This window comes from Caretta caretta, chromosome 7 (assembly GCF_965140235.1).
Source record: "Caretta caretta isolate rCarCar2 chromosome 7, rCarCar1.hap1, whole genome shotgun sequence".
In the NCBI taxonomy this organism is placed as follows: Eukaryota; Metazoa; Chordata; order Testudines; family Cheloniidae; genus Caretta; species Caretta caretta.
In genome coordinates, this window is record NC_134212.1 from 6,160,366 (window position 1) to 6,448,723 (window position 288,358).

Genomic DNA, 288,358 nt, shown 5'->3' on the forward strand with positions numbered 1-288,358 from the left:
TGCATTGGGTGGAGGGGGGAAGGTGGGGCCCAGGCAGAGCCTTCCCTCCCCCTGCACTGCTGTGAGCCCCCCACAACACTCACACATACCCACACAATCTGGAGGCAGTAGGACCCAGGAGGTGCTTTCCCTCTGCTCCCTCTGGCCTTGGGATAAAATTGCAAAGAGGCCAGCTAGATTCTTCAGGGCAGAGACAGTGTGTTACTGGGTCTGCACAGGGCCTAGGACAATGGGACCCCACTCTTGGTTGTCCCTTAGACACTACTATAATAAACATAAATAATAATATTAATAAGCTTAATCGGTTTGGCTCCTTAAGTCTTGCCCTATAGCATAGATCTATGCTCAACCCCAACCTCAAATCACTCTTGCAACTCTTTGACCTCTCTCCAATTGTCCAAAGTGTGCACGCCACACCTGACCACAGGATTCCAAGCAGTGATTTCCCTGATCTATAGAATATACTCCTCTCATTTAAAAGCAGGAGAAAAAAAGCATTCCTGCAGGATGTGAACAGATGCAAAGTAGCTCTTTTACACAAGAGATCAATGAAATCCTGGCATGGATGAAACATTTAGGTCGAACACACGAGCATGGAAGTCATGCAGGAGACATCCTGCTTGTCGACAAATCTTTAGCTGTGCTCCAATTCTGTGATAGCAGATCACAGATGATTTTGGGCGGTGTAAGATCTGGGGGTGAAATCCTGGCCCCACTGAAGTCAATGGCAAAACTCCAATTGACTTCAGCTGGGACGGTACTTCCTCTCGGTGTCTCCATGGCCCCACTGAAGTAAATGGCAATGGCTCCTCCCTCCTCTGTGAAGGCAGCTTGCAGCCAGCCTTTTGTGGCAGGGCTTTTCCTTTTCTTTGCAGAGTCTATTTACCCTTTCTTCCCCTTGCTGAGGAAGGGGGCAGGGTACTTCCACCCCATCAAAGGCAGTTCTGTGATTAATTATTATTCGTAGTATTTGCATTATCATAGCATCCTGGAGCACCAGCCATGAACCAAGGCCCCATGGTGCCAGATGCTGTGCAAACATATAACCAAAAGACAGTGCCTGTCTCACAGACCTTACAGTCTAAATAAGCTTTGTCTCACTCTTATCCCCTGCCACCACATGCCAACCAGCTCCCAACCCAAACTGCTCTCAAGATGACTCTGCAAGAGATGGGACAGTCCAGAAGCAAGAGCTCGATCCTGCAAGGTGCTGAACACCGCAGCCCCCCATCCAGCCAACCACTGAAGCACGCTGGCTTTCCAGTTCTGAAACCAATATGCCAAATTCAGCCCTCAGGCCTACTGTGCTGTCTTAATGGGTTTACTTACTGGTGGCTACTGATAACAAAACTCAGCTCACAAGCCCATCACTTTGGAGAACTTATGGAAAAAATAAGTGATGCAGTGAAAAGCATGAGGGGCAATACGCATGGCACTGAACTGTCTGGGTGATTTTAACACTTCCAATCCCTTGTCATGGACTGCACCAGAAGCATTTGAACAAATAGGTGGACCCAGAAATGTATTTCACTCTTGTTCACCAGAGTATTTGATAGAGAGAGGTTTTCTGTTGGAATTGTCTTGGGTTATGTGCATTTTTTTTTTTTTACTTTCATAACTGACGCAGCAAGCCCACAGGTGCCAGGGCTATGAACTGCCAAGCCTAGAGGTGCCGGGGCTCAGCCCTGGCACAAATTAAGCACAGTGTGCACTGAATGGTACGTTACTATCTGCTGTAGATGGTTGCAGCTACGACTACATCAACACGATGAGTTAGGGGCTCGGGCCCCTGCTTGCGTGTACATATGCTACCTTGCAAGTATAACTAGCAGCATAGCTGTGGTAGAACAGCTAGCATACTCCTGCGGAATTCTGCACGAAAACATTAAAAATTCTGCACCAAAAATTAAAAATTCTACACGCAATATTTTAAAATTCTGCAAAATTCTGCAAAATTTTATTTGTCCAAATAACGTAATATAATCACTCTGGTTTCAATTATTTAGGTAATTTATTTAAACTACAATACAATGGATGGAGAATGGCAGTGGGGAGCATTGGGGGAAATCCACAAACCCCCTTGCCTAATAGTAATGGAGCTAGGTTTGACCCTTTATTTCTAGTTATTAGTCAACAAATATATGCAGCCATATGCTTAGTGTTACATCATAGGTAACTGAAGAGCAAGTGAGGGCTGGGGACTCAAACTCACAATTTGTATTGGCTACTGACCATCTCCAAAAAGGTCAATAGCAAACAGTTCATGTAGCACATTTTGATAGGAAATTTTCTCAGTCCAAATATTTAGACCAGTTCTAATCATGAAAGCACCATAAGCATTTATAAGGCCACACTGCCCTTTACACCGCTCTGGCAATGCGAAGGAGCCTTAAAACTTTTGCACCTGTTTTATACTCCTGTGGGAAATCACAAAGACAATGGGAACAATTCACTAAGCAGGCAGGCTGCTTCATTCTGCTCTGCCTGAGGGGAGAGAGCCTACCCCATGCCTATCTCCTCAGAAACACCCTGAAGCCCTGCCCCTCCATGCTGAGCTTGCTGCAATAGCTTGCATGATTGCCCAGCTCACCACCTCCTGGTGGTGATTTAAGTCTCTACCAGCTGCTCCGGGCACCCGAGCCAACCTGCCTGTGCTGCCAGGGAGAGGCGCATGACCGCTCTTGCAGCTTCCCTTTACTTTCCCATCAGAAGCATTTTTCTGCAGGGAAGCAAAGAAATCTGCGGGAGACATGAATTCTGCGCATGGGCAGTGGCGCAGAATTCCCCCAGGAGCACACTACTAGTGGCAGCTGAGGCATGGCTTAGCTGTGCCAAGTGCATACCCACCAGTTTCAGCAAGCTGGGGAATCTGTTAGTGCTTGTCTACATAGAGCATTAGTCCCACCAGAAGGGTGTAAATTTTAGTCTGCACTAACAGGCTGCACACTGGCCTGCGTGGACCCTGCTGGCGTGTATTCAGAGTTTCCTACTGCATGTTAACATAGTCCCGTTTCAAACAGTTCTACGTTAATGCACACTAGGGAATTTTTCGCACATGCCAGCAGGGCCCACATGGGCCAGTTAGTATGTGACATACTTGTGCAGACTAAAACATACACCCCTCTGGTGCAGACTAACACATAATATAGACTAACCCTAAGATACAGTATTCTCGGTGGAATGTATCATTGTTTGGTAACGCTCCTGTAGGATGTTTTTTTGAAATCTCCCTGCCTTGAACCCAATTTTATCTTGTGTTCAGACTTCCTTACATATTTAATATTCATCTAGCTTTTCATAGTTCTATATAAAGTACATATATATCACCCACTATCTGACCCTTATTAGATTGATCCTCACAACACCCCTGTGAGGCAGGGCCGTACTATTATCCCCATTCTACAGAGAGACGATCTGAGGCACAGAAAAGCTAAGTGACTGACCCAAGGTCACACAGGGAGTTTGTGGCAGAGCAGAAACTTGAACCCAGTTCTCTCAAATCCCAGTGTAGTGTCCTAACCCCGGGACCATCCCTCCTTCCAAAAGACATCCGTTTTTGATTAACTCTTTAAATTAGCGTGGGCCTCATTGGAGCTACTACTCTATTTCCACCAGCTGAGGATGTGGCCCATAATATTTCACCTTATTCCTACCTTCCGAAACTTTTGATAATGTGCGTACTACGTCTCCGATGGTTCCTTCATTCCTTTGCACTGAAGAACTCCAGCAATCAAAAGGTTGGGAAAAGAGATGTTAGTGTAACATTCACTTTGATCAGCAACGAATTATTCCCTTGTGTACAAAGTATTTGATCTCTACAATAGCGCACATGTAGTGAGCCGCGATAATGGCAAAAAGAGACCACAAATGCACATGCTACAGATCTTTTCATTTCCTTTTGGCGGTAAGAAAAGAAAAAAATAACCTTGTACAGGAAAGTGCTTGGAAAAAAACAATTTTTAGAAAAATAATGGCATTGGTACAGCAAAAAATAGAATTATATTTACGTCACAAGAACGAATATCTCAGTGGTCCCCACCTTTTCTTCTAACTTATTTAAATCTATCAGTGATTCTAAAGATAAGCAACTATAAATAATTCCCTTACACTTTATTTCATAATTTTAGCTTTCTCTTGCCTCTGTTGCCGGCGGTTATTAAACTACAGGGTAGAAAGGAATGCATACAGGTCTAAATATTATTTCTTTTTTATAAATACTCGTTCACTTCATTCCAGAAAATAAAATCAGCCTACACTATCCAAGCATTAATTGAGCACCATTGGTTTTTCTCCAAAAGTTAGTGCAATTTTCCCTTTTTCCCTACAGGACAGAAGTATTAATGACGAGTAGTAATCACAAAATCATGATTTCATAGCTACTCTCTCACCCCTCGCCCTGGTTTTGTTTTTTTTAATAAAACATACTTTGAAATGGTATTTTTGGCATTTTCTCAAAAAATATTGCGGGTGTCATTTCATTACCATGACTCACCAACATACAACCCAGGTTGCTGATAAACGATTCATCTGCCTGCCGTAGGACCATATCCTACAACTTGGTGAAATATAAAATGCAAAATGGATATGGGATAATATATCTTCTTTTTGGATCCAAACATTAAATGCATGAATTCTTAGGCAACATTTGACAAAGTAGGCAAAGGCCAGAGTTTCCGAGTGGTGGAAATTAGCATAACCTTGTTGATTTTAATAGCGCGATGTCAATTTATACCCACTGGGGATCTGGCTAGCAATTTTCATTCTAAAATAGACCAAGTTTAGATGGCAGAATAAAGATGCTGATGATAGCCTAGCAAAAGCATGGATTATAAATCAGTGGACATGATCATGAACAGATTAGACAATCCCAGCCAGGGATAGTCTAGATAACAATTAGTCCCACCTTAGTGCAGGGGAGTGGACTAGATGACCTATCGAGGTCCCTTCCAGCCCTACGTTTCTATGATTGTAGTTTATCGATACTATAGGTTTCAACAAACTGATTACATTTGCTCTACTTAGTGATGGCTGAAGTATAATGCAGGTTAACAGGAGCTCAAAAAGTTCTGAGGTTGGGTTTGGTAAGTGTGTGCACCCGAAAGTAAAGGTATTTATCCAATTTTTTGGATAAACTCTTTGGTTTCCCACATTGGTGAAAGTCCCATGATGTTCCCTCCCATACTGTTCCTGAGAGTTCCTGGCTTCTGATCACACCAAAAATATAGTGAGAATGGGCAGTATGTTCCCATGTGTAGTAAAACTGTAGGGAAAGAATTAAAGGGCAGAGTCATCTTCTACAAAAATAGTCTCGCCAAGTCACCACCACAGATGTACTGCAGAGTTCTGAGTAGATGGTCTATATGTAATAGGCAGCAAGGCTGGTGACATACAGACAAAGACCCTTCTGCAGTCCTCACTCAGCCAAACTTTGACTCCAGTGGGAGCTATTCTTGAACAAGGACTACAGAATCAGTTGTGCATGGATGGAAGAAACCCAAAGATTACAGATGCTTTGCTGGGGAAGAGCAAAGCAATGCACTAATACACATTAACCAGCATGTGTAAGAGGGGCTGGGTGTTTGCATGTACAACGTGAACTGATTGAAACACCTTGTAAGTCTGAGATGAAGCTTACTCATCCCCTCTTGTTTGCAGATGGCACTGTATGTATAGAAATCCACTGAAGCATTCCAGATGTCTGCTGATATTGAGTTAGGATAGCCCAGAACAGTAACTTATGCATTGTCAGGTAAGTTAGGATGTTTTTCCAGGGTGTCCTGGCTGTTCCATGACCCCTCCCACATTTCCGCAGACCCCACTCCCAAGAGCATAATACGAAGTAGGCGGGTTTGGCTTCTTACAATTTTGAGGCAGATTTTGCTATACTTTTCAGCATACACACCATGGGAACATATGGCCCAATCATACTGTCTTGGACAAATCCAGCACCCCATTTCCAGATGGAAGTCCCACAGCGGATGCAATTAGACTATATTAATTTTAAAAATGTAACCAAGGTTTTGCGAGCCTTAAAAATGGGTTTCGAGTTTTGGACCCATTAGCAGGGTGAGATCCTAAGGTTTGGGTTAGACCTTAGTTTACCTTAATTGGCTCAAAGAAAAGGAGTACTTGTGGCACCTTAGAGACTAACCAATTTATTTGAGCATGAGCTTTCGTGAGCCACAGGCTCATCCATCCATTTCCCCCCTTTCTCTATGGTGGTACTGTAGCTAACTGTCTAAAGCCACAGAGAATTAATAAATACATCGTGATAGCACCAAACCAGCGACTGATTGCACTGGCCACAGAGGTCATATGAAATTAAAAATATACCTAAAAGATAATGACTGATAATACAGCAAACGCTGTATTCATTTTTCATTTGTTCCCTTAATGCTGTCTGCCTAATAAGTAAAAAAAAAAAACAAGCCCCAAACCCCCAACCTGCTCTATTTTCCTTATAAAAAGATTGTATTGAAATGCCAAAAATATCCCTATGCAAATTGTGTAGCACCTTGAAAGGCCAAAGCAGCCTGCAACAAGACGAAAAATTACTGATTGAAAGTAAACAACTGAGTACAGTGACAATGAAGTATCACTTTTGTCATAATGCTACATATAATGTAGAGTACGTAAAATGCAGTGGTTTGACTGCAAGGTTTAACACAAAAAACAGCAAAAGCAGCCTTAATATAAACATTTTACGTACAAAAATATTAAATCAAAATAAATAATTCCAGCCATAAATATTATACTTTACATCATTAAGAATATACAATATATATATATACAGACACACACACACACACACACACACACACACAAGTACAAAAGTAGAAGGCAGAGGTATTGCAACACTATCCTTCATCCATCTCATCTCCCTGCTTTCAGAAAACCTGAAATATACAAACAAGTTACATGGTTTAGTAAGATGGTTATCTTCGCTTTTGAAACATTGACTTCTTATATCAGAAAAGGACTTGGAGCCAGAACAGCTTGCGGAAGCCAACTCGAAAATCAAATATCCATGTGAAAGTGTTATATCTGCTATTGTTACAGGTAGCACCTAAGGTTGCAAGAGTTGAAAAGAGCAGAGAAAACCTGTTTCTCCACCTCTTTCAGTTTGCATATGACAGTTCTGTGTGTACTGTCAGTCTCACTGTTTCCCTGAGCTTGACCCTGCTCCCATTCAAGAAAATCGACAAATTCCCATGGAGTTTAATGGTGCAGAATCAAGCGGTTTATGCTGTGATCCACTCAGCCCGGGATGGGGGAAGCCATCAAGGAACCACAACCCTAAGTGTAACTGGATCCTTGATTCTAAGGTGTAGCTGCTCAGCCTGAGGGCCTGGTGTAAGTTAGACGAGGGGCTCTAATTGACCCCTGCTGGCTATGGTCAAAGGGGCTGTACTCCAGCTGAGAATGGAGGGAGCACAACTCTTTGTATTTCTGAGTAAAATCAACCTATCTCCAGTGTGGGGTCTTTTGGACAACATCTTAAAAACAGAGGCCCAGCCTACATGGAAATGGGGGACTAAATTTTCAGTGGGCAATTTGAACACTGAAGACTGGACACATGTGATTTACCACTGCACTTACCATGACTGCATGTGTAATTGCTGCACATGCAAATCAATATTTAGATGTCTAAATCCCCATTCTGCACATGTAATTTCAGTAAATGTGCGTACAATCATGGAAAATGCAGGCATACATGTAGGTTCACAAATGAACATGCCTTTTTGCATGTGGACCTTCTCTGAAAATTTGGTCCATATGATCTCTGGTATTTTCTTCAAGTAGAGTGGTTTGTCCTGGTGTCTAGGACATAAAGCAATTCCCTGCCTAATGTTGTATGTGCCAGCTGGCAGTGCTCTCCATCCCAATGGTGGCTGGGTATCTGTGAAGCTGTATGAATTTATATGGTTGTTTGATAATCTCTTTGGAATTAAAGGCATTATATACAAGTCAAATTTTAATACCAGTGGAGTTTAAATACTGGATAACATTTTCAAAAGCACTTAAGTGACTTAGAAGCCCAAATCCCAAATCCCATTTTCAAAAGAGACTTAGGCACTCAGGGTAACATTTTAAAAAATACCTAAGTCCCAAGCAGACAGAATTCTAGGTGCCTAAATCTGGTTTGACAATAGGACTCAGGAGTGTTTTTCTTGAGCAATACATTCCTGGAACGATTTCCCTTAGCACCAAAAACAAGGGGAACCTACCGTTGCTATAACACTTGAACCTCGAGGCCTGTTCCAGATGATGGAGTGCACTTTCCACAGTAACCACCACATTTCCCTATTACTTTGGTACCATCCTGTGGGAAAAATCAGAAATGATGTCTCAAACCATGTCACACCAGAGAAAATCAAATGCCGCCATTTCCAGATACCCGAGTCTGTGGGTGTTTTAATAATAAAACTGAAAATGTTTATTGGAATGGAAAAAATTCCTCCCCAAAATCTATAACGATGTATAAATTAACAGCTATTTTTTCCTTTGATGCAAATGTAATTACATTTATGGCTAATAGGTCAGATGCTGGCCCATTTGAATGCAGAGAAAGTAGAGTATTTGTGAACTGCCAAAAGAAATGACACTCAAGGAAGAGGCCATTTGCTGGGAAGTCCTTAGGCCTGAGCTTTCTCCAGCTTGCCCCCACAGAGAGAACCTTCTCATGAGTAAATTACTCGTCTCCTCCCCTTGGACAGGATCACAGATTAGACAGGAGAAACAAGACAGCTGGAAAGAAACTGCACCTCAAACGTTACCGAGCATGTGAAAGGCAAGGAAAAATGTTTGCCAACACTACATCCAAGTGTTTATTTGCGGGGGAAAAGCCTGGTGTGGCTCAGCAGCCCCAGATGTGACAAAAAGTGATGCTGTGGGAATGTGGAGATCACTAGATCTGGCTGCTATTCTCCCAGATTTGTACATCGTTCTCCAGCCTTTCTAAGCTGTAGACCGGGGCAGTCAACTATCCCTTGTCAAGGTCCAGATTTCTTGGTCAAGGTCCAGACTCCAGAGGAAAATAAGAAAAAACCAAATAACCCCACCAATAACCACCCACCACCTCAAGTAAATAAAAAAAGATTTCTGGATCTGTTCACAAGTGTCTGGCAGTCCAGATTTGACCTGCAGTCCACATATTGACTACCCCTGCTGTAGACCACTGATAGATGATGGAAGACAGATAAGAATGAGAAGACCTTAGGCCTGAGTCTGATCTTGGTTAAACCAGTGTAACCCCATCAGATTCAATGGATTGACACCACAGTAACTGAGATTTGAATCTGGTGCTCTCCTCCGCCTATTGTCTACAGAGCATCCTTCCCCCTCCCCCCCCTTGGTTATTTCCAGAGACAGATACTCTTCAGAGGGGAATTAAGCCATAAATGACCTGAAAATTGGACTTAAGTGCAGTGCAAACCTGCACAGAGCACTTATTTGTAAACTGCAGTGTATGAACTCTCTCCAGCACTTGGTGCTACTGATCTGTGATTGTAGCAGACTGCTCTCATCTCTGATTGGTATTTCTTCTCTCCTTCAGTTTGCTCTGGCACTTACACCCCAAGAAGTATGCCAGGCAGGTTGCCAAAAGGGTAATCAAACTAAGCCATGTGCCTCAGGGTCTGTTTTAATTCTGCCAACTATAATTGCCTCATTTGCCTCTCCCAGCACCTAACTCGACTGCTGGAGGTTTGCTGCTGAAGCTTCTCCTTCCTGAAGGGGAGCTGAATAGATCTGTCCTGGCCACGACTCGGGCCCAGGGCTTTGCGTCCTGAGCTCACTGGCAGCTAAAGTGGAGCAGAAGCAGCTGTTCCTCTCCAGTATTAGGTACCAGTGATGTCATCAGCTGTCGCAAGGGAAACAGAGAACCCTGAAACTGACAAACACCAATCTAAGGCTGGATTCTGCTGGGTCCTGACATGGGTGCAGAGTGGGGCGCAGCACAAGGAGCTTCCCCCAGCACTGAGCTGCCCCCCAAAGGACCAGACAGAATTGCTAACCTTGCAAGGAAAGAGAGGAGAGAGGCAAAGGGATGCAGGAGAAGAGGACAGGGCCATGGCTGGACTCCCCTGCACTAAGGTGGGAGCAGAGATTGCTTTGTTCCTATTACTCTAGGGGCGCTCAGTGCCCTCAGAGGAGCCAGAAGGGGCAGAGAAGAGTGAAAGCTACACCTGTTTCCCCACCACACTCCATGCACTGGTCAGCAGAGAGGGACTGGTGCACAGGAAGGGCGGGCATTGTAATGGCTGCAAGTGCCCCTTGTGCTGGGGGAGTTCAGGGAGGTATTCTGCCGCCTGGTACTAGCCCTGGGGCAGTACAGGGCCTCACCACCCGTACGGATGGGCTCTGACCCTAGTCCATAATCAGGCACAAAACCGACTGCCGGATCCAAACCCTCTCCCCCCTCCCACCAAAATATAATCTTTAGCAAAGTGAGATAAAAAGGTTGAGAACGAAACACGTCATTGTTATGAGAGTCCAGATTGACTAAAACCAGAAGAAAGCACCAGCTCAGACACCAGTGGCATTATCCTTATCGAAGAGCATCTGAGTTTGAACAGCACCTCACACAATAGGGTCCTGGGCCATAAGCATGGCTTCTAGGCACTGTCACAATACAAATAATAAATGATGTTATGCTGGATGGTGGGAATGGCTGCCATCAGGCAGGGCTTTAATCATTAGACCTGGTTAAATGGCAACGGGAAGAAGCAATTAATCTCCTTTTATATAGTGATAGCGAAAACAGTAGAAGCCACTGCCCAAGGCATTGGGGTGCACGACAAGCCTGAGCAAGAACTAACTGAGGGAAATAAGAAGGGTTTCTTTGGGACTGATTGCAAGCACAGGGCCAAGGGCTTGTTTGACATGCCACGTGTGTGCATGTGAAGCGAACAGACTGTGAGAGCAGCATTGGTGAGCATGACCCTGAGAAAGAGAGCAGAGAGAGAGTTCCTTGGGACACATGACTGCCTGGAGAGGCAGGCTTGGAAGCAAGGTAACCGCCTGCTGTTGTTTGTTCTTACTGTGTTCAGGGAAACAGGAGGTTGTGCACATTCTTTGTAAATAAATAGGATTGCAGCAAAGAATATATCTGACTTGTACCTTCCATCTCTCCTAATGAAGCAATCCTGCAAAACCTGGATAACTGGCTAGCCGCTTGGGCCACGGAGCAACAGTACTAATAATAACCAAGCCATAGAGCAGGAAAGTAATGCACGGTATATATGTGAAATGCTTATGGTGACATGGGGTTGTAGATGGGAGTTCTCTGAGGCACTGATGTCTGGATAATACCAGACTCTGGAAATAATGAACAAAATCGCTTCCAAAAGTTAGCACTGATTCTCAGAGTTCAAAGCATGATCAATATCTGGAGGGGGGAAGGTGTGAGAGGCGAATATCCACAGGGATGAGGGACAGTCTTGCATTGGAATGCTGCTGTCCCCTCACCTCCCATTGACCACATGCTGCAAGCAAGTCAGATGTCCAGTTCCCCTCGAAACCCGCTGAGGCTCCTCTGAAAACCTTAGCCATGACCTCTAAGAGGACGCAGCCTGAAGACATTACACCCCAAGAATGACTCTCTTGCTTGGTTCTTCTCTTCCTCTCCGCTAGCTTCAGTCTTTATCTTTTCTCACTTTTCCCCCCCTCTCTCTTCTCACCTCATACCTTGACACCCTCTTCTCCCACTGTCTGCCACCCCTTCTGCCTTTCTCCTCTTTCCCTCTCTAAGTAACACCAGCACCACACTTCAGGGCAACTGCACCTGTATTTCCACCTCTGTGGTCCCTCAGGGGCACCTACTTCAGGCTCCAGGCTCTTTGGCCATCACCTCTCTTGGGTGGAGACCCCTGCCTCTCCCCCTCCTGACCGGGGTTTTTCCAGACAGCACAGTTCCCTGCACACACACATGCTAATAAGCTGACCAGAGATTACTCTCCAACTCTAACAAGGGCTCTGATCGGAGTTAGTCCCTCAAACCTCCCCAATGGGTTGTTTTTGTGGTTACAAGTTCATAACAGCCTCAGCTCAGAACAAGACACCGACAGCACAGAGCAGCCTGTTTCTTTTTTCAGCTTCGGCCTTTGATCCCCAACCTTCGGAAACAGGTAATGAGCAGACAACAATCCCTTCCTCCCGGCCTGGCTTCAAAAGGTTGCGTTTTGGCGAACCAGCAGATGGCATCTGTATTCATCTCCTCCCAGAGAGTTCCCAGGAATTCCACATCCTGCATATTGTCCCAAAAGATCATTCTTGTCTGCTGCATTGTTCAATATAGCCCCTTGATCACCCCAGCCCACAATAATGCAGAACCTATGGACTCCAAACATACGTAAACTTAATTCAGTAAGGTTTTCCAAGCATATTGCAGGAAATTGCCATGTCTGTCACAACCAGCATCTAATACTTACCAGGGATAAGCCAGCATCTAACCCGAATATCTACCCACACAGATGGACAAACACTGACTAAGTGAGTCTTTAAGATTAACTGCTCTAGCAGCCAAAAGAGTTAAGCTGCTTGGGGGCAGGGACTGTCTTCTTCATTATATTTGTGTACAGTGCCTAGTGAAATGTGATCCTGATTCCAGGCTGGAGCCTCTAAAAACTACTGCAAGCAAATAATAATGGCCACACCCCCATTATTGGTTTTACTGATTGCTCTTGGTCATGAAATTAGACATTATAGATAGAAAAGGCCGATGAGGTCAAATTTTGCAGCCCTGACTCAGGCAAAGCTCCCAGCAAGAACTTTTCCTGAGGCAGGGTCACAGAATGTGGTCCATCCTGCTAACGAAAGATGCGTCTGCACCACGGTGTTCAGTGATTTTAGCTTCACGGTTAAACAGACCCATTAATTAATTGCAATAATTCAAATCAAGTTAAGTTTACTACACCTGTCCTACTCCAACACACACACACACACACAAAGTTATGGGCTATGCTTCACATATCTAATGCCTACATTAGATTTCATTACGATATGCTGTTAGAAGAATGATTCTATGCAAGATAATGCGGCACACAGAAATTAGGTACCTCCCATTAGCAGGTATAACCAGATTCAGAATTAATACGCTTATTCTCTTACTGGGGATTTTTGAATTTCCGACACCGCGTAATTCCCTTGCGAGATCCATTTTGCTGTTTCTGTTAGCGAAAGGCCTGTTCCGTAAAGATCAATGCTAAAGCGACCCTAAAAACACAAAAACACATCGATTACCACAAAGACATACCTTCTGAAATGGCTCAATCAAAAAACGCTCGGAGAGGGATGCACAAGGAACCTGAGACCCCACATAACCCTTGAGCCATATTTAAATTATGTTATTCTTCATTGTTGCAAGCACGCTTCTGTAACAACATGCCACGGTGTCATTTTTCTAACAAGATCTCGCCGGCAATGTTTTCAATTTTTCCAAGCCCTGAGAGTGATTAGCACATATTGTACAAATCACAGCATGACTCAGATTAAGGATTTCTTTTCATTTGGAGCTTCAAAGGAGAGGGCTGCTTTCCCACCACTGGCCAGCTGAGGGCATTCTTGGCCTTCCCATTGCAAGCTGCTTCATCACCTCCTGGAACATGGAAGAGAACTGCATCCAACTCAGCCTCGCTTCAGAGCTTTTTTTTCTCCCTTCTCACCCGCAGAGGGCATCCATGACCTTATTTTGTCCTATCTTCTCCCCCACCCCAACTTAAATCAAAATCAAAACTCTGTTTTGTTTGGTTTTTAGGTATGTCCTTAACTTAACTCCCCTTCTATTTCCAGAAGCAAAAAATGCTCAAAAAATGAAGGGGTAAGTCTACACTTGATGCCTATGCATAACTCCCATTAGCAAACACCCACTTGACTTTGCGCTTTGAAATACCCCTTTCCACCTAACACAAAGTCCGTGAATCTGCTGGCTGTTATCTCAGCCTGACCTGGAGTCCAAGATGGCTGCTCTGCTAGGAAAAGGCAGATCGCGGCTAGCTGTGCTCCATGTACTCGCTACCTCGGGAATGTGAATTTCCCGAGGTAGCGAGTACATTAAATGCCAAATATCTACTTAGGTGGAGAGAAATCAACATTCATGAACGTTCCTGAAGTAACAAGTCAATCCCTGAGACATGGTGCTGTACAGAAAGACATCAGCTTGGAAGGCAAGGAAATGGAGAGACCTCTCTTCCTCCATCAGCTTCCTGGACTCCTTATTCACTAAACCTCGCTCCCAGACCCTCCCACTATGACGAAGGTGGAGAAACAAGTTCTTACTCTCAGAACCGATCACTCGTTATTCTTATTCCAGAATTCAACAGTGTTATACGCTGGTTGTGCTGGAAGCTGATGACACCTAGAAGGCTAAATGAGGCACCTGTAACATAATGTAAACAGGCCTTCTCCTGACACATTGTATTTCAGTATAGTGTACAGCACTGTATAAGTCAGGGTGAAGCTACTACATGCTAGCAGGAGTGGCAGAAGGTCCCTAAAAGTGGGGGAGGGGCTACCAGCGCCCGAACGGAGGCTCTGCCCTCGCACCGCCTCTGCCCTCCAGAGGCCCCATCCCCACCCCGACCCTTCCACCACCCCTTCCCCCTAAGATCCCGCCCCCCACTCGCTCCTCTCCACCCTCCCCTTCCCGTCGATAGGTAAAAAGTGGGAGGGCCGTGACCCCCTGGCCTCCCATTCCAGCACCCCCTGCACGCCAGAGCATTTCCAAATGTGCATATTGGTCACAACCAAACCTCTCCAGCTCAAAGGAGGCCTGTCCTTCCCTCTCTTTCCTCTGCAGGCTGCAAAAACATCTCCACACTTGGCCCCTTTGCCCTCCTCTCCCTCTGCTGTGTGTGCCCCAACACCAGTGCACTGCTCCCCTGCTGCAGAGTCCAGGAGATCACACAGACATCAGTAGACTGATTGATTCTGCCTTCAGCGCCACCATCTTCCTTGCCAAACTGCTCTGCTGCTCACTGGCTGCACCTGTGCCCACACCCCCAGCTGACCCCTTTCTGCTTCTGACTCTCAACTTCCTCTTGCTTGCATTTTCTGTGGGAACATGTGTGTTATCTGAGGAGGATTCTCTCCACTGCCTTTCACTTGCCTCAATCTTTCTTTTCACACACCTTTCCCAGCACGGTCTCCTTCAACCTGATCTCCAACTTGCGGTGTCTCTCTTGCTCCTCTCTCCTAAATGCCCCATTCCCTTCCAACTCTCAACCTTCTTCTTCCATCCGCTCTCCGCCCTCTTTAACCACTCTCCCCTTAGCCTTCAGATACGCTACATTCCCTCCGGCCTCCGAAAACCTTCCTGCAAGCCTCATGACAAGCCCATCTCCATCCTCCATTTTGCCTCTTGGCTTCTCAAGTGCATGATCCCTATTCCTGTTCACTTGACTTCCTTCTCCTTGATCGCCTACTGTTTGGCTCTGTCCCCTTTCCAGCCACACCCCCTCTTTGGTTGCATTCTTCTTGGCCTGGCTGGTAAAGTTGTCCCCTCTCTCTACGCCTTAGCACCCTGTGACCGTACTATCTTGATCTCCATCCTTGTTCTCCACCCGCTCCTTTAGTGCATCTTTCTCACTAGTGCAGAAGTCCCTTGAGGTTCCCTGCTTGACTCTCCCCTTTTTTCTTTGTACAGTCAGCCTGTGTGCCCTCAGCCACTCGAACAGCGTGAAGCATCACTGTTATGCTGATGATTCACAGATCTGCTGCTCAATCCCAGACCCACCCCTGCAATTCCGCTACATCACACACCTCTGACTGTCTCATACAGTGGTTTTCAACCCTGGGGTCCACAGACTATGTCTAAGGGGTCTGCAAAAGGTTGTTGTTAGCAGAGAATGGAGGTTTTCAACCTGTGGTCTGCGCACCCCTGGGGGTCCGGAGACTATGGCTAAAATTTCCAAAGGGGTCCGCACCTCCATCCAAAATGTGTTAGGGGTCCGCAAATGAAAAAGGTTGACAACCACTGATCTAATAGCTCAACCTAGCAGAAGAATGGTTCAGAGCTTAAGGTGCTAGCCAGGGATTAGGGAGATCCAGGTTCAATTCCCTTGTTCGCCACAGACTTCCTGGGCAAGTCACTTAGTCTCTTTGTGCCCCATCTGAAAAGTGGGGTAATAGTACTGCCCTATCTCCCAGGGTGCTGTGAGGATAAATGCATTAAAGAAAGCAAGATGCATAGATACTACTGTCAGGGGCCAGGTAAGTATCCCAGATTGATAGATCCCACCAGTGCAAACTGAATCAGGCAAAACCTCCCCAATCATTTTTTTTTTTTTTTACTCTCGTTTCCCCTTTATTGTCAATTCTGCCTCCCCATGTTGGATCAGGCCTAGCTTTATGGAATGTCTCTTTTTGAACCCCGCTGGTTGTCTCCCAATAAACCCAATGGCTGTTTGCAGAACAGAAAGTACACTTTGTACAGACAAAAGAAAGTTTCAGACTGCTGAGATGAGAATGTGACAGTTGTTGGAGCTGGGCTGATGTGATCAAGAGTAATTAATATAAAGTCTGAACATAATAAATGGAGCCAGTCCCTAAGAAATATTATTGTCAAATACCTGTGGGCATTTGGCCGCACTGTAGCAGTCCCCCGCAGTGGCATAAGGAACAGGTCGACCATCATGTGTCCGTGCAAACTGTAAATCAGTTGCTGAGAAAATTATTTGGTGAGCAGCACAGAGAGGGCAGATGGGGAGAGAGAGAAATTTGAACACGTTATTTGCTAACCAGGACATCTGGGCAATTTGCTTTTATACATTTTTCTAGGGAGTTCAGCAAGATCTTGTCTCTTGGCTTTGCAGCAGTAAAACCCCAGTTCAGTAGGCTGCTTAAGAACACGTGTAACATTCCGCACACGAGTAACGCACTGACCCAAATGGGGGTCCTCACATATTGAAAGTTGCGCATGTCTTCAAATACCTTGATGAATTTGATTGTGTAGAAAAAAACAACTAACACGGACATAATGGTTTTGGTTATATTCTCACAGCAGAAAATTTCCCAGTAATCTGAACCCACCAGTAACACAAAACATATGAACATCCAAAGTGTATATTTTCCCTTAAACAAAACAAGGCAGTGGAACAGAACAAAACTGTTGTTTCAAAGTTAGAAGGGCTTCGTGAAAAATTCCAGCTGATTGTTTTAAAATAACGTATGACAAATCAGACTGGGATTTTCAGAGGCGTCTATGGAGATTAAATGGCCATTTCCTTTTGTATTTCGATGGGACTGGGGTGTCTCATCCCCTTAGGCTCCTTTGAAAATCGGAACCTCCTAGATTCTATAGCTCACATGGTGGGGATATTGCCAGGGTGCCTAGCAATTTGCAAAGGAAGTGATAGCAATCATGTGAGATTGGTTTATCCGGCCGTTTTAAAAATCTGCAATCTTTGCCCCCTCAATGCCAGTACTAATACTATGGTGTATTTTTAAAATATTTACTGAAAAGTGATACCCAGCCAAATTCTACCCTTAGACGTAGGTGTGTGGCGCTCCTCTTGGAGTCAATCTCAGTGGGCCACCAGACATGCACCCCCAGCGTCCATGGGCATGGCAGACATAGGATTTGTATGTCTCATCCTCCTCCCACCGAAGCCAGTAGCACAGCTCCCATCGCCTTCAACAGGAGTAAGACTGGTTCCCTAGGGCTGGCTCATTGCCTACTGAAGTCAAGAGAAATCCTCCTATTGACTTCAATGGCCATTGGATCAGGCCCTTAAAGAGTGCAGAGTTCAGTTCTAGTTGCACCACTGGGAGTTATATACCGGGGTGCTCCACGCAGGGATGAGCATCTCTGAATCCCTGGGGCCCTATCCTGCAATTGCAGCTAATGACATGTGTGAGTGAGAGAGGGACGCAGGGCCAGGTTCTCCAGGGTTATATTTGCAATTCGATTCCAATTTAATATAAAAATATCAACAAACCAACGCATAAACCAGGCTGAGTTCACAGCATGGTAACAGATAATTCAAAGGAATGAGAAAACAGTCATTATTCTGTATTTTTTCCTGTCTTAAGGTGATATAGTTTAATCATTCCTAGTGCACCTAAACTGCTTTTCAGGGGAAAGATCTGATGAGCTCTACATTTGAATGATTTGGGGTGATCAGGTATAAAATGAAAGAAGGTCTTTCACAAGACAGCCCAAGAACATGGCACACTGAATTCCCTCTCTTTGTCTGTCCTTACAGCTCCATTTGGTTAAGAGAGACCCTTTTTTTTACTCACTTATTATCTGCATTGTGTTCAGGTCCAGCCTGACTTTGCTGAAGGCAGAAAACCCAGCTGCTGTGTAATCTTTCCTACACTGGCAGTCTTCTCGTCTGCTCCCGTTATACGGACATTCGGTCGGGTTATGTAATCTAAATCAAAAGAAAACCCTTTCTACTCATGACAGGAAAATATTGCCATGGAAAACAAAGCGGCATGAAGCTCAGAACCAAGAGATTGCTTACCTGTAGCCGTACACTTCAGAGAAATTCTCCGCATACCCACTGACAAGAGTCACATACTCCTCTGGGCTGCCAGTCTGCATCCCAGCACAATATATCTGAGAGTGAAAGAGATCATAATTTTGTCAGACACTGACTGTAAAAAGCATGGTGGGAAACGCAATGGTGGAAGATAATCTTGCAGCTTCAAGAAATGCAGAATAGATTGCAGAAACACACCTTTAATATCCTTCCTTTCACTTTCAGGTAATATTCACCATCTTCAATGACACCTTTGAGTCTTTTAACATCTTGGCAGCTGCTTGGTAATTCACCTGAAATGACACTGAAATAGTTGTAGTCAAGTTGTCATTGTACATCACCATTCCTTCTGGGAGCGCTTAGGCCCTGAGCCTGTGAAGCATCTAAACATATGCTTAACTTTTAGCATGGGAGTGGTTCCAGTGAAATCACACACATGTTCAGCACTTTTCTGAATCAAGGGCCTGATGCGGGAAGTGCTGAGGACTGCGGCCCTCACGGAAGTCAATGGGAGCTGCAGGCGCTCGGTGCCTCTCTGGCTCCACCGTAAGTGCAAAGCACCAATCTGTAGACTTACAATCATAGATGTTGTGACATGTCCTCCTCTCTTCGGGTTTTAAATCAGCATGGCACAAAGCACTCGCCTGGTCATCATTGGTCAAGCATTGCACTGACCGGTGCATCACTCCAATGCCACAGGTCGCCGAGCACTATAAAATAAAGCACGGTAAGTATTGTGCCATGACTGGAGCTTATGGTGCTAGGCCAGTAAAACACAGACGGCTGGTCAAGATCAGATTGCCAAGGCCCCAAACCAGCACAGCATGCGAGCACACATTGAACTTTAGACACACAAGGAGTCCCACAGTTTTCAGTAGGACTACTCACCAGCCTTCAAGTGCTTTGCTGGATTGGGGCAGAAATGGTTCAAGTGAACCATATGCTCAAGCAAAGAGTCCAGTGGCTGCTTGTTCCACTTGCCCAATCCAGTGGATTGACATTGTTTCACACCAGCAGGGATGCGCGACAGAGAAACATTCATTAAGGAGTCAGAATCCAAGCAAGTCTTTGCTTACGAATGTGAAGCTCAGCTCCGGGTCACAGAAAGGCCCCTTTGAACAAACATGGGTTCATTTATGATTTCATATCCAAACCGTGCAAGAGAGCAGGTGAAATGGTGGCTATACCTGGGCTCTCTTTGAAACCCAAACTCAAAAGGAATTTTAGGGGTAAGGACTGAAACCAAAGGAAGTGTTTACACCCGATCCTGCAAACGGAAACCATTCCATTTTGCGCAGCTCTAGGCCTGAATTTTCAAAAGCTAAGAGTGATTCTGGATGCTCTCCATGTTTGGGTGCCCAACCGGAGACACCTTAAAAGGACCAGCGCTCCCATTAAGTTCTAAAAATCAGGCCTATTTATGGTGTCTCAGGATGGGCAGCCAGAATCACTAGTTCCTGTTGAAAATTTATTCCCAACTAGTGCACAGTAAGATGGCGAAGACATTCTTCACATGTTAAAGACAATCATAAATTATCCATTTATGCCTGTCCCTGGGTCACAGTGATCACTCTGCATCAGTCCCTGAACCATAACATTTCTATGGGAGCAGAACAGGGCCCAGGATTTGAACAAAGCTGAGAATTATTTCCACACTAAATTATTTTGAAAATCAAAGGCTGGCAAAGCCAGGATGGTTTACAATGTCTGGTAAGGACAACAGGGCAAACCAACAGCCAAATTTTTACTTTCTGAAGTGTGTGCAACTCCCAAAAGAAGTGCTATTAAGTCAGACAAATTTCACACTGTTTTGCTTGACTCAATCCTCATAACCTCATAAAGATTTGATACATATCCTTAAATGCCCGAGATGTGTTAATGAATCAAAGCCACTGGGGAAACAGCGTTTCAAAGAATAGCAAAAGTCTTCAAAAAAGTGAATTGTCATCTTTTAACTAAAATCTGAGCTGGTGGTTTAGGATCCAGAATAGGTTTGGCACTATAATAATGTTACACTGAAAGGCTAGTTTCTTTTCACTCCTCTGTCACAGCACTTGAAGTAAGGGGGGAAAGGAAAGTGTAATTCTTTACGTGTTGATGCTCAAAATTTGGCCAAATTTTGGCATATCAATTATTCACATAATAAGCCTTGAACATCCACGTGAGTGAATTTCATTCCAAAACACAGGGCCAACCATCGCTTTTGCTAGATCCCAGGCAAAAGATCAGTTCCTCTTTTTTGGCCACCTGTGCAAAGGCTGCTGGGATGTACAAGCTACCTGGGAAGGCATGAGTAAGACAAGCCGAGCACGGAGGGGAGCTGGGAGGAAGAGATCTGTGTCATGCAGTCTTGCTAAGACAAAAGGGGAGAGTGGAAAGGAAGGGACATAGGGATCAGAGAAGCAACGACGGTTCTGTGACTGGAGTTATCAGTCACCTGGCTTCAGCAGCAGTGCTGTGATCATTGAAGCTGTCAGCTGTTTGACTGCTGGGTGTGGGACCCTTGGGAACAATCTCAAAGGCTAAGGCTACCATTGCCTGAATGTGTGTTACCCAATGCATCAATTTTGGGCCAATGGTTTGACCCACCAGCTCAACTTCAACCTTTCTCGCCCCTTGGTAATACTGCCTCTCTCCAGGCACCACAACTCAACATTAAACTTACACTTCCCCAGTTGCCAACTCGCCATGTTGCCAAAACTGGACATTCCCCGAGGTAGCATGTGCGGACATTTGGTGGCTGGGTGCCAGGACAGTTGTCTATATTCTGGTAACCGTACTCGTAATGGTCCTTCTCGGTGTAAATTTCACTGCACGAGACCAACCTTTGCTTATAGCCCTTGCCGCAGGTCACAGAGCACTGGGGAAAATGAAGGAGTTTGGTTAACATTGCGCATGGGCGCTCGCAGTGTCTCTTTGACAAACAGGGAAAAAGAAAGGCTAGCTTGTATTCTTACACCAGTTATGGAGGAGGGATTCTATATGCTTGTGCTCAGAATGATCAATAAATGACCGGTTCGCTTTAAAGTACAGTACTTAAGTGGCTGCTGATTATTGTAGTGGCCATTCGCAACCTACAAAACCAAGTGCTAAAATTAGACGTGGGTCACACTCTGCCCCCCCCCCCGCCCCTTACTCCCCCTGAATGGTAGCTCAGTTCACAAGTAGTCTCATTGGGACAGATCCTCAGCTGCTATCAATCTGCAGGCACGAGTCCACTGATGTTGGTGGGACTCCTTGTGCGATGCGGTATTTCTCTTCACGAGTAAGGGCAGCAGCATGTGGTCCTCTGCGATCAGTAAAACACTGCTGTGAATCTGTGTTCTTCTACAGGATTTTCAGAAAAGGCTGGGGAGGGGGGGGAAGGTAAACGCGTGCCCTGCACCACTGGAACGAAGATATGCTAGGAGGCTACAGGAGGAGGGACGATGTTTTGTCTGCAGTTAAAAAAAATAAGTAGCTTCCCCTTTATAGCCTATGAATTTAACAGCACCTGGGGTGAACACATTGTTGATCTGAGAGAGAGCATAGGCCTCGATTCTGCAAACTTGCACACACGCAACTTTATGCATGTGAGTAGCCCCACAGTAATGGCTAAATGTAAGCATGTGCATAAGTGTTTGCAGGATTGGACCCACAGTAGGTTACTGAAGCAGATATTTTGGTAGATTCTCTCATATTTGAAGGAACATTTTTCCAGAAAAACCATATGATGCCTGAGGAATGCTGGGTCATAGGCTGGTCCTTCCAAAAATCTCTCTCTCTCTCTGTATTTCTCTCCCCTGTATTTTCTTGGGCTCCTCCCCACCCCACCTTTTAGTCTCTCTTTCTTTCTTTGCCTCTCTCTCTCATCTATGCTCTGTCAGCAGCAGCCTTGTCAGGTTCGTCTGTTGCTCTTCAAGTGGAAAGTACTCCTTCACTTGACGCAGAAAGAAACAATCTGCGATTAGTCCGTTTCCTTCTGCGGTGAGCTCTGGCTCCAAAGGGAAGTAGACAATTTTCCTTGGCATGTAGCCTCCTGCACGTTTTAGGTGGCAAATCCTGCTTGCTTTCCTCACATGAGTAGCCCTTTGAGTGCCAGTGAGACTGCTGGGGTCAGGAAAGTGAGCAGGATTGGGCCCTCAAATGCTACGATATGCAAGATTAAGAGAAGGATCTAGTAATTAAGATGATCTTCAAAGGCCAGATTCTAGGCTGATGAAATCAGTGTAGCTCCACTGAATTCAATGGAGTTATAGAGATTCCCACCAGCTAAGGATCCATTTCTAGTGGAATTGTGCAAACAGGAGGCCGTGGTTGGACTGCGTTCACTTATGTTATATGTACTAAGGGAATAAAAACATATTTAATATACACTTTACGGTAAGTGGAATCCACGTGGGAATAAAAACGCTTCAAGTTATCAACCAGGACTGTACTGGAGACTGATCTTTACTTTTTAATATCCTCTCTTTTGTTCCTCTCTCCCACAGAGAAACTACATAGAAACAAATAAACTAATAATTAAAGTATCCAGCACCATGCTGCAGGCACTAATTACTGCTCCAGCACATCAACCCGTTTCTTTTCTTGTGGGGAGGGGGCAAGGGGATGGTGCTCCTGTGTGGAAAGACTTGAGCTTTTTGGTCACATCCTCAGCTTAGTGCAAATCAGCATCGCTCCAGCCAAGTCAAAGGAACTCCATTGATTTGCTCCCGCTGAGGGTTTGGCTCTTGTTGTTCAGAGGGTACATTCAGACCCTGATCAGACTAACGATGTTGAGGCTCACAGCCCAATCAGCAGAACGACAGTCGCCGCGGAGCGCTGCGGTAGAGTCCCTGCGGTGCTCACCTCGGACCATTCCCCCGTAATCCAGATGTACTCGCAAGGCGGTAAACTGCAGCTCTCCCTATCAGGGGGGCGCTTGCTGACATCACAATTCACGCTGTCCTCCTCCTGGTTATTCTGATTCACGCACACAACTTTCCGGTACCGGGACCCTTCCCCACACGTTTTCATGCACTGCCGATAAATGAGAGAGGTCAGCACAGGTGTCCCAGAACTTCATTTTAATTCACATAGTGATGCAAAAACATTTCCCCAGTACAAATGATAAACTAATGGTACTTACGAATGCTGTTGCTTTCTATTATTAGTTACTTGTATTAGAGGTAGGGACTAGCAGCCACAGCTGAGGTCAAGGCCCCACTGTGCTAGGCACTGCCCAAAGTCATAAAGAGAAAGAGCCCATGTCTTGACAAGCAAACAGCTACATAGTTGGGTTGCCAATTTTGGTTGGACATATTCCTGGAGATTTCACCACATGACATCTTTTTAATTAAATATTCATCTTTAATTCCTAGAGACTCCAGGCCAATCCTGGAGGGTTGGCAATCCTACTACATAGGCAAGACAAAGGGTAGAAGGGGAAACAGAGGCACAAAGAGGTTGAATGACTTTCAAAAGGTCACACAGCTAGTCAGTGAAAGAGCGGGGTATATAATATAGGTTTTTGGATTCCCAGACCAGTGCCCTACCCACTCACTGGACCCTACCTGCCTTTATTGTCTTTCTAACTGCCTATTTTATAACAAATAAATGTAAAATATGTTTTTGCTTCCTTATTGGCCATCCTTATTTTGAGACTAGGAATTGTTCAGGGGCTGCTCGCAGCAAGAGTTGGCAAGAGTCAATAGGGCGGCACTGATTAGTTTTTAAATGCTGGTGGATCCAATTTGTCCTGGGCTACCGTGCGCAACCCCGAAGAAAGAATTAACTCCAGTGTGGGTTTATGTATTTAGATTTAGCCAACAATATACTGAGGCAGGTAAGGTAAGGTAAGAGGAGGCAGACAGAATGTGCACGGAAAAATTAGGGGGAAGATGAACCTGGGACTCTTGCTGATGGATTGGCTGGAGAATGCACATTTGAGGAGAGTTAGACATGTGACAAGAATGGGAGAAGAATGACCGGCAAAGGAAAGGGACTGCAATGGAAGATAGAGGATACAATGGAAAGACTCTGCCAAGAGAAGACGGAAGAGAAAAGGACTTGAACTCCAGGGCCTATAACCATAGGGATAGATTGACTTCTATATTTGGGGAGACAATTCTAGCCAGGCCAACGGGGCAGTGTGTGGGGGGACAAATTCTGCGCCTTCCTGAGACTTGCAGTTTGGGGGAGCAATGCTCCCCCATGGCCCTCCCCAAACTATGTGTATGCCTGTAACCTGTGCCATGAACCAGAAGGAGTGGCAAAGAATCCTGGGCACCTCCGACACCATGTAAACGGGAAAAGACGTTGAGAACTGAAGTGAAGTGGGATTTATGTATTTAGATTTATTAAAAGCATCTATCACCAATATTAAAAAATAAAAAATAATTTCTCCCCTACACAAAAGACAGGAGCCCAGAGAAGGACTCTGGAAGAAAGGTTCCCCAATGATCGCTCATTTCAAACAATAAGCTAGTTACGTACGGTACACATCTGGCACCCTTTGCAACAATATTTCAGCGCTTCACAATCTTGAATATATTTATCCTCCCCACATCCTTCTGAGACAGGGCAGTGCTACCACCCCCATTTTACAGAAGGGGAACTGAGGCACAGATAGACTATGCAACTTGCTCAAAGTCTGTGGCAAAGCAAGGACTTGACCCCAGGTTCCCACTAGACAAGAGCCCTAACCTCTGGACCAGCCTTCCTCTTCTACCCTACAACCAGCCAACTCAACCCTTCCTGCAAGGCCCAAGATGTCCCTTGCAACACACCCCAAAGCTGAACAGACTTGGGCTTTGTTGGGCAAAAAGTAGGGGGAAGTGAGACATTCAGAGGGAAGGGAGCCTGTCAGTAGGCCCCTTTCTTTTAAACCTGAGGTCTGTCAGCTGAAGCAGCTCTCTCTCCCACAGCCTGGGCCCTAACCACAGAGAGTTTCATGGGTCAAAACCAACATTTTAGACTCCACTTAGAATCTGACTGGAAGCCGGTGCAGACCTTGGAGCATCAGCACAGAGTGTTCACTGTCTGCATCCGATGAAGTGAGCTGTAGCTCACGAAAGCTTATGCTCAAATAAATTGGTTAGTCTCTAAGGTGCCACAAGTCCTCCTTTTCTTTTCACTGTCTGATGGAGCAAGTAGTCTTCTGCGCTAATTTAGGTTTCCAAAAGACATGGAGGGGTTGCCCGCCTGGGGAGTGCACAGCAGCCATCTCGCCTCGAGGGGACACAGGTCTGGATCACTGTAGCAAGGCCCGCATTTCAAAGGGAAGGTCGCCCCTGATTTCCCAAGCACTGGTGAAGAAAAAGCAGCCCTACTGAGACTGCTTGGATTGTGGGAGGGTGACAGAGAGCAGAACGGGAGCTCTTCATCAGCCAAAACACGTTAGGCAAACAGGTCCTATGTACATGCTTTACCCACCTTTGGCTAGACTCTGAAAATACCTTGACCAACGGATGGAGAGGTTCACCACTGCTCCTGAAAAGGCCTTTCCAGACATGTTAAGGCCCAATCATTCAGCCCTCTCTGTGGCACTACTCCCGTGAGTAAGGACTGGAAGATCAAGCACCTAACTCAGCTTAAAGGTTAAAGTAAGGGGAAAGCACAGCTCCCCGGCCCATGCTGAAAGCAGGAGAGCTCCCCTGCTCAACTTGACTTGAGTAAAGCAGGCTCCCCTCTCTCCTTGACTGCTGCCTTGAGAGGTCCCCCTACTGCTTCAGTCTGGTTTAACCACCGTTGCTACAATGCACATTACTAAGAGCAGGATACTTCAGCCAAGCCCAACAAATGCTTTTTAAACCTTCTGCAGCCACAGGAGGCAAACGGGACTTGTCTCCTTGTCCTCTATTAGTGGAGAAACACTGCGCTAACAAGGCCGTGCTAAACTAGGGCATGGCTCCTTCCTGCACTCACACAAATAGGTTCTCTTCTCAAAGCGCATTCTACGAAAGCACGGAAGGGTCAGAGTCATCGACAACAGAAAAGTCAAAATAAAAAATTACCAGGCGCTGCAAAGCTTTCAGCTACCTGGAGTCATTACCAGACCATTTCTTGAAAATTATCATTGGATATAATGTGCAGGAATTGTCTTCCTCGAAGCAAAGGACATAATATCCAATCAGACTGCCCGCATGCGCGCACACACAAATCTACATGTGAAGTTACCTCGGGTTTCATCAGTTAGCTTCATCATTTGTACATCATTTTCAAGTTCTCTGAACCAGTCACGGCTTTCCTAAGACGAGTGAGATCTACCGAGTACACCTAGGGTAGTGGTTCTCAAACTAGGGCCGCTGCTTGGTCAAGGAAAGGCCCTGGCAGGCCGGGCCGGTTTGTTTACCTGCCGCATCCGCAGGTTCGGCCGATCGCGGCTCCCACTGGCCGCGGTTCGCCACTCCAGGCCAATGGGGGCTGCGGGAAGTGGCGCGGGCCGGGGGATATGCTGGCCGCCCTTCCCGCAGCCCCCATTGGCCTGGAGCCGCGAACCGCGGCCAGTGGGAGCCACGATCGGCCGAACCTGCGGATGCGGCAGGTAAACAAACCAGCCCAGCCTGCCAGGGGCTTTCCCTGCACAAGTGGCAACCCTAGTTTGAGAACCACTGCCCTAGGTGAAAGGCAGTACTACTAGAGCCTTGTGTTTTTAATTAGCTGTCAGAACCCAGACTGCAAATGAATTCTTGAGAAGGCTGAAATAAAAAGTCAACAAGTAGAAGTGCTGTGGTTTGGAGCAGCATAGCCCTTTGGGTGCAGAGGGCTTGCAGGAAATGCAAGTTAAGGCTCAACATCAATAGTTAGTAAATAGCAATCATGCAAACCAGCAAACACCCCCGCTCAGCAGCATTTATTTTGGAGGAGTAATTTAGCAGCTCTTAGGCAAGAGTCAATATTAAAAACTCTGCAGCCTGGCAAAAAGACCCCACTGGCTACATGTGCTTTTTCAACCTTATTTACTCTCTTTAGGTCCCAAGAGTGGAAATTTCCCCTAGGTCTGAACTGAAATGTAGCACTCCTAAGGGGGACAGAATAATTTGCTTGACTGTGATTTCCCAGGAGAGCGAACCAGATGTGCTAAATATTTGCCCTTCTCAGGTATCGCCTCATGGTATAAGTAGAGTACTCCTTTAAATTACATTTAAAAGTGGGTTACGGGATTCTCTAAGCACAGTCAACAGAAAGCATTAATTGTCACCTTTCCAATGCAGCATATACCTTAACCGAAGTGCTCCATTCTAATTAGGGAGTTTCTGCAGAAATCTGGATGCCACGGGAGAAGGAATAAGTTCTACGATTTTTAAACTAGACTGATGCCAGCTCCAGTTAATGAAGAGAAACTTCATATAAGCCAAGCAATAATTCCACAAGCAACAGGTGGTGGAAGCTCCCTTGATAGGCTGAAACATATACTAGAAAAAATTCAGACCGTCACGTTGTCCAAGAGGCAGAAGAATCCTCGAACACGACTTCCAGTTTGCCCTTAGATGCAATGGTGAAAAGACAAAGTGACGGACAGATACAGTGACAGTATATTGCCATAGTGTGTTATTAATTTTTAACTAGGGAGGAAAGAGGGTCTTGCAGTTAAGATACATGGACTGAGATCCAGTAAATGAGATTCCAGTTCCTGGCTCTGCCACAGATTCCATGAGTGACCCTGGGCAAATCACTTCATCTCTTGGTGCCTCAGTTGCTCATCTGTAAAATGAGGAACCTTGCCATGTACCCTAAAGGGCAAAAGACCTGGGCAAAGAGGAAGGGGAAGCAAGTCTAAGGCATCTCTCGCCTTTCTTCTGTCTTGTCTATTTAGGCTCTGATTTAGCAAGATACTTAAGCAGGTGCTTAACTTTAAGCTCATGAATAGAGCTAGCCAAAAATTTTAACTTTTTCCACCTCTCCTCCCCCCAAAAAATGCAGCTTTAGGTCAACTGAAGCATTTTGTGAATTCAAGTCAAGCAAGCAAACAAAACAAAAAAGTAAAAAACAAAATCAGAATATTTTGTATTGACATTTTTCGATGGGCATTCTGCCTAAGTCAGGACTGAAAGATTTCCCCTGAAGTAACAAATGCCAGAAATACACAATTTTGTATTTTTTTTTTGTAACTTCCATTCTTTTGCAGCATTCTCGCATAAGGGCAGAGCACCCCTCCCCCACAGAGTAGAAACTCGGTGCTGGCCATGCATGTGCCTAGGAGCCCTGTGGCCCGCCCGGGTGATTTAACAGGGCCTGAGGCTCCCGGCCACCGCTACTGCAGCAGCAGCCCCCCAGGCCCCTTTAAATCGTCCGGGCCCCTGGGCAATTTTCCCCTTTGCCCCCCCACATCGGCAGGCCTGTCTCCCCTACATCAGAGGCCACCAACACCATAGAGCACCTGCCCACTCAACCCAGCAACCTCAGCATCCTCAGTGCTGCAAGAAGCTAGAAGAGTTAATTAATGACTATAACAAGAGATGGTTTCCAGGATGTTCCCTATGGCTTTTCATTGGCAAGACTAGAGTGGTGTTTTTAAAAAAAGGAAGACTAAACAATGCTTGACAAACCCCCTTTAAAAAATGAAATCAAAAAGTGAACGGTGCTGTAACGTTATTTTAGGTCATGCCATAAGTGTTAATTTGGGTTCACTGCATTCCTTGTTCACAGCATATTAAAGCAATCTGTGCCACAACCCTATGAATAACGTGCCTGCTGTATTTATAGCTGGCAAGGAGGTGATTTCACTTTAACCATACATCTGACAAAATGAAAACTACTTCAAGAGAAGCAGTGACAAATTCAAAATGGGCAACATCCGCAGTGGGTTTCAATTAGTGATTCTTCTTGGGCAAGGAGGGTTTTCTCTCCCCCCCTCTATCCCTAAAGCTTCCTTGGAATCCAATGTGTCACATGCTTGAGATCTCCAGAGTGCACACAGTCCGGTGGGGAGCCCTTTAAGAAACCAGTGTGAACATCCGCCTCCCACAAAAGTGGTGGGAAGAGGAGCGGGTCATTCTCTCCAGCTGCAAAAATGAGAGAGAGGACGCCAGGTTGGAGAAGTTCCTTTAAGGGCTAATTATGTTGTTTGGTAAGTACTAAAACGGCATGCTGGTCGGTGAACTACTTTGCTTCCTGCTTGCATATTCATTAGCTGAATGGGTTTAATGTCCTCTGTAGAAGAAAATGTGTTGTTTGGGACAGCAGCTTAGCCTTTTGCAAATTTCTTTCATGCTAACGCACTTCTGTCTGAGGCAAACAGCTCATAGTCTATTCTGTTCTGCCTCTGTTCCTTACCTCCTCAGCCTTGTAACCGCAGGGCCAGATCTTCAGCAGCTGTAAATTGGTGTAGCTCCGTTCAAGTCAATGGACTTATGTCACTTTACACCAGCTACAGATCTGATCCCCAACGTTTCTAGTAGTCTTGGAATCGTTCCTCAGCTGCCCCCACATATGACTAGAACATTATTACAGCTTTCAAACATTAAGATTATGGCACAGCTAATGGAACAAAGTTGGTTAAATTTGTCTGTAACATAGTCCATAAGGCCGAGTACCACAGGGCTGTGAGGTATATACAATAATCCGTTACACTCTTGGCTGCAATGAATGAGTGTACTGTACTGTACTGAATCAAGGATGAGTTAGTAGAGAAGGAACAAATAAAAGGGCAGAATGGAGCTGCTGCTTTAACCTTGAATCTTCTTGCTGCAGGTGAAACATTCCACAGCCTTTGCAGGACTGAAATGCTTTTTGTTTCGTCTGTGAATTTCTTTTTTCTTATTTCTTGTATATAACCACAGCACAATAATAAAGAAAATGGGAGTTTTTGAGCACACCAATATACTGAGCAGATGAATATAGTAAACGGGCAGCGCTAGATTGTCCTTTGCATTCTGAATAGAAGGGACCAGTTTCTCATTTAAATTGAGGACCCCCTCTGGCAGCGTAAACAGGCCTTAAAGAATTTATTCCTGCTTTAAGACCCTTTTGCATTGCAAAAGCACTGTAAAGGGGCCTTAGTGTGAATTAAAACCAGGCCCTAGATCACTTAATGATTATTCTGCTCTCCTTATGGGATGGAATCCACACCATTGCAGCCTTCATTACGAACCACAATGTACATAGACTCTGATCCTGCACCATTAAAGTCATTGGGAGCTTTGCCATTGATTTCAATAGGTCCTTAATGCGCCCCAAACCCTCACGGATATCAATAAGTGTTATGTGCCTGCAGCAGGAGGCAGAGCAAAAGGCACATTAAGCAGGTTGCCATTTGGACTGAAGAGGAGATTCATGAAAGGTCTGTTACACATGAGGATGCAAAGCAATTCTCCTCACAAAAGCAGCAGAATAAAACCCTGAACTTGAACCTCTCTATGCTCAGAAATTTCTGTCAGCTGTTGCTTACTGTGAAATATCCAGCTCAAGGGTTCTCAATGAGTAGGGGATGGCATTTAAAAAAAACCCATAATTAAACATTGACAAATTTTAAAGTTGTTTCCATTGTGCAGTGTTTGAAACAGCCCTGCAATTTTCATTTTGCTAGAAATCACCAAAAATGTCTCCAATAAATGAAACATTTCAAACAAGTCAGCAGGTTGTCAGATTTTTTTTCAAAAATACGATTTTTTGGACAATACAGCTGAAAAATTTCAAACAGTCCTACGCTCACCCTTTTTCATCTCCTGGCCTATTGTGTAGTACAGGGATTCTTTTGGGAGCCAGGCCTCTCCCCTCCCATTCACCATTATACCACTTTGGGGTAACTACAGCAGAAAAGTAATGTTAGCAAGTTATGTGTTTTAACTGTGTTAGAATGTAACGTAGCAGCTGGAAATAAGGGGGAAGGGCTAGTACCATGTGACCAGTCAATTGCCAATTGATTATGCCTTGAGACATAGGCCATTTTAGAACAAAATTGGCTCTGTGTTCTCATGTCTAGCGTAACTTTTGTGAACTGGGGTTTATAGACAACCATATTTATCTTCAGAAAATAATCTGGCATCATATTAAGCTTCCTACATTAATTGTCTTTGTGTCCTTCATTTTGGTTCATTAGAAGTCTAAATTCTGAATGCGGATGGCCTAAGAGGCATAAAAATCCTGCATTTAGATAATCAAATGGGCAACCTGAATATCCAAATGCAGGATTTAGACAGCTGAAAAGTGGAGCGTACATCTACTTGGAGGCTTTGGTAGACAGTAAGAATCCATAGCTTCCCTGCTGGCCTTGAACAGGCTTCTGGCTTCATCCTCGTTTGCCCTTGCTATATTCACGGGGTCCAGCAGGTATGTCATAATCTCTGTGATAACTATCATCATCCCACTTAGACAGTTTAGTAGGTTTACCGCAAGTAACGCTGAAATTCTAACGATGCCTGATACCGTGTGTAACACCAACAAACCCTGGTCATCGGCGAGCCGGATAGAACCTGGGACCTCTGGAGCTTAGTGCATGAGCCTCTACTGCATGAGTTAAAAGCCATAAGCCTCTTAGCTAAGGCAGTAGAGCAGACTCATTAATCTCTCTCTAAGTGGTCTCGGTGGCACTCTATGGGACACAACACCACACCCAGGAGGGTATGGGTTACACACGCACCGGTCACAGTAAGTGCAAGAACACAGTGCAAGAGATCTGAGTGCAGCTTGAACCTAGGTGTGTTTCAAAGATGCTGGACTGGTGGAATAAGGAGGAGAAATCTCATGTTGGATGGGGAGAGTTATCACGTTGGGGGGGTGGGGTGGAGGGAGTTTGGACAAGTATCCCAAAGGAACATAGATGATGATGTAGTGTGGGAGGTTACTTTTTAAATGCACAGCTTCCACAGCTTCCTACAGCTCTGCAAATAGCGAAATTTAGCTCAATCAAACGTACTTACCAAGTTACTACTCCTGCATGTGTACGGATGGCAGACTCGCGCCCAAAGGCAGCTAGTAATAAATGGGAAAAGTGGGGCGGAATCGGGTGCTGCATCAGCAAAATGTGAAAAATACTGGCTTCATGCAGGTCCTACCAAAACATTCTGCAGCATGCACATATAAACCTGTACTATGCATCTTCCTATGCTCCACTGCTTTCTTTGGCACTTTCTAAAAAACTGGCCCAGTCTGCATACATCACTATGTAATTTATGCCAGACTTTCTTTTCTTTTCTTTTTTTGGCAATCTAAAGTTTTAAATTTAAATGCATGCACATACATACAGACGCAAACACACAAATACACCCTCCGTCTGTCTCAAGGCAAGCTCCAACCCTGTTTAGTGTAAACCCTGGCCATCTGACAACAATCTTTTGAACAAGCCAGCCATCTCCTAAGTCTCTCTGTAGTTCACACTTCACAGAACGAGTAATGTGATCCTGGTAAACGTCAGGAAGAAGGTCTTACTTTGGTATGCTTTGAATACCACTGAAGCTGCCTGCTACGGGCCCTTTCTACTTACAGTTTGCCATTCCTCCATTTCCCAGCTATAACTGGGACATTCAGCAATGTGGCATTCCTGTTCAGAGACTGGTCTTGTGAATTGGTAACAGTCCGTCTCCCTGGCTGGTTTCTGAGTGCCCAGGTGGCAATATACATTTCTCTGCTGAACTCCTCGTCCACAGGACACAGAGCACTAAAGAGGGACAAAAAAGAAGTAAGTTGCAGCTTTCCTTATTTTCCTTGTGAAACTCTTTGTTGCTGTAGTGAACCTCTCTGATTTCAGATGAGGAAGGGAGCTCTGCTTTGAGTTCTGCAAACACATTTAACACTCGTCTGAGTGAGCAAGCCATAGCACCTAGACATTTAAAACTCTGATTCTTTTTGATGCAGAAAATTCTTCTCCATGTAAGAAAACATTTTGCAGAGAATCTGAACACATAGGGTGAAGTCCTGGCTCCAGTGAAGTCAATGGGAGTTTTGCCATTAACCTCAGCGGAGTCTGGTTTTCACCTATAAGATTTATACTGCAAAAATCTCTCAGGATAGCAGCATTGTTAAAAAAAAATCACAAGATGCTAGAGTCAGCAGGAATTGTATGTTACTCCTTGCACACTCAGTTCAATAGTTTAAATAAATAAATCACGCTTTCCAGAAACATCGTTCAGGAGACTGATCAGCCTGTAATGTAAAGGAAGCACGAATTATATAGCATAAGAACTGAAGGAATGAAGATTTGTAGGTACTCGACTTCTGGAATTGCTTTTAATTTACATATTCACCATAGCAAATGACTACATACCGCATATCCCCACAAACAGAACTATTTTTGTAAATTAGTTTCTTTACTTTCACACGTTAGCTTCATTATGGCATGAGCACGTTTTTATCCACTTCTAGTCATATACTATAAGCCTGATTTTAATAATGAGCAAAATACATTGTTTCCAATTTTTGAATATTGATGTCTACAGCTCACTGTTTTCAATAGCTTAATTTTTTTCCCATACAAAAATACTTTCTGCTAACATCCCACAATATATGATGATGAACTGATACTTAACTTCACTGCTGTATGGATTCTTTATTGTTAGGTCCTAATATATAGTTAGTAAATGTGGGACAAGATTAGTAAAGATTAGACAGAAGTGTGTATAAGAGAAATGGTTGAAATGTAGATATTATGATTAATGTTTTGTTGAATTAAAAATTAGTAGAAAAGACCTAATTAATATATGAGCTACTGAGAAAACAAGTTTATAATACCACGAAAGTAAGCCTTATTATGTAATGGAATTAAACAATTTATAATGTGCAAGGAATCCTCTTCCAAAATTTTAAAAAGTATTCTTCTGTAATGCAGCATTTCCTTTAGTATCTGAACACATCATAAAGCAAACGAGACCAAATTCCCCCCCCCCCGCCCCGACTGTGAACATTCTCCTGGTTATAAATATTTATGAAAGGCTGGTTTGTGTAACTTGGAAAAGTAGCACAATGCAGTTAGATTCCTATGATTGGTGATGCAAATACATCCCATATGCTGTAGTGGTTCTATTGTGATTAATAACACGGTTTATCTTAAACATTCCACAAGAGAGAGTGAGCTGAATAGTGGAAACACAGTCGGAGAAACACATCCACCCGGATGCTTAGTACATTTTTAAATAACTTTTGCCCAAGTTTATCACCTACAAAACACACATTTGCAAGAATGTTGTGATATTGACAGAAGGGGTTAAAGTTGCAGCTCTGTCCTAGAAGGGGCTAATCATGCATTTGATACTGAATTGAACAGGAAACTGTTATACAACATAGTGAGCTAAAAAGGACAGTGATGTCTTATTTTAGTAATGGAATTTATTGTATGTAAAGCTGTAATAACTGTATTCCAGTTTACTGTATGTAAACCTATAACACTCCCAAGGACCAGACAGGGGCTTTTAAGCCGTGGACACCAGACCCCAGGAAAAGATTTTGGCTAATTTAGGGGCTCACCTGGAATGAAATCCTGGCTCAATTGAAGTCAAGAGGAAAAACTCCTGCTTAATTCAGTGGAGCCAGGATCTCACCCCATTTGTGAGCTTAAGTCAGGAAAAATCGTTTGGCGAGGAATTTTTTCATCAACTTGAAGGGGGGCAGGATTTCGCTCCTGAGATCCCTGCTGTACTGTACATGTTTATCCAGAACACAGCCAAAAAACACGAGGCTCCAAAACTACCACTTTGGCTTAATTGATAACAGAGGAGTAACTACTGCTGCTGTTAGAACATGAATATTGGATGGACACAATTTTTCTTACAAATCAGAGCGGTGTCATCTATGAGGTTCTGAAAACAAGGAAGTTGCCAGTTTATGGCCAAGAATTCTTTCAAAAGCGTTACCACACCTAGCATCCGGATCCAAAGGTGATTGAAGTCAATAGGAGTCATTCCACTGATTTCAGTCTGCTTTGGATCAAGCCCCTAATCAGTATGCAGCCTTCTCACTCTCTGTTTATAACGTTTACATATTTGTGAGAGTACAGGTAGGATTTTACAGCTGGATTCCTAATAATAGAATTAGACACTATTATAAATGCCCATTTAGACAGAGACTGCCCTACAGTATATTTTTAACAGTGATCACTGTTTTACTTTATCAAACCAATTGACTCACCTCTGTTGATCTGAGAAGAGCAACTCTGATTTACACCTCCTGGATATCTGGCCCTAAAAGCATAATGAACCTGATACTACAGTCCTCCCCCTGTTCATGTAAGGATCAGGGCGGACTGTTACTATACTCATATATTTATCATCTATGTGGGACAGAACAAACCTGCCACTTTTTTCACCATAGTCACGATGTAGTTTAGCACAAATTCTCCACGGTCTACAGAGAAACACAACAGTAAAAATGGAACATATTAACTCATGTTACAAGTTTATCTCCGAGAAAAATATAGGGCCAGGTTTCAACCTGAAATCTACCTAAATAGACAGACAATTTTCAGACTACAGAATAAGTATTGTTATTTTTACTGCTTAAAAGATAATGGTGCTGATTTACACTTAGGAGACATAAGCCATAGACATATCTGGCATAAGCTGTCATAGAATCATAGAATATCAGGGCTGGAAGGGACCTCAGGAGGTCATCTAGTCCAACCCCCTGCTCAAAGCAGGACCAATCCCCAATTTTTGGCCCAGATCCCTAAATGGCCCCCTCAAGGATTGAACTCACAACCCTGGGTTTAGCAGGCGAATGCTCAAACCACTGAGCTATCACTCCCCCACGTCTCGCGGCATTTTCTCAGTTAAAAACACAAGTCCATTCATTACTTGAAGAGACAAACTTTTTCATATGAATGCATAAATTAAAAAATGTTTTGCTCTAGGAAGGAGGATTTATAATTATCTAGAAAAGAATTGCCCAGAAATTACATACAAGCCAGTCCAGATAATAGAAAACATACAGGACTGGAGTACTCTCTTGCACTTTGTGCTGGCTAGTATTCATTATTAATCATTCATGTACTGTTCCTAAAAGGAAAAGGAAACAGCCACGGGCACACACAACACAAACACAACACAACACACTGTGGGCGTGTGGTGGCAAAGAAAATGTATGTGTATTTTAAAACTCTGTCTTACATCTCACACAGTCTATTGCTGGTTTACCCGCTACGGAAAGAGACAATTTCATGGTAATGTAGCACCGTTCTTATTTTTACAGTTGTTAAGATCTACGAAACAACTCAATGCTTCTTTGGTGGTATCCAAACTGTTCATAGCTAAGATTTTCAAACAGCACATAGCCCATTTCACCCATGGTGTGGAAGGATCGCACCAGCTCTCTCCTCTCACTTTAACATGGAGTGGGAATGGTGCCCAGGCCTTGAACTGGCCTGCTACTAAATGTCACTCTCCTTGAAAAAGGCGTATATAGCTGGCTGTAGTTTTGCCCGTATTTGTATTAATTGAGGACCTTATCCTGCAGTTCTAAGTGAGGCCAAACTCCCCCTGGTTGTCCAACCCAGTGAAGCCAGTGAGCCATCTGCATATGCACTCCAGATACTTTCCTGCCACCGTCCCTGGGGCTGTATCCTGTATCTCTAAGGTCCTGCTCCAAAACCCATTGAAATCAACAACTGAACTGACCTCAGTAGGCACTGGATCCAGAGTGTGATTGTTAATTTCTTCTGTTTTAGAATCCAGACACATTAGAATAGTGTTAAGTGTTACAGAGCGCACAGCTTTACTTTTTGCTATCTAGTTCAGAAATCAATTTCCTAACTCATTCTAACCATTCTAGTGACATCTTGGAGCCCAAATAGAGAGCTGATGTTTCAAAAACTCTGGCCCCGGGCTTCAGTTGGTGTAAATCATTACAGCTGCACAGGCGTCAATGAAGCTACACTGATTTACACCAGTGTGGGATCTGGCCAAGCTGACTTCAGTTGACCAGTTATGCTTTTATTTGTTATTTAGCAGGCTTCAGGATTTATCATACAGAGAAAGCATTTTAATCGCTGTTGTTCAGCAGTTTATAAACAAATCACGTGTATACTTCCAAAAGTATTTGGCATAAAAGGTACTTCTAGAAGTGTGGCATGCATGCCACTATGGCATGACATTATTCAAGACTTCTACCTGTTCCAGTTTTATTACATCAAATGTAGACAAACTCCTCCAATTTACTACTTGATGACTGGCTCTGTGTTACACACAGAATATAAGGAAACAGTATCATAACGTTGTTATTTTTAAATGATCTATTTTGCTGTTATATGATGCATTTTCATCTTTGCTTTCCTAGCTAATTTTTAGGGCCAGATCCTCAGCTGGTCACGCTGGCAATGCTCTCTAGTATATAAAGAATACAAATATTCTTTAATTGCCTCGTCATAACAGATTACTTTAGGCCATAAATCACCTCATAGTCTCATTAAGCTGAGCTTCTTTCTCAAATTGTATGAAACTGAATCCTATCATGCAGTAGAATGTTTTGAATTTTAAAACATTTATCTTTATCAATTAAAATTAGCATGTTTTTAAGCAGTCAACCGACCATTGTGTTGGTATGTTGACTTTTATTAGCTGCAAAAATTGCTTTCAGGAGCAGTCACTTTAAATAAAGTGCAGATCTGATATGATGAGACATTTTAATGGTCATGTGAGTCTTTATTCTTGTAGGTTCTTGGACAAAATTAAGGCCACAGTACCGCAAACAATAAGGCACTGTGCTTAACTTTAAATCTGGGAGGAGACCCATTGAGTTCAATAGGGCTGCTCAGATGCTTAACATTAACTACTTGTGTATTTTTTTTGGAGGATCAGGGCCTAAACAACTAAACGTGTATGATGAATATATGATTACCCTATTCTTCAAGAAAGAAATACAAATATTGTACAGCACATATTCTATTTATTCTAAGAGGAGAATAAAAAATCCAAGTCTGAAAATAATGATGGATTTAATGCTTTTTAAATTTAATATTTGACATTTGATGAACACATCTGTACATGCATCTGTATAGACAAATGTTAATATTAGTACATACATTTTTATGTTTTATCTTTTAGGAAAGGATGCATATAGCAAGAATCTTAGGGTTTCATATAGAAAGCAAAGAAAGATTGTGAATGTCCAAGTTAAAAATGTCCCAAGTTAAAAATTCATTTACTTATGGATCTTCAATAATTTGACTGATTAGCACATCATTCAGGTCCATGTGAAATGGAGATTCAGAGGTAAATATAAATCTGATGAAATAGGTTAAAGGTGCAATTTGGTGTGATAGAAAATATTAAATTTTAGTTTCAAAAACCAAACTCCACTCTCAGTGTTAGAGAGAAAAGGATGAGAAAAGCAAACTGATATTTTTCATGCCTGAAATATTTCTCAAGAGTTTAATATGGGGAAAGCAATGTAAATAAAGAACCAAAATGTCTGAAAGTTATGCTCTCAGCAAACAGCATCCTTGAAAAATCCAGACTTTCCTACTTTCCTCCAGCCTATGCACGAAGCACCTGATTTTGTAATGACACAGAGGTAGACTGCTGTTGTTCCCGTGTAATGCATTTGGAAAAACACAAAACTGAGTGAAAAGTACGTTTTAAAATTAATAGCTCCTATATATTTTCTCAACTTGAATAGGAAAATGATTAACAAAAAATCATTTAAATTTCATACGCCTCCAAATTAATCACAATTGCACTCAGGATCCAAAGTATTGCAATAATAAAGAAGAAGGAGGAGAAGAGAGTCTGGTTACTCATACACAGCAATGCCTTTTCTAGCAGCAGTTGAAGAAATTTACAACTGGTGCTTCTTTGTTAGCAGTTGACCACCCCCTTTTGTATCTAAAACAGTGCTAGGACTTCAGCTGATGTCGATAGTGCAGCTCCAGAGGCTTATCTGGAGCAATGCCGAGCTACCCGAGCTGAGCACGTCACCCAGAACATTTATACTTTTATTGCAAAAGGATTGAAATGACGCTTGCAAACAATGCAACAGATAAGGACTACCTAATGGTGCAAGAGGTAAAATGTTGCAGCTCACCTGTCCCCAGTCTCCTGTTTTCCACTTCGGACATCTGCCCCCTCTGCACTTCCTTTGCACGTTCGGTTTAGCAAGGTGCTTGCAATAATCATTCTCTAAGCGGTTTCCTTCCTTTGACAGGCAGTACACATTTCGGTGTTTATGTCCCCGTCCACAAGAAGCAGAACACTGGAAATGGAAAGCAAGGAGACAGTTTTAATGCAGTTAGGGCTACATTATTACATACATCCAATAACTAAATAGGGTATTTATTCTCAATGTAACAGGCCAAAAATTATGCCCTCCGTCTCATGATGGTAGCCATTAATAATGAGGGGTCGTAACAGAGGACAGAATTTAGCCCATGAGAAATGTCCTCATTTGTATCATGTATTGCATCTTATTCTTGCTTGTAAAAGCCTTTCTAAGCAGAAAATACCAACAACAACTTAAAGGAATGGGATAGAAAGTGGCATTCAGCAGGCTAGATTCTTGGCTGATATAAGTCAGCATGACTCCAGTGACTTCAAAGGACCAAAGTCAATTTTCAGCAGCCGAGAATCTGGCCTTTAGAGTGGTACATTCTACCACTAAAAAAATTAAAGGGACAGAGTCCCTTTTGGGTAGCCATTGACTCATGTGCCAAGCGAGAGTAAAAGGCGGAGAAATCAGAAGAGCAACATATTACGCCCACTTTGCACACATTAAAACGACTCCACAAGGAGCGAGGCAGTGGAGAAACAAATCCATAACCTTCTGAATGCCACGTTTCTAAAGCTATGTTTGTTTTAATGTTGTACTAAACAGTGTAGACGGATTTTTTTTTATTAAATAAATACTGAAATCAGGACAAGCTCCCACTTCAGATGTATACAGTTTGAAACTGACTCAGAAGAAGCCGAGAAGACAGAACATAAAGAATCAAAGCAAAAAGCAAATCAGCAGGTAGGTGAGCTGTACGCTTTGTAGTGAAGCAACTAATTTCAACCTCTCTCTGCAGGTTCATTGAACTTTTTCAGATGTGACCACTTCTGGCATGCCAACCCTAGCAACTTCGCTTTGATTTCAGATTAGTCTCCTCCAAAAGATTTAGGACTCAAAAGAGGTCTGGAATCACGACAAAAATTTAATATGACAGTTTCTTGTAGAACAAACCTCCTACTCAGCATGATGCACTGAGAGATTCAATTTCAATTTCTTCATTACACGTTAGGCAAGTCATTGCATGTTATATCACAAACATACGGATTTAGTCCTTCAATACAAACATAGAGTTTCTGCAATCTCTCAGTATAACCGTTCTCCTGTTTTCGTTTTAGAACGGAATGAATGCAGGAAGATGGAGATAAATAATGTCAAATAGACCTTAGGATTCTTCCTTCCTTTTGATGACTCTTATCAGTGCTTTTACTAAGAAATAAACCAAGCCAAAAGTTTCCCCTCACCCGCAGTTGGTAAATAAAAACACAAGGATTGTACATGTAGGAGCTTGGAGGTTACATTAGGTCTAGAAATTGGCCAGAGCCAACCCCATCTATTATTATTTTAATTACAGCAGTAGGGCTCAATTGTGTAGGACACTGTGCTGACTTGCCATCAGAGAGAGTTCCTGCTCTGAAAGGCTTACAAACTAAATACACCAGACAAAAGTGGGGAGCAGGGGAGACAGCACATAAGCAAAAAGTAAAAACCAAGACAAGGAGATATTTTAGGTCCCGAATCAGGAAAGCCCTTAAGCACACGTTTAAGTGCTGCCCTGGATAGGGATTGTTCCCTGAAGCAGAGCCTAAATGACTTGCCAAAAGACACACAGGAGCTAGGAACTGGCCATATTGGGTCAGTCCAATGGTCTGTCTAGCCCAATGTCCTGTCTCCTGACAGTGGCCAATGCCAGATGCTTCAGAAGGAATGAACAGAACAGAGCAATTACCAAGTGATCCATCTCCCATCATCCACTCCCAGCTTCAGGCAGTTAGAGGCTTAGGGACACCCAGAGCGTGGGGTTGCATTCCTGATCAACTTGGCTAATAGCCATCAATGGACCTAACCTACATGAACTTATCTAATTCTTAACCAGTAGATCATGCAGATGCAGAGTATGGGGAAGTCCAGATCCAAACCACGTGCCTGGCCCCAGTCACTGTAACGTGTTATGTCAAAACCCTGAAGCTAAACACCCTGGTTTTGAAGGAGTTGAGATCCGTATTTGAACTCTGTGTCTCAGGCGCAGCCCATTACTTTGTAAATTATTTGTTAGGATGGCCAGCTGGCTGTTCACTTCTTAATTCCTTATGTCTGATCTATAGTTCCTTTCATCTCAAAGGATCCCAAACTGCTGTGCAATCCACGGAGCGGATTTTTGAAATACTCACACACATTGTGTAGTAGTTACCGATGCTCATCTCATTGACTTCAGCTGAGTGTTACTCAACACACGAAAAATTGCAGAAACTGGTACTCCCCTTGAAATCAAATGGACAGTGCACAGCAGATTTGAAATGGGGGAATGGAAAATTTGGCCAAAGTTATTAGCTTTAATCCTTACTCATAGAAAAGGAGCCATGGGATATTTATTGTTAACACAGAGCAGATGTCCAGCACCTTGGTATTTAGCATCTCCCCTAGAAGACACCCTCCCACCACCTCTATATCAAAAATGGCATGGTGAACAACCTCCCTTGGAAAGCTAAATAACGAAGTAACCCAAATAACTGGGAACTGAACCTACGAGGTCAGGTATTCAAATGTTCATGTATTTGAGCAATCGGAGTGGGAGGAAGCCCTTGTGTGTGACTGGGAAAGGGGGAGCCAAGCACCATGTCTACTGTAAAGTTATACAGTCTACTATGGACCCCCAAAGAGCAGAGAAGATGAACCAGCATAGGATGTAGTGGTGCCTACACAGTGACCATAGTTAGGCTACCTCATTCCACCCCTAGCACCTCAGCCATGCTTTGCTACAGCGGAGGGATCTGAGTAGGCTGAACTTTCCTGTGGATGAGTCAATCCACTGTGCCACCCAGGAGAAAACCACATGTATTTTCAGTTAGGGGAGGGCCCTTAAATTTTCTTAAGAGTTTTGTGGAAGTGTACTGTGGTTTCCAGGTGGCCAAAAAATAGCTCAGCCTCACATTTAAAAAACGGAGAGAAAACACAGCTCCTTCCTCCAACACAGGGATGGCTTAAAATTATGGAAATTCACAATTTTGACAAAATTTCAGACGTCAGCAGAAAAAAAAAAAAATAAGGTCAGAATTTTTTCCAAAATTTTGTCTTGCTTTTTTGCCAGAGCTGGTTAAAAAAATCCCATGGTGTTTTTCATTGGAAACTCAGTGGTTTTTGTGAAAAATGTTCAAACAGCTTAACTCCAAAGCAAATGTAATTAAAAAATAAATCGTGTCCGGGCAGCAAAGATTAAGAACAGTCTCAAATATTGTTACAACCAAATACCGTCTAACATTTTCATTTGGTTACCGTCTTTGGACTAAATCCTGCCATTGATTGTTTAATACAAATTTCCACTATCTTCATTACACATTCTGCATCTGGAATGGTGGCAGACATGGCTCTTAAACATAACAGTGAAAAATCAAATAAATCCCTAGACTTGATTAGTACTTTTCCCCAGTCAACAGAGAGATGTACATCTTTAATCTATATATTTTCCTCCCATTTATTACATAGAGACACTAATAACAATGCTCATGCATAGCACCTTTCTAGGGAGCTGAAAGTATTTGACAAATATTCTGTCTTACAAGAACTGTGGTACTGCTAGGAACGGTGCCAGTGGTAAGTATTTTTATCCTCATTTTACAGATTGAGGTACAGAGAGATTCAGGGTCCAATCCTGTGAGATGCTGAGTGCTCTCATAGTAGGTCAACACCTTACAGGATGAAATCCCACGTCAGTTGGGGTCACATATGCAATTCATTCACAGTACCAGGAAGAATATCCAGAAAATGTGACTCTGAGACCTATGCTGTACATGGGGAAAGAGTTAGAATCATAGGACTGGAAGGGACCTCGGAAGGTCATCTAGTCCAGTCCCCTGAACTCATGGCAGGACTAAGTATTATCTAGACCACTCCTGATCGGTGTTTGTCTATCCTGCTCTTAAAAATTCCCAATGATGGAGCGTCTACAACCTCCCTGGGCAATTTATTCCAGTGCTTCACCACCCTGACAGTTAGGAAGTTTTTCTTAATGTCCAACCTAAACCTCCTTTGCTGCAATTTCTCTGTCTGTAGCACAATAGTTCAGTCTCCTGTGGGCTGTAATACTTTGGTCTCATTTTGGTTATTGGGTTTAGTGCGTGGGTGGCTTGTGATATACGTGATATGATCTGATGGCCCCTTCTGGCCTTAAACTTGATGTCGCTAGGCGAGTTTCACACACATTTACATGCACATAGTTGCATTCTGACCTTAAAGTCTATGAGTCTATGTACATTTAACTAATTTTGCTAATGCTTGAATATAGTTGCGATATTCTCAAGATGATGTTGTCTGGTACCCAACATTCTTCTGTTCTCCCTTTCAAGAACATAAGACAGCGGTGCATAAACATTTTTCTGTCTCAGCCGTATTTGCTTTCATTGTAAACTCTTTTACTCTTAAAGGAATGATAGTAGGATGAACAATCAAACGCAACTAAGACTCTGAGGACTGAAAATCCCTTTGCCAAGAGCACACATTGTGATGTTTTAAAAATTCTTTTCAGGTATTTCCAGTGTTATTGGGGGGCATTATTTTTAAGCATACGTGACGCAGAAAAAAAAGGCTTAAGGATGTGCTTCACTTCTACTGTATGTGATTTATGGAAGTGTGGTGCACCCTGACTCATCTTTTCTTTCTAACACTGGAAGAACTTTGCACGTCATTAACAGAATTTAGAATTCTTTTATAGCTGGAAACACCACGGTCTGCTTACAATTTATGTCAGTAACAGCTCCATGGTGAGGTAAGCTTTGACCTTGCCTTCTTTAAAGCCTGTGAAGTGTACAGATGAAAACACTTCCTCTTTTCTTGGTTTTGTTTGTAGAAAGTACTTCAAAGTAATGGGGAAAGGGAGGAATTGAGACTTTCTTTTTTATAGGATAACAGCCTAATCCAAAGCTCATTTAAGTCAATAAAGAGATTGCTACTAACCAAAATTGCCTTTGGATCTGGCCCTAAATCTGTAGCAGAGGTATTGGTCTTTTGCTAATTGGGTTTCTGGACTTAGGGGTTGTACTCTCAGACATGCTCAGTTAGTCTAACTCTGTTCCCACTGAAGTGCTTTTGAAAATTCTACCCTAACACCTTACAAACCAGGCAGAATGCCTGGCATAACAAAGGAAACAACAACAAAATTCAACAGGGATCTTGCAGTCTAGACACATGCAAAACTTCCATTAGCTATGGCTGGGATTAAGAGAGTAGAAAGACTCTAGGAAGTTGATACCATGGGGTTTTTCCATGCACTTTGGAGCTCACATTAGATGGAGAATTCCCGTTTGTCTGAGAGAAAGAATAGCCCAGAAAGTCAATCTGAGCTACTGCAATTAGTCTGCATAGGCAACTGCCACTGATATTAGACAAAAAGAAAAGGAGTACTTGTGGCACCTTAGAGACTAACCAATTTATTTGAGCATGAGCTTTCGTGAGCCACAGCTCACTTCATCAGATGAAGTGAGCTGTGGCTCACGAAAGCTCATGCTCAAATAAATTGGTTAGTCTCTAAGGTGCCACAAGTACTCCTTTTCTTTTTGCGAATACAGACTAACACGGCTGTTCCTCTGAAACCTGATATTAGACACTGACTGAGGACTGCAGAAGGCCCTACAAGCCAAACTGGGCTCTAGGTTGCACCAGCATAAAATGGAGTCACTCCCTTGAAGTAGTGGGCACTCAGCACCTGACGAGGTTGGGCCCTTTGGTAGCTATATGAAAGTTTTAGACATATATGGACAGAGAACTTAGAAGTTCAAGTGAAATTTTTCTTGGGTCTTTTAGAACTGCCCCAAACCTTTACTCCCTACCACCCTCCAAAGCCCCATGCGGCAAAGATCCTCCGTCTTGCACCTACATGCTCTAGCCTGAGCTAGAGAGGTGCTTCAGAATAGCAACAAAGTCCCAATCCGCTCCCAACAGGCTTAATGCACTGCCAGCTAGGGAATGTAACTTGGATCTTATCAGCACAAACTGATGAAAGTGTGGTGTTATCTGGCAAAGCATGCCGTAGGCTGATTTCTAGTCAATTTCATTTTTGTTAGCTGTCAGTTTCAGCCTTCTGCTTCTCATACTTAAGCAGGTTGCTGCAATGCTGCGGTTGAGAAAATAAATGTAGAAAACTGTTATTACTTTAAAAATAAACTGTGTCCACTACACTAAGGGTATAGTGAAACACTTCTATTGTTTATTATTATCATTATTCTTTAACATGTGCACAGCATTATAATCACGCCTTCTGCTTTACACAGAGAATAAACAATCTTTTCCCAGAAAAACTTAGAATCAATGTCCTGGTTGCATAGTTTTAATTTACTTATATTTTTTGTGTGATTAATTAGAGGAAGGCACCTAGAGTCTTGGAAAGGTGTCTATTTAAAAATAACAAACCTAAAATGTACTACTTAAATTAAATAAATATCCTTATTAGTTGTTCCCGCCAAGGTCAGTGAAGCTGCAACTCCGAATGTGAAGCAAAACATTTCCTGAGATGCAATGTTCTGTTCCATTGTCCAGGTGCTGGCATTTTCATTTTCACAGAAATTTGCTTTCTATTTCAGACTTCAAGAATTATGAAGATTATTTTATTGTTACCAAGTATGTGTGAATTGCATCAGCTTATTCCTCACTGCATTTCCTATGTATAAAATTTGGAAGATAAGATGCCACCTTCTTCATTAAGGCTCTTACAAAATGGAAAGTCTGCAATAGATTCCAAGATTTCTGACTGGCTTAGTGCCTGAAAAGAATGGAATATATACCCACAAAGACCACTTAGGTTATAAAAGATTTACACAAATTATGATCAGTTAGGACCAACATCTGCAACTGGATACATGTGGATGATACCAGCACAAGAACTGACCCTTATAATGTGTGTACTTTACGCTATCTGTATTTTGAAAATGGACAACTGGCTGTAACTACAGGGCAGAACTGCTAACTCCCACCAAGAATATGGTTAATTCTTCAGAGTAACAAAATTGTATAGAGTGCTGTCAAGGCCATTTTTACAGATACTGTGCAGCAGCCTTACAATTTGGGAAGTATTAAATGCAAGCTGCAACAAAAAGGCTTCCTAAAGATAATTATAATCAGTTACTTGAAGAAGGGAGGGAAAAATCACGCTAAACACATTTTTATCAGATTTTGCAATGGGCAACTTTTCAAAGGCAATTAAAACCCATTCCTGAAGGTTTACATTTCCACACTTTTAGGATCATACTAAAAGTAAACACTCATTCGTCCTATCCGAAAAGCTTAGCTGAAACAAATGATAGATGAAACAAAAAAGGAAAATTAAGGAGGTTAACGTTTTCCCTTCATACAACTTAGTCTCATTTTACATTAGACACTAAGCTATTGAAATTCAGTGGGTCTCCTTAAATGCAGCTGTAACCAGATCATGGCAATCAAGTAGCTACTGCACTTCACTTCTGCATTGGTGCACGCAGACAGATCCACTCACAGGTACTGTGGGTGCTCTGCAAATGTGGCCCTGTGAAGCACACCGCACCATTCCCATTTTCAGCATGGTACGGGAAGATATGTTAAGACTTATGCATATACATCAGCAAGATTAGCATGGATAAATTCTGGCCAGCTGGCTGTTTATTGGGCTACATGGATTTTAAAAAACATATTGAAGTCTTTACATGGCTTTCAGCAACACGGAAACATCCTCCAAAAGCGGCGGCTGGACAAGGACTTGCTCATTTCATAGGCCCTGATTCAGCAAGACATGTAAGCGCCTGCCTAACTTTAAATACATGAGTATTCCCATTGACATCAGTGGGTCTAGTCCCCTGCTTAATTAGGGCCCTCGTTTTCATACAGAACGACTTCGCCACATTTGTGGAACTCATGGTGCAATGCTACTCGTGCATCTCTACTGGTGGTGTCCATCTCTGGGAACAGGCCAAAAGCCATGTCAGCTATTTACAAGTAAAATGGGGAGAATGATCTTTATACTGAAGAGACAGAGCTACTGAAGCAGGGCAAACAAAAATCACTCCATGGCACCAGAGTCCACCAAATCCCCCCCCAGCTAGGGTGACCAGATGTCCCGATTTTATACGGACAGTCCCGATTTTGGGGGCTTTTTCTTATATAGGCACCTATTACCCCCCACCCTGTCCTGATTTTTTACACTTGCTGTCTGGTCACCCTACTCCCAGCGATATGCACGGTAATACTTTCCTTTCCACAGACACTGTAAGAGAAAGGAGGGAAGTGAAAAGTAAATGGACACTGGGATTTTTTTTTGAATTGGATAAAATTAATATATTTGTGAAAGAAAATGCACATGCCTGCTACAGAAGAACAAATTTTTTAAAACTAATAGTTTGTAGACATGTGCTAGAGAACACTTTGGACCAAATTCTACCTCCACTGAAGTCACTGGGTTTCCTTGTTGGTGAACCGGGCAGAACTTACCTTTGTTTCCATAAGGAAAGTTATCGTCATGGACACAATAGTGTTGTATCATGTTTGGGTTTTCGGCCACATGAAAGGTGGTTTTACAATGGACTATTTGGCTTCTTTGGACTTCTGCCATCCAATCTATGGGTCAGAAGTATGATCAGTAGAGCAGGTTAACATTTTCTGGCATTTGAATTTTTGAATCAGTTTTTAATTTCAATGACAAAACCATGGCCAAAAAATGGATGGAATTTTCACAATTTCCCCTCCTCCTCCATAGGTGCTGGAATGATGAGTGTTGCGGGTGTTCCCGTACCTGCTGGCTTGAAGTGGTTTCCATTATATACAAGGGTTATAGTTTGGTTCAGTGGCTCTCAGCACCCCCACTTCAAAAATTGTTCTCCTCCTCCTCAAATTTTTTGACAAAACCCTAGTGATAATTCCTCCTGAAAAAAAAATTCATGGACTTCAAATGGAGCAGTGGGTTCTCAGAATTGCTGAAAATCAGGGCCTTTGCACACATCTACGCCGCAGCGGGACACATCTCCAGTTGCGGTATCTGGCTATTTCCAGCGTGGGTAGACGTACGCATGCTAGCTCTGCTCGAGGAAGTCTTAAGTGAATACTATGTAATTTGCACAACAGGGGTGGATGTGTATGTAGCCCATTTCACTGGCCCTCCAGGGTATGTCTACACTGCACACTAAGCCCGGGCTCTGACTCAGGTTTGAGCCCAAGCTCCCCTTCTGTCCATACACAAATCAATCTGCCTTGGGTCAAACACTCAGGGGACTTGGTCAGAGCCAGCCAAGCCCTGCCACTTTGCAGTGTGGACACAGCTCAAACCGCAGATGCGAGTGAGAAGGTCTGTGTATGGACATGTTGGCATAGCTCTGACACTAGATCCAGTAGCCATAAACCCAGGTTTATAATGCACTGTGGATGCTCAAGTGCAGGGCTGGAAACATTGAGTCCACGAGCCCAGATCCCATAGACTTGGGCTCACACTATGGGGTTAAAAATAGCAGGGTAGATGTTCCAGCTCAGGCTGGAGCCTGCATTCTGAAACCCAGCCAAGGGCATTGATCCGTGGTCTGAGACTCGCGGATGTGGAGTTTTTATTTTGCAGTGTAGACGGACCCTTAGTGCCCAGTGTAGTCCTACCCGGAGAGATGGCCCTTGGTCAAGCAACTCTTTGGCAGGAAGGTTGCGCTAACTCTTCAAAGACCTGAGCCAAAGCCCACTGAGTTCAGTGGAAAGATTCCCAGTGACTCCTTCACACTTTGGATCAGGCCCCAGTTGTACGCATCTGTGGGCAACACGGGGCTCTGAGTAACACCACAAGACAGGAAAAAGTCACGTACCCATCTTTCTCCCTGCAGCATCCAGGTCGTGTTTGTAACGGCCCATATTTCCTTCCATGGTTGTCCTGGCCTCTCTGTTCTGCACCGTCATTATATTCTGTGTAGTGATCTGCCAGCTCCTGAAGACCACACTGCTACATATGTATCACTACATGCAGAATTTTCCCATGTGACCCATGGTCCAAGCTACTTAATTTCAAAAAATAATACCTCGTAAGGACCTTGGGTCGCACTGATGCAGGCAGCATTACCAGAACCATTTCCCCAGTGCATTTGCTACTGATGTATTTTCCACCAACACGAGGCATGCATGTTTTCCTTCCTTCTTCATCCTCCAGGACAAAGTGACATCTAGGTTACATGAGCAAGTTGGTGTATGAAAGTGTAAAGGAGTCTGTGTGTCCAGGGAAGCGTGATTGACATGCTAAGGAACTAAGATGTGATCAATTAAAGCAGAGGGTGGCCTAATTTAACTGACATCACGCTTTTATAATGATTAAGTACTTGTATAATGGTAGTGCCTAAAAGGTCCCAACTAAGAATATGGTTTTGTTATGATACGTGCCATACAAGCACATAGTAAGAAACAGCCCCGTCTGGAAGAACTGACAATCTAAATAGGCAAGACAGACAAAATGACTTGCTATAGGGATTTGGTAGCAGGGCTCCCTTAAAACAGAAAATATCTTGTTATGATTCTGCATTCAAATACATCATCCATCATGTACCGTCCAAAGGCTAAAGTGTGGAGCTTAGTATCAAGGAAACCATGCATGCAGCACACCCACCTGCCTTACCGATGAGATAGTACAAAAAATAAAAAACATGAATAGAGTTCCTTAAGTGTCTTTGCAACTAGGTTTACAACACTATGTCCTTAACAACCGAACAGTCACGATGTGTGTTATATTTACGGTAAAGGCCTGCATGCTCAGAGTCCATGATAATCGCATATTCTTCTTTCTAAAGAACAAATCTATTACTATTTCTAATACTTCAGCAATGAGGAAACAACTACTATTGTAGCCTAGGATATTTACGTATAAATTTGCAACGTGGGAAAAAAATATGTGCAGGCTTCAAATCATAGCCCGGGGATCCAGCTAGCATTCTTCATCTCATCCATGCACATTCCATTGCCGTGTTACTGCCCTTCACTGTTTCCTGCCATCGGGCACACATCGGACACACACTGTACGGGAATTCAGTGCTTTGGGAGACAAATGTAACCTTGCAGATAAATGGCAACCATTACTGGTTTGTTTCCTCCCGCCGGGTGGAATTAGGATTAGCTCTTTATGATGTCAGTATTTTATTTACCTACAGGTGAGCCCACCAGTACAACAAATATGCTGAAGTGAGTATCTCGCCCTCTGAAATCACTTAATGAACCATCAGCATTTGTCAACACAACTGCTAAATATCCTTTTGATCAAGTTCATGCCAATGTGCTGCAGAGACCAGCAAACGTCCAGCTCATGGGAAGAGGGGATATTAAAGAAGAGTTAGTAAGTGAACTAGTGATAAAATGAGTAATTTTATCCATATTCAAATAATGGTATGCAATTAACTTCTTCAACAGTCTAAGTACTTTCAACTGCTCATATTCTCCATTCCAGATAAAATCAAACAAACACTGTATCATCATTTTGGGATGAAAAACAATGGTCATTTATTATGCATTAAACCAGTTTGTGTCTAAGAGTTAGCTTTATTGGAACCACTTTAACTTTCAGTTCCAGACGTTTTTTCCTTCTGGGAATTTTCCAAGTTTATTTGTTTAAATCTAGAAAATATACAGTGGAAAAGAACATGAAAATAGTGCCTCCAAAAACACATATGTCCACAAAACTTCACAAATTGAAAGGTAAACTAATCCCTATAACAGAGCATCAAGGTAATCCTGGTCCAGCTACCACTTCCTACTTTTGGATTTTTCATTGCAAAATTCAACCCTTAGTCAGGTCAGCAATTAAGCATGTGCCTGACTTCTAATGAAGTCAATGGGCCCTTAAGCACATGCGTAAAGTTAAGCACGTGCATTAACTGTTTTCCTAAACTGGGGGCCTGAACTGTACATGTCTGTGAGATGCTAAACAATATAATAACTAATGCTTAGTTTGTATAGGGCCATATTGTGACTGCAACCCCCTCTGGAATTAGTTGTTCCTGACATATTACTCTAAGCCTCTAAGGGAATCACGTTTGGACTATAGCAGCAATGGCCACAGAGACTCAGGACTCCATTTCCGAGACTACCTAGAGTACAGGCTGGTGACAAAACAAGCTTGAAGCCACTACCAGAATCAACATTAGCCAGAGCTCAGATACAAAGTGTTGGGTTGTTGTTGGAGTGAAGCAGAGACAGAACAAGTATCACAGCCTGGGAGGTCCCCAGGAAACTTCTCGTTCCTACCCAGAGGGAAATGTTGAACTCTGGTGGTGGTTACTGGGTCACCGATAGGTGACAGCCCAGAAGAGACCAGCAACCCAGGAGGATGAGGAGCAATTCCAGATTAGGCTACCAAGAGCCAGCTTCATTTTCCCTGGGACTCCAGACTAGGGAGCCTCAGGACAATCCTACCCTTTTAGGGGCGAAGGTCTTATAAGAAATCCCATGTCTGTTTATTTTGCATATGAGTTTTAAGCTGGCCAACAATTATAGTGCTGCATCGCTCAGTAAAGAACTGATTCTCCACTCACATGCTGCCCAGGCAGGTGCTAGGAGGGATTGGGCGCATAGGAAGTGCTGGCAGGTGGAGGGTTTCAGATATTGTTGCTATTTTATTATTCTAATTACTCCTATTCTTTCCTTACCCCTTATCTTCTGTGCCCTGGGCCTCATAAAGTCCCCTTATTGTTGTGTTGTTTTATCCCTACATGCCTAGTATAGTACATGGTGTTAAATGTTTTCCCAAGGGACAGCACCTGCTGTGTCCCTGGCACAGAGAAGAGTCACCTTGGGTGGAGGCACCAGGCACCAAAATAAAGACCGCATGCCCCTAAGGGAAGAAGGGAGAAGCTGCCCTAAGCAACAGGGAGAAGGCTTGAGCCCCACCCCAGGGCTGCGGTTACATGACTTTATTCCGCGTGGCAAGCACCTGCCTGGCCCCAGGAGCAGCTCAGGGATGGACTTGTGACTTAGAGTCACATTTCCCACCTAGCTTCCCCCCTTGCTCCAAGAAGCCAAGACAGTACTTTGCTGCTGGTGGGGGACTGTAACAAATTACTTCCCCCGCTGTGCTGGTGCAACTGTGCAGACTGTCCGAGCCTCACACTTTGGCAGGAGTATGAGAGGCGCTGCTCCCTCTGTGCCTCTCCCCAGCTGCTTTAACACGGGGCACAGGGACTCTGTAGCCTGCTGAACATGCTTTCTCCCTCTCTTCCAGGCGGAGAGCGGCGATGTGTGGGATATGAAGGGATGCTTTCCCCTGTGCGGCACTGCGGAGCAAATCACAAACTTGCCCATAGGCCATAAAGAACTATCTCCAGATTACAGCAAGTGACCATTTCAGAGCCTCAGTCTCCACGCCAGAACCAGTGGCTTTTGCTCAAGCTCTCTCAGCGGCAACACACCTTTTATCATAATCATCATGACTATTATACCCAGCACCGCAGCGTGTAAGTGACCAGACTTGACGGGGTGTTGCGCTCATGGCATTACGGTGCCTCATCCCCGTTGGGGAGGGCTAAGCACCCGCAGCTCTGGAGGCACAAAGCACCCTGTCTATGGAGAAGAATAAGGGGAATTGTTTTTCTTAAATGCCTGCATTAAAATAAAGCCATCTCTTCCCCCAATCCCTACAGACATCAAACCATCCAGCTGTGCCAAGCCAGTACAACACCTTTTTTTATTTTAAGTTGTCGTGTTTAATTGAGGCTACTTAAAGATCTTCTAGTCTGCAGTGCGGTCAACTGACATTCAGGGACCGCGCTACACAAAGAAGCAAAAATAGGCATAACAATCTGAAAGCAACTGTGCTCTCTCATGGTCTTTAAGGGAGCAGCAACAAAAAGGAGGTGAATGGGCCTAACGCATTCTGAACGAGATGGTTCCTCTGGGCAAGGACTGTCCCTTCATACAGGCCTGATTCAAAGGCTGCTGTTATCCGTGGAAAGGCTTCCACTGACTTCAGTGAAATTTGGATCAGACCTTAGATGTGTGTACAGCACCTAGCACAAGTAGGCCCAAACCCAGGTTGGAGCCTTTGGGCCCTATCACAGTACAAATAACATAACATAAGAACGGCCATACTGGGTCAGACCAAAGGTCTATCTAGCCCAGTGTCCTGTCTTCCAACAACAGTCAACGCCAGGGGCCTCAGAGGGAATGAACAGAACAGGTCATTGTCACGTGATCCATCCCCTGTCGCTCATTCCCAGCTTCTGGCAAACAAAGGCTAGGGACACCATCCCTGCCCATCCTAGCTAATAGCCATTGACATATAGGCAGAGGTGAAAGTAAGCCGGTAGGCCCCGGTACGGCGTACTGGCCAGAGCCGGTGCGCCGTACCGGGGTGGATTGGCTTCCCCAGACGCAATTTAAAGGGCCTGCGACTCCCAGAAGTGGCTGGAGCCCCGGCCCTTTAAATTGCTGCCAGAGCCCTGGGGTAGCAGTGGTGGGGCTGGGGCGGCGATTTAAAGGGCCCTGGGTGGTAGCGGCACCAAGCCCTGGGCCCGTTAAATCATCCCTGGAGCCCCGCCTCTGCTTCCCCAGGGCTCCGGCAGGCTCCGGGGACGATTTAAAGAGCCCGGGGTGGTAGTGGCGGCCGGAGCCCTGTGGCCGGAGCCCTGGGGAAGTGGCGGCAGGGCTCCGGGGATGATTTAAAGGGCCCAGGGCTCCATCCGCCGCTACCGCCCAGGGCCCTTTAAACTGCTGCCAAAGCCCCCGGCTGCCGCTGTTAACCCAGGGAGGGGAAAGGAGGCACTTGCCGGTACAGGGTAGGCCGGGGCTGGCTCTGACCTCCCCCAGCCTTGCCCCTTCCGCCCGAGGCCCTGCCCCTTCTGGGGGCCAGAGCCAGCCCCAGCCCAGCCCCGTACCGGTAAGTCTCTAGACTTATGTTCACCCCTGCATATAGGACTATTCCTTAAGCAGCACCAAGCTGACCACATCTGGAGGAAACCCCTGTATGTTCTGTCTATTTAAGTTGCTCCAATTTGATCTTGAAATGAAATGCTAGAGAAACCCGAGAGTACTCTGAGGTGGTCTTACTGGAATATGAAAACATTTAATATTTTTGTGATCAGACAACTTTCTCTGGGACACACTCTTGTAGGACACAAAACAACCTACCTAATCCCTACCATAAATCTCACTGAATCCATAAACGACCCTAACCTGTAGCTGCAAAATGCTTGGGTTTCTATGCTTTTTGTAAAGGTTGGATTTGTGCTTCTTGATCTTCCAGTCATCATACATATAGAGCAATGTGCTGACAGATGCGGGGGCTGACCTAGATGGTGAATCATGGCAGAAGACACTAGGTAAGGAAGCAGAAGACACAAGTCAGCTCCAAAAAATGGAAACTTGTAGGGGAGGATGATATTAAGTATGAGGTTAGAAGATAGCAAGGAATCTTCTGTTGAGATTTGTTCAGGAGGAAACAACAGAAAAGACAACAGTCGAAGAAGATTGGGAGTGGCTGTGTCCAGGCACAATGGAAGCCCAGAAAAAATATTTGATAGGGAACAGAAATGTTACACAGGGTTGGTCTACACTACACAGTTAGGTTGAGATAAGGCAACCTAATTATGTCAGCGTACACACTACAGCCTCGTCCTGCCAATGTAACCGCCCTACTACACCGTCATAACAACTCCACTTCCAGGAGTGGCGTAGGGCTTATGTGGGTGTAGTTAGGGCCAGCAATGTCTGTGTAGACACTGTGTTACTTGCATCAACTGTTGGCTGGCTTGTCAATTTCATGGTCCCTTGCTGGAGCCATGACATTGATAAAAAAGCCAAACAGTTAGAGCCTGGCTGCCCCCGTCTCCCCACTCCCAGCCAGGCTGCTGCCCGGAGACTCCCCACTCAAGGAGCTAAGGAGCTCAGGCGGCTGTCCCCCGCCTCCCAGCTGGGAACAGGGAACTGAGAGCCGGCGGCAGGGCGGGGAAGGAGGGAAAGCTGGGATCCTGGAAGGGAGCTGTGCAGAGGGTTCTCAGCACCCCCCGGCCCCCCACTGCCGCTCTTCAGGTGGTGGAAGCGCTACTGGTGAGGATGCACACCACCAACAGGAGGAGGGTAGTGTGGACATCAGCCACTGTAGTACCAGAGATCAGCTTATGGTGTAGCGTAGACATGCCCATAAGCCCAGATTTTTGAAAGTATTTAGGTGTTGCTGCACTCAGCATTGCAGTACCTAAGTCTCATTTTCAAAATTAGGGCATCTATTTGGCTGCCCAAAGACATCTCACCACCTATCATCAGTTGAAATCAATGAGTTTTAGGTGCCTAGAGGCTTTTTGGAAAATCCCACGAGGCGCCTAAACACTTTTTAGAATCTGGCCCTAAATCCCTTTTGAACATTTCCGTTAGCTAAAGTCTTGTGATAATAATGATTGATAAACAAGGAGGCCTGCTTGCCAAAATCACACAGTAGATCATGTTGAAAATGATAACACGGTTCTAGAGTTCTCTCAAATACAGTTCATGAGTCAAATTCAACACTGACTTATAGTCACGGAGCTGCCTGGCAGAGGGATGTCGCAACTGAAACCAAGGGGATGGCATTGGGTAAAATAACTGCTTCATTTGACCCTTTGTGTTTTCTAATCAGAAGAGAAGGGAGCAGGTTGTGAAGCCTGTGATAAGTAATTTCTTCATTATACAGATATCATATCAATGTACAGCTGTGCTATCTATTAGGGTACACTGTAATGCAATCATTTATTTTCTTGAGAAAACATATACCCTGATTATTTACCCTCTAATCACTGTATGCCAGTAGTTGGAAGTGCTCAGTTTTAACAGGATTGTTTGCAGTGTTGTTGTAGACCCCTTATTTCGCAAACCAAAGTCTAGATTATTGGAAGGCTTTTGATAAACTGTACACAGCCTTTCAGATGTTGTTCTGCAAATGCAGTTATAGGACTCAAGGCCCAGACTGATCTGCCCATGTGGATCCAATGGCAGAATGAGGGCCACTGTCTCTCCTGCAAGTATTTGACATAACCCCCATTAAAATCACTGAGTACAATACTCATGCAGTGAGGGTATAAGAGACCCACCTCAATAACTACAGAGATATTACTAGTAGGTACCCTATGATTTGCTTACTCTTTCAAAGAACTGGCTTTCACAACTCTAGTGCCCAATTTGCCAAGACCTCTGTGTAAGAAACTCGCATCAGCTTCAGTGGGGATTCTATACTCAGGAGGATGAAATTCTGATCCCATTAAAGTCAAAGGAGAAACTCCCATGGACTTCAATTGGATCAGGATTTCACCCAGACAGCTTTTGGATAAATGGATTCAAGGTTCTGAGTGTACTGATTCTTGGCAACCTAGTTTTTAAAAGTGTGCGAATGTTCCCTTTCACCATTTGCATGTACATAAAAAGTTGTTCTTTGTCACCCAACTTAATTATGCACGTGAATTTTACGAAAGTATTAGTTCTCTCCAGTAACAGTCTTTATATGTAAGTGTCCTAAAAGCAGGTCTATCAGATGGATTATGATTCCCCCAGGGCTTGAACACTAAATGTTCTTGAATAAATAAGGAGTTTGAAAGGTACCACATGGTTCTGTGATTCTTTTCTTCCCCGGGAATGTCCATCACAAAGGTAATGCTGGGTGCATTTACACCAGCCATGTCATATGATAATGGTATGATTTCACACACAGCTTTACAAAAAAATAAAAAAATCTCTGGGCTAAACCCTGAAATGTTTAGGTGAGATAAACCTCCCCCACTTTGATTTCATAAAAGGTCACTACAGAATTTGCCTGAGTAAGGGCTGCAGGACTAACTATTAATAAAATGAGCAGTCTAAGTTCTGATGTTTTATATAATACATTTCAGTCAATCATGCAAGAACACTACCCAGTTAAATACTTGCATGAAAGGACTCATCTGTACTTCACAGTCACAGTGAGAGGTTTTAGAGCACTAGCATTATTTCAAAAGTAACTAAATGTATCTCTTTCTAAATATAGCTTATATTACTTAGTATGGACGACTAATTTCCTTGGAGTAGCACTAAATAAATAATAATGATTTTTAAATAACCGTTGACGGAAGATAATCTTACATTGCCAATTCAGAAAGGCTTGCCATCTTATAGCATTAAGTGTATTGTTGCAGTTTAGCATACGACTCAAGAAATCATTATACAAATTCATTTCTGATTACTTTCTACTTGTCTTTAATTTTCACTGTTTGATGTTAACATTAAACATTGTAAATGTATGCAATATTTATATAAAATTAAATAACAATACTGGAAAAATAAATACACTTTATTACATAAATACATAAATCCATACTGCTGAAAAGTTTCAGCTAATACTATACTCTTGTTTCAAAAGTGACCAAAAATATGGTAGTGACACTCCACCTGAACAGATGAAGTCTGAACGGCTACAGAATGACGTCTGCAATCAATGTCAGAACTAGAAGCAAGTGAGGTGATACAATAAAAGAAAGTTGGACTCTCCCCTACGACCTACTGTAGTAGCCCATGGTAATATGAAAACGAGGGATACGTAGAAATTTATTATATTTTTCAGGAGAGACAAAACTTTGGTTCCTTGTTGAGCCCACAGGTCCTCAAATACAGCTCTAGAGTCACTTACGGCAGAGCTCGGGCAAACAACAGATAAGATACTTCACATGAAAAAGCAAGACCCTATACGGCAATAATAGTGGCTCAGCTCTGAAAATCTTTCTCCAGCGGGAACGTTGCAAGAGAAGGGACAGTAGGAGCGGGTGACGCTGCTACTGAATACTTTGGTCGCAAGATTCTCCACTGACGAGTTAGAGCAAACTTTAATTAACACAAGACTAAGAACACAGTTTAGGACTGCATGCACCCCAGTGCTGCAAGACTGATTCTGCACATCTGACCCAGCTCATCGACACCTGGCATCAATGGGAGGTTTGGCTGGGGAAGGAATGCAGGATGGAGCCCTGTCTATCAAACACTGGGGGGGCAGATTCAGCTGTGGTGGAAGCGGGCACAATCCCACTGAAATCGATAGTTATGACAGAGCTGTGTACAGCCCTATGATCTGTTCCAGAAAAGACATGGTGATAATGCCAAATGCTGGAGGACACCAAAACCCAACAGAAGAGGCTAGCCATCTTGCTTGGGTCTTGCAAACATTCAAGCACATGAAACAGAAGTTAGCAGCAATTTTCAGGACGCAGTTGTGGGAGAAAACAACCGCCTCGGGGAGCCTCAGCTCGTTCAGTCAGCACCAACTATCCGTATAAAAGTGATACATTAGCACCTCAAATTAATCACTGTCCCTTGTAATGATGAAGCACCGTATAAATACTAGTCAGCAATGTTATGGCTATCACATAATTCACTGAGGTATGAAAAAAACAGAAATGTTACCAAAAGCATCCACAGAAACTACAATGATATTAAACTCCAGCAATGTGATGTTAAAACCATAGTGTTTAAGGAAGTCAATATATTACAAAAAGGCCTCATTTTTTATAAAGTGCTTTCAAGTCAAATCACCTTTAAAAAACCTTCAGCTATGTTTAACAAAATATACAATACATTTTGACACGTGTTTGCGTGTCATTTTAAAATGGTCACATCAACGGTTTTCATTTTATCTAGCCAGTGTCCCAAGTCCCACACTCACTTTGGTGTAAGAGCACCTGTTAGCAACCAGCCAGGAGCACTAGAATTCCACCTGTCCTCAGGTGGAGAGGGCCTTTTATACAGGAAGTCAGTATTATTCTGTGGAGTTCACCTTGCAGAGCAGACAGATCCCAGGCTGGGCAGGGTAGAGTTTTAAACTACAGGACACTATATAATGGTCCAGATCATCCCCTGCATTAGAGCCACTTTGCGCAGCTGGAGCCGTGGATGGAACACCGCAGTGCAGGAGAATCATCCCAGTGGCACAGAGCCAGCATAACCAACTCCCATTCCACTCCCCTCCCAGAGGTTGGAGAGGAAAGGTGACCTAAAGAAAGGGGGCTTCCCTACTTCCTGTTGATCCCCGGCTGCCATAATAGTCCCACATGGGCAGCTAGTGTAATTTAGAGCAGTGGCTGGGGATCGGACCAAGGATCAGAGAAATATGCAAGGGTAGCTTAAAACCACTTTAAGCCTGGCCCCTCATCAGTTGCACTATATGATCCACAGCTGAGAATAAAGGACATTATATATATAAACATACATGTATATATATAGAAATACATATACATGTATATATGCATTATAGTAAAGTAGGAACGTGCCTGTGTTTTCTGTATGGGTGTTACTAATACATACACACTTATAAACACATATACTTGTGAATGAGGGCAACTTAGCACCAAAATCCTCCCATAACGATAATTTTTTTTGCAGAGAAAATGCAACATGGGCAATAATAAGTGCACAATAAAATATTAAATATAATCAAAACTTTCATTTAAATTTAAATATACTGCTTAAAATGCCAGGTTTTAATTTGCATGCAAAGAACTCAGTCATAACCAAGACTCGTAATGCATGGTGCTTGCAATGTAATAAAATGTACAAAGTTGGTTATCTAGCAGAAAGTGCCTTTTAAATTAAAGGAGTTTACTTCGCTAATGTAAGCCCTTCCTGAATGCGTCACTCTGAGTCTACTGTAAATAATCTTCTTTAAGTGCAGTTTTATGACACAAAATATTAACACCTGGGCTTTAAGCGTATTAGATTTGTTGTTATGGAACATCTATAAAAAGAGTCACAGAGATAAATATGTGATGGTCATACCAAGCTCCAAGGACCAGAATTCCAGGCAGCATCTCTAGGACAGTCCTGCATATTGCACCGCTCACGGTCTGGTGGTTTGTCGAGAATTTCACAGCTCAGATCTGGAAACCTTTCACCATTAGGGCGCTGACACACCACAAGCCTTGTTCTTGTTCCCGCACCACATGCCTTTGTGCACTAGAGAAAGGAAATCAACAGAGCAGTTATAATATTAGTAATTTACATATTGAGCATTGTCTGCCCCAACCTCCATTGAAATCAACGAGAGTCTTTCCACTGACTTCAGGGTGGGGCGAGACAGGCCCCAGAAGAGGGTGTTGGTATTTTTTTAAATTTCAGAAGGGACCAGAGGTTTTGGGGGCCGCTATTTTTGGGTACTCAAAATAAGACACATTAAATGAGACCAACTTTTAGAAAGCGCTAAACATCAGCCAAGTGCTTTTGAAGATGTCTGAAGCTGGACACTAAACTCACTACAGCAGATTGACATAATTCAGATGAATAGCTTTTCTCTCAAAAAATGGCCCTTTTAAATAGAGTTTTCAAAATCTGTCATTGTCCGGAAATGTTTCTGCGATGTGCTTAATTGAAAACATTACCAGATTCTTTACAGAACTGTTTCAGTTCCCAAGAACTCGCTTTTCAGTAAACGAAACATTTTGCTAACCATTGGCAGTATTTTTTATTTCCAATTTTCAACTCCCCGCCCCGCCCCCCAACTGAAAACCTTGGCGTATGTCTTTTTAGAGACAGGAAAAGTTTAACTTGGTTCTCACCTCTCCCCAGCTGCCATAAGCCCACTGCGGACAAGGGCCAGATTCACACGATCTCTGCTCAACAGGTTTTGCTTTCTCATCACAGTTACTCGCAGTGTATCCGTTTTCATCCTGGCACACCACAACCCGCCGCTGGAATCCCCCAGCACACGTACTAGAGCACTGCAAAACACAATCACCCACGATGCCATCAAGTCCAGTTTGTGCTTAGCTTTCACTGGCTCTCCCGAAAGGACCATCAGAACACTCAGCTATGGGAGTGAGCTCGCGCAACAGGAAGCAAAACCCCCACCTCTCGCCAAAGGAGCTAGAGTTAATAGACAAATGTCAGGTCTATGGCATTAGCCTAACTAACATCCTTTTACCTTTGCAGCATAGGCGCCGACTCCGTGGGTGCTCCAGGGCTGCAGCCCCGCCGATCAGCTACTCCCCCTCCCTCCCAGCGCCTCCCGCCCGCCACGAATCAATTGTTCAGTGGCGTGCAGGAGGCACTGGGGGGGGGGAGAGAAGGGGTAGAGCGAGGGCAGGCACACTCGGGGGCGGGCGGGAAGAGGTGGGGCAGGACCTTGGGGGACGGCTTGGAGCGGGGGCAGGGCCTGGGGTAGAGCAGGGGTCGAGCACCCCCCGTGAAATGAGGAAGCTGGCACCTAAGCTTTGCAGTCTACGTGAATCAAGCAGAAAAGCCTGTTTTTACAAACATTAAATCCCCCGTGACGCTTTAGGCCCCAGCTCAGCAAAGGAATTCTGCATGGGCATAACTTTAAGCGCCTGAGCAATTCCAGTGACTTCACTCAGATATTTAAAATTCCTCCCATCACCTTGCTAAAGTGGGACCTTAGCAATGCACTGTTTCAACTCTGAGTTCACAAGTTTTTTTAGAAAAAAATAAGAAAGTCTCAATTGTGGTTGGTCGCTAGCCCTGAGCAAGAAGCAGAGCTGAGCTGCCCCAGGAGAAGACCAGGAACCATACGATGACTCAAAGGCACCATCTGGTCTCTAGTAAGTCCTTTGTCTCAAGGGAAGTAATGCTGCCAGCCCTATGCCCGGCACAGATTACTTATTCTGCCATGCCTTCTGGTGCTTTGGAGGAGCAGAGCTAATACACGGGCAGAGGAATACACAGAGGCTTGAGTCATATGGGTAGTGAGTGCAGGGGAGTAAAGTGGTACCTTGTTGCACATCTGTGCAGGGGGAAAAGGAACACAAGGGTCATAGTTTGACCTGAAGTGAATAAATTGACACTTACAGCACCCCATGGGCCAATTCTCCATTGGTTGTCTCCTGGTATGTGCGCGGGGCCAGTATTCTGGTTTGGGTTTCCCCCTGGGTGGGATTTCGGCTGATGCTCCGGGTATGGGAAAGGGTGGATTGGCCTGCCGTAGTCATGGATGTTCTGACAGGAAGACACAGAGCAATCCTGGTCCGTTGCCGGGAGATCATCTGGATCGCATTCACTTCTATCGACCACCTGATCGCTGTAATTCAAGCAGACCACCTGCCGTGTTGCCTTACCTTGGCCGCACGTCACTGAACACTGCATTGACAAGTGGAAAAGAAGACACTTTCATTTCCAGCCTGGAGAGATGTTTTTTAAAATGAAACCACTTGCTAATAAAAAGAAGTTGAAACATCTCAACTTCCTTGCCTTTTACCTCAGAAGAGCACTGGATGACAGAGTACATTGGAAATATATGACATAAATTGCAGGAACAGGCCATATAGATTATACTGTGGTAAGAACTGGATTTGCTTACAGAACTCCACTCCAGGGCTTTCCATTGTCCACATGGCATTACGGAGCACACTTCTGTCGCTGAAGGCTTAGGGAGATGAAAACAGGCAGCTTCATCAGCCACTGATCCCTGATCATCACGACAGCTGACATATCTCATCCTGGTACCTTTCCCACATGTCATCGAGCACTAGGAAAGATCAACAAGTAGTTTAGTGAGAAGTCATCTCCTGTCGTTCAAAGGCACAGATTTTGGGATAAAAATCAAATAATATAATAATAATCGATAACAAAAAACGTGTCATCTTATAAAATGTAGCCAGTGACCACACACTTACGGGTGTCCAAGATCCAAATCTCCATTGTGTCCTGTGAACACTGGGCATAGATCTTTTCGTTTCTGGAGCAGCTGGACGGAGAGGACATGCTGCTATTTCACAGTCCTACCAAACAAACGTATGAGAGAAAATGAAAAATATGCTCCAGGTAAGTAATCTCCACAATGTGGTTAAGAAAGAAGGAAAAATATACTTTGCCCTACAATCCGCTATTTACAGACTCTTCACTTTAATAGAGGCAGGTTCTGCTCTCAGGTCCTCATGACAGATCTGCAAAATTTGAAATCAATACATTGTGGGGGGCGGGGAAAAGAGGGGAACTGACAGCAGAATTGCACTTAGCTTTTGATTTGCCAGTATCCTCACAATCATATGTCATCTGCATTTATGATGATGAACTTCCAAAGAAAGGAGTTTGGGGGACAAGAGTAGAGATTGTCACCAAGAGGGCAATAGGCATTCCAGCCCCTAACAATTTTCAATGGCAGTTGGGCTCCTAACACCCTTAAGCACTACTGAAAAATACCAGCCAAACTAAGTTTTTAAATCACAGGAAAAAAACTGGACCTGGAGCAAATGTATTTAACATAAGTCACGCTGGTTTTGGAAAGAATGAGACGAAAATTTAACTTTCCTCAAGTACGTTCCAAATAGGGAACTGTCTGGTCAATGTCTTATGCCTCTTTCAATGAGGCTTTCACAAAGCAGTGTGGCCAAGAAGACAGAGCACTGAACTGGTACTCAGGAGTCCTGGGTTCAATCCCTGCATCTCCCACTGGCCTGCTGGGTGACCTTGGGCAAGTCACTTCACCTCCCTATGCCTCAGTTTCCCCAACTGTGATCTAGAAATCTATTCACTGATCAATGACTGAAAACTCAACCCCCTTCTACTGGTGAATGAAATGCTGAAATCTCTGCCAAACGTACCTTGACTGAAACAGAGTCTCCCGAGTGTATTAAATGTAATAAATAATCCAAAATAATTGGAACAGAACAAGGAGATGGAATGTGACTGTACATATTTCCCATGATGAAAAATGCTTCTGTTTTGCAAATTACATAATTTTAGCACATACTTTCCGCCTCTGAATTAAGATACTGTATTCTGTACCTCTGCAGAACTTTCCCTATCTAATTGCATCCAGATACCATCCACACTGTGATACACAGAGAAGCTGAATTTGGATGTAGGACTAGACTGTTATTCTATCCTTCTCAACCGGAAGCATGATAAACTGATGAGTGGACAGTATCAGGAGTTCTGAGAGCCAGAACTGATGAGGTCAGGCAGGGGCCATCAGTATAATCTGAGCTGCTTCTTGTCTTACCTTCCTTAACGTCTTTGGAATTAATGGAAAAGGAAGGAAAGCCTACACCTAAAACTACAAATTGTAGATGTTTCTTCTGTGCAGGATTTATCTACACATGGAAGTAAGCTTCCTATAAGGTCAGGGTCATGAACCAATGCATAGGATATAAAGTGGGAATAACTGAAGCAAGAGTTACCATACCAAATTTGGTGCATCTAATGTATTTGTAATAATTTCCGAGATCCAGGATCAGATGACAACCTCTTTTCTTTTTTGGTATGAGGAAATAAGGGGGATATAAGCCCTTTCCCACAAATTTTTGAGGTACCCATTCCGTCGCTCCGAGATTGATTACGTCATCTCCCTCTTGATGCATAGTGCTCTCATGAAACTAGTTACTAAAAAGGAACTATAAGGATGGGAGGCACAGATGGAAACTGAATGGTGTAACCATCCTCAAGACATGAAGAATCCACTGTAATCCAACCCTCCTGGGACAAAAAAGACAGATGGGAACGAAGCGAGGGAGGAAAAGGTATAGATCCTTGTAGATTAGTCCAAGATCATTGACTGTGGCATCAAATCTGATGCTTTTGCATCTTTCCTGATTGTGATGTTAGCAAAGAGGATGATGGACCAGCTCTCTTCTTTTGATATCTCAATCTCATCTAGGATTGGTGAGACGATCTCTGTTGATAAAAGTTTCAGAAAGGTGTAGTGTTCCAATATCTCGAGGAAGAAGGGTGAAGACAAAATTGCTTCCTTCTAAATACTAATGTGTATAAACTCAGTGATCTTATAGTGGATCTTGAGCCTTTCAATGAGTGAAGACACTCATCCATTATAGTACTAAAAAACTGTCCATTGAATGGCAAATCTTCAATGGTTGCCTGTACTTCCTTAGGCAAGCCTGATGCAGACAACTGTGATACACACTTCATAGCCATTGAACGGACACCAGTATCAGCAGCGTCCAATGCAACCTGCAGTGCGGTTTTCGCAACTGAGTGACCTTCTTTACAGATCGATCTGAATTCATTTGTAATTTCTACAGGTATCTTGTTCTTAAAATCAGACCGAATATCCCATTGAAGAGTATCTTATTTAGACAGCATGGCCTGATTATTAGCTATCCTAACTTGTAAACAGCGAGGAATCATTTTTCCATCCAAAGAGGTCTAGTCTCCTTGATTCTCTTTCTTTGGGTGTTGACTTTCCTATTTGTTTTGATTTTGCATTTTCAGCAGTGACAAGTGAAGATAGAGTCGGAGGAGTATAAAGATACTCTAAACCCTTGGACAGTACTGGATATCTATGATCAGCACACTGTGAAGTAGTGGCAACTGAGACAGGAGTAACCCAGAGATCCTTTGCCAGATCTAAAATTCCTTCATTTATAGGTAGCGTGACTCTACTCTGTGATGCTGTTCGTAAAGCATGGGCAGATTATTTATGTATACAGTAACTGGAGTTCTTCAAGATGTGTGTGCATCTGCATGCTCTTGATTGGAGAGGGTTTTTGTCAGCAATGCCCTGTGCATCCTTATGGTCTGGTAGGAGGTTATGCAGGGAGGAGAAGACCCTCCACTGCTCCGTTTTCTATTCATGGAGCCCAGATGCAAGGACAGCAGAGCAGAAGAGAAGGAGGGTGGGGAGTGGAGCACAGGGACAAAACATCTCAAAAAAACCCTCCTGTTCCTTACAGATAAGTAACTGCTCCTTCTTCGTCGAATTATTGTGCCTAGGGCGACACGTAGCCTGCCCACACTCACCAGCCACCGCAGCTGGGGACTGGGGACAGGGCACTGCTGGCCAAGAGCCAGCACGCAGTGGGGGGCTGTGCTGACGGCAATGCAAAATTGCCTCATCATCAGCCTTGAACACCCATCCCTATTGTTGGCCACTGGACCCCACCCTCAGCCCGCACTCACCACTGGTGGGCGGCTGGCGAGAAAGGATCCGGCCAGCAGCAGGACCTGCCAGTACGGATGTGCGGGAGACAGAAAATATGGGACAATTTGCCCGTTTTCAAGAAAAAGCCAGGATAGCTGCAGGAGGGCTTAAAAACGGGACGTCTGGTCACCCTAGGCATGCTCCATGGTATAGAACTGACAATAGGAAGCCCACTATGGCTTCGACATCAAAAACAGAGCACGTGACAACTACAACAAGGCTGTACAGATCCATTTCACGGCATACGTACACGTTAAATCCTCACCAGATCTGGCAAAAATGCACACTGGAGCACCCTGCCGGCTGCCAGGTTTGCTAACAGAGAGGCCATGGTCTACAAGCTCTGCTGCTCTTGTCTGAGATCTGCCAAAAACACTCAAGTTGGCCACCGAAGGTCCATCTCCACTGCAATTAAAACCCCGGGACTAGTCCATGCCAGCTGACTCAGGCTCACAGGGCTGTTGAACTGTGGTGTAGACATTCGGGCTCAAGCTGGAGCCTGGGCTCTAGGACCCTGCGAGACAGAAGGGTCCCCAAACGTCTACACCTCAATTAAAGAGCCCCACAGCCCGAGCCCTGTGAGCCATGTCAGCTGGCACAGGCCAGCCGCAGGTGTCTAATTGCAGAGTAGACCTTATGCCCTCAGCTGGTATAAATTAGCATGGTTCCACTGAAAGTCAGTAAAGCTATATTGATTTGCACCAGCTGAGGACCTGGCCCAGAGATCTTCAAAAGAGCAGATCTTGGTATTGATTTACTAAGCCAGGAACAATTAAGAGAGAGGAAAGGCATGCTTATTTTATCACTCCCGCAAGAGGCAATGCCTGGATGGGAACAAGAGATGAAAAGAAGTGTAACATTTACCTGTGTGTCCGTCGGTCGAGTAGCAGCGTTACACTCATTGTCATCCACTACTGATACATAGGCACCGACAACACATTTCACTGCTCTCATTTGGTAGCCCTGCCCACATGTCACTGTGCACTGGGAGGGGGGAAAAAACAAGACAGACGTGCACGTGACTGAATAAAGATTTGACCTGGAAAGTATTAAGCAGGGGTAGTGTATTTGAAGCGCATCATTTCTTTCATAACATCCACCAAAAGTAAAAAAGCCATTTTCTTCTACTTCGGTCATATCAGCTTAAAAGGAGGTCAAACTTAATTCACTGCTTCTGTCGGAATCCTGCATGCTTCATTTATCATCTTCAAATATGGATGTATGAGTGTTTAAATGATTTCCCATTCTGTGGGATATGAATTTAGTGTAATCCCTGTCACATTGCTTTGCATGCAGGCTGTGCAAGCTTCCAGTAACATACCATGATCATGAATGAAAGGCATTGTGCCAATCAGTAATTTGTGTGGTCCAGCTAATTATTATTATTTTTTAATAACTAAATCATAAAAGTTACAGCTGTGGTGGAAATCAAGAAGGCAGAATCCTCTGGAAGAAATTAGCACAGATTGCTTATTTTCCCTTTGTGAAAATTAATATGAAACAGACAACAAAAATGAAGGCAAGATTTTGAAAAAGGGCTGCGGAAAGTCAATGGGTGCTGCACTTAGGAAAATCAGGCCACTTATTATTAAAAGGAGGTAATATTGCCTAGTGGATAAAGCACTGGCCTGGGAATCTGGGCACCAGTTCCAGCTTAGCTGTTGGATGACCTTGGGCAAGTCACATCACCCCTCTGTGCCTCGGTTTCTCCATCTGTAAAATGAGGGTAATGATACTAATCTCCTTTGTGAAGTGCTTTGAGATGCCAAGCACTGCATCAGAGTGGGTATTGCTATTATTTAGGTGCCTAAATATGGACTTCGTAGTCTAAGCTTGGAAACCCATTTTTGAAAATCTTTGCCAATCTGTTATAAACACAAATGAAATTTAGCATGGTCCTGCTACTGCTGCCAGCTTTACAACAACAGACCATTTATACCAGGAGCAGAAGGAAACAGAGTCTCTTACATTACCTGTCCCCAGGGTCCTACTTGCCACGCTGCACATTCCTGCTGCTGACAGGTCTGCACAGAATCGGGCTTACTCTCCGGATCACAAAACCTGTCATTTAATCGATCTTCTCCAAACTGGCACCAAGTCTGGCGATGTTTGTGCCCTTTCCCACAGGTTACCAAGCACTGCAAGGAGCAAATCACAGACTCGAGGTCAGATCCTTCGCTGGTGTCAATGGAACTATGGTGATGGACACCAGTTGAGAATCTGCCCGTGATATTAAAATCAGACCAGAAACCGCCACCAAACAATTGTTTGCTTAGAGGTTTGTCTTTAACTAAGAGGAGTTGGTTCATGGCACCGACTGGAGCTTAGAGACACCTATGGGGGTCAAAACAAACATACAGTGAGGGTTGAAAATAACATCAAGTCAAAGAACATGGAGAAAAATCAGGATTATTATTAATCACCCTTTTTGGGAAAATCAACGTAATGTACAGTGCAACTCATACAGGATTCACTGGGCTGGATTCTGGTGTAAACCTGGTGTAACTCCACTAACTTCCATGGGACTAGCTCAGCTTTACGGTGGTGTAACTTTCCCTGCGTATTGCTAACATCCTTGTTATTCGTGATGTTGGCTCCCTAGAACTTCTGAAGAAGTGCCAGAAATCAAAGGAGCAAATTATGGATGCTGTAGCATGAGGGCCAAAATGGGAGGTGTGCCGGGGAGAAAGGGTGCAGAAGCCCTTGCCTCCAAACCAATCCAGTGCAGAAGGCAGCCATGATTTGTTTCCAGGGACCGAGGAGCCTGGAAGGCCACACCCAAGCACTAGGTGACAGGACTGCTGGCAACATCTCTGCAAAGATGTAGCAAAGTGCTCCTCTTTCCATGTTCCCGCCAGCCCAAGCTTTCCAAAGGCATCACAACTCCAGAGGCTGACGCTCTCTCTTCCCGTTACATGGCTCATGTTCTTAGGAGCCAGAGCTGGACCAGAGTCCACTCACTGAGGGAGTTTTCCTCCATCATCTCACTTCTTTGACTCTGGAAAGAACACGACCCCTGGAGAAGTGAGCCTTGTTTCGACGAGCTGCTGAGGTTTCCGCTTGTGGAGCTAGGGGGCAGGAATTTCCTTCTCCATGAGCCCCCTGTCAAAGGCTACAGAGCACCCCTGGAGTTGAAGTAATGCCTCATTTCCCTATCGAAGGCACATGCTTTCCAGAGAAAAAAACGGTCAGTGGATCTGGAGGCTTAGGACCAAGGACGCTGCTTCCCCACTCCTCCCTCTATCCTGACTCCCAACTTTTCTTGTGTGCGGGGGTGAAGAGAGCCCCTACAGAGCAGAATGCTGCTACGCCCATGGGGCATAGGCCTCTGTGTGAAATCTTTCACTCCTTTCTCACAGCAGAACCCCAGGGGCTCCAATGTGCCCCCTCTAAGGGAAAGAATCTGGTCTTTCGTAGCCATTCATTAGTCATCGGTACAGACAGTCGCATCAACGCAGGCTGACTACTAAGTGCAGTGTTGCTGTAGCCGGGTCAGTCCTAGGATATGACACACAAGGTGGGTGAGGTCATATCTTTCATTGGCCCAACACCTGTGGGTGAAAGAGACCAGCTTTTTGGATTTAAAACAGTGGACACTTACTTCTGACCAATCGCCTGTTCTCCACTGTGGACACAAGAAGTCACTACAGCGCTGTACAACGAGCTTCTCCTGCCGACTGCATTTACTGTCGTCCAGAACATCATTGAGGGTGTTAACGCAGATGGCTCGTCGTCTCCTTGTGCCACCACCGCAACTTTTAGAGCACTGAAAGAGAAACTCAGTAAACACACCTGGGAATTGTACTCGGGGCCAGGCCAATAGTCTACCTAATCCTGTAACCTGGACGAGAGATGCAAGAAACCCCATAAAGAACAACTGTACAAAAGCGCCCCCATGGGGTAAATTTCTTCCTAATCCCAGGCAGCTGATGGCTGGTTTTGACCAGAAGTACAAAGGTTTGTATCCCTTATATATATATATATATATATTAAATCTTACCAAGCACAATAATATCTTGTGGCAATGAGTTCCACAGGTTTCATCATGGGTTGTGCCAAAAAAAGAATTCCGTTATTAGTTTTAAATTTGTGGCCTTTCGATTTCATTCAACTGGTGTTTCTTTATACTTGTATTATGAGAAACGGTAAATAGCAGTGGCCTGATTTAACTTCTTAATACCAATCATTGTTTTACATCCTCTACCATTTATACCAAGGTGCCATTACACCACTCAGGCACTTTACGTGGCCTCAAGATGTGTCAATGCCAAAACGGTGTAAAGGGGCCTCAGTGTAAATGAAAATGAGGCTGCATAGTATTTTAAAAAGTAAAGCTATTTATATTGCAGTCATGAAACAAAACCCTGTCTTTAGTTCAGTCTGCATACTCAGGCCACACACAAACTCTTACTGATGATGGTGCTAGCAGTTGTGCGTGCAGAGAATGGTCAAGATCGGCCTTACGGACATCGGAGGAATGCAGAAAGCAATGGCGGATGGGTTACTGGGCAGCTTTGGACCCAGAGAACATGCTGAAAACCGTTCCCCAGTTCCACGTGCTATGCATAGCTACCAGTTTCACAGACGAGCGCCTCCTGATGACGGATCCACGCAGGACTGACCGCTGGCAGAGTCCATCCCATGCACTATTCCAGCAGGCGGCTTCAAAGCAACAGCAGCGCACAGTTGAATGGCTCCGCCGCAAAAGCAGGACACTTCCCAAATCAACTTTTATTACTAGGTTAGGCTGACCAAGTGCCTGCCCCCCCTTGACTGAGAGCTGCCAAGAATACACAGGCTGTAGATTTTCACCTGAAATAAGGCAAGTGTCACCACCCAGGTGACATACTTACATCAGACCAGGCTGAATACCGCCATCCTCCTACGTTACAGTCTCCAAAGCATTTTTCCCTAGTATTTGGCTTGGTTTGGCCACTGCAGAATCGATCGTCGACTTTCTCCGTCTTCCCTTCCGACCTACTGTACTTTGTGCAGTAGACCTCTAGTGTTCGGTATCCCAGCCCACACTGCGCATTGCACTCGCTCTTTCTAGCAATATGCCACCTGGGCACACACAAAAAAAAGCCCCCCAAAAACCACCATCAGTAACTCTGCCAGTATTACACTATCTAAAGCAGAAAGTCTGGAAGAGCACGGGAACGCACGTGGTTTTGAGAGGAAAAGCGGAAGCAGAAAGGGTTACTGCTTTTTAGTATCCTACGTGTATAATGCAGTTAGTATCATGTTACATAAATAAGGAATATACATACTTTAACTATGCAGATTCGTAACTCATTACAACACCACCCAAAGCTTTGCATCTTCAAAGTGCTGTCTAAAACATTAGCTAATTACTCCTTGCATCACTCTTGGGATGTACATATGCAGTATTGGCCCCTTTTTATGGATGGGGAAACCAAGGCAATGAGTTTAAGTGACCTACCCAAGGTCACGGAGAGTCAGTGGCAGAGCAAGCATTAGAATTCAGGGGTTCCTGGCTTCTAGGCCTGTGTTCAGACCCCTAGACTATGCCTCACCCTCAGAAAACCAAAAGCTTTAAAAAAAACTTGGCATCAAATGTATTAAATTGTATGGGCATGAAGCATACGTCAAATGTAATTCCATGAAGCAGAATGCTTTAGCAAAACTTTCAGTCCTCTGAAGTGGAACTGAGTGATTTGTGCACCGGTACAAGATAGATGATACAAAGAAAGAGTTCTATCAGGGATTAAAAAGCACTTGCTCTCAGTGGGTGGGACTCTGGTCCTGGCGTTTGCCGGGGGGCTTCTATTGCCCGCAGGCAGCGATGCAAAAACGAAGGCCATTCAACTGAGAACCTCAGGGATTTCGTCCACCTTTCAGTTCTTGAACACACTTTCCTATCTACAGCCACCTCCTCGTGCTTTAGTCACCTTTCCTACCCTGAAGCTAGGAGATTAGACATCCTCCTTTAAGACTGAAATGGCAAGAAGGCAAGCATGCAATGTGTGTGGCATTCTCTCCAGAATAGTCCAGAATCACTTCCATGCAGTCCCCAAGCTGGAGAGATGTGGCTGCTGCCGACCCTGGACTTTTCCCATGTGGTTGCATTAAATTTAGGTCCATATACATGGTGCAGTTTTCATCAGGCACCAGAGGCCTGATTTTCACAGTTCCCATGGACTTTAGCTGGAGCTGTGGGTGCTCAGTGGTCCAGATGTGCTTTCCAATGTTTCCATACCCGCCTCATAGAATAGATCTGTGCAGGTGACGGGCGAATTTAATTCACACTATTGGGATTCCTCTCTCCAGAATCTGGGACTAACATATTTTCCAATATTAGGACTTGATATAAATCTTAAATTATATCACAGGGTGCTGGACAGGTGGCAGAAAAAGCACGGTCATGTCGACAGGCCACTGGACTGGGAAATTGGAGCCCTGCGTTCTATTCTTGGATCTGCCACTGATCTGCTAGGTGACCCTGGGGAAACCCTTCACCTTTGTTTCCCAGCCTTCATGTTGCCTTTGTATTTATCTTGCAAACTCTTTGGGGGCAAGGTTAGTCTCTTAATGTGCCATTATACAGATCCTAGCACAATGGACCCCAGCCCAATAATAATTAACTGCATGTTTAGTCCTAAAGGCTTACTATCATACTTGGTCACGAGCAGTTGTGTTTATTCTCCCATCAATGGACTGAGGATACATGCAAGTAATTGCCATTAATGCGATCTACACAGGCATATTGCCCATGCGTCAGAGAGGCACCAGGCCCCAAGGCATGGAACATTTTTCATAGCTGTTGGGTAGAACCCTGCCTTTGCAGAGATACACCTGCATATCTGGGAGCAGAAGTTGGCCTTTCATACTCTTTTGAGGGTGTTCTCCATGTTCCTCTTAAACACCCCCAATCCATACTCCCATCCTCTACACATACACACACTCTTCTCGGTTTTATCCAAGTCCCCACCCTAAAGATCCTCCAATGCAGACACCATTTTTCCAGGCGAGGACTGCTAGACTGGTCTGCCTGTATCACTGCCTCTTCACCGGTTGTCCCCATCCCTGGAGGAAGTGCTTGTGGTTACTTCATTACAATTGCACACTGGCAGGATGACACTGACACTGTGAATGGGGCTTGATTACATGAGGTCCTGAGAGCTCACTTGGAACTTGAGGGCACTCAGCACCTCGCCCAAGCACCTTGCAGAATGAGGTCCCTAATTAGGGAACTAACTAATGTCCACTGAAGTTAATGGAATGAGACCCATTGACTTCAACAGGCATCGGATCAGAGCCCAGATTAGAGACTCTTGTATAGAAAATGCAGAGCTCCTCAACTTGGCCACAAGGCCAAACTCCAGGAGAGTAGCTAGGAAAATAAAATAAAGATCTGGAACCAGTAGCTCCTGATTTACAGGTCAGTCTCAGATCTGTTATTGAGTTCCTAACTTTTACAGTTCCCGCCTCTGGAGCTTCCAAGCTGCACAATGGCACCTGAGTAGCCTTTCAGCTGTTACAGTGACCATCTGAGAGGACCATCACATTCTTAGATGGAATCTAGATAAAAACTAACCTGGCTCAGCAGCAGCCACTTAACCCCCCCTCGGCCCACACTTTAGTTCAAAAGTTCACAATTTAGTGGTAGAACCTCCATCCATAGAGGTTTTTAAGGCCCGGCTTGACAAAGCCCTGGCTGGGATGATTTAGTTGGGGTTGGCCCTGCTTTGAGCAGGGGGTTGGACTAGATGACCTCCTGAGGTCCCTTCCAACCCTGATATTCTATAATTCTGTGAAAAGTTAAACAGGTCTAGAAATAATTGTTCTTTTAAAAACAGTCTTCCCCACCAAAATCTTTCGCCATACTGTAATCGTCACAGGCCGCTGTTTGGCTAAGGCCCTCATCCAGCAAAACACTTCAGCACATGCTAAGGTACAGCTCACGAGTACTCCCGCTGACTCCAGTAGGATGACTCACATGCTTAAAGTTAAGCACTTGCTTAAGTTGCTTTGCTGGATTTGGGCCTACTTTTGTTTGTTTTTTAAAGTTTGCAGACGGCTTCTCCTGGACAGACAAGACCGCCATGCAGTTCCCAGCCTTGTCGATCACGTCAGGATAGGAATCACAGGCATTTGTTTCATGTTTCTACATTTCGCAGCATCAAATAAAGGATGTGTCCCTTACAGTTAGTGCTGCTTTCACCATAGAAAGGCAAGCTGAAGTGAAGAGAGCAAAACGTGTCCCTGCTACAAGGAAGACTGTGGGCACCATTAACTCTTGGCTGACAGTGGCAGAATTCTACTCTGCAGAAGTCTACGAAAGCAATGTTATTGTCTGCTTCAGCTAGTGTAGGTCACTGAGAAATAAGGAACCACAAAAGGCAGTGAAAGGAAAGAAGACTAGGCAATAAATATATGATGTAATGTATATACATGACTGAGTAGAGTGCACCTTAATTCACATTCTGTGCTACAAGGCTCAGTTACTGGATCAGGTTGGGGAATTCGATCACATCTTTGATCTGACACCATGAGTTGATCAGATTCTCTGGCACAAATGGGTTTCCTTTTTCGTTCCCCTAAATAGGAAAAAATAAATTTTTAAACACATACAGGAAAGTGATCCAATCTATTCTCTCTCTTTCTGTTTTCAAAATAGCTTCTTAAAAAAATTCAAATTGTGCTCTGCAAATCTATTTGATCTAGGGAATCTAGTACAGAGGTGAAATCTGCATCATGAACTCAAAAAAGGATCCACCTTATTTAGATGGACGTTAGTACTACTGGTGAATGAGAGAGAGGTAGTGTATCACAACATAAGAACGGCCATACTGGGTCAGACCAAATGTCCATCTAGCCCAGTATCCTGTCTTCTGACAGTGGCCAATGCCAGATGCCCCAGAGGGAATGAACAGAACAGGTAATCATCAAGTGATCCATTCCCTGTCACCCACCTTGAGGTATATAGAGGTACAGAGACAGATGCTCCTGAATGCTAACCCCAGCTCTGACATTGACTCCCGTTGCAGCTCTGGGAACGAGAAGGAAATGCTCTGTGCCTCAGTTTCCCCATTGCAACACTTCCCTACCTCATAAGGTTGTTGCGAGGCTCAGTGAGTGACTGTTTGTGAAGCACTTTGAAGACGAGAAGCACCAGAAAAGTGCTAAACATTATCAGCTGGCATAAGGCAGCATAGATCATTCCACTACTACAGTTCACGGAAATGATCAAACTCATATGAGATAATAAGTTCAGAGAAAGCAAGTGTAAATGCATTTGTTACCACCACCAAAATCCCGAAAATGCTGTGACTGATTTAAAATATTCCAAAGCACATACCTTGGCAAAGTTTACTGCAGGCTTGCCACGGGCCATAGATGTTCCAGTAATACTGCTGAGGTTTGTCTTCAATGGGGATATTGAATGTATATCGAACATCAGGGTTATATAAATTACCCACTGATAGAATCTGGGGAAAACAAAGACACATACGGATAAACTAAGAACAGTCAATATTTGCGCTATTTTCACTCAAATAAAACCCAGCGGAGGTGCGTTTGCGTGAAGAAAGTACACTTTACCTGAACAACGATTTCTTGCTCAATGCGCTCCGTAGAATTAATCCTTTCAATTGTATTGTCTGAGCCACTGTATTCGATCACAGCATTCCCAACTTTGATTTCCCTTTTAAACATGCTGACGACAAAGTCCCCATTTAAGATGAAGACTCCATGGCTGTTTGATAATGCTGCGCAAAAGAGGTAAAAACAAACCAACCCCACACTCACATAAGTAACTCATGCACTTTATTTGAGGTCCCATATATACACATTTTAACACTATGGGGCCAGACCCTTCGCTGGTGTAAACTGGTGTAGAAGCATTGGCTTCAGTGATTTCACTCCCTGATTTCCAGAGGTTGAGAAGCTTGCCCATACAGTTTTGGAAATGCCATGCTTGATGTCAGTGGAAGCAGAGGGAGACTCCACATATGACGGGATCAGGCCCCGAGGCTGGAGACATTGCCCCACTGTGGAGCCCAGCAGCCAGGTAGCAGGGTCAGGCAAGTCGAGGCAGTGATACAATTTTGTAACTTTGAGCCTTTTTTTGGGTTAAAAATCTTTATTTTGAACCCTGAAAAATAAGTAGTTTTTGGAGGTGGGAAGTTGCTGTAGTTTCCAAAGGAGGGGATGGAGAGCAATCAGCAGGACAGGTCTTTTATGGTCCCAGGCTGGGACTGACAAAAGGAGCCTCCCTCTGTGAGAAGAGCCCTCGGTTGTCCTAACTTACGGAGGGGCTGGGGGAACAGCTACTGCTTCCTGACAGCCTCCTGCATTGAGAGGATCTCAGGCTCGGGAACACTCTATCCCACGATGGTGTCTCTGATTTTAAATCAAGATTGGATGTATGATTAGATGTTGATAGATATTTGGCAGCACATGTGTGTGTTCCCTCTGCGCGCCGCAGCTCCAACCCTGCACAGACAGCTGGCACAGCAGACCTCGAGCAAACCACCCAATGACCACAAGATCCGTTAAGAGATGAAGGCAAGCTGCTTTGATCTGTTTCCTATCACTTAAAATCTATCTTTTGTAGTTAATACATTGTTTCTCTTTGTCTAAACCAGTGTGCCTTTGAGTGAAGTGTCTGGGGAAAAAGCCCTGCTCTGCGAGCAAAGGCTGTTGCATATCTTTACCACATCGAGGGTAAGGCAAACGTTATTAATGAGCTTACATTGTACAGATCCCTGTGCAGTGCAAGACGGTCTAATTTTGGGTTTATACTCCAGTGAGGGGGGTGCGAACCTGGGAAGCTGGGAAATTGTCCGTCTGTCTGAGTGGGTTAGTGCAGCACTGACATAGCTCAGTTTGGGTGTGGGGTGCCACCTGCTGTCCTGTTGGGCGATAACAGGGCCTGGTGAGGCTGCCTGTGTCTCCCCAGCAAAGCAGTGTGAGAAAAGGGCCAGATAATCTGGGCGGGTAGAGGGGTGAGGCGGTCCTCCTGAGGGTGACAACCTGTCTGCACCCCTGCGGGTGACAACCCATCACAGATGCTTTTCTGAAACGTCTGCGCTAGCAATTATTTGGGGGCAGTTCTCTGGCCTGTGTTACACAGGAGGTCAGACTCAATCACAATGGTCCCTGCTGGACTTGGAACCTATGAATTATTTAAAGGTGATCTTGTAGATCGGGGTGGGTAAACTTTTTGGTCCGAGGGCCACATCTGGGTATGGAAATTGTATGGCGGGCCATGAATGCTCATAAAATTGGGTGTTGAGGTGTGGGAGGGGGTGAGAGCTCTGGGGTGGGGCCAGAAATGAGGAGTTCAGGTTGTGGGAGGGGGTTCTGGACTAGGACAGGGGATTGGGGCGCGGGGTGTGTGTGAGGGCTCCAGCTGGGGGTGCAGGCTCTGGGGTGGGGCTGGGGATGAGGGGTTGCGGGTGCAGGGGGGGTGTTCTGGGCTGGGACCAAGGGGCTCAGGGAGCAGGAGGGGGAATCAGTGCTAGGGCAGGGGGTCGGTGCATGGGAGGGGGTCAGGGGTGGAGGCTCTGGTGAGTGCTTACCTTAAGCAGCTCCTGGAAGCAGTGGCATGTCCCCCCTCTGGTTCCTACGCGGAGGTGTAGCCAGGTGGTTCCACACGCTGCCCCGTCTGCAGGTGCCACCCCTGCAGCTCCCATTGGCCGCGGTTCCTGGCCAATGGGAGCTGCGGGGGCGGTGCTTGGGACAGGAGCAGCGCACAGAGTCCCCTGGCTGCCCCTACGCATAGGACTCGGACGGGGGTATGGAGCTGCTTCCGGGAGCCGCACAGAGCCATGGCATGCGTGGAGTGGGGCAAGCCCCTGACCCCACTCCCCAGCGGGAGCTTGAAGGCTGGATTAAAAGGTCTGAAGGGCCGGATGTGGCCCCCGTATGCTTTTCCTAGGCATACGGAACTGCTGGTAACTTTCCCCACCACAGGGAAAGACTCCGCCGGGGGGAGGCAGCGGGGAAAGGCTCCGGCAGCTCCCCGTGGTGGGGGATAGGCTCCAGCAGTGGGGAACAGCTCTGGCAATGGGAAGCCGCAGCGAGCGACCCGAGCCTTATCCCTATGGCCTCCCCCATGCCAGAGCCCTTCGCTGTCACGGGTCGCTCCACACCACAGGGAGGAGGCTTTTCCCTGTGCCTCGTAGCTACACGGACCCGACAGGCCACTGCCAGTGGCGTGCAGCGTAGACAAACCCTTCAGGGAAGGTGGAATTTCCAGCTCGAGTGGACAAACCCATCCTCGCTCCGAGCAAGAGGCGTGAGCAACGAGAGGGGCTAGCCATGCTGAGTGCAGTCCCATCAGAGGCCCTAGGTACGTACGCAGGGCAAGCAGCCCTTCCTGCTGCCATGGCGAGACTGTGAGGGTCAGAACGCGAGCGCAGGCAGAGCTAGCATGGGGATGCCTGGCTGCGCTGGAAGTCACATCTACCAGCTGCAGCGTCGGCAGATCCTAAGCTGGCCCCAGGTCTTATTAGAAGAAAGGCCGACTGCTGGGGGTTGCTCCTCAATACAGGGCACAGGAGGGGTGGCAAAGATGTGCCAGCGTGGTCTTTAAATAGAACATGTAAACTGCCCCCCAAATATTGCAACACCAGAATTACACAGATAAAGATGGGCTGGGCAAGGCTGTTCGCTGGAAAGGTTGTCAGGCTGTAGACCCTTTTCATCCTGCATTCAGGGGCATAGGGTTAGGGTACATGCCATCAAACTGAGCTGCCTGGATTTCACCTTCCAATGGAGTTCAGCCAGCATCATCCTTTTTTGTTTTATTCCAGATCTTGAGGTATGCAAAAGCACTGACGGCTTAAAACCTAACTGCTTTCTAAAAGGAACAGTTTCCTGCAAACAGCAGTCTGTTGAACAACTTCACACTAATGCGATTATGTAGCTAATTTCCTAAGTTAGTTTCCCCACCATTTCACCCATCACAGCTACATTACTACAAAGGCTCTCTACTGTAAAACCTAAAGCTACCATCAAAACGTGGAAGGTGTGGTTGAAACATAACTAGGAGAGAGAATAAAGCAAAAGATTGCTCAGCAGCTAACACGTTCATGGCCAAAGGAAAACCTCAAACTGCAGGATTCAGCCCCAACCAAATTCTTCATACTGTGACTTAATACTATTAACCAGCACTAAAACACATTAAAGGAATCCATTCCATTTATTGCACCTTCCTACAACAATAGGGGAGACCGTTTAGACATCCCAGACTTGATGACATCAAATTCCTCCTAGATTGTTATGTAACTACTACAAGGTTCACAATATCCAGGGCCTAAGATTTCACACTCAGTGAACTGTGAAATGAATGTACACATGCACACTTTTGACTTGCTTTTATTCAGGCCTAATAGGAAGAGATGCTTTCCCAGCAATATTCAGTTAAAGAAATCACAACTGGCCTAGACCCTATACTCTATGCTGTAACATTAAAGAAGATTTGACTTCATGCTTTTCAAGAAGATTAAAGCTCTCCAGAAAGAACTGAGAGGTTATTCTGGGCGCAGGGGCCTGGCCGGGGTAGACTGTTCTAAATACACAGCAGGGAACTATATACATGGAAGATTATTTTTCTAGGAAAGAGAAGAGTAGGGAGGAATCTCTCCCTCTGGAGAAAGACAGAAAGTGTTTGGAAAGTTTTACGGTTCTCTTGGTAACAAAGCTTGCATATTAATCCAGTTTTGCTTAATTAGACACTTATAAACATGCATTAATAATGGACAAGCCACCCCATTCTTCCCTTGAGCATCTGTGTTAGGATAAGGGACAATCTCTCCCATAGTAAATCGAGGCCTAAGTAGTGATACTACGAAAAAATCCATGGGTGAAATGAACTCCTATACACAAGGCCCGTCCATCATTTATGTCCTACTTTGAGGGCTTAAGTGGAACATAAACGCTGCACGGGTTACATGCCAGCCCTCTGCACAGGGATGAATTTCACCCCAAGTGAAGACAACATTTAAAATAACCCTAATCATTAAAGCCAATACACACACACTCATTCAGTTATTTTTAAAAATCTATAAAAATAAAAAACAACCTAACAGCAAAACCAGCCTGTTTTGACAAGCTGATTATTCCACCTTTGGAAAACAAGATGACACCTATTCTCCAAACAGAGACCTAGATAAATGCGAACGAACCACAATGCTGCTGACCAACCCAAACAAAGGATGTGTGCAAAGGAAGAGAAACAGAGTCACAGTATGAGCACTTTGCAAATCAGGGGCAAAACTTCCTGGACTTCAATGTGGCCAGGATTTCACCCCTCTCAGGATGAAATTCACGGCTGTGCAAAGGGCCAGCATGAACCTTACTTGGGGGGGAGACAGCAGGACCGAAGTGGAAGACAAGCCTTACTGGGCATCTGTCTTGGTATCAAATTTACCCATAGGTGAATTTCCGTAGCGCTGGATTCTGCCATCCTTGCCATCCTCACTCAAGCCGTACTATTTCAGGAGCAAGTTACTGCTCAGCGTGAACTAGGGGGTCAGAATCTTGCTGTCGTGTGTGTGCAATAGCTAAAGGTTGAGTTACCATTATGACATATCGGTTTAAATAAAACCGAGATGCTTGGGACCTGATTCTCGTTTACACTGCTCTGGCAGGGGTAAAGGGGAAGTTGTGTAAATGAGGATCAGGCCTGTTATCTTACAGTGGAATAATATATATTTTGGTTACATTACCTAAAAATATGTATAGAATTCCCATTAAAATGTCTTGTCTTGTAAACGTCTGTCTTTATACTCCAGCAAACGTAGCTTATGAAGGGATCTGCGTACTGGCTCTGGGACTTGGGAAATCAGAGCTCATTTCCAAGCGGGGTCACAGACTTCCTGAGTGACCCTGGGCGAATTACTTAATCTCCCTTACTTCCTACCTGTGGAATGGGAATACTACTACTTCCAGATCCCAGAGGGGCATTGTAAGGATGAAGCAATTAAAATGTGTTAGCCTTTCATGTACGACAGCAACAAGGACCTTATAAGTAGCCAGACACACCTAGACAGATGAAGCAAAATTAAGGCTAGTCTGTTTGGCAGATATACTGTACATATTTTTGAAATCTAACTATTCCTTAGCTGAGAAAGGGCGGTATAAATAGCGCGTCTCTCTGCATTAAACTTACCAAGGTAGTTATCATCTTCTGGCTTCCCTGAGTAACTGTGCTGCCGCACATCGATATTTGTAGCACCAGCAGGTATGTGCACCACGGTGTTATAGCCTAGAAGATGGAGCAAAAGGTCAAGACTATTCCTCAGCCATCCCATTTACTGGTTTTTTTATGGGAGGAGGGAAAAATCTTCAAAAATGTTAAACGATCAGGCATTACACAAACCAAACGTTTCATTTGAGGGTAGCATACATAGTTACAGAACAGAATATACCACAGCTAGAGGGATTCTGCAGTTTACATGAGTGTTTTTCTCGACTGTATGTGGTTAATGCTTTCATAAGCTTGCATTTTTCTCTGTAAAGTTTTTTGGTGACGGAGTCTTACCATAATGCACTGTATTAAATGTGCCCGCGACTGTTTTGCATGAAGAATTATCACCGCCACAAATGCCACATTTGTCTCTTCTTGCCTTGGAATTTAGCACATGATCACAGCCAGCTTGCTTTAAGAGAAAAAGTTAAAAACTAGACTGAACAAATATTAAATAGGACAGAACTTACAAATCTCCTAATTAAATGATATTACAAAGACCACCGCCAAACTAATTTTTTTTCCCCTTTTCCACATGCTTAGTTAATTTGCATTGTAACTATCTTACACTGAAGCTGTTTCTAAGCAGAGGGTCTCCAAAAAGCAAGGACTCGTTATAATCAAATGTGGAATTTGCACACTGTAACATTACGACAATTTGGGATCTCTTTCCATAACAGACAGTTTATTGTATCCTACTTCATTACAATTAACAGTGGGTTCCCGTGCATGCTAGTGCCCCTCACTCCCAAACAAGGCTTAACATCAAGGGATTGTGTACTTGTGCCTGGGATTGTACCGCTGGGAGAAGAAGAAAAAGACAGCAATGTTATCCAGTTTAGAGATTGCCGTGTGTACAAGGGAACCTCAGTTTGGGAAGTCACTCTGGAATAGGCTGTTCTCAGATAGAGGAGAATAGCATTAAAATAATTGCGAAGGGGGAATAAATTCCGGCAGGGTCAGACTTTCAAAAGAGCACAGGGCTAGATTTTTCATGGGCTCCCCGCCCGAAATTGGGCTCAGATTTCAAGAGTGCTCAGCACCCAGAAACCGCAACACTTCCGGACAGATTTTCAAAAAGCGCAGTGCTGAGCTGTTTTGAAAAACTGGTCACTTCTTAAGGTGCCAAAATAGTTGCTGAGGTCTCTGGAAAATCCAGGCCCAGGTGTGCGCACTAAGCTCTCTGAAAATTCCAGTCACAGGGCACATGACCATGACAGCAGGACTTCTTTGATTTGCCTCAGGAAGAATCCACACTAGCACCAGTGAAGCCCAGAATGTGGAAGTGGGATCGAGAACGGATCTTTTCAATAGAAACAAGAAAACAACCTAGTTAAACAGCAGAAGGAAATATTTACCCGACAAAGTCCTTGCACACAGATGTCATTTGTGTCTGGGCCACAAGGGGTGCCATCAACAACTCGGTCCCTGAGCTGATAGTAGGCTGTGTTTCCTGCTACCCTACAGAACAACTTGCACCGATCTTTCATCAAAACTGGAAAAGCAAAAGGTAACGTTATTTTAATTCTATTCCCTTATGCAGCCATTTCAAGGAGGCTGACATTAATTTCCTGACATACTCACTTCCACTGTATTTAGGAACCCAACGCACATTAGGAGGTAGACCGTTAATGTTAAAATGCTTCCCATCAAAGTCAGCGCACTGCTCATCTCGGAAGTCTTTCTTTAGTTTAGAGCATGGTTCAGTGTTGCAGGATTTAAACTTCATTCGACGACCCACGCAATATTTCCCACCATTCTTGGGCCTGGAAAAAAAAATCACTTTAGTTCTAAGATACAATGATCAACCACAAGCCTAAGATGCAGTGTATCAACAGATTTCAGAGGAACAGCCGTGTTAGTCTGTATTCGCAAAAAGAAAAGGAGTACTTGTGGCACCTTAGAGACTAACCAATTTATTTGAGCATGAGCTTTCGTGAGCCACAGCTCACTTCATCAGATGTGATGAAGTGAGCTGTGGCTCACGAAAGCTCATGCTCAAATAAATTGGTTAGTCTCTAAGGTGCCACAAGTACTCTTGTATCAACAGAGCCTCTTTTTGAGTTCTCTCTCTCTCTCCCCCTAATATATTAAGTTTTGGTACTTTTCATCCTTTGAGCCTCTCAACCTCTCTCTCCCATCTCATGAAAGACGCTCTTCCAAATGAGACTGGGGGCTATGAAACCCATCAAGCTCATTCCTGCAGCAGCCAGGAAAGTGGTTAGAATGCTACCCATTTTCCTTTCCCAGGGACTGTGTATGCTGCCTCAATTGCACATGAGCATGTATGTTACTCTTCCTGGGTTTGAGCCCCAGGCCGGGTACCAGGTTCAGTGTTCTTATTACGATGTGGAGAGCCTGTATTTAACAGTTACATTATTCTTTTATTCAGAGATTCCATAACACAGCAACCAGAGCCTGCAGCCACCCACAAGCCTTCCCCAGCCTTCCAAAAGGAAAGATGACTTTGGTCTCTGCTGCCACCCTCCACCTCATTACACAACGACGGCTGCTCTGCACACACGGGGTAAAGGAAGAAGCTTAAACTCCTTTGGATCGCTCCCATGCTTGCTCATGATGGGCCTGATTCAAAGCCAACTGATGCAAACAGGAGTTTCTCCACTGACTTTAATGAGCCTTGGATCAAGTGCTATGCTACCAGCGACCGGTCCCACAATCACATTCCTCTAACTAGTTCAAGACATTTATTATTTACAACACTTCTTTTCTGTCACTGGTGATGTAGAGCCTATATTTTGTTCATGCATTTCTTTAAGAAAGATCTCAAAGTGACAGCTAACTACTGCAAGCAGTAAGTGGAAGGGGTTAAGAAATAAGAACAAAGACAAAGGAAAATAAAGATGGGGCCGGGGGGAGAAGGAGTGAGGTAGAGTGAGCTGCACCCTACAGCTCATCACAAAGCCCTGATAATTTGCCACTGCTCAACCGACTAGTGGGATACCTGAAAGGCAGATAGATCCAGATCCACAATAGGACACAGCTCAAAGTGGGCTGGAATGCAGGCCTGAATATGGAGCTGCAAAGGGGAAACCTCAAACAAGTTCGGAACTACTTTGGACTGAAAATCCAGTGAAACGATGCTCTCTTGTGAGATTTCCATTCACCTACTTCCGGTTACAAATGAAAGCTGGGAATTGCAGAGGTGCAAAAAAAAATAAAAAAATCAATAGGCAAGGGAGTCAGGGCGGGATGCTTAACAATCCTCAGTGATCCAAAAAAACAACTAAGCAAAGTCCAGGGTCAGTTTGTTTCTGTACAGCAGTTGGGACGGCGCTTGGCAGAAGACTGCATGGATGGCAGCTCAGGGGGTCAGGAGAGATTGTACTTGGGCAGCTAGCCTGAGCCACCACGCATGCAGTCACGGCCATACTGCTATTTTTATCATGCTACTGCAAGCAGACTAGCTAATGAATCCAGTTTTTGTATATCTTTAAGGGAATTGCCTCATTGGCATGGCAGACTCCACCCTCTTCTGAGGAACACAGATTATGATGGAGAGAGTGGGCAGAGAGAAAGATTCCCCAGAGGAATAAATTCCCCCTCTGCTGTAGTAATTTTAAATTTTATGTTGTGAGAATCTACAAATAAAGATGGGACGATCCCTAGAAAGATGTACCCGGACCTCATCACCGTAAGAGCTTTATGACCATTGATGGTCTAGAGCACCTTGCTGTGACAATTATTGTTTATTGTTTGTATTACTGTAGAGCCTAGGAGCCCTTGTTGATTCTGATAGCGAGGAACTAAAACACCACCATCACCATTTTCCTTGCACAGCCAAGTAACAGCTTCTTCACATGGGTGAAAGTCTAGGCTCCTCTTGTCAATTTCAATTGCAGAAAGTGAAATTGACAAGAGCCTTCCAGGTGGGCAGCTGTCATTTTGACTTTCCTGATGGGGAAACTGAAATTTTCCCCACAGAAAGGGCACTTACCAACAGGAAATCATTCCGGCAAACCGCTTTTGACCAGCTCTACTCACAACCTGCCACCCCAAAACCACCTGTCTCTTCTACATGAGCCAAAGGAGACCTGCCAGTAGCTGTCAGCAGTAATGAGAGAATGAGCGATCCCACTGTGACATTAGAGGTACTGATCAGAAAGCATTTTCAGGACAGGAACTCATTTTCGGACCTAGGAAGTACCTTTTGTGATGAAAAGTATGGTGCTTATTGTCAGCTCAAAGGATAATTGTTCCAGAAACTCTGGTAAAATTCCATCTGGCCACTTTTGAGGATTGAGCATGGGAAAGGATGCAGCATGCCTTCCAGACCATGACATCGTCCAGTTTAAAAAAAAAATTGTTACAACTGTCACCCTTCATCATCGGCAGGAGACCGGCTGGTCAGGACAGAGCATGTTTTTAGCACTCCCTCCCCGAAGGGAAAAAGGGTCAGTGGCACAACTGTACAGCGCCCTCTGGAAGCTGGCCCCCAGAGCAATCATCCTGCTTGTCCACTCCTAGAACTGGCCCTGATCACCTGCTTGTTAAATTTTCAAGCAACCATCTTCATGTTTTCTTTTATGCTGCCCCCTCACATCTCTATAGATATCTGCAGTGTTCTTCCTCAAATCCCGCTTAAAACTCTTTTGCTGTGATGCCTACAGAAAACTTGACAATGGATAGGACATAAGAACAGCCATACTGGGTCAGACCAAAGGTCCAGCTAGCCCAGTATCCTGTCTGCTGACAGTGGCCAATGCCAGGTGCCCCAGAGGGAATGAACAGAACAGGTAATCATCCAGTGATCCATCCCCTGTCGCCCATTCCCAGCTTCCAGCAATCAGAGGCTAGGGACACCGTCCCTGCCCATCCTGGTAATAGCCAGTAGACCTATCCTCCAGGAACTTATCTAGTTCTTTTTTGAACCCTGTTATAGTCTTGGCCTTCACAACATCCTCTGGCAAAGAGTTCCACAGGTTGACTGTGCATTGTGTGAAGAAATAATTCTTTTTGTTTGTTTTAAACCTGTTGCTGATTAATTTCATTTGGCGATCTCTAGTTCTTGTGTTATGAGGAGTAAATAACACTTCCTTATTTACTTTCTCCGCACCAGTGATTTTACAGATCTCCATCATAACCCTCCCCGACAGTCATCTCTTTTCCAAGCTGAAAAGTCCCTTAATTAATCTCTCTTCACACAGAAGCTGTTCCATACTCCTGATAATTTTTCTTGCCCTTTTCTGTGCCTTTTCCAACTCCAGTATATCTTTTTTGAGATGGGGCGACCAAATCTGCACACAGTATTCAAGATGTGGGCATACCAGGGGCTTATATAAAGGCAATATGATATTTTCTGACTTATTATCTATCCTGTTCCTAATGAGAACCAACATTCTGTTGGCTTTTTTGACTGCTGCTGCACATTGAGTGGATGTTTTCAGAGAACTATCCACAATGACTCCAAGATCTCTTTATTGAGTGGTAACAGCTAATATAGACCCCATCATTTTATATGTATAGTTGGGATTGTTTTCCAACATGCATTACTTTGCATTTGCAAACACGGAATTTCATCTGCCATTTTGTTGCCCAGTCACCCAGTTTTGAGAGATCCTTTTGTAGCTCTTTGCAGTCTGCTTTGAGTAGTCTTGAGTAGTTTTGTATCATCTGCAAATTTTGCCACCTCACTGTTTACCCCTTTTTCCAGATCACTTATGAATATGTTGAACGACATTGGTCCCAATACAGATCCCTGGGGGACACCACTATTTACCTCTCTCCATTCTGTAAACTGCTCATTTATTCCTATCTTTTGTTTCCTATCTTTTAACCAGTTACCAATCCAGTTTTAACCAATTACAATCTTTTAACCAGAACAATGCTGACCGGTATTTCGTGTCATCTCCTTGTGCTCCCAGTCTGTCCACTCTACCCACTTGTTGTCACTTATCTTACATTTAAAATTGTCAGCTCTTTGGAGTAGGGACCATCTTGCTCTGTGTTTGCACAGTGCCTAGCACAACGGGGTCCTGTTAGATGAGTGGGACTCCTAGGCACCAGGATGATACAAATAAACAACAACAAAATAACATGACCTTGGAAAGAGCCCATTGGCAGACTAAGCTTCTGTGGGGCCCTGGGCCAGAGCAAGTGGGGGCCCCTCCACACGCCTTCCATCTGCAGTCCCCGCTCTGCCTCCTCCCGCACTCCTACCGGGGAGCAAGGTTGGAGCGCGGGGACTTCCCTCACTCCCTGGCAGGAGCGCCGGGTGGGTGGAGCTGGACCACGGGAGGAGTGCCACGGGCGAAGCAGGTCAGCCGTGGGGGTGCCCAGTTTTTGGGGCCCTGAGGCACGGGCCCCGTTGGCCCAGTGTCTAATCCACCAGCAGTTTGTTCTAGCCACCATCTACAACCAATTTAAAATTAAAGCTCCAAAAGGTGAAACATTAGATTTAAGAGCAGAACTGCTAGATCATACATTCAAAAGGTGGGTTTATTTGTTTGATAACACAATCAAATGTAACTGCAGCTCTCCTTTATTTTGTGGTGTTACAGAAGCAAAGATATGACACTTTAAATTAAATCTGGGAGGAGCCAATTTAGGTGACTCCTGAAAAAATAGTATCCATAAGTCAAAAGTTGTACAGAACAGTACATGCGCACACAGGGGCCGAGTTAACTTTCCTCATAACTTTTGGGCATGGAAAATATCAATCACGAGTCTCCATTAACCCAACTCTTTGCATTTAATACACTCTTTTTAGACCAGCCCATAAGAGGGCAAGAACATTCCAAATAGATAAATAGTGGATGGGGCTGAAATGTTCTGTCCTGTAGAAGGCAGTGTTACACAATCTCAGGGGGAGATCCGTAAAAATATAAATGGGAGATTGACTGTGGGCTGGAGTTTGGTGCCTAACTTCTATTTCTACCTCAAAAAAACCTCCCCCTAAAATGACAGTAGCATCTGCTTCCCATTCAGTATGCCTCTGAACAAAACAAATTGCAAGGGAAACTTTCCAAATTCAAATACATTCTGAGATTTCCCTAATGAGCCATAATACAAGAAAGTGAAACAAAAATAAATTGTGCAAATGTCAGACGATCTTCAATGACTAGCATGACAACATGCAGCCTACCACCAAAAATACATCTTTCCACATTTATAGCAATAATATTTAGCTCATATATAATGTTTTCCTTCTGTAGATCTCAAAATACTTCATCGGCGGAGGCAGCCCCAGTAATATCTATTATACAGATAGGGAAACTGAGGCACGTAAAGGCAAATGCACTCTCTTAACAGGACACTGGCAAAGCAGAAATGGAAACCAGGTGGCCTGCCTCCAAATCCTGTGCTTCCCAGTCAACACTGCCTCGCTAATACAGATTACTCACTTGCACGCTCCCTTTTAAGATGAGTCAATACCAGAGCATTATTATTATTTATTTGTATTACTGGAGTGCCTAGGAGCCCGAGGCATGGATCAGGACTCTACTGTCCTTGGTGCTGTACACACACAAAAGAACAAAGACGGTGCCCACCCCAATTTAAGGATTAGAGGAGAGACAACACACACATGGCTACAGACAGGCTGACAGGGAAATATAAGGCAACAATGAGACAACATTGATCAGCAGGACAAGCAGTGGTCGCAGCACTCCAGCAGCCTGATGATTCCAGGAGAAAAATAGGAGCTCTGCAGATTGGGCTCACCCACTGACTCACTCTCCAGTGAAAAGACTCACACGCATCAGATAAGCCATTCCCTACCCTGGGTCACTGGAGAAGAGATTATGGTCGTTCTACCCAGCTCTACCTACCATTGTTAACACACGTATGGCGTATTTGTAGATAGATCGGGCAGGCAGACATTTCATCTCAGCCAACGACCACAAAAGAAATACAATGCATCGGTAGCTAAAAAGACACCACTTTGCCTGTCAGTGATTGCCTCTCCTCAATGAAATGAAGGTGTCTGTACTGTAGATTGCTTAATTCTTCTCTAGACAGAGAAAACGAGATTCTGGCTTTCAGCACAGTTCTCTGCAAAGGGTGACACATAAGCTCTACTCACACCAAGAGCAGTCTTATGACTCTGTGGCCTTGGCTACTTGGCCATTTATTTAAACCAGTGAAAAACGCAGTGCGGACGCTCTTAGTTCAGGTTAAAGTCGGCTTATTTTGGTTTGGCTTAACCCTGTTCCTAATCACCTGAAGCTCAATCAACAGTACTTCACTTTGCATCAATGTGATATAGTGTTCACCCAGCCTTTTGCACTGGGATAAGTAAATCAATTTAAAATCAACCCTTTAGCTAAAGCAGTACACATAGACAAGCCTGTAAACACATTTCTGCGGAAGTATCCTCTCTGCCCTGTTTCCAAGGAGTTGTCATCTACTGCTGGCTACGAGCACCAGTGACATTTTCTCACTTCCCACTCCCACGCTGGCTCAGATAATTGGCCAGAGAGTGGTGGGCAGAACCTAGCCCTCAATGCAGGCAGTGAGACAGGGCCATATTGATCCTCTTACAGCATAATTTTTTGGAAAGAGAAATAGGGAGTACTCAGAACTGGGACAGATCCTCTACGTATGCATCCAATGAAGTGAGCTGTAGCTCACGAAAGCTTATGCTCAAATAAATTGATTAGTCTCTAAGGTGCCACAAGTCCTCCTTTTCTTTTTGCAGATACAGACGAACACGGCTGGTACTCTGAAACTTGTACTTATGTAATTGACATCAATGGAGTTACCACAATTTAGACTCATATAGAATTGGACACATTGATTTTAAACCAGGAAATAAAAGCAGAGCTCTAGTTCTTGTAAACAAGTACCCGCCATGCACAAGAGGCATTTGGGCATCTGAGTAATCCAACATGCTACAGCAAACTCCAACACAAACCCAGGCAACATGACTTGACACCACTGAATGTCATCTGGGAACATGAATTTGAACTAGAACAGGTCAACATTTTCTGAATTACAAATTTTTGATGTCATTTATAGTCAAAATTATTATTTTAATTTAAAAAAACTGTCAGGAATCTCCGCTTGGACAGTCCTGGTTTTACAAGCATACCAAATATAAACTTTTTTGTGCTGATCCCAGCAGCATATCAAATTTGCTTCCAACCTTCAAATCAGTAACACTTGAGGTTGCAGGAGAACATAGATCAGAATAATAGTTTAATTATTAGGGCGGAGAGTTTTCATTCTTAGGTGAACATTACAGATCTTCTGAAACCAAAAATAACCCAGGTTAGGGTTCTTATGACACAAGAATTAGTTTCAGTTTGAAACTATTTTCCATTTACATTGCAAAGGCAGTACTACAATTTCATGATGGCCTTAAATTATGCAAACCCTCTGCCCGTGTATGTTTTAAAGAGAGAAATACATTGCAGCTATGACTCTTTAAAGCATAATGCTCCCATTATAAACAGATATCATGAACAGAAGATGTGTTTTTTCATATTAAGGTAGTAAACAAGAATATGCAGGATTCTTGTCATATGTAATACTAACCACTTCAACACTCCCCCCCCCCATACAATTAGACCTTTAAGCAATTACATTTTTTAGACATGATATTTGAGATTAGAGATAATATACTGCATACAAGAACCTACCATAAAGCAAAGAATGCTAAAACTTGCCATGATCTGTCAGCTTCGTAACTTTGCTATTAAATTTCCCTTCTGCTAGTATTGGAGGCTTAAACACGCTTACATTGATTTTTTTTTCAAACTAGCCCCAAACCACTCTGATAATTTTTGAGACACACTTGAAAAACTTTAACAGAGCCTGGTAAAACTGAGATGGCTGACCCTGACCAGGAAATCAGTTTCATATAAAATATTTTCAGACATGGATTTTCACCAATAACATGTGACATTTTTAATGCCATGAAGAAATACTGGCGCATTAGCCATTCTCAACCAGCACGGTGGAATATTTTTTTATGGACAGCCATCAACAAGTGGCAGATGATGGAAAATGAAGTAATTCATGCATACAAACCTGCTCATTCTATGCATAACCCTACCATTTCTGAAGCATCTGTACTAGCAGGTAACGTCTGTTGTGGACTGTTTCTCCAGTCTAGCAATATTCCCTTCCCAACTCTGCTCCACACACCCACCCACACCCAGCTAAATCCCTGCTAGAGATTCAAAGATCCTTCCATTTCAGTACGTGGCCTAACAAATCACACTAGGAGACAGACCTGGGTTCTCCTCTGTGCTCCCACACTGACTTGTTTTGACTATATAATACACCCTATGTAAATGCTAAGCTTTATTATTTTTCACACTTACCTCTCAAGGCATCAGCGTGATTACGTTCTGCTTCAGGAGAGCTGGACACAACCCAACTGTCCCGAGTTATTATACGAAGTGCACTTATGCATGTGCAACACCTTTGTGGGCACAAGTGACATAATTTACATGTGCAACACTTGACGGGGCATACACAAAAGGGGTTCTGAGCGTGCAAATTCTATGAGATGCATCAAAGGTCATTGCATTTGCAAACAGGCACAGAAACAGAGGTAATATACAGAAACACCCACAATGTTTTCCACTAACGGGACCGATCTTTTTAGCGTTGCATGTTTCGAGCTAAAATGTTGCCAGCATGCCATCTTCCTGACCAAATATTTCACTATAGGGCTAGACTTCCATTTTACATGCATCAAAACCTGACCCACGAGGGCCGGGTCTTCCCAATGGGTATGAACCCGGTCTCCACCTGCATGCAGTTCAATGCACAAAACTCTGTGCACCCAATCACTTGTGCAGGCAAATGATGGGCTTTGTGCGGGTGTGTGGAGTGGAGCTTTTGTACTCAAGTGAGACTACACAGAAATTTGGAAAGAGATGGCATGCACGCCAACAGAGGCCACCTTTTGAAAACCCGATCTGACCACCCCTTTCCCAAAAAAAGACTGAACACATTTCAACGGGGAAAGCTCAGAAGCGTTTTAATCTGTAGCTCTATTACGAGCTAACCGTATTGCCAGCAGCTCAGCAGTTAAGCGGCTCGGCACATTTATTTGGAGATATGCTTACATGTCAAACTCAGCCAGCTTTCAACACACGTAGCTACTCCTGTGACATACCAGAAATGCAGATCTGGCTAAAACCACAGACAGGGATGATGCTGAGATCCAAACAGCCTTTCCTGCAAATGGGGCCCCCTGTGCTGATGTCCTAAGAGCTATGCTTCCTTCTGCTGTTACTGCAACTGTGCCTTTCTTTGACACACTGTGCCATCAATACAGATACCGTCTGTGATATGCTGCAGCAGTTGGCTTTAGCGTTACCATCCAGCCTGGATTGCCCAGGTGAAGGGGCTGGTCTGGACAGCTAATACATTCCTCTGAGTGCATGTCAAAACACAGTCTGCTTGCCTGTCGTAGGCTTACAGCTTCCTACTGTTCTACAAAGTGCTCAACCATGTAGGTGTCAGAACATATTATAGACAGAGGCAGGAGCAGGACTCCAACTAAGAGTTACTGGGCTTTTTCCATTTTAAATGCTGGATTTGAGAGGCTCTTCACACAGTCAGTATAACAGACCATTTCATTGGCATTCAAGGCGCCAACCTGCATGCTCATATAAAAAAAAATCTGTTTACAAATGTGAAGTCTTTTTTTAATATACAAGGGCAAATAAAAAGTCATTTGGATCTGACTTCAGAAACTTGGGTTGTTTGTTATTGTTTTTATAGGGTGTCAGAACACAGTCAAAACATTTAGGAATAAAACTGCTTTTCAGCTAGACTAGTGCCAGTCGATATTTTAGAAAAGAACATTTTGAAAAGGGGGGAAGAATGTGAGTTTTAAAATGAGGGTGAGAGACTATGCAGAGGTTTTCTTTCTTTCTTTCTTTCTTTCTTTCTTTCTTTCTTTCTTTCTAACCTTATTCACTTGTCTCACTCACTTGCACATCACAAAAATCTCATGAGGAGAATGTAGGTCCTTGCAGCCCACATCCATCATGATATCAAATTTAAATGGCAAAACAAAGTCACCGTAAAACCTCCGTGGGCCAGCCCAAGACAAAAAAAAAAAAAAACCTCTGTGGAGACTTCATGGTGGGTTCAAGGGGAGGACAATGGGAGTTACAATGCTCTCGAAAGAAATCCAGGAAAATAAGCACAACTGACTGCACTATGGGTGGTGTTTTAAAAAGTGCATTAGATTGTTAAGCACCCAGCTCCCACTGGTTTTCAATGGGCGCTGTCGCCTAATTCAGTGGTTCTCAAAGCCAGTCCACCGCTTGTTTAGGGAAAGCCCCTGGCACGCCGGATGGGTTTGTTTACCTGCCGTGTTCAGAGGTTCAGCCGATCGCGGCTCCCACTGACCACAGTTCGCCACTCCAGACCAATGGGGGCTGCAGGAAGGGCAGCCAGCATGTCCCTTGGCCTGCGCCACTTCCCACAGCCCCCATTGGCCTGGAGCGCCGAACCGCGGCCAGAGGGAGCTGCGATCAGCCGAACCTGCGGACGCAGCAGGTAAACAAACCGGTCCGGCGTGCCAGGGGCTTTCCCTGAACAAGTGGCAGACTGGCTTTGAGAACCACTGGCCTAACTCACTTTGGTACTTTTGAAAATGCCAGCCTACAACTATGTTTGCAAATACACACAATTTAACTTCTGAATTGCAGAAGGAGGTAGTGTTGAAGAGGCTAGGCTTTGAGGTCCAGGAGACTTCTTACCAGAGAATCTATCCATCCAGCTTCCTAGTGCTCCATCCCACCAGGAATGTCATTCATCAGAAAGGTCTGAGTGTTTGGCTGGATGGCTGCTTTGAGCATCCTTTGCATACATGGAATTATATTTTACCTGTGAAGAGCCACCCAGTTTCTGCATTGCTCAGTTGTTGCAAAACTGGTGGAGGCCGTCAGGAGTGAGGACGCTCTGATGTTTGTGTTTCTGGCGTTGTGCTCAGCATTATTTTAACGAGCTTGTCGACGTCCAATTCCCTTGCCCTCAGCCTTTCCTTTACTGTGACATTTGCTCACGCAAACGGAGCAATCTCCAGGTATCATTCTAACGCCAGTGTCCCTGGTCTAAACCTCCCTTCCTCAATTAACACTCATCTACCACAGACTTCAAAGAGCTGATGCAAAACCTGACACGGACCCACTGCTAATGCCAATTTCCTTGGCAATAACCTTTCTGACACTACCGGCAAGAAAGTAGAACGATTTCTGCCTTGAAGTGCTCACTCGATTCTTACTTTGCCTTTTCAAATTCCTGTTTTCAGCCAACTCAGCAGAACACACTCTCCTGCCCACCCCAAATCAGAGCCCCAGATGATCCCTTCCTCTCCTCATCACTCACAATGACTGAGTGCAGGCAGTAAGGCAGAAATCAGCCCAGTCACTGCGTTAAACGGATTGTTTTCAAACCAGCTGCTAACATTCTACAGGTCAGGTATTGATCCTATTGAAGTCAATGGCAAAATTCCCTGTGATTTCAAAGGGCATATGAATTTGCTTGACACGTTTATGATAAACATCTTTAAATGCTTTTTAAAAAAAAAAAAAAAAAACAGGGTCCAGATTTCCACAGAGCTTGTCTAATCTGTGCCAGCTCACATGTAAAAGCATAAAAGGGCTTAATGAAGTGTTTGTGGAAGGAACTTGATTCATACAGTAGCGCTAGGTGGACATTTGGTTGGTATCTTAAAACTCTGAGTCATCTGGAGCAGAGTCAGGCCAATGCTTTCGAGCAGTTCACCACCTCTCTTAAAATATTTACATCTGGGTGGCCCAGTCAATATTTTGGTCAGTTTGGGCCCCCAATCCAGCGTCAGTGTCACCGCTCGAGCGGTCAAACCAGTAGGTTTTTCAGTGCTATTGTACTCACTCAGGCCTGTTGCATTCTCGAACTGCAGTTTTTATGCCACCACCGCAGGTTCTTGAACAGCTTCCAAAGGGACTCCACGATCCCCACGCTCCATCTGTTACCGGCGCCTCTCGCTCCTTGGGGACACATACACCATACTTGCAGTGCTGTACGCAAGAGAGAGCATCACAGAACGACTCTTTTCCATTACAGAATATTGACATTTTAGAAGTTAGCAATCCAATTTCCCCCTCAGTCTTCAGCCCATGTTCATTTGCCTGCCTTTTCTCAACAGCTACATTCACAAGAAGAGGAACATTTTGCAAAAGAAGCCTTCACTTACTGTTCATCACACCGGCTCAAAAACTTGGGAAAACATTTTTAAATGCTAGAGCGCTTAAAATCCCCGGTGTCTGAACCTGCCCTCATTGAAATCAAGGATGAAACTCACAAGTCCCAACTCAGGAAACCACTACATGCTTAGCTGTAACCTTAGGACACATGCTTACGGGCTTTTCTGACTTCAGTAACAATAAGAGCAGGTCACATGGCATTATACTGCTCTACATGAGATTAAGGTGAAGCAGCAGGTTCAAAACTTTTGCATCCTTAAAAGGTGAAGACCAGACAGATTGCAGAGGCCAGAAGAGTGATTTATAGAGAAACAGATAACAGCTACCGCAGCCGCAAAATACCCCCTGTTTACTGATCCTGAACTGTAAAGCAACACTAGGAGTGACGGCTTTTGAAAAAAAGCTACTTAGCCTGTAGCCAGAAAATCAGATAAGAGCCACAATGGGTCAGTAAAAAGAGACAGAAGAGCAGGAATATAAAGAAAGAAAAGTTCCCTGAACTCTAGAAACTGCCAGAATAAAGGGAAGGGAAAACATAAGAAAAGTAGGCCAATAAAAATGGTAAATAAAAACAAGTGGGGTTTCTCCACCCCCAGAACACTTTTTCCACATCACTTTACTTCCCCAGGCCTGATCTCCATGTAAAAGTTTTGTTGGCATAGCTACATCAGGTCCGAGTGTGAAAAACAAAATTACTCTCCCCAACCCTTGCAGCTGGGCCAGCAAAAGCCCTAGAGCAGGTGCAGTTACACTGGCAAAAAAAAGTCTTTTGTGGGAGCGCATCTTTTGCCGCTCTAAGCCATGCCTCCATTAGGAGGGCTGGCTGGTAGAGCTATAGAGGCATGGCAAACCCTCTCTAGTGTGGACAAGGCCTGAGAATCAAATCCCCTGAATTCTATGGTGAAACTTCAAGGGGGCCAGGATTTCACCCCTCGTGAATTTTGTGTTCCCATAGCCCCTAGAAGCCCTGCTCGGGGACCAGGACCCTTTTGTGCTTTTTAACATGGAGGGTAATTAACCACTGACATAACTCGCCCAGGGAAGTGATCAGTTCCTCTCACAATTGGTGCTGTTCATTGGAGACTGGATGTCTTTCCAAAAGACACGCTCTGTCTAATCCCACCACAAGTTATTGGGCTCAATAAATGCTCCCGCACAGAAACTACTGGATCAAATTCTACAGCCCGTGCTATGCAGGGTAGGGGGGTGGGGGGAGGGGGAGAGACACAGTGACCCTAATGATCCCTTCTGGACTTAAAATCTATAAACGTGGCTATTTGCTATATCCTATTTTCACATTAAAACCAATACTCCAGAGCCTAGAGTGTGGGGGATGGGAAAGGAAGCCAAAGCTAAGGCTACCAGTTTGTTTGCAACGCATCCTGTTGCCTTGGAGTACTGAAGGGGTTTTTGAAAAACGGATGCATATCACCTAGGTTCCAACACATAAGAAGAGTGGGATGACATAGGGCCCTGATCCTGAAAACACTTCTATGTGTGAGTAGCTTTATGCAACCAAGTAGTCCCAGGCTTGTCTACACTATGGGGGGAGATCGATCTAAGATATGCAACTTCAGCTACGTGAACAATGCAGCTGAAGTTGACGTACTTAGATCTACTTACCGCGGGCGTCACACTACGTGATGCCGACTGGAGACGCTCCCTTGCACGTCTTGTTCAGGTGGAGTCTACGAGTCAACGGGAGAGCGATCGGCGGTCGATTTAGCAGGTCTTCAATAGACCCACTAAATTGACCGCCGATGCATCGATCGCCGCGTGTCAAACCCCTGGTAAGTGTAGACAAGCCCCCAGTTACTTGTGTAAAACAATTCACATTCATGTGTTTGAAGGATTGCAAGCTAATAGCCTGATCAATGCATTTCTTAATCGGGAGTGCTTAAAGTATTTGAAAAGATGAAGTGAGCTGTAGCTCACGAAAGCTTATGCTCAAATAAATTGGTTAGTCTCTAAGGTGCCACAAGTCCTCCTGTTCTTTTTGAGAATACAGACTAACACGGCTGCTACTCTGAAACCTGTAAAGTATTTGAATGTTTAAAAAAAAAATTCCACTTTATTGGCAGTAGTGTTAAATGTGATTCTGGTTCCGCAGTCAGTCCCTATTCATGGGAAATCAATGGGATTCCCGCAGGTGCTTACTTGCTTTGGGGCTAAAAATAAATCAAACACCCTCCATCAACTTCGTTCGAGATCCATGGATTTTTCAGCGCCACTGCAACGCATACGGCTATTCCTCCAACATCGCGACAGCTTCTTGAAACTCAAGGATTTTGCACAAAATTCTTCTCAGAAAGTGACAGTCCCTGTTTCTGGGCATTTATAAAGGGATCAGCAAGAGGTTTCATCCTAACAAGATGGCTCCTGTTTTCCATGAATGCTTGTGTGTAAAGCACTCTGCATATCTCAGACAGCAAGGAATGGTGGGTGGCACCTTCAAAATCACTACGATGCAATTTTTGTTGCCCTTTAAAAATAGCTGATTAGTTTTATATCACATTTCAGGCACAATCTGAGCACTTTACTGAAGCAAAAACCTATTGAAATCACTGTTGTTTGTTCGCTGTCTGTGCAGTGCTTAGCACAATCCATGACTAGGGCTGTGAGGTAATAATTATGCAGGAATAAAGACTGTAGCTGTATAACAAAAATGATCATACCTGGATTGAGCGTTTAATGACAGAAAAACAAATAGTTTACAAAAATATTTTGAAAACAGTAACTCATGATTCTTCATAAACAGCCCCATGAGGTAGCGAAAGCAATGTGACCACTCCCTTTTCTCAGACTGTTGTGACCGTTTAATCCAACCTCCTGGCTAACGCTGGCCAGCAAATTCACCTAGAACATCCCACCTCAATCCAGTTAGCTTGTGGATGAGGAAAGCGAGGCACAGAAAGCTCTTTGCACAAGCCCACAGAACTGGTTACAGAGCCCGGAAATTCTCACCTCCCTGTTCTGTGCTCTGGCCATCTGCAAAATCCAATGTTAAACCTAAAGAAAATGTAGGGCCCAGTTCAACTCCCATTAAAAATCAGTGGTGGTTGGATTGGGCCTTTAAACCGGGGAGTCGTAAGCCTATCATAAAACAGACCTTGCAGTGAAAATGCTGCCACGCCCGTAACTAAAGTAGCACTGCTCAAATATTTAGACAAATCACAAACCATTCATCAAATGAATGCTGTGTCAACAAACATTGCTAGATTGCTGCTGAGGCTGGACTGGCACGAAAAGAAACTGAAATGGAATGGTCTCCATGGTAATGGGAGTCAGAATTTGTTGATGTACCCCGGTTTCTCTGGCACACTGGCCTCTGTTCGTTTCATATTTAATTTGTGACTGATCACTACGGCCACAGAGAACCCGTGGGGAGTTTCAACAATTTCTGCAGAATTGTCCAGTCAAAACTCCATGGAAAAGCTCTGTGTAATCTCGAGAAAAAAATCTGAAAAGAGGTTTCCCCTCTCACTGCCCCGGCTAGTTTTTACTCATCCTGAACGACACCGTGTCAGAACCAAAAAAAAACAAAAAAAACCACCCCAATGGGGAAGTATCATTGAATTAGAGAGAGCAAACTTCATCCTCTCAACTCCTCCATCCTCCCTGCAATCAGTTTCCCTCCTCTGATGGAACAGGAATGCCAGCAGGAGTTCTCTCTGCTACAGAATATCAGAGGCAAGCATACTTAAGCTCCTACACCTTGAGTTTAAATAGGAGAGATTCATGCTTTTAAAGCAGGAGAGTTCCTGGGTTCAAATCCTGCTGATCGCGCTGCGTCAGGTTACACTGGCAGCCAGGAAAACAAACTATTAAGGTCTCGTTCCAATGGCCAGCAGGTGTCTGCAGGCTCAGGGTCCCCACTGTACCGCCCAGGCATGTCAATCTACTTCCGTCCGTGGGAGGACAATAAATAGGAATCGGATGAATCACAGTATGATCTTCTCTCTCACCTGCACATACACATCCCACACCATGCGCTGCAAAAACGCATGATCAAATCTTTCTCCGTTAGCAAGAACATTGCACACACACACTGGCTTGCTGTGCAGGATAAGGAGTGGAACTGGAGAAATATGCATCCGATGAAGTGAGCTGTAGCTCACGAAAGCTCATGCTCAAATAAATTGGTTAGTCTCTAAGGTGCCACAAGTACTCCTTTTCTTTTTGGAGAAATATAGTCAAGTTTCAGGAGGGAGCTAGTTTAGTATGGCACCAGGGGCTCAGAAACACAAGTCAGGGCCAGCTGCTACCATACTAGGCTTATATAAACACTGGCCCCTCAGCACATTTAACAGAGATCTCTTCCCTACAGCTCTGCCTGCCTGCCACTTGCTAATGAAGCAAGTTGGTCCTAGGTGCGTTTGGCTAGCTGCTTACTATTTGGGATGGGGTCTATTTGCTGGATTCATTTGAAGGCGAGCTTGTCCTCTAGTCTACAGCATGCCCTGGGTTTGCCTTCCTGTGCAGGCTTGGTTACCAAGGGCCATATTGTTTAATAAGAGCCTGCCGCAGTACAGCCTGTTTTATTAAAAAGTCCTACGACGTCTGTTTCTCCATTGTCGGCCCAACCCTGCAGTCTGATTCATACATCGCCGCCACTGAAGTTTCCAGGGTCTAAGCACTGCGGGATGGGGTCCTATCTTGGGTTGTTTTCAGAGGCACAAAGGGTCAGCAGCTGTTATCAAAGTAAAGAGACATGTGGCATCAAGATGGCAGCACTGTCCCAGAGGAGAGACTTTCCTGCAGAAATGTTGACTTCGGCCGTGAAATATCCTGCCACACACAGGCTTGGCACCAATGACCCAGTGAAGCAGACTGAATAACTTATGAATGTAGGCAACTAACAGAGCTTGACATGACTTACAAGCTTCCCATCTGATGGCTAAGGACACAGAACTCTGCCAGGAAATTACACTATTGATTATGTTCAGAATTTCAGGATTTGTGGTCATAAATAGCACATCATTAAGGAAAGAAAGAGAAGGATGTTCCACTTTAATAAACAGCAAGATTAAATTAAGGAAATAGAGTTGTGTTTCTTGGAAACATACTGTGAATATTCAAGTTGTGTAACTTTCATGTCTTTTTTTGTTTGTTTTACATCGATCTTTAAATATTATTTTTGTGTTTTGGAAACACATGAATTAAAACAGAAGAACATACAGTGTCTGCCAGAGCTTTCTTTCCTAGGGGCCTATTTCCATGCCTTATGGAATGAGTGGAAGTGCTGTTGTTAATCCACTAATTAATGTCTAGACCAACTTCGAAATAATTTACGCAGACATAATTTCACAAAGGGAGGTCGTGATGGTGGAGGGAGGCATTATAACAGAGTCCACTTTCCTTTGTCTCTCCAAGAGACTCCTAGATAATTCACCCAATCTATGCATCAGGTGACTTGCTACTGACTAGATAGGCAGGGGCCAGGCAAGTGTTCCAAGACTTCACGCATGCATAGCCTATATGACTACCTACTGTCCTAAACAAGAAACCAAAAATCATGATTATGCCTCTTCTGGTTGCAAAAAAAAGCAACCACAGCTGTAATTCTATGCTTTTTGCAATTTTTGAAATAGACTCTAAAACCGCAAGAGATATGGATCTAAGTTTATAAGCCTCTTTTTTTGCATTGGGAACACAATCGCTTATTTTAAAATCGGTGAAGCAGCAATGCTGTGAAACAAAAGTAAATGATCATCACAAGTATTCACCTTGCAAAGGCCAAAAACTGAAGTTGGATTATTACTTGATTTAATTTGGTGTCAACTTCAGTGCTCTCATATTCAAAATATGTATAAGTTAATACTCCTCTGTTACATACAGAGCTTTGATTTAGGAATAAGATTTAAGGTGGGGGATGAGATATCCGAGTTGTTTTATCTCTGTTTGGACAGGCAAGCTCTTTGGTTTCCAAAGATATTTCCCTTAAAAAAATGGCACTTTATTTTCTCTGCCAACCCATATATAACAGACTTTAAACAAGGCGACTTGAGGCCAAGCATTACTGAACATACAAGGCTGCTGGCCACATCATAGCTTAGTACAAAAATAGCTACTCATTCCAAAGAAATTAACTCCAGATTTTGTACATCAGTGTTTTGCAAGATGCAGCAAAATACGAGGGAGGATTTTTATGCTGATCCAAACTTTGGAAGGGTAAATCGGACCAAAAGTCAGAGATGCTCCCTCCTCCCCCTTTTCTATAAGGCCCTTTGGCCCAGATCCACAAAGTGACTAAGGCATTGTGATGCTCAGAGTCATGACACCTAATTTTTAGGTGGTTAGAAAAATCACAGGAACAACAATGCGACCCACATAGCCAGACTCCCTATTCTATGAATGGGGAGAGATAGGTGCCTTAGAGTGTGATCTGCAAAAAGCCAGCATGCTAGGTAAGGACCCACCAATGGGAGATGCTGAGGAGAGGGGTGTATCCCAAACTCCACTGCCTTATGGGGATAGGCCCCTAAGTCTGGTCTGAGCCTATCAATGATAGTGATCCACAGCCAGGAACCCCTCTCCTGGACACTTAGCCGCCAGTGTCGTTCCTTGCAAGAATGAGTTAGGTGCCTCGCTGTATACAAAGCAGCGGTGGTAATGCCCACTAGTTAGAGCACTCACCTAGGATGCGGAAAACCCAGGTTCAATTCCCCCCTCAGGCAGAGGAGGAGAAAGGATTTGAATAGGGGTCTCCCAGGAGAGTGCTATGAGATAGTCAAATGGGGGGAGGGACTCCCTCAGTCTCTCCTGTTCAAGCTGTTCCACTGTGGCTAAATAGTGAAAGAGTCACTGGGAGGGAGGGAGAGGCAGACAGGCAGAATATGCCCAGTAGAGATTTCCTGGCTTCAGAACAGAGGGTCCCCCCCAATGCATGGCCAGACTTATGGACAATTGCCGTTAGACTTTTTTCAGACACCAGAGGCCTCGGCATCTGCCTCCATAAGGAAGAACGGGCATTTGCTGTGTACGGGAGTTGTGAATGCAGTGGTTTTATGCCACTGTGGCAGAGTGGCTGTTTGGCCTGTCTTCGGGCCTGCAACATCACACCTGAAAGGCTGATTCCCACAATTTGCGCAGCTATTCAGTAGCTGGCTAGGGCGGAGGAAAACAAAAAAGAATTGTGATTGGAGGAACGGGGGATGGCATGGGCCGCGGGGGACACTGGCCTGACTTCATTTTCAGGCACATATTTTGGGCTGAGGAGGTTTGGATGGCCTCTTTTTGCATCTGTGATTCATTAGGAATGCGACTATAATTTCTGGATTTTGTTTTGAATTTTTTAATCCCAATACACAAAGAGACAGGATGATTCTAAAGCCACGGGGTTTGGGCACCCAGCTGGAAAGCAGTAAGCTGGACCCACAGTCCAGTCTCCAGTGTTTATATACAGTGCCACAACTTGATGAGAGAGCCCCACATCAGACTATCCCATAGCTCAGTGGTTAGAGCATGCTCCCGAGAGCTGGGAGACCCCTGTTCAAATCTTTTCTTCCCCTCTGCCTGAGGGGGGAATTGAACCCAGGTCTCTCACAACACAGGTAAGTGCTCTAACCACTAGGCTAAAAAAATATCAGATGAAGCACTATCACCGTCATTACCACCTCGATTTTGAATGGGACCCAATCCAGTAGGTTAACTCTGAGTAGGGAGCCCTACCGGACTGGGCCCCACGGGTGAGCTAGGTAGTCCTCTGCCTACTGCATCCTGCTTTGTGGATTGCGCTGGGACTTGGGCGGAAAATAGGCATCCATCCAGGCACCTGGAGAGAAGCAGCCACGTGCATGACCAGAGGCAGAAACCTAAGGGCCCAGAGAAGTTCTACCCTGAAAACTTGGGTGCAAGTAAAAGTCGAGGCCCCTACAGGAGTGCACGGCAGCTGAGTGCGAGTTTTGTGGCTCACAGCGGGGCCTAAAAGTGGGATTTAGGCCCAGATCTACAAAGGTACTTAGATGCCTTTCTCCCTGCTCACGTTGTGTGTGACTGGGCTACTTCCAGATTCTGCATTATGGGACTTGTGACTTCTCATGATTTTTACCAGGACTGACCATGAAAATAGTTACTATTGGGATTAGTGCTCCCCCTCCCCCGCGACTTTGAGCGGTCCCACTGAAGTCCATGGGAGATATTAACTTTAATTTTCCTGTCATTAATTCTTACCCTGTCTGAGTGCAATACAGCTTCTTTATTTACTACAGTGCAATACAGACCCAGTAGCACATCTTATATGCACACAGAGTAGTAAGGCATTATCTATTAGGCTTGTATTGTGAGCAGTAATGAATGAAGTCGCTGAAATGCAACTCACTGGGGTAGGAGCTACACACGGTAGTTTTTTCAAGATCAGGCCCGGATGCCTGTTAAAGGGTGAAATTCACCCTGATGCAGTGGGCTACCACAAGGTCTACACACCACTGAAGTTCCACTTACGTCATCGGAATCGGGTTCAAATTGATCGCCATGACGCACAGGCCTTAGGTCGACTCTCTGAACAAGGGGGAACCCTCATGGAAAAGTGATTAAAATCGGTTAGAACGGTAGACTGAGCCCAGTCTCACACAGCTCCAAAGAGCAGTATAAAAATGGGAATATCAAGGATATTCCCATGACACCGTCCCCTACATGGATGCATGAGAAGACGTACAATTTCTGTGCCTGTGCTCTTCCATCAGAAAGAAAAGTACAATGATGCGTTATGCCCATTGCCTTGAATCATCCCTTAGCAAAACATGTTGACCAGAAAGGTTTCAGAAATGCAGAAAATTTAATAATCTATTTCTTTTATGAAAGTATATGGGTCAAATATGGCCTAAATACATTTGAATTAAAATGCATTTAAAAGAATGTATGTATCAGACCAGGAATCAGCAACCTTTGACACACGGCCCATCAGGGAAATCCGCTGGCGGGCAGGGACGATTTGTTTACCCGCAGCATCTGCAGGTTCGGCTGCTCGCAGCTTGCCATTCCAGGCCGTTGTGGACTGCAGGAAGTGGTGGCCTGCACATCCCTCGGCCCACGCCGCTTCCCGCAGCCCCCATTGGCCTCGAACCGCGGCCAGTGGGAGCTACAATGGCCGAACCTGTGGAAGCAGCAGGTAAACAAACCAGCCCGGCCCACCAGCGGATTTCCCTGATGGGCCGCATGCCAAAGGTTGCTGATCCCTGTATTAGACAGTATTAAAGACAGCAAGTCTTCCAAGGCAATGACAACTATAACTAGGGTGACCAGATAGCAACTGTGAAAAAACGGGACAGGGGGTGGGGGGTAATATAAGAAAAAGTCCCCAAAACGGAACTGTCCCTTTAAAAACGGGACATCTGGTCACCCTAACTATAACCATTAATTGTTACCCAGAGTGTTACAAACGTGAATTTTTAAGACGCAAGTCCTTGAAAACCATCAAGCATACAGCTGCTCGGGAAATGTTTTTTGTTCTTACAAAAAATTCTGATAAAAGCTAAAAAGTCTTGGTTGAAATTTTTCTTCAAAATGGTTGGGTTCTCCTGAAAAAACTAAAATCCCATAAACTACCCCCACCCCAGGTTTTGGCACATGAACACTGAAAAATGTAGACCACAAACGGAAACATTTTGTTGAAATCATACATTACCCACAGACATTTCCATTTCTGGTGAAAAAATTGTTAAAGAAAGTTTCAAATGAAACATTTTGACCAGCTTTATATTCTACTCTGAAGTTGTCCAAGCAAGGAGCCAATTTTAAACATACTAATTACCAACTGCACATATTAAACTTCCAATGAATAGGACAGGAAAACATCTCAGAGTTTGCTCAAGTAATTCCATAAAGTACAATTAGCTTTTCGAAAAGCAAAATGCATTTCATAAAACACAATAAAGGCAAACAGGAGATTTTAATCACATTATATAAGGAACAATTTAGAGGCATTTGCAGATGACACATTACTACATTAATTCCAAGTTAGAGAGACACTATCGTTTTGACATCATACACCACCAGCACTGACAAGGAACAGAAAACATTACCTCCTATATCACAAGCCAGCACGATTAAGCTCTGCCTCCATCAAAGCTATATAGAATTAGCCTGGGGTGAATTTCAGTTGTAAATTGCACTCCATACAACTGAACTTCAGGGGGGAAAAAGACTTTTAATTGATATATACACTATGAGCCTTTTAACACCATTTTTGTCTACAAGGGGATGAAACATCAGGTATTACAGACCTTTCCGGGTTCACACTCTGTCCCATCAGCCCAAGGTGTGTGTTGAGTACGACATCCTTTGTGAGCTCCATCAACGTTAATGCACCAGAGTCTTCGGCACTGCATCTGCTTCATTTATTTAAATGATCATAGTATTAAGTAATGCCCGGCTCAAGGGTGACGCACACGGTTGACCACATGACATTTCACACTAGAACTGCCATCATTTACACAATGAATGTGTGCAATATAAAACAGGGCTGGGAGGGGAAGTACTGAATAGCTCAGGGTGCCTTTCAGCGCAAAGATAAATCAGTCCTGAACCTGGATGAGTGGAGCCCACCTGAAATCAAGTTACCAGCAGAGCTGATTGGAAAATTTCTGTCAACAGGTGATTTTAACAAAACATGGGCTGCGCATGTGCGTATTGGAACCAAAATCATGACCACGATCATGAAAAATCCCCCCCGTCTCCTGCTACCAGTTCTAGTCGAACCTAAGTTAGTGGTGATCATAAGCTGTTCCCCTCTGATAGCATGTCAGTCGGCTGTGCGAAATGGAACACAAAAATAGCCACTGGAATTGGTGCTAACTGGTACCTGGGTGGGGAGTCTCAGCAAACAGCAGTGAACAATGTTTTTGCCTTTTAAAGGTAGAACAGGAGCGAGGCATGCTGCAGGGCAGAGTGAGGACCATTGTGATATGCTTCTGTTCGGTGGACAGAGGGCTTTTCTCTCCGGGGCAGTCATATGTTAAATAGCCCCTCTGTGGCTGGTCCACAGAGGACAGCTGTACGTTATAGCTCCCAGGTAATCATCTGGGGCCTGGATTTTCCAAAGGGACTAATTATTTTGGGGTGTCTCCATGGCTAGGTGCCCAACTTGATATACCTTGGAAGTGATGAGCACCCACCCTCTGAAAATCAAGCCTCTTTCAAGTGTCTCAAGTGGGACCCCTCCAGACTGAGGCTTTCAAAATCGCTAGTCACTCCTGAAGATCCTGGGTGCAGTCCTTCAGCGAAAGTGGTAGAGATTTGTGCTTCACAGGTCTTGGAGTTAAACCCTGCCGATGGCCTAGGGTAGTGGTTGTTATGGCAACACCTTTTGCCACTGACAAAAATTAACAACCTGGATACCAAAATATATTGTAAGGGGACTAACCCAGCAAAGCTTTATTCCTCTTGCATGTTGCAAGCAAAACAAAGAAGTGGAAGAGCACTTACCATGTATGGGCAGACTTGAGAGCCTGGTCCAAAAATTAACTCGCATTGTTTATTAACATCATAAATTACTCCTGGGAGTTGTTGAGGCAAAGTGTAAGTCCTTGATACAGGCTCGTCTAGTAAACACTCCCCATAACCAGTGCTTCAATAAAACAGAACAACAACAGGGTTAAACAGGGATTTGTCGGGCCAGAGCCCATTTCTTTTTAATGTATGTATCAATGCAGTATCTGTGTGCCACACAAAAGTTAACAAATTAGTCCCCAAAGACTCCTACACAGTAGCAAAATTTGACTGTCATCCATTTTACACACGGGGCTGCTCAGGGGCATACCCTGCTTACATGGTATGCGCCAGGTCCCTGTTTATAAACAGACCTGTGAAAAGAACCCAGATTGCCTTCCTCCCAGCCTGGGCCTTAACCCACAAGATCATGCTTTCTCCCTTGTTATTGTGTTGTCATGTTTAACATACACTACTTCAGCTGCTGAGAAATACAGCACAATGCTTTGGGTACCAAGAGTGAGTGCAAACTGAGAGGCAATATTGAATAGTCCCGCTACACAAACAGTGTAAGAGCCCACTTGAGGGATACAAGCTCTCAGATCTGACTATACACAACATTGGGCCTTCACCTGCTCCCATCAAAAACAATGGGAGAAGAGGGCAGGCCTAGGACACGTTCATACAAAACTTTTCATTGTACTTCAGAAGAACTCTGCACTTTGGACTGATATCACGGGCACGGATCCTGGGCCACGGTAGGGCAACCTTGTGCCATTCCGACAGGTTGACGCTGCCTGAGTAAGCTATCAGAAAGCTCCTTTTGCATAGGGGGATCCTAAAGAGGTGTAGCAGCTGATATACTAACCCCGTCCCAGCTGCCCACATAGGGAGTATGGCCAGAGGAAAGGATGCATGGCCAAGCTCCCCTTTCCCCCTTCATCCTGGTCATTTTCTGATGCCAGAACGAGCAGTCAGTGTAAGCCAGAGCAACCTGACAGCCTCTCTAATTTATTCCAGGGTCCAGGTCGGCTCCAGGTCAGCTCCAAGGCCTGCAGAGGTGGATTTCCTGGACTTTAGCAACTGCCTTCCTAGCTGTACCAAGTGCTCCTAAGACACAACTCAGTATCTGGGTCACAAAGCTTAGGAAACTCGCTGCTCAGGTGAGCGGAGATGATGAGTTCCTTAAAAGTGATTTCCATGGGGGCTAAGACTTAGCCTTCCCCATAGAGAAGCAATTCCTTGCCAGTTAATCATGAGACCGAACTGGCAGGGACTGAATCTCAGAAGTTGTATTTCTACACTATGTAAACGACACACACACACACACACACACCCCACTTCAACTCCTTTCCAAATGATGCACCCTTCGTTTTCAGTGTAACAAATGAGGGAGGCGGTCTGTATACCACCACCACCCCATATATAATGTCTTACTCTAGAAACTCAGTAATGTATTTCCTACTACATTTTGACCACATCCAGGGGTTGGTGTAGAAGTTGAGCGTTGGCGCCATGACATGTTGTTGATTTTTCCCTCCATCTTCTTTGCACTTATTATTGTCATCATGTGGCATGTTAAATCTGCAAAAAGCAAAACAAGTCTAATGAAGCGCACATTAAAGACCCAGTATCTCGTACTACAGCAGAAATAGGGTGTATAATAGCCAGAGTACACAAAACCTTTCAACATCAGAACTCTAAGTGGCAACGTGTGTTCTCGAGGTGTTCTGAAGCCAGACACTTTGGGTAAATTTCAGATGTAGTTTTCTGTGTTGCTACCTGTAGCCGTGATCCTGCAGGCATTCTGGATCTCACAGGATTGGGCCCAATGTTATGCCAGTGACAAATTTTCCCCAGCCAATCTAAACAGTCAAAGACTTTGGCTGGGAATTTGAGAGTCGATAAGAATTTGGCACCTAACTCTCTTCGGCTCCTTTGTAAATCCCAGCTTTCCACAAGCTGTGGTGAAGTTATGAAATATGGCATCGTTTTGGACTTACAGAGTTTGAAACTGAGGCACTGTCTGTACTGGGAATGGCTGTTGGCACCCAGTCACCAGCAGGGCTGCACCAGTGAAAACCCCTAGTGCAGAGAGATCCAGCTAACACAAATTGCAATCTGCATCAGTGCAGAATACCCCAGTTCCAAGCAGAGTAAACAGCACTGATGCAAATTGTGTTTTACAGCATTGTTGTGTGTCTACTCTAGGGGTCTGCAAGCCATGGATGGCTGAAGTCCCTAGTATAGTTTAGCCCTGAGAATTCAATAGCCTAGTAGCGGAAAGTTTCTAATGAAACTGAACTGTGGTTTTAGACATCTAGGGCCAAGTTTGCCACTGATGTCGTTGCCTACATGGAGTCACACCAGGGATAAACTTATATTTATCTGGTAGGTTTACAGAATGCCATCAAGAATCAATATCAGCATAAACCCATGTGAGATTTGCAGCACACACTCGATTGAACAATGCTGCAAAAATGTAACAGAGACAAAACATCTTAAGCTGCTTTGCTATTTGAAGTGGAAGAGGGGAAATGACTTGATGTGATCCAAATGTGAAGGCTGACGAGTTTCTATTTCCATTAAGATTTCGTCCAGTGAGCCAACTCTTCCCCCTGCCTCCCACACAGAGGCACTCCGTTTCAGGACCACCTCCTTTGGATGAAGCTCGTGAAGTAAGCTGCTGCAAGTTAGGGGTGGGGAAGGCCAAACCTTGGGGATTTCCATCAGGATATCAAATTAAAAAAATACAACTGCCCTTAAATATACACTGCCCAAATGAAAAACGCTTTAAGCCTGTTTATTAGAACTCACTAATCCCACCTCTGAAGCCTCTATTCTAAAACACAGTGTGTTATTTTAATTGGTGATGTAGCCATCGGATAGATGACACAACCAGCACTTGCAAGACAAAGCACTTCTTTTTCGTCCTTACCTTCAACGATTAATTGGGGGCTCAGCAGGATGTGGGGGCATTGGGAATCCTAGCTTCATAGCTGGTCATGCTCATCCACGTGAGCACTGCCTTGGTGGAAGCTGTCTCAGTCGAATGCCAAACACACTAAGCTAAATTCATGCTCTGGCATAACTACTCCATTAACTTCAGTAAAGCTACCCACCAGGGTAGGGTCGACAGGCTGAGCAACATGCAGTGGCAGGAGCCCTGAGGCGAGGTGGCAGACGGGGAGAGGGTTGCCCATGTTTACTCTTAGCTCTTCCACCACACACCATCGCAGCCTCGTGACGAGCGTGAGTGCGTGCAAGGTGAGCGGAGCACGCGCTGTGACATAAAATGGGCCAGCTCCATAGGCCATCGAGACCTTGGATCTGCTTGGGGATGCCCTACTACTGACTCCCGCCCTCGGCATTTAGAGGTGAGCTAGGCCTGAGAGGCGATGTGTGTTCATTTGATTTGGGCAGGGGGATGAGAAGGGCAGCATTCTTTTCTCCCCTACTCAATCGCCGCCCACAGCTGGGGGCTTTCTCGGACACACCATCCCACCCATTCTGTGCTCCCCCTGGGCTGGGCCTTCCCTTTGCCACTCCATGCCGCTACCACTGGGTGCTATGGAGCATCTTCAGCCGCCTTCCAGATGCTGCCAGCTGTTTCACCTCCTTGTCCTTGCATCTCCTACCTACTCATTTCTTAGGCTCAGCTATGCATCAATTCCACTTAGCATACATCTTTGGCTATTTAAATGTAAACTTATCTACATAAAAACATACACATGGCCAAGTTCATGCGCGATCGTAAAAGCAGTACTTAGTCCGTTATCTTCGCTAATTGAGCAGCTTCTGTACGGATCACAAACAGTGCCCAGTTCAGCCAGACCTAGAAAGGCAAGGGCAGAACAAAACGGTGTATTATAAAAAAAGAAACATTGCTCAGAGTTAAGCACATATTAACATTGTGACCTCAAAGGAGTAAAACAAAAAAAAAAAAAATAGATTAAGCTTACCTAATGTATCACATTTGTCGTGAGCTCTACAAATATCCTGTCTGAAAGCAGAACAGACTTGACGCTTTTAATTTTCATGTACACGCAAGTTACAGTACAAATGCAAAAATAAAAAAAAAAATTCAAAAGCAATTCTTGGTTCTCCAGCTGACATTCTCAAGCTGGTTTTGTCACACAAGCTGTCAGTGAACTGAACAAAGAGGTCTGATTCAATTGCCTATTTAAGTCAAATAGAGTTTAACCAATTTCCTTCAGTGGCATTAGGATCAGGTCCTGGATACTACAACAATTCTAAGTTGCATTTAACAGAGGGATAAGTATTTACCATACGGCTTTCCATTGCTACACTAGTTCCACAGTTGCAATCCAAACACTTATTGCCATTACTGCGCTTCCCCAAATCAATTATTTCTGACGATCACATGCATTATAAATTAATCGCTTCCAACTGTGATACTCAAATGGCTACATTATTAATGAGAAAACTGAATATACCTGGTAACAAGTACAGCGGTATCATGTTTGGGTAGATTGTTTTCTTCAGGGTGGTTCTGGGAATGCTGCCATTGGCAAAAGTTTTTTAATGTTGTCTGGGCATTATAAGATATTGAAGGACCATCCTAGCCATAAAAAATATATATACAAAAATGTGTATTTTAGTTATTTATCTCAGTGCTCACTCCCTGTGGCAAATGCAAAGAGGAAAACATACTTTCATTACCTGTTCATTATGTATCACGACTAATTTCACAATAACAATATTAATTAAATTTCCAATACTTGGGTCTTTATAGATAGAGGCTACCTGCATCAAAGAGAAATGTTCAGAGTTAATGGTGGCTTCAAACAAAGAATTAAAGCAACACAAATTTGTCTTCTGTTCTCTGACCGAGGGGAGCGTGGCAGCTCTTCACTCTCTCACTAGGTTTTGTTGTAGAATTTTATCTAATGATCTGATCATGATCATCATCTCAGTGCAAAGCCTTGAGAGATTTAGCAACACCTTGAGCATTGTTTTAAAATGAAAAGGAAAACCTTGTGTGCCAGAATCCCAAAACTTTCTTCTGGACCCAATCTTCAGTTCTGCACACATATATCATCACCGAATTACAGGGCCACATTCTGTCCTCAGATACACATCTGCAACTATTGCTAGCTAAGATTTTCAAAAGCGACTAGTGATTTCAAATGCTTCAATTTCTGGGATGCCCAACTCAAGATGACTTAAACGTTAAGTGCCTGCCCTCTGAAAATCCAGCCCTTCTAAATAAGTCTCACATTGGACACCCAAAATCACTAGTCACACTTGATGATCTTGGCCATTCTCTTCCTGTAAATAATACTTTATGAAGTTTGTACATTTTGGGGGGAGACTGGGAGGGTGTGCAGAAATTTTCACCAGATAACCTTTGTACATTTTTTGCTAAGCCTTACACTTAAGTGTGTTTTTATCTATATTATATTCTACTTTTCCATGGATAACATTGGGGAGGGGGGGGGGGTTGATGGGAGGTAATGAGAATAGAATTTGACCCACAGAAATCAGAGATGGAAAAATCCAAATGGATCTAGTGGCTGCTGAGGGCTGGTCCAGGAATGTTTCCCATCGGATATTTACTTTCAAATAAATGGGAGTCTGTATCCAAAATAACTGCAGCTTTTGGCATAGTCATCTAGAGACTCATATCACCCTTCTCAAGGGACCTTTCTAACAACATTCTATTTTCTATATCGCTGTCTGTAAGTCTTTGGGGGAACTTAAATTGATGATTTATTTTTTTTTGAAAGCTCATCTCTGGAAAGCACAGCATAAATTACCCAAGGGAATATCAAATGCATTTCCATGCTGTTCAATGTCCCATGCACCAAAGAAGAGAGTCACTGAACATTAAGCAGCAAGAGGAAACCTGTTGCTATGTTGAAAAAAAGCCTTTGTTCTGAGAAACAAGGGCACTAAGTAAACACTGACCCTAAACATGCTCTTACTATCAATCTCCTCTACTGACAGATAGCGGTAGTGTCTTTTGAGCCCCAGAATCTGGACTCTGAGTTCAGAGCATGCATCTGATTTAGGGAACGTGGAGTTCTGTAATCCGGAATCTGCCACCCATAGCATCAGCTCACATGGCTCTCTGCTTCAGTGCTGAGGGTAGAGATTGGCGCTTGGCAGGAACAGAAAGCTCATAGCTGATCAGTGAGCTCAGCACAAAGATCCAGTGGCATTTGGAACCATTGAGCCTGTGTAACCCACACACCTTCTGGGTGTGGTGTTCTGCCCCATCTAGTGGCACTGAGATCACTTAGAGAGAGAGATTAATGAGTCTGCTCTGCAGCCTTAGCTAACAGCCAGTTGGCTTTTAGCTTACGTGAGAGAGGCTCACGCACTAAACTCCAGGTCCCAGGTTTGATCCCGCCCACCGATGACCGGGGTCTGTCAGCATTACACTTGCCCTTGAAGGGGGTGAGAAAGTTAAGGAAGATGCCAGCAAAACCACCCTACCGCTGCACACAAGGCAAGACTTGCCACTGGGACTCCGACCACCATAATGGAAAGTTAACTGATACTATTACTCTTCACGAGCTTTAAGTAGCAAAGAAAATTGGGTAAGAACTCAACCTCTAAATCTCAGCATGTAGAAAGGGGGAGGGGATCCACACTCCTCACTGCGTATACTGGGAAGCCACATGCGGCAAGATTCCCATTCAGCTTGTACGTCACACGGGCCTGAGTGGGAAGGAGACTAGATCCCAAGGACAGTAGCATTAGCCTGTGGTAACCCCACGGCTGGAGACTTGGGGAACTGAAGGAGTGAGCCCCAGGAATAGTTAATTTATATGGTGGAGCCAGGGATGGAAGAACCCCTCCAACGGGACAGGAAGAGTCTCTTGTGGGTTCCGACATTTTCGAGACAAGACTGAAGTTTTGTCCATCTGAGCCACATTCCATCTTTACCTAATCCTGACTTTAGTACAGTACTTGATGTACACAAGCTATGTGTATCGCACCATCTTGGGATGGGGCGAGTAAAATCCAAGGGGGAAAGTCTTCCTCTATTTTGATACTTACTATTGACATTAATGTTAAGATATAGTGTTGCAGATTAACTCCATGGTAGGCAACCATTCTACTGTCTGCCACCACCATGACTTCCACAAATCGAGGGTAGGAGAGGAATCGCTTTGCTCTTCGGTGTGTCTTGTCATCACTTGTGTTCTCAGTCTTGTTGTTATATGTAGAAAATTGATTTCCTGCTATGCTATGTTTTAACACTGCCACGTCCGATAACAGACTACTTTCTTGCCATTGTCTTCTCCGGTTTTTCCTCTTGCTCTTTTTGTGACTATTTTCATGCCCTGTGGTTTAAAAAAAGAGGATTCCTGATTGAATACATTCAAAACCACATGTTTTTCATGTTAGGAACACACTTCAGTTCATACAACAGCTAGTAGCCTGTCTCCTACACTCATTCAGATTTGTTCTAAGTAGCTATGCAAAACAAGGATTGCACGGAAAGCCACAGTTTAGCAAAGCACTTAAACATGTTCTTAACTTTAAAGACATGAGTAGTCCCATTGAAGTCAATGACACTAAAAGTCAGATGTCTTTAAATGCATTGCTGGACCAGGACCAGAGCAATCCTGTATGTAGGAAGAATTCAAAAATCAGCAAATTTTGTTCTATTTGTATCCAGGAATTTTAACTGTTCTGTCTGCGTATAGATTCCAAGTGTGTCCAATGTGGCTATTAACCCACATAAGAGATTAAGGGCTAAATCCTGCCTCTCTTACTCAGGCACAATTGAAGGATGGAATAAGGACTGCCAGATTTGGGCCCCAATGAGTGAAGCAATTACATATGATTCATTTCTGCCTGTAACAATAGCATGGCTGTGCTTCAAATATTTTTTCCCCCTCTTATTATTCTGTGCCACCAAAATGGTAAAGGTCATCTAATAACACAGCTGCCACTGACTAAAGAATAGAACACAGGAAGTTTCACATATACTGCTTTTGATATTCAATTAGGCAAAACATAAAAAGGACCTGGAAAGTATGTTAAAAGCTGATACGAAGATGACAGAGTGAGGCGGGTGCATGGGCAAAAAACACATATGGAACATGTACAATTAAGATTCACCATCTGATTAGTAAGTAATTATAGCATTATTTAAGCGTAAGAGCAAAATCACTGGTATTTGATGCCACTTAAGTTTTAATCAGCTCATCAGAGGAAGTAGCTAATTGAATGTGATTCATCCAAGAGAAACAGCTCAGACCTGCTAAGTAACATAAAGCCAAATCAGCACTGTTCATCAAACGGCCTACAGACCTCTTAGTCTTTGTAGCTTTCCTTTAATTTCATCATGCTGGTGAAAAATATCCAATTTCCTTATCTGACCCACTGAGAAGGGTACAGGAAGCAGAATATTAGGGAACAAAGGAACGCTCAGAGTGCAAACAAGATTTCAACGATAGGGAACTTCTTGGCTATTTGACATGTGCAGTTTCCTTTTCAGATGTTTTAGTAATAATTTCCAAAGCACTGATTTTAAAATGTTAATAAATAGCAGCAGCCAGCTGAGTGTATGGCCCAATGACTGTTCAACTGAGAACTGTTAATTTGCCTCCTCCATGTCAAAATACGACATTCTAAAATTAAATGCTACCGTACAGCAAACAACACATAACTCTCATGAACTCCAACCATGTTTCCTTATGTTTGGTGTGGACTACCTTACGACAGCTAACAATCCGCACATAACAGCTATTTGAGTAAGAAGCCTGAAAAAACCCAGGGCATTCATATATAACTGGGTTACTCTACTTATCCTGCACTAAGCAGTGCTGTTAAACTGGGCATGATTCTGCTCTCATGCTAAAATAACTTCACAGGCAGCATTGGCACACCCCTGATTTACACCAGTCTAAATCAGTGCAGAAGCGAGGGAGATGGATCAGCGGTCATGTTGCACTGCCCGTCAGTACTTGGCCCGGGCCAGGGAAGCGAATGATCCAACTAGCACACCAAATGCGGTGATGAATCCTGGTCACATGCCACCCTCATCTGCTAAGAATGGCCAACTGTACCTATACGTAATCCCCTTTTCTTTTCTAGGTTTCAGCCAAAAACCTTACAGCTGTAATTGCAGCAGCTGTTTCTATTTGCTGTGAGTCGATATGGAAACATTCCCAGCCTAGGGGGCAGTATACAGGCTTGACTGACTGCAAACGAATAATTGCTATTTGAGCATCCTAGAGGGAGTGCAGGAAGCTGTTAACCATGCTCTCCAGCTGTTCTGAAGCCAGTTTGGAAGCTTGCATTAAGGACAGACATTCCTGCAGGTACACACATACCCCTTAGTTAGGAGTTGGAAGCTCTTGACTAATCAGCAGTGAATTTTCTTGCCAGGGTTACAAAACTGGCAGCCAAGTTGAGCAGCAGTTGGATCAGGGGTGGGCAAACTACAGCCCGTGGGCCAGATCTGGCCCGCCAGCCATTTTAATCAGGCCCTCGAGTTCCCTCTGCGGAGCACGGTCTGGGGCTTGCCCTGCTAGATGACCTTCTGGGGTCCCTTCCAACCCTGATATTCTATGATTCTATGCTCCAGTGCTCCAGCTGGGGAGCTGAGTCAGGGGTCGCTTCACGTGGCTCCCGGAAGCAGTGGCATGGCCCCCCTCCGACTCCTACATGTACAGGCAGCCAGGGCGCTCCCCTCTGCACATGGTCCCCGCCCCAAGCACCCCCCACCTCCCATTGGCCAGAAACCATGGCCAATGGGAGCTGCAGGGGCGGTAACTGTGGACTGAGCAGCGTGCAGAGCTGCCTGGCCGCGCAGGAGCCAGAGAAGGGACATGCCGCTGCTTCTTGGAGCTGCTTGAGGTAAACACCTCCCAGAGCTGCACCCCTGAGCCTCACTCCGTGCCCCAACCCCCTGCCCCAGCCATGAGCCCCCTCCTGCCCTCTGAACCCCTCGGTCCTAGCCCAAAACACCCTCCTACACCCCAAACTTCTCATCCCCAGCTGGAGCCCTCACCCCCCACCCCTGCACCCTACCCCACCCCGCAGCCCCCTCCTGCAACCTGAACTCCTCCTTTCTGGCTCTACCCCAGAGCCCGCACCCCCAATCAGAGCCTGCACCCCCCCCCCACACACCCCAACCCCAATTTTGTGAGCATTCATGGCCCACCGTACAATTTCTATTCCCAGATGTGGCCCTCGGGCCAAAAAGTTTGCCCAGCCCTGCAGGGAGAAGACAGCACTGACAGGTGTAACCCAGACTGCATGTGTGGATTGGTTCACAATATGGTTTCCTGTGATTTTACAGGTTAGCTGGACCTTATTGGTCTGCAGCATTTCTGTGTTAAGGTTCTGCAAAGTCCTTAGATCCAAGAAGGAGAAGAAGCAACAGGGGATGGATCACTTGATGATTTCATGTTCTGTTCATTCCCTCTGGGGCACCTGGCACTGGCGGAAGACAGGATCCTGGACTAGATGGACCCTTGGTCTGACCCGGTAGGGCCATTTTTATGTTCTTGTGTTAAGTAATTTTTTTTAATATAACAATGAGTTACAGTTAAGGGGATAGGGAAGTTTGGTACTTGCTGCCTTATTCTTGTTATTAGAAGATGCAAGCTTAGAAGTAAGTGAGTAGGGCAGTTGTATTTGTGAGACTATATAGAGAGCAGGGGAGGGTTGGAGGAGTTCATTTTTAGAATTTAGATGGAAAATATCAATACTGATTTTAAAGCTTTTTTATTTGTATCAATTTAAATGTTCACAATTGTGCAAAATTATGGGTTGTAAGGATTTGTTTTATTTTTATCTATTTTAAGCATTCACAGTTGCAGAAGCTTATGGGGCAAGGGGGTCAGACAATTATTTAATGATAGAGGAGGTTGAGATTCAAAAAGTTCGAGCTTTATATCTGTTCAAACACAAATTGTCAAATATACACAGTAAATAGCCTTAAAATCAATCTCTACTTCATACTTTCTCAAGCAGCATTTTTACCGATCTGTAAATTTCTATCATCGGTGGGAACATTTTGTCACTGATGTGTGTGTGTTTGGTGAAATTGTTGTTTACTGACATTTATGGCTGATTCTTCCATGTCTCTCTCTATAGGCGCACCAGAAAAGCACCAGTCAGTCATATTTACACACTGGGTATTCCAATCTCGTTACTGAGGACTTGTCTTCACACACAGTGCTTCAACTGCACAACTGGAGCTTAGTGAAGATGTTACTATGCCAACAAGAGAGTTTCTCCCGTCAGCATCTCTAATCCACCTACCCAAGAGGCGTTAGCTATGTTGATTGGAGAAGTCCTTCCATCGACATAGTGCTGTCTGCATTGGGGGGTTCATAGAATCCTAGACTTTAAGGTCAGAAGGGACCATTATGATCGTCTAGTCTGACCTCCTGCACAATGCAGGCCACAGAATCTCACTCACCCGCTCCTGTAACAAACCCCTGACCTACGTCTGAACTACTGAAGTCCTCAAATCATGGTTTAAAGACTTCAAGGAGCAGAGAATCCTCCAGCAAGTGACCCATGCCCCATGCTACAGAGAAAGGTGAAAAACCTCCAGGGCCTCTGCCAATCTGCCCTGGAGGAAAATTCCTTCCCGACCCCAAATATGGCGATCTGCTAAACCCTGAGCATGTGGGCAAGACTCACCAGCCAGACACCAAGGAAAGAATTCTCTGTAGTAACTCAGATCCCACCCATCTAATATCACATCACAGGCCATTGGGCATATTTACTGCTTATAGTCAAAGATCAATTAATTGCCAAAATTAGGCTATTCCATCATACTATCCCCTCCCTAAATTTATCAAACTTAGTCCTGAAGCCAGATATGTCTTTTGCCCCACTGCTCCCCTTGGAAGGCTGCTCCAGAACTTCACTCCTCTGATGGTTAGAAACCTTTGTGTAATTTCAAGTCTAAACTTCCCGATGGCCAGTTTATGTCTATTTGTTCTTGTGTCCACATTGGTACAGAGCTTAAATAATTCCTCTCCCTCTCCGGTATTTATCCCTCTGATATATTTATAGAGAGCAACCATATCTCCCCTCAGCCTTCTTTTGGTTAGGCTAAACAAGCCAAGCTCTATGCGTCTCCTTTCATAAGACAGGTTTTCCATTCCTCGGATCATCCTAGTAGCCCTTCTCTGTACCTGTTCCAGTTTGAATTCATCCTTCTTAAACATGGGAGACCAGAACTGCACACAGTATTCCAGGCGAGGTCTCACCAGTGCCTTGTATAATGGTACTAAAACCTCCTTATCTCTGCTGGAAATACCTCGCCTGATGCATCCCAAGACCGCATTAGCTTTTTTCATGGCCATATCACATTGGCGGCTCATAATTATTATGAGCTAATAATTCCTCATGTGGAACTGTATCAAATGCCTTACTGAAATCGAGGTAAATTAGATACACTGCATTTCCTTTGTCTAAAAAAATCTGTTACCTTCTCAAAGAAGGAGATCAGGTTGGTTTGGCACGATCTACCTTTTGTAAAACCATGTTGTATTTTGTCCCAATTACCATTGACCTCAATGTCCCTAACTACTTTCTCCTTCAAAAATTTTTCCAAGACCTTACATACTAGAGATGTCAAACTAACAGGCCTGTAGTTACCCGGCTCACTTTTTTTTCCTTTCTTAAAAATAGGAACTATGTTAGCAATTCTCCAGTCATACAGTACAACCCCTGAGTTTACAGATTCATTAAAAATTCTTGCTAATGGGCTTGCAATTTCATGTGCCAATTCCTTTAATATTCTTGGATGAAGATTATCTGGGCCCCCAGTTTAGTCCCATTAAGCTGTTCGAGTTTGGCTTCTACCTCAGATGTGGTAATATCTACCTCCATATCCTCATTCCCATTTGTCATCCTACCATTATCCCTAAGCTCCTCATTAAAGACTGAGGCAAAGTATTTATTTAGATATTGGGCCATGCCTAGATTATCCTTAACCTCCACTCCATCCTCAGTGTTTAGCAGTCCCACTTCTTCTTTCTTCGTATTTATATGGCTATAAAACCTTTTACTATTGGTTTTAATTCCCTTTGCAAGGTCCAACTCTACATGGCTTTTGGCCTTTCTCACTTTATCCCTACATGTTCTGACCTTGCACTTTTCACTATTTAATTTCATCCTATTACTATTACTCCAATTTACAAGGTAGCTTTCCTTGCTGATCCCTCCCATCTTCCACTCCTTGTCGGCTTTCTGCTTTTTCTTAATCAGAAGGTCGGTGTAACTACCCCTTACTCAAAGGTCAGTGAACTACCCCTGAGCAACATAATTATACTGACATATGTTTATAGTATAGACCTGGCCCAACAAACTAAGCACAGTCTGGCAAGACAGCAACTGATTTAAAACCACTCATGTACTTTGACAACAATGAGCTGTTATCTTAACCCAGCCAGAAATGGGACACTTTGTAAAAAAAAAAAAAAAAAAAAAAATGAAACACTAACTGCAATATACTGCTCTCAAGCCACGCATAAAACTCCCAACAGCAATTGTGCATGCAGATTGAGAATGCCATATGGGCCTAAAGCTGTTAATATCTAACTTGTCACCATTAAGATGACCACCAAAGGATAGAAATGTTGCATACCTCTTGAATAGATCTACATACTGCAGGCTAATTGAGCAGAAGTGAAAAACTCAGACATCACCCAGAACACCATAAATTAACAAAAAGAAAATGAGTACTTGTGGCACCTTAGAGACTAACCAATTTATTTGAGCATAAGCTTTCGTGAGCTGCAGCTCACTTCATCGGATGCATTCCGATGAAGTGAGCTGTAGCTCACGAAAGCTCATGCTCAAATAAATTGGTTAGTCTCTAAGGTGCCACAAGTACTCATTTTCTTTTTGCGAATACAGACTAACACGGCTGCTACTCTGAAACCTGTCATAAATTAACAGTGTGGGTACAATAAAGGATATTACCTTACCTATCTTGTCTCTCTAATACCCTGGAACCAACTCTGTAAAACGTAACTTAACAATGGCAAGCTTACTCTGATAACATGGAGAGCAATGAAAAACTCTTACATTTTGAGCTATAGGAAGAGTGTGATGTTTTGCATTTGTCTACCACAGTTGATATATCAACAGAGAACAGGAAGCAAAATATTTGTTTGGCAATCTCTCAATTCCTTGCAATAACTGGAAAGCACTTACCTACACATGACAGTAATTAGATGGGTTTAAGAAACAAGACATTGGCTTATTCACAATAAAATCCAAGTCCCAATGATGTGATGGATTTTCAAGTGCCTGGCATTTAAAGCCAAGCCACCACTAGATTAATAATTCAAGAATGAATGAAGCTATCCTTTGTACAGCTTCAACAGTTGATATTCATTTAAACGTGGTCAAAGAACTAGTCTAACAATTTCCTAACACTGGCTCTTTAAACCATGTCTGTTTCTGATATAAATCTCCCCACTGTATTTTCCACTGAATGCATCTGATGAAGTGAGCTGTACCTCACGAAAGCTTATGCTCAAATAAATTTGTTAGTCCCTTAGGTGCCACGAGTCCTCCTTTTCCGTTTTTAATGATTGCTTTAGTTTAGCAACCACCCAGTACAGTACTTGATGGATCTAAACTCTAACAATTAATTTTCACTTGCAACAGGAAGGAAGAAATGAAGCCAACAGAAGGATATAAAGACCCAATCCTGTAAATTTCATTCACACAAGCAAATGACATGGGCCTTGTACATTGTGCAGTCATTTACAGTGGTGCAAATTGGAAGTAAAATGCTACCATCCTGGTCTGGTAGCATTTTAGATTTACTTTGCACTCAGTTTGGCCAAAGGATGATTCAAAGACCATTGAAATTAAGTCAATGGGACTCTTTCCATTGAACTTAATGGACTTTGGACCAGTCCCAAAGGCAATGGAGAATCAGGCCCTATAGGAGTACTGTGACTGATTGCATTAGTAAGGATGACAGGAGTAGACCCTGGGATTGCTTTTGAAGTAGTAACTATTGTTATGCTAAAATCAAAAATTAAAAGAGTGATCACTTGTCCCTAATGGCTCTAATCCTTTCCACTTCCACATTAACTTGCCCTTGGGACTAGAAAGCATTTTGCACAATTAAATAAGGCATGTGACAATGAAAGCAATTCCAGTTCAAGTTCATGAAAGCTGGGGCGGGAAGGGGGAAGGGAAGCAGCTTCTTAGCTAACAGTATTAAAATTCCCTCCCAGGTTTTAAAAAAAAAAAAAAGTACTTTTAAACTAACTTATTATCAAATGCAATTTGAATACATAAACCAGGTGTTTTAGTACTTAAGACTTGCTATTTGGTAGTTAGTCTATAAAGTCTCTATAACTGCTCTGACCCAGCAAAGCAGATGCTAAAGCTAAAGTTAGGAAGTTAATTATTGCACACTTTCATAAAGCTGAGCAAAATTTAACTGAGTTCTCTCAAGGTGGTTAAACACCTTGTGACCTGACTCCCTGGAACTGAAGTTGTTAGGGTGAGCTACAGTCAATTCACCCTTGCAGAATGGCTTTGTATATGTGGTTTGGTTTCAATATACAGGGCTGATCATGCTACCCACACTCACATGAAGTCCCAGTGAAATCACTGGAAACACACCTAGGAGTACAGGCTATAGAATCCAACCCTGTTGTTCTAACTCTCAATAGGAGTTCTAAATCCAATTGCTACCAGTGACAATTATGCAACAAAAGGAGAATAGACCCTTACAGTGAACTTCAAAACAACACAGCAGTGTTTTAAACAGCCCTTAGATCCTCTTTTTATTTACCTCCCTTTAAAACCATCTAATTATTTCAGAGAGTCTTTTCACTGAAGTTCATGAAAGGTACTAATGAGAACACAAGGAAAACAAAACTCCTCTCTCTGCTCAGTACACAGGTACAGTACACAGGTGGGGAGCAGTAGCACAAGCTTTGCAATATTGCAAATGACAGGTTTCAGAGTAGCAGCCGTGTTAGTCTGTATTCGCAAAAAGAACAGGAGGACTTGTGGCACCTTAGAGACTAACCAATTTATTTGAGCATAAGCTTTCGTGAGCTACAGCTCACTTCATCGGGAGCATACTGTGGAAACTGCAGAAGACATTTATATATATATATATATATATATATATATATATATATATATACACACACACACACCAATATATATATATATATATAAATATATATATATAATGTCTTCTGCAGTTTCCACAGTATGCACCCGATGAAGTGAGCTGTAGCTCACGAAAGCTTATGCTCAAATAAATTGGTTAGTCTCTAAGGTGCCACAAGTACTCCTTTAATATTGCAAATGTGTCTCAACCCTGACCTCATGGGGCCACTGCTTGGAGTGAGAGGAACAGTTCAGATTCCATGCCAGCAGAGTCCTCTGCCTCTCTGAGGCTGCTAACAGGGGGTGAATTTTTGATTGCGGTTTCTGTGATGTGGATACCAGAATTAGAGGGAGACCCGGACTTTCATTTCACAAACACAAGCATCGGCCACTGCCATCTTAGGAGGCATCTAAACCAGCCACCTATAGATGGAAGAGGCTATACTCCATTACTAACCCCCTGATCCATCCATCCGTCCGTCCACCCCAGATTTCAAGAAACATGCACACTTTTTTTACTGTAATTTTTGAAGATTTCCCTTTGGATCTCCCGCAGCCCACTGAGAAATCACATGCATGGTGACAGGATAGTAGCTGTATTTATAGTCGCAGTCTAGAAAATACGGTGTGTTCTGTATTTGGATTAAGCAAACTAAAAAATCCTACCTTATTCAAATGATGGGCATTCACTGAACTGTCACAGAAGACAAACTCAGATCTTTCCCTTTTAATAACATCAAGGCAAATTCTCTGTTACACCGCAGTGTAAATCTGGAGTTACTGTAGTCAATGGATTTATTCCAGATTTACACCAATGTAACCAAGAGCAGAATTTAGTTTTGGTGATGGAAGTTTGTTATGCTGCTAGGATGACAGCCGGAGATGGAGGAGTGAAATGAGGGGGGAGGTGAGGGGCTTGCTTGGTAGCATATTCTGACAATCAAGCCTAAAGGCAGAATTAATGTTAACTCCACAGGATGTTAACTCCACTTCCATGACTACGGACCCAGAGAATTGTAAATTGCTACAGTAGGATATAGAAAACAGCATTTATAGACTGGGGGGTGGGAGTGAAGAACAAAAATGAAACGGGAAATGAATGATCAAACCCAAATAAGAATCCAGTGAAAAATAACATTCTACGTTCGTTCATACATACGAGACAAAAATGATAATTGTCTGATTACTACTGGCACAGCAAACCAAAGAAAGTTCAAATACAAGTCAGTCTGAGCTTGCTTAGCAGTGTATAGAGCTAAATTAGATCTAAAGTCTTTAACGGCAAAAGGATTCACTAAAAATGTACAGATTTAACTTATAGCATATGTGCAGACAGAAGTGTCATACAGCAAAACCATATAATACAGCACACCATTCACAGGCATGTTAAAGCCGGGCGGAGGACGGAAATCCCATTTCGCAAAGGATTTGGAGATTTCAGCATTTGTCTTTATTACGATTAGGAACAAAACCAGAAACTTTCTAAATTCTCCACAAAAGCAAAAATTCTGAAAAAAAACCTTTGTTTCGATTTCACCTTTTTTATAACACGCGCAAGGATTTTGAAACAAAAAGTCGTTTCAGACTGAAATATCAAACTGTGCCGTTTCTTGAGATGTCTGGGTACAGGACTAAGACCTCACGGCCCAAGTTCATCTCCTTGTTAATGGGCGTGGCTAATTTTGCCCCACTCGGATCTTTTCAGTCTCTGCACCTGGGTATTTTGCTGGGTGGCAAGACCAAGCAGTACAATATTCTGACCATCAGAAACATCCAACCCAGAAGCATCTGCCTCTGAGGACAGTTGCCCTGCTGGTCCTGAATCCTGGGTTTTCTTCTTGAAACATATCAAGCATGTTAACAGCTCAAAGCACAACAACATTTAATATCGCTCCTGCAAACGTTACACCTTCCCGTCTACGATGCTTGATTCCCGTGCTATGAATTCTTACGCACTCAAGCGGATTCCTGCAGGCAGTGGGCTAACTGCCAGCTAAACGGGAGGTGTGGGGGGGCATATAGACCTTCACAATTACCACAAGTCCCCCCCACCCCTTCCACCCCAGACAGGGCAAATTTGCTGACATCCCTCTCCCCAACAAAAAGGGTCTACACCACATCCCTCCCCTCTATCATTCCCCTTTCCAAATGTCTTGTATCTTCTCTCAAGCCCCTCCCCAAGGCTCCCGAAAGCCCACATCCCTTCCAAAGACCCTTGTGCCTCTATCCCCATCAGCTCCCCTCCTCTCCAAGCTGTGCCCCCCTCCTCTCCTCACCAGACCCCCAGGTCTGAGTCACCTCCCCCACTTCTCCTCTCTCCTACTGGAACCTCGTTCATGGGAGGGGGAGGTGGACTGGGCTCAATCTTTCCTGGGGAGTCAGCTCAGGCCCCTCGCCTGGGCCGGCTCAGCAATCAGAGCCAGTGGGCAGGCAAAGGAGGGAGCTCAGCCCAGCTGGCTCCTGAGAGCAGCCTGGTGCCCGCCCAGCCAGGGGACAGAGCAGTGCCCAGTGGGCCCAGCTGCCTCCTCCCAGCCCAACCCGACCCACCAGCAGAGACGCAATTGCTGAGCTGCACTCTGATGCAGCCTCTGGCTGTTCCCTCAGCTGCTTCCCTCCCCTCCAGAAACTGTCTCCACCTGCCCAGTAAAATTAAGCTGCGCAGGTGCCATTCTACTATTCCACGACCCCCCCCCCCCCCCTTCGTTCCCCCTCACTTGGGCCTGCTATTAACCAACTGGTTCCTTTGCATTTCCACTGGGAGCGTGAGGAAGGGCCCATCCTCCCCGAATTTCTCCTCTTCCTGATGCCTCTGCCCTGATACAGGCACCTTTTCCTGCCCTTCCTGCCGGGTTCAAGTTCTGCCGGGCTGCCCGTCCGGGTCTTGCTCTGCTGAGCTGTCATTCCAATCTCGAGCCACAAGGAGGCAGCGGTGGGTGGGCTGAGCAGAGAAGAAGCCATGTACCTGCTCAGGGACACAGAGGGCAGCTTGCAGTAGTAACGGGGCTCCAGCAATCTAGGCTCCCAGGGGCCCAGCGTCTGTCTGAGTGCGGGGCAGCAGGAGGTTGCAATCAGCAGGCAGCAGGGGAATGGAGAGCGTCTGGGATTATAGGGGCACTCCTGCCAAAACTCATGAGTCAGGCCCTACACAGTCATGGGGTTGGCTTAAAAATAATAAAGGTTGGAGTCTTTTTATAGACCTCCCAATAGTCCCGAGTTTCTCGGGACTGTCCCTCTTTTACCCCCATGTGGCCCTTGTCACAGTTGAAGCTGGGAATGTTTCCGGCATTCAGGCCACCTGGGCGGGGGCATTGTGAAAAGGGGGCAGGTTGGGCCAGACCCCCATTTGAGAGGGCTCCCAAACCCAGTGGTATTGCAACCTGGTGCATAGGGTCATGGCACCACTCAGGTTTGGTTCAGCTGCCCCTCTTTTTCTGCCTGTGGAGAGGCAGCTGGGCCAAATTTGAATGACACTGCGCCCTGCTTTAGCCACTAGAACCATTGGGAGGTATGTTTTTATTTGCCTTCTGGGTTCACGTCAGGCTTTTCTTCACAGCCACAAGGGCCAGAAGCTTACTTCTGTAAGAAAGGAAAGCTGAGATTGCCACCTAGTCACAGGACTCCAGGAGCTGGGGCTTTAAAACACACAGCCAATATTGTGAGACTCACAACAATACTGCAAGCTAGAAACACAGAAGCAGAGATGGGAATGATTCCTCAGGGATGAGTGGGGTTGAGAGGGATGAGTAAGGTTGGGATGAGGAAAGATCCTGTGGGAAGAGACACAATCCTGAGATATGGAGGCAGGGGTAGGGGATGCCAGGAAAGGGGAGATTTGGACTCTAACAAGTCACATATAATCTCATTACCCTGAATCAGGTGTCCATTTAAAGATCTTTCATTGGCATACGAGACTAATTTTCTCTTTCACACACACCTTTTGTGTGTATCGGGTGGCTAGCCGCAGCCTGAGGCACATCCTAAAGTTGAACACACCCCATCATAAAAATCTTACAATCAAATATTGTGACCCCAGTTTCCCATCGCACAAACACCGGTTTACAGTCTCTCCTGCACAAAGGAAACGGAAGATCCTCTACCCTCTCCTATGACAAGGCCCCCACCTAGTCATCCCTCAGTCTGAGCCTCTCACCTGTGGAACCCCAGCCTCCCTATAAGCTTGTGAGGAAATATGGGCTTTGCAGCAGGCCCATAAACTTTAGAAATCCAGGCTCCAGCAGACTCAGGAGGGGCAGTCACAGGCCCATGGGAATGGCCTGACTGTAGCTACTCCTGCCCATATCAAGGGAGCGCCACCAGTAATCTCAGGCAGAGAGATTACAACAGAATGGATGATGGGAATGGAGGGTGCTCGGCACATTACAGGTGCTCGGCATCATCTAGGATCAGGTCCAAAATTAACCCAGGCTTAATTGTAACAGCGATCTGGTAGTGGAGGCCAGAGTACAAATGGCCCCAGGACGCTACGTGACTCTCCAGTGTTATGTTCAGCAGGACAGACCGTTAAAAGCTACTTTGAAAGTGTAATGTATTACAAATTACTCATGAATGTATCTGAGAATCGGTGACATGTTACTGATTATTTCAGCATCATGTGTGTCAACTGCACAGCGAGTCATATTTTGCACCATGACTCTTGGGGCATCATCAAAAAAGGACACATTTTTCAAGGAAAAAAAAGAATCCACATAATATTCGGTCTACACAGTAATAGGTTACTTCTGTGGACTAGGGTATGGAACCACTTGTGATATAAACTGATTGAATCCAATAGAGCTATGCGATATCAATGTGATAACCGTACATTCAACGGCCTTCACCTTTGGGAACTGCAGGCATTCATCGGGCCAGAAGTCTGGGAAGCGTCAGTGTCCTATGAGATAATGACGACACTCGGCATGACTGCAGCAAAAGCTGCCTCTCTATTGAAGAGATGAGCAAATAATTCACAGCTACTTTGCATTTCACCTTTTTCCAGTGAGAAGTTCTCAGATGCTAGAGCTAGCGAATGGCTTCGGAACGTTTTTGTTTGGTTTTTGGTGCTCTGGGAGTTAGCTATCCAAGTCGAGTGGTGACGTTTCTGTTTGCTGAACCACTGTAGCTAAACAGCCAAGCAGGAATTTAGAAGGTTAAGTCGAAATACGCAGGTCAGAATTTGGGACTTCGCATTTGTGACACTTTTGCGTTCGCTTTCAGGAGCTGCTAGAACATTCTACGCTCGAGAGCGGCTCCTAAGGAGCGTTGGTGCAAGAAAAGCTTGGGGACTTGTAGGGTTGTGGAAACGGAGCAGAAAAGGTTGCAACATAACAGTATTTCCTCTCCTCCTCTTATCAGTCCGTGTCTGCAGGGGGCTCTGCTGGAGCAAGTTCTGCCTGTTCTCCCACAGCCCAGGGCTCCTCTGTCCTGCACTAACCTGAGAACTGCTCTCATTTCTTACCACCAGAATACAAATAGCAGGACGGCCTTTTCCTGGCTCTCTTTCAAGATGGGGAGGACTCTGATCATCTTCTTATCAGTGTCACACCAATGAGGTGAGTGCCGCTGTTTCATCGGAGAGTTTTGCCCTGGTGGATGCTTCTGCTTTAACAAATGTCATTACAGGGCTAGCCCTCAACATGACTTGCGACTGCCATCCAAAACCCAGTGCAGCTATTTCCCAATCCCCAGGCAAATGAGTGGGAGGGGCCTATTATCCTAGCAATGAAAGTGGGGTCAGCAGCCAGTGCTCACATTTGATCCTTGTTCCTACAAATGAGAAAAAGCTTCTTATCTATTTCAGCCACAGCCTGAGTCTGTTATGCCAAACTGAAGGAAAAACGAGGTGTAGCTGGGAGAGTCTGTGCTAAAGATTTTTTGGGTTTTTTTTAAATGTGAAGCTGGAAAGAAAACAGAAAAAGCATAATGAAAGGTCAGGTGGTAAGTGGATAGATATCAGAACACAATTGGGATGCGAAGGAGGAAAGAACAGAAACAGCTAATTCAAAATATAACTTTTGCAAGGGGTTTGTAGTAAAAGCTGTAAGAAATGGACAAATCGGGACTAAATAATAAGCAAGAACAATATGGAGAAAACAAAACACAGCAGATAGGTAGAATTATAACAGAAAACTCCAGACAAGCTGTAAAGCATGAATGGATAATACTAGCAAAAGATCAGAAATAAATTAACCAAAACTGACCAAAAACACACCTCAGGAGAGATATAAGAGAGAGAAGGAAAGAAAGGTAAGCAGCAAAAAACAGATAAAGATGAAAAGAAAACACCGGAGAGAAATAAGGAACCCTACAGCACAGAAGGTGTTGGCTTCCTATCCCTCACTTTCTGAAAGCAACAAATCATATGGGTTGTTTGAGCATTGGCCTGCTAAACCCAGGGTTGTGAGCTCAATCCTTGAGGGGGCCATTTAGGGACCTGGGGCAAAAAATTGGGGATTGGTCAGGGGGTTGGACTAGATGGCCTCCTAAGGTCTCTTCCAAGCCTGATATTCTATGAAATTAAAAATTTCAATAGAGGCAGTAGGCTGGAAGGGGAAAGCCACAGATATAAGCACAACTAATTAGTTTGTGTGATGTGTACAAGCATACAGGTGTGTTTGGAAAAAAATGAATATGTTCGAAGTCACGTTCATCCAACCCCCTCTGGGAATGGAATGAGAGATGAACCAAACTGGTTTATTTATATACTGACCGTGAAGTAATACCCATAGCTGGACTAAATTAAGACTGGATGTTTTTCTAAACAATATGCTCTTGTTCAATCAGAAGTTGTGCACTTGATGCAGAAATTATGGGTAAGATTTCCCGGCCTGTGTCATGGACTAGATAGTCGTAGTGTGCTCCCCGCTGACCATGAAATCTATGAATCTACAGAACTTCTTTGCCTTAGGACCTGCGAGTGTACACTGGTGAGCGTACAGTTATCATCAAGTCCATTGGGTGATCTCTCAAGTGATTATAATACTGATTCTCATTCCTTTCGACAGCAGCGGCAGACCCTCCCTCCATTGAACTCAGGAAGCTCAGCTCTCCGCCTTCAGTGGGCAGTCTCCTTTTTGAATTAAAATGACCTTTTTTTAAACTCTCAATCTCCACCTCGCTAATCGGGACCTAGGGGAGAGTTTTGTGGGAACACTCTGCTGGCATGAAGCAGGGAGAGCGAGCAGGGCTACCACGGGCAGCATGTCTAAGCAGCGCCCCCTAGTGGTATTTAAAATCCACCCTGGCCAGTCTTCATTTTTTAAATGCTGTTCAAGCAAGTCTAGTTAGTTAGTTATTGTGCCAGAGCCTAGGGGGGTATAAATCAGTGGAGGAATCACCTCAGCAGGTCACCCCATGTTCAAGAAAGATGAATTTAAACTGGAACAGGCACAGCGAACAGCCTGTAGAATGATCAGGGGAATGGCGGGCCTAATCTTAGGAGAGGAAAGTGGAAGAACTTGGCTTGTTTAGCAAAATAAATAAATAAATAAATATCAGAGAGGATAGGATTGCTCTCTATAAATACATGGGGGTGGGGGGAGGGAAGAGGGTAAATACCAGGGAGGGTGAAGGGCTACTTAAGCTAAAGGACAGCTTGGCACAAGAAAAAATGGATATAAGTGGGCCATGAACAAATTCAGGGCGGAAATCAGAAGAAGGTTTCTAACCATCAGAGGAGCGAGGTTCTGGACCAGCCTCCCAATAGGAGTTTTGGGGGCAACCAACTTTATTAGTTTTAATAGAGAGCTGGACAAAAATATATGAGTGTGACTGTAAGACAGGAGGATGGTAGGAGGCAGCCCTGGGGCTCACTTGCAGTTTATGTCTTATGCTCTGAAAGCTCATGCTTCAGGGTTTCAGCCAGTCACCTGCAGGGGTCAGGAAGGGATGTTTTCCCCTAGTGTACGGGTTTTTAACTCCTTCCTCTCAAGCATCAGGAATGGCCTCAGAGGGAGATGACACATTGGGTGGGATGGGCTCTGAACTGGCACCAAGCATTCTCTCTCTCAGGGGCTTGGCTGGTTGGTCCTTGCTCAGACGCTCAAGAGTCTAATTGATCAACAAATGTGGGTCAGGAAGGCATTTTTCCCCAGGTCAACTTTGGGGGTTTCTCACCTTCCCCTGCAGCGTGTTGGTGCAGGTCACTCGCCAGGATTATCTGGGTAGATCTCATTTAACCATTTCCCTGATATTGTGGGTGCGTTGGACACTGGTGCCTCCTATTCTCTGGCACAGAAAAGTCTAGTCTCCTGAAAGCTGTGATACTTCGGTCTCACTCTGGCTTTGGGGTTTAGCGTGCATGTGCTGGGAGGTGTTGCTGGCCTGTGATATACAGGAGGTCAGACTAGATCACCTTAAACTCTGGGACTCTATTGTGATGGCCGAAGGAAGGGAAGGGTTAGTGAGGGTACAAAGTCCTCCTCTTAACTCCCGATCTACTCTGGCAGGAAGCAAGACATAGAGAGAAGGATATGGGACAGGCCAACAGTGAAAGAACAAGGAGAAGCTGCTGTTAACAGCATCATAACCCAGGACCTCAGCATAACTACAACTGCTCACTACACTGAACAACAGCAAAGCCTGGGCAATAGTTTATTATAACACACGTCATTAGTCCAGTAACCTGTATGGCAGAAAAGCTGTGTCGTGGTCACGAGAGCCTGTACTGCATTTATCTAAAAAGCATAAAACGCAGCTACTGTATAAGAAACTGCTAATTAAAATGCAGCAGAACCAAAAGACAAATATGCCTGCATTCCCTAGCTGACCTGATCAAGTGAAAACTAATAAGAGTAATGATAAATGCTTCATGGAGATCGCTGGAAATGAAAGCCCCTACTTTATCCATCAATCATACCTCAGGGGGAAAAACTTTTCGCAGACGCTGACGGATGTCTACAACTACTTCATTATGCTAAGAACACTCTTGGAGCTGGGCTAAGCCAGAGATGGAGGCGGCTCCGGGAGCATACGGCAGGGGTCGTGCAGACATTCTGGGTACAGTGCCCTCAGCTTGCCTGTCGTGCGGAAATTGTTTCTGGGTGCAAGAGCCTCTAAAAGAGAGAGATTTAACAAAGCCACAGTCCTGCAAAGGGGTCTGCCCACGCAATGCTCATTGTAGGTTTGGGGTCTACGTCTTTCCTGGGGTTGAATTTCCGCTTTGGGCGGATTTCCGGTTTCCCCATTAACTTGCAGCACAAATGGACTTTTCACATGTTGGCTGCAGCCACAGTATAAATTTAATGTCATCTACAGATCTCAGGTACAATGCAACTGAGCTCATAAATTCTAATGAGATCATTTCCTTTTCCCCCGGCTTATGTGAACGCGGCAGTTTGCCCAAAGGTGGCTCCAAACTGACTCCTAAAGATAAACTTGAGAAATGTTGCTGGGCTTCACATTCTCCCTGAAGCCATCTGAGCTACTCTCTTGCCTCTAGAGGTGATGGCAGTGGAAGAATATGGGTGAGCCAGTGGAGGGAAGTGCATACACCCTGTGCTTTCACTGCTATTTCAATGTCCAGAGTTAACAACACAGCACCTGTCACCAGCACAAGATTCACTTAAAAATTGTTGAACCAGAAATGGGGGACGGGCAGAAACATGCTGCCGATTTTGGATCCTTTGAACCTTATTATTTGGACAGAGCTTTAACTTATTGGGCTTCTCTTTTTCCAGACCGTGTGGAGCAATAAAGAACAAGCAGCAAAGGAAAAGGGGAAGCACAGCAGATTAGCAGAGGACAGAAAAAGACCTGGATAATTAAGCAGAATAATACAGCTTGATTTCTTGAGAAAGCTAGTGTAGCACGAACACCTGGCCTGAAACTATTAGATGCGTCAGAAGGTTGAACTATTTATGATCACTGCACAAAGGGAAAGACCCTAAATTGTTTTCAGGGCCTTTCCGTCTACCTTTGATTCAATGGGTTCCATGATCTGCTGGTCCGTTCCTCCAAGGGTTACTGGTGAATTGTGCCAGATTCCATGTTTCTTTCCAACTGTTCTGAGTCTCCTGCATCTGATCTCAAAGAAGGGAGCAGAAACAGCTGGAAGAGAGAAACCAGAGTGGCATAGTCCAGCAGCAACCCTTGGAAGAACAAACAATAAAAGCCTTGTGAGATGTACCATTATCCCCCCCAACGTGTGTACACGTGTGTGTACCACCATGCTTCCATTACCATGAAATCTACCTTGGTCTTTGATCAGTGCCTTGGGACATCTCCTTGAATCACTGTGTCACATACCAGGTCTAACTATATCGACTTACATTTGAATTGCAAAACCACTGCCTACATCCTCCCTCCCTCAATGAGCCACAAGTGTAAAACACAGTGTAAATTCTGTAGAGCACTAATACAATACAAACGCATCACAAAACAGTCCAAAGCAGATTTTCACTGTGTACATGCTAACGCATACAAGCGGCCAGATTCTGCGGCTCTTACTCACATCAAATCATACCTTTACTCCATGAGTAACCCCACCTACTTGAAGAGTAACCATACCACTCAGCCTGAGAATGGTTGGCAGATTCATGCCCACAGTGTTTAGGTTGCAATATACCACACAAGAGGCATCTGTAGATTTAGTACGCCAAGGAGTGGCGCCCGAACATGGGGAGAAAACAGGAGACCCAAGAAGAAATTAATTAGTGAGAACATTAAGTAACCTCTGCCAAGGAAGAGGAATGGTTGGGAGAAGAGACTAGTCACTGCATTTTGGACTAATTCAGGTAAGGAGAGATGGGGCCTAGAAAGACCATGATGGAAGGAATTTTTGCAAGCAAGATGACGCAAGTTGAAAGCACAAATGAGTTTCAGCTGAAGTGCAGGAAAAATTGTGTATTTTGGAGCTTATGGTTAGGAGGGAAGAAAAGTATGGTGGTACAGACACAGAAGCTGTTTAAGGCACAAGAGCTCAGAGATGACTACTTTACTTCACAGTAGGCACGATTGGGATCAACGGTGGCAATGGAAGTGGTAGAATTTGGCCTTAAGGTTGACCTTCTGAAGTTAGAAGTCAAAGACAAGATGTACCTCACCTGAACAATAGCAGCAAATGATCCCCAAAGCAAAGAGCACCACACCTAGATATTCACAACAGCCCCTTCGCTGCACGTCCACAATTACTTCTAGCCCAAACAGTGCCAACGTCCTCTCCCATATCACGGTAAATGGTTTATAATTCAGCAATGCAGAATCATGGAAGTGACTGTATGGGGAGTAGTCAAAGGAATACCTGAAGTATCACAAGTGTGCCTTTCCCCTGGTAAGTCTTTTTGAGGTGCAGTGTGTCTGTAGACCACATGTGGCTTATTGTGCTCTTCTTCATACTCTTGTCCATCAGGTGACAGCAGCGGCTCTACAAAATAGTCCCCATCGTGAGACCTGAATGTGCCTAGCTGGGAGCGAAGAGAGAGACAGGTGGTCAGCTTCCAGTGGGAGTATGCTAGAGACTAGGGCTGCATAATTACCATATAAAACGGACATGGTAACATGCAGAAGTTTCTAGGGCATTTACACTTTCTAACCATGTTCAGATTGGCAAGCAACCCCTACACCTGCGGTGGCTGAAAGCTATGGGCCCAATTCTGCTACACTGAGTAGCACTTTACTCTGTACACTTTATTCCCATTAAAACCTGGGAGATTAGTAACTTACACCACGAATACCCACCAGGAGTAGAATTCAGCCCTGTGTGAAGAGAGGACACATATTAGATCCAGTTCTTCCTTGAGAGATGTTTGCAAAATTACTCCTGATCTCAATGGGAGATGCTGGAGTGCATCTTCGGGCAGAGGTGGGCCCTATTATGTTCTGCCCTCTCTGTTTCTCATACATAAAATGTGCCAAGAACAACTCTGAGCAGAGACAAGCTGAGCGTGGCATCCAGTAGCTTGGAGGAACTCACCTGGTGAAGATACTGCCCATGAGAGGATATCAAAGCTTCTAGCCCACATGACTGTGGAGCAGGCCATGGGGAATGCCACTCCCAGGCAAAAGTACACCATCGGACAAAAAGGTAGAACCGTAGAACCATAAGGCTAGAAGGGACCACAAGGGTCAGCTAGTCTGACCTCCTGCCAAGAGGCAGGTACTACAAGCGAACTGAGCACAATCCCAGTTCTGAGCATCAGCTGCCGGCCACGCAAGACACACGCACCCTGGCCTTCCGCAAAGCGCATCCACCTGCCTCTCCGGGGACAGGTATGCTAGCGGCAGCCGGTCCGGGACCAAAAGGGGGCAGACAGCAGCTGCACCCCATTCTCCCTGGGGAACCCCTTTAACCGGGAAGGCTGTTGGTGGAGGCTGCCCAGGAGATGGAAGGTATCAACACAGTGCCCAAGGGCTCTGGACTAACTCCCGCCCTGGCCAGTCTCCCACGGGTCACCCCCCCCACCCCCCGGCAAAGACGGATCAGGATCATCCTTGGACAGGGCTCCCTACTCATGGCTAAGCTCCCCCCCAGGCAAGCTGAGGGCCCCCAGAATGCCCACACGGCTCCTGCCCTATGCTCCTGGAGCCGCCTCCATCCCTGGCTTAGCCCAGCTCCCAGGGAATGAGCCCCAGCTCAGGGGAAAGCAGCCAGACAAGCCCTCCTCCCTGGCAAGCTTCCTGCACAGCTGTTTGTGTTGGCGCCTTCTCCCCCCCCCCCCCCCCCAGCGCCTTCCCCAGGCTGGAGCCGGGAGGATGGAGAAGGCGTCTTGCCATCTCCTCCGGCCTCCTTAAATCCCCAGCAGACCTGGCTCGGGGCTGGCCAAGTGCCTTGCACCTCCTTAAGGTGGTCCCCGGGACGGGAGGGAGAGCGAGCGCGTGAGGCGGCCCGCTTGGCTGGTGGGGTTTAGGGGAATTGAATCCCCCCCCATCTCAATCTAAGGAGCGGCTCACAGGCGTGCCGGGGGGAGGGTGCAAACACCCCCAGGCCCCGTGCTGCAGGCAGGGCACTGACTGCTGCTGCTGCTGGGCTTCCTTGCAGCTCCCGCCCCGGCTCCTTCGCCTCCGCCCACCAAACTCCGCACGGCAACAACCAGGGGACGCTGCCGGGAGCGCACAGCCCCTGGGAAAGTGCAGAAGTGGGGAGGGGGGGGGCTGCAATGGGGCTCCCCGGCAGCAGCGGGCAGCGCAGCTCGGCCGCCCCGGTGAGTATTCTGGATCCCGGCTGCCTGCTCCGGAGGTTTGGGGTTTCTCTTCTTTCCCACTGAATGGGGGGGGGGGGGCAGAGCTTGGCGGACTGGCCCCCGAAGCCCCCTCCCGCACTGGGTGGCAGTTTTGCCAGGACCGGGGACTGAAGGAGTCAGGTGTAGAAAGCAGTGGAAGTTTGGAGCCCCCCCCCCCAACACCTGCAAGCTTTGCCGGGGTTTTGGGGGGTGCCGCACCAGGGATCCAGCGCCCGCAGCCCTTCCCTCCACGTCGGGGGCAGACGCGGCTTAATTGCCCCTGGCTGCGAGCCCCCCAGCTCTACTCCTCGCGGGCAGAGCGGACGGCCAGACCTTTGCGACTCCTGCGAGCCAGGCCAGCTCGCCCGTCGGGTGACCGGGCTAGAGAGGCCTGGGTTGCGGGGGTTTCACTCGAGGTGTGATTGCGGGGGGGGGCCCAGAGCGGGGGCCTCCCCCCCACCCCCCGACCCCGGGTGGCTTGCTCCACCTTAAATGCTGCTGGCGTCCGGTCAGGAGGCACCGGCTCGTGTTGTGAGCAGCCCCCGGGGTGACCCCACCTCCTTGCTTCCGCTCCTGGCCACCGGCGTGTGAAAAAGTCCCTGCCCCCGCTGACCTTCACAGAAAGCAGGGCAGCCCCTCCCCGAAGCCCCAGGAGAGGCTCCGGGTTCGCATCCCGCTGTCACTCGGGGGCTTTCAGTTACTGCCCTGGCTCCTTTGCAACCGGAGACCCAGCCCCTGGCAGGGGAGAGCCCCTGGCAAGATCGTCCCGGCTTAGAAAGCAGAGGGGACCGGGGCACGTGACAATCAGTGAGCTCCTGGACACCCCCCCCCCCCCAAAAAAAACTTTCCCTATGGAGCGGAGTTTTACTCCTCTTTAAGCCAGAGAAGCTGTGTGGCAACAGGAGGTAAACCATGGCAAGTTTTTAAAGGCGCAGAGGACTCCGCATCAAGGTGTTTCGTGTAAACACAAACACCTGGGAGATAAGGATTTAAGAGGCCAAGCTCGGACCTGGAAAACCCTAGACGCAGCGAGGAAGGAAGGTGGAGGGGAAGTCACTCACCATCCCTGAACACAGGCTGATGACTGCAGTGTGCTGGGGCTGGGTATTCACATGTCCTCTATAAAAACAGTGCTTAACGTCGCTGGCCTCCTGGGTGTAAAACTTGGTCTGGTTAACCCCCGGTTCTCCGAGGAGGCTGACCGTGAAAAGTGGCGCAATAAATCCAGAATGGGCCGTGAGGTTGAGTAGAAACTGCTCCCCAAAGGCGGAAAGCCTGTAGTGTGCCGAGGAGGAGAGGGCGTCGGTGGCCCAAGGGTCAGAGTTAATACTTCGTCTCTTTCTTTTGAAGTGTACGTGCGTGGGAAAGGGGGCTCCGAATTCGTTCACACGGGTGGGAGTGACGATCTCGAACTCGCGTAGTTTCTCCAACAGTTGAGCTGCAAAGAGTAACACAGGCACATGCCCTGTAAAGACTCGCTCTCTGTCAGGTCAGGCAGGGCATGGCTTTTTCACACACACATATCCTGGATGAAAGCAACAAGGCCTGACTTTCGGGGGGGGGGGGGGGGGGGGGATATAGGTAGCCATACTTACAAACCCAATCAATGCATGGCAGGAGCACCTAGAGCCTTTAATCCTAGACCGGGACCCCCACGGAGGTAGGTGCTGTACAAACACACACCAAAAAACAGGACAGTCCCTGCCTCCAGCAGCATCAGAAAGAATCCTCTTCTATAAACCCACCAGGGTCTGCCAGTGCCAATTGCCCAAACCCTGCACCCTTCCTCTGCTTAAAATGGATTTCTAACTTCAGGCTATTAGGAGCTTCAGAAAGGCTTCAAGAAAAGGAACAAGACCATGTCCAGCTGCTTCGGCACCCCCCCAGTGCACCGTGTTTTCACAGCCTGAGAAAGGCACACAACTTTGTAAAGTTCTTGTAACTGACGACAAGCAAAGAGAAAATCAATGAAAGCGATACTGCAGGGTCGTAGAACCCCCCCCCCCCCCCCCTGTTAAAATGAGATCTAAGAAACAGCCCAACGAACTGGAAACTTCCCCTGAATGAGCTCGGGGCGCCCAAAGCATCTTTCTTACCTTGTCTTGGATGCAGCTTCTGCTTCCTCGGTGCTGTGGTGGCTCCTTTGAAGGGGTCCTGCAGAAAGAGTGTTCCTAATCCCAGCGCCCACAGCACTAGCTGCATGGTGGTGCCTTAGCAGAGAGCAGCCTTCCCCCTCCCCCCCCCTTTTTATTCCACCCCCCACCCCCGCCCCGGCTCCTTCTCGGAGGAAGAAAAACTTCCGAGCGCTTCCCCACCCCCCACCCCCCAACTTCACTTTATTAAAAGTGGGAACCGCTCGCATCCGATTTGTTCACCCTGGGCTCTGCTGTGACCACAACGGCCAGCGGAGAGAAGATCAGCAGCAGCAGGAGGAGGAGGAATAATCGTGCACGGGGGATCGGACACACCAGCATAGTGCAGCGAGAGGGGCTCGGGAAGGAACAGGGAAGAGCCTGCTGCACTTTTGGTGGGCTGCTTTTTCCTCTCTCTCCCCCCCCCCCCTTTTCTAGCCGGTGCCCTCGGAGTTCTTGGGAACCAGCTCAGCAGACCGGAGGGGGGCGGTCTCCGGCAAAGCAAATGCCCAGAGCCCGCCCCTGTGAAAGGAGGGCTCCTCCCTGCTTTCTTCCCATGTCACTTTCTTCCCTTCCAAGGAAGCTTTTGATTCTGGTGTCCCAGGAGAAAAGACCCCTGTCCGATTCAGTACCTAGGCCAGGACTCCTTACCCTGGGAGGAGGGAGAGAGATTTACAATAAACTCAACGCTGCAGCAAGAATCACACTGTGAACTAAACTCTACCACTGTACTTTGTTCCCTGTTGTGCACCCCCCCCCCCCTTCTCAACTTAAAGCTGACCAGGAGAATCTAATGATTCCTTAAATCTTATTTGTTCTTCTACACCTAGTTACTTTAGATTTCTGAAAAATAGTTGCAGCTCTGATAGGCTTTTATCAGTTCATCCCTCCATGGATTAATAGTTCATCTGAAAAAGAAACCCTGTATTAACTGCATTTGAAGGAGTGAGAATAAGCACCTCTCCCTTTAAAAGAAATAAAAACAGCAAAATGTTTCCACGGTATGCATCCGATGAAGTGAGCTGTAGCTCACGAAAGCTTATGCTCAAATAAATTGGTTAGTCTCTAAGGTGCCACAAGTACTCCTTTTCTTTTAGCAAAATGACAGTTTTCAGAGGAACAGCCGTGTTAGTCTGCTGCAGTTTCCAGGGTACACATCTGATGAAGTGAGCTGTAGCTCAGGAAAGCTCATGCTCAAATAAATTGGTTAGTCTCTAAGGTGCCACAAGTACTCCTTTTCTTTTTGCAAAATGACAGTGTCAACGACCAGTCCTTGTAAACAGACTCATTGCTTTACTTTTGTTTATTGAAAGTACAAGAATGTTAAAAATTCAATTAACTTACCACTTTTGATGCTGTTTGTTTTCTTGTGCATTTCTCAGAGTTAGGATAATTGAAATCAGTGATGTGCCCCAGGTTTGTGTATAGTCCATTTAATTTCCAGCAGTGCCAAATATTACAGTGACTCTTTTTTAAATTCAAAATATTTCCATTGGTCTTAAAAATCTATACCCTTATATAAAAATCTAGTTTAAATTGAGCTCCAAATTTAAATTGAGGTGGTCCCTTTAATTTTTTTCCCCTGTTTTCAGGAAGGGGAAAGATACTGTCAGATTTAAAGGCTCCTAATCAAATGAAAGGCAAGTTACTTATGATCTCTCTAGCACTTTTAAACTACTTTACTCTCTGTGAACTTGGAGCAAAAGTCACCAGACTTTACATCATGAATGTGAAGACCAACAAATTGTCCCTTGCAAGAATATGCATGCTGTATCTCTAAATCTGTCACCCAGTCCAGCTGGGGCTGGGAAATGTTCTAGGCAGGTCTACAGTGAAGAATGGTTTTAAGGATAATGACAAGTTTCAGAGTAGCAGCCGTGTTAGTCTGTATTCGCAAAAAGAAAAGGAGTACTTGTGGCACCTTAGAGACTAACACATTTATTTGAGCATGAGCTTTTGTGAGCTACAGCTCACCTCATCGGATGCATTCAGTGGAAAAAAAAAATCCACTGAATGCATCCGATGAAGTGAGCTGTAGTGTCTAAGGTGCCACTTCTACTCCTTTTCTTTTTAGGGATAATGTTGTTGTTCTAATAAAGTTCCTTGTTCGGTGTTAGAAGACAGCGATTCGTTCTGCAGTTCGTTTCATTGTTGATGGCATAGCAGACGAGCAGAATGCAGACCTTTGTCAGAACAGCGTCACAGGAGTGTTTCTTCATGAATTGAATTGCCTCAGTCTTGCATCCTTGCCTCATTTGCTCCTCTTTCTGTAAATTGCCTATACAACATGCATCTGGATGTACCCACAGTTAATTGATTGTGCATGTACAAACAAGTTAAAATAAACCCTCAGAATAGGAAAGAGATCAGACCATTCTGAAATAACTTCAAGTTGCTGGGCCCACTTGGCATTCCATGCAAACCCACGGTTTGTGCGTGTTCTCGCCTGGCTTTTAGCAAAAGTGGGTCACTGCAAGGGGGCGGAGTCCCCACATTGGACCACGCACTTGTGGAGGCCTGAAAAGTCACCCCGCCTGGGGCTGGGCTATAACCAAAAGGGAATCCGAAACAGCGCTACCTGGAGTCCCTGTCTGAGGCTTCCCTGTCCGCTCAATCAGTGAGTCAGCAAAACCTGCTTAACCCTTTCACAGCTAACCCAGTGGGGTGTGTCAGGAAAACACGGCCAGCCTGTTACAGTCACCATGTGAGTTTACTGAATTCCCCCTGTGATTGCAGGAAACTGCCATGCCGGTGAGTGACAATATATTTTCTTGGTATTGTGTCAGGCTGAGAGAAATACTCTTGGCCAGCAGCTTGGGACAAAGGGAAGTGCTATCTGGGCAGGTAACAAAGGGTATATCTTCACTGGATATTGCCCTTGGCTCTCCCACCTACCCTGATAGGGTGACCAGATGTCCCGATTTCATAGAGACAGTCCTGATTTTGGGGGCTTTGTCTTATATATGCTCCTATTACCCCCCGTCCCCTGTCCTGATTTTTCACACTTGCTGTCTGGTCACCCTAGGCCCTGAGTTTATTGGTGCTTTCATCCCAAGTTAGCTGGCCCAGTTGGGGCTACAGGCTGAAACCTGGGTGTTGCTTTCACTTGGGCTAGAAACCTGCCCATGTTGCCGTGAGGATGTAGGCTGATAGCCCAGTTGGTGGTAGGATGTGAGAGAGACAAGGTGGGCGAGGTAATCACTCTCACTGGACCAGCTGCTGTTGGTGAAATAGAAGAGGTGCTTGGTGTAGCTCGAAAGGGGAGAGACCATAGCAGTGCCCTGCTGAGTACGGTTCTGTTAGTGCTTTAATCAGAGATTGCGTCGGTAGCCAGAATTATTTGTATTACAGCAGTGGTTCAAGACCCCTTGGGGCTAAGTGCTATAAAATACTGTTTCTCAATCTTTTTGATACCAGAGACCGACTTGCTGTCTTCCTAAACTCTGTCAGGGAGATCTCAGGGACTGGCGTCAGTCCCTGGACCAGTTGTTGAGTAACACTGCTATACAACACACAGTAAGAGAGAGTCCCTAGCTCAGAGTTTACAGTCTACATAAACAAGACACAGGGGTGCATGTGGGAAACTGGGGCATGGAGGCCCCCTAGGGTTTGTCTATACAGAAACTCAGTGCACGGCAAGCCAGCATGTGAATCTCCAGGGCACTAACTGGCTGTGTGGACCCTGCTACCGTGCACTAAACTTTCCGTATTACTGTCAATAGTACGTCAAACCCTACTGCAGAACTAGCAGGGTCCACTCGGCCAGTTAGAGCATGACAAACTAGCGGCTGTAGATTCACACTGTAGCTTGCTGTGTGATAAGTCGCCACGCAGACAAGCCCTTAATGATTTGGCCCAAGTCATGCCATCCATGGCAGAGAGCTGGGAATAGAACTCACATTTCCTAAGTCCCGGTCCAGATTATTTAACAACACAACCATCCATCCTCTCAGCCTTAACCTATAGGAGGGACAGAAGCAGAGATGGTAGGATCTAGGCTTTGGAAATTAAGAGGAAAAGGTGAAGTCATATTGTCAGGGTTCTTTCCCCACTCTGAACTCTAGGGTACAGATGTGGGGACCTGCATGAAAGACCCCCTAAGCTTATTCTTACCACCTTAGGTTAAAAACTTCCCCAAGGTACAAACTTTGCCTTGTCCTTGAACGGTATGCTGCCACCACCAAGCGTTTTAAACAAAGAACAGGGAAAGAGACCACTTGGAGACGTCTTTCCCCAAAATATCCCCCCCAAACCCTACACCCCCTTTCCTGGGGAAGGCTTGATAAGTATCCTCACCAGTTGGTAGAGGTGAACACAGACCCAAACCCTTGGATCTTAAGAACAATGAAAAATCAATCAGGTTCTTAAAAGAAGAATTTTAATTAAAGAAAAGGTAAAAGAATCACCTCTGTAAAAGCAGGATGGTAAATACCTTACAGGGTAATTAGATTCAAAACAGAGAATCCCTCTAGGCAAAACCTTAAGTTACAAAAAGACACAAAAACAGGAATATACATTCCCTCCAGCACAATTTATTTTACCAGCCATTAAACAAAAAAAAAAAATCTAACGCATTTTCTAGCTAGATTACTTACTAACTTTACAGGAGTTGTAAGGCTGCATTCCTGATCTGTTTCCGGCAAAAGTATCACACAGACAGACAGAACCCTTTGTCTCCCCCGCCCTCCAGCTTTGAAAGTATCTTGTCCCCGCATTGGTCATTTTGGGTCAGGTGCCAGCAAGGTTACCTTAGATTCTTAACCCTTTACAGGTGAAAGGGTTTTGCCTCTGGCCAGGAGGGATTTTATAGCACTGTATACAGAAAAGTGGTTACCCTTCCCTTTATATTTATGACACATATATAAACAGATCCATAGACTTTTCAGGCCAGAAGGGACCATCATGATCATCAACTCTGATCTCCTGCACATTGCAGGCCAAAGAACCTCAGCCAACCACTCCTGAAACAGATATTAATAAGCCCCCACTTCCTGCAGAACCTGAGCAGGAGACAGGAAAACTGGAAAGAGGAATAAATAAGGGACCTGAAAAAAGGAGCTAAAAATCAATATTGTATCATACATTACTAAAGCAAATTATTTGCTCCCTTGGAGAATTTTATAATCCTTTATTTTATACTTTCAGTGTTAGAAATTGTAGGATACAATTTCAAAGGGACAAAATTTTAACACACATTCTAGCAACAGTATTAAAAATCAGAGTCTTGCATGACTGCTGTTCTAATCCATTCCAGTCCCCTTCCTGTTCAAGGCAAGAAATGCCTCCCATGATGATAAATTATTTTGAATTAAATTTCAATGTTATTTGAAAAAGCGAAATAATTTAACACTAAAGTTCAAACAATACATGTTAATCATCCCATGATGATCTGTGTTCTGTGCTTAAGCCCTTATACAATCAGATGCAGAATGGTATTAAAGTTCATCTCTCATTCTGAGAGATGTGGTATTTGCCTATTTAAAATGTATTTTTATTGGCATTTTGGATAATGTACAAATAAGTCATATATGGTTCATCATTCTGAATAGTTTCTGCTGGGGACTGGGAAATACAGCAGGAAAATCTTAGTATAAGTGAATAGATATGCAACATCTGAAGGAACTAAGCCATCAATACAAACTCAGCAAAACACTTTCCTATCAGGGAGGATCTGTTACTACTTACAGCGTGCAAAGTCTCGACACCCAAAGAAATAACTAAAGGCCCAAACCTACACAAGCAAAACTCCTGTCAAAGTGACAGTGGGAATTTTGCCTACATAAAGATGGCCCAAAAAAATCAAACTGTAATTGCTTGATTTAGGGAGCGAAAGAGCACTTAATCACAACACACAGACAGTACAGTATCTCAAGGAACAAAGGTAGGTTTAAGTACAATACTCTCGGGGATACCAAACTTGCCTCTAGCTTTATAACTCTATTTTCACTATCTTTCCTGGGTCTTATCTTTCTATGTTGGGGTGACTGTGATCCTAAATCACTTTAATCTCTCTGTTCTTTGCCGTCCTGGTTGTCTGTATCAGCACTGTCTTCTTTTATCTGCCTCAACAGTTTGCTTGCCCAAACTCTTATCCCACAAGGTAAAATGTTTTCCTTTGATGGTAGATCCTTGGTGCCACAAGATAACCAATGGCAGCAGCCAGGTTTTTCCCTTCCTCTCGGGGCCAGATTTAAATCCAGGAATGGAAGGCTCTCATTCCCCTTAACCAGCTTACTAGTTTCATAGCAGATCTTAAATTCTCTCTATCGCATCTGTCCTCCAAAGTCTTAGCAAAGATATTGCCCCTGTTCTCCCTTTTCTCTGAATTCAGTAACTTCTCCATGCAAAAATGGTTATCCCTCCAAAGAGTATTTTCAGTCATTGTGCCAGAGCCTTTATTTAAAATCCTACAGCATCTGAGCCTTTCCAACCTGGCCAGGAAGCTGAACACCTGCAGGTTCTTGGCATGCACTTAATTTTCAAGCTTCTCTTCATTTCTCTGCCAAGCAAAAGCTTTTGATGGTGCACTGGTTAAAGGATTTCAATTTGTGGTCTAACTCCTCTGCAGGAGCCATTCCAGCCTCTGCTTTCTCCATTCAATTCACTGTTCTCCATACTTTCGCTCACATAATGGACTAACCTGTGCCCGGTGTGGTGCGCTGCCATGCTGGCTCAAGAAGGGCTATCAATCTAGGCACTTAGATGGCTCAAATCACTGTAGTTTCTGAGCAGCTCAGTCATTAATGGATTTTATCCTCAATACCTGCCTGAGGCTGGGAAGTATTAAACTCATTTTACAGATGGGGAACCGAGACACAGAAAGGTTAAATGACTTGCCCAAGGTCACACAGGAAGGCTGTAGCTGAGCTGGAAATCAAACCCATGTCTCCTGAACACTAGTCCAGAGCTTTAGTCTCTGTCCAGACCATTCTTCTTAGCAGCAAGAATTGTGCCTCTGGTAGCAGAAGCACACACCCCGAGCAAAGACGGATGATGCAACCTACACAATGAGATAGCTGCATGGGCTGATGGAAGAGGGTGATAGGTTGGTTCTGTCCTTCTCCTAGTAGGGGCTATTTTACGCCACCACCACCACCCCGGGGGACATGGAGGGAGCAGTCCCTGCTTTTCCTGGAACATGAGGGATCAGAAAGGAAGTTCCTCCGACACCCTCCCCCTTGCAAACAATCAGGAACAATCTGTGCCACCGTGTTTAATACCTCCAGGTTTTCCCTCAGCAGAAGCTTGTTTATCTCATGGAGCCTAAAGGATCGCTTGATACTAATAAGCTGGGGGTGAGAGTGGGACAGGCGGGATCAACCGTTATAAGCTTGATGCAGAAATTGGGTGAGGTTCTCCGGCCTGAATTCTGCTCTGAATTCTCTTCAGGCCCTTAACATCATTAATTTTGCAGGTCCAGTGCTGGCCCATCCCTCACTTTTGAAGGTTAGCTTTCAGGTACATTTTCAGTATTTTAATTATTTTGCTTATGCCTCCTTTAGTTGTGTTCCCAGAAAGTTTGTACTTAGTTTGACATAGCTGCTGTATCTTGCCATTACACTACAGAGCTCAGGAGTGGAAAGCACATACAGACTCTATTTTAATGCAGCCATGAAATGGGACAGAATTAAGGTTGCCGTGGGACACTTAATGCTGCATTTCCTGACTCTTGGGCAATTAAAACCTCAAACTAAACATTGCATTAATTTATAGTGTGTATTTAACATGCTGTAAATTGAGCAGAATCTGAACACATTTCTATCAATTTTTGATATTATGCACTGATCTGCATTCCAGATCTGCAAAAAATACTGTCAAATTAAGAGTAAATATAGCAGATGTTCCTTATTTCCACACCAGAAGGCAACTTATGCATGCTGAAACTGCCCCAGTACAGAGTGTTTCCACCCCAGAGCAGTGGTTTTCAACATGTAGTCTGCAGATCCCGGGTGGGGGGTGGTCCACAGACTATGTCTAAGATTTCCAACGGGATCTGAACCTCCATTTGAAATTTTTTAGGAGTGTGGAAATGGAAAAAAGGTTGAAAACCACTGCCCTAGAGCCATGTGCTTTTACAGTATTACTTAACTGATGTTCAAATAAACTAATTCTCACAACAGTCCTGTGAGGCAGATATTACATGTATTATCGTCGCCTTACAGATGGGGAAATTAAGTCAGTCAATTGACTTGCCCAAGGCCATGCAATAAAATGGTGCCATAACCCAGTCCTGTGATCATTCTACTGGAATACAGCACCCCACATTCACATCCATATGCAGCTTTGAACATACAAAGCAATGTCAGTGGCAAGTATGATGAAACCATTACATTTTTATTTGAGTGACATTTTCAGGCTTTTCCTGAATACTAGGCCTTCCCCAATGATTATAAAATGGAAACAGCTAGTCGGGTTTTGTTTTATTTGTAAATCAAAACCAAGATACAGCACGCATGCAAAAAACTCTTCTTCCACAATCTAGCCTCTTTGTATGCCATACATGACTTGAAGAAGGGGGTCACATTTTACTCAATTGCGTTAAAATCTTCCTTCAGGAAATCTTCTGCCATGTTGTACTGCATACAGAGTGTTATTAAATCTGCACTGATTATAAAATGATCAGAAAACAACTAATGGCTAAATAAGGGTAAATGCTTTAGGCTCAATCCAGTTTCCACTGGAAAATCAGTAGCAGTGGGATCGAGCCCTTTGCGTGCCTTCCTGTTGATATTTTACGGCGCCATGGGAGTTTTATTAATATTCCCCTAGACAAGCGAATAGAACCTGGGTAATGAAATCCAACGTGGTCAGTGGCTTGAAAGAACCATCTCTCTCCAGGATGGTTGCATCCTCTAGAGTTCATCACAATCAAGCCGCATGTTTAAAAAGGCAGGCCAAGTAGCTAAGGACTTTGAGGGGAAATTCGAACACGAGCTCCACCATGTCTAAGACCTACCGGAACTGCATAACTACCATGGCCTGACTGTATCTGCATCAAAGCCAGTTTCTGGCACAGGGCAACCTTGCAGAAGCACGTGGCACCCCCAGCCTGGAGCATCTTCTTGGTGGCCAAAGCAGTGGCAGTAAAGTACATTTCCTCTGTAAGGCCCTGGTTCAGGAAAACATTTATGCACGCGCTTAAGTCCCACCCTGTTCAGCAAGGCACTGTAAGCTTTCATCCCGTTGGCTTCAGTGGGACTTAAGCACTTATGTAAGTGCTTTGCCTAAGAGGTACACTTGCTTGAAGCAGGGTTTAAGCTAGGAAGAAGAGGTGAGAGTAGCTGGAACCTCCTGGGAATTGGAGCCTTCTGGTGGGACAGTGAAACTGAGTGAGCTGGTTCACACACTTCCTCTGACAGCAGCGCCGACCAGCAATAATTCTCCTAAGATTTGCTCCTCAAACTAAGTATGAGGAACTAGAGCTGGACACCTCCCTCATCCCCAGTAGCAACGGGCCAGTGTTCCTCAGATGGCGGGATGCAACTGGCAGGTGAGTGATGAGGGCAGGACTATCTCAGTTAAGAAAAACAAAACCAGGAAAATTGCACAGGTGCAATGGAAGTTTTCTCTCTCCCTCTCCAGCTGCTTCTGTTCCCTCCTTCTTCTCATGTCTCCTATGCGCACACTGCTCCTGGGGAAGCAGCCGGGGCACTGAAGCTTGAACCAGCACCTCCCTGTGGAGCAGAGAGGGGTGGAGATAGAAATGGACAACGCCCCCATCCTAAACCAGCCGTAACTTCTGGCTGCAGCCCCCCTGCAAAGCCTGTGGGACTGAGATCAGCAAGGAACCCCAACTGGCATTTTGGGGTCTGGGTTGAAAGTGGTGGAGAAGCACTAACACAGACTCGCTTCACTAGCCCACAGGCTCAGGTGGAGTTTGCTGAGACATGTCAGTCTGTCTGTCTGAGTGAGTAGCCCAGAGAACCAGGGTCAAATATTGAAAGCATAATCTTCTTTTAGAGCAATACAGTTACCAAATACTTGGCCATGAAAATAGGGTACCAGATGGCTTTGGAAGAATATTTAACAGAAGACCATTCGGTTGCCATGATTAAAAGGACCTAGGGAGTTTATATTTATAATGGTCTATTTCTTCTGAGGCAAAAATTTATCAATATTGTCAGTTCTGATTAACCTAAACATGAGAGCTAGCAAGTAAACACACACCTTCAGGTGGTTTTCTAAAAATAAATTGCCAAAGAGGAGTTTTTCCTTCCCTTCTCCTAAGACAGAATGGCTAGCATGATATTCCTCCTACAGTTTTATAATTACATACTGATACATGAAGCCTAACATGACAGTTTGCTGCAGGATTCTGTTCAGGAAGCAGTTTGTTCCACAGATGAATTATTCATTGCATAAAGTAGTCCAGTAAAAGCTGTTTTATCCGGCACTTCACCAGCCGGAAAGCTCTATAATCCGGCATTTCTGATCTTCATTGAAATTCCGGTTTATAGTCCGGTTGGCGCAGGGCCGGCAGGGGGCTGGGGTATGGGAGGGGGTGCAGGGTATGGGGTTGGGGCACGAGAGGGGGTGTGGGCTCTGGGAGGGAGTTTGGATGCAGGCGGGGGCTCGGGGCAATAAAGAGCTGCTTATAATCACTTTAATCCAGGAACTGGGACTTTACTTAAAACCAAACAAACAAAAAACAACACCTCAACATGCTGAGATTCACGACAAAGTCCCAAGAGTTGGCCATGGTGAACTGAAGGCAAAGGAAGCAATGATCTTTGCTTTTGAAAAATTAAAAAAAGAATAATCCAGAAGATGCCGGAGTGAAGATACCATAACTCTTGTAAATTACTCTGAAGTTAATAGATCAGTTGACTTACTGGACAAGGCTGATATAGTGTTGTTATTAATTATTTTAGTGCAGTATCACTGGGAACCCCAGTTGTGGGCCAGGACCATCATGATAGATGCTGTACAAACCCAGGAAAAAGTCTCTGCCCCAAACAGCTATCATGTAGCACTATTCTATATTCCCTGCGGAACGGGTATGCTGTCATCTGATGAAGGGTTACTTAGAACTAACCAGATGGTCATGCATTGCACTTATCAAGGCACGGAGAGCTTGTATTTAATTACTACATTATTTCTATCTAAGACATTTCATAACACAGCAATGAGGGCCTGTTGTAAGAAGCAGCTCCCAGTCCACGGTCCCCTCTGCAATCCAAACTCCCAACTGGAGAAGGCTGACCTTGGTCCAGGTAGCCACATCCCCCAACCATGCACAACTCTGGCAGCTGCTTCACACAGGTTGAAGAGTTGTGGCCAGCTACTGGGATCAGCTCACCTCTCCCTTAGGAGGTTACCTCAGAACATGCTCGGTGTTTGTACAATGCCAAGCACAGTGGGGTACAGGTCCAGGGCTCCTAGGCACAACTGTAATGCGAGTAACTTCATAAAGAAGCAGAGATTAAATAGCCAACAGCTCAATGCTGAACAGAGTTCAGCAAGAGAAAAGGTGACATTGGGATCGCTCTCTAATAAGGATCCTGGTCATCTTTTTTTTATTTAAATACCTCATTCCATTTTGTGAAGTATTCTGATCACCTAGAAGGCCATAAGAATATAATTTTAAACAACCCACTACCATACCTGCAGTTTAGAACAGCAGTGTCCAACCCGTGGCCCTCAAGGGCAACTGTGTTACAAATGTTTGCATGTGATAACTGAAAAATGGGCTCCGGGAGCAGGATTAAAAAAAGGGGAAGTGTTTGAATCAGCCTCATTGCTACAGGGGTCGCTGCTTCCCCACCTGCCTCCCACTGGAGCCGGGCCCTCCAAACAACTACTTTCCCTTCTCTGTTCCAGCAGCTCACCTGCAGGCCACCTGGTGCATCACTGAGGACAGCAAGGGAGAGGAGCTCTGGCTCTTTCCTCCCTTGCTTCCCTGCTGGGCTGTGGGAGCTCCAGGGAGACCAACACTGGAACTCGACTGGCTCTGCCTGAGCTTAGAGAAATAGTTAAGGTATTGATTGCAACCCCTTGACCTTTGAAAAGACATTTGGCCCTCGGGATGGACTCTGCTGCGTGAGAGCATTAGCCATTGTTTATTCTGGATTATTCACCCTTTCTAAACATCGCCGTGCCATTAAAAAAAGCTGAGGCGTTATCATTTGCAACACAGTGGGCGGTATCAAGCTATTAAGGGAAGCATTAAATGATCTACTAGGATTTTTTTCAGGGAGAAAGGGTTGCCTATTAGCTCCTCTTTATGGTGCACAAGGAGCTCCAAGAGGCAGAGTGGACTGTCCAGCCGGAAGTTACACCAAGGCGTAGATGATTCCTGTATTCGCACAAGTCTTCCCCGTTGCGATCCCAGATATGTGCCATTGACAGCTGGTGTTAGAAGGACCATTTGACAAATCAAAAGCCATGCTCCGGATTGAGTCGTAGTGATCGTCTGTCTCCAGATCACTGTTCATGGAGCAGAATTATCAGGTTGATTGTCTTGTAGCAGATGATACCCGGTGAGAGCCCGGGTTGCAAACAGCTATCACTACAGCAAAGGCTGTGAAGGACAGAGCTTCTGGAATTTTTGTCACTGACACCATCCTCACTTCATTCTCTGACACCTTGTTTCCTGTACCTTCTATCCAGATGTTCCTTTAGAAAAACTAGCCTCCCTGCCCAGGAGCTCAAGGGCTGGAGGGTCCCGTGGGCTGGATGTGGCCCCCAGGCCGTAGTTTGCCCACCTCTGCTCTAGGGGGACCTACGCTGTCGCTTTCATAGATCAGAGTAAACATTTCCTTCTGCTTCTATTAAAAACCATGTAAAGTACATGGATCTCTCTTTGATCCAATTGTACTTCTGCTTATTTTACAGCCTGCTAAAAACATGTAGTTTGCAGCCAGTACACCTGATCTGACAAAAATGATCTTCAGAGAGGGGGAAAAACATGCATATAAAAAACAGAAGGCATATCACAATCCTGTCATTAGTTACCCATCATCATTTGTTGCACAAATACTTTAAAAGTACCTAATTTTCCTTTTCAGCGGTAAGGTAGAAATGCTTTTTGACTAGTTACATGAAATACTAAATTTTCATCTGAGGCGAGTGTCCTTAATCAGCCTCACTTTACAGTGTAAAGTGTCTTCAGGACCACGCGGGTCGGGCTACCACTGCCATTTATTAACGCAGGGGCCTCTTGCTATGCTAAGTGCAATGCATCTGGTGGTCCCAGGTCCTGTGCTTGTGGACAGCAGCGACAAAACAGCCACACACAATTCAGCAAGCTTATTTGGCAGCTGCTGTTTAGGGATGGAGACTGGAGTCTACTTCAGTTATATAAAAAAAAAAAAAAAAGGGAGGTTCCCTTTGGTTTATGGCTGAGGTCAGTGGAAGGCCAGTGGGAGGAAGTTTGTATTGCAGCAATTTGTACCTTATCTTGTTTATAGATGTAAACAGAAGGTTTAAATTTCCGTTACTGAAGCCGTCCACACAGACAAAGGGTTCAGTGTAGAGGGAAGCAGAGAAAGATGGGTAGCAAATGTATATTCTTAAGCATATGTTGAGAAGTATAGTAAAAAGGTGTCATTTTTTTTGACAGGTTTCAGAGTAGCAGCCGTGTTAGTCTGTATTCGCAAAAAGAAAAGGAGTACTTGTGGCACCTTAGAGACTAACCAATTTATTTGAGCATGAGCTTTCGTGAGCTACAGCTCACTTCATCGGATGCATACCGTGGATACTGCACAGTTTCCGATGAAGCGAGCTGTAGCTCACAAAAGCTCATGCTCAGATAAACTGGTTCGTCTCTAAGGTGCCACAAGTCCTCCTTTTCATTTTTTTTTTTTTGCAGTACGTTAGGACACCATTGTAGTGAATCAAAAAGTAATCTCTCCTTAGCCTGCTATGCTCAGTCTGAGATCTCAGTAGTTCTCCAGGCATGGAAACTCTTAGCTCTCTATGGGCTTGATTCAAAGCCCACTGAGTCCTTCTGTTGCTTTTCAGTGATCTTTGGATCAGGCCTTGACTCCCACACTGGCGAACAGCCCGTGGCACTTAATGTCACCACACGAGCTCTTTGCACGCTTTCAGAGCTGGCACATGGACATTCTGCAGAAGCGTTGTCAATGTCTTTGAGTACATCAATCCCCAGCCAAGCCAATTCTGCATGCCCAAACTGTGGATAGGGGCCTCTCAGGAAGAGACTTTGGCCCACTGACTCAGCACAGCAACGATTTCATCTTCCCCACAATACAGCCATGAACCAGATTGTTCCAGACTCCCATAGATCTGTCATATGCTGAGCTCTTTTGGAGAATCTGACCACTTCTTTTGGCGCCTGATGAGTTCTTGAAATTCTGGCTGGAACGGCGGCTGGAATTCTTTGGAAAATCTGGCTGTTGGAGTCGACCAGTTCATATAACTGGATAACTGAATAAAATGTCAGCTTCAGAGACCAGTCGAAAGAGAATCTACAGCTTGTTTTGAAAGGGAACAAGAGCAAGAAATGCATGCAGTGTTTAAGACCTAGCAATACCATAAATGGTGCTGGAATTGGTTCTCCCACATCCTGTAGTTCACAAAAAGGAAAGGAGGACTTGTGGAACCTTAGAAACTAACCAATTTGTTTGAGCATAAGCTTTCATGAGCTACAGCTCACTGCATCGGATCCGTGTAGCTCACGAAAGCTTATGCGCAAATAAATTGGTTAGTCTCTAAGGTGCCACAAGTCCTCCTGTTCTTTTTGCGGATACAGACTAACACGGCTGCTACTCTGAATCCTTTAGTTCAGCAGCCTTGATGCATGGAAGATGTTCTCAAAGGCTTTCCCTTCCTTGGGAAGGTGTAAAGAATAGTTCGAAGCCATCTAATTCACATGCGCACTGTACAGTCTGAAATACATCCCTGACTCATTCTTGCTGACATGGGACCCAACTGACATGCCTCCTAATGCTTCTGAAAAGGTGGGTGCTTACTCTTTTCCACCACTTCCCACATTTGTGCCAATTGGACCTCTTTCTTGTTTCTTTATTGCAGAATTCTAGTAGAACCACTGAGGAGGTATTTTGGAATTATGAGCTTATTAAAAAAAAAACCCTCTAAAAATACCCTACAGTTTTAGCAGCCCATACAGGCAAAAGTACCAGAGAAATTCACTTATTTATTCCTTCCTCCAAAATACTGATATAATTCAGTCCTGGAGACAAAACATCAAGGGCATAGATTAACAATGACTTCAGTCTAAAATTGGTTTAAGGAAGGAAAGTTAACAAAAAAATCACTAGTGATCACTTGTTTAAAACGTGATATTTAAACATACTTTTAATCCATCTAAATAGATGAAATATGAAAGCAAATTAATCCTTTCATGATGTTAGGAGTGTGTTTATAGTTAGGCTCTATAATAAGCACATTGGTAGAAAGTTTATTTTTAAAATCCCAGTGCTTTAAAATAATATATTGCTTTTCTCAAAATTAAAAAGCACACTACAAAATAGTTGTATTCAAACATTGTTATGGGTACTTTTCTTGAGCATACAGCTGCCCTTTAATGTTTGCATCTTTTATACTCATCGGATTATAACTAGTGAGACTGAACGACACTACTCACCACTTTTAGAAATTGAGCAGTCACACAAATGGGGAAAAAAACATAGTAAATTGTGGTTTGTTTGTTATGGGGTTCCAGATGTGTTGTCAACATAGAAATGATCCCCAGTTCACAAGTAACTCATTTTGGCAACTCTCCTTGATACATCATTTCAAGTGCACTACATCAAACCCATCCCATGCATAGTCAAATAAGTTAGCAGAAGTCGATGCAAACAGCAGAAGACCTGATGGATTTGAAGGACCTGTACTTAGGATTGTTTGACTACCACAGCACACCTCACAATATTTTATTGGGCTCACCAGTTTGGAGAATTACGGGCAGAACAATAATAATCTAACTGTGAATCTCTAATAAGATTGTTGCGTCTAAGGCAATTGTCCCACAAGTGGTCATGAGAGCTAAATGGAAGGAAGGTAAATGCACAAAAACTAGGAGAGAGATGCTATAGCAAGAATGCCATATGGTTACTGCCTTGGCAAGTTGCAAGGATAAAGTTAGATTTCAAGCAGAGCTTGGATGGTAGTTTGCCAACGTAACAACTATGGTGTATGAGCAATGGGCTTAAATTGCAGCAAGGGAGGTTTAGGTTGGACTTTAGGAAAAACTTCCTAACGGTCAGGGTGGTTAAGCACTGGAATAAATTGCCTAGGGAGGTTGTGGAATCTCCATCACTGGAGACTTTTAAGAGCAGGTTAAATAGACACATGTCAGGGATGGTCTGGAAGATAATACTTAGTCCTGCCATGAGTGCAGGGGACTGGCCTAGATGACCTCTCGAGGTCATCTATGATTCTATGACATAACCATCCCTGAGGGGCAGTACCACACAAGGAACTAAAGGCATCTAAGCAAATCCATTTCTTGAGGGCACCCAGAATGCTTTTAGTGCAGACAAAAGTAACACACACTGATAATTAAACACACCAGGATCAGCAAAATTATGCCCCAGCTCTGCAACTGAACAGGTCTTCACAGAAGGAACTGAAATGAAGGGTAAGTGGCCATGTGATCAGAAAGGCATTGGCAACTAAGATTTATTTGCATCCAATGAAGTGAGCTGTAGCTCACGAAAGCTTATGCTCCAATAAATTGGTTAGTCTCTAAGGTGCCACAAGTACTCCTTTTCTTTTTGCGGATACAGACTAACACGGCTGCTACTCTGAAACCTGTCATTAAGAAACTTAAGACCACCTTGGTCCTCAAGTATAGTTCAACTGGACCAGAGAATCAGTGCCTTGATCTTTAAAATCCTTGTGGTCTGAAACCGGTCTTAATACTAAAAAGAAAAGGAGTACTTGTGGCACCTTAGAGACTAACCAATTTATTTGAGCATGAGCTTTCGTGAGCTACAGCTCACTTCATCAGATGTTTACCGTGGAAACTGCAGCAGACTTTATATACACACAGAAATCATGAAACAATACCTCCTCCCACCCCACTGTCCTGCTGGTAGCTCACGAAAGCTCATGCTCAAATAAATTGGTTAGTCTCTAAGGTGCCACAAGTACTCCTTTTCTTTTTGCTTACCAGCAGGACAGTGGGGTGGGAGGAGGTATTGTTTCATGATTTCTGTGTGTATATAAAGTCTGCTGCAGTTTCCACGGTAAACATCTGATGAAGTGAGCTGTAGCTCACGAAAGCTCATGCTCAAATAAATTGGTTAGTCTCTAAGGTGCCACAAGTACTCCTTTTCTTTTTGCGAATACAGACTAACACGGCTGTTCCTCTGAAACCGGTCTTAATACTGACATCCTCTGTTAAGTGCTTTGAGATCTATTGATGAAAAGCGACATACAAGAGCTAGTATTCGTATTATCATTACTGAGTAGCGTTAGTGATAGAAGTGGAAACATTCTTTTTCATGACACTATTTTAAATAAACGTTTCCAGCCCAGGTCTGTGCATTCAGGAGTTTCAGACAGTACTAATCAATACAAATCAGTTTTTGGGTTTGACCGTTTAAGTTCTGCTCATCCTGACTGAAACCCACACTTTCCCGGTTGTCTGTTTCAAACCTTTCAGAAATTCTCTGCTTGATAGATTTGACCAGCCCTCCTATGCAAACTCCAGGAAGAAGTTTTGACACTAAGAACCATGCATGTGTACATGAAGGATTATCTCCTTTTGCCTAAAGGCTTTTGGAAGGTGTTTATCTGTGGCTCATTTGCCCCATGCAGAGGCAGAATGACATCACACTCAAAGACTGCTTAAATTGGTCTACTCATGTTTCTCTGTGTGATTAAAGACTGCAGAATCCCATTAAGAGGGTTTAAAATGTTTATTAATATGATTTTTAAACTATTTCCCCCCCACCCCCACCCCCTGCATGGCTGTAGATACTAATTACCTATATTTGATTGCACTCTTGGCCAAAAGAAGGCTATTGAAACATTAATTCAAAGGCAGGAGAGGGAATATTTTCTAGAATTTAAAAAAAATGTCAAAAACATTTTAAGTTTTGATGAAGTCAAACCATTCTGATATCTGAATATCTATTAATCAGAAAAAAACCCTTCACTGACTAGGTTGTTACTTTCTGTAATGGATTTACTAGAGGAAAAATGGAGCCATGTATTATTTGGATGTAGACTGTAGGGAGCATAATCATGAGATCAGCTCAAAAACCAATCCAGGCGGTCCTTGGCAAGCGTAGGGACAAAGTGTTTGGTTTGCATTGTTTAACAGGCCACAGTACTGCACAAATCCCAAATGATGTGCACAGACAGTGATCTTTTAAAAGGACACAGGAAATTAGGGCTGTTGTCGAGTTAATAAAAATGAGAGGAGAAGAGGATTGAGAGGCAGGCCAGAGAGAGGGCTCAGTTTCCTGCCCCAGTTGCAATTTATTAGGGGGACCCAATTGGCATCATGCGTAGCTTGTGAACATCTATTCATTTGCAGGAGTTCTATTTTAATTGGTTGGTGATTGCAGGTTCCCTCCCCTTCCTTAGTTCAAAACTGGGGGGAGTCAAGCTGACTTATACTTTCAGCTCTTAGAGAAGCCTTGAGAACTGGAACAGAGAAGCAGTCCAAACGCAAACACTGGCTACAGTAGACCTATCTATAAATAGTTTAGAAGAACAGCATGAACAGTAGAAGCAGGGGATTTTCTTTCCCCCTCCCCCCCCTAAGTTTTGCTGCCTCTGTGTGCATGGTGTTTAGGTTTGCTTTGTTACACACCAGCAGGCCTTGTGTTATAAAAGAGTAAAATCCAAATACAAGATTCAGCGAAGAACTTGCATCTGCTGAGGTTCCGTTGCAATCACCGGTTAAGCTCTTTGCTGAATTGGGGCCATTCTGTGTCTGAACTCACCAGCTGCAATTGCCATTTTAGAAGCCAGTCCTACAAAGATTCGCGACTAATCCTCTCTCACACTTGTAGTCCCATGATGTCACCAGAGCCAGACAGGACCATGGAAGGGGAATCAAGGATGCAGCATCGCCAACTCCAAGTGTTCATGAGTTAGCCCCCCAGAAACCAAGACAGTGCCATTAAAATCATGTGATTTACAAAATAATGTTGGATTCTTTTCATTTGCCTTTGGGATTTTGAGTCTTTAGGGTTCATGGATTCAAGCTTTTCACAATTGTGAGGACCAGAAACTTCTCTAACAAAATGCAGGCTGAGATTCTCGTATGACCTGGCTGGAAGAAACCATAAAATCACTGATAAAGTTTGCAGATGACACAAATTGGGAAAGTGGTAAAGAATGAAGATGATGGGTCACCGATTCAGAGCAATCTGGATTGCTTCATTAACTGGGCGCAAGCAAACAATAGGCTTTTTAACACGGTGAAATGTAATTGCATACATTTAGGCATAAAGAATGTAGGCCATACTTACTGGATGGGGGCCTAGCCTGAGGAGCAATGACTCTGAAAAAGATTTGGGGGTTGTAGTGGATAATCAGCTGAACATGATCTCCCAGTGTGACTCTGTGGCCAAAAAAGTTAATGCAATCCTGGGAAGCATAAATAGGGGAATCTCGAGTAGGAGTAGAGAGGTTATTTTACCTCTGTATATGGCACTGTTGCAACCAGTGCTGTTGTCCACAAGTCAAGAAGGATTTTTGATACATTGGAGAGGGTTCAGAGAGGAGCCATGACCATGATTAAAAGGTTAAAAAAGCATTCCTTACAGGGATAGACTTAAGGAGATTAATTGATTTAGCTTCAAGAGCTAGTTAAGGGGTAACTTGATTACAGTCAATAAGTACCTACCTGGGGAACAAATATTTAATAATGGGCTCTTCAATCTAGCAAAGAAGGGTAGCGCCTAATTAAGGCTGCGATTCTGTCACTGAGGTCATGGAAGTCACAGACTCTGTGACTTTCCGCAACCTCCGTGACTTTTGCAGCTGCAGTGGCTGGCGCGGCTGACCCCAGGGCCGCCAGAGCAGCTGGTCCTGGGGCCAGTCACACCAGGAGCTGCTAGAGTGGCCCCGGGGCAAGCCGCACCGGACACTGGTCAGGTGGTCCTGGGGTGGGTGGCCCCAGGGAGTGCCTGAATGGTGGTCCCAGGGGCAGATCCAGGGAGCACCTGAGCAGCCGTTCAGGGAGCTGCCCCGGGGCCAGCTGTAGTGGCCGATGCTCGGGTGGCTGGCACAGGGAAAGCACCCAAGCCGTGGTCCTGGAGTGGCTGGCCCCAGGAAGAGCCTGAGCAGCGGTCCCCAGGGCCTTGGAGCAGGGGTGACGGGGGGCAGTCAGCCACCATGGTCAGTGCAGGGACTAGCCATTAGCCCCCGGGTCCCCACAGCAGCAGCTCGTGGGGCCCCAGGCGCTGCTAAGTTTTAGTCACGGGTATTTATATAGTAAAAGTCATGGACAGGTCACAGGCCGTGAATTTTTGTTTATTGCCCATGACCTGTCCATGACTTTTACTAAAAATACCCATGACTAAATCTTTGCCTTACGCGTGATCCAATGGCTGCAAGTTGAAGCTAGACAAATTCGGACTGGAAATATGGGATATATTTTTAACAGGGAGATTCATTAACCATTGAAACAATTCACTAAGGGTCATGGTAGATTGTCCATGTTTGACTATTTTAAATCAAGATTGAATGTTTTTCTAAAAGATCTGCTCTAGGAATTATTTTGGGGGATTTCTATGGTCTGTGTTATACAGGAGGGCAGAGTAGATGATCTAAGGTCCCATCTGGCCTTAGAATTTGTGAATCATACAGTCACATGACTCCAAGAGCTGGGGCTTTAAGAAAAACTGGAAATATAATGGAACTTGCAAAAAAATCATGACAATGGGGAACACTGGGGCTGGTGTTCTAGCTAGCAGGTTCTATATGACATAGGGAGCTATATAGCTACATAGAGCTAAGGTTGTCCCTTTCCCCCAATCCCAAGTTAACACTATTGTCTTGTTTTTAGATGCCTTTTAAAGAATGAATTAACTTCTTTTTAAAAATCTAGGTTAAAGTGCAACACTAACGTTAAAAATAATACAAGGTAGAGAGAGACTCATCAAATGAAAAGGGTTTAGATTCTCACAGTAATGTTAACTTTCACATTGCACATCCTTCAAACCTCCTTTAACCACTCTAATGTGCGATCAAAAATATACCCAACTGAGTAAATTCATTTTCTTAAGAGAATCTTAGCCTTTCTCATTTCCTGACTTTTGTCTTTCAGTTGATAACCTTAACATTGCATCGACATCAGATTGAGGGTTTGTGTTGTTTTAAGAGAGGCATCACAAGGAAAACTAGCCATGGCCTTTCTTCAACCTGTACCTCCTCCCCTGCCCCCAAATAAAATCTGGCAACATTAGATTTTTTCACCATCATGTGACATTTAAATTACATTTCTCCTATGAGGAAATCCGTGGTCAGCTCTAGAATATTGCCAGAGCTGGTAGAAATTTTTTCAGATTTTGATTGGTCTATTAGCTTTTTCTTCAAAAATTTGAATTTCAGCAACGAAATTGGACGTTTTACTCAAATATTGTAGAGCTAGTTGAAATTTTTCAAAATTCAAAAGTCAGGAAACGTTTTCAAAAATTTTCATTTTTTACTGGTTTTTCAAACAGTTCTGTTATTTATGCCTTAAATTCATCCCTGTTCTACTGCTAATCAGCCTGCCCATCCTACCCCCATTCCACATACACACCATATTTTATTTAGATTCCTGTTGCATTTCAGATCATAGAATCAGAGAAGATTAGGGTTAGAAGAGACATCAGGAAGTCATTTAGTCCACACCCCTGCTCAAAGCAGGACCAACACCAACTAAATCATCCCAGCCAGGGCTTTGTCAAGCTGGGCCTTAAAAAACTCTAAAGACGGAGATTCCACCACCTCCCGAGGTAACGCATTCCAGTGTTTCACCACCCTCCTAGAGAAATAGTGTTTCCTAATATCCAACCTAGACCTCCCCCACTGCAACTTGAGACCATTGCTCCTTGTTCTGTCATCTGCCACCACTGAGAACAGCTGAGCTCCTTCCTCTTTGGAACCCCCCTTCAGGTAGTTGAAGGCTGCTATCAAATCCCCCCTCATTCTTCTCTTCTGCAGACTAAATAACCCCAGTTCCCTCAGCCTCTCCTCGTAAGTCATGTGCCCCCACCCGATCATTTTTGTTGCCCTCCGCTGCACTTTCTCCAATTTGTCCACATCCTTTCTGTAGTGCGGGGCCCAAAACTGGACGCAATACTCCAGAAGTGGCCTCACCAGTGCTGAATAGAGGGAAATAATCATTTCCCTCGATCTGCTGGCAATGCTCCTCCCAATATGCCGTTGGTCTTCTTGGCAACAAGGGCACACTGCTGACTCGTATCCAGCTTCTCATCCACTGTAATCCCCAGGTCCTCTTCTGCAGAACTGCTGCCTAGCCAGTCGGTCCCCAGCCAGTAGCGGTGCCCCTCGGATTCTTCCGTCCATTCTGTGTGGCATAAGAGGAGAGCACACCTGAGTTCTGGCTTGGTTTCACATACTACCAGTCCCATTCTACATTAGCTGAACATCCGCCTGAGTTTCCCTCAGATCAACAAACCTCACAGGCTCTTCTCAGCCTCACCCTAATCGCTCCACATGTGCCATAGGGTTATTTGAGAGTGTCTGGCAATAAAGGTAACCTGCAAAGAAAGAAAAAAAATGGTGCTCGTGTTTTTTGGCACATCAAGACAGAGAATTCACCTTCCTCCCCCCCCCTCCCCCCTTTTGCAGGTCACTTTTAAGAAGGGGTGAGTTTTACTTCATCTGTCATTCTGGGTTGCCTTTATCTTTTTTCTCAGGCTAATGATACTGTGCCCCTGCTGTCTCATCTGTTTGGTACCGTGGAAGTTGTATTTATAGTCCAGTCACTATAGTACTATTTGTACTCCAGTCCAGCGGGGGTGACCGGAGAACTCCGATCCCCTGGCACAAATGGCTAGTAAGAGACAGTCCCTCTCCTTAAGAGACTGACAAGACCGATAAAGGGTGGGAGGGGAAACAGGCCCAGAGAAGGGAAGTGATTGTGCCAAAGTCGCACAGCAGCTCAGTGGGGGAGTCAGGACTGGAACCCAAAACTCCTGACGCCCAGTCCATGCTGACTTTCAAGCGTGTGAATCACGATAGGAGGAGGTTAACTCCATCCCCAAATTACTCTCCTTCCCGCTGGAGATAGTACTTCCGGCCCTCTTCGCTGGCCAGTGAATGAGAACCTGGGAATGAAGTGCGGGTTATCCCTATGGAAATGGACCGTCAGAGCCCCTCAGAACAGTGGTATCTTGAATACTCATTACCAGGATGTCCCACATTCACTCCATAGTTGTAAAAAAGAATAAAACATGTCTGGGGCCAACCCTGCCAACGCCAGGGAATACAAGCTGGGTCACTCACTCCGGGGCTGGAGAATTCAGTTGTCATGAATCTAAATCAGATTCTTCATCAAGGCTACTACCTAGAGAGAGAGAGAGAGACTTTCTCCTCCTCACTCTTGCTCTCTAAAATGGCCTGTGCTGTCTATTGTCAAAATACAGCGTCTCCCTCAATCCTGGCATGGATTAAAGTATCGTGGAGTGGGTGGCTGCTATGCTACAGAGGTAAACTGAGTCCCAGTGGGTGCACAGAGATTGCCTTGCATCACTCTCACCAGTCAGTGAGGCGGCAGACCAGCACTGGGTGGCTCTAGAGGGGAAGTCCAGCACTGTTATGGGGAGGGGTCTTTACCTCTCCCAACAGCCCTAAAAAGACGTGTCGCTTGTTTGCTTTTCACAGCTGGGGCCTGATTGTGCTGAGTGCTCTGCATCTCCTGGAAAACATGCTCAATCACTAGGCATGTCCATGGCATCTGAGGGCCCTGGCACAGCTCCTTGGAGGACCAGGCCTGCAGGGAGCAATGTCTCGCGTGAGCCAAAATGCTCTGGAGACTGTTTTCTGCACGGCAGCCTATTGAAAATAATATCCAAATACAGTGAAATTGGCAAACCAATCAGAGTACAGGGATTAGCATAAAGAATGCTAGTTCTCGGCTATTGTCTGCTGATATAGAAATAACCCACGAGCTGCCCCTTGAAGTTCTCCATAAAGCCTCCCATGCAATATAGGGAAAGCTGCTGATCAAGGATTAGGAGGATATTTTAAGGACAGCTCGCTCTGCACCCTCAGCCATGAGGCAGAAATCTGAGCAGTAGCGATTAGATAATATAGTGCAACATTAATAGTAACAGAAGCAGCCTAGTCCAGAAGACAGGAACTTCTGTGCCCCTTCCTAAAGGGAAACTTCCCTTCTCAGTGAGAGAAGAGAAGCAAGGAAGCATTCAAACAGTGGGAGGGCACAGAAACAGAAGAGAGAACAGAAGCAAGCAGGAGGCTGGATGATGACAGAACAGACAAGAGAGTAAGGGAAAATCAAACGTTTCTGTGTTTCATGGTACAGCTAGCACAGAACCCAGAGATAGGAAGCATCTGTGAAGTCATCCAGCCCATGCCCTTCCAGTGTGGGATTATTGCCTTGAATGTATCCTGGAGTGTTTTGTCCAATCTAATTGCAAATGACTCAGGTGATGGACCTTCCAGCACTCCCCTGGACAGGATACACCCCAGCCTCGTAATCTCACCGCTAGGAAATATTTGCCGATGTTCAGCCTCCATTTTAACTTTGCTCAGATTGGTTTGATTTTTCCTTGTCATATCTCCTCCTACTGCTGCAGGGCTGGACACTGTCTAGACATGTGTCCCTTCCAAAAACCCTCTCCACTCCAAAACCCCCTTTGCACCTGGGGCTGCTGCCGAGGCAGTGCAGAAGCTCCCTGAAGCAGGGTTATTCCCTATGGGGGCCCAGCACAGGGTGCTCTACTCACTGCTGGAACACCTCCTTGTGGCCACAGCTGGAGTTTCACTCTGCCAGTCTGACACTCCTTCCTGCAGGTGCTCACTCCATCTCTCTCTGAGGACTTGACTGTTCCCTCTTTGTGGCTTGACCCTCCGGCCAGGTCACTATAGTTTTCCCCTTCCAGGGTGGCATGTACCAAAGTCTCTCTAGACCAACTGTTCTGGACAGCTTTTTAATTCACTTCCCCTCAAGGTTGCTACTTCCCCAATGGCTGGTAAGGGAACCTGGACCTGTCTTCTTCTCCAGTATCCAGCCCAGGGACCCTACAACCAGCAGCCAATGTCGACACTGTCCCACCTCTTGCTGCTGTTTCCCTGGACTGCTTCCTACATTTCCTGTCAGGCTCCTTCTCCATCCTCCTCTGGGTATTCCCTAGCCTCAGAGAGAGTGACTGCCAACCTCCTTCCTGCAGCCCCTTTCTGCCCCCAACTACCTGGCTTTTAGAAGCTCTGCCTGTTTCTGTCCAGGTAAGTGTCATCCTTTAATTAGTCCTCATTGCTCCCTGGCTCCTTCTCCAGGTGCAGCTTAGGTTAATTGGCCCACCCAGCCACCTTAACAGCTTCAGGGGCTGATGTGGGGTAAACTCCCCACCACAGGGCCCATGTATCTGCCCTGTGACCCCCTTGTGATTTCAAAGGGGCTTCAGGACAGTGATGAATAAGGCTCCTGGTTGCTGGAATCTGGACTCACTTCACATATGAGCAAACATCAAAGCCGCCATCTTGGTTGACACATTGAGCACTAAGAAAAGGAGTACTTGTGGCACCTTATGCTCAAATAAATTGGTTAGTCTCTAAGGTGCCACAAGTCCTCCTTTTCTTTTTGCGAAGACAGACTAACACGGCTGTTACTCTGAAACCTGACATTGAGCACTGGTTCTACAATGAGCGGCTACAGCTTGCTAACATGGGCTACAACAGAGTCATATCCTCTGTGCATCGGGCGCAGTGTGTGTGTGTTTGTGAATCTGTAACAAACACTGACCAATGGATTATCACTAAAAAGAGATATTGGGATCAATCCAAAGGCCATTGAAGTAATGGAAAGGCTCCTATTGACTTCACTTGGCTTTGAATCAGTCCCACCAGAGATAGCAGCTGCAGAGGTAAATGGTGTCTTCAGTGAAGTGAATGGTAATGTGTCGGTTAGGATGAATACTTCACTGCAAAAAATATAAATTGTTTATTAATAAAGGTTTTAAAGATCAGTTCCTGTTTTTAGCAAAAAAAAAAAAAAAGTTCATCTCACTAAGTAGATAGTCACAGCTGAGTTCCTGGAAGGAATAGAGGAGGGTTTCCTGGAAAGATAAACAAGTAAATACACTCACATTTGGTGTTTAAAAATATTAATTTGCAAATGAGAAGGTTCTGGGAGAATCTATCACTTCCATTTCAAATGTTTTCATACTGGTTAGTGCTTTCAGGAATAATCCTGCTTTGGCAGGGGAGGTGGACCAGGTATTTTAACAGGCCTCTCTTTTCTTACTTTTTGATTCCTGGTACAGAGCAGTCTGAAAGTTTCCTCAGTAAATAATTCTGCCCATGGCTAAGATATTACCATTTGTTACCAGATCCACAACTGAAGAAGGATGGTCTGGTGGTTCGGGCCTGAGCTTGGTACTTAGAAAAAAAAAAAATATTCCCTGCTCTGCTGCAGACTCTCTGTGTAGCATTAGGTAAGTCAGCTAGGCAAAGATTTTCAAAGGTATTTTGGTGCCTGAAGATACAGATAGTCACCTAGTGGGATTTTTAAAATGCCTGGGTGCTTCACTCCCACTCGAGACAATTGGAGTTCATTAGGCACTTAGGTGTTTGCGAAAATCCCACTAGGTGCCTTGCTATGTCTTTAAGCACATAAATAACTTTGAAAATCTGGCCTTCAGCCTCCATGCGTCTATTTCTTCATCTGTGAGATGGGGATAGTAGTAACTCCATTCCTCACAGGGGTGAGGGCAAGATAAATATATTCAAGATTGTGAAGTGCTCAGATACCACAGTAATATGGGTAAAATAAATACCAAAACCACAACAGTACTCATTGATTTGATCTTTTGTATGACCTATGGTCACATGAAATATTTTCCAACAGATCCATACTAATGGAGAATCATCATAACCACTGTCCTCATGTTATTAGGCATCACCTCAAATGGCAGATCCCTGCAGCCCATTGGATTACTATTTCCAATGGGAAGCTTCTTCAGAACTTGGGCCCCCGTCTTGCAAATGACTAACTTTGCACAAGTGAGTAGTATCATTGGGAGGACGGGATTGCTTGCACAGATGTGATTAAGCATGTGCATAAGTAGGATCAGGTCCTTGTAGTCCATTTCCTAAAGGCTATTAAACCAACGCTCCAAATAAGTTAATGTGCAAAGTTAGACCAGAGAGTTTCAAAAAGCTGAAAGGGTAGCTAAGTATTAACACTTTTAGGCATGCGTTCACTAACAAAGGTCTAGTGCTCTCTTAGAGCTAGAAAACAGACTCACGTCTCTGGTCCCACCATCTAACCAGCCTGGCATCTGCTAGAGACATGTGGTCTTAGCAATAGTCATCAGAAGACAATTCTGGGCCCAGACCTGATGTAGAAAACATGGTCCGTTTTTGGGTTCTAGGATGACAACAACATTGCGCTATGCCCGAAATATCTTGTAAGCATATGTTTTGTTTGTATACCAACCTGTACCCCATATCTGAAATACACTTGCATAGCATTGTATTTGGCAAGAGAATACTTGCTAGAATTTCTTCTCTTGCACCAATTTTCTTTTGTATTTAAAGTGATTATTATGAGCAGAAAGTTCTGAAGGTTGTCTGTTGGGTAATGAAATAAATAAGATTTTCATACCTCTTGTAAGAGGCAACCCACCATTCTCCAGATTTACATTGAGATGAAGGAAAAGACAGTGTAAGCATCTGTGGAAGCCTCATCAAGTTGTTCAACATCTTAGTCTTGTCATCAGCAACCAGATGAAGACGTAGAGGAAGATATTTGAACTGAAGAAGCATGTTTCCACAATGTTCTTTTGGGAAATACTTATTTTTAGCACATCAATAATGAAAATAGTACAAAATTGGAAATATATAAACAGAGGCTGAAAATAAACCAGAAGTGCATAAATAATCACAAGGAGAAGAAAGACACACATTGAAATCTCTGTTCCTGTTAACATAAAAGTCTGCAAAATATTGTGGTGTCTTGAAGTCAAGACTACACGGGGGCCCGCCTCACAGGGACTTGGGTCCCTGGTGGTGCGAATGGCAGGGGACAGTGGCAGAAGCCCTGTTCTGATGATGAGCCTAAGAGCTGGTGGGTGCAGCCTAGAAAGTGGGCAAGGCTAACAGGGGCTTGTGGTTCGGGAGATTCAACGTGTTCCCTTAGTAGCCTCCATGGATGGGACTCTATCTAATCACAGCCAGAACCTAAAACTGCTCTCATCTGTCAGAGTCTCAGGGGGGCACAGGGGGAACCTATGCCCTGAAAGGAGAAGAAACCCAAACAGAGTTACTTTTAGGCCAAGTAGGTTGAGTTTTACCGGCAATTGAGTGTTTTTTCCTACGCAAGTTTTGCGTTTGTGGAAGGGCCCTAACATTCATTGTGGCTGAAGAAGTGAACTAAAGCGGTCTCTCTCTCTGCCCGGATGTGCCTCTTTTAGTTTGTATTTTAAACTGTTGGGCTTAATTATTGCAAGTCAAATAGTACGTAAGCCCCAAAGTCACTAAAGTACTTTTGAGAATTTTACCAAGTGGTTTGACCAAGTACATACTTCAAGTAAATGGAAAAGCCACCAGCATAACTTGGGGATTTGGCATTAATTCAATATTGGTGACTGCAAAGAAAATGCCTCTTCCCTTTAAGCAGCTAATATTTTGAATCTAATTCAGGCATTGGTTGATGCTGTCTTTATATTTTTATTGGCTACCTAAGACATCAGACTTTGCAGAAAGATGCTGCTACCAATGAGTCCTTTCCTATCCAGTCAAGAAATACTGTTTTTAAATGATCCACTGTTTTTACTCTGTGGGATTCCCTGTCACAAGATCCTGTGGAGGCTAAAAGAGAAGTAGGTTTCATGGGGGGAAAATTAGAAGCATGACAGCATCCTCCAGAGACATTTTAGGTAAGATTAAAAAAAAAAAAGCATGTCAGAGATACAGATCCTCAAGTTTAATAAACCAATCTACTAATTGATAGGGGGTTAGAAAGACTCTTCCCCTGTGGAGAGATTATTCCTAATTGTCCATTCAGGATTTCTTGTACTTTCCTCTGAAGCTTAAGGTACCAGCCATGGTCAGAAATGAAATACCAGGCTAGGTTATGATCCAGTATGGCAATTGTTGTGTTCCTGTGTATAGTCTGGCTTAAGGTGACCACAAAGCAAATGTAAAAAATCGGGACGGAGGTGTGGGAGGTAATAGGAGCCTATATAAAAGAAAAAGACCCAAAACCCGGGAATGTCCCTGTAAAATCAGGACATCTGGTCACCCTAGCCTGGGTTAAGAGAGAACATTAAATACAAAAGAAAAATTTAAATAAGTAGCAACCCCACTTAACTCTTATTTCCCAGATACAAGCCCACCAATGTTAGCATAGAAATGAGACTGTAGGAGAATGAAAGCCACAGAATCATAATGTTGAATGAAGAACACAGCAAGAAATCCAGACACTGGCCCTTTCCTTTTCAAGCTATGTCTTGCTGGATGTCTTTGCTGGCAATTAACATGGCATCTGCTGCGCCAAAAGCAGTGGTCAAAGCTAGGAGAGGGCCTGGTGATGAAGCTGGTGGCTTGGTGATCACTGACATCAGTAGAGGATATATCAATTTGTTAAATACACCAAAACAAAATTGCTGGGGTTTTTTTTTGTTTTTTTTTTTAAGTTACACGTAAAAGTGAGGCCAGATGTAAGCTGACATTTCCTGGACTGACAGCAGATATAATAACTGATCCAAAAATACTGCAGTGAGGAAGTCACTGCCAGGTTTCTGTTTGGGTGGAGAATGAATGAATGAATGAATGAATGAATGCAGTACTTACACGAAAGGAGATGTCGCATTACACTACTATACAGCATTCCAAAGGATTGTAAATTTGACGGCCTTCGTCAAGTGAGGAAAGCGGAAACATCCACCATGGCTGCCTTTCCGAAGAAGAGAGGCTGACTTGGCAAAGCTGAGAAAAGTGGTTTGCCTTCTTCCAGGCTGATCAGCTTCAGCAACCTCATGCAGTCTGTCAAGTCTTGTGCTATCATATAGCAAGGCCTTGAGACAGCGGAGAGCAGCACAACCAAGGATACAGAGAGAAATCTGTGTCTCTGTGAGTGGCTGGGACGCAGGCAGACATGCCTACTGGTTGGAGCAGGAATCAAGAGCCCGGAGTCAGAGACCAGATACCAGAGCCAAAGTCAGGAATCAGAGCCGAGGGTCAGCACCCCGTTACCTGGAGCGAGGCAAGGTAGGGGCAAGGCTGAGTCCAAGGCTGGAGCAAGGCTGGGAACAAGCCATGGGTGACCTGCTGCTGTTGGGCTTAAGAGCTGGCCTGCTGACTCTGCCAACCAATTAGGCGGTGTAGCCAACCAGGTGGCTGACAACAGGTCAGCTGTGCTCCTTACGTTGCCCAGAGACTGGCTCCGCTGCAAGCCCTGCTTCCAGACTGGCCCTGCCCAGTCTGCATGGCTGTACAGTCCAAGCAGCAGTTGGTTTCCCCACCCAGCTAGCAAGGAACCAGCCCCGCCTATTCTTTCAGAACATGAACCCCCCAGAAAGCCCGCCCAACCCATTCCTCCACTCCTGGGCCTGCAGCCACATCATATTCACCATTGGATAGCTAGAAGGAAGGAGTTTCTCTTCATGCCTCCCAGGGAATTCAGGGGATAGCATATGGCCTCTCTTCAGAGGGTTACCAAATAGGACTGCTCCGCTTTCCAGTCCACAGAGAGGCAGCCTGACCCTCCAGCAAAGCAGCAGCATCCACGACATAGTCTCTCTCTCTCTCACTGCCCGTGGTTGAATAACCAAATAGGGGCATGTATTGTTTCATAGTCCTTTGTGCACATCTGAGACAGAAGGTGCCACCCAGCTCCAGGAAATCCATATATTCCATGCATCCAGACTCTGAACCCCTTACTCATGCCAGTTAGCACTTACGTGCCTGAGGAGTCCCCTGCACTCAAATTGTCCACCTACTTAAGCAAGAGAATTGCAATCTGACCCATCATAGCTACTGCTTTTGCTCAACGCCCTTGAACTAATGCTGGATTTTTTAAATCAAATTGCAGCCACCTTACTGATCGGGGCTGGGAGGAGATTTTAAAATAATCTATATGCTTAGACTAGAGTACAGTATTGTGAAATTTGTCAGATACAAGTTATTCAAACAAATATTATTCAGCCAGCTGTAGCCTCTCCACACTGTTTTACGGTTGTGAAACTTGGGCACTGTGCCACTCAGTCTGGGCAAAGCTGGAGGGTTTCCACACAAAATGCCAGTGACGTATATTGGGCATAAAGTGGAATGACTTCATTTGTAATGCAGATGTTTACAGTCACTCCGGTCTATAGACTACAGGGGCCATTGTCCACAGATGGTGTCTTACGCTTTTCGAACACGTCGCAAGGATGCCACAAGATGTTCCGGTGAACGCCATTCTCCGGGCGTCTGGTAACATGTGTGAAAAAATAACACCAATCACAGGGTGGAGGCAGCCCAAAGGCAGCCCCCCTATTACATGGGTTCATCAAGTCTGTTCTGATGTTAGACAAGCCCTTGTGGCTGCAAAGAAATGGACCAAATAGCGAACGATTGCGATGGCCAACTGTCCAGCTAAGCATTGAAGAAGAACATAAGAACGGCCCTACTGGGTCAGACCAAAAGAAATCTGATAAGATTCAACAAGGACAAGTGCAGAGTCCTGCACTTAGGACAGAAGAATCCCATGCACTGCTACAGACTAGGGACCGAGTGGCTAGGCAGCAGTTCTGCAGGGGTTACAGTGGATGAGAAGCTGGATATGAGTCAACAGTGTGCCCTTGTTCCAAAAAGGCTAACAGCATTTGGGGCTGTATATTTAGGAGCATTGCCAGCGGATTGAGGGATGTGATCATTCCCCTCTATTCGGCATTGGTGAGGCCTCATCTGGAGTACTGTGTCCAGTTTTGGGCCCCACACTACAAGAAAGATGTAGAAAAATTGGAAAGAGTCCAGCGGAGGGCAACAAAAATGGTTGGGGGCTGGAGTACAACTTATGAGGAGAGGCTGAGGGAACTGGGATTGTTTAGTCTGAGGAAGAGAAGAATAAGGGGGGATTTGACACCTGCTTTCAACTACCTGAAAGGGGGTTCCAAGAGGATGGATCTAGACTGTTCTCAGTGGTACCAGATGACAGAATGAGAAGTAATGGACTCAAGTTGCAGTGGGGGAGGTTTTAGGTTGGATATTAGGAAAAACTTTTTCACTAGGAAGGTGGCAAAGCACTGGAATGGGTTACCTAGGGAGGTGATGGAATCTCCTTCCTTAGAAGTTTTTAAGGTCAGGCTTGACAAAGCCCTGGCTGGGATGATTTAGTTGGGGATTGGTCCTGCTTTGAGCAGGGGGTTGGACTAGATGACCTCCTGAGGTCCGTTCCAACCCTGATATTCTATGATTCTTTGACCAAAGGTCCATCTAGCCCAGTATCCTGTCTTCCGACAGTGGCTAGTGCCAGGTGCCCCAGAGGGAATGAACAGAACAGGTAATCATCAAGTGATCCATCCCCTGTCTCTCATTCCCAGCATCCAGCAAACAGAGGCTACAGATACCAGAATAAGAAGCTTTTGGTTAAAGAGAAGTTGGTATTTTGACCTCCTACTTTTGGACAGTTTCTAGGGTTAAAAACAATTAGTTAGAAATGAGGTGAGAATAGTACCAGGAAGTCACTGCATTCTGTGGTTCATCTCATTGGCTGAAGTTAAAGGAAAGACTGATTGATTTCACCGGGCTTTACACTGACCCCTATGGCCTACATTTTCAGATGTGACTCGTGATTTTGGAGGCCCAACTGGAAACACTTTCAAAAAGTCCTGATTTTCAGAGGGCGGGTACTCAGCACTTTCTGAAAATCAGGGCCCTGTCAGGTGTTTCAAATTGGGCACCCAAAAACACAAGTCACTTTTGAAAATGTAGCCCATTGGACAGGCCAATTGTGGTTGGATAAGGCCAGATTTCCAAGACAGCTTACTTCCCAGCAGCTTGCACTGAAAATAGGAGGGGTGCTAAATCTCATGCTTCAAAGCTTAAGCCAATCACTATTTGAGATCAGGATGAAAACTAATCTACTGCAGGGTTCTTACACTTTCCTCTGAAACATCTGGTACAGACCAATGAGAGATTGGATACTAGACGAATGGACCCAGGAGCTGATCTGATATGGCAATATTTATGTAATAATGGGAGCTGCTAAGTACTGAACACTTCTGAAGGTCTGATCTATATAGACCAACTTCCATCAGTTTCAATGGAAGCTTTGTTTATGGGAGGAACACGGCATCACCGCCAGTTCCGGACAAGGTGCTTAATGCTGGTGTTTGTTAATATCCACCTCCTGCGAGGCATGGACAGGCACTCCTTTTTCCTGATTCCTCCTCCTCCCCCCCATTCTGTGCCAGGATGGGTGCAATGCATGTGTTTACTTTTTTGTCACCCTTTGTAATAGTCTGGTTCCACTTTATTTTTGTGCAGCAGTCTCCGGCCGCCAGACGAAGCGCTTTAGCAACACAAGTGATTATTGTTAATTTAGCAGCAGTCAATTTTGTCAGCCATTGATTCTATCCCACAGCAGTGCCCTGCAATCCTGGGTTGTTTTAGTCTGAACGGGACTAATCATGCAACCTTTGATTCTGGTTTTGACCCACAGCAGTCACCAACGCACGCCCCAAGTGGCTGGGTTTAACTTCAGATTTACCACAGGCTAGGTCCAGTTTTGCCTTTATGGCCCTGAGCCTGCAAACAGACTTGCCGCCTCCATGACTGATCTTCCCAAACTGGGACATGAGCAGCTTTGAGTTTGCCAGAAGACTCCAAACCACACAAGTTTCACATGATTTGGGCTTGTATTGAGGAAGTCTCTCATGTCCACATTATAGAACACTGACATTTATACTCACAAGTCCGGAAAGCTGTATAAAGCCTAACTAACTTGCACTGAGTTCTTATTCTCACAGCTTTTTTCTCTGTTGTATCAATCTGTACTTCACCAAATAATCAGTACCAAAAATACTTATATATTTTAAGTGACACAAAACATTTCACGTGTCAAACTAGAAGTTACCCAGAAAGCTTCATATGGACCATCTGTATTTGCCACTCCATTAGATACTTCCCTGAGTTCTGGGTCACAAATTCTATTCGTTTTCCAAAGCTGGCTCAAATATCATTTGGATTTAATCCTGCTGGCTTGGATCCTGCATATTTGGCAGGGTAGGACTTCCTGGCTTTGCAGATGACATTTAGCAGCAGCAAGCAGAGAGCATTTAAGAGGAATAAAACTTTTTTTAAGCAGTCTTTGGACACTGGGATGATTTTCAAAAGCCGTGGCAAATACACTCAATACATCATTTGTTCTGTGTTACTCTAAAATATGTACATTCCCAGGGAAATATAAGTAAATCAGACTAAAGCAAACAAATGTAAGATGACAAAATTAAGATTGGAAAATGGTTATTTATGAGGTAAATAAGTACTTAGACTGAATAGTAAACATCTCCCGTTTGACTGTAAAAATCTCTGCTTTATGTAAGCACAATTTTATCTAGTTGCTCTGGGCAATTGATTTCAAGTACATTTTTTTTTTTAATTAAAACAAAATTGGTCAGGCCTTGGTCCTATAATGTGGTTCCGATCCTACAATGACCTAAATGGGGCTTTGTATGGATATAGAGATCTGCCATAAGAATCAATACTTTGGATCCTGGTGGGAAACAGACCAGCTTATCTGCCACTCCTAAAGATGCTGTTTGGTGTGTGTGCAACTGTGCATATACTTTTTCCTCTAAACTCGGCTTCTTCTTACAAAATGCTGACCTTCTTAGCCCACCTGTCTCATAGGAATTCCATCATAGACACTCCATAGCCCTTTGCTTAACACAAAGTGGACATCTTGAGCTAGTGCTCAATTTTCTACTGCACTCATCTCTTGACTTGGGGGGCATGGGGTGAGAATTCTCAGCGCAGACGTGTGGATCGGTGCTCTGACTATTGACTTTTAGCTTCAATACCATCCCACATCATTAAATGGTTTTTTTCCTCCTCCTTTCATTTGGGGCTTAGACAGCGTCTTGACCTTTTCCATTACTAAAATCCCTTGTCACCACTGCAAATGTACATCCAAAAGCAAAAGCGAATCACACCAATAGGGGTACAGACAGAGCCTACCCTGTACTGAACAGAAGCTCAGAGAGCAGACCAGAGCTCAGGTAGTTGCCAGTTCATACTCCAAACAGCCACTTACCTTCGTGATGCCCACAATTTCCACCGACTCTGTTGCGAACAGAGAAATAACAATCTCAATTTTGTTTTTAAATGTGTCTTGTCTTGCTTCCAGCACTATGAGGAGAGTCTAAGAAGAATGTGGAAACCCCAATAAGTTGAGAAAAGGAAGAAAATCTCAGTAAGGTCAGATTTTAGAGTGGGTGAACACCTAAAAGCTTGGCTACTTATCTGAACCGCATACGTGTCCAAGCCTCACCAGACCTTCAAAATCCCCCTCCCAGACAATGGGCCTCAAGACAGACCGGCCTCCGACACTCCACTATTACCTTTACATGATGGTATCATCTAAGGCAGATAATGTGGCCTCCTCCCACAGGAAGTGCTCCCAGCAAATAGGTGTAATGCCCCCCTCACATTATTCCAGGATGATCTTTTTGAGTGGGTGGGGTATGTAGGTGGGAAGGGACAGCAGGTAGATGTGCCTCCCACAGAGGCCCTCCTTGCTGCTGCTGAGTGCTCAGGCTCTGTGGGCAGAGACAAGCCCCATACAACATTCTGAGCAGTTGCAAGTAGAAACCCAGGCTCTGATCCCGGGAAAGACATAGTACTTTTCTTCCAGTTGGCTCAGCGAAAAACACATAACATATCCAACCCTCTGGATACGGCAGCTGACTTTCTTGTGCGCCCAGTATAGGTTCGGCCAATCAGAAGTACATCATGTGAACAACTGTGTACTCAGTCATGGATCAATATTTTGAAAGAGGGCCTAGAACCACTACTGCAGAATCTTTGCAGGATGATAGCATCGGCCCTGGGCCTATCGCTGTGCTGAGATAGGCAGGGAGATCCAGATTCCATTCGCAGCTTTGAAATCTTTCACTGATTAAAAAAAATGATACAAAAAGCAGAAGCTCCAGCCATCAAAAACAGGCCCATTGGCCCATGATCCTGCCAATACCTATGTGCAAAATGTTACACGCAAGCAATCCAGTGGAACCAGTCAGATGCAGAAGTGTCGCAACAACGGGGTCCTTGGTGCCGCTTATTTTGCACCAGTTTCTCCCACAGCTCTGCTTTAGCTGGAAAGCTTACCAGTCAGTTCCCACAAGGTTTCCAGACCAGAGAATTTGGGGGATATGTCTCAGATAACGGAGTTGCTAAACTTTGACCATTGTTACTTTTTACAGGGATACACACTGGTTTGTGTCCTCTGGGATGAGGGATTTTATCAGGAGGAAGTGTTCCCTTTACAAGAATCCTGCAATTGACATGACTGAGGGATCTGTTGCACTCTGTAGCGTCAACTGTCTTCAGGTTAAAGTTCCCCAGATCCACAATGGCCCAGTAGATTCCAAACCTGTAACAGCCCCTTCGATGATCTGTGATAATAATCCATGAAGCAATGGCCACTGCATTGATACAATAGACAGGACTGCTGTTCTCCGTTGTGTCAGCGACCCATGTATTACAGGGTTGTGTCTCACACGGTTCCATGGAGATCTTTCCCTTTCAATGAAAAGTGATACAAGTCAAAGGTTAAAATGTTAAGGGTCAGCTCTAAAACCACACACACAAACAGCCACACACAAAACCCCAGGACATTCTTACATTAGGGACTACACTCAATTCTTTCAATTTATTGTACCCAGTTATCCTGGTACCTGTGGTTCTAGGCCCTCTTTCAAAATATTGTGGTAACTCGAGTTGATTTGAAATATTTCTTTTTTTCAGCCGCAAAAGAGACTTTTTAAAAACATCAAGTCTAAACATTTCTGCAGAAGATGTCCATGAAAAGTGTACATTTTTCTTTTTCATGTTTTTCCACAGAAAATATTTAGTATTTTCCAACCAGCTAGAACGGAGTGGAATCTGATCTAGTTGGTAACTAACTAAGGGTGGGCTCTCTATAGAGCAGTGTGGTGCCACTTTTGGTCATAAGGTTCTGATGAATGCTGTATGTAAAGCAAGACACATCTGGAAAGGACGTTACTGTGCCGGATGTGTTGATTCATTGAGGTCCGAATGACAGGTTTCAGAGTCGCAGCCGTGTGAGTCTGTATTCGCAAAAAGAAAAGGAGGACTTGTGGCACCTTAGAGACTAACCAATTTATTTGAGCATAAGCTTTCGTGAGCTACAGCATCCGATGAAGTGGTTAGTCTCTAAGGTGCCACAAGTACTCCTTTTCTTTTTGAGGTCCGAATGTCACTCCTAAAAGTACTCTTCCTATGATCAGCAAGCAAGAATTATGGCTTTGGTTATTTAGCTGACTGTGAGCAACTAAAGTAGAGCAGAGCTCAGATTAGAAAGATCAAGGAAGGGTAGTCTACTGGTTAAAGCAAGGGCCTGGAATTAAGATGGCTGGGTTCTATTCAGCTCTTTGCCCTGTACTTCCTGTCAGACCTTTGGCAAGTCGCCAGGCCTTTGTTTCTCCATCTGTAACATAGAAAAGTTCATTAATTTTGGTAAAAGTCTCTGAGATCTTTGGTTGACAATAATAGAAATGCAACATATTAGTACAGTGCAATGGATTGAGCAACACACAAAATGGACCATCCCTGTAGGTAAGAGAGATACTGGATTCAAATCCCTGAAATAGTTGTTCCTAAGAGGGCAAATTCAGGACTTTCCATTGATTTGCTTTGGAGGTAAAGTCAGACTTCTGACATTTTTCTAAACAGAGAGGATTTGGGACCCCAATTCCTAACCTTCCTAGAGTACCCACAAAAAGAAATAAAAATCCAGAAAACACACCAACAATGTGTTAGCCTTTCAGTAGCTGGCTCAGTCACACTTTATAAATGTACCTTTAATACTGTTTATGAAGGGTGAGTAAGTGTTTATTAGGTGGTTAATCAATTGTTAGAAAGTCCAACAGGTTACTTGTTACTATGGTTTATAACCATCTATAACACTTTCTACTGATTTGTTTTGAACCATGTCTAGCATTTCTCATGTCTGTAATGTGCTTATCTCATATAGTAACCCTCTGTCAACTCTTTCTAAATATATCCTTCATATGAAGTATGGCTGCTGGCTGCAACACTTGCCACACAACCAAAAGTAAACGGGGAGAGGGAGTTAGGTCACATAAGAAAAATTGTCACAACCTATCGTTTATATTACGTATTCAGCACCATTCCAACATGCTCATCAGCTTGTCTAATCAGAAGCCAGGCTTTCTTAATACGGCAGTGCTAATTCATCTTTGCAAATGTCCTCTGTAGTTGGGATTTTCTATGTAGAAGGACGTGAGCTGTCAGTCACTGGTACGGAAGGAAATGGGATGGGTAAGAAGGAACAGATGGTCTCTGTGGCATTTTCACCAGGAAGTACAACCCCTATGGCATATTGTAAACTGGACTGTAATGCTCACACTTTTGTTTTAGTTTTTAAAGCCAAAAGTGTTGAACTTGTGGCCACACAAACCTCAGCACGTTCATGCCACTGCACATGGTAACAGGGTTGTTAGAGATAGGAAAGGCCTATCAGGTTATCTAGCCATTGCCCCACCAAAGCAGGGCTGTTCTAGGTAACACCTTTAACAGTGTTTTGTCCGCTCTGGTTTGAAGTGGAATGAGCGATAGAATTTTCATGGTCAGCACAGACTGAAACGTGAAGGGCTCCGCTACCCAACTGTCTGCTTATCTTCATTGCCTCACTTCGTAAATTTCAGTGAACAAGGGGCTTACCTTTCTCTTGCAGCTTAGGAGCCAAAGAGAAGATAAGAGAATGCCGTGGAGGTGGTAGGACTCACACCCAGGAATCATAGGAGTGGGTTGATTCCCAAGATGGGGCGTTTCCCAGAGGAAAGGCCCTTGCTGACTGTCTCTGGGTTTTCCCATGCTCAGTCCCTCCAGGCCAGTTTTGTGAATTGCCCCTAATATCAGATTCCGCTAAATTCTCCCAAAGGAAGGTTTGTTAGCTGTGCTACAAGAGCTTCATCTCACCATTCATTCTTTTGGCGTCAGCATGAAGATGACTGCAGATGAATAGCAGCGGTGTCCACGCCGTGCAGTAACCCTCAGAGAGAGAAGGGATAAAACACGGATAATGGAACAGCGGGATTGCGATCGGAGCAGGGAATGGTACCTGGCCATGCATTTTTATGGTTTGCGTAGCCATTATAAACACAAACGTCAGGCCAAAGCAAAGGAGATTCGGTGCTGCCGCCATCACACATGATGCATTTCTGCAGCACAAACCTGCAATGCCACAAATAATCGGATTCACTTTAAACAGCTGCTTGTTTTACAACTGGCAGTGTCTTCCCTCTTATTTCACCCTGGTGGGGATTTTCATGACTTGCTTTATTGTCCTTTAAAGTACGATAACACAAGGCTCTGAATAGCCTGTGTATCTTGGGCTGAAAAGCACATGTATGAAACCGGATGTACGGCAATAAACTGGGGAAAAGAAATCTGACCCATTTGCCCCATGGAAAGCCACTAAAACTCCGTCATCAGCTCATTTCCCTTCTCCAGCAGGTGTAAGAACAAAAGACGTATTGTCATTAGAATAAATAAAAAGAACATGGCCAGGCTAGCTGATCTGTGTGTGATAGAGACTATTGTTTCCTCTCCTGCCATTGCTAGGGTCTTGTGTGACGAGATTCATCTGATCGTGTCACAAAGTCAGCATTGTCTTCTGAATCCATCTCAACGTTTAAATTGATCTCTCAGTATTTTTCTTGGTTGTCACACTGAGTGCAATGGTTACCTTGTTATGCTATTTATACAGAGCAGGCCATTTTTCCATACAGGAAATATCATGTGTCAAGCATCTGAAAGTCCAAAGAAGCATATATGAAGGCTGCTCTTTACTCTGATGAATGATGGGAAACTTTTGTAGAATGGTGGGAACTTTATATCATTATTAAGATCTTAACACTCAGTGTGAGGAATTCAAACACCTTATTCCCATATTCTCCCAAGAAATCTATGGCAGACAGGCCCGGATTAACTCGTGTGCACTGACACAAGGCCTCCTACCAAGCTTGAGGCCCAACCAGGTTTGACCCATTATGATGGAAGGGTGGCTGGGCCAAATTTGAGTGGCATGGGAGGTGGCACACTGAGGTTTTACCCCATCTACATGTGGTGAGGGCCAATGGCCGGAGCTGGGCCAGGAGCCACTGGGCAGTGAGTGTGGAGCAGATTCACTTTCCAACCCCACCACTCCTCAGGGCCCTCAGTCTCACTCAGGGGCAGGATCTGACTCCATAAGTCCCAGTTGTCTTGGGTTTTGTGGCACTGTTCCATGTTCACCACAAAAAAGTCCTGGCCCAGTTGAAGTGGCTCCTGTCGTTTGGGTCTGGGCTCCCTGCACTGGGTATTGTAACCTAGGCCATGGTGCAAGGGGTCACACCACCATGCAGGGCACCCTCATTATGACAGGGAGCTGGGACCAAAATTGAATGAGTCCAGCACCTCTAGGCTTGGCAGTTCATAGCCCCTGCACCTCTGAGCTTGAGCACCTCTTTCATTATAAATTAAGCACAGGGGGTGAGGGGGTGGGCTTCTTCTGTAACTCCCCCCCCAACTGAAATCCTCCTTCTGGGGTCAAGGTCCCACGGGACTCCCACCCCAGGGGAGATGAGGGCTCCCCAATTTCCATAGTGAACTGGGCCCCAAAATTTTCTAATCCAGTCCTGGCGGCAAGGCCAGGAACTGAACTCATGTCACCTGACTCCCACTCCACAGCCAGGACCACCCTTCCTCCTGAAGAGCTGCGGAAATCAAGGTGATCAATTCAGCATTTACAAAGACATCCCGTGCACTCATTCGCTCCAGACACATGGCCTCATTTCTCTTCCCTGTGCTCCCAGCCTGTACATAGCTTCTAACCAGGACCACAGCGCTGATAGAAGCAATAAAACGACAAGATTCTGATATTGCACTGGCTTTCCCCTACCATCTAAGCTACTGCCAGTATCCTCATTGGGGCTGTTAAAACCACAGAGGGAGCAGAATCAGGATCATGTATTTTCATCTGCCTACCCATGGGTTATTTCTGCCTTAATCTAGGCTCTCTACAGTCTCTTCAGTTACTACAGCGATGGGTACCTGACAGATGTGGATAATAATACATGAACAATTCTCTGGTTCTCTTTCTTGCCAGGGCAGTTTAATAAACACTCTCAGGGCAGCTAGTCTGCCTCCCACCCAGTTATGCTAAATGAGCACTTTAGGAAGTATCACCTTCCCTCAAGGCACGAACTTCGGAGTGCACCCACAACAAAAGGCAGAGTTTTCCGAGGCGCTGAGTCAGGGGACTGGTGACAGTAGCAATAGGAGTAAGGATTTTAAAGGAAAAAAAGACCGAGATAGGGAGATGAGACCTCCCCACAAAATGTGTAGAAGCGGGAATCCAGATCAGAGAGAAGGTTTCCTTGCAAATAATCTGCATGTAAGAAGGATTAATATTGCCTCATAGTAGACAGGCTCCTTTAACATTTTCCATCTCCAAAATGGCACATTTCTTATAAGAATAGCTTAAAATCTTACGATGAATCTTGGAAACTGGGACCCCAGAAAGGAGACATGGCCTGGCCATTGGTGTCAAGAGCTATTTGGCTTAGGGTGACCAGACAGCAAATGTGAAAAATCAGGATAGGGCATGGGGCGGTAATAGGAGCCTATATAAGAAAAAGACCCCCAAATCGGGACTGTCCCTATAAAATTGGGACATCTGCTCACCCTAATCTGGATTAAGGATCATTTGCTTTACTCCTCATCCCTCCCTTGCTGTCCTATAGTAGCTTCCTTGATAAAAAAGCCCAACTGTTAAACAGTCTCTCTTCTTTCTGTGCCAGCACCCGTCCTCAATGGCTCCCGTAGCAAGAGGAGAGCTAAAATACTGTGCCAAGCTCTTCCTTAATCCCTCACACATGATTTAGTCAACACCGGGGGGAGAAGGCGCATAGAGGTTTTTCTCCTCCCCGCCCCCTTAGGTCGGAGAAAAGAGGTAAAATTCAATAACGCTGCTGTGCTGGAATACAATGGGAGCTCCTGCAAAGTGCTGGGAGTTTCAAAGGCAGAGCGCAGAACTCGGGGTGGGGGGTTCTGAATGGCACGCCACGGTCGTGCTCTCATGCTACGCATGCCCTCACCCCAAATCTTTTTCTTTTTGAAAGTCAGCACTGTTAGGTTTTAAAAGACGCCCACTAGAAGAGTTCACGTGTCCTCCTGCTGTTGCCATAGCTTTAAAAAAGATCTTAACTCCACCGCCACTGGCGAAAGCATCGTTAGAAAGCTCCCTCTCCGTGAATCTCAGGCGATATCCTGTGTCTGGCAACACTGCATATGCTTGTTTTATAAGTGGGTACGGAAGACTTTAATTCCTTTAAAATGAATCTAAGCAAATATATTTAGGGGGAACAAGACTGACCCATTAAGTCTCTCTCAGTCATAGAATGCTAGGGCTGGAAGGGACCTCAGGAAGTCGGCTAGTCCACCCCCAACACACGGAGGCAGGACCAAGTATACCTAGAATGTGTGTGTTTCCAGAAATCATTCTGAATAATCGCAGGTCCAGAATCTGCTCATGTTGAGTAACACCGCACTCCACTGACTTCAGGCTGAGTACAGGTAATGGAATCTAGGCCTTAACCAGGAGTGAGCAAGTGGGAGACTCAGGGGCTTGGAAGCGAGATATGGGAGGTACCATCTCCAGATGGCTGTTCCTAAATGAGGTCCAAGTGTGTCATCTTCAAGGCCTGGTCTGTACCTGAAACTGAGGTTGACCCAGCTATGTCACTCGGGGGCATGAAAAATTCACACCCTGGAGAGACGTAGTTAAGCTGGTCTAAGCCCTAATATAGACACCACTAGGTTGATGGAAGAATTCTTCAGTCAACCTCGCTACCACTTCTTGAGGGGGCGGGATTTACGACAGCAACAGAAAAACCCCTTCTGTCGCTCTAGCGAGTGTCTGAAGCACTGCAGCTACAGTGCTTGTAGCATAGCCATATCCCAAGAGACAGCAGCCTAAACCGTCCTCGCCTATGTAGCAACGCTGCATTGTTCCTACTGTGGAGAGTTTCCCCTTCCTGAGGGAGTCTCCACATGGTATAGCTCCCAGTCTGCTCCAAGCTGGACCTCAGGGCCATTGTAGCATCTTGCAGCCCCAGGATTGAGTGGGTGTAATGACAGCTTAATGCCACCTTTGTCCTCCCTTTCTCAGCTGCACCAGGAATTTACTACATGTTTGTGTAGTGAGTAGCAGCAAATGGTGTCCCGATCTCAGCAAGGACCTCTCAGTACTGTGGATAATAAATTAGATGGGGTGGGGGAGTGGGTTGGGGACCGGGGGGAGGGCGGGCACCAGCCCTAAAGGCCATAGTTACACGTGCTAAATAAGAGAACAAGCTTTCCTCAGCCACTCCCCTCTCCAGGCTGTATTTCAGATCTCTCTCACCACAGAGCTAGATCACCTCATTCCTCAGAAGGACAGATGGAAAAGGAAAATGAACATGCAGAAGTCAGCAGTGCTTCCAAACCTTGGCTTTCCTACAGAAGGGACAAGCATGGAGCTTGTCATACTCACATAGACTAGAGCAATCCCCTGAAAATACTGGGCCAGGCACACAGATCCCCAAGGGGTTTGTTTAAAAAAATGAATGGAAGGAGCCAAATGGAGACTACGGAGTAAAACGGACGCTACATTCTTCAGTGCTAATTCTGGGCTGGGGAGGTGGTCAGGCCGCCTGACCACAGAGTATAACTCAATAAGGGGAGGATGGCAAGGCACTAAGAAAGAGAAGGAGGAAGCACTGTGCCTGGTAACATACAATGCGGTCCAAGCCCCCACAGCGGACTCAATATGCTAGTGAATTAGTAACAGTTTCCTGTTACAGCAAATAGCCCTGTATATAATAGGGAACCAAAGACAACTGGTCCTGGCTTGCAGTGATTGGAAGCAGTTGCCAATACAGCTGCATTACAATCAGCCTCAGGACATTAAAGATAAATCTTAATTTTGGTCACAAAGTCCAGGGCATTCATTTTAACCATTTTGGTTTTGCTACTGGTCAGCTTGTTCTTCCTGATGATCTAACTGTAAGGTAAATAATTTAAAATGCTGGGTGTTTAACTTCCTTCCAAAAGCAAAACACAGGATGGCTAGTGTGGCCTCTCTCAAAGAAAGAATTTTACAAGCACAGATTAGAGACCAGTTTTACAGGGGCCTTTCTTGTGCTCGGATGGTTGGCTGCTGCAAGAAAAGGTCTTTTATTGCAATCACAGCAGAAATGTAAACATTTGAAATAAAGCTAAACAAGAGTTTAGTTGTTGAGGAAAGGGACAGTCATCTGTCAGCATTTGGCAAACAAACCATTCTTAAGAGTGGTTTTCTGCAACTCTGACCTTTAGGTCCAGCAAGCAGATCGAATATTTTAGCCTCAATCCTTTTTTAACCCAATGCACGCAGCTTCTTACAGCACCTCCTGCTGGCTGGAATACAGAGCATGATTGACAGTTGCCTCAGGAAGCCTTGTGTAATTCGTTCGTCAGCTGAATGTAGGAAAAAGAAACCGAAGTGCCAAATCCTGATCCCACTGGAGTTTATACTGGGGGAGATTTTCCAAGGCAAAGGGTTAGTAGTTACCCAATTCTCATTGAAAAAAAAAAAATCTATACAAGTTGGATGCCTAATTCCTAGTCATGCCTTTGAAAAATCTACCCTTATGGCTTCAATGACCCTATATGTGAAATCCTAGAGTTATAGGGCCAGTTTTATACCAAGATGTGTGCTGACAGGTCCCAGAGACTCCCGTGGAATTGTGTGTGGGACTGAGCCCATGCAAACACTGGCTCATAGAGTGGGCCATAAGGGCAGGTTTGCCCCAAGTTTTAATCATTTTCAGGGCTGCTTCTGTTCTACCAAATTCTTCTCTTACCTCAATGTGTGTTTGCAATGTGCTTAGTTGGCTGTGAGAGCGGCTTGCAAACCCAATCGCATTATGCCTGTGGTTCGGATTCAACCAAAAGCTAGTCTCACATCTGTACTAATCTTAACCGTGTTTTGATATTGCAAACATTCATACACCTGAACTTTTCCTATTGCTTTCTGTATTTATGTTCTGAGAAGCAAGAACATGCCCCTAGTATCTGAGTGCAGGCGTTGGACTGATGTGTTTGCTCTTAGCAATCTGTGACCGACACACACATACACACACAAATCTGACAATTTTCTTCTCTTTTTGAATCATGCCAGGTTTACATGCAGAAAGGGGGGGGGGGGAAGCAGCCAGGTGACTAGAAAACCATTCCAAAATTAATATTGAAAATATATTTGCATGTGTCAGTTAAACTTTAAATCGTTCAGCACTGGAAGCCTGCCTAGCTGAGGTAGTGCATTCGCTTTGGCAGACTGCGTGAGTTAAATTTTGCAATATCATTCCTCTGCTTTGCAATTTTGATAATCAAAAGAGAGGGTTCCTGGTCTTATCAACAGCTATTACTTAAAAAAAAAAATGTTAAAAGTACTGTGATTCTTCTGTGAAAGTACATCAAGGTTGCAAAGTCAAGCACTCAAATGTAAGGATATGCCTGAATCAAGATTGCCTGTGTAACCTTAATTTGGCCCCCTTCTTCATATGCATTATGATACAGTCTTTGTTTACATAAGAATATATTAAAATTGGAGCTAGGGGACAGTCAGCTATTAAAATTCTACTTCTCCTGCAACTTGACATTGAGAGGAAGGATTGTACAATGGTTAGGGAGCTAGCCAGAGACTTGGGTTAAATTCCTTGCTTTATCACAGACTTCTTGTGTGACCTTTGACAAGTCACTTAGCCTCTGTGTGCTTCAGTTTTCCCATCTGTAAAATGGGGATAAGAACACTGTCCTGCCTCATAGGGATTTTGTGAGGCTAAATACATTACAGATTGTGAGGCACTCAAATATTGTAGTGATGGGGGCCAGATAATTCCCCTAGTTAGACTGAGTACAAGACTGGGCCCAATATGTCCTGCCGCCCAGAGGCATGTGACAACTAGGATGATGTACAGTCATAATATTGCCTTTTCCACAGCGCATGTATCCAAAGACAGCCTATAGCTGGGGTTTAGGATTCAGTCAGTTACTATCATTTTACAAAGATGTGTAGACCATTCTGTAGTCACTGCATAGGGAATCACAACGAGCAGTATGTTCTAGCTTGCCCACCATTTTAATGAAAAATGTCCCCCCCAGACATTTACCTTAGGTAGAATCATTCCAGAACCAGAATTTCATAACTTGGGAGATTATTAGTTCCTCCCTCTCATTCCAGTTTTTCAAATGCCATCAAGCAAATCTGACAGAGGAACAACAACCACCGAACGTTCTGACGCAGCACAAAGTGTTCTGGAAAACGACTTTTCTAGCTGTGATTTGGAATGCTCACTCCCTGGCATAGAAGGGAGGGAAAAGGAAGAGAGAGAGAGAGAAAGAACACCCTACATTAGGGGTAAGATTATGTCATGCTGGGCTGGGGAGGGACTGCGGCAGTTCCTGGAGGTGTTATGCCTTTGAAAGGCATAATGATTTCACTAGGTACCGGGAGTGATCGAAAGCTGCTTTGGAATAGTGAAGCTTGTGCCCCTCCCTCCCCTAGTACACCTCTACTGGGGTCTCTTGGCCATAGGCCCATGCCACCAAGTGACCCTCTTGCTTGGGCTGCGATCATTATTACAGTAGCTCCGAGCAGGGTCAGGGCCCCACTGTGGAAAACATGAAGGAGGAGACAATCTCCTCCCCAACAGACTTCATAGTCTGCTCCTCTCCATGTGCTCCCCAAGGCCTTATAGTCACATCATAGCTGTCCCCTGAGCAGGTATCCTTGACAGATGGTTTCCAAGTGAGATCTCTCCATTCTAATGCACCCTAGCCATAATTTGGGCTTCAAAAATAGTTCTCAAAACCATAATTCGCTGTCTTTAAGCTGTATGGCATTTTGGTACCAGCCTGTTTCAGTTCTTCTATATCCATTGCAAACACTGTCATCCACTCCCGCATGCCCTGTCAGTACTGACCTTGGCATGCAATCACCAATCTTGCCTTCATCTTAAGGCAAGGACTCCTTGAACTTTGTGATCTATGATAACAGCTCCCTCTGTCGGCTCCTCTCAAGAGACAGACAGGGTTATGATCTTGGTCAGCATGTGCCTTCTAAGGAAAGCCAGTCAGTCATGGAGAACTTACAAATACTCATATTTAGGTCTACTAGGACAAAGTTAAAACCATGCAACATGAAGCCTAGTGAAAATACAGAGTAGGGTTCTTTCTGGCCTGGGCCAAATTTGTAAAGAAAAATTGTTACCAAAAAATATAAAGAGAAACTTTTCTGCCTTCATAGAAATCAGCGTGGTGTCATGACACAAAGCATTTGTCTTATTCCTAGGACAGTGTCTGTCTCACCCCTGTCAAATCTTAAACTCAGTTTTAGAAAGTTTTTGATCAATGGAGAGGAAATTGTCTTGAGTGAACCAATTATCTATTTTTCCAACCCATGGCACTCTGAAGTAGCATTAATTCCTGTCATTCCTAGACTTTGACCCATTGTGTGTTACCCAAGTTATATTTGCCATTATGAGACACCTTCCGATCATTTGCCATAATCAGATCCATTGTACATATCTTTATGAACACAGAGTTCCTTTGAACTTCAAAAGAGTTTTAGTTCTTTGATTACAACTTTATCAGCAGCACATAATCAGGTTACAGACAGACCCACTCAGAATTTAGTCTTACCCCTTTTTGACTGCAGACAATTGCAGGTACGTAGCCAGCAAATGGCCTTTGTGTTGTATCCAAGTTATTTATCAAGATAAACTGTCTCTACTTTTTCAGGAGACAGTCTTCCCTGTCAGGTGTGAAGGGTTAGCCTCTTGAGATATCAAAAGTCATCACAGCTAATAAAGTAGCTGCATCCCAGACTTTCCTGGAAGATGGACTTTCAACAACTACTCCACATACCACTTTGATCCTGATAACTGTACATTAAACATCAAGTCTCCTCAGATGGGCGTTTGACCCCGAGTCCATGCAGCCTTTCAGAAGCATAGGCTCAAGTAGCGGTCCAGCAGAACTAGTCTCATACAATTTAAGATCAGGGACCATGAGTTTTCACATATTTTAAAGTATAAGAATACGTTCTCATTTGATTTCCACTGTCTGTTGTACTGAAGACCAAAAGAGTTAAAGTTTAGGGATGGAACTGGGAACCTCAACACAGTCCTGGCCGGGACAGGTGAGTCTCATATGTGGAAAAAATCAGAAAGGGGCACTGCATGATAGATGGACTGTGGAGGAAACTGACTGCCTTGCTACACTATTAATTAGTAGCTTTGTTTCACCAGCTGGTCAGGAAATATTGACGGGGCATTCCCAGAAAGCAGACACAGCGCACAGCTGCTACACAAAAATAAAGGGGGGGAAGTAATTGCCCGTGTATCTCACTCTTATATCCAGGTGCTCCCCCCACTGTTGGTGCTATGAAATCCATTTAAACAAAATGGAGCTTGTCTGGCCTTTCCTTCACCACAGGACATTGCAGCCAGGACATGGCTACTCTCCCCTCAGGACCCCTTCTAACTCCCACTATGGTTAGCTCCAACCTTCCACCCCAGTTCGCTGTGCCCCATCTCCGACCTTGCCACTGTTGTCCCTGACGCCTTCTCAGCAGATGTGGAAGAGCCTCTCATCTCCTCTCGCCAGCTAGAAGCAGGGGAGAGGGCAGAGAGGCTCTAGGGAGCCTTACTTGTGTGACATGCCAGCGCCCAATCCTCCAGAAAACTGATCATTCGGCAGCAACCCAAAAAGGTACAGAAAGGCAAAGGAACGGGAATGTATGAAATGAATGCTTCTGGAAATTCTAGCCACTTGCTGAGGTCTTTTGGAAATACAGGCTTAAGTATCACAAACTGTAATATATAATTGAATGGGGGGGGAAACCCCTTGTTTTCTGTCTGAACCCCATACAGATGCAGCTCTTTAGTTTGCTACAGATTTCAGCACAGAAAGGTGGTGGTCTTCTTGCCAAATTTAGGCTTAGTGTGCTTCCATGTACACAGGTCTCGGAGGGTGCTGATTCCATATTAGTACTGGAGGACAGCATGAATCCAGGGTTTAGATACTTGGCGTTAAACGTCACTACAGACGGTTGTTTTATCAGTTGCAGCTGATGAAGAACAATGCTGGTTGTTGTTGTTCAAAGCCTTTCGATACAAAAAAATTGCACATTTTCGAGAAGCTGAACTGGGTAGGGCAGAGCTGGCAAACTAGGCGATACGCTCAGGTTGGTGAGATGGACGTTCAATGGCTCATTTGAATAGATATCCATGGTGATGTTAATACGACAGCTCAGCTATCAAGAGAGAATATGTTAGTCGCGCTGCGTGAGTATCAGACTTTTAAATTCACTGGTGATTCTGGGAAAACATCTTTTCAGGTCCAATGAAACCTTTCATAAACGTTGACTATTTTTAAAGGTTTTTGTTTTTAAAAAATTAAGGAATTTTCAAGATGAAAAGTCATTTCAAACACACACAAAAAAATCTAAAGGTTTTGCCTTTTCACTCCCTCCCCCAAAACACCAACGTGAACTTGCAAAACATTTTGATGTCACCAAATCCTCATTTTTCACTGGAAAAGGCTTTGTCTGAAAAAATTTTACCCAGCGCGGTGCGTTAACCTCAGCGTGCGACTTTTATGAAGCCAGGGGATGGCCTTTTCTATGGGCGGGGAAGCCAGACATGGAACATGTTAACGTGAATCAGCTGCTTTCATCAAATTCCCGATTGGTTTGCTCACATCTGCAGATCAGCTCTGCATTGGTTCTGCTCTGTGGAGCTGGCTGGCCAGTGGTGGCTCTCTCTCAGGGCTACTGTTTCATTTCACCTTGCACAACACATCAGGGCTGCAATGAAAATTGACTGCTGCTCTTTTCAGTCCCCTCCCTTTCACATTGCCTGCTCTGTATCTAGGTGAGAGGCGTTCGGAGGCCATCTAGACCAGAAGTTCTCAAATGGTGGGTCGTGACCCCAAAGTGGGTCACGACTCCATTTTAATGGGGTCACCAGGGATGGCTTAGACTTGCTAGGGCCCGAGACTGAAGCCCAGGGACTTCAGGCCTGGGCAGCGGGTTTCAGGTTACAGGCCCCTCACACAGGGCTGAAACCTCTTGGGATTCAGCTTTGGACCCCCTACCCAGGGCGGCGGAGCTCAGGCAGGCTCGGGCTTCGGTCCCCCCTCCTGGAGTCATGTAATAATTTTGTCAGAAGGGGGCTGCAGTGCAGTGAAGTTTGAGAACCCCTGATCTAGCCTGATATTACTACACTACTGGGTGACAACAAATGGGATGGTTTCTCGCATGGCCCATGACTCTAGGATAGTATTGTTTCCAGTTATGTCTGCTCCTCCCCACTACTAGTTTCAGTTGCTTCCCTAGCTCTTTTTCCAGGACCTTTTACCATCTGAGCATGGATTTCCCCTTTAAATGGGTTTTTCAATGCTTGAATCCCAGGTGTTTCTCTTCCTTCAGCTGGCGCCTGGGCGGTGGATGATGCAATAGGATAGGCTCTCGGTTGAAAGGCAATGGGATCACAGGGTTTTGTTATTAGGCTTGTCATCCATAGCTGTTCTTAGAGACGGCAACTATAGGAAGATAAATCTGGAGGTTAAATTGTCTCCATTTTTTTTCCTAAGTGCACACTTTGTCTTCTTGTTGTCTTGTCATTCAGTCCTCAACGATACACCGAAACCCCAAGCGTCTACTTCTTGCTGATAGCAGACTAGCTGATACTTAAATGACATGAATTGCAGTGACAGAGTTGGGGAGAGCAGAAGAAGTTCTCTAAGTTATAGGGGAAGCTTATGTAATCAGTGCAGTGAATGAGAATGTATGAAACGAATATAAAATTCCTTCCCAGTGCAAAAGAGAAAATAAAATTAGTGACGTGCGCTGCATGCCACAGACACTCATGGCCATGTTTTCTGAAGGCGGAGGACTAGTAAAGGCATGTACACATGTATGTACTCACATTTGTTCATGAAAAATGTACGTAATATCAAACTGGAAACACGTATTTTCTATCTGTATAGGCACATATTTCTCCCCCAACACACACAGGCAAACAAAGCTCTAAATAACGAAATAATCACAGACTAAATAATCCCAGTTCCCTCAGCCTTTCCTCAGAAGTCATGTGCCCCAGCCCCCTAATAATTTTTGTTACCCTCCGCTGGACTCTCTCCAATTTGTCCACTTCCCTTCTGTAGTGGGGGGTCCAACACTGGACACAATAGTCCAGGTGTGGCCTCACCAGTGCTGAATAGAGGAGAATAAGCACTTCCCGTGATCTGCTGGCCATGCTCCTACTAACGCAGTCCAATATGCCATTGGCCTTCTTGGCAACAAGGGCACACTGCTGACTCATATCCAGCTTCTCGTCCACTGTAATCCCCAGGTCCTTTTCTGCAGAACTGCCGCTTAGCCAGTTGGTCCCCAGCCTGTAGCAGTGCATGGGATTCTTCCATCCTAAGTGCAGGACTCATTGTCCTTGTTGAACCTCATCAGATTTCTTTTGGCCCAATCCTCCAATTTGTCTAGATCACTCTGGACCCTATCCCTACCCTCCAGCGTACCTACCTCTCCGCCCAGTTTAGTGTCATTCGTGAATTTGCTGAGGGTGCAATCCATCCTATCATCCAGATCATTAATAAAGATGTTGAACAAAACCAGCCCCAGGACCGACCCCTGGGGCACTCCACTTGATACCGGCTGCCATCTAGACATTGAGCTGTTGATCACTACCCATTGAGCGTGATGACCTAGCCAGATTTCTATCCACCTTATAGTCCATCCATCCAATCCATACTTCTTTAACTTGCTGGCAAGAATACTGTGGGAGACCATATCAAAAGCTTTGCTAAAGTCAAGGTGTAACACATCCACCGCTTTCCCCATATCCACAGAGCGAGTTATCTCATCATAGAAGGCAATCAGGTTGGTCAGGCATGACTTGCCCTTGGTAACAAAAACAACAAGGAGTCCGGTGGCACCGAAAACACTAACAGATTTATTTGAGCATAAGCTATCATGGGTAAAAACCCCACTAAGAAGTGGGGTTTTTACCCATGAAAGCTTATGCTCAAATAAATCTGTTAGTCTTTGAGGTGCCACCGGACTCCTTGTTGTTTTTGTGGATACAGACTAACACGGCTACCCCCTGATACTTGCTCTTGGTAAATCTATGTTGACTGTTCCTGATCACCTTCCTCTCCTCCAGGTGCTTCAAAATGGATTCCTTGAGGACCTGCTCCATGATTTTTCCAAGGACTGAGGTGAGTCAAGAACAAATCATGCCAAACCAACCTAATTTTCTTCTTTGACAGGGTTACTGGCTAGTGGGTGGGTGGAAGCTGTAGATGTCCTGTATCTTGATTTTAGTAAGGCTTTTGACACAGTCCCACATGATATTCTTAAACAACCTAGCGAAATCTAGTCTAGGTGAAATTACTATAAAGGGGGCACATAAATGGTTGAAAGACTGCACTAAAAGATTAGTTATCAATGATTCACTGTCAAATTGGGAGGACGTCTCTAGTGGGGTCCCACTGGGGTCAGTCCTGAGTCTGGTCCCATTCAATATTTTCATTAGTGACTTGGATGATGGAGTGGAGATTATGCTTATAAAACTTGTAGATAACACCCCACTGGGAAGTGTCACAAGCACTTTGGAGGACAGGATTCATATTCAAAATGACCTTGATACATTGGAGAATTGGTATGAAATCAACAAGATTAAACTCAATAAAGACAAGTACAAAATACTTCACTTAGGAAGGAAAAAAATCAAATATAGAAATACAAAATGGGGAACAATTGGCTAGGAGGTAGGACTGCTGAAAAGGACCTAGGGTTATAGTGGTTCACACATTAAATATGAGCCAACAATGTGATGCAGTTGCTAAAAAGACTGATGTCATTCTGGGGTGTATTAACAGGGGTGTCCTATGTAAGACACAGGAGGTAATTGTCCTGCTCTTCTCAGCACTGGAGAGGCCTCAACTGGATACGGTGTCCAATTCTGGGTGTCACTTTAAGAAAAATGTAGACAAATGGAAGAGAGTCCAAGGGAGAACAACAAAAAAGATTTAGAAAACCTGAGCTATGAGGAAAAGTTTAAAAAAAACAGGTCAGGTTTAGTCTTGGGTAAAGAAGACTGAGGGGGACTTGATAATAGTCTTCAAACAGGTTAAGGGCTGTTATAAAGAGGATGGTGATCTGTTGTTCCCCATGACCAATGAAGGTGGAACAAGAAGTAATGGGCTTAATCTGCAGCAAGCGAGATTTAGAAAGTTTTTCCTAATATCTAACTTAACTGTAAAGGTTAGTTAAGCACAGGAATAGTCTTCTAAGGGAGGTTATAGAATCCCTGTCATTGGAGGATTTTAAACATAAGATAAAAATAATCTGTCAGGATTTCCAACCTTTTTACGCACAATATCACTTTTTGAATTTAAGATCAACGCAGGACTACCCAACCCTTCTCTGAGGCCCCACTCCTTCCCCAAGGCCCTGCCCTGCTCACTCCATTCCCCCGTCCCTCCACCACTTGCTCTCCCCCACCCTCACTCACTTTCACCGGGCTGGGGCAAGGGGTTGGGGTGTGGGAGTGGGTGAGGGCTGTGGGCTCTGGGAGGGAGTTTGGTGCAGGAGGGGGATCTGGGCTGGTGCAGGAGATTGGGGTGCAGGAGGGGGTGCGAAGTGCAGGCCAGCTGGGAGACGCCTACCACAGGTGGCTCCCGGTCGGTGTCGCAGTGGAGCTCAGGCAGGCTGCTTGCCTGCCCTGGTCCCACGCTGCTCCGGGAAGCGGCTGGCTGCTGGCACGTCTCTGCAGCCCCTGGGAGGGGGAGGGGGCAGAGGGTTTCCTTGCACTGCCCGTGCCTGCAAGCGCCGCCCCCGCAGCTCCCATTGGCTGGCTCCTCACTTGCTAATTTGAAAACATTTTTGCATCTTCCTGGGCCCGAACCAAATCTCATTGAAGACTCCCACTGACTGTAGTATCATTAGTGAAGTTCCACTATAATAACCTCACAAATCTTGGGAGACAGGCCAGTCCTTGCCTACAGACAGCCCCCCAACCTGAAGCAAATACTCACCAGCAACCACACACCACACAACAGAACCACTAACCCAGGAACCTATCCTTGCAACAAAGCCCGTTGCCAGCTGTGCCCACATATCTATTCAGGGGACACCATCACAGGGCCTAATAACATCAGCCACACTATCAGAGGCTCGTTCACCTGCACATCTACCAATGTGATATATGCCATCATGTGCCAGCAATGCCCCTCTGCCATGTACATTGGTCAAACTGGACAGTCTCTACTTAAAAGAATAAATGGACACAAATCAGATGTCAAGAATTATAACGTTCATAAACCAGTCGGAGAACACTTCAATCTCTCTGGTCACACGATTACAGACATGAAAGTTGCGATATTACAACAAAAAAACTTCAAAACCAGACTCCAGCGAAAGACTGTTGAATTGGAATTCATTTGCAAATTGGATACAATTAACTTAGGCTTGAATAGAGAGAAAACCTGGATTTGTGCTGGAAATGGCCCAACTTGATTATCATACACATTGTAAGGAGAGTGATCACTTTAGATAAGCTATTACCAGCAGGAGAGTGGGGTGGGGAGAGAGAAAACTTTTGTAGTGGTAAACACCCATTTTTTCATGCTTTATGTGTATAAAAAGATCTTCTATACTTTCCACTGAATGCATCCGATGAAGTGAGCTGTAGCTCACGAAAGCTTATGCTCAAATAAATTGGTTAGTCTCTAAGGTGCCACAAGTCCTCCTTTTCTTTTTATAATAACCTGCGTGTCTTTTGAAGAACACAGCTATAGTGAAGACAATAGGTATTTTGCCACTGACTGCAATAAGTCCAGGATTTCACCCCTAGCACTAAAAAGCTCTGCTTTGAGAGTTGACTATGATTCCATAACAGCCACTCTATACTCTGGAGAAAATTATTTATTATCGCATAATAAAGCCTGATGATTGCACTGACTTTTTTTTTAATGGTCAATATTATTAAATATATATATGTGTGTGTGTGTGTGTGTGTGTGTGTGTATCCAGCATTTTTTGGATGTTTTGACCAACCATGATTACAAATTCGTTTCCAAGCTTAAAAAACTTCCCTCTTTCCATAGTATCAACACTCACCAAGAGAGTAATAAAGATCTGTATACACAAAGTGAGTTGATAACCAATTTCTCTTCCATATCATGGCACACAACCAATAATTGCTTAAATTGCTAACTCTGTAAATTGTGATTTTTATGCAAAAGCTCTGTGGCTATAAAGTTGGGTTTTGCTCACAGTTCTGGACACAACACCACTGGAGCTGAATTCCAAAAGAACCCAAGAAGCATAAATTAAGGAAATATTATACAGAATGCCAAGGTCATTTTAGTAATAAGTTTCTCTCCAGGCTAGATTGTAGGAGAAAGGTAATCCCACAGGGAGGAGTGAACACATGTACCAAGTAAATTCCTGATGCTGCATGGAAGCGCTTGGCTGTGGTACAACTATGTCTAATAGCCCAAAGTAAAGCAGTTAGTGGGGAAACATTGCTCCTAATCAAACTAAGCACTCTGCTTAAGAGTTGAAATTAACATTTTTTCCTTAATAGATATCCAGACCATGTAAATTCATTTGTCAGATGGGTAACTGAAAATTAAATTTAGGCTAACATAAATCCAAAAAAGCAAATAATGTTTCATATAACTGCAAGTAAAAACAAAATACATTTAAAGATATATTGCCTCTTTTTTTTTTGCCAGTGGGCAACGTCTCTGAGAAGAAATTTCCACCAGAATTCACTTAGAATCACAGCAGGGGCTTTGACTTGGAGTCTGCTTGTTTTCAAACTATAGACAACAACTGAACATGGGCAATTTCTTGACTTTAGCAAAGCTTTTGACACGGTCTCCCACAGTATTCTTGTCAGCAAGTTAAGGAAGTATGGGCTGGATGAATGCACTACAAGGTGGGTAGAAAGCTGGCTAGATTGTCGGGCTCAACGGGTAGTGATCAATGGCTCCATGTCTAGTTGGCAGCCGGTATCAAGTGGTGTGCCCCAAGGGTCGGTCCTGGGGCCGGTTTTGTTCAATATCTTCATAAATGATCTGGAGGATGGTGTGGATTGCACTCTCAGCAAATTTGCGGATGATACTAAACTGGGAGGAGTGGTAGATACGCTGGAGGGGAGGGATAGGATACAGAAGGACCTAGACAAATTGGAGGATTGGGCCAAAAGAAATCTGATGAGGTTCAATAAGGATAAGTGCAGGGTCCTGCACTTAGGACGGAAGAACCCAATGCACAGCTACAGACTAGGGACCGAATGGCTAGGCAGCAGTTCTGCGGAAAAGGACCTAGGGGTGACAGTGGACGAGAAGCTGGATATGAGTCAGCAGTGTGCCCTTGTTGCCAAGAAGGCCAATGGCATTTTGGGATGTATAAGTAGGGGCATAGCGAGCAGATCGAGGGACGTGATCGTTCCCCTCTATTCGACATTGGTGAGGCCTCATCTGGAGTACTGTGTCCAGTTTTGGGCCCCACACTTCAAGAAGGATGTGGATAAATTGGAGAGAGTCCAGCGAAGGGCAACAAAAATGATTAGGGGTCTGGAACACATGAGTTATGAGGAGAGGCTGAGGGAGCTGGGATTGTTTAGCCTGCAGAAGAGAAGAATGAGGGGGGATTTGATAGCTGCTTTCAACTACCTGAAAGGGGGTTCCAAAGAGGATGGCTCTAGACTGTTCTCAATGGTAGCAGATGACAGAACGAGGAGTAATGGTCTCAAGTTACAGTGGGGGAGGTTTAGATTGGATATTAGGAAAAACTTTTTCACTATGAGGGTGGTGAAACACTGGAATGCATTACCTAGGGAGGTGGTAGAATCTCCTTCCTTAGAGGTTTTTAAGGTCAGGCTTGACAAAGCCCTGGCTGGGATGATTTAACTGGGAATTGGTCCTGCTTTGAGCAGGGGGTTGGACTAGATGACCTTCTGGGGTCCCTTCCAACCCTTATATTCTATGATTCTATGATTCTAATTATGGAAGGACCATATTTTCCTGCCATTCCCAATCTCACTGCATTTTTTAATTGCTGAATGAAGTTCATGGTAGCATCGATCTCTTGGTTTGGGATTAACAATCAGTTCAGAAGAGTTTAACCTGCTTTGCTCTGAGCTCTCAGCTAAGAGACTGGTCATGAACTGCTGTTAAAGAATTACTAAGTGGTTTCCAGGGTTTATACCAGCAGCCATTAGAAATGTTATAAGCACAAACAATGGTCAGTTAATTGACCATTCCAACTCAAGCCGATATAAAAAAGGATACAGAATTTAGTGAAAAGTTCTATAAAATGACCAACCATAAATGTTACAATGTGTTTGTACAGCAACGAGTACAATGAGGCCCAACCTGAGCGAGTCCTTCAGGTGCTACCCCAATACACATTTTAAAATGTTACTCCTCATAATAAGTCAGTCATTATTATAATCATTCACAAGTCTGAGACCTTGCGAACAAACAACAACATTTATAATCTTGGGGAAAAACTACCGCAAGTGCTGATTTGCATTTATATAAGATTCATATTTAAAACGCCTTTCCAAAAAATTTGAGAATTATTTAAAAGTGCCTAAAGTAAATTATCTGCTCTTCACGTTATCAGTCAAAGGGAAATGTTTCTGGAAGTGCCATCAAACAGCTGTTTTATATCTTAATTAAGGGATTGAGTTGTTATTGGTACTTTCAGAAAAATATATTTTACTGATAACGGCAATGTAAATATTTATGACTTAGTTCTACAACTGAAGAGAAATATTTCAGAAATATCTTAATCAGTTGTTACTCTACCTGCTAGCAGCATAACTAATTTAATTAAGCATTGTGGGTATGAAGTAGAAATCAACATGCCAAAATCAATAAAGAAACAGTCTACGTAGTTAATATCTTATCCAAAAAGAGTGAGTTAACACTATTCCCCCGACCCCACCAAAATAGTTTTTTATTACAAATGTGTTGAAACAGAAATAGTCTGCAGTATTCACCCAGCTTTATAGTGTTTTCCTGTGAATACTTATTCTAGCTTTTAAATGAGTCCATTTTTCAACTGTATAGTTTTCTGAATATATTATATACAAATGTTCCTGCTATTAATTTCACAGAAGCACCGTCTTTTAAGTGAACATGGGAGAATACTAATGAAAGGCAAGGTTTACATGTATAAAATTTGAGTAGAGCCTTGAAATTCTAAGCCCTGTTCCGACAAACACTTATCCATATATTTAATTCTGCTCATGTCAGAAGTCCCATTGTAGTAAGTGACACTAGACACATGAGTAAAGTTACATATTTTCAGGATTAGGGCTCTAATTTTAAGACTTATGTTTATCCAGGCCCCAGTTCAGAAAAGCATTACAGCGTGTGCTTAAATCCAGTCCTATTTGGGGAAGCACTTAAGCAGGTACTTAAAATTAAGCATGTTTTTAAGTCCCATTGTAGTCAAAGTTAAGCTTGATTGTTTTCCTGAAGAGGCATGGTGGGGCCCCAGTCTGAACAAAAACATAACATGTGACCAACTGAAAACAGTCTGTTCACATTTTGAAAAATACTCACAACAACCTGATCATGCACAAATTTTCTTACTAAAATTATTCTGCAAATCAAGAATGTGTTTGAAGATGTGGTAAATTGATCATATTCTTCAGATTAAAAAAAAGAGTGAAATTCAACCCAGCTCTGGTGACATGAAAATGACAGTCCTCTCACCATGGGTGAAATGAGACCAGAAAAATATACATTTTTAAAAAGATTTTTTCTTTAAAATACAGATTTGGTTGAGGGAGGGAGAGATTATTAAAGCAATGTTGATTTACCCTCTTACCCATGGAAAAATATTTTCCTCCAAATCTTCTCATGTTGAGAATAGTTTTGTCCCCACATTCCATGTGCTTTCTCTCTTCAGCGGTTCTTCCCTTTCAGAGAAATAAATCTATGAAAAGATAAGAGAAAATGAAACAGAATTAATTGTATTTGAGAGAGAAAAATCTTTGTGTCACTATTTCATGTTCTAGTTAACTGCATAAAGGCTGAAGTCAATCTGTTCAATAAGACTATGGGATGCATTAATCCTAGACGAGATCTTACCTCAGGAGATGAATTTGGCCCAGTATTTGCAGTAGAAAGTCATTTAAATAGCCACACTCCAATAAAACTTTTCCAATTACATTATTCATTAAATATCTGTATCTATGTAATCCACATGATTAACTGTGCATGTGTAATCTACAAGATTAAGTGCCCCAGTGGATTAATTGTCATTGGAAAAGCAATCTATACTCCTCAGAGACACATTTGTATTAATCTTTTATGCTCACAAAGGAAAGATAAAATTTTCTCTCTTAAAGACCTTACAAGCGTGGACTATGAAAAATAATTCAGAAATTTTCCCCACCCATAATACTGGGGGCTTTGTCCTGATCTCCTTACAAAGGCAAAATTCCCATTGGCTCCAATGACATCAATCAGAATTATGGTTGAGTCAGGAGTTGAATAGGACATTGGGCTCAATTCTGTGGATAGTTCTCTGAAAATATTTGCTCAATGTGCAGCAGGAGTCAAAAAAGCTAATAGAATGTTAGGAACCATTAGAAAAGGGATAGTTAATAAGACAGAAAATATCATAATGCCACTATATACATCCCTGGTACGCCCACACCTTGAATCCTGCATGCAGATCTGGTCATCTCATCTCAAAAAGGATATATTAGAATTTGAAAAAGTACAGAGAAGGGCAACAAATATGATTAGGGGTATGGAACAACTTCCATATGAGAAGAGATTAAAGAGACTGGGACTTTTCAATTTAGAAAAGAGATGGTGGTGGGGATGGGGAGGAATATGACAGAGGTCTATGAAATCATGAATCGGGTGGAGAAAGTGAATAAGGAGGTGTTATTTACCTGTTCACATAATACAAGTACGAGGGGCACCCAATGAAATTAATAGGCAGCAGATTTAAAACAAATATAAGGAAGTCCTCCTTCACACAATGCACAGTCAATCTGTGGAACTCATTGCCAGGGGATGTTGTGAAGGCCAAAGACATACCTGGGCTCAAAGAAGAATTAGATAAATGCCCAGAGGATAGGTCCATCCGAGGCCAAGATGGTCAGGGATGCAACCCCATGCTCTATGCATCCCTAAGCTTCTAACTGCCAGAAGCTGGGACTGGATGACAGAGGATGAATGACTCAATATCTCTCTGTTCTGTTCATTACCTCTGAAGCATCTGGCACCAACCACTGTCAGAAGACAAGATACTGGGTCTATGGACCATTGGGTCTGATCCAGTATGGCCATTCTGATATTCCTAGGAGATGTACACTGGCCAATTTTTGTGCCAGAGTAAGCCACTTGCCAGGCACCTGCAAATTCATAGACTTTGATTGTGTCCTTAAAATGCAAGTTAAGTATGGAGTAGACTGCTGGAGCTGTGATCATCAAGAGCAAGGATCATGTGTGTGTTTTTGTGTGTATGTATGTGCTTGCATTTATTTCCACATGGAGCTATTCTGCCCCGGTACTCCACTGTTACTACATCCATTCCGCCTCCCATTTTCTGCATACAGACCCTGCAAGAAGAAAAATATATATATATCAGCCGAGGATGCCATTTCCTTGAATTGCCACAAATAGTGTTGGACAATGTTTAAAAGAGGCACCATGTCTCCTGGGAAATAGCCAAGGCTGGTCCAAAATTTCACAGTGAAACTTTTCCCTCCAATGAAAAGTTAGATTTTTGACTAAAATCTTTTTTTTTTTTTTTTGGTGGAAAGTGTCTGCTTTCCTTGAACATTTCCAGTTTTCACTAGAAAACCAAAACTGAAAAAAAAATAGTAAATTTTGAGTTTTGGCAACTGAAAATTTCAGATTTTAGTTGGGTGGGGGGTTATAAAAAGTCAAAAAAATTTCCCTGGGGGAGGGAGAAAACCTTTTCTAACTAGTTCTAGAAGTAACTTCATTACCAGATGACCGTTTGGTCGTTGCTTCTTGTTCTGCACACTGTCTGGGGTGGACCCTCCCCCCCCCGACCCTCCCCCAAAGAATCTGCGTGCAGCTAGGTAACAAAAAGATATCAAACAAGCATTTGCCAGGTATATACAGCTCTATCTGTGCACAGCTGGTCCTTTTCTTGTAGATATGGAGAGTTTTCCACAAGAGTCCACAGCACAGTTGCAAGATTCCCTCTCTTTTCTCCTAGTTCCTTTTCATTCCATCTTCTCAGATCACTGGGATTTAGTCCTCTCCATACAGTGGGCAGGGATGCTGAATGCTAATGCAGGCAAAACAAAAAACTTCCTGCTGCTCCAGGCAGTGATTTTTTTCCCCAGATGGTTTCTTTGGGTACCAAACCAAACCTCTGACTCAAACTTTGTAGATACCAAGTTAATTGAATTCCATAGGGTATTATGGTTAGACCTGGATGTGTTAAGTGTTTCATTACACATCCCTCTTTGGTTAGCCTTGATGTTTTGCAATATTAGCCATTGCTCACTTGAATAAAAGAGCAATCACCTATACACAAGAAGTGAACATCTTTCATTTTCCCTTTTAATTTCAATAACTTTACACTAAGTGCTTAGTTTATTTCACCTGATGTTGAGAGTACATTTAAATTATGTATACTTCTCCCATTCTCCGTTTGTTGCCTTCACACAAAAGATTTTAAATTTTTTTTAAAAAAATTATCAGACAATGATATTGTAAGAAAATTCCACATCACTGCAATTTTAGCTGCTTTAAAAAAATGTAACTGATGAATGGATGGAACCCAGAATGACTATTTTTAAAAAAAACCCCTCAGTCTTCATCTACATACACCGTCTCTGAAAATTATTGCAAGGAAATCATTTCTTTAAGTACTGTGTGATAAAGAATAACTTGAATAAAACAGCTATTGTTGGTCAGGATTAAGATCAGACTGATGCTTCAGAAGAATACTCCTAGGGCTGCATGGATGGACAAACACCATGAATGAATACATGAAGAGACTCCACCAAAGTGCATTATTAGCTAGGCCATTCACTGAATGGCAGCTGATAAGATTTTCAATAACTTAGGCTCTGCTAGCAGTATAATGGTCTGTAATCTAAACATAATTAAAAGTGTTAACAATTTTGTAGCCTTTATCTGAACACATTTTTCCCACATGCTTTAAGTGACCGGATCATAATCTAAAGACAAGCAGCTCTCTTGTTTTACACTATTAGTCTGGTGAGCTGTAACTTCTTTCCGTGCACAAAGGTCAATATACCCCAGGCAACATCTCTTGTCAGTATCTTCCACAAATCCAGGATGCACTAAAACAAACACAGACAGATTACATGTTGTCTATTAGCTGGGCACTTCTTTTCCTTTCCTCAGTTCCAAAAAAAATAATTAAAGACCCTTTGAGTGTGAGCCATGATAATACATGCATATTATTCACCAATTATCCGGAGTTCAGTGAAAAAAATTAAGGTTTAAACTCATTTAACCAAAATTTATTATGCAACTGTCATTTGTAAGGAGTATATTTATACAGTTAAATAAAAGAAGGGTCAAATTCTGCACTCACTAACGGGGCAAATACAGCCTGGAGTAGAGGGGAGATTTTTGAAAGACACTCCTCACCCAAAAGCTCCCTTTGTGACACCAATGGGCAGATTTTCTGTTTTGCTGAGCTGTTTGGAAGATCTCACCTGAAGACAACAGTTTTAATGTGCTGCAGTAAGCTGAGTATTTCATTGTCATAAAATTTAGCAATGGAAATGAGGTCTTCGTGTCAGATTACACAAAGCACCCTCTTAATGCTAATGGCTTCGCATAGGGCCTGACTGCATTGGAAACATGCATGCATGCTACTCTCATTGACTTCAAGTCCCTGGCTGATATTTATGGGAGTTGTGCTGACATACCACAGGGCAAAGTATGGGCCTACCCATAAGTACACAACAGTATGTGGGAAAACACTGAAGTTCCTAGGAGCAGAAAGGCTTGATTCTGTAGGCAATGGGGCTACTCCCCTGAGTAAAGATTGAGAGGCTTGCAGCCATTACTCAACCAAAACTTCCCTTGTCTCTGGGGGTGGGAGAAAGTATGAATTTCAGGATTATACATTATGGCAAAATTTAAGTCTGTTCTTAAGATATTAAAATTTCTGTTTATGGCAGAGAAATTATTCTGTCATAATTGTACGATGAATCACAGGATACTTGAGATCCTAAAGGATCCATCGACGTCCTTTCACGCTGTGAATAACAAACTCACATGTGCAGTTTGCACAGCACTTGGCCCAGCTCTGTCTCACCCACTTAGCTATGTTAAGAAAGATTTATCACTGGTTTCCGATACTTACCAACACACTGAGTTAGACCATAATCAACAGCAAAGCAAAACTAACCGCAGTCATGCTGAGAAGCATACAGTGCATGCGAGCCATTAAACCCTGCTTTAGTATTACTTAAAGGATAATTACTAGCTCACTTTAATTTGCAAAAATATCGCAGGAGGCAGGAAAATTGAATGTGTCATAAAACAATCAGAATAATTCAAATAATTTAAATTCATGCTATAAAATGTATGTAACAAATGTTGAGGTTTGTACATTTCCCCTACCCTGTTAGTAACATTTAAACTGCTTTATCTTTTTTCTTTTTAAATTTGTGAGCGCATGTGCCTCCTTCCTTGTGAATCTACTGCATGGATTAGATGTAGATACGTACTTTGGGTGCAAGAAAAATGCAGATGTGAAAGGCACAAGGAAAGAATTCTGGTGGTTTGCAAGAGATGAAGAATTTCAAATATGGTGGCCAAGAGACAAACCCTTTTAATGATCATATGAAAAACAGAAGCAGAAATGTAAGCATGGGAAATTATTTTCTGTTTCATAACACAGCAAAAGGCGAAGGCTTTCCACTTGCCTGCGTTCCTCTCCTGACTTTGCCTTGTGAAATAGGAACACAGAACCACCATAGCAGCTCCGCTGCCCCCCCTCATCAGAGCTCCCGATGTAGCCATGGAAAAGTGGACTTGGCCATGGCAGCCTGATACTCTGACAATCCCCAGCTACCTCAGTGACCCCTGGGGGCCAGAGGCAGCAGCTCAATCTTGGTAGCAGCCTTCAGGTTGTGCTAATGTGCACTGGGGTGACCGACCTGGATGGGCCATGATTCCTTTGCTGCCCCTTCCTGAGCAGCAGTGAGCCCAGCTTGGTCATAGCTAAGGCACTGGACCATAGTGCCTAAGTGATGACGACATTTTGTATCGAGTTAAACACAGCAGCCCTTTTGGAACTTGATACATTGGTCCAAGCTGTAAATGCAGAATCCAGAGCTGAACGTCCCCAGAGTTTAGGAGTAACTGGCTTCTGGCTCTTTGAGAAGGAGCCACCAGTTTAGATGTTTATATCTACATTTGATTCTGGACTTCCCCAAAGTTGGGATCTTTTATTTAAATAGAGGCTCCTCTTTAAAACATTACGGAGAGCAAAGAAGCCTAGTAAGGGAAATATCATAGGAAAGAGACACCCTAAAAATTACATTTGGCCCTAAAAACACACCACATTTTCCCCCTTAAACGTTCATAAGTAATCGTAGTCCAAAGCAGAGAGTTAGTAACAGCAGTTCCTCATATTTGATGTCAGGAAACAATGTTGTTGGAATATTTAATGAATATTTACAGAAGTTTTGTAATAATATGGCAACATTTCCACATTTACAGATGCTTAATTATGTGATGTAACATGCTCAAGATGGGTTCGGTGTAGTTGAAAGTCTGGAATCACTCCCCAGTTATTTATTTATTCTTCAGATCAGTATTTTACCAGTGGCCTTTCTGGAAGTTAAGTAGTGTCTAGAACTGGAATATTATGCTAGCAAGGTAGTTTATAATAAAAGTGGGTCATAAAACTAAAAATGCTTTTCCTCCTTCTTACATCGACATGCTTAACTCCCGAGAGAGGAGGATGGTCCAGCATGGTAGCCTGGGACATGGGAGTCTTGGGCTCCATTCCCTGCTCTAGACTGTGCAACCTTCTGCAAGTTACGTGGAGCATCATTTTCAAAAGTACATATGTGACTTAGGAGCCCAAGTCTCATTTTCAAAAGTGACTTAGAGCTGCATTTTAAAAGGTAGTCAGTAGCCTACAGAGGCAGATAAGCATCTAGTAGTATTTTCAAAAACCCCTAGCCACCTAACTCCCTTTAGTGAAAATCCCACTAGGCACCTATGGTTATATTTAGGTGCTAAAATACCTTTAAGAGCTGGTCCTAAGAGCCTGAAAGCAAGTAGGACGTAAGGTCCTCAGGCACTTGAGCCATTTTTGAAAATGTTACCCTTAGACTCTGTTCTCTCACCTGTACAATGGGGATAATAGCACTTCCCAATCTCAAAGGGGTCTTGTGAGGATAAACAGAGTAAAGGCTGTGAAACTCAAATGCTATGGGGACCAAGTAGGCACCTAATGGGGAGAACGTTAATGGGAGGTGCACACATGTAGAAATGGAATAGTCACAAATGGATGTAAATGTTAATCAATGTATAGGGCTCAAATCCCATGTGTGACCCCAAATCCTGCTGCCAGATCCATGTGGATGAACTCCTCCAGCCAGGCAGACTGCCTTGGAAGCGAGCTGGCCTCCACACGGACCCAGGAATCCCACTACACAGATCTGATTGCAAGATCGGTCAGGTTCTGCCTATGTAACTCTGAAGTGCTCAGACAAGAAAAGGATGAACATGGTGCAAGTGCCTGGTTAGATTAGATAGACCTGCCCCCTAGATTTCTTATCTGGAACTCCAATCCCAGTTGTATGTGGCCCTTGCATACGATGGTCGGTTTTACACATTTGCAATAAGGATGGTATTACTATTGTTCATAAGTCGGGCTACGAGTATGTTACGGATGTCAGAGAAGTCACGGATTCCATGACTTTCTGCACCTCCAGGGGTGCAGCAGCAGGGGACCCCCTGCAGCACCCAGCTGTCCCGCCCCACCAGCTCCCAGCCCTGCAGAGCAGCGGGGGATGCCCCGCAGCTCCCCAGCTGCCCCCGCAGGTGATGGGGGATACACCCCCCCCAGCTCCCCAGCAGGGCAGGGTGCTGGATCCTCCTCCCTCTGCATTTTGTCAGAGCTGTGTTTTAGTGAAAGTTAGGGACAGATCACAGCTTCTGTGAATTTTTGTTCATTGCCCATGACCTGTATCCATGACGAAATCCTGGTCTTACTCATAAGCAGAATGTAATCTAGGCAGGATTGTTAGGGTACATTTGGAAAGGTTTCCCTTTTCACTAGGTAGTATGGATACGCCACCTTCATAAAGAAACGAGAAATCAGTTGTGTAGTGCGCAAGTCTTCAGTTCTAGGTCAAGTCCAGAAGCAACTGCTTCTTCTATTGATAAGAAGGTGTGTAGGGGTAGGGAGAGTCATTATTAGCAAATAGCTTGGTTTCATTCGGTTGGTATTGGTTCCACTTTGTAAGGTCTTTTTGAAACAGGATCACACCTTGATTCTATAAGTCCTTGATCACAAGATTAGTCCCATTGGCTTCAATAGGCCTACCTATGGGAGGAAAGATTTGCAGGATTGGCCGTTTCATGTTGAATGATATTGTAAGTGACAACAAGTTAGCACTATGCGATCAGCAGATTTCAGTGCTGTTGGGCTATATAATGTAGCCCATGTAGCATCTACATAAGAACAGCCATACTGGGTCAGACCAGAGGTCCATCTAGCTCCGTATCCTGTCTTCTGACAGTGGCCAATGCCAGGTGCCCCAGAGGGAATGAACAGAACAGGTAATGATTAAGTGATCCATCCCCTGTCGCCCATTCCCAGCTTCTGGCAAACAGAGGCTAGGGACACCATTCCTGCCCAACCTGGCTAATAGCCATTGATGGACCTATCCTCCATGAACTTCTCTAGTTCTTTTTTGAACCCTGTTATGGTCTTGGCCTTCACAACATCCTCTGGCACAGAGTTCCACAGGTTGACTGTGTGTTGTGAGAAGAAATACTTCCTTTTGTTTGTTTTAAACCTGCTGCCTATTAATTTCATTTGGTGACCCCAGGGATGTAAAATGTTAACCGGTTAACCGATAAGTATCAGTCTTATCGGTAAAGTATTCCGGTGAACGTTTACACTCCGCAGGGTGGCAGGTGAGCTCCGGGCCCGCGGGGTGGCAGTGGAGGCTAATGGTTAAACATGTAACCAGTACAATTTTCATACTTTAAAGATTTACTTTTTTAAAATGTTATTTGCATCCCTATTAACCCCTAGTTCTTGTATTATGAGAAGGAGGGAATAACACTGCCTTATTTACTTTCTCCACATCTAGAATTAACCTGCACTCATCTCAAGCCTGAAATCTTTATCACATAGAATCACGAGATGTCGGGTGTAATGAGAGTTACCGAAATACAATATAGGGGCCCATCTACTCCCATTTCCAGTTGACTACAGTCTAAAAGTACACTACCAGCAGCACAAGTACTGTTATGCCAGATAGCCAAGCCAAAGTGTCCTCTCCATTGTGTCCAATCGGCATATCGAGCATGGCAAGATCTTTCTTTGAAGCACTATTGTTGGACATGCTAACTCTGGGAGTAGATTAGAAAACAACAAATTGTATAGCCTGTAGTAGAGGTCAGATTGCACGTGCTGCGCTGTATGTATCTGGCAGCCTCGTAGAGACAAATACATAACCACAGAGGTATGCAATCTGTATGGAAAGTTCAGGCCAGATAAAATTACACCACCAGGATGCAAACAATAAGCAGTCATTTGCAAACGCCACATTAATAGATGACCGTTCTCTACCTATCCAGTGAACTCTGACACAGAATATATCTCGAGAAACCATCCATGAATCCAAACACTAACCAGCCATAGGTCTAATGTGAGGAAACCTGTCGATAAGCTAAAGCTATAATATAAGCTAAAGCAGGAATTGCCTTTTTGAAAGAGTCTGGATATTAATTGTCCTCTCATCAAATGTATGTACAATACCCAAGTGTTACCTAAACATCATTTCCATCCTTTTTCCTTTGGGGAAAGGAAAGCCAGCTAAAAAAGATTGCTTTGTTCTTGTGCCAAAGCCCTGCCACAGGGGAGCAGAAACTTCTGTTTCTTCATCAAATGCTTGCTAAATAAGCTCCAACTGGCTAGGTGGCACAATGGGCAACACACCTGCCTTTTATCTCAGCATATTTGGATCCAGGTCAGGATCAGGTGTTCCTGTCCAGTAGGCATGGCCATCTGCTCATATGCCAAAACCACCCTGTATTGGGCACAGTCAGCAGCCCTCTCTCAGGAGAGCTAAAGGATTTGAAGATCAGGGCACTGGCCAAGCTCTGGGCTGGATTGGTACCAGTTTCCAATGATTTCTGGAAGTGTGTTGTCTAAGAACAACCCGAGAACAGGCAGGAGGCATCAGAGGAGACTGGCAGAGTGGGAGGCAGGATGAATGTGGAAAAGTGCACTGCAGACATTATAAGTGAATGGAGAGGAAATAAAATGATGGGGTACGTGGGGATTGAGGCACAGGTCAGCAAGCAAAGCAGAGCTGCATTTGGCAAAGATCCAGGCATGGGGATACGAAGTGGCTCTTGCCCACCTTTACACGCCCCAGATCCCAAGGGCAGCTGGCACGGAGACAGTAGAGTAACTGGGAAATCAGTGCACTGGAAGGCGATTCTGCCGTATGCCCTGCCTACCCCTGACACGGCCCCTGTCCTGGGCGGGGGGAAGAAAAGAATGGAGTAGAAGCCAGCTGTGTCATTCTATGCCAGCCTGGTGTTCCCAGCTGTGGTATTGAAGCAGCTTTGCAATGCTGATGGTGGCTTGCTGGGGGAAGCGGGGAGAGGATATCAGATGTGTTCAATGAGCAGATTTGCGCACCATTTTACCTGGAACAACAACAACCAAGGACCTTTGATTGTGGTATTCCTATATAAGTACCATGGTCAAACAGGAACAATCCAGTAGAAATAGAAAACTATTATCCAAAGTCGTCATCATGTTGAAATCCAGACTTAAAAGATGGACAGAACATGTGTGAGTAATTTTCACTCTTTTTGAATGATTGTTATCAGCTTAAAGAAATAGCAAACAAATATGCTCCTCAACTCTACCTTTAAAAATATATATACAAGAGACACAAATAAAAAAATCTGTGCTCCTTTTTGACTTCAGAGCTAGTTTTCTACAAGCCACTCTCATTGTGCATCTCCCAGTTCTAATGAGAAGCCCTTGCTTCGGTCAGAGAAATGGCCGAGGCACTTTAACCAGATGAGTGGATGCACCAAATGAAGTGCCAACCGTAGGTCACTTCCCATCCTTGTCTTCGGGGCTTGCATTATTTCCAAACACAAACGGATCTACTCAGAGTCCCAGCTAACAACCTCATGAGCCTTTCCAACTTCAGCCACCTGGGAGGAGAGAAGATGCCACCAGTTCCGCTACAGTAGCATAGTATTCCTTGTTACCCCTTTCCTTAGAACTCCTCCCAGATCACCCACATGACCAGCAGGAACCCCTTACACACCTATGTACCTTTATACCTTGTCCCAGGAAGCCAGAACTCACTTCATAATCAGATTCATGTGAGTGAAACCTTGCACTTGTGTAATGCTCCCCTGATTTCATTGGTATCCCCCGCACACACACACAAAGAATTCCTTGCAGGATCAGAGCCTAACAGACTTACATGCTGGGCAAAGCCTGGTGGGGAAATACCTTCTTTCCAAGAAATGGAGATCAGAGGGCAGGCGATGTGACAAAAATAGATAAAGCAAGGCAAGGGGGATGGACATGGAGGAGACAGGAGGCAGACAGGAGAAGAAGAGGCAGAAATCTATTGTGGTCTAATGTGACTTACAGCAGACGGATCCAGGCAACACAACGACATTCTTTCCGACACACTTAGAGTGAACAGTGTAGCAGAGGGGAATGGGAAGGTACATTTATAACGTTTCATTTTGGTTTTGTAGGTGGAGGGGAGCGCTGATGCAAGGGACACCCAACATGGCTGCCATGGAACAACAATACTTTTATTTGCAAATTGAGCCTAACTTTCAAAACGAAGGTGAGATGCACGTGTGATGGTCACCACCTTGGCCAATAGGGACTGAACTGAAGACCTCCACCACCAAGAGCATTAGCCTAAATAGCTGGGGTGGCCAAACTTACTGACTCTCCAAGCCTCATATGACAATCTTCAGAAGTTCGAGAGCTGGGGCGTGCTTGACGGGACTTGGGGCTCCAGCCCTGTGGGAGGTGACTGCCGGGGCTTTTGGCTTCTGCAGGAGCAGGGCTGAAGCCCTCAGCTGCAGCAGGCTCATTCTGTGGGGCTGAAGCCCTGAGACCCTCCCTCCCCGCAGAGGTGAAGCCAGATTTTTGCCAGGGTTTGCTGGCCCCACTTGGTCACCTGGTGCTGTAGGGTCCCCTCCCTGCATGTTGCCATCTCCCACCACCATAATGCCAGTGTAGACAGCGCTTAGGTCTCTGTAACGTGCGTCACTCAGGGGAGTGGCCCTTTTACACTCCTGAGCAACATAAGTTACGTTGGCTTAAGTGGTAGCATAGACTTGTCCTTAGTCCCGCCATGAGTGCAGGGGATTGGACTACATGACCTCTTGAGGTCCAGTCCATTCTATGAAATGAAGAAGTTTTGGACTCAGAACTCTGAAATTCCCATCTCTAACAAAAAAATAACCAACACTATAAAGTATGGGAGACAGAGTGCAAAGAACAATTTAGAAACAGAAAATGCATTTGACACCACACAAAAAGATGCTTGCAAGTGAGAACTGGATTCAAGGAGCCAATCCCACACCAAAATCCATGATTAAATGTTCATTCTGCTTCAGAGCTAAGTGTACGCCCAGAACAAGCCCCCTTGTTCTGAACAGGAGCTGTTCCTGCCCCGCTCCCTGCAGCAGAATGCTGAACATCCCAAATGTAACCAGCTGTCACAGCAATGACTGAGATTTGGTTACTTCTGGAGCCAGCTGGAAGGCTCAGCTTAATGCAGTGAGTGGTGCCGATTGCCCCTCATGGCATTTGAAAATGTTTTCATCTGAACACGGTGTCTCTTGACACAATAAATAGCATGTGTGTAGACTACACAGAGACTTTCCCTCTATGATTTCAGCCAAAACACCCCTTTTCCCCTTGTAATTAAACAGAAGGTCAGGCAACACCCAAACAAGACAGCCAGAAAGGCTCAAAAGAGTAAAGCTACAAACAGATACAAGCCCCCCCCCATGTGTTTAGATAACAGCTTTGCTAAGGACCACATGACTGGATCGTTTTTATCCAGTGTCACTTCTCATGTCATTAATGCTGAATCAGGCCCTTTTCCTGCTGCCATTGACTTCAGGCAATGAAGGATTGGGACCTGGATTAGTGGAGATTTCTGTTTATAAGCCTGGGGGCGGTTCTGTTGTCATCGACAGGTTTCCTCACATTAGACCTATGGCTGGTTAGTGTTTGGATTCATGGATGGTTTCTCGAGATATATTCCGTGTCAGAGCCCACTTCAGCCCAAATCTTGCCGCTCCTCTCTGCCCCAACACTATGGGAGTGTTACGATGGACTTCGGTGGGTGCAGGGTCAGATCCTAGGACGGCACATACAAAAATATAGGGGAACATGTGGTGCAATTCTGCTGTGCCGGAAGATGCAGAGAGCTCACGGAGAGCGCACGCACACATCCTGCTGAGCTCTGCACAGACGCACTGCATGCTAGCAGATACGCACCCAGGACAACGGGGTGGCAGGGGTGGATTGTTGACTATGGCACAATGTGAGGGAATCTAGAACCCTTAGGCACTTCCTCTATTCCTCTGCAGCTGTAGGGTGGGGAGAGTTTTCCTTTCTGGATCTTTGCTTCCCCAGAACATCGGCCATTTATAGTCAGACTTTTGTGCTGTGCTGAGGATTTAGTCCTTCAGTGGGGCTCCACATGAGCCTGTGACCCTGCCCAGGCTGATCCAGGATGGAAGATCTTGGCGATTCAACGTAAAAATCAATCCAACTCAGCATTTTTTGTTTACTGTTTTTCTTGTTAATTCCCATCCTCTGCTCATTTGCTGGTTTCACCCACCAGTTATGTCACCTTGTAATCTAGCTTGTGAACTCCTTGAGGCAAGGGTTGTGTCACACGCTCCTGTGACTTAGCAGTACACTCCAATCTGGCCAATTAAGAGGGCTTTAAAGAGGGCACCTGGGCCTGGAGCAGGGAAGGAAAGAGACCCAGTGATCCAGAGACCTGGTGCGGGAAAGCAGGCTTGGGAATCACTGAGGAGAGTGGCAGAGAGAGTAGACGTGGGGCTCTCCCTGCCGGCTCCGTGGGAATAGGGAGATAGGTCAGAAGCAGGAAGTTCTCTGGGAATCCTCTGGGAGGGGAGGCAGGGGGGAACCTGCTGAGAGAGACCTTGATAAGAGAGAGGCCCAGTGAGGGGGAGACCCAGAGAGTCAGAGCAGACTGGTTCAGTCAGGAAGGGCAGGAGAGAGCTGCCAGAGACCAGGGGCAGTGGAGCAAGTACCATGAGGAAGTAGAAGGTGGTTCCTGGGAGAAGGCAGGAGAGCTGCAAGAGGGGTTACTGGCTGGTGTCCAAGCCAGGGCTGGATGACTGGAGAGGGCTGAAGGCAGGAGGAGCAGCAGAGGAATTTACTTGCTAACATCTCCAGGGCTGGAGAGCTGGACCCCAAAGGAAGCAGGAGAAGGCCAGGGGGAAGTGAGCTGCTCTTCCCAGCGGGAACCTCCATAGCCTCTCTGCTGGGAGGTCATCTTTACACTCCAGCTGGAAGAGCTCAGGTGGCAGTCATGGCAGGAGAATGGAAGAGGACGGTTAAGACTTCCAGGTGTGGTGGAAGACATGGGGGTATTGCAAGGATGCTCCCCAGCAGGGAGACTGTGGGGAGTTCCTGCTGAACAGCAGGGTTGCACTCCAGCTGGAAAAGCTGGGCTGGCTGTCCTGGCGCAAGGACAGGGGAGGACTGCCAGAGAGTCCAGGTGTAGTCAACAGCACTAGTGTGATGCATGGGGTGTTGTGGGACGAGATGTTGTCTGATCTTACTGATTGTTTGCATGGGGATGAGAAATAAGCTATATGTTTGAGACAATTGTTATGGACTATCTTGTAATACGTCAACCCCAATGAGGGGTATTATTGAGACAAGAAAGCCTGAAGTGGAGCTGTTTGCCTGTGTGGGGAAACTGAGGCAGGCATACCTGTCACACCACAGCCTGTTGCAGGAAGGTGCTTCAGGCAGGCTGCCTTCTTAAAGATTGAACAGACACTTATGAAAGACAATGCCTAGCACCTTAGGACTATGATCACCAACTGGTACCCTTCACTCCTGCTCCAGTACAAAGAATGAGAAATAGTTTTTTATATATTTGTATGTAGGAGACAGACTGTACAAATAGTCAAGTGGATAATGGTGCCAAAAAGAATGATGTATTTAAGAGAAATACCTGATAAGCCAAGTGTGCCATGATCCCATGCTTCTCACAGTGAGCCCGCAGAACACAGAACTGAGAGTTAGATACCAGTGGAAGTTCATCTCAGCTGCACTGCTAATGCCAGTTTGCTGTCTCCTGTAATGAAGTAATCATTCAAAGCTAAATTAATTACACTGCATTGGAGTATATATATATATATATATATTTACACCACTTTACAATCCTTACAATAAGTATTACAACATCTGAGTGGGATCCCTGTTTTATAGATTGGGAAGGGCACATGGTGAGCCCATAGCAGAACCTGGATTAGAACTTGGGTGTTCCTGACACCTAGTTCTGTGCTCAGGATGACCAGACCACACCTCTCACTCAGTTTGATACCTTCAACTCCCAACAATAGTGGCTAATGAGGCCTCTGTATTCTGGCTTTCTTCTCATGAAGGCACAAGTCATTGACAAAGTTCATCAATACAGCAAAACCCTTCGATTGTCCGGAATAGAGCAAGAGTGATGAACTGGAGCAGGATACTACTGTAGCTTTTGGGGAAGAACGGTGAAAGAGACCTACTATGGATGAGGCTGGATATAGAAATTCACAGGAGAGCTGTGAAAATACTGGATTCTTTAGTTTGCTCGCCATTTGAAAAAAAGACAAAAATTAATTTTGGATTACACAAAACATTTAGTTTGACCAAACACAAAACATAGTCTTTCATTTCTGAGCTTTTGTCTCCTCAATATTTTTTTTTAAAGGTATTTTCAAAACAGTCATTTAAAATCAAAAAGTCAAGCGTTGTGTTTCAAAAATGTCAGAACAAAACATACGGGTTTTTTTTACCAACACAGTTAGGTGAAATTGACACAAATTCGTGAACTATGCCGGTCAACCCGAATCTTTGCATTTTTTCACTCAGTTCTAGTTAACTGTCACAATCCTTCTGTGGCTTTTACTGTCAGTGGACAACTCTCTGGAGATCTTTTCTCTTCTTCGCATGTGTGCTGGAGGGATGTTTTTAAAATATCCTACACGAGTCAATAGGACCCCAGGGCCATACTTACAAAGTTATATAAAAATGTGCAATGCTTGCAGTTTGCATCTGGATTACAGTTTGTTCCCCTTCCCCTCCCAACCACTCGCAAATCAGAAATGGACCCTCGCTGCAATTAGAAAGCAAAAATCAGACATTTATATTGGCACCCGGAGGCCTGTGGCCAGAATTCAAGAATATGAAAAATGATGTGTGGAATTCACATGAGGGCATGAGGAACTCCTGCTGAAACCATAAAAAATATCCATGTAATTCCACAGTTACAGCATATGCAGAGCAGGAAAGATAGGGGGGGCAGTCTGGGGAAACAGAATGAAGACCAACAAGACAGAGTGAAAGGATGGGTAGGGATTGACGTGGGGAAGACTTTAAAAATACTACAACTGATGAGATAAAGGTCTTCAGTATTTTCCTCATCTATTACTATTTGTCGGTCTTATCCACTCTTAGATCTTTGGGGCAGATCCTTGTCTGGTACAAACCAGTGAAGCTCTGCTGTACTTGGAGCTGCATTCACCCATTAACTTCTGTGTGTGTTTCGTGGCGTAGTTGAAGGGAGAATATTGCTTGGTCTTAAGTAGAAGTGAGCCAGCAGGAAGGAGAGCATGTTGCCACTGTACACATGCTTCAGATCTGGCACAAAATGCATAATTTCATTTCTCCCCTTTGTGGAAAAACGTGTAGAAGAGAACTGGGAAACTGGTACAAAATATTTTTAGCTCTGTGGGCTGCATTAGATTGGGAGTGCTGATTAAATAACCAGGTTCCTAGGCAACCTGTCAATCTGGACGGGCGATGTAAAAGCGGAATAAGTTAATGTAGAAATGTGAATATTTGACAGGTCAAGACTGACCTCCAATGAATAAATTTGGCTTCCTGGGGCCAGATCCTGAGCTGGTGTAAATTGGCATAGATATGTGGAGTGGAGAATTGGGCCCACTACCTAACTGTCAGAGGAGATTACTATATATTAAAGTTTACCCTCTTTTGAAAGGATTGAAAGTTCTTCACCAAGACGGCATCATTTTCTTTTGTTCACTTTAGCATCAATAATAGCAAGAGGCTTTGTTTGTTTGCAACAGAAGAAAAAATGTTTGCGATGCAAAACCACTCTTTCCATAAAAAGCTTTTGTGGACTATGCAAATTGCTGCTTTTTCTGCCTGAAAATTCAGAGTGGGCTATAGAAGCGAAGGGCAGACCAGCAGACACTATTTAACTGGGACCTATTTGGATACAAACGACACCACTAAATAAGCTGGTCATTCATCAAAACCAATCTGATCGCAGACACCACAAGACCACGTTATCTCATTGCCAGACACCACTTTTCCCCAGTATCTTCTGTCTGTCCTCCCGCCAGGACTCCTCACAATCTCACTATCTTCATTTTGGCCTTCTATGTATTTCTTCCTCTGTCTGAAACCCGATTCACTGCTATCCTCCAGGTAGCAGAGAGGAAAGAGAGGAGGGGCGAGTGATCAGAAAGTAACAATGCTGAAGTGATTATTTTAAAAAGCTACTAGTTGTTTGAAAAGGGCAAAGGAAGTTGTTGTTCCAAACTCATTTTTGGCAACACTGGCTCCAGCTCAAACCTCTGAAAGCTGTGGGCTGGGGGTGGGGTGGGGGGGCGGGGAACAACCCACTACTACCACCGAATTTGTAAATTGGCTTAAGGAGACCTTGTACAAGGAGAAAAAAATAACCAAAGAGGAAAAATGCCTTGAGATGATCAGCATAACAGGATTGGTTTATTTCGGGACCTTTGTTTTCAGGGAAGTCTGGGCCACTTCATTTTGACCATGTGCCTCCAGGCTTATGAAAAAATGTCACGCAAAATGGGGACAGGTCTCTACTTTTCTGTGAGTCCATTTTACCTCAGGGGAGGACACAGAGCAGCGTGTCCATTTTAAAGCTAAACACTACGCTACACATCCAGCTCTCCCCTGGTGAGAGGATGCGAGACGGAGAGAATGAAATGCTTGTGACACGTTGCTCATGTGGCCTAATGCATGACTAGAATGCAGTCAGATCCTATGGTGACAAGGACACCGGACAGGCTCTTGTGGAAGATAGACCGAATGAAGTAGGGAGAGAGAGATTCCTCCCATTGTAGGCTTAAACAACACAAGGAGTTACTGAGTAAAAGTATTCAAAGTTTGATTTTAAGAATGCCAAATGATGCAAAACAAAAGCGTTATGTCTCACCTTTGAACAGGTATTTATATATTGCTTCACTCCACAGTGAAGTGCAGAGTCTCACTGAAACTCAACGGTACTTTGACACAGGAGCAGTGGAAGTGGGCAAGTAATTATTCAGGGTTCTGGGTGGGCTTGTGGAGCTTGCTCTGAAGCATGAGCTGCTGCGGCTTCACTGCTCCGGCAACCGAGTTAGTTCCAGTATGTCTACACATGCTGCACTCACACTGTGACTTCAGTGTGGACGTATCCTTAAAGCGAGTTTTTTCCTGGTTTAAGTCAGTGGAAGTGAAGAGAATCAAGTCCTTCCAGTCTGTAGTGTTCCTCATTTCTTACCTGGAGCGTGGGTACAGCTCAGCTGCGCATTGCAATGCCAAATGGAGTTAGGAACTTAAAGGCTTGTGCATTTGGAGCGTTAGTGTTTGGCAAGGCAGAAATTTACAGCACTCTAGCACTGCCTTAAACTGGGGCAGGCGGGGGATGGGGGGCAAAACTCCATATGTCTAGCCTGTACTCAGTGGGATTGCAGCTTGTGCAGATATACCTCAGCTAGCTTTAATCTAGCTAGCTTGGGTCCCAGAGCAATGACTCTGCAGCAGTGCACATTTCAGGGCAGTCTAAACAAGTCCACCCAGATCCCTGGGTAATTACTTGCCCACTGCCACAGCTCCCGTACCCAAGCTAGGTAGATTCAAACTAGCTCAGGGATGTCTACACAAGCTGCAATCACACCCCACAACTGCAGTGCAGACCTACCCGACATCCCATTCATAATAACGCACAGATGCTTATTTCACTGACAAGGAGAGAAAGGCAAATGGTGACCTTGCTGCTATTCTTTTGCTAAACTGTTCATATCCAGTTAACTAGTTCCAAATACGCGAGCGTCCACCTTAGAAATCATGGGCCGGATCCTCTGCTTGATATAAATGAGGGTAGCCCCAGGGATATGATTGGTGCTCAATCATCTCACACTAGCTGAAGATCTGACCCAACCTATTCCCCATTGTATTATGAACGTTGTTATGTGTTTCATTTCTATTGACAGGGTCTGTACATATCTGATCAGCCCTTTTCCTCGCAGGAAGTCCACCAGCCATCTACTGCCATTTTATTAGGTGGCACATGTCCAGATGATTTCAATAAGGCAAGTTAAAAAAAATGCTGCTTTCCTGCTATTACAATAAAAGCCACTTGAAGGGTTAATTTCAAGTGATAAATCTACTGCCCTTTATGCACACGTAGGTGCACTGCTTCCTATCAGTTGCATAAAACAGCGGGTCAGTTACATATATTAGGATACATAAAATACATAGTAGGTCTCCTTGCTCTATTGACTCCTGGTTATCTGACCATATTTGTTAACTCCCAAGCAGTATAATTCTGCCTAAAATACATGCACAATTACAGGACTAAATACATATGATCAGCCAAAGATCACCAAAGTTGGTGTTCACACACTGACTGCAGTACCAGGTCTTTTGACAAACTGTGCAAATTGCCATTTACATAATTTTTGTCTTAAGTTCTAACAGAACTGTAGACATCCTCCTCTTAGTGGCTTTAACTTTCTAATGTCTCCTGAAGTTGATGATTTAAGTAGGATGTGCAGTTGTAGGCACCAGATTCTTTGTGGGTTTTAGAAGCTCATTACATTGAAGTCTGGGACAGTTACAGAGAATGCCACCTAATTTTCAAGGTACAATCCTATTACAAAATGCTGGCACACGATGGAGGGTAATTATTCTTATATGGACCTTACTGTAAGTATGGGACGTACAATACACTGGCATTTCACATCAAAGCTGCACTATACATGAGAAATTGTAGGTGATTAGGAAGAGCAGCATGGAAGGCAAAAAAAATAGTGTTCAAGAGCATATATTCAAATTTAAAGGGGAGTTTGTTTTAGCCATACTTGGACATTTCAGATGCTCTTTCTGTGAACATCTGAGTAATGGAGTTTACTGACATACATGCTTGTGGTAAGGATTTTGAACTTGGACGTTCAAGAATTCCCCCCCAGAAGTGGTTTGGAGCTTGGATAACTGCCTTTAACACAATGGGAGATGCTGATTGCCAAACCCGACAGGACTCTGAAAGTACGTAAAGGCACCATACAGCAGGGTACATTTTCATACTATGACTATGCACGCATCCATCTTCACTTTGTGTAAATGAGATGAGGAAAAGCAAGGTCTGTTTCACCCAGAGAGGAAGAATGTTCACATTTTCATTTTTTCCCTTACCAGCTGTGCTTCATCTCCTTAAATCTCTATCTATGGCTTCAAGTCATTCTCCCAGTTATAAAAGTGATGATCATGTATGTGCGACCAACCACAACTAGCCAATTCAGATCTCACTTTGGATATTGAATGTCAAATGCATATAGTGAAAGGCTTGAAATTAAGTCCAAGTGTGTGTGTGAGACAGCCTGTCTGTCTCTCTTTTTGTCTACATAATTTGAAGTTACTCTATTTTGCTAATAAATTTGAGGACATTGCACTCTGCTTATTGTACAGTCTGAGAATAACAACAGGAACTAAATTAACTGAGTAAATTATTGGCTCGGAGTTATTCACGCAGATACAGAAGTAATGAAATAAGGGCTAAAATATGCCAATCACAAACAAGTGATCGACATTTTAGCCTTTCAATTAAGTCTCTCTCTATCAAAGGCCCCGGTGCCACAATTCATTGCCGGCAAGCAGACTATTGCACCTTCATGGAGCCCTGTTGACTTCTCTGTGTCAAACTACAGTGCCTATGAATGGCATGCATAGGGGTCCTAGTTAGTACATTAGCTCCTTTACAGTGATCAGGAACTGCAGCTAAAATGAGAATTTGAGGCCAGCCCCAACTGTGTGCGATATCTTGGAAAGTCCTGCTTTAATTAAGGAGAATTGGGTTAGATCATTGCATTTTTGTAGATTGCAGCTTTGAGCCATCCCTGTAGCGCTGGATGTTTGTGGTCTGCTCAGCTTCCTGCAGTTCAGTCACTTTTTGTTTAGCGTTTGCCACGGGAGATCTTGGCCACAACATCTGTGCATGTAACATCAAAGACTGACTTCAGTTTACATTCTGGTGAGATGAAGTAAATGCAAGTTGTCTGTGTGTGTTTGTCTGTGTCTGTGTGTGTATGCGCGTGTTCAAGGGTGTTTCTTAAATATTAATTTTGCTTTTAGGAAAAGAAATGTCAATGGTGGGTTTACAGCTTGGTGTCTGAGCAGCACAGGAAAATGTTTTTTTTTTTTTTTTTTTGACAGGCATCATTTCTTTCCTGGGATGGGAAGTTGCATGCTGAAGAACAGCTGAGATGTGTCTATATTTGTGCAAGGAAGATTATACGTTTATTTAGAAGTGATGTTTGGCCTACCAATAGAAGGTTGCCTTTTCTCCCCCTTCATCTTTATAAATAGCACAAACATTTTCCTGGATAAAATAATTATGGATAAGGTCATATTTAGGCACAGGCACTAATAAATAATAATGTTTCTCTCTGATACTATTTATATTATCATAAGACCTTGGAAACCCAATCCTGGACCAAACCAGGACTCTGCTGCACTAGGCGCTGTACAAACAGAACAAAAAGATAGTCCCTGCCCCAACCAGCTGACAATCGAAGTACAAGATGAAAAATGGATGGATACAGAAACCGACGCGGGAGTAGGTGGAAACAGTGAGAGAGTATTGGTCAGCATGCTGGGCTGTGGTCTCAGCACACTGTTAGCAAACTCTTGGTAGGCTTCATGGCACAAAACTTTTTAAGGAGGATACTGTTTATATATAGCACCTATTCTTCGGGCCCCAGCTCCTGTAGTCAGACGATGAGATCACAGTCTCAGTTTGCATTGATAAAAATTATCTTCAAGAAGGGAAGCATTGTCTAGCGGTTAGGACACTAGCCTGGGATTTAGGAGACCTGAGGTCAATTCCAAGTGCAGCTGCAGGCTTCTTGTGAGACCTCAGGCACATCACTTAACCTCTCTTGGCTTCAGTTCTCCATCGGGGACAATAGCACTCCTCTGTTCCACAGGGATGGGCTGAGGATTAAAACACTGAGGTGGTTAGAATACATAGTGATGGGAGACTATATGCAACGCCCTCAGGGATGCAGAGGAAAAGCTCGAAAGGCCATTGCCATGGCTAAGCAGTCACCTGAGTTTCCCATGCCCCCCCCCCAATATTATGCATTCTAGTATTTTTAAAGATATTCTTATGTGCTATTTACACAGCTGTAGCAAGCTGGGCGATAAGGCTATCAAACCCTGATGCAATGATATGGTATACGACATTTAGTGGTTTACCACTATCTCCAGTCAATCAAGACTTATGTTTCGAAACAGGGAATTCTGCTGAGCGAGGCTCTTTTGGAAACAATATTCTATCCCCACCTGGGTAGTCTAGAAGGGCTCTCTCTGCAAGAGAAACAAGAACGCAATGTAAAAGCAGTTTCATTTTATTCCCCTCTTCTCCCAACTGGGCAGTATACACAGGATGAAAAAAATACTCCTGCCTTAGTCCATCCATGGCTGATTGAGGATAACAAATGTAGGGCGAGGGGGGTGGAGAGGTGGAATGAAAGTAGCAAAACAAAACTGCGGCCATCTAGGGCTTCACACACAGAACTGTGCTCTGCAGCATGGCTGCTCCAAATGGCAGCAACAGCTGGGCTAGAACACAGATCGCCCTGCTGCAGAAGCAAGGCCCCTTCCCTCTGGAATAGGGTGACCAGATGTCCCGATTTTATAGGGACAGTCCAGATATTTGGGGCTTTTTCTTATATAGGTGCCAATTACTCCCCCCCACCCCCTCTGTCCTGATTTTTCACACTTATTATCTGCTCACCCGACTCTGGAGCTAAAGGAGAGTTTTCTGTTAGGCCCATACAGTCCACGAGACACAGGTAAGAAGCTCTGAGTCCATCCCCCAGAGCAGGGGTGGCCAACCTGGGGCTCCGGAGCCACGTGCAGCTCTTCAGAGGTTACTATGCAGCTCCTTGTCTAGGCACCGACTCTGGGGCTGGAGCTACAGGCGTCAACTTTCCAGTGTGCCGGGGAGTGCTCACTGCTCAATGCCTGACTCTGCCCCAGGCCCTGCCCCCACTCCACCCCTTCCCGCCCCCTCCCCTAAGCCTGCAGTGCCCTCACTCCTCCCCCCCCCCAACCGAGCCTCCTGCACGCCACAAAACAGCTGATCAGGAGGTGCAGGGAGGAAGGGGGAGGCGCTGATTGGCAGGGCTGCGGGTGGGTGGGAGGTGCTGGGAGACTGATTGGGGGCTGCTGACGTGTTACCGTGGCTCTTTGGCAATGTACATTAGTAAATTTTGGCTCCTTCTCAGGCTCAGGTTGGCCACCCCTGCCCCAGAGGGTTAGCAATACACACACAAGTTCAGGAGCCTCCATTTCTCCTTTAACCCCATCACATAGAATCATAGAATCATAGAATATCAGGATTGGAAGGGACCTCAGGAGGTCATCTAGTCCAACCCCCTGCTCAAAGCAGGACCAATCCCCAATTTATGCCACAAATCCCTAAATGGCCCCCTCAAGGATTGAACTCACAACCCTGGGTTTAGCAGGCCAATGCTCAAACCACTGAGCTATCCCTCCCCCCAAAACGGAAGCCCTGGAGCCCAGGTTCCACCGAGATTTGAACTCGGATCGCTGGATTCAGAGTCCAGAGTGCTAACCATTACACCATGGAACCAGCTAGCCAGCGTCAGCTAAACTAGCCAGTGTCAGCTAAAGTTCCTAGCGGTAACTTCAGCGTGCTTTCGGCTCCCTGGGCTCGGTCATGAACCTCGACTTTGACCGATCACAGGCACTCAACTTTTTAAATTAAAATATTGTTTAACACGCTTTTCCAAGAGAGGGTCTCCTGGGTATAGTTGCAAAGCCATGCCCTGAGCCTTTCGTTTGGTCTCCGTTAAGGCCAGTTTACATTTTCCAAAGTAAATGTTGCTCCCGCTCCCCCAATTATCTATATTATTACCTCCAATTATAGCTGTAATAGCTCGGGAATTGCCATTTTGTTCTTCCCCTTGAAACCCAGGGCAGGAATAAATCACTGATTCAGCAGAGAGCAGTGGCATGTTATTCATGCGGGGCTGAATACCTGCCTAGACAAAGAGCTGGTTAAAGACTCAATACAAAGAGCCCTTTTGTGAGGGGCAAAGTTCATCTAGGAGAAGTATTAGTTCAGTCCCACAGGAGGCGGGAATCAAACTTTTTTGCCTATAACCCTAATCGAGAGGCCATGGGTAATGGAGCCAAGTATTCTGGTGGCTGGAGAGGGGCCGAGGGGAAGAGAACAAGGAGTTGGAACTGCAAATGCACATGTCACTGAGAATTATGGACCTTGCTCCTGTTTCCATTGGAGTTAACGGCAAAGCCCCCACTAAGCTTCAGGGTAGGATAAGGACTGTGATTGTAAGTATGAAACCAGAGCCACAGCTGGAATTATGGCTATTCACACCCGGTGAGGAGTCGGCTCTAACTTGGTAAAACGCTGAGGCAGGGGGAATGATGATAGTGACAGAAAATGCTTTCAAAGCCAATCACAGGAGCAAAGAGACTGAAATTTGATTTGAATAAGAACAGAATTTAGAACCTGAAAACTTGCTAGAAATGTACTGTGTTAAGTCATCTTGTCTATTCCCCCTGCTAATACAGAATACAAACGAACAACAGCATTGCCATTCTAGATTGGGCCAACATCCAATCTACTCCAGCATTCTGTCCCTGATGCAATGCAAGGAGTAAAACCCCCTATAACAAACCCTACTGAAGGACATTTCTTATGCAGTTAGTGGCTGATTTATAGCCTGCAGCTCAATAGTCTTAATATATTTATTCATTCCTATTAACATTTTTTGTCTGCTACTAAGATCTTTGTCTCCATGTCATGTGGCAGTGAGTTCCACAGATTAATTATCAGTCACATAATAGATATTTACTTTCATCAGCTTTCAAACATGTTCTGTTTTCCCTGGAAAACTATTTGTTTTTGCAATATGAGAAAGGGTAAAAAGGAGCAGCTGACTGATCTTCTCTAAACCACTCATTGTTTGTGCCCTCGTGTTCAATTCCTCTCAGAACAATACAGCGTAAGGGAGAAATATTCAAGAGCACTCTGTGGTGGTCTAACCCTACTCCCATTGACTTCAGTGAAACCAAGTTAATCTCTCCTCCTATGGAAGCCCTTCTCCATTGCCTGTCTGCATTCTATTTCACCCACGGCTTTTTTAGGGTAATATTTAAAATTGTTCTGTAAAGTATTTTCCTCGAATATTTTGTGCAGTGTGCAAATAATGGCGATTCTGCCTCTTCTGCAGCATCTGTGACCTTGATCATTAGAGCATGTTTCCAGATATTTCCATTTACTCTAGATGTACCTCTTTACCAATGGTTAGCAAGGAACAGATTGAAGCAGTATATTCACCTACTTCCAGTAACCGTTGACTTTCATCACAGGCTACTAAGGGGGAACATGATACAATTAGACATGAATGAGACTTGGAACTTAGGGATCATGGCCATTGCTAAGAGCTGCATGAAAGGTACCAGTCCTGATTATAAAAAGGAGTGCCGACAGGACGGCGCATACTTCTCTAATAGGCTCCAACAAAGAATGTGAAGCTGAAGCACGTGAGGAGTTTGAGAAACCATGACTCTGCAGCAGACTTAAACTTAAGCAAATCTGCCTTGATGGGGCAAGCTCCCCCATATTCCGTATGCTTTCCAGTATTTTATTTGCAATAAGCTCAAACTGCTGACAGAGAGCGAGAGAGCATATGTTGACACTGATGGTACCAATGTCAGAAGTAATGCCTTCTCACTTAAGAGAAAGGCTACAAGAATAAGCCGGTAATATGCTTTTAAGTGGCATCTCGTTAAATGAGCTGCTGAAGTCATTCAGTTTGGACACCAAAACGTGCAAATTTCATACATCACGAAGGCTGGCTCTCTGTTTGACTGTCTAACTAAACCAAAAGTGAATCTGGGTAGTGTTCTTAGCCAAATTGCCCTGTCATTTCTTAGATAAATTACCCTGTCATTTTTTAAAAGGAGTCTGAGTAGACATCATTTGAAGGTTACTTGTTTCTGTAACTTGATAAAGGACTATAATGACTATAAAGCAACTACACTAAGCAGATGGAGTGTTACAGTAAGGCAATAGAACATTAAACAGGATAGAGTGTGTTGTTTTTATTTCGAAGATCATATAGCAAGAACACAGAACTGTGCTTATGTCATACAGGCTCCCCGAACAACCTCTGCAAGGAAGCACCATAATATTTAATGTACCAGCTGAAAAATCCAAATGTCTGGGGAGGATCTATGACTTGACTGGCTGAAGAGAAGGATTCATTTTTATGGGTTTTGGGTGGAATTTTCAAAAGCACTCAAGGTCGGCCAAACTCTGCTCCTGCTGAAGTCAGCAGTAAGACGCCACTAACTTCCAGAGAGCTACCCACGTGCTTGAAAGTTCAGCACCTTGGGACAAGTTTGCAGGATTAGGGTCTTGATGCGGCGATCTAGGAACGCGTTGGGCAGTTTACAGCCAACTATTTTACACAGCAAGAAAATGTTGTTTCCAAGACAATTCATGCAATACCCACACCCCGCTGCCATCAGGGTCAAGACCAAATAGCCTAACTAGGCCTCGAGAACATTGCAGAAACGTGCCTTGGCACAGACTGCGGGTCTAGTCTGCCTGCCATGATTGATATCCAGGTTTAGTCCTTTATGCTCTCCATTCACTCTTGCTCAGCCTTCGCTGCTGAAACTTGGCCCTGGCATCAAGAGTTTGGCATGTCCTGACTCCCAGTAGCAGGCAAGTTGTTTCAGGTTAATAGTGCTCGCGAGGAAGGGAGCACAACCCTATCCGGTTACTTACTTCCATAAGGCTAAGTACCATCATTTCTACAACCCACTAAGCCCAGGAAGCAGCTCCTCGCCAGCCAAGGCCCAGCTGCCAGTGAGAGCTTCCCATTTCTCCTTTTATAGCTTCCTCTAACAAGCTGTCTGCTCCTCCCACCCCGATTGCCAGCTTGCTCTGGGTGCAAGAGGGCCTCTCTCCCCCCTTGGAGGGAGCTGGTAACCCTTTCTTCCTCTTGCTAGAGGATCACGGGGGCTGGAGCACGTCCACCCCATCACACCTGTGTTCTAGCACAACTACACATGCTCCCGGTATAGCTTAATCTGCATGCACAAGAGTTGCCAATTTGGGTGGGCCTGTGAGAATTCAAAGTGTTTGACCGGTTATGCCTAACTAATCCAGGACTCTTTTAAAAATCTGCTACGCTGAAACAACGGGCCAAATCTAACATGATTCACCGCTTGGGCACCCCATTGACTTCAAATGCTTGCACCAGGGTGTAAATTGGGAGGAAGGGAGCAGAATTTGGCCCAAAGTACCAAGTCACATGTTCTTGGGTTAATTAATGTCGCACTGAACAGCCCCCAGTGATATATTTGGGGCGAAGCCTAACACGCACTTTGGATCTGGATCCCGATTTCAAACACCCCAAAGTGCAGTGGTGCTTCACCCTCAGCGCATGCATATTCAGCAAGGCGTTTAAACACAGGCATACGTTTAAGATAAAGTCGTGTTGGCTTAAGTGCTTGAAAGGGGGCAACCGTATGCAAAATGGCACTAATGATCCTGTAGTGGGGTGGTTACCTGCTCTGGCCCTGACAAGGCTGAGGCCAGCCCTGGAAAAGGGCTGGAGCTGTGGGAAAAAGCCCAGCCGGATTAAGGGAGCAGCTGGAGCTGTGGCCAGCTCAATCAGGCCCAGCTGGCCCCTTTAAGAGGCTGTGAGCCAGGAGCCCAGTCACTCTCTCTCTGCCTGTAGAGGGAGAAGAGCTGGCTACAAGGTGCTGAGCAGGACACCTAGATTGAAGCAGTGCTGGGGAAGGGCCAGAGGAGCTGGGAGCTCTGGCCTGGAAAGCCTCAGGCTGCAGGCCTGACTACAGGCTGAATAGGCGCAGGGTTGCAGAGGGGCAGCCCATGGGTAGGCGGAGGCAGCAGGTCCAAACCCCCTTGCCTGGGATGAGTGGTGTATACACTCCAGTCTGCCCCCGATATAGGGGCCTAAGTGGGGACTGGCAGTAGCCCAGACTGAGGCGAGGTGGGGTTAGAGCGTGGGGTTCCCTTGGGAGAGGAGACCTAGAAACTGAGAGTTTGTGTGGGGGGGTACTGCAAGGGGGGCAGCACCTCAGAGAAAGGGACACGGGGGGCCAGTGGTAAGGCAGATCACCTGCCTGCAGAGGGCACTCCGCTGGAAAAGAGCTAATTCCTGACGACTACCAGCAGGAGTTGCCGCAGGGGCGAGGCCAAGCCTTTACAGATCCCTTTATATAATTTTGTTACAACACACACATTATTGTAACAGTCTTTGAGACATATGGATGAGAGACTCCACCTAAGTGTAATTTTTAATAGACATCTTGCTTCCTTTAGGTAACTGGGTTTGTCTCATGATTGTCTGATTAAAAATTCAGCACCAGAGAGTTAAAATAACAACAACAATAGCAGCCTGAGCATGGCTTTCTTAGTCTAAGCCATGGCGGTAGACTGATGGGTATTTTTTTCTTGCTGAAATCTAGCTGAAAGATTTTATTAGGTCATATTACAAAACTGTCTTCCTAAAGAATGAAAGAAATGAATCTGTTCAGGGATAGCATGCCTGACTGACATGGTGCACTCACCAACATCTTGAACACAGCTGTGAACATCTGTGTTGGTGCCAATTAATCCGTGACAGTATCATTGAGGAGGAGACAGAGAAACTAGCACACAGAGCTCTATTCAATAACCCCCCCCAAAAAGTCATGCAGGTGTTCTGTGATTTTTTGGGGGTCTGCAGAAATGTTATGCTTGAGTCAAGGTGGCCAGAGTGTTGCTGGGTTATGAAAAATAACCGAGACGTTCACTGCACGCTACATTTGGCCGTGAGGGTTGCACATGCTTAACACCCACTTGAAGTCAGTGGGTGTTAAGCATATGCATATTCACTTTTCTAAATCAGGGCCTTAATATTGATTTTTAAAACAGGGCTTAATTAGCAACATTCACCATTTGCTGTGTAAGCTTTGAACTAAACGAATCTTTGGCGTTTTAAAGACCAATGTGTGTAAACATCAGCTTCCAAACAACAGTTTAATACCCAACTGATCCTTTATTTTGAGATACAAATGACGATGCAATGGGGCCAGCATCACAGAACGAATGCTGCAGAGAATACACACTGGGAAAAGCAAGGCAGTAGGCTCAGAAAGTGCAGATGACAAAGAATCATAGAGGTTTCAGATGCTCAAATCTATTCTCCAGAAACCTGGTATTCACCATTTTTCTCCATTCCACACAGGCAATAGGGTGGTATTTTAGTCATGGTGTACCATGGGCAGAGAATTACACCTACTCCTATTAATGCTAATAGATGCTACATAGTTAGAGCATTACACAGATAAGGTACCCTAGCATATCCTTTCCCTCGTAATGCCAGAGCTGAGAAGGGTCGTTCAAGTGATTGGTAAGAGAAAAAGGTCATTCGGATCATTGCTCAAAGAAACAAATACCACTCCCCCACAACACTGGCATTGGGTTGGATGTCAACTGAGTGATGAAATTATTTGAAAGGTGTTTTGGGGGCATTGATGAAAGACGTTTTACAGTAACACACAACGTGATCTAGGGCAGAGGGGAGCAGATATTCAGGAGGGTTTGTGGGTGCAATTGCATGAGCAAAACTGGCACCCAAAGTTGGATGCTTAATTGGCTTATGCGGTTACCAGGATTGTACGTGCAACTGGGCTGAACTTCAGGTGAAAATTAAGCACAAAATTGCATACCTGCTTTTGCATGCCCACCCTTCCGAAAACCTAGACATAAATATTATCTTCTAAATGAGGTCAACTTGACATTTGATCCTCTTTAATCTGGTAACCAGACATTGGGTCACTTGGCGGTGATAGAGCTTTGGATCAGACAAACTCTACATGTTTGAAAGCACACCCCAACCCCCATTCAAAGTCCCCCTTTTGCCCTCCACCCCCCATCTCTCTCCCAGTTCAACCAGCTCCTTTTCCCTCTTCCCAATATTACTTGTCTCCTCCACCCCACACGTCTTTCTTTGATCCTTAGCAGACTCTCTGGCACTCAGCAGTTCTGCATTCATTTGGTGATGTCGCACTGGGGAGTCTCTGCAGGTCTGGTCCTCTCTCTGCTGGCTTTGGGCCAGTTGCTGTAGTCAAACCTCAAAGTCTCAAGGGCTTCCTTAAATGATCTCTGCTTCCAAATATATTGCTTCTCTTCTGACCTCAGGGAAGTCCCAGAACTTGTGAGATATGAAGACACTAGCCAGTCTAGCAGAGCAGGAACCAAGACCATCTGGAACCCTCAGATGGATTTCAGAGCAGAAGTGAGCTTTCTGGAGGGTTTGGGAAAGGTTCATATAGACTTTTTCAGACCTACAAAGAACTTGCGTTCAATTCTTTTTGAATTATGGGTTGGGTTTTGGACCATTTCCTATTTTTTTCCTGAGCCAGTTCTTCTATTAACCTAGTGAAGCAAGTAGTCAGTTTAGCCAATAAGATACTCCTAACAGGTTTAACCTGTAGATTTTCTAAAGCAAAAAGAAAAGGGTGTAATCCATCCCCAGTGTTTTGCAGGTCTGTGTAGTAATGGATCATGGGAATGGTGTAGGGAATTTTGGAGCAGATAGCCTGCAAGAGATGTCCCATTGCATAACATTTGAAGAAAATCTATTGGACAGGGAGAGGCTAAACAATTTTGTTTGTGTGTGATACCATCGTACTGGAATTCAGCTCGTGGTTTCTATAAAGGGAAATCATGTCTTACTAATCTATTAGAGTTCTTTGAAGGGGTCAATAAACATGTGGACAAGGGGGATCCAGTGGACATAGTGTACTTAGATTTCCAGAAAGCCTTTGACAAGGTACCTCACCAAAGGCTCTTAAGTAAATTAAGTTGTCATGGGATAAGAGGGAACATCCTTTCATGGATTGAGAACTGGTTAAAAGACAGGACACAAAGGGTTGGAATAAATGGTAAATTTTCAGAATGGAGAGGGGTAACTAGTGGTGTTCCCCAAGGGTCAGTCCTAGGACCAATCCTATTCAACTTATTCATAAATGATCTGGAGAAAGGGGTAAACAGTGAGGTGGCAAAGTTTGTAGACGATAGTAAACTGCTCAAGATAGTTAAGATCAAAGCAGACTGGGAAGAACTTCAAAAAGATCTCACAAAACTAAGTGATTGGGCAACAAAATGGCAAATGAAATGTAATGTGAATAAATGTAAAGTAATGCACATTGGAAAAAATAACCCCAACTATACGTACAATATGATGGGGGCTAATTTAGCTACAACTAATCAGGAAAGAGATCCTGGAGTCATCGTGGATAGTTCTCTGAAGATGTCCACACAGTGTGCAGCGGCAGTCAAAAAGGCAAACGGGATGTTAGGAATCATTAAAAAAGAGATAGAGAATAAGACGGAGAATATCTTATTGCCCTTATATAAATTCATGGTATGCCCACATCTTGAATACTGCATACAGATGTGGTCTCCTCATCTCAAAGGATATACTGGCATTAGGGCTAGGACTTTTCCGCTTGAAAAAGAGGAGACTAAGGAGGGATATGATAGAGGTATATAAAATCATGAGTGGTGTGCAGAAAGTGAATAAGGAAAAGTTATTTACTTGTTCCCATAATATAAGAACTAGGGGCCACCAAATGAAATTAATGGGCAGTAGGTTTAAAACAAATAAAAGGAAGTTCTTCTTCACTCAGCGCACAGTCAACCTGTGGAACTCCTTGCCTGAGGAGGTTGAGAAGGCTAGGACTATAACAGGGTTTAAAAGAGAACTGGATAAATTCATGGAGGTTAAGTCCATTAATGGCTATTAGCCTGGACGGGTAAGGAATGGTGTCCCTAGCCTCTGTTTGTCAGAGGGTGGAGCTGGATGGCAGGAGAGAGATCACTTGATCATTAGCTGTTAGGTTCACTCCCTCTGGGGCACCTGGCACTGGCCACTGTCGGAAGACAGGATATTGGGCTGGATGTACCTTTGGTCTGACCCGCTTTGGCCATTTTTATGTTCTTATGATTACTAGGAGGGGAAGTGAGACAGAGCCCTTACATCTCTGGACAGTGGCACCCTGAGTACTGTATATGGAGGGCAGCCTAAGCAAACAGGAGAATGGCATGATTAGATTAAACATTGCTCCAATCTACATGTGCAGGAAGGGATATACAACAACGGAGGGGAGTTTCATGTCTCATGGAAGGGGTAGGCAATCAGTTAAGCAAGGTAACTGATGTGGGAACTGTTGCCATGGTGCGTAGGTAATGGGAGATAGCAGGGGGAGACAGAGAGAAAACAAGGGAGTAATGCTGAAGAGTCTGGGATGTTCATATCAGAGGGTGAAGAACAGACGTGGATGAATGCAGAACAAAAGAGTCTTATTCTCTGAATTATTTACTAGCCTGGAATTTATCTAGCTAAGCCCTTAGCCTGGGTTAAACTACACTTGCTTTTATAACACTCATTTTTATTTAATGGGTTTTTTGTCTTAGTTTTCTAAGAAGCATTTCTGCATTTAGGATCTTCTGTGGTCTCTGTCTGTTTGGGGAATGACTCCTACCAGCCACCCTGCCAAGCAGTTGAAAGGGGAGTTCTGATCCTAAGAGCCCAGGGTGACATCATGGTCAAAGGCATCCCTCAAAGCGTTCTTGGATCTCCTGCTGCAAAACCCAGGAATAGACAACGCTGACAGATGAGGCATTAGCTGAGGGGAAAGATGTGAGATTTCTTGTTTTCGACTGCAGGATTAAAGGGGAGTACAGTACATTATGCAGTGCTTCTGCAAAAGGGAAGCAAATCAGATGAGGTGTTAGGGAGATATGAGGGGGGAGGGTAGGGTGCTAGAATCGAGGTGAATATTTGCCTACCTTCCTTTGCAACATACAGGCGATTCTGCTTAATAGCAGTCCTGATATTAGCAACTTCTGGTTCACGGCAACGTGTGGTTGGGAACCACTCCCCTCCCATTAACTCCAACATTACGGGATTCTGCTCTTGACAGCAGCAGGCCACTTATTAGCAACTTTAGCAACAAGTATGTGAGACAGGCCTCACATACAGGGAGGTTCACGAGGCAGCTGCCTGGAAAGGAAGCACTGGGATGTGTCTGCCTGTGCACGGGGACTTACCAGGAGGTAAGGGGCCATCAGATGGGAAAGGAGGTTGTGGGCAGAGCTGCCTAGTACCTCTCCCTGTGCTCTCCACCCTCCAGGGGGGCTGCAACCAGGAACAGAAGCGCTGGAACAGGCTGAACCCTGAAGCCACAAGAGTCCAGGAAGTAGTATGGTGCAGCCCCATGGGTCCCCTAAACGCCATAGAGAGCCCCCCCACCCCACTGCAGCCCCCCTCCTCAGGTAGATTTGCAGGGCTGCTGCCAAGGCTTTCTTCCCTGGCTGCTGCCTCACAAGCCTGCCTTCCGCTTATTAGCAACTGCCGGATAATGGCAACTTTTTGCTGGCAAGCCATGTTGCTAATAAGCAGAATCTACTGTCATTACCTGAAGGATACCTCAGGCTAACAACTCCACAGGGCTTTTATTTTGTTGGCCAATGGGCTAGGGTATTAGTTTTCAGAAGTTCTGGGCCTGCCCCACCTGCACTAACCTGCACAGTGAGTGCAGAAGGATGTTGAAAAGCTGCCACCTAAAAACAAGATGGCAGCTCTCTATACCCACTCCACATTCCCACAGATTAGCACCAGCTGAGGAGCTGGGCCACGTACTTTCAGTGGTTGTGAGCATCTCTCTTTGGCCTTTCATGACTTTCAAAGCAAGTATTTTAAGGGCCTGACAGAAGTATTTCTGTCAATAAATAAAGGTAATTTTTAAACAAATAATAGTCACATTTTGCTTTAAAAAAAAAGTCCCATTACAGTATACCGAGTACCCTGGACAAATTAGGGCAACCAGACAGCAAGTGTGAAAAATTGGGACGGGGGCAGAAAGTAATAGGAGCCTATACAAGAAAAAGCCCCAAATATCGGGACTGTCCCTATGAAATCGGGACATCTGCTTACCCTAGGACAAATTGAAGGCCTTCCAATATAGACCATCATATGTGATAGAACTGAAAAGGAACTCCTGGGTCCTCTTTGCTTAGCAAGATGGACTCAACATTATACTTTCTGGGCCTGATTCTGATCCCACATGCCTTTGAGGGTGGGGTTTTCAAGAGTGCCTAATGGGGGTGAGGGGCAACTCATATTGGAAGTCAGTTTTGACTGAAGAGATGTAACTGTTGACTTTGATGAAATTACTCATGCTTTATACTGTTTGAACGTACATCACCCCTTACTGGCAGTGATCTCGTTTTAGCTCAAATGCATCAAATGTTCAAGCCATAATTACCTTAATATCCCACAGTCTGACTGATCTCACTATTCCTATATGCAGTGAAGAAGAGCTCTGTGTAAGCTCAAAAGCTTGTCTCTTTCACAACCGAAGTTGGTCCAATAAACGGTATTACATTACCCACCTTGTCACTCTCACCTGTTCCTAAACCACCAAAATACATTTAATCTTCTGAAAGCATTAACTCATTATTCCTTGTTTTAATAGCAATTGTCATTCACGTATGTCTTCACCTTATTGAACAAGCTGTTCTGTTTGTGGCTTTAATCTGTTGACAGCTATCTGGAGAGCAGTGGTTTCTAAACACAGAATCAATAATAATCTGTTTACTGCAGTAGCTTGTGATATATTTTGGTATAGCATTCAAACTAGCACCAAGAAATGCTGCCTAATTAACACACTGATTGGCATTGTGTATGTGAGACTTTCTCCATGGAATTAATTTTTGTCTCTGCCATATTAATCCACATCTGTAAGGATGTGTTATTACTTACGTCCAAGAGACAGAAAAGATTTTCTTCTTATAACTTTTCAGTGTGCCAAAAATTCTCCAAAAATTTAAGCCAACTGCTGCTGTTTAAATTGGTTTGTTAATCATCAAAGGCTACTTACAGCAGGGTTTGCCAGAGAAAATCATGGTCTACTTTCAGGACAAAAAAAAAACAAAAAAACCTACAATAAAACATCACTTAGGTATTTTTAAAACTGTTGACAGATGCTGCCAGCGCAGCTGCACGTAGAGGAAAAAGTCACCAGAAGGAAACAATAGGTTGGAGACTAAAATGGTATGATTCTCAATCCATCCTTTGTGAATTCTGATATTCTTAGAAGCGCTAGACTTGAAACGAAAGCCTTGGATTCAAACATTCCCCAAACCTTGGGGTTGTTCAAAATCTCAACTGGAGCAGGACTGGAATTTTTCAAGTAGCCGTCTATATGGATAATGGGCAACCTCACACCCCTGCATACAAACAGCCAAACTTCTGAGTGTACAAAAGCTGCAACAGAATCCAAATTTTGCAGCATGGGCCTATTTCCAAAATACACAACGATACATTGGGTGTGTACAGGTTTAACAAGGAGGCACCTGTGAATTCAGATTTTTTTTCCTAGCAAACTTGTCAACATAACTAAGGGTGCCACCTTCGCGCACGTCACTAGTCCTAGAAGTTGCACCTCTGAACTTTGTCTGTCCAAACGTGACGTCCTAGCTTTTGACAACATGGGTAGACCAGTGCTGTGATCTCATACTCTCAGCTGCTTCCACTGAGAAGCCAATGGACCAAATCCAGTCCTGGAGGCAGTCCAGAAATCTTGGGAGTTTTCTGACACTCAAATATACCAAAAATGCAAAAAGAAAGCATAGCCTAAAGGGTAAAGCCAGTAGCAGGGATTTCTGTAGCTATTAGCAACTGAATCAGAGATCTAACAAGATGACAGTTTCAAACATCTGCCCTGCAAGAAGCATCCATTTGAGCCATTGTATACGTTTATTGAGGTGTCCTAGGGGTATGCGAGAAGAGATTGGGTCAGAGATCTTTGAATATGGTCAGGAACACGTTGCATTGGCCAATGTGCATTGGTAAAGATTGGAGAGCGGTTCTGCTTGCTACATAAGATTAAGGGCTTAATCCTGCAAGGTGCTAAGTGCCTTCAGATCCCATTGAAGTCCATAAAAGTGTTCTGAACTTCACAGGCCCAAAATGTCCTTCCCCAAAGGAATCCTTATGGACGCACCTTCAGAGCTGCTCAGCTCCGGTTTAAGTCCATGGCACAGTGTGGCTCTTAACAGCACTTCTCAGGATCATGGCCTTGCTGTGCAACTGGTGTAATCATAACAGCTTTCCCTGCTGCCCTAGCCAGCGAGGTGGGTTCTGCTCTGATGCGACAGTAACTAGTTAGAAGTGTAAGGACACCCCTTACTTTTAATGACTGTACATATCCAGGGAGATTTGATTTTGGAACTTTGGTCGCCTTTTCCCCAAACCCATGTGTTTCATACACTCTAAGCAGCCTTGTTTAATATGGAAAGTCAAATATCTTATAAAATAAAACCAGCTGTACTGCTTGGTATCATCATGTGGCTCTGCTTTTTGTTTCTTTACTTAGCAGGCATTGGGGTTTCCAAGTTCCCGAGCTGCTGAACACTAGTCAATGGAGTTTACTAGACACAGTGTTTGTTGAACAATAACATTTTATATAGTGTGTCACTGCTTAGTTCCTTGGATACATTACACATTTCTGGTATCTATTTTTGCTCTCATTGTTTTAGATGTGTTTCACAGCTATGCAACAGAGACTGGCATCCAAGGCCTGATTCTGCTCCCCGTTACACCCAGTGGTTTGTGGAGTTACTGCTGACTGAAGCCAATAGTTGTACCAGCGTAAGAACAGAATCAGGCCTCCAGGGGTCAAATCAATATTGCCCTGTGCCCCACCTTAGCTAGCACAAAGGGACTGTAGAGCAGAGAGAATACCACTCCCGCTCCAAGCAATATCCTTCCTGCAGCAGGCCCCTTCCCCCAGAGGCAGAGGGTGTTCCATCAGCGAAGGGCCACCGTCTTGCTTAGGGTGACCAGATGTTCCGATTTTATAGGGATAGTCCCAATATTTGGGTCTTTTCCTTAGATAGGTGCCTATTACCCCCAACCCCCGTCCCGATTTTTCACACTTGCTATCTGGTCACCCTAGCCTTGCTGTACCGGGTGTTCAGGACAGGCCAGAGTAGGAAGGAATGGGAGAGGTGTGGCCAAGTCAGACTTGTCCACCAGTGATTTGGCACCCTGCAGGGCCTCATAAACTCAGTATGGCCGATGACAAGGACGTCTCAATATTACCGAAATACAAATGATCTTAAGTGCAGCATGGATGTAGCTTAGGGAATCTCTGAGGCTGCCCTAGCCTGTGACAGAGCGATACTAGTCCCCCACCCCCTTAACTGGCTCCCCTCTGTCTCCAAGCCAGCACAGGAGCAATACTGGCCCCACGTATTTCAATATAACCTGATTGGCAATTAGCAATCTCAGCTCAGCACTAGCCACAGACCCCTTTAAGGGCAATCTTCAGGCGTTCAAAAACATGGCTGAAGAGTCCAAACAAGTGAGCTATTAGAGGACAGATGAGCTGGCTGAATCCCCATTAGCTATAACTTATTATAACAACAAAAGTGTCCTTCCTGCCTCAGCTCGAGCAACTCCACTCTCTGCCTTTCTCTCTCTTTCGCATCAGCCGCCCTCGCATCTCTAACCAAGAAAGGAACTTGTACTGCTGGAAATTCTGCATGTCTGGAACAAAAAGTCAGTAACTAAAAATGTCATTCGTGCTTTGTTTTAACAGGGTTACTGTAGTTCCCTAAGTGTTGGAGAAATCGGAGCTCGCAGATACTCTGGAAGGGTATTAAAGGTTAAAACGCTGATGAGAAAGATGGGCTGAATTCCCTGCCTATGGTGGCATCAATCCTTCTCCCGCTACTGGGTTTAACACGAGGGTTCATAAAAATACTTCTTGAGAGTTTGGTTTTCCTCTGCTTTTTTGGACTGGACCAGATTGAACCAAATCTCAGATTAATTTAAAAAAAAAAAAAAAAAAAAAGGTCTGGCCTAGAAGTTAATATGCCTGAATCTTACCCTCCATCTTCCCTCCCTACCAGGTCTCTATCCCTGACTTTAAGTGACCCCAATAGAGCACAGTATCATGCCAGAAATATACTTGAGATACTGACAAAGTCTAAACATTGCCAGCAAATCTACTTGGTACATGTTGGTTTGTCAACTAATGCCTGCTTCCCTTCTTGATTATGGTCATACATGGGAGGGTCGTTTTTTTTTTAAAAATGGGAAAAGAAATTAACAGATTAGCCAATTTTAACTATATCCGTGAAATCTCTTTGCGTGGACACAGTTCAGTGTGTTTTGATTTAGCTTACATTAGTACTGAGATATCTATGTGGGCAAAGTATTATTTTTCTGTTCAGATGCTAGGCAGATACCTCATAATCAGATGTCATTCTGTTACACCAGAGTGACTCCACTGACGTCCATCGAGTGAGTCTAGATTAAACTCTGGTGAAAGGGAGAGCAGAATGTGTTATATATTCTTTGGATAAAATTCTCTCTTTTCTTTACTTACACACAATTTTTAAAAATTGAAAAATAAGGTCCCAATTTTGTAAAGATGTCAGAGCGTAACGTTATACGATGTGAGTAGTGCAATGGACATCAATGGGGTTATTTGCAGTGCATAAACTAAACATGTGAGTAAGTTTTGCAGACACAGGGAATGAGGGAAAACAAAAATTCATCCCCTATGGGGATTAGCAATCAGAAAGCACATTTATTAATAAATGTGTACTGCACTGATATATACAAGGCCATAAAAATGGAAACCATTGGAGACAGTTTCCCCACACTCATAATTGCCTTGTTCTCTGAGGTATATCCACTTACAAAACAACTTTAACAGTGAGAGAATTTGTTTGGCATAAACTTCAAGAAACTAATGGGTAACACAGAACTGTAGCTCACGAAAGCTTTTGCTCAAATAAATGTGTTAGTCGCTAAGGTGCCACAAGTCCTCCTGTTTTTTTTGCGGATACAGACTAACACGGCTGCTACTCTGAAACAGAGAGAAATGCTTCTTTCCCCTTTTGTTAATTCTGGAATGCCATTAGTCACTGGAGAGGATCCATCACAGAAATTTACCCTTGGGCTAAAGCGGGAGGGGAGCTGGAGCTAACCCATCATGTCTTTATCAACCTTTTAGTCACACAAATGTGTTTTACAGATGTCCAGTGGTAATTTATTCAGCCCAGAAAAAATATGTAATAGCACAAAGTCAGGTGCTGGGTTTATATGAACAGCCGGCGGATTGCACAATATCATCACCACCTGCAGCCAGAACAGACAGTTGCGAATGCTCCCAGATCTGATCTGGCTTTATTATGACAAAGGGCCCAGTTCACCCCCAGCAGAATAAGGTGCTGCCAACTCCATGCTTCCAATGCCACCGGAGGCAGCTTCACATGAGAGAGGAATTCACCCATCAGGAAGATCAGTGGTAGTACTGCCCCATCCCTTCCTTGAGGGCTTCTCCTTGGAGAAGTTTTGGCCAGGGATCTGAAAACGTTCAGCAGAGAAGGGCTTCCTGGAGAGGCTCTAAATCAGCATACCTCTGGCAGCCCTGTCCTCCTCCTTCCGGCACTGGGCCTGCCAGTGCAGAGATTGTGCCAGCTGGCTTCCTGCTCCCCAGAGAAGCAGAGGTTGGGCTCAGCTTATACCAACGGTCCTCTCTCCCACAGACTTTCCGCTGCCCTGGGTGCAAATTCTGGGTTCCACTGTTGGCCCCAGTAGAATGAATTGAGCCCACTGTCTTTATGCTCTGAACAAATACTTGGACATAATTTTTAATAAGTATATTGGGAAACAAACTGAAATTCCCTCCACTGCATATTATAATTCAATGCATCCACGTTACAAGACCATAGCCTTCAAATTAATAAATAGTTTCCTTAATACTTCACTTCACCTATAGCAGGCGTAGTGTATGCTGTAACTACTCATGCTAGTGGACTTTCCTGTACCATTTTCTCCCTCCTAGCACATGCATACATCATTTGGCACTATGCATTGAAAAGAGAAATTGGCTGTTCTTTCTTGGACCTGAGTTATTGCTGGTTAAATCCTGGATGACCTACAAGTGGTCAGCAAAGATTGGGTGAATACTTCAAAGGCAAATTTTTACAGTTGTCCAAATAGTTAATTATCTATTTACCACTCAACATGAGTAGTTACAGAATACGCTAGACCCACTATAGTTGTAGCGGAAGTACAGTATGAAGGAAGCTATTAATTTGAAGGCCACTTCCTTTGAATTTGTACGTAATTTGAGAATATAACTGTGACAGCCACAGAGAATGGCTATAGACTGGAAAAGAAGGTCATATCCTAAGAAACCAGAAGAATTTGTTGATTTTCTTTTCTAGGTTCTGGTTTGCTTGACCTTCCAGTAAAGGACCCAGAGTCGTTGCGGGAGGAAACTTATTGGAAGATTAAGGAAATTGCAGAGTCTGCCAGAGCTGACAGATAGTAGCGGAGCACTGAGTCACCTTGCCGTAAGCTGAATTCAGACTCCTGGCGAGCAGGAGAGGGTCCGCAACACAGACTATGCAGGATTTCTCATGAAAGAGACAGCAAACAAAAAATGCTCAAAATAACAAAACAATGATCTCTTTGATAAAACAAGGAAGACGCAAGACAATGGAGTCTACTAAAAAAAGCCCTGAATTTTTTTTAAAGCTAAAATCGCTTCTCCATGGGAGTTTGCAGGAAGTTGATATTAACGAACAAGAATTTAGAAAGAAAAGAACAATTTCCTAGCAAAATTTGCTGTTGCCCCCTCTTCCCTTTTCAGTCAATGAGAGTTTTGCCTTCATTTTCAAAGGGGACAGATCCTTTGCGTACCATCCTTAATAGCATATCATGCTATGCAGCCATTTCAAATGATTCCTAACAAACTCCTGACACTTCAAAATTGCTATTCCCCCCTGCGTGTGCCTATTAAAAACACAACTGCACCATTTTTTCCCCATTGCTAATCTCTTGAAGATCATTCCTTCATACAGGCAATTACACTGGCTACCTCTGCACCGAAGAGTAAGATCAAAATGGAGACTCCTGTAACCCTAAGACTGCAGTTCCTACATATTTGCGCAGTCTAATCACATACATGTCCCCGCGCCAACTCTACGCTCTTCATTGGTCTCTTGGCTAATCTTTATGTCTTTCTGCTTGCAGTAATTAGCTGCAAAACTTTCAAGGAGTTGGGCCCAGATCCTCAAAGATATATAGGTGCCTAATACCCAGGAGTTAGCCACCTAAATACCTTTGAGGATCTGAGCCTTGGCTCCTTTCTGTTGAATTGCATTTACACCAGTATTGTTCTTCCTATTTTTAAGGGTGATCTTAAAACATTTTCCTTTGGAAAGCTGGGAGTTTTGCTGCCTTTACTGCTTCTCCTTGATTCCAGGGCTGTACAAATATTGCAGTCTTGGTAACCCCAAGTCTTCAAACAACAGGAGCCAGGTCTCCCGAAATCACAATATCTTTGAAAAAATAAATCCTTTGGATTCTTTATATGGACTTTCCAGGTTTTGAGCCTTTAGAGTTGATGTTTTCAAGTTTTTCGCCACAACCACCGAGACTAGAAACTCGCTCTTTTTTATTTATTTTTTTTTTAAATGAAAGTCGAGATTCTCACGAGAACTACTTGAAATCAGGAGCTGGGATTTCGAGAAAGCTACCACATAGGGGGAGACTTGCACGAAAATCATGGGAGTTGGCAACGCTGTACAAACCTTCCTGGCTGTAAAGCTGCCCACCGTCAGCAATAACCTAGCGTTCTGGCCATTTTTTTTCTGGCTTATTCTGCCTAGACTTATGATGCACAAGCGCTGGGCCTATGGCATCCTAGCCTCTTCTTAGTGGCGCGGTGGCAGGCCTGCTCCAGCCTTGTCGCTCTGCACAGCTGTTCTTATGCTGCGGAGTCCGACTCCCTGTATGGGAAGCCGCTAAAGGCTCGGCTCACTGCCCTGAGGAGCCTCCTCCTGTCTCCAGGCAACAGAGCCTGTACACATTTCAGACGTGTCTCCCCCCTCCTTCATGGAACCAGGGCATGACCAGGCTTTGCAGCAACCGCACACAAAAAAGAGGGGCGTGGGGGAGCAAGGAGAGGGTCTCGTTGAACATAAACTGAGGAGAAATATTTGCAGCTCACTGGGGCTTGAGTCTCACTACCGTTGTCAACTTAATATAGTTTTCCTTTGCACAAACCAGCACCAGGAGAGTGGCTGTCAAGTTTACCAGAGCCTTTCCCCCCCTTCCTGTAATCCTTGGCTTGGAGGGAGTAGCTAAGGTGGGGCGTTACTTTCCAGCTTCCGTTAGCGGTTGACACCTTTGCTTGGTTTGACATTTTTAATTTAAGTTGAATAATAAAAAGACAAGTCTAAAGGCTGGAAGCGGCCGCCTTTGATTCTGGCTATGGTAGCTGTAAAAAGCCGTAGCTGCTTTAGGAAAGGAGGCCCTGGATGGGACAGCGCACAGCTGAGTGGGCTGTTCAGACCCCCCTGTCATTTCCTGATGAGATAGATACAAGTGTCTTAGGAAGTGGGTTCTGAACGCTAGCTTGGCTAGGGAGTACGTCAGCAACGTTCTTCCTGCCCCGTTTCCCCCTCCTCCGTCCCCCAGGCCAGATGCCACATACTTTTAACTCGTTCCCAGAATGCATTGTTAAATCAGGGCAAAATTGACACCAGCTCACAACCTGTCACAAGAGATTTACTCTCGTATAGAAAGATGTTGCAGTTTCAAAGAATTAATGCGTTCAGAGATGGGTCTGAGTTGGAAATACACCAGGACAGATTATGCTTTCAGTAACATGAGGCTCAGGGCCGGATTTAGGGGCAGGCGACCGAGGCAACGGCCTGGGGTACCGGGCTTGAGGGTGGGGGCACCAGGCTGGGGTGCGGTAAGGTATTTAAAAGTTTAACAAATGGAGAGGGGGGTGCACTGAAGACGCTTCCCTGGGGTGCCATTCGGTCGGAGGCTAGCCCCGATGACACTATATCGGGAGTAATTCCACTAAAGTCAATGGACTCATCCTGGATTTACCCCACTGTAACTGCAGAATTTGACCCTCTCACTGCCAGTATCTCCAAAGTGCCAACAGCCATGTTGACAACAGCCAACCTATGATGTCATGCCTGGAGAAAGTGAACACATCACAGCCCAATCTTAGACACGTTTGTTGTTGCAACCCCTCTTTCCGATTATACAGGAGCACCTCAGAGTTACGAACAATCAGAGTTACGAACTGACCGGTCAACCATACACCTCATTTGGAACCGGAAGTTCATAACCAGGCAGCAGCAGAGACCAAAAAAAAAAAAAAAATACAGGTCAGCACTGTGTTAAACGTAAACTTCTAAAAAGAAAGGGAAAGCAGCATTTTTCTTCTGCACAGTGAAGTTTCAAAGCTGCACTAAGTCAATGTTCAGCTGCAAACTTTTGGAAGAACCACCATAAGGTTTTGTTCAGAGTTATGAGCATTTCAGTGTTACGAACAACCCCCATTCACAAGGTGTCCGTAACTCTGTTGGTAGAGTAGATCAAGAGAGGCCTCCTGAATGTGCAATACCTGCATTGTTCAGAAGGGTCAGAGAGCGGCGAAAGATCCACTGTTCTGTGCAGGGTTATGGGAACTTTTAACCCACAGTTTCTGAGACCACCAACTGTGAATGGAAGAAATACTAAAACTCGCAAGCCTGGATTCATGCCCAGTGGAACTCCACTGGCTTCCAGGGCATTACCCAGGGGCTGACCTGGGCCCCCTGTTAGGAATTACTATGGTTGTTTACATGGTACTTAGTGGCACAGAGCACTGTGCAGACAACCACATAAACACAGCCTGCCCCACCAGTCCAGAGATGGGGAAAGCAGCTTGCACTGCCCTGGTGGAACATTGCACTCCGACCCCACGCCTGCTACCTAACCACCCTCGAATGCCTCTTGAAGGTGAAGGAAGGAAGGGCAGGGCATTGCCAGCTTTGAGACTCCTGTAGTTCCCAGCGGGGGCCAGTGTGACTGCTCTGCAACCTTTCTGTGCCATCTGTGCTGGTGCAGACAAGTCACCGAACAACAGTGACTGGGGCCCGAGGTCCCTGCCTTGAAGAGCTTGCTGTCCAGCTGAATGGATTCTGCCCCTGCCCATAGACTTGCTTGGAGAAAGAAAGTCAGTTCATTTCGAATGTGCCCACTCCATGGCCTGTTCCTATTACTTCTGTGCTGCAGGATTCCTGGTTGGATCATCCCTGTAAATGGCTAACACTATAAACTTCCCTGTTCCAATGCATTAAAACCAGGATTGCCACAAATGATCGGAGCAGGACTGAAGCCCTCTCTAGCACGGGGAGCATCAGACCAGCTATCTGATTTCAAGGACTCTGCTGCCCCATTCTGAATCTCGCAAGTCTTTACTCCAGCAGCAGTTCCATAGAAACCAACGGGAGCTTTGCACGAAGCAAGACCATCAACATTCAGCCCCGTGCACCTTCTCCTGTGACCAGAACAAGGTATTTCAGTTACTCTTCGCCTGCCTACCCAGGCTTCTTGCACAGCCGCTGGCACTGGGAAGGAAGGAAAATGGTTGATGCGAAGATATTCTCATGTTTTCCCCTCGTTGCTTTTTGCTTACTCAGAAATTTGAGAAGACAACAATGAACCATCAGCAACCGAATGACTAATCCTAGTGCACTGCTGCACCAATGGCACGCAGTTATGTGGTCTCCAGAAAACACTGCTGGAAAAAATATAGGCTTTTTAATTTCTCCGTATTGTAAAAAAAAGTTAATTATCCCACTTTTTGGAGGTTACAGAACAGCGTTTATCCCCTCCTCTTAGCTTTCAAAAAAAAAGAAAAAGCCTTTATTGTCAAGGCTGAAATGGTTCGGACATTTTTTTTTAATTCTTGACTCTTGCCAACTTTATATGCCAAAAATATGCTAGCAGTTATTAGACCCTTAATGAGGTAAGTGGGGGAAAGGACACTTATTCATAAAAAAGGCACATTAATATAGAATAGCATGTGTTCTCAAAATGCTCATGAAACAACTCCCTTGCATGGGTGGAAACCAGGCCCATCTGTACCATAACACAGGGCTCAATCATTTGATTAAAGGGGATAATTCCATTAGCTGGTAGCAGTAGTAGGCTATTATCCTGTAGTGGAGCAGCCACCAGAGGGCACACAACACACCTTGTGCTAGCATGTCTTATGACAGTGTTCAGCTTTCTCTCTCTCTCATTTGAGCCAGCCACCAACTCTCCCCCTGTTTGGCAGAGATTGGTGCCGGGGGACAGGTGTAGCAAGAGGGTAGAACCCAAGATTGCAGGTCGGAGCAGATCCTGGCCACAGTCAAGTGACATTGTTCACAGTAAAATAAATGTTACTCCTAGCACATGACAGGGGTCAGTATCTAATGACCCTACTTGATACTGCTACATCTTCCCCTATCTGAGCCTTATCTGGTTTCAAAGGGAGTTTGGATCAAGCCCTGAACCCTACGGCTTAAGGCGTGGCAGGGAGACTGCCTCTCAGCCTGTACTGCTATTGCAGCAGAGATGAGCCTGTGGCCCTCAAGCTAAGAGTTCCAATATGTGAATGTATGAAACTAGGGATGTGACCCTCTCAATGGAGCGTCCTTGGCTCTGGAATCAGTTATCTTTGAGGTCTGTCACAGACAGAGTTTGTGGATCTTTAGGCCTGACTCCTTGCTCTGGCTTTTTCGGAAGGGGGAGGAGTTATATTCCAACACCCTGGCCTTATTTACTTAGAGGGAGAGGGATGAGGGACAGAAGGAAGCATAGTTTTACTTTTGTATTCAAAAGGCACAGTAGGCTACACATGCAGGCCCAAGGATTAGATTGGATGCCTCTTATAGTATTACCAGGTCATAAAGTAAGTTCAGATGCAAATCAGTGCAGCCTTATTATCCAATTTGCTCATGCAAATGCCAACTGCATGCCCAAAACTGGGCTTTCGGCTGCACATAAAAAAGGGTGTGCAAAGTTGCACAGTCAAGTTGTGTGCAAATCTAGTGGCCAAGTATTAGTTTAGTTGAGATAAATGGGCAAAAGTGTTAACATAAGCCAGCCACTGTCCAACATTAAACAGTGTTAAATAAGGTGCAGGGTTTGGTACAGAGACCTTGGCCTGCTTAGTCCCAAGGCAAACACATCATTAAAAATCCTTTTAACCCCCTTGTTTGACAGTCTCTTAGATGGTATCAAAGTTGGTAATAACTGGCCTCCAGGGAAGAGAGGTGCTCTGCAGCTGAAGCTGTTGCTGCTTCATCTCAGGAGGTATTTGGGATTCAGCTGGAGCAGATAGACATGGCGATGTCATCTGGATCTTCTCTCTGGCTTGGTCACGACATCTATCAGGATCAGAACAGCAAAGGCCCAGAGTCCCAGTGGGGGAGAGGGAAAGGGAGGAAGACATGATGGCGAAGCTTGCTTCTAAGTAGCCTGTCTGTTCTTCCTCTCCATCTGTTCTTTCTGTGATCCACCCCCTGCACACACACTCCCAAGTCTCTTCCTATAAGGACCCAAAAAGGGAGTGATGGGTGGAACAGCCCATCCCCTCATTATTTCATCCACCAATCCTTTTCCATAGGGCTGTAACTTCATTCCCACATTATCTTCATCTCACATAGTCCTTGAATGATGGTTGTTTGGACTAATCCAGTTGGTCTGGTTTTCCTGCACACATAACATTCATCGTCGTAAATAACTTGCCCCATTTTTTATTGTTACTGTAACATCGTATGAACTTTCACACGCTTTTTACAATTGAGCTTAGGTAACTTGTTGGGTCCAGTAATCACAAACAGGTCCCACCAACAGCCTTCTCCTGTTGGTGACAATGGTAAAATTCTCATCGGTGAGAGCAGGATCACACAAGAGAAAACGCCCAATCTCTATACATCAGACCATGCTGTCCAACGATCCTATTCATTGCTTATTCAGGTTGCAACTTACACTCTGTCTAGTACACAGAAACATCCTATTTTGTAGAAAGCTATTCATAGAATCAGCTATTGAAACGGACATTACAAAATATATTTATATTTAATCAAATGAAAGCTTTAGAAAGCAATTTTTCCTAGGGTGCCTTTGGACTAGTTCAGAGACTGTGATAAAGTCAGTCACCAGTTTTCCATTTCACCACAGAAATTGTGATGTGTGCATGCATTTGCATGTGTGCACTGTTCTGCGTTTGGGGATTTGAACTCATAAAAAGGGAGAATGCATATAGGCGAACTGCTTTACCCTATGTATGAATATCATGCGAGATGAAGAGTTGCTAATGGAGCAGACGCTCCCTAGTGTCAAAGGAGCCAAGTTCACCAGCACTGGAAACATGTTAATTGGGGGAAGGAACAAAAAATAAAACACAGAACACAAGTCTTCCCCAGGGAAACTGGATGGACTCTCTCTCTCTCTCTCCAGAGGGGGAAGGGCGGAGGAAATGTAGATAGAAAAAATGGACAGCTAGGTATAAATGAATGCTGGAACAGTCTCAAGTCCCAAACTGTTCATAATATCAACTTTCATATTCACCACCGAACATTCACTCCTCTGAAAGACCCCAGTCCATTATCAGCCATGTAATGTCTCTTTGTAATTTTCCTAGCTGTGCCAAAATGATCTTTGAGCTTTGATGTTTGGGTAAAACCAGAAAGGCCCTAAAATTTGGGATTAGCGAAGAGCTCTGGTTTTAGGAATGATTTAGAGTCTTCGATATTAGCCCTTTTTTTTTTCTGCAGCTGAGTCCAAGAGGGGCTCACTGCAGTTTGAAAAGAAAGAGCGAGATGGGTTCTTTCCATCTTAGCAGGGACATTTCAGTTGATAGTGAAATCAGCCTTCTGAAAAATGAGACCTTCTAGGCAGATCCCTTGGGCAATACTGCCCCAAAGAGGTTTCATCCAACATGGGAATTTTAAATACTATTTCCATATAGTACGTTAAATGAGTATAATACAGTCATGCCTAAATGCAGCAGCTTGGTGCTATGCAGATATATAGCAGGAGTCAGTCCCTGCCTGGAAACATTTACAACGCTGGGTGCCAACACACCTGCAGGTGCATTGCAGGATCAGGGCTTCGGTTATAAGTGAATCTTTATATGACAGCGATGCCACTTGCCGTATATAAAATACTACAGGGCTGGGATCTGCCCCGGGCATCCATTATCAGGCTGTATTGCCAAGGCTTTGTAAGGTCCCTGCATGAAGGCTCAATCCTGAAAAATGCTCTGCATGCTTTGTAGGACTTGGCCCGAAACATGTTCTGGACTGACTCTGGCTATACAAGGGCCTTGCCCAGGGGTTATTTCCGTTTATTATTAATTTGAGAAAAATGCAAAGTAAGTAGTTCTCCAGGGTTTGGCTAAACAGCGGCAAAAAAAATGGATTTTTTAAAAACTGATTTGTATTTTTTGTGGGGGGTGGGGCAAGTTTGAGCCTGTTTGTGTCAATTTCAAGCAGCTGCACCGAAAAGTTGGAATTATACAAGCTGTTAGCCCATGGTAATGTCTAATCATTGCTGGCATCTAAAAAAACCCAGCAGGGATGTTTAACTTTTAAACCCAACTACTGCACAGATGTGGTAACTATGTTTGGGAAGTTATACTTGGCATATCAATAGAGAGTGTAAAAACTGGCTCAATACATGGCTATATAACAGACCGTGAAAGCTCTAAAGGAAACTGTCAGCGATCATGGGGTCAGTGTTTGAATGTAACTCCTACAATACATATTTGCACAATAAACTAATCGTTCCAAAGGAGGCATTAGGTTTTACCAGCTCATTTATAATCTCTATTGTTTTCCAGCTGTCCCAAAATTATGTAATGACATTATCTTCTCCTTAAATGTATAAATCATGGATCAGCTCCTGCATCCTTTATTTACGTGATCCTCAGCACCTCACTGGTTCAGGCCTCGACTGTGTAAAAGCACTTGGGTCCAATTCTGCAAACCTTACTCATCTGTGTAATCCTTACTCACACCAACAGCCCCTGCGATTTACTCGTGGGAATAGGGAGTGTGCTCACAAAAGTCACTGCTGAGTTGAAGTTGCCCATCACCTCAAGCCTTCCAGGCTTGAGCCCCAAACTACTAGAAAATAAAATGCACACGAACCCCTGAGCTCGATTCTCAGCTGAGCCTAGAAAGTGCTGGGGGGAAGGTAGGGTGTAGAGTTACAGCTCCCCCATTCCAGGGCTAGTTCTAAGCACAGGTTAGAGCACAGGGTGGAGAAAGCTAAGCAAGGCAGAGAGAGGACAGCAGGAGTCTGGGTGAAGGTGTGCAGAGAATGAATGGTGCCACGCAGCAAGACCAGATGAGCGAACAGAGCCACACGAAGATTAATGCACATGTGGGAAAACTCAGCCATTCTTTACTAACTTACCACTTTGCATCGGATGTGATCTCCTATCTCATGCTGGTTTTAGTCACAAGCTCACCGCATTAAGAATTCTCTTACTGCTGCAGGGAGGATACCTCCGTTGGCTTTTATTTTAGCTAGTGACCGAAGAAGACCACTTTCTCCAGAAACAGCTCTCTCACTCACAAAGGGAGATGTTCCAAACTGGGCCTCTGGAAGGGCACCGTTTGATTCAGTGCTTCTTAAAATGATTTGTTCGTTCAGTGGCTGGAAGCTGTTGGAAGCGCTCAGGATTTCATAGTTACAAACCCAGAGAACCACACACTCTGCATTCAGAAACCCTGCGTGCACACATGCACATTCCAAATCAGCATGTGCACTCCATGAATATTTCACCAAGCGGGAGAGTGGAGGCACCAGTTTAAAGCAAAAAGAAAAGAAAATAGCAGCAAGTAGCCATCAGTTCCCTCAGTTTCTCATCCAGTGCAATGCCAGGATAGATTTGTGTCAGACTATGTCAGCTCCCATGGCACACTGAATCCAATTTATTTTTTAAAGATGAAAAACCATCAGCAGGTGTAAATCAGCACAGCTCTACTGAAGTCAGGGAAGTTGCACCAATTTATGCCTGCTGAGGATCTGGCACTAATTCGGAGTGGGTTTTAGGGAACGTAGGGAAACAGGAACAGCACTGGGATGTCAAACTTAAATAATAAAGTGGTGCTCAATTAGAGAAAATAGGGACAGTAGAAAGTATGCTACAAAGCTCCCACCAGTTTTTTTACTCTTTTCTCCAAGTTTCAGAGGTGGAAAGGTCCAACAGAACATGGGAGGGATGCCACTAATAGAGCTATCAAGAGTCTTCAGAGAAGGCACTATCAAAACCTATGGACTGGGTCATAACTTTACAGTCTGCTCTGAGCAAGGGCTGTGGTGTTCAGTGATAACTGAAGCCAGGATCCTTAAGGGTATGTAGGCTCCTAACTGCCACTGAAATCAGTGGAAGTTGCTTGCAAGAACTTAGCTTTATTCTGTCTGGTATCAGCTGGCTGTGCCTAACAAGAACTTCTCAGTACTTTGCCCAGACTGTCTGTCTGGGAGGCTGAGGTCTCAAAGGCACAGTCTCTATTATCGCAGAGGTGGTGCGTAGCTGCACTGCAGATCAGAGAATGAATCTTGTGACTTTAAGTCACAATTCCTCCTCTTGCTCTCAGGAGGGATCTACACTTGGAGCGGAAGGTATCATTTCTGGCTTGGGCAGACATACCTATGCTAGCTCTGACTGAGCTAGTGCACTAAAAATAGAAGCGTGGCCATGGTGGGGTGAGCGGTGGGAGGGGCTAAACACAGAGTACGTCCCTAGGATGAGCTCACACTTGCGGTGGCTAACCCCTCCCACTGCCGGCACGGCCATGACTCCACATCTATTTTTAGTGTTTCCGTGAAGCAGCTTCCTTCCAGCTGTGAAGCCAGTCTGCGACGTTGGCCAGCAAGCAGAACTACGGCTCCCCACCTCCTCCTTTCCTATTTGCTCACAGTGGGGAATATCAGGTGAGTCGCGCCAGCTTTTCGTGTTGGAGCCACAATGTAAGGAAGGGATAGAACTTCCCCTTATTTCTCTGTACAGCTGAGTAAGGTCTATGATAGAGGTAATGCATGGTGCGGGGTGGGGGCATGCGGGGTCACATGTCTCCCCAGATTTGTAGCTTGGCTGTAGTGATCATGCCCACATGGACTGAGCATGCTCAGTAACACTGCTGATGCTGGCTGCCCTCTCTCTGCTCTCCCCCCTGCCCACTATCTGCAGGCATGGGTCATCTCTGGGCTATGACAGTCTAGCCCCTATCATTTAACAGGCCATGATACACTTTCTACTTGGTGGTTGTTTGGGTTTTTGTTAATTCAATAGAAAGGATCTGAAACTCTTTAGGATGGTTAAAAACATACTTCATACAAAGACTAGCATTTTCTATTAAATCCTACAGGACTTTTCCACAAGGGAAGCGGGTTTGAAGGAAAGTCAACCACTTGTAGCCATAATTCAAGCATTGAAATAAAATAAAGAGGCAGAAATGGAACAAGGGTAAATATCTGGCAACGTAATACCTCTGCGCTGTCTGTTCTGCAAAATGGGTATATTTGGTCAGAAGTCACAGTGCCTAATCCCTGTCAAAGGGCCTAAATAAGATGGTTGACTTAGGGTATGTCTACACTACATTGTAAAACTGGGTGTGTGAGACCCACATTTGTGGACTTAGTGTTTCCAATCCTGCACTTGAGCATCCACACTGCATTGTAAACAGTTGCTGGACTTGGGTCTCTCAGCCATGCTAATGCATCCATAACTGCACTGTACAGACCTTGTGACTCAGGTCTGTGGCTTGAGCTGGGTCCACACTGCAAAAATGACAGGGCTTGGACCTCAGTCACAGCAGGACTCGGATTTTGCCCCACTCACATCTCAGGGTCATAGAACCCAGGTCCTGAGGGCTTGCTGACCTGAATCAGACTGATGTGTATGTGTGGATGGAAGCGGGGCTTCAGCTCAAACCTGAGTCAGAGGCCCAGGCTTAATGTACAGTGTAGACATACCCTCAGAACACTGGTGCTTCAGTCAGCTAAGTAAAGATTAAAGTTTCTTTATTGAGTCTATGCTTGTTCCAGGTTGGGGGGGAAGGCCAGAACAACAATAACCAACTAAACTACATCCCAGGAGTTCTCAGCATTAACAGTGTGACTAGCCAAGTCCCAGACAGTACCTACCGGCTAGGGCTAGCCAACCCATCCTCTTACTCTTGTCTCCTCTTTATATCACTTATACAGTTTCCTGCTGCCTTAATGGGCTACCCTGCTTCAGCTACTGCAGTCACTGATGGCCCTTGATGACAAAATCTGATTCCTGGGTGTGTGTTCTTGGACTATAATCACCCTGAAGGAAGAGGGAGAAGACAGCACCCCAACAAAAATGCAGACAGCCTCTTCAGGTACTTGGCCCTCCTGTCCTAGCACCTTCCCTGCATCTAGTCTCTTTCTTTACTTCTCTCAACACTCTCAAATTACCAAAGTCTCCAGGACTTCACGTAAAGTGAAGAGTACCTGGATTATCATGAGTCAATTAATAGTTCAGGCCACCTGTGGGGTGGGGAGGGGGAGAAATCAGTTATTGCTTGAGCAGGTTGAGTTTTTTTTATATCCTTGATGAAAATGATTTGCAATTTTTTGGGTGCTTTTGAATTCTTTTGAAAACTCAGGTTTTTTGATGCATTTCTCCACCAGCTCCAGTAATTTCTTGCACTTCACTAAGGGGGAGAGTGGGTGCATCGGGGTCATTGTTAGTGAGAAAAGAATGGAACAGCATGTGGTGTGCAGGGGTTGCTGTGTGTATAGTATTAATGCCACCTTATTTGGTAGCTGGGCACTTTTCAAGAACAGAGTGGAGGAGCCGAGTGCTGAAATACCATTAATGTAACACCACAAGTTGTTCATGTACATCAGGAAGGGTAATACCCTACCCACACAATACACCATGCTAAAAGTTCCCTTGTTAAAACTGATGACTCTGAATAGGACCTGGTTCTGCTGGGCAAGTTGACATATGCAGGGCCATGCTTAACTGAGCATTGGTATCACGTTCAACTGTAGCCTAGCTGGCATATATTTAATCTCCTGTAATTAAACTCCTAAACCAGCCCATTTCAAGAGAGCTACAGTGCATAAACCAAATCAATGAATAATTTCCATAACCTCTTGGACAGCCCCAGATCCAGGTAGAGCTACACTCTGTGCAATAGGCTGTGGAACAGATAAAGACACAACTGACAAATAGAGAAAAACTAACAAGAAATGTAAAAACTAAGCCATCAGATTTGCAAGAAATTTTCTGTTTCTAAAACATAGTCTGGAAGAATACAGAACTTATGGCTTAGCTATAACCCCTGATCAAAGACTAGTAACCAGAAAGCTTATTAGAAACCTCTGGTTAGAAGTAAAAATAAAATCACTGCTAGTAAAATCTGCAGGTGACAAAAAGATTGGCAGAGTGGTAAATGATGATGATGACAGGACAGTTGCATAGAACTCTCTGGATTGCTTGGTTAGCTTGGCCCATTCAAACCGTGCTTGAATACAGCCAAATCAAAAGTTACACCTCTAGGAATAAGGAAGGCAGGCCATACCTACGAATGGGGGACTGTATCCCGGAAAGCAGTGACTCTGAAAAGGATTTAGCAGACAAGCAGCTGAGTATGAGCTCCTAGTGCAAAGCTGTGGCACAAAGGGCTAAAACAATCCTTGGAGGTATATGCATGGAGTAGCGAATGGGAGAAGGGAAGTGATTTACTTCAGCGAGACTGATACTGGAGTCCCAGATCCAGTTCTGCCAGCCACACTCTAAAAAGAATGTTGCCAAATTGGAGAGAGGGCAGAAGAGAGCCTCATAAATTATACAAGGGCTGGAAGAAAATCCCCAGGTACCGAAGGAGTCTTTACTCTAGCTGAGAAAAATGTAACAAGAACCAATGGCTGGAAGGTGAACCCAGACAGCTTCACATTAGAAATCAGGCACCCGTTTTTACCGGTGAGGGTGGTTAACCAACACGACATGGTGGATCCTTCACCCCTTGAAGTCTTCAAATCCAGACTGGCTGCCTTTCTGGAAGACATGCTTCAGCCAAGCACAAGTTACTGGGCTCACCACAGAGGTAACTGGGAGTAATTTAATGTCCTCTCTCATTCAGGAGGTCAGAATAGATATTCTAACAGTCCTTTCTGGCCTTCAGCTTTGTGAACTGTGAAACGTCATATGACACAAATATCCTAAGATCTTTCCCCTAGTGTTGGTTATGGGTCAGAGTCTACCAGCCTTACTCCCAGTGAATCATCCCATAGGCCGCAAGCAGCCACATTGAAATCAAAGTATCTGCGAGGAGAGCTACTATGCAGCATGAGTGAGGATGGCTAAATTGGGACCTACACAACCAGAAGCTGGCAGGATTTGCCTCTTCTTGACCAAAAAAGCCGCTGTAAACTATTATTCCTAACCACAAGGTGAACCAATAGCTGCACTGCGTCTGCGATATCTCCAGAGCAGCGCTTCAACGAGAACTGCCGTTGTGTACTCAGCACCTTTGTTCATTCTTCAAAGACATTATATTAATTGGATTAAGTTTGAAAATAGCTCTTCAGCATGTTCCAAGCAGCAAATTCTAACACCCTTCCTCAGCAAGAATTTATTTATAACAACATTAAAGAGGCATCCATCTGCCACGGGTGCCCTTGGCACCATTTCAAAAAGAATAAGTCACCCAAAGCAAAATGGATAGGAAGAGCCAGCAAAACTTCAATTCCAGCCCCCACAAACTCTGTCTCCAGAAATCCACTTCCCTCTAGGCCACACCCTTTTCAAAACTTCAGGCAAACAGATGGGACTTGCAGCATGCTCTGAAAGTCACAAGTCCTGGACTATTTCAGACCAAGTGCAGAAGCTGGTTCCCCAGCTGAGGTCCCATCACAAGAAGAGGCTCTAGCAATGGTGTATAATGGCAAAACCAGCAGTCTCTGCTCTCCTCCCGCGAGCTCATAGGTGCTGGAAGTAGGGGTGGTGGGGGTGCTGTTGCACCCCCCAGGCTTGAAGTGGTTTCCGTCATATACAGGGTTTACAGTTTGGTTCGATGGCTCTCAGCACTCCCACGACACAAATTGTTCCAGCATTTCTGAGTGAGCTGTATCACTCCACTGTGCAGAAAGCCAGAGTCTTTACCTGAGTCTTCCCACATGGCAACACAACATGTAGCCATTGGGGTCATGTGGCTATCCAGATTTTCTCTATTTTTTCCCCTTTATCTATCCCATGTGCTGTCTTTTTTTCCTGCAAATGGAAACTTTTCTCCCATTTGTCAGTACCCCTGGATTTCATTCCTGGATGAAAACATCTATGCATTATACATGCCCTTTTATCTTGCTGTTTGAACTGTGTTCTGCAGCTCTGTTTCAGTTTTACCACTCATTCATCAGCATGAAGTTAAACAATTACAAAACAATTTGGGTAGCTGGCAAGCGAGAGGGAGCAGTATCCATTTCTGCCCAGAGGGCTGGGGGGAAAGGTTTCATACGATAGCATTGCCTTTGTTTTGCATCTCACCGGTGATGCCGTTGACAAAGTTTACATCAAATTATGGGCCAAACCACTTGAGCTAGTCTGAGATTGCAGCAGCTTTTGAGGACTGCCATTTTGTACACACAGAAGATAAACAGATCCTGCAATATCCACTCCCAGTCAGAGCTTATCCAGCTCCCAACCTCCTGGCAACCTGAAGGACAGAGGTCGTGCTACATTCCCACTGTTTGTGAATGGTCCATGCCCAGCACACTTTGCCAATGATCACTCCATCATGTAATGTGAGGCAACACATAGGCAATTTGCATCAGTGTCATCATCCAGGGGTTCCTTAAACAAACTCTACACAGGCTTTTCCTGTCCATTCCCCTGGGAGTGTGCCTAGGACCCGCATAGTGTCAAGATCACAACAAGGGCATGCAGGGCCAAGGGTTAGAGCAGGGGTAAACCTGAGGCTAGGAGTAGCAGAGGAGTTCAGAGTCAGGTCCTGGCCAGGGTTGATACCAAGGGTCAGAGTCCAAAGCAGAAATTCAAGAGCAAGGAGCAGGACTGGTCATGGCAACTCCAGAAGATCCACACTGTTGCATAGACACTTCCTGGAATGCCCCTTGGGTTTATATAGGGCAGGGAGCCAATCAGGAACCATGGGGCTGCTGTCTGTCAAAGCCTTGAGGCGGAACTTCCCATGGTCTGTGTCCACAGTGGGTCGTGGGAAGTGGAGCACAAATTGGTTACAACTGTTGCTGGGTGGTAGCCTAGAGGGGTCAGCTGCCTAGACGCTCTGCAGGCCTGGGTTCCAAACCTGTAGGGGCCTTACACGGAGCTTAAAAAAATAGTGACTAATTACTACCCCACCACAGGGGGCATAGACACACATGGGATCAATCCCTTGGCTCCCACCAGAGCAGTGCCCATCCAAAGAGGGCGATTCGGTCAGGTTGTTGACAGCACTTTCTTAAGTACAGCATTTGGGTTTTTTAAATGCTCTGAAAGTTTCAAGTGTAGTTTATCAATTCATCATGTTCTTGGGGCTTGCAGCTGCAATTGACTTAAATGGTACTAGGCTGCTACAGCAGCTGAGGATCTGGCCCTACAATGTTAATTTTGAAAGACTGTGACATTCGATTGGTGATCAGAGCCTGAAGAGATCTTCCTTCCATTCTCTGGACTTGGAAATTTAAGACGTGATATGGAGGATCAGCTCTCACCAAAATAAAAAATAGAGATGGGCCCAAAACAAAGTTCTCTGACCTAAGCACCCAAACTTGAAAAAACTTTGGATTCATCAACTTTGAAGCCATCAGTAATGAACCAAACCAAAACCCTGACCTTAATATCCCCAAAATATTGAGCAAGTCCATATCTGAATTTACTGGCTTGGGCTCATTGCTGATTGATGTTTCATCTCTGCTGGAGACATCGTTAGCCTGGCATGGCTCTTAAAGTGGATCTGACTAACTTTTGTTTCCGATTAAGGATTTTGCATTTGTTATCCTAAAAACACAAGACTAGTTTGTTTTGCTAATCTTGTCAAATATTTTGGTATTGTTTGTTTTGATTATGATAAAGCCACACAGTGGAGGAAAGGTCATGAAAGGAGAATTTTCCTAACGCAGTTAACATAAATCTTGCCCATTGGAGGTGAACACCACATTATCAAGAATATTTTAATAAAGAAAGCATATCATACTGAAAACCCCACTGGACTTAAACTGAAGAAACAGTCATAGGTCATTTAGAAACATCAACATGCACTTTGAAAATGTCTCCAGAAACCCTCAATGGACAAGCTGTCCTGATTCTATTTATCCATATTTTTTGTAGAATTACTAGAAAGCCTCTGAACTATCCAGATAAAAAAGCCTCTGAACTATCCAGATTAAACTACCTGATTAGTGGCAATTGTTTAGCACCGCACAGCAACACAACAGATTTTGTTGAAAATTAAAGAATATCCAAATGAAGCTACACTAGAAATACACTTTTATATAATATATTAAATGCAAATAAGCATTGACATTAATGAATGGTTTAAAAAACAGGAAAAAGCAAAAATTAAGGTTCCAACAGCAATTTAACTCGGCCATATTTCTCATTTTGTTTATTTTAGTTATATATTTTACGAGAAACAATACAGCACGTTGTGCTATACATTTAACCAGGAAAAAAAAACAGGGCAGATATTGCTATAAACATTCAACAATGTGGCTGACTTGAAAGCCTGATCCTTGCATTTCTTAACTCCTTTTGAAACTTTGGACATGCATATTTTTTTCAATTTAATTTCCTTAAAAAAATGAAAAAATAAAAGAATTTACCTGGTCTACATAAAAAAAAACTGATCTAGTTAAACCAATGCAAAGCCCTGTGTGGACACTTCTAATCTGATTTAAACCAGGCTTACAGCAGTTTAGTTTGCATTGGTAAATGTGCAGGCACAAAGGTAAGTGTGACCACATGGTGTCTGCAAAGGCATTAGTACTTAATGAGGACTGTGTCCATGCCACGTTGCAAGTTAAAAATTTTAGCTTATTTTTGCTCTTCAGAACGTTTGGCTTGTACTTAAACTGGGTAAAAGTAATGGTATTAAACTCTCCCCTAAGTCAAAATTAATTAGAGAAATTTTCCCTTCAGTTTTTCTGAAAAATTCACTTTAACGTAGACACCAGGCAGAGTCAATTTTAGTCCTGAAAGGTCAAACTTTCAGAAAGTGATGAGGTTGTGGACTTTATCAGGTTACTATGGAAACTGTTGTACAACTTTAGGCCCCAGATCTGACCACTTAAGTCAGGAGTCAGCTTACAAATGTTGTCCTCTGGGGTGGCTAATGCTCTTTCTATCTAGTAACCCACCATGAAACCCGGGCTCTGATCCCTTCTGGAAATGGTTTAACCACAGCTGACCCTGCTTCATTGACACAGCATTTGATCCACCTAACCATGGGGGATTTGGATGCCTTTGGGCCCAGGCAATTAGTGCAAAATCAATGGAGCGCCAAGCAGGCTTAAGAGTCCACTGCATAGATCCAGTTACAGGTTAGGGGCCTTAGGCTATAGAAAGCCCTTCCATGGATCTGCTGTGAGACCCAGCACATAGTGTGAAAAGCTTAAGAGAGACATTTTTCTGACGCGAAAAAAACAACAATTGAATGAATGTGGAGGAAGCAGGTATCCTTTGTAAGCTAGGCTCAGGCATGTGATGAACTTTGCTGACTTCGGTGAACATACTATGGGAATAAATGGGAATTCTTGTTTTTCTTCATGAGCGGTTAGGTTGTCCCTGCCCTTACAGGGAAATAAAGCCCCATAGGCCTGGATCCACCAAGGTACTTAGACACCTAACCCCAGATTTAGATGCTTAAGTCCTGTTTTTAGGCCTCCCGGTCATCCACAGAATCCCTGCTCAGGTGCCACCTAACCCTATAGGTGCCTAAACTCACCTGATACCTAAATTTCCACTGCAGAAGCCCCCTAACTGCCTAAATTTCTCCCTCTGGGGGTGTGCACTGTTGATTCATTCCTGGTGTCCAGACATCTATGTCCCAGGGTGGGCCACAAGCCAGGGGAAGATTGGTGGAAATGTCTGACCTATGGAGCCCAGACCAGTTGTTCTTCTTCAGTTAAATGATTGGGCCAGAGAAAGAGGGAGAATCGCTCCATACTGGAGATGGAGAATCACTCCATCACTCACCTAAGAATTGCTTCATCCCTGTTCAAATCCCTTCTCCTCATAGGGCAGAGGGGGAGCTGAACCCAGCAAGCCCCTGGTGAGTACCTTGCCCACTGGGATAACAGAGACAATCAGCGCGATGTCCTGCCCCTTTAAACGTCTGAGCACTCTCCCCTCCCCAGTGCAAAGCCTTAGCTGCCTGAAGGATAAAGCGAGCCCAGCAGACGGCATCAACTCCCTCTGGGTCTGTGCCTGGCTCCAGCGAGGGGCTCTCACCTGAGGTGTGCTTGCTGAGCTCGAGGACTCCATCCAGCCTGGACTGAGGTGCCTCACTTCAAGAGAAGGGTGGGGCTCATGACACACCCCTCTCCCAGTGGCCAGCTCAGGCAGTTCCCCACCTACCATGCTGGCATTTGTGCTCACACGCCAAGGCTCCTGTCTCTCTCTCCATTCATTGTCCAGGGGAAGCCTAGGCACCTAACTCAGGCTTTGTGGATCCCAGTGTTGTTCCAGTGATATTCTAGGCTCCTAAAAGTTAGGTGTTGTGACGCTCAGCATTGTAACACCCAACTCACTTTGTGGGTCTGGGCCTTACTCCTTCGCTTGGTTCCACACAGATTGGGACTCTGGCTTCAGCGGCGGGAGTGGGGTTACAACCCAGTACTCCCCACGGTAAGGAAGTGGGGAAAGGGTGAGGAGCTCTGACCTCACTCTCCAGTCAGAGTAGCGGGGCGGGATTAAGCTGCTCTCCAAAAAGGGGTGAAGTAATTTACTCACTTCCCTTGAGCAACTGAGGAGCAGGGTAGGAGTGGTGACCACGAGTCACAATTCATTCTCAGGCCTGCTGCCAGAGCAACGCCGCTACAAGGTGCGCGTTGCTCAGAGGAGACTAGAAAGTTAGGATCTAGCCTCATGCAATGAACATACCCCGGACTATTTTTAAGAAAGCTATTTTGCATTGTTCCAGATAGAGAACTCATTTTGGAAGTGGCGGCTCGCAAGCTGTGGCCAGAATGTCACATAAAGCGAGAAAGCTGGGCGTCATCTATCTGCCTCAGGAAATCTGTCTTATAGCCAGACAAGAACTACTACTGTCTCATGCTCTCTGATGGGTATCTGATGGTCTGTTGCCTCCCGCATGAGGAATGCTCTGCAAACTATATCATGTCTACGGCGTAACCGTAGGTCTTTCCCTTTTGAGAATATGTTGCCCTCATAGACAAAAGCAAAGTGTGCTTTGCTGGAGAGAAAAGTGGAAATATTTGTGTCCCTGGATGGTCTCTGGAAACGCACATGTATTCCCAGATGCTCCTATTTAGCAAAGTCCTTACGTACATACGTAACTTTAAGCACAGGAGTAATCGCAACAATTGCTTGTTTGCTTAATGGCTAAATTGGAGCCACAAACAGGAAATATTAATTCTGGAACTAAAATACTATTTTGAAATTTCATATTTGCACAAAGCAGTAAGTTTAGACATGTATAAATATTTGCAATGGATGTCTGGTTTAAAAAGCAAACACCTTAGGTGTTTGAATTGCAACATGATTCTAACAAAAAGAAAAGGAGTACTTGTGGCACCTTAGAGACTAACCAATTTATTTGAGCATGAGCTTTCGTGAGCTACAGCTCACTTCATCAGATGTATACCGTGGAAACTGCAGCAGACTTTATATACACACAGAGAATATGAAACAATACCTCCTCCCACCCCACTGTCCTGCTGGTAATAGCTTATCTAAAGTGATCAACAGGTGGGCCATTTCCAGCACAAATCCAGGTTTTCTCACCCTCCACCCCCCCACACAAATTCACTCTCCTGCTGGTGCTAGCCCACACAAATTCACTCTCCTGCTTTAGATAAGCTATTACCAGCAGGACAGTGGGGTGGGAGGAGGTATTGTTTCATATTCTCTGTGTGTATATAAAGTCTGCTGCAGTTTCCACAGTATACATCTGATGAAGTGAGCTGTAGCTCACGAAAGCTCATGCTCAAATAAATTGGTTAGTCTCTAAGGTGCCACAAGTACTCCTTTTCTTTTTGCGAATACAGACTAACACGGCTGTTCCTCTGAAACCAATGATTCTAACAGTTTCCCATAAAGACTCAATCCACGGCATCTACTAAAGTAGTTCTCATTTTTGCCCCTTACCTGGTTATATAAAAGCTGATCTATCCTGGATGAGCGTTTGTCTAGTAAATCTTATGTTTTAGGGCCAAATCCTAAGCACTGCCTGGGACTTGGCTCTACAAAGCCTAGGGCAGGGGGTCTCAAAGTCCTAGCCCGCGAGCCATCTGTGGCCCGAGAACCTCTCCAGTGCGGCCCTCGGAAACTTTTTTTTTAAGTTTTTCATCTAGCCTTTGTGACTGCCGGCCGAGTGTGGGTGCAGGAGGGGAGCGGGCAGGAGAGACCCATGCAGCCTCGCTGCTGGCTCTGTCTGCTGCAGGTGCCACCCCCCGCAGCTCCCATTGGCTTTTAAATCTTTTGTGTGAAGGCAACAAACGGAGAATGGGAGAAGTATACATAATTTAAATGTACTCTCAACATCAGGTGAAATAAACTAAGCACTTAGTGTTAAGTTATTGAAATTAAAAGGGAAAATGAAAGATGTTCACTTCTTGTGTATAGGTGATTGCTCTTTTATTCAAGTGAGCAATGGCTAATATTGCAAAACATCAAGGCTAACCAAAGAGGGATGTGTAATGAAACACTTAACACATCCAGGTCTAACCATAATACCCTATGGAATTCAATTAACTTGGTATCTACAAAGTTTGAGTCAGAGGTTTGGTTTGGTACCCAAAGAAACCATCTGGGAAAAAAATCACTGCCTGGAGCAGCAGGAAGTTTTTTGTTTTGCCTGCATTAGCATTCAGCATCCCTGCCCACTGTATGGAGAGGGACAGCGATACCATCACTAGTCGCTGGGCAGAGTCAGCCGGGGCGGCATGAGTGACATTATTGGCCTACTGGGAGGATTTGAGGAGTGGGACTGGCCCTAAGGTAAATTGAGTTTGAGACCCCGACCTGGGTCAGTAATGAATGTTAAGTGATTTGCTCTTGCAGACATTAACAGCTGAATTATTACTTTCCATATTAATGTATGTTCGTAAGCTTGATGCAAACTGTGAGACAGTTCTGACAAATGCACTGTTGATTCTAGATACCTGGGGTTGGAGCCTAGTCATACAACAGTTATTTTATGGGAATTCCATTTAACATTCCTTGGCCAATGTACCAAATCTTTAATTAAACAGCTGGAGGACGCATGAGCAGATTAAATCTTGAAATCTGAAAAAAAAATACTAGATTTCTAATTGTGAAATGAATTTAGTAGTGGAAACATCCCTTTACTGTCTAATTTACTATATTATAGAGGGGGTTGAAAAACAATACCATAAATGATGATCCTAGATCATCCTCTTAGTCTACTTTTTCCCAGTGCAGGATAAATACTGAGCCACTGTTTTGCCAAGAACCCTGATCATGGGTCATGTGACAGAGAAGATCTGGAGCAGAATCAATCCACTTTAACTTTTTAAAGTACACAGGTCAAATAATACTGATGGAAAAACACGCTGTCATTAGATTCTACAGCGCATTTAAAAAAGTGACAATGGAATAACTTATTTTACAGAGAGGAAGTTTTTAAGAATTTAATTAAAGACATACTTTAATGTTTAACGCTATAAAATATATATTGCAGTATAAACAGCACTTTTTATTATATAAAGACACAGTGTTCCTCTGTCTAAAAACTTAAGTTTTAAGTTGCAACAATGACTCACCATCTTACTTGCAAAGCTAGACATGTATATTTCCTGTTTGTGCCAAATAGGCAAGATACCAGCTGGCTTAGTTAGAGGGGGAAAATGTTTCATTTACTGATCTAATTAAACATGAAAGCTTCTAAAAAAGTGCCCTTCTTTAAAATCTCCTGATATTTGTTCTTGTGCCATTACACAGTACCGCAATTAAGTTTAATGATTATTACAAAGAGTTAATTCATCTAATATCTAAAAACAAGTGATCATAAGTCACAAAAACAGTCTTCTAGTTTATATTTGACTATGGTAATATTCATCCTCCTATTTCTAAATCAAAAATATGCCTAAATAAGCGATTGGTCTAGGCACACAACTTGTTAAATGGAAACATTTTGGATGTTGCATGAAAGGCATCTATGCATATGCAGTGTACAGTAAAAAAACCTATGATGCAACTTCTGCATTGATGACACCTCTTGCAACTCCATTCATTCCAGTAAAGCTGAATAGGGATTAAGTCAATACAGAAGCTGGACCTGGTGTACATCTTTAGCCAAGCCAATATTCACTATTTGCATAGTTATCGAGCCAGGGAAACAGCTATGGATAGTACCTTGTACATTTTATTTGGTTACAATACTTCTATTTTATTTGGATATACTACTTCAGGCAAACGTAACGTTTCCCCCACAAATCGCTCTGTTATAAAAGCTGCAAAACTGAAGGATGAGGATGAACAAAAATTTAGCTCATGCACATTGCATTATATCTCCTGATGAATTGCAAAACTGCCTTTGCTTTCTTTCAAAATCTAGCATTGTGTGGATGGAGAATGCATGCAATGAGGAGGCTCCCATATATGCCTGACCATTAGAATAGAATCATGCTTTATGCAGGGACATCTGATTCGCTTTTAATTTGAATGGAATGTGTCCAAACGTGACCCATTTGTCTAAGCTATACAGAAAGGCTACTTCCTACCCTGGATTTCATGGAGGAGGACAAAGGCATTTGACTAGGATATGATGGGGAGCATCAAAGGTAGAATTCGTCTCAAAAGAACAAAACCACATCAATTCTACATGAAAAACTTAGAAACATTTTTGAAAAAGTCGGCTGTCCATGTTAGAGCTGCCCCCAGGGAGGTTTAACTTTCAGAAGCAGAACTTACAGGGAGGAGCATTACAAGAACAGGCTCTAGATAAGGGGGAGGTTCTCTTGAATGCTTTATTCCACATTGTGGTTTCAGCATCAAACAGACATGTCTTCATGGGCCAGTCATTTTCTGCACAGTAAACAAATTGGGCAGAACCTCAGGTGGGGTACATGGGTGTGGCTCCATTGACTTTGATGGAGTTGTGCCCCTTTAGAGAAGCTTTCCAAAGTAATTACGCGGCGACACTGCCAATATCCCTTCTCTTACTAGTGATCATCAGTCTCAGTAGTTACATTACTATGGGCCCCAAGATTATTTTTGTCTTCCAAACTAGCCCCATCTTCTTTTCACGCCTATTGTGCAGCTGCACCAATCCGATTCATGGGTTGATGCATGCAAGGCTTTGGGCGTGCTGAGCTCATTATCATGCCCTGTGTAATAACCAGCACTATGGTAATACACCTCAGCAGAAGTTTTGTTATAGCTGAAGCATGGGTTCTCAAGCTGGGGGTCATGCCCCCGGGGGGCGGGGTGCAAAAAGATGTCAAGAGATTGTGCCCCCCTCCTTTCCATATTGCTAGGTTAGACCCCCGGTAGATAAGAAGGGAGTTCGGGGTGAGGTGGTGTTTTTATGGAAAAGGCTGAAAACCTTGAAATGTAGTGAAATTTGTGTAATGCTATAACTCAGCAAGGGGATCCCTTGCCCATGTCTGAACTCTGTGCTCAGTCACACAGTCTGCCAGACTCTCCTTGCAAACCTTTTGCTTCATTCTCACTCTCGAGATAGGGAATCCAATTTGCTTGTCACATGTGGGGGGGAAACAAATACGTGTAAGTAAATGCAAATAGGGTTCTCATGGCGTCTCACATAACACTCCCGGGTGCCACTATCTCCAACAACTTGGCAGAAGCTTCACTGTTGCGAGGCTAGGATTTAAGAAGTACAGTAAACTTGTGTGGTCCTGCAGAAGCACACAGTACGTGCCGCACACTGACACAGCTGCTCCCAGATGCAGTACACAGCCACGCTTATGGCTGGGCTTGGTATCTGGAAGGATTTTGTTTGGGTTGGGGTTTTTTTTCCCTCTCTTTTTGCTTTGGATGGCTTTAACTTTAAAAGCAAATTACCTAAGGGTGCTGTTCATCACAAACATGGGGTGATTGTACTGTCAAGCCCCTGCCTATGTCTGGTTTGCATTGCATTCAAGAAACCAAGGGGCGTAGCAACATCTAATAGACTGTATCTGAAGATCCTGAGAAACGTTCAGCTTGCTACAGGACCGTGTATTGCACCACAACGCAGGACAAATATTTGTAAGGCACTGACTGATTTACAAGTTGTAGTGGTCGGGAACCCACATATAGGCAGAAATCTGACATTTAACCAACGCACTGAGCTGATGGGTGTGAGTCTCATTTGCACTAAGGCCCCACTTACACTACTCTGTAAAGTGGGGGTGAGTGCAGTTTACGTCTCCTCCCCAGCCCTGACATGCCCCCTGCACCAGGGCTGAACGTGGGTAAGCTGGGTCTGTGTCCGCTCTATTATTCCTGGGAAATTCTCAGCTGGTGAAATTCAACTGCTTATCAGACCCTTTGCATCACAAAGGTGGCCTGAAATGAAATGGAGCCCTTGGCTTGGTCATTTTAACTTGTGGCAAGGTAGCCTAGGAGAGGCCCTTTTTCGTAAATAGTTTTATAAATCAAAAGAAATCGATTTGTATCCCCTAAATGATTATCCATTACAGCCTCAAATTCCTTTACGCTGCTTGCACCCATCTCTCTTGTTTGGCAGCTTGTTCTATATATTGATACGTTGCATATTCGGACTGAAGCTTTATCAATAAAAGCAATGCCCAGTTACCTGTGTCTAAGCTCAATAGCCTTCCCCTAGAGCAGCGGTTCTCAATCTGCAGCCCAATTAGCACACAGCTGCATCCCAGCTGTGTGCTAAAGGCCACCAGGCTGCGTGGAGTCCAGGTTCCTGGCCACCCGGGTCGGGGCTGCCGCCTGGCCCCACAAAGTCTGGGGCTGCTGGCTGGCTGGCCCTGTGGGGTCCAGGGTTGTCGCCCAGCCCTGCAAAGTCCAGGGCTGCCAGCTGGCCCCGTGGGGTCCAGGGCTGCCAGTCGGCCCAGCAGAGTCTGGGGTCCCTGCTGCCCGTCCCCCTGTCCAGGGCTCCACTCCTTCCTCCATTCTGTGGAGGGGTCTCTGGGTGGGAGGCACTGGGCATAGGGGTCTGTGAGGGAGATGGGCATGCTATGGTTCTCAACCTGCTGCACAGGTAACAACGATAAATAGGTTAAGAACCACTGCCCTAGAGGAGAAAAGGAGTACTTGTGGCACCTCAGAGACTAACCAATTTATTTGAGCATAAGCTTTCATGAGCTACAGCTTACTTCATCGGATGCATCCGATGAAGTGAGCTGTAGCTCACGAAAGCTTATGCTCAAATAAATTGGTTAGTCTCTAAGGTGCCACAAGTCCTCCTTTTCTTTTTGCGAATACAGACTAACACGGCTGTTACTCTGAAACCTGCCCTAGAGGAATCAATCTACTTCCATCTCTTTCAGCCTGAGATAATTTCTGTCTAGGATATGGAAATAGTGGCACATTTCCAGGTGTATTCATACTGTGCCATGAGATTTTATCAGTCACCTGGTGTTCTTCCACACCTTTTGATATCATTAAAATAGTCTCTTGCTCAATAGAAGAGGCTGCTTTCTGGTGATAACTTAATGGCCATGGGGAGAATGAGAAAGTCATTTGAGAGATTACAAGCAAGAGCGTCATCATGATCATAAATTTGCTTGTGCAAGTAAGGCCAGGTAAACCCACTTATCCAACAGTGCTTATGGTTCCATTAGGGAATGTGTGAATTATTTTTAGTCTCTGCTGGGGCCTAAATCAGTACCAAGCTGTTCATAGCTGCTTTCTGGAGACAATGCAAACTTGGCATGATCAGGACAAAGTTAATGACCACCTGGCCATCCTATTTGTTTGATGTTCCCTTTTCCCCTACCCTCCTATTGCTGAACGCTTGCTTTTTCTTTTTTAGAGTGTAAACTCTTTGGGACAGAGGCCATGACTTCTTTTGTAGAAGTTGGAAAGCATCTAGAGTACGATGGGCAAAAATAATGTCAGAAAATAAGAACTTTGACTGCGATTTTCAATGGGGCATAAAGTAGGTGTGCCTAATTCGCTTGGGCATTTTTGAAAATTCTGGCTTTCACCAAAAAATCAGTTTCCAATTAGTTACAAAATAAAATTCAGACATGTCATTTTGTAAAGGTCTCCTCTTCACCTAAATGGAAAGATATTGAAATCTCCTATGTCTTTTAATAGCACTCTGTGTGGGGGGTTTTTTAACTGTACTTATTTGCCTTTTATTCACATTGCTAGCTATGTTTCTACAACATGACAACTATGTTTAAGACTTGTCATTAGCTCAGTACTTGATTCTACAAAGTAGGAAAGTTAGAGAGGTAAGAAATGGAAACGAGTTTTCCACTCATTAGAAATGCAGTTTAAAACGGAGCTGAAGCATTCCATTAGCAGTTCTGATTTAGTAACTAAACGCATGCAGGAAAACATGCAGTTTCCAGTCGTCACTTTGATATTGGCCATTAATTCCCTGCTCTCGGTTGACATGGTCTCTTAGCAACTTCCTGCCCTTTGCCCCTTTTCATTCTTGTTCCTGTTAGAGCACTTCCTTTTGTTGCCAGTCTTCCTCGCTCTCTCTCTTTCAGGGCTTCTTTAGAGAAAGATAATAAAAACCCTTCTGTAGATAGAAAGCACCAGATACAAATGGCTGCGTGTGCATATTTACTGTCATAGCACAGACCAAGGGAACAGGCTGTCCTGGGTTCTGGTTTCCAACCAGAGCATAAATCAGTCAGGGGAAAAAAGTTACCATTCCAGAGAAGAAAGCAGAAATATAACCGCAGATGCGGCAGTTCAAGCACCAGAGCCACATCTTACAGGATTCAGCGATCGCCTTCATTCTGCAGTGAAGGTTTTCCCTCTGACGTGAAATAGGACTTGTTGCTTTTTAGATAGTTTTGGCACACAGTAGATTGGGACTGCAAAAGTGAAGTGGCAAGTGAGGCTCGGATCCGTTAACAATGCTCTGACGGGGGCCTTATAGGATGGGGAAACAGCCCCCGAGAATCCCCACTACACGAGGGCCTCCGTGGGCAGCGTCGTGCTGGTGTGAGGGCTCAACACACGACCCTGCTCTCAATACCCCGTGCTAGGGCGCATGGTTGGAATGCCTGATTCTAAGGGCCCAGAATACAGAGAGGGCTGTGGCATGCTTCTCTCTCTGGCTCTGAACCAAGTGCAGGAATGGAGTAGATGGGAATCTGGCCGGGGTCTCCCACCCAACAGAAGGATCATAAATTGGCTAGCATCATGCTATCACATTCATTCAGGGCCCAATATCCAAAGAGGCTTTGGGAGAAAAAAAATCACTTTTCAAATTTGCACACACATCTGGGTGTGCACAGAAACTGACATTGCCACTTGCAAAGAAGGATGAGAGTGAACAGATCCATGTCACTGCACACCTAAATTGGAAAAGAAAACAAACTGATCACTGCACATGAACATTTGTACATGCAAAGGCATGTTTTGGAGTTTTGCACATGACAACTTGTGGGCATGCACATTTTATGGGGAAAAAAACCAGACTCACTTTGGCCTGAGGTGTCTATTTGGCTCTGATATGAGTATGGAAAAGAAAATGGTTTTCATAGAATCATAGAATATCAGGGTTGGAAGGGACCCCAGAAGGTCATCTAGTCCAACCCCCTGCTCGAAGCAGGACCAATTCCCAGTTAAATCATCCCAGCCAGGGCTTTGTCAAGCCTGACCTTAAAAACCTCTAAGGAAGGAGATTCTACCACCTCCCTAGGTAACGCATTCCAGTGTTTCACCACCCTCTTAGTGAAAAAGTTTTTCCTAATATCCAATCTAAACCTCCCCCACTGCAACTTGAGACCATTACTCCTCGTTCTGTCATCTGCTACCATTGAGAACAGTCTAGAGCCACCCTCTTTGGAACCCCCTTTCAGGTAGTTGAAAGCAGCTATCAAATCCCCCCTCATTCTTCTCTTCTGCAGACTAAACAATCCCAGCTCCCTCAGCCTCTCCTCATAAGTCATGTGTTCTAGACCCCTAATCATTTTTGTTGCCCTTCACTGGACTCTCTCCAATTTATCCACATCCTTCTTGAAGTGTGGGGCCCAAAACTGGACACAGTACTCCAGATGAGGCCTCACCAATGTCGAATAGAGGGGAATGATCACGTCCCTCGATCTGCTCGCTATGCCCCTACTTATACATCCCAAAATGCCATTGGCCTTCTTGGCAACAAGGGCACACTGCTGACTCATATCCAGCTTCTCATCCACTGTCACCCCTAGGTCCTTTTCCGCAGAACTACTGCCTAGCCATTCGGCCCTAGTCTGTAGCGGTGCATTGGATTCTTCCGTCCTAAGTGCAGGACCCTGCACTTATCCTTATTGAACCTCATCAGATTTCTTTTGGCCCAATCCTCCAATTTGTCTAGGTCCTTCTGTATCCTATCCCTCCCCTCCAGCATATCTACCACTCCTCCCAGTTTAGTATCATCCGCAAATTTGCTGAGAGTGCAATCCACACCATCCTCCAGATCATTTATGAAGATATTGAACAAAACCGGCCCCAGGACCGACCTCTGGGGCACTCCACTTGACACTGGCTGCCAACTAGACATGGAGCCATTGATAACTACCCGTTGAGCCCGACAATCTAGCCAGCTTTCTACCCACCTTGTAGTGCATTCATCCAGCCCATACTTCCTTAATTTGCTGACAAGAATACTGTGGGAGACTGTGTCAAAAGCTTTGCTAAAGTCAAGAAACAATACATCCACTGCTTTCCCTTCATCCACAGAACCAGTAATCTCATCATAGAAGGCGATTAGATTAGTCAGGCATGACCTTCCCTTGGTGAATCCATGCTGGCTGTTCCTGACCACTTTCCTCTCATGCAAGTGCTTCAGGATTGATTCTTTGAGGACCTGCTCCATGTTTTGACAGACATCTTTCAACAGAATGAGGATGATCTGTATACCACCTAATTATACTGAACCCTAGTCCTTTCTCTGGGAAATATTTTAATAATGAGATCTTAGCCACATGCCACAGCGTCCTGGGGTGGGACGCAGGAGGGAAAAGTGAGGGAGGGGAATGGCATAAGTTGCTTTTCAGAAGGACTATGGAAATCCATACTAGAGAGGTGTGTGGGGTCAAGCCAAATTCGAATCATAGAATAATAGAATATCAGGGTTGGAAGGGACCTCAGGAGGTCATCTAGTCCAACCCCCTGCTCAAAGCAGGACCAATCCCCAATTAAATCATCCCAGCCAGGGCTTTGTCAAGCCTGACCTTAAAAACTAAGGAAGGAGATTCCACCACCTCCCTAGGTAACGCATTCCAGTGTTTCACCACCCTCCTAGTGAAAAAGTTTTTCCTAATATCCAATCTAAACCTTCCCCACTGCAACTTGAGACTATTACTCCTTGTCCTGTCCTCTTCTACCACTGACAATAGTCTAGAACCATCCTCTTTGGAACCACCTCTCAGGTAGTTGAAAGCAGCTATCAAATCCCCCCTCAATCTTCTCTTCTGCAGACTAAACAATCCCAGTTCCCTCAGCCTCTCCTCATAAGTCATGTGTTTCAGACCCCTATTAATTTTTGTTGCCCTTCGCTGGACTCTCTCCAATTTATCCACATCCTTCTTGTAGTGTGGGGCCCAAAACTGGACACAGTACTCCAAATGAGGCCTCACCAATGTCGAATAGATGGGAACGATCATGTCCCTCAATCTGCTGGCTATGCCCCTACTTAAACATCCCAAAATGCCATTGGCGTTCTTGGCAACAAGGGCACACTGTTGACTCATATCCAGCTTCTCGTCCACTGTCACCCCTAGGTCCTTTTCTGCAGAACTGCTGCCTAGCCATTCGGTCCCTAGTCTGTAGCGGTGCATTGGGTTCTTCCGTCCTAAGTGCAGGACCCTGCACTTATCCTTGTTGAACCCCATCAGATTTCTTTTGGCCCAATCCTCCAATTTGTCTAGGTCCCTCTGTATCCTATCCCTACCTTCCAGTGTATTTACCTCTCCTCCCAGTTTAGTGTCATCTGCAAACTTGCTGAAGGTGCAATCCACACCATACCTCCAGAACATTAATGAAGATATTGAACAAAACCGGCCCCGAGACAGACTCTTGGGGCACTCCACTTGATACCGGCTGCCAACTAGACATGGAGCCATTGATCACTATCCGTTGAGCCTGACAATCTAGCCAGCTTTCTATCCACCTTATAGTCCATTCATCCAGCCCATACTTCTTTAACTTGCTGGCAAGAATACTGTGGGAGACAGAGTCAAAAGCTTTGCTAAAGTCAAGGAACAACATGTCCACTGCTTTCCCCTCATCCACAGAGCCAGTTGTCTCGTCATAGAAGGCAATTAGGTTAGTCAGGCATGACTTGCCCTTGGTGAATCCATGATGACTGTTCCTGATCACTTTCCTCTCCTCTAAGTACTTCAGAATTGATTCCTTGAGGACCTGCTCCATGATTTTTCCAGGGACTGAGGTGAGGCTGACTGGCCTGTAGTTCCCAGGATCCTCCTTCTTCCCTTTTTTAAAGATGGGCACGACATTAGCCTTTTTCCAGTCGTCCGGGACCTCCCCCGATCGCCATGAGTTTTCAAAGATAATGGCCAATGGCTCTGCAATCACATCTTCCAACTCCTTTAGCACTCTCGGATGTGACGCATCCGGCTCCATGGGCTTGTGCTCGTCCAGCTTTTCTAAATAGTGGCATGTGAGTTACCACAAGATTCTGTGGTGTTTAGGTTCCAATTCAACTGTCCATCCCTACTCTGATGAAAAGGGACAGATTTAAACATGTGTTTAAGTGCTTTGCTGAATCAGGCCCTTAGTGAGTGATGCACACCTCTACTGGGTTTTAAGTTAAGTGGACTGTTTTGTATGCCTTTGTTATAACGATTAGTAGATACACTATGCAAGCTTAGCAGTGAATGTTTTTTTTAAGTGGGCACACACAGGGCTGGATTCTCCACTCCAGCAGTTTCTTGCTGCTGTAACTCCACAGATATCCATGTAGTAATAGCAGCGTCAAACGGGTATAAAGGAGCAAAGGATCAGCCCCACTGGGTTTGCTGTGACCAAGGGGATGGCAAGAAGGGGGAGACAGTGTGGGAATAAGAGTAGAAAAGGAGAGAAGCCAAAAGGAAAGGGAAGCCAAGGAGGGAGGAGAGGAGAGGGAGGATGGGGGCAAAGCTTTTGGGCAGCCGTTGCCAGGCTAGGGAGGGGTGGGATGCAGGTGGAACAAACTGTCAGGGGCAGCACAGAGGGTGATGAGAATAGCCAAGATTCCAGTCTGAGAGCTGAAGGATTTGGGTTACGTCAACAGGCTGGGAAGTGACTGCTTCTGAGGGCCCAAGGAGGTCTTTCTTGGACTGGTGGCCCCTAACTTACTCCTTGCAACGTTCAGTGCTGCTAGGTATGCCCACGGGGCAATAGAATGCTGGGCTTAGCAGCCTGGGTGGGTCCCACAGCATTTCTCCCCAGGCACTTCCTCAGTCCTCACCCTTTTCACGCCCTCCAACAGCTCCCCTATTCCCTGGTCTCCTCTATGATGTTAGGAGTGGTCTGCACATTTACTGGTATGTTTTCCTCTAACACACTAACTCGGCAAAAGGATCCATGCACACGCTTAACTATAACCCACAGGAGTAAGTCCCATGGGAGTTATAAAGTGTGAGTCAATGTGGTTAAAGTTAAGCACGCGCTTAAGCGCTTTGCTGGATTGGGACTTCAGAGGACTTTTGCCTTTGAGTTCAGAGGAGCCTGGATTTCACCCACATTCTTTACCAGATGCAGAAGTGCAACTTAGCATGAATCTCATAGGGAACCGTAACTGTATCCTACCATCTCACTTTGTGCTCTTCATGTACGATTTTGCAATGTAGCAGTGTGTAGCTACAATCCAGTCTTTCACGCTCACAATGTTTGAGATTTGGTTTTTACATAGATTCATTATCAAGGTTTTTAAAACCTATAAACGAAACCATCACAACCAAAAGTAAAAACACACAGTAAAAGGGCAAAGCCATGTTTCAAGAGGTCTACCATTTTATAAACCAATTTAGCCCACAACTATTAAGAGCTTTTCTGTCAAAAGAATGGGAGTATTTTCTCCACTATAATCATATCAGCCTGTATTCTAGGTTAATGGAGATGAATATTACTGCCAGATTTTGTTCTTTCCCTGCATGTAATCTAATGCCAGATGGTTCTGAAAAGGTATTAAAGCTCCTACTTTCATGACCTCTCTGAGGTTTTTATCATTAGAACTTCAGTATAATTCAAGAGAGGCTTTACTCGGCCCTGACCATAAATCCCCCTAATGAGGAACTGAAGCCACAAAGCAAAATACTCTGGTTAATTCCAGTTTTTCCCTCTGTGACAAATAGGTGAGAATTTACAATAATGGGGAGCATTTTAAACAACATCAGTGAAAAACATGGAAATTAAAAGTCCAGGTCAACAGTTCAAGCTGCTCCACGGGGTGGGAAACACAGCAAACGGATCCAACATCTTTTATTGGGCCCGACATTCCAAGCTTGTGTCACCCTTCCTCATGCTGAGTAATAGTTACTCTGGGAGTAAACCAGGGGGACTGTTTGTGGAGCAAGCTAGGTAAAAGTGACAAAGGTGGGACCGTAATTATGCCAAAGCATAGCACATCTACACAAGTACCTGTGGCTTCAGTAACATTGTCTCTGCAAGAGCAGCAAAGTCCCCAGAATGTAAATCTGATGTATAAATTAAAGGCACGAAAACAGAAAAAGTAACCCCAGATTTTGTGGACAATATGTATGGACTTAGATTTAAGCAGGAGATTTTCATAGGCACAGATAGGCACCCATATCCCATTGATATTTACTGGGACTTGTGTCCCTAACAGCCTTTTGTGTCTTTTAAAAACTGCCCCTAGTTTAATGGGGAGCCCTTTTCTCCTTTAGTTGAGAGAAAGCAGGTGCTACTTTACCCTGATCACTGCAAAATATAATTTTCATATATTCATGAGTGTAACAGGCAATAAGGACTCATAATACACACAAAAAGCTCCCCTACATTAAAATAACATTATTAAGTTTTCAAAGTTGCACACTCAAAAGTTAAGAAATGCCAGAATGGAGGTTGCCAGTGCTGTGCCTCTATTAAGGATAACTAGCAGATTTCAGGCGTGCCAATCAGAGACCCTTGATAAGCATAACCATAAAAAAAGAGGGGTGGGAGGGGGAGAAGGACAAGCTTTTCCTTACAGTACTTTTGAAAACAAAAACAGATTTACAAAACAAGGGAATTTAAAGCAATTCTGCTCCTGATGTGCCTCCATTAAAATAAAGTCCTCCAAAATGTAGAAATAGGAAGGGCCAAACAGAAAGAGCAGTAAGTTTTTGCTATAATATTTGCCTACCATCTCCAGACTGGGTTACAGCTAATGGTAATCCAAATCAGCTGAAAGGCAGCATGATCTAGTGCCATGTTTCTCAACAACCGGTCCATGGACCAGCGCTGATCCCTGAGATCTCCCTGACACAGTTTAGGAAGGCAGCAAGCTGCTCCCTGGTATCAAAAAGGTTGAGAAACACTGATCTAGTGGGTATGGCACTGGACTGGGAGTTAGGAGACCAGTGTGCTCCTCCCGGCTTTGCCACTAACCTGCTAGGTGAACTTGGGCAAGGCACTTCTCCACCCAGTGCCTCTGGTTCTCCTCCCACGCTTTCTCTAGATTGTAAATAATTTGGGGCATGGTCTGTCTTTTGCTATACATGTGTACAGTGCCTAGAACCCTGGTCTTCGCTGGGACCTCTAGGTGCTACCGTAATACACATAGTAACAGCTACCAGAAAAATAAAGTCATTCTTGTTAAATAAAAATATAAAGTGGAGTGAATTATTTTCATTTGCAGTTTGACTTTCAAATCTGTAATCAGACCCATTTCCATATCATTAAAAGACACATCACTGTTTTTTCCTGTTAGTCCTTCATTAGATTGTGGCAATTGACCAGGAAAATCCATGAATTATTATTTTACATAACTAAATATTGGCGCAGATAGATTACTGCAAATTAAAAGCACCTCTGTGTTCTGGAAATAACCAGATAAAAAGGTCTCTGATTAAACATGATATCTGGAAATACAAGCAGGGTGTGTTCCTTAAACAGATCGTTGGATGCTAGTAACATACCCTGAGCACCCAGTCAAGGTCGGCAAAAACAACCAATTTAATCAGCAGAGTATGTTTTTGACCAGAAACATCTGATATAGGAAAAGAAACAGGAGTAGAATCACTGCCAATAGAAGAAATTAATGCATTCTTCTTACACAAAGGTTAACTATGAATGAATATAAAAATACAAATGCCACAGGTGGAAGTATGCTCTCACCTAGCCATAAAGTGGCTTTCAAATATCTAATAAACATTTTGAGATACATTGGACAATTCCATTCTCCCAAAATAAATGTTTTGAAGTTAGCAAAATGAGAACTCGAATTTTCACCATTTGTGTAACAGACATGAACAACAACAGAAGCCGGAATCCATGCAGATGTAGTGATTGACCCTCACCTGGACTGAATAGGCAAAACGTCCATTGACTTCAATGGTGCTACACTGATTTCAATGTAATTTATTGGTTTATCGTTTTTTTCCTTGAAGAGCCAATGCTGATTTCTCCACACCTGACACACTTAGCTCAGGCTCATTACGATAAGTTTATATTTGTTAATTTTCTATCTGTCCCATTACGGGTCACAGCTGTAGCCTCAACGGTGTCTCTAATGGTGACAACAGATGTAGACATTTGAAAATCAGTTGCCCATTATCAGTATTGTCACTCAATTGTTTTAGGAAATATATCATCACTCTCTGAAGTTCCTCTTCTCACAATGGTCCCTTGTATTAAATTTGATCTGGGGGAGGATTTTTCTTTGTAGGTAGGTGGCTAGCTAAAGGATATTGATTCATTAACATCTGATGTCGGCTGCTTGAGTCACTACAGTCACTCACATTCATTTTTCCATTTCTTGTTCTGAGTCATCTCTAGTAATCCAGCCAGGTACCAAAGGAAAATCCAACAGAGTGACCTAGGACCAAATAAAATGTAATTCTCTCTCTCATATACCTGTGTCCCCACCCCCACCTTTTTTTTTTTAAGGAAGATTTAAAAAATATACTGCTGCCAAATAAAGAACAATGTCACATATTAAACTCTCATTTGCAATAAACTTCTCTCTTCCCCAAAAATCTCCCCAAATTATCAGACCATCTGCAATAAAGTTGCATTATTCATGCTCCTGATGTGACAATAGGGAGGGGAGGAATAGGCATCTTTCAATTATTTCATACTCTTTCTAGGCTTCATCCAAAGACCACTGAATAAAAGTCCACAGCAAACTCTCAGCAGCAGCAATCTGCATATTTCTGTCACCAGTAGATTTCAAGTTTTCATCCAGATTGGCTTTATTATGACTTCAGCTGCCAGGACACCGGGGGATGGGATGGGATGGAAGGTGACCAGCTGTGTCCAGTCACAGCAGTAACAATCAATCCTCTCTTCTCCAGTAACAGCAGTGTCATTATATTATTTTAAGGTATTGTAAGCATACCTTTAGTTCCAGTGAGTCACGGAATAACTGAGAGAAGTTGATTCCTTGTCAATTTCCACAGCATCATTCTACCAAAACCTATTTCCTCTGAAATAAGTTGGGATGGGTGAACCAGTTCTGATAATTTGACCCAACCCTTCTATCAGAATTGGGACTGAATGAAACCAGAATTATTTTTTCAGCTTATAAAATGTGGTTAATTTTCAAATAAAACAATTTTTTATGGTATAACAGAGCACTTTTGGTTCCTGGCAGAAGGAAAGAAACCCTATGAAACCCACTCTCTCATGGTATCTGTGACCCATCTGAAACCAACAAGCCTTGGAAATCTTAGTGAGGAAGAAAAGGGTTGGGGGGTTTTTTGGTGAGATTTCCAATCTAAACAGGTGCAGATACACTCAGATGATCATCTGCATCAGATTTCCGACACTTGCAAGGTTCATCTATCAATAGGAATGACTTTTGTTGTTTTTACAGGCCTTTTCTCTCCTCTAGGTATCCATCTACATGTCTGATTAAAGGGAAGGGGCTTGTGTAAATGAACAAAGAAGCAAACAGATCCACTAGGGAGCCACCCTCATGCTCAGGCTTGACAAATTCCAGATTTCCATAGGAAAGATTATTTTAATTAACCATCTAATTCTGGAGCACTAGTTTGAAATAACAGGGAATCTTCAAAAAGTCTAGGAATGCCGACGCTTTTCTCAGACAGCTGCAAGGAGAAAAGCAAGCAAACAAACAAAACCAAATACCGTTTTGGTTCTGTTACTTTAACTACTTTGAGAATATTGCTGCAAAACAGCTCCCAAGTTTTTTCACTAAATGCTTTGTGCTGTAAAGAAACATACAACATCTTTGTCTTTCAGAACAGCTTTCTCAAATCACACCGGAGTTTATTTTATTACGTTAATATGCTGTATATTTCTTTTGCTCTAGGTCTTTGATAGCGACTCAAGGTTAGTCAGTGTTGCTGAGTAGTTACAAGTTCTGGTTACATGTGTGCGTTGTAACTGCGCATGGGTTAATACTTCACAAAGGCAGCAATTACTGACCAGAAGTAATTACAATATAACTTTAAGAGGAACTATGTTATAGTCTCATTACTTTATATTGCACTCATTTGCATCAGCCACAAGCATATTTCGCCATTCCTGAAAGCCCGAATGAATAAAGACCTGGGCGAATATATAGGAATACTGATACTTTTCTGAGTTAATGCATGTAGGCCATGAGTTTAGCTGTGATTCATTTCAGCTGCCATATTAAATGGCTAATAAATTAATTTATACCGCAGCATCTGCTTGCTGGAATATATACTGTAAGTGTTGTGTGCTTTTATTGCTGCTCGGTATTTGTTGCTCAAAAGATATTTGAAAAGTACCATCTCAATCTGTAACTCCTGAAACTGCCAGCAGAGAGCAGGTGATGGCACAGATACAGACATAATGGTATCCCTTAGGGGAAGCGAAAATCCTGGAGCTATGTGGTCAGCTGCTGAGGACTGGTTGCCACCATCCCTTGCTTCCTCTTCATATGGTTCTGAGATAATCATTGTGAATGCTGGCCAGAAGTAGCTCAAGAGGGAGAGGTTACGCTGCTAAAGGTGGCAATTGCACCTTAGCCCCTTTGGGAAAGACTGGAAGACTGAGTTAAAGGAGTAGGCTTCTCAGTTGGCATCTTATGGTCTCCTGACTATGAAACTGCTACAGGAGATTCCTGCCAATATGGACACATCATCCATGGTTAAAGAAAGAGAAATAAGGAAAAGACACCTGCACAGATTCAGTCCAGGCAGTTTGAGAGGCTGCATAGAAGAAGCTCTTAGAGAAACCTGAGGGGAAAAGTTTCAGAGTAGCAGCCATGTTAGTCTGTATTCGCAAAAAGAAAAGGAGGACTTGTGGCACCTTAGAGACTAACCAATTTATTTGAGCATAAGCTTTCATGAGCTACAGCTCACTTCATCGGATAAGTGAACCTCTGGAAATTACAGGTTTCAGAGGAACAGCCGTGTTAGTCTGTATTCGCAAAAAGAAAAGGAGTACTTGTGGCACCTTAGAGACTAACCAATTTATTTGAGCATGAGCTTTCGTGAGCTACAGCTCACTGAAGTGAGCTGTAGTTCACGAAAGCTCATGCTCAAATAAATTGGTTAGTCTCTAAGGTGCCACAAGTACTCCTTTTCTTTCTGGAAATTACAATGTCCTTGTCATGAAGGCTATCTAAGTGAACCTCAAAGCCCAGTCTGGATTGCATGGAGGAGAATGCAGGCAGGCCCCAACACAGAGACCTTGAGTCAGAAGACTCATTCACCTCCCAGACTCCAAAGTGGACTCCCTCAGATCCCTGCAATGAGGAATGGGTCCTGTGCAGAAGCTGGAAGTGCATCAGCACTGAGGGCCTCAAAATATTTGCAAAGAGGGTAAAGGCAAGATGGAGTCCTAGGGATCAGTATCAATGGAGGAGTCAGAGACGTCTTCAGAACCAAGGAATTTGGACAGATTCTTTGTCACAGAGCAGGCCAGCTCCCAAACACCCCCCTTGTGGCCAGGTGTGGATATACAGTCACCCTGCCTCCATTTCCCCACTTCTCAGGGCTCTCAATCAAACTACCACAACAAACTCTTCTCTGGTGCAGTGCACCACTCCTTGGGGCTGTATTTATTAACATACTAAAATCATTCCTGAAATCAAACTCTCAGAAATCCCCACCACATCCATACTCTGTCTCTCTTTCCACTGGGGGGTCTCCCAGACTTTCTCTGTCTGAAACCCTTTCCCCTGAAAACTCAGGGTTTCCATCCCAGGTGTGGCAGGCAGGGCTAATTGTACAGGGCTGGTTTAAATGGTCTCAGTACAAAAGGAAGGCTTGGAACCAAGTATGACCTTTCAGGCCAACAGTGTAAAGGCCCAGTGTACCAAACAACCATCTGGAGAATAGCCTTCTCTGAGGCAGCAGGTAAGTGCATCCAACTTTGGGAGGATGGAAGGGCACAAATCACACTGCTTAGACATGTTCTTTTTCTCCAGGCCTTTTGTATTCAGTGTGATGACCCCAGAAGCAATCCAGCAATGATCCACAAATCCAGATTATACAAGAGCAAAGTCGCTATCCAAAATTGCCCAGCTACCAAGAATCTATTGAAAATGTCTCAACCACAAGAACAAAGCTAACAGGAGATTTCTGGGTGAAAACCAAGAAAGATTCTGTGGTCATGGAGCAAGGGTCCCTGTGCTCATAGCCAGCTTTGGAATTGGAAGAACTGAAGAGGTTAGGGACAGGGTGACTTCTTATAACCACATCACCTAATGTTTGATGAGAAGAGGGATTAATGAGATCACTTCTGAGGTCCTGGTCATTACTGCATAACTAGAAGATTCCTGAAGCTCAAGAGCCCTGGGGAACACATCCAACAAGTGGAAATATTCAGAGGTTACCTCAGGGACTAATTTCTTTTCCTATATAAATTAAATGAACGTCTGAAGAATGCACCAATTTGTAGAACACATGTTGGTGAGCTCAGTAAATTCTGTCATTCTCAAGAAGAGTGATAAGCATAAAAATAAAAGGCTGATTACTAGTTCAGAGAGAACACTGAGGTTCAAATGGTTAGAATAACATATAGACGATGGTTAAAGACGAACATCATCATCAAGTACCACATTTTATTGTGATTCTTGTAACCACAAATGACCGGCCCTCCTTTTTTTCTTTCTTGGTTGAGTGTAGGGATGAGTTATGGGCTGTGGTGGCAATTTAACATTTTGTATTTGGTATGATCATTTGAAAAAAGTAGAGTACAAAAGGATATGATAATTGGAAACAGGAGTTATTTTGGTACAAAGCAGGAATGAACTAAAACTTGTATTTTCTTTGCAGATCATGCAAATGAAAAATAAGCTTAAATTTGAAAAGTAATTCAAGGAAATACATTTTGATTTGTGTCATCAGTAGCGCTGGCTGGAGTTAACCAAATACTGCAGAATTTCAGGTCCAATACCTGGTCTCTGTGGCAATGATGTAACCCCACTGGGTGTCGGTGAGATTAAACTCTAGCCCTCAGAGTTGAAGGAAGGGGTGGAATTAAGGAAGGATATGTATGATCTGGGCCCAGATACCAATTGAGTTCAGTGGGAGTTTTGCCTGCATACAGACCTAAAGGTCAGGCCTGTAATTACCAAAAAATCATTTTTATCCTTTCATTCTGTGGTAAGAGAAACTAAAGGAAAAACAAATACCTATAATAACTTCAAAATGTTGGGCTTTGTCGTTATTCTCTATTTAGTGTAAACAATCTTTTCTGAAGTTCTAAAGCTGCATTTACACGAAAATGTTTTCCAGCGAGGAAGCATATATTTTAAGAATCACAGTTCAAAGCACATAAAACAACGTATCAGTTTAGTGGACTATGGATAATCTTGTATATCTTTTCATTTTAAAGCGGATGACATACGATACTTTTAAAATACATATAGTCGGGATACAAAAGAAACAGAATATGGCAACAACAATTGATAGGTTTCATTTTGTCTCTGGTATTTTCCTGATTTTGTTTGGTTGAATTTACATATTTTATTATGCAATTTGATTTTCCTATTCCTTTGGAAACAGACTGTGCAATAAACCAGCAAAACAGTAGATACATTTTGGTAGTGTGACAATTACAGGTTACTAAATTAAAGTTCTGTCTTACCCTTACTATACATTCCTTTAAATGTATCCTCATAGGAAGCAAACTAACCATAAATTAGTTACAGTGCTATTACAGCTGAGTTTAATTTTAGTCTCTCAGCAAGTTGTTATGGGTCCCTGGCCTAGGTCACTCCTGAGGAAATTTGAAAACTCTGGTATGATTTATGAATATTACTATATTATTAAGTAATACAAAAGTCCACAGAGACTACAAGCAAATATAAACCCATGGTTAGTTCAGTTCCAATAAAAAATTAGTTTCTCATAGCACAATAAACATTTAAACCAATGTTTAATTATTCAGTTGTTTTATTCTGTAACTTACTACTTACTTTTGAAAACTTGAGCCAAGCAAAATGTCAGACCCAGTGCATTTTTGTTCAGATAAAGTTTGCTAGCAGTTAACATTATTTTGCATGGATTGCTTCCAACAGCAGTTCTCCTGTTGCAGCAGGACAGTGGGGTGGGAGGAGGTATTGTTTCATATTCTCTGTGTGTATATAAAGTCTGCTGCAGTTTCCACGGTAAACATCTGATGAAGTGAGCTGTAGCTCACGAAAGCTCATGCTCAAATAAATTGGTTAGTCTCTAAGGTGCCACAAGTACTCCTTTTCTTTTTGCGAATACAGACTAACACGGCTGTTCCTCTGAAACAGCAAATAAGATAATTCTCTCTCTCTCTCTCTCCTCCCCCCACATATCTGTTACAGATAGAGTGAGCAATTAATGTACCCAGTGTATTTAGCTTATTTTTAAATTAAATTATCAATTTGTGTGTGCTTTTTAATTTACTCAGTGGAGAGATTGTGAACTGTTCACTGCAAATATTCTATCCTCAGTATTCAAAATTCAAGCTGTTATTCAGTTGTGATTGGTCATGTGAATCACATGGTATGTTTCTATTCTGACTGGATCAGCATAACCTCTACAGGGAAGTGAGCTATTCCTTTATTTGTTTAGAATCATACTTTACTCAGTAAGTCGTTCCAGTGCTATTGTTCACCATCTGACCTACAATTAGAAGAAAGGGCCAAAGAAGCTGCAAGCTAGGGTGAAGTTGCAGATAAATAGAATTAGGGAATTTTAGGTTGGTATTTGTAGGAGAGATCATGAAATATTCACAAATGACATTATTGTGTCAAAGTTTGAGAGTGACTGACACTGTACCTTCTCTCCCTTGGCTACTCTACTTGTAATGTTGGATCTTTCCCCTCTAACTTCTGACTATCTTCAGTTTATAAGCTCCTAGGGTTACCTAGGGAGGTGGTGCAATCTCCATCCTTAGAGGTTGACAAAGCCCTGGCTGGGATGATTGAGTTGGTGTTGGTCCTGCTCTGAGCAGGGGGTTGGACTTGATGACCTTCTGAGGTCTCTTCCAACCCTAATCTTCTATGATTCTGTGATTTCTTTGTTTCTTCTTCCTGTCTGGAAAATGCCCAGCACATTTTGGGCATTACCAGGAACAAATGACAACAACATGTACATTACTGTGTGTGTGACTGTAATTGCTGATCCAGCTCTAGTCAATTTGCAAAACATTTATGAAAAACAAGGAATTGCCCTAGCACTGTTGGGTGTAAGGTGAAGACTAACTAGGTGGTATCAAGTCTAACATAATACACAATTTTCCCTGGTGCTGAATACATTCATATTATTCATTTTGCCCATTTCTCCCCTCTTTGACTCTAATGCACCCATTTCCTTGACCGTGCACAACCTCTTGGGTGTAGTGTACAGCAGCCACTAACTGATCTATGCTATATGCAGAAACCCAGGCTGGGCAATACCACTGAGGGCAGACCCGCAGCTGGTGTAAATTGTTAGAGTTGCACTGACTTCAGTGGAGCGCTGACTGTTAACAACAGCAGAGGATCTGCCCTCAGGTTTGTATTCCGATACATTAAAGCACTGTATGATACAGCTGTCTTGTTTGAAGTGTGGGGCAATCCAATTTGCATGCTATTTTAAACATTGGTAAAATACAGGCCTTTAGCTCTCCAAAAAAATCAGTCCGAGGAGTGGGGTGTATTAAAGCCACAGAAAATGTCAATGCCAAGAAATTATGGGGGTGTGAAAAACCACTACACGTTCATCTTTAAATTCAAATGCGGTGCTTACATTTATTCCAAACAATGTTCAAGGAGGGCAGCAGGGAAACTGAGCACTGCCCTCCCACTATTTACATACTTTAAGTGTCACATATAGGGCTGTAGGTTTGAGCGCAGAAAGGCGTCGCTTTGTTTGGTTTCTCATTCCCAGTGGCCTGCCTCTTCCCCCGGAATTCATTACAGAGCATTGTTCTGTTCTATGCAGCAAAAAAGATGTGGCATTTTACTTCCTCTCTCCAAAGGGAATTTTAGCAGAAGTGATTCGTAGCATACACTAGGGATGAATGTAAAGAAAAGCCACAGCTTGGGACCACAAAGGATTTTGTCAGACCGGTTGAATAGGAAATGCTTCTGGCTTTCAAGCTGCAGAAACTTGTGGGAGGTTGTGGAAGCCAATTACGGGTGAGCCCGCAGGCTTCTTGGGCTGATTTTCGAGAAATGTTTGGGTTGAATTGGGTTTGGGTTGATTTTCAAGAAATGTTTGGGTTGAATGTAGGTTCAGAATGATGCTGTTGGGTTGTTGATAACAAGCCTGACTAATATAAAGTCATGGCTTGTGAAATTATTTGAAAGAATGGAGTTTTGTAAATATTTATTTTAATGCTGTTATCTAAGATCTTACTGAAAATGACTGGCAAATCAAGGAATATCCCTATAAATCTACTTGGTATATACCCCATGCGTTGTCACAGTTACTTTGGAAACTATTACATATGATATTGAAAACAAACATGCAACTGGATTTTAAATCTTCTACACAGTGGAAGGATATTATAAAACCAGCTTCAGTGATGATATTTGGGAAAAATAAAAGTTTATGCATATTAAAATGCCTCCTTAAAAGGTTAAATGGATAGATTAGGTTAAATCTTTTGACTGAGATTCAAGTAGTTTGAAGGAACTACTGAGCTGCCAGCAGCTTGAACTGCAGTGAACTAATATGAACGTCATGCAAATTCTGAAGTTTGCCAAAATTGCTGCTCGGGCTAGAACTTGTAGTAACAAGATTGACGGAAAACTGCCAATAAGAGCAGTCTCTGGCAACCTCTGAACTGCAGCTGGAAATGCCTTTTCTTAGGTTGCTCTGAAGTTAGAACATGATTGCAGCAGCTTATCAATAAACAATCTGTATACAACAGGAGAATAAAAGTAGCCAAACTAGTCGGAAAGCAACTCAACATCCCGAAAATCCCAAAGCAACGTTAAGCCCTGAGTGGAACTGTAAGCTGCTTGTGAGAAAAGTGTATTGGGGCTGAAGTTAGGTCCATCCAGTCTTGACTGTGGTTTAGGAAACTCCATAGAATGAGAAGAGATTAAGGTTTATTGGTTCGTTTTAAGACTGTGGCATCATTAGTTTGTGTGGCATTTCATACACAAGTCAGACAGGGTCCCTGCTCTGAAGAATATATAATCTAAGGCCCCAGGACTGCAATCAGAGCCATGTGGGTCTATATGAAAAGAACATTAAATACTGAAGTAACTAGGTATCCACATGGCAAAATTTTTGAATCAGCTAAGCTACATATGAAAAAGCCCTCGCCGGCTCTCTGCCAATTTCAGGCTTGCTCCAGCCACCACATATTCTAGTATTTTGGCCAGTCTCGTTTTCTAATCTCTGAAGTGACTGAGTAGTCACTGCTTCTTCCCTTGGGAAAGTATTCCCCATTTCACCATCAGGAAGTCTTCCCTGATACTTGGCCAACATTGAGATAACAAACGTTTAACAAGCAAGAAGAGACATGGGGCCATAGCTGAAGTGGTGGGGGGAGAGGTGGGAATATAAAACAAGAAGAAAGGGACAACTGGCTCTTGGGAGGGCATATTGACAAAATAATATATTGACTTTTTTGTTTCTGTTTCACGTTTTGCTCTGTTTCTAGAGATGCTAAGTTGCATGAACAATAAAAATGGATATATCAACAGACTTTCCTTAGGGAAAAAATGCACTGTAGTACAGTATTGTACAGTAATTATCCAAACAACTACATCTTGTAAGAGTGCTACTGGGGTCTTTGGGGTGACTGCTGTCAAATACCATAGCATTTCTCTAAGGTTTTCTCTGGCATCCAAAATACATAACCGTATCATGCAGAGCGGGCTTTATAGTTTCTGGCAGCATAGAGGATTTAATTCTCTTCTTATTTACCCAGGTGTCAATCAGAACCAACTCGAATGAAGTAAGCAGAATTACAATACTGTAAGCCTGGTGTGTGTAAGGGGGGAATTGGACCACAGACACACAGTAGGCATGTTCAAAGTCTTAACAGCTGTAACAGCGTAGCTCCGCCAATACGAACATTACATCATCTTTCTAAAAGAGTCACTCCCATGCTAGTAGAATGACAGATAGATTTACACTTCTTCTCTTCCTCCTGATTTCTGTCTCTGACCTGGTTTCACAGTCATCCCAGTGGAAGATCACCAATGACAGGAGCCCACTACTAGATGCGTTGGATCACTTGGAGATTATCCTCTGTACAAAGGCAGCACCTAACCAATAAGCATAGGGGGGAGGCATAGCTCAGTGGTTTGAGCATTGGCCTGCTAAACCCAGGGTTGTGAGTTCAATCCTTGAGGGGGCCATTTAGGGATCTGGGGCAAAAATTGGGGATTGGTCCTGCTTCAAGCAGGGGGGTTGGACTAGATGATCTCCTGAGGTCCCTTCCAACCCTAACCTTCTATGATTCTATGAAGTCAGGTACACAGTAGCGCACACATTTTTGTGCCATGGCCTAGAGCATAATTCATTTCTTTTCTTAGACCAGGCCCAAATGGACCCCTTCCCCAGATGTGCAGGCCGTTGCAGGATCAGGCCATTCATACTTAAGGGTGTGTCTATACTGCAAGCGGAGGTGTGATTGTAGCACAGGTAGCAAGAGAGCAAGGTAACAATATGAAGACGTGTTTCAGAGTAACAGCCGTGTTAGTCTGTATTCGCAAAAATATGAAGATGTGGAGGCATGGGCTTCAGCACAGGCTAGTCCCCACAGTACAAGCCCACCAAGGACCCTGGGTACATAATGAAGTGGTTAGCATGCTCTGAACTCCATGCTGCCTTGTCATCACTTCTCTTGTTAACTAGGCTAGGTGGATTAGAGCTAGCATGGTACGCCTACCCACGCTGTACTCAGAGCTTCACTTGCAATGTAGACATACCTTAAATGTTCTGGGGAACAGATCCATTCCCTCTGTTGGAGTAAGAGGCAGATATTTGATGCCCACGGTGATTTGGAGAGCTAAATCAGGGTGCATGGTACACAACTCAATGGCCTCAGGAATTATAAGGAACCTAACTAGCATTAGGACCTTACTAGAACAGAGTTATTTGAAGCTTGGACCCTCGCCTGGTCATTTGAACTGTACTGTCTGTCTGTTTCAGTTGGCAAGTACCTCAGGGCAGGGACTGTCTCTCTCTTTAGTCATTGAACAATATCAAGTACACTGTTGGCCCTAAATACAATACAGATAACAAAATCACCCAGCGAAAGGTCCAGGGACCATTAGTCCTTTCAGAGTGGTCTGCTGGAGGTCACTCACGGAGATGGTTTAGTGACAGCCATCAGGCTGTCTGTCAGAGATGTCACACAGCCTCTTTGGGAGAGACTAAACTGTCCAGACATGATACTGGAGTGGATGTCAGAAGAGTTCAGGAACACCGCTTGGGGAAGCAAAGGGAAAGGCAAAAATGAACTGAAAGAGGGAGCACAATAAATTACTTCTTTAAAAAAGAGAACACAACACGTCTTGCCAAAATATATGTGAAATCTATACATAAACACAAATGGTGCTATATATAGAATATGCAAATCAGCAAAGAGAGAGAGATGTAAGACCTTTTTAGAAATTTGGCTTGGTAGGGTGTGCTTGTGTTTTATAGTGTATGCATATACACTACCAAGCCAAATTTCTAAAAAGGTCTTACATCTATGCATGTGCATCAAAATTTGCAGACATGCCTGTTTGTGGGCACAAAAGCCATATTTGTATGTGCAAATTAGAGAGTTAGGCATGTCATTACTTGATATGAATTCACACATGCTGGATTTCCAACAAAAACAGGGCCATTGTGTGTCTAAGCTGACGTATACACACAATTACAAGCAAACAAAAACTACAAAGCAACATGCAACTAACATAAAAAGTATCTGTCACTCCAATGTACCTTAGCTTGTATGTTAGGCCTCCTTCCTCACCCTCTATCTCTCCTTATGTCTTCGAGGCTGTAAGCTCTCCGAGGCAGGAATTGTCTCCTATTCTGTTTGTATGGCACCTACCTCAATACGGCCTCAGTTCTGTTTAGGGCCCCTGGTGCAACTATATTTTCCACTCTCAGCAGAAAAATGTCAGCCCTGGATGTAAACTCGTATCCATGGTAGATTAATGATGGGAGCTAGTCAGCTGTCATTTTAGTTGAAAACAGAAGAATTTGCTGTTCTCCAACATGCAAAGAAGGAATTTCAGCCATCTTGGTATTAATGTTGGTTAACGACGATAGTTTTCTTCTACAGCACAAGCTGATGGGGAACAATATTAAGCCTTCAAGTTGTTGCAAACAGCTTGCATAGTAACTGTAATTTTTACCCCAGTAGTTCTCTATTTGTTCCCAGGGGGAGGTTTTTGTATTGTTTTGGCAGGGGTAACAATGTCCATGCCAATTATACAGGAGTGATTTAGACCATGGGCTACGAGCTAGAAAATTGAATTTATCTTCCAATTTTTCCCTTCTTCTTTCACGTTTTGTTTTCCCTAAGTAAAAAGCGCTCTCAATGGGGGAAAATAATTTTCTCACTCTGGGGTCTGATGCAAAGGCTACCAAAAATCAATGGGAATCTTTCCAGTGAATTCAGTGGCCTTTGCATCATGCCATAAGTTAGAACTAGGATGTGCAGAAGTACCGAGAACTAGAAGATAATTGGCATGGGGGGTGGAGGGGGAAGTTACTGAACATTTTCAAACTTCCATAGGTTTGATTTGAGTTTATTTAGAGCTTTGGCCAAAAGGCTGGGTCAGGTTTCATTTTATTGAGTCCAGTTTTGCCTGGTTCTTCTTTAAATATTAACACATCAAAATAGGAATCTTCCTGTGTGCATTAGGGAAAGGAGAAAACAGAGCTAAAAAAAAAGCTGGCTTTGGCATTTCTGAAACAAGGCAATGATGCAGCTACTATGCAATTAATTATGCCACAATTTTCACAGTTCCCCAGGCTGACTTTAACGTGCCCTACAGATATTTTAGTGTAAAACAATTACAACTGATATGGTCATTTGTTGTTTATGCGCACCTCATGTAGCTTGCTGAAAATCATAGAATCATAGGACTGGAAGGGACCTCCAGAGGTCATCTAGTCCAGCCCCCTGCACTCATAGCAGGACTAAGTATTATCTAGACCATTCCTGATAGGTGCTTGTCTCACCAGCTCTTAAAAAAACTCCAATGATGGAGATTCCACAACCTCCCTAGGCAATTTAAGCAAAGTTCTTCACGATACCCTCCAGTATTTGCAGAGATTTCACTGCATGCCACATGGCATCTAAAAACCTATTGACTTTTCTCCAACCCATTGTGTACGCTGTTGTACTGTCCACATGTTCTCATCTGACTCATCAGTTTAAATGACAAAGCATGCTGGGCACCTGAGTTACTTTTTAAGCCTCTAGTTATGTCAGAATGAAGAGTACATCAGCACAGCAGCTAAAGGAGAGTTCTCAGCTTATACATCGTTCAACTAACTTATTCTCTTGCCAGTTGCAGAACTGTGTAGGTGAGGCATTTCATGGCAATGGTTAGATAAGTACATTCACCCATGCTGGAGGACTGCAATTCAGTGGCCACTGGCACAACGTAAAATCGACTCGAAAGAGACGGGTGTGTGTGTGTTTTAGTAGATTATTGGGTTCCAGCAGGGGTGAAAGTAAATCGAGTGATTTACCGGTACTCTGGGGCCAGCTCTGGCCTCTGGAAGGGACGGGGCCTAGGGCGGAAGGGGCAGGGTTGAGGGGGTCAGAGCCAGCCCCAGCCCACCCTGTAAGGTAAGTCCCCCCCTGGGGTAGCAGCAGCAGCCCGGGGCTCCAGGGGCTATTTAAAGGGCCCAGGGCTGCCCTCTTCTACCGCCCTGGCCCTTTAAATAGTCGTGGGAGCCCTGGAGTAGCGGCGGCAGGGCTCCAGTGGCTATTTAAAGGCCCTGGGCGGTAGAAGCAGGGGAGCCCCAGGCCCTTTAAATAGCTGCCAGAGCTCTGCAGCCGCTACCCCAGGGCTCCAGCAGAGGGGCGCTGGAGGCAATTTAAAGGGCCTGGGGCTTCAGCCACTGCTGGGATCCCCAGGCCCTTTAAATTGCTCCATGGGGAAGCCGGGCTGCCCCAGTACGGTGCTCCGGCTCTTGCCGGTACACCGTACCGGGGCGTACCGGCTTACTTTCACCTCTGGGTTCCAGAATCCCAAAGCAGATGCCACCATCCTCTTTTGTTTTCCATTATTAGGAGACAGATTGGCCCATGGCGTTAAATACCAAAAACACTCTTAAGGATTCTGAAGGGCCAGAAGCCAGAGGACCTGTGTGCATTCAAACCAGCTGAGGATCCGACCCTAAGAATTTGACAACCTCTGCAACAGCCAGGAAACTTGGCTTTAAGTCTGCCACTTCCCCCTTCCCTGGTGCCCCTCTGTCTTGCTATTGTTTTAACTAGAGACAGGAGAACTTCCAAAGGTTTGTTGTTCAGTCAGTGCAGGCACTTAACTATAGACTTGATGCTGACTTTCCTTTCACCGATGTAAATCGGGGGCGACCCCACTG

The 288,358-nt window shown here is 44.4% G+C and overlaps 1 protein-coding gene, 1 long non-coding RNA gene and 1 other non-coding gene across 7 annotated transcripts; 1 reads left to right on the forward strand and 2 right to left on the reverse strand.

The window, feature by feature from the left end:
* Window positions 1-1,927: 1,927 nt before the first annotated feature.
* Window positions 1,928-139,035, reverse strand: ADAMTS9 (ADAM metallopeptidase with thrombospondin type 1 motif 9). Of its 4 annotated transcripts, none has more exons than XM_075130221.1 (41): window positions 138,869-139,035; window positions 138,590-138,647; window positions 137,555-137,931; window positions 134,576-134,738; window positions 114,262-114,548; window positions 111,916-111,999; window positions 111,690-111,814; window positions 111,195-111,235; window positions 110,962-111,067; window positions 108,670-108,816; window positions 107,230-107,371; window positions 106,029-106,133; window positions 95,474-95,619; window positions 83,213-83,394; window positions 82,987-83,123; window positions 81,923-82,040; window positions 81,551-81,646; window positions 75,973-76,139; window positions 75,731-75,860; window positions 74,843-74,969; window positions 71,262-71,472; window positions 70,010-70,174; window positions 68,382-68,546; window positions 67,273-67,392; window positions 63,146-63,250; window positions 62,830-62,997; window positions 62,322-62,609; window positions 61,076-61,237; window positions 60,300-60,476; window positions 39,396-39,563; window positions 32,872-33,045; window positions 23,316-23,486; window positions 21,151-21,345; window positions 19,063-19,195; window positions 18,684-18,778; window positions 18,468-18,562; window positions 18,241-18,374; window positions 16,569-16,660; window positions 13,111-13,215; window positions 8,229-8,323; window positions 1,928-6,896 (listed from the first exon to the last, which is right to left on the reverse strand). In XM_075130221.1, the coding sequence occupies exons 1-40, from the start codon at window positions 138,965-138,967 to the stop codon at window positions 8,234-8,236; spliced, it is 5,850 nt and encodes a 1,949-aa protein (XP_074986322.1). In that variant the 5' UTR covers window positions 138,968-139,035; the 3' UTR covers window positions 1,928-6,896; window positions 8,229-8,233. The 4 variants fall into 4 exon arrangements, with proteins under 4 accessions (XP_074986322.1, XP_048713984.2, XP_074986323.1 ...); XM_048858027.2 differs by having other exon boundaries at window positions 106,029-106,136; XM_075130222.1 differs by lacking the exon at window positions 138,869-139,035 and having other exon boundaries at window positions 106,029-106,136; window positions 138,590-138,726.
* Window positions 29,442-57,103, forward strand: LOC125640006 (uncharacterized). 2 transcript variants are annotated; one of them, XR_007357670.2, is made up of 3 exons: window positions 29,442-29,517; window positions 50,699-50,880; window positions 52,762-57,103. It is a non-coding gene; the product is annotated as an uncharacterized LOC125640006 (long non-coding RNA). The 2 variants fall into 2 exon arrangements; XR_007357671.2 differs by lacking the exon at window positions 29,442-29,517 and adding an exon at window positions 32,979-33,066.
* Window positions 139,036-221,475: 82,440 nt separating the features above from the next.
* On the reverse strand, window positions 221,476-221,547 carry TRNAQ-CUG (transfer RNA glutamine (anticodon CUG)). Its single transcript has one exon. It is a non-coding gene; the product is annotated as a tRNA-Gln (tRNA).
* Window positions 221,548-288,358: the final 66,811 nt, after the last annotated feature.

Excerpts from the sequence above, each read along its gene's own strand:
- ADAMTS9 (XM_048858027.2), bottom strand. The coding sequence starts at position 138,967 with ATGCTGGTGTGTCCGATCCCCCGTGCACGATTATTCCTCCTCCTCCTG. Across the intron at positions 107,372-108,669 it reads TACATTACTGAGTTTCTAGA|CACTGGTTATGGGGAGTGTT; the intron begins GTAAGACATTAT and ends GTTTTATTGAAG. Across the intron at positions 83,124-83,212 it reads GGTTCCTAAATACAGTGGAA|TTTTGATGAAAGATCGGTGC; the intron begins GTGAGTATGTCA and ends TTGCTTTTCCAG.